The 288,358-nt window shown below is 39.6% G+C and overlaps 5 protein-coding genes, 1 long non-coding RNA gene and 1 pseudogene across 19 annotated transcripts; 2 read left to right on the top strand and 5 right to left on the bottom strand.

Moving 5' to 3' along the window:
- Positions 1-59,646: 59,646 nt before the first annotated feature.
- On the bottom strand, positions 59,647-85,958 carry DRAM2 (DNA damage regulated autophagy modulator 2). 6 transcript variants are annotated; one of them, XM_084757226.1, is made up of 11 exons: positions 85,822-85,938; positions 83,503-83,574; positions 80,983-81,110; positions 76,920-77,064; positions 70,283-70,350; positions 68,837-68,976; positions 65,988-66,165; positions 65,147-65,229; positions 64,795-64,953; positions 63,942-64,034; positions 59,647-62,084 (listed from the first exon to the last, which is right to left on the bottom strand). In XM_084757226.1, the coding sequence occupies exons 4-11, from the start codon at positions 77,048-77,050 to the stop codon at positions 61,974-61,976; spliced, it is 963 nt and encodes a 320-aa protein (XP_084613352.1). In that variant the 5' UTR covers positions 77,051-77,064; positions 80,983-81,110; positions 83,503-83,574; positions 85,822-85,938; the 3' UTR covers positions 59,647-61,973. The 6 variants fall into 6 exon arrangements, with proteins under 6 accessions (XP_084613352.1, XP_084613356.1, XP_084613354.1 ...); XM_084757230.1 differs by having other exon boundaries at positions 76,920-77,061; XM_084757228.1 differs by having other exon boundaries at positions 80,983-81,106.
- On the top strand, positions 85,920-126,419 carry CEPT1 (choline/ethanolamine phosphotransferase 1). Of its 5 annotated transcripts, none has more exons than XM_084757214.1 (9): positions 85,920-86,055; positions 93,922-94,328; positions 100,291-100,438; positions 101,969-102,110; positions 117,041-117,125; positions 123,598-123,729; positions 124,110-124,268; positions 124,743-124,868; positions 125,651-126,419. In XM_084757214.1, exons 2-9 carry the CDS (start codon positions 93,990-93,992, stop codon positions 125,768-125,770), a joined length of 1,251 nt encoding a protein of 416 aa, XP_084613340.1. In that variant the 5' UTR covers positions 85,920-86,055; positions 93,922-93,989; the 3' UTR covers positions 125,771-126,419. The 5 variants fall into 5 exon arrangements, with proteins under 5 accessions (XP_084613340.1, XP_084613341.1, XP_084613342.1 ...); XM_084757215.1 differs by lacking the exon at positions 117,041-117,125 and adding an exon at positions 110,857-110,941; XM_084757216.1 differs by having other exon boundaries at positions 85,928-86,043.
- A 1,919-nt stretch (positions 126,420-128,338) lies between these two features.
- DENND2D (DENN domain containing 2D) lies at positions 128,339-146,708 on the bottom strand. 2 transcript variants are annotated; one of them, XM_084757212.1, is made up of 12 exons: positions 146,577-146,708; positions 142,515-142,690; positions 141,607-141,719; positions 140,895-140,964; positions 139,312-139,389; positions 138,335-138,475; positions 137,115-137,263; positions 134,204-134,381; positions 130,247-130,288; positions 129,919-130,003; positions 129,293-129,532; positions 128,339-128,801 (listed from the first exon to the last, which is right to left on the bottom strand). In XM_084757212.1, the coding sequence occupies exons 1-12, from the start codon at positions 146,632-146,634 to the stop codon at positions 128,725-128,727; spliced, it is 1,407 nt and encodes a 468-aa protein (XP_084613338.1). In that variant the 5' UTR covers positions 146,635-146,708; the 3' UTR covers positions 128,339-128,724. The 2 variants fall into 2 exon arrangements, with proteins under 2 accessions (XP_084613338.1, XP_084613337.1); XM_084757211.1 differs by lacking the exon at positions 146,577-146,708 and adding an exon at positions 143,230-143,434.
- Positions 143,608-202,396, top strand: LOC311583527 (acidic mammalian chitinase-like). 3 transcript variants are annotated; one of them, XM_084757213.1, is made up of 14 exons: positions 143,608-143,730; positions 145,986-146,075; positions 147,146-147,262; positions 147,825-148,149; positions 188,861-188,890; positions 189,202-189,403; positions 192,903-192,959; positions 193,628-193,793; positions 199,064-199,188; positions 199,355-199,478; positions 199,742-199,927; positions 200,743-200,862; positions 200,951-201,092; positions 202,106-202,396. In XM_084757213.1, exons 4-14 carry the CDS (start codon positions 148,110-148,112, stop codon positions 202,198-202,200), a joined length of 1,287 nt encoding a protein of 428 aa, XP_084613339.1. In that variant the 5' UTR covers positions 143,608-143,730; positions 145,986-146,075; positions 147,146-147,262; positions 147,825-148,109; the 3' UTR covers positions 202,201-202,396. The 3 variants fall into 3 exon arrangements, 1 of the variants encoding a protein (XP_084613339.1); XR_014774560.1 differs by lacking the exons at positions 143,608-143,730; positions 145,986-146,075; positions 188,861-188,890; ... (7 more) ...; positions 200,951-201,092; positions 202,106-202,396 and adding exons at positions 146,818-146,953; positions 162,118-162,500; XR_014774561.1 differs by lacking the exons at positions 143,608-143,730; positions 145,986-146,075; positions 188,861-188,890; ... (7 more) ...; positions 200,951-201,092; positions 202,106-202,396 and adding exons at positions 146,818-146,953; positions 162,113-162,497.
- On the bottom strand, positions 147,985-152,577 carry LOC311583539. The gene is made up of 3 exons (XR_014774563.1): positions 151,305-152,577; positions 150,504-150,746; positions 147,985-149,419 (listed from the first exon to the last, which is right to left on the bottom strand). It is a non-coding gene; the product is annotated as an uncharacterized lncRNA (long non-coding RNA).
- LOC311583538 (guanine nucleotide-binding protein G(I)/G(S)/G(O) subunit gamma-10-like) lies at positions 174,021-174,352 on the bottom strand (annotated as a pseudogene). Its single transcript has one exon. The product of its transcript is annotated as a guanine nucleotide-binding protein G(I)/G(S)/G(O) subunit gamma-10-like (transcript).
- Positions 202,397-238,217: 35,821 nt separating the features above from the next.
- On the bottom strand, positions 238,218-249,488 carry LOC311583529 (chitinase-like protein 3; the record flags this gene model as incomplete). Its single annotated transcript, XM_084757219.1, has 11 exons — positions 238,218-238,292; positions 239,028-239,169; positions 239,252-239,371; positions 240,176-240,361; positions 240,594-240,717; positions 242,753-242,877; positions 244,664-244,829; positions 245,482-245,538; positions 247,404-247,605; positions 248,186-248,215; positions 249,464-249,488. 11 exons carry the CDS (start codon positions 249,486-249,488, stop codon positions 238,261-238,263), a joined length of 1,209 nt encoding a protein of 402 aa, XP_084613345.1. The 3' UTR covers positions 238,218-238,260.
- Between the last annotated feature and the right edge of the window lie 38,870 nt (positions 249,489-288,358).

The raw sequence follows: 288,358 nt of genomic DNA, 5'->3' as shown, positions 1-288,358 counted from the left end.
TATCCCATCCCTTGTATCCTCCCATTCTTCCCTCCCTCCCATTTTCCCCTTATTCCCCTCCCCTATGACCGTTCCTGAGGGGGATTACCTCCCCCTGTAAATGTTCATAGGGTATCAAGTCTCTTCTTGGTAACCTGCTGTCCTTCCTCTGAGTGCCACCAGGTCTCGCCCTCCAGGGGACATGGTCAGAGGTGAGGCACCAGAGTGTGTGAGAAAGTCATATCCCACTCTCCACTCTACTGTGGAGATTGTTCCATCCATTGGCTAGATCTGGGTAGGGGTTTAAGGTTTACCGCCTGTATTGTCCTTGGCTGGTGCCTTAGTTTGAGCAGGACCCCTGTGCCCCAATCTGCCTATCATAATGTTCTACTTGTAGGATTCTAGGACCCTCTGGATCCTTCTACTTTGCCTTTCTCTCATGAATCTCACATCTAGAGTCCCACTAGAATGTCCTCTCCTCTGTCTCAGTTTCCTGGTAAGTGAAGGCTTTCATGGGACATGCCCCTTAAGCTAATATGCAGATATAAGTGAGCATATACCATTTGAGTCTTTCTGCTTCTGAGTTAACTCACTCATTATGATCATTTCTAGCTCAATCCATTTATCCACAAATTTTGGGAATTCCTTGTTTTTAATAGCTGAATAGTATTCCATAGTGTATATGTACCACAGTTTCTTTATCCATTCTTCTACTGAGGGACACTTAGGCTGTTTCCATGTTCTGGCTATTATGAATAGGGCTGCTATGAACATGGTTGAGCAAATTTTCTTGCTGTGTGCTGGAGCATCTTCTGGGTATATTCCAAGGAGTGGAATAGCTGGGTCTTGAGGAAGCCCTATTCCCATTTCTTTAAGTGTTTCTCAGCCATTCGATATTCCTCTGTTAAGAATTCTCTGTTTAGTTCCAAGCCCCTTTTCTTAATTAGATTATTTGGTTTGGTGGTGTTTAATTTCTTGAGTTCTTTATATATTTTGGATATTAGACCTTTGTCAGATGTAGGGTTGGTGAAGATCTTTTCCCAGTCTCTAGGCTGTCACTTTGTTCTGTTAACAGTGTCTTCTGCCTTACAGAAGCTTCTCAGCCTCATGAGGTCCCATTTATTAATTGTTGACCTTAAAGCCTGGGCTGTTGGTGTTCTGTTCAGGAAGTTGTCTCCTGTGCTAATGTGTTGACTTCAAGGCCTTTCAGGTATAGGACAACATTCTATGCAAATAGTGATAGTTTCTCATTTATTTCATATTTTATCTACCTTTTTTCCTTCTTGATGGTTGTTCTGTCTACAGTTTTAACAACTATAACGAGTAAAAATCGAGGACGCACTCTTGTCCCCTTCCTGCCTCCAAGATATACTTTCAGTTTTTCTACAGTTAGTATCATAATGACTGTAGGTGTTAAATATAATCTTTATTGCTGAATAATGATTTGTATATTCCTGGTTTCTACAGTGTATTTTATCATGAAGGGATGGTAAATTTAGTTAAAGGATTTTTTCCTCCTTTATTAATTTATTCTTGTTACATCTCAATGGTTATCCCATCCCTTGTATCCTCCCATTCTTCCCTCCCTCCCAATTTCCCCTTATTCCCCTCCCCTATGACTATTCCTGAGGGGGATTACTTCCCCCTCTATATGATCATAGGGTATCAAGTCTCTTCTTGGTAACCTGCTGTCCTTCCTCTGATTGCCACCAGGTCTCCCTGTCCAGGGGACATGGTCAAAGGTGAGGCACCAGAGTATGTGAGAAAGTAATATCCCACTCTCCACTCTACTGTGGAGAGTGTTCTGTCCATTGGTTAGATCTGGGTAGGGGCTTAAGGTTTACTGCCTGTATTGTCCTTGGCTGGTGCCTTAGTTTGAGCGGGACCCCTGGGCCCAAATCTGCCTATCATAATGTTCTACTTGTAGGCTTCTAGGACCCTCTGGGTCCTTCTACTTTGCCTTTCTCCCATGCTTCTCTCATCTAGAGTCCCACTAGAATGTCCTCTCCTCTGTCGCAGTTTCCTGGTAAGTGAAGGCTTTCGTGGGACATGCCCATTGGGCTAATATGCAGATATAAGTGAGTATATACCATTTGAGTCTTTTCACTTCTGGGTTAACTCACTCATTATGATCATTTCTAGCTCAATCCATTTATCCACAAATTTCGGGAATTCCTTGTTTTTAATAGCTGAATAGTATTCCATAGTGTATATGTACCACAGTTTCTTTATCCATTCTTCTATTGAGGGACACTTAGGCTGTTTCCATGTTCTGGCTATTATGAATAAGGCTGCTATGAACATGGTCTCTCTCTGTCTCACTGTCTCTGTCTCTCTGTCTCTGTCTCTGTCTGTCTGCTCTCTCTCTCTCTCTCTCTCTCTCTCTCTCTCTCTCTCTCTCTCCCCCCCCTCCCCGGTGTGTGTGTGTGTGTGTGTGTGTGTGTGTGTGTGTGTGTGTGTGTGTGTGTGTGTTTTCTCTATTCTCTGTTCAATTTAGGGATCATAGGTGTCTAGACATTTATCCACATTTTTAGATTTTTCCACTAAAATGGTATAATGTGATGATTCCATGGATCTCCTTAGTGTTTGTAGTGTGCCATTTCATAAGTTCTTGTGTTATTAATTTGAGGTTTTTTTGGCTAGTTTGGTTAAGAGTTTGTCAGTGTTATCTTTTTCAAATAGCTAACTAGTTTTTTTATAATTATTTGTATATCTTCAAATATTTATTAATCTCCACTAGATATTTGTTACCAATTTCCACCAACTGATTTGAGGTGTAATTATTACACTTCTAAAATTGATATTTAGCATATATATTAATAGATACATCATCCCCTACACTGGCCTTTGTTCAAAGTTTCTGCTAAGTCATGTTTTGACTTTTATTTGATTCTAGGAATTTAAAAAATTCCCTATTTTTTTCATTGATGATATCAAGGTGTACTGCCTAATTTCAGTATGATGTTTTTGAGACAGGGTTTCTCTGTGTAGCCTTGGCTGCTCTGGACTCACTTTGCATTCCAAGGTGTCCTCAAACTCACATCAATCCACCTGCCTTTGCTTCTCAAGTGCTGGGATTAAAGTGTGAGTCACCATGCCCAACCTAATTACACTGTGATTTTAAGATTTTAGTTGCTCCTTGATTCTAAGAGCTTCATGATTTGGTAAGGTACAAAAATCTATTGCAAAATTTTATTTGGTATGACTTAGTTATGGCCTTTATTAAAATGTATTTCAATAATGGTCCCATGAACTACTAAGAAAACTTATGTATTTGTAGATATTAGGTGAGATATTACATAGATTTCTTTAAGTTCATTTAACCTAATGTGCAGTGTAACTCCTGTTGGGGACCATGCAGGAGGAACAGCAAAATAGCTTTAGAACTCATAGAATATGGTCTACTGGTTAACATACCCACTATGGTTGTGTCTTGGTGAGGCATAACCCTGAGCATTTTGTGTCCTATGGACTTCATGCTGTTATGGAGCATAGCTCTGCTTGTTACCTTTGCAATCCTTATAATCTCCTTAATATGTGAACTGTGTGAATACTATAAAGGGGGCTTACAGCCCCTCACTGGGCAATATCATTGGCGTATACAATAACAATGCTTGATCTCTTGCAGGCATTGCTGCTAGAGCAAATTAATGATTCAACCACCTGCAGATGTAGATTGCTAACAATGATCATTACCCTTAGAAAGAATTTGGAAAAATAGGTTTCCCAACAAGGCCAGGAAAAGATGTTTTTGCTAGTGGCTCTGATGTAGAAAGTCTTAGGGAAAAGCTAATTGTTTAGCAACGTGAGGTAAAAATATTTTTGGCTAGTGTCCCTGATGCAGAACAAGTTAGGGGACAATTGAAGTTAAGAGAAAGTAAACTCTTATTAGCAAAGCTAGGGAGTTTTTGAGGTTGGCAAAGCAAGAACAATGGCCCATAACAGCATTGGCTGATGTAACTCTGTCAGGCTGGGCTGGTGACTGAGATGACGATTGATTTCCTTATTCTATTTTTCCCCCTTGGCTTCCTGACATGATTTAATAAAATATCTTAATGAGTAGATGAGTACCTTTAGGATTTAAAGTAGAAGTGGCTGCTTATTTTATATAGAAGTTTAGGTTTGTGATTTTTTTTTTTGGCTGATTGTAAGACATTTTTATTAATCATTAATGTTTTTTTCAAGATATATATTATTTTATTAATTTGTTCTTGTTACATCTCAATGGTTATCCCATCCCTTGTCTCCACCCATTCTTCCCTCCCTCCCATTTTCCCCTTATTCCCCTCCCCTATGACAGTTCCTGGCGGGGATTTCCTCCCCCTGTATATGCTCATAGGGTATCAAGTCTCTTCTTGGTAACCTGTCCTCTGAGTGCCACCAGGTCTCCCCCTCCAGGGGACATGGTCAAATATGAGGCACCAGAGTATGTGAGAAAGTCATATCCAACTCTCCACTCTACTGTGGAGAATGTTCTGACCATTGGCTAGATCTGGGTAGGGGTTTAAAGTTTACAGCCTGTATTGTCCTTGGCTGGTGCCTTAGTTTGAGCAGGACCCCTGGGCCCAAATCTGCCTATCATAATGTTCTACTTGTAGGTTTCTAGGACCCTCTTGATCCTTCTACTTTGCTATTCTCCCATGCTTGTCTCATCTAGAGTCCCAATAGGATGTCCTCTCCTCTGTCTCAGTTTCCTGGTACTTGAAGGCTTTCATGGGACATGCCCCTTGGGCTAATATGCAGATATAAGTGAGTATATACCATTTGAGTCTTTCTGCTTCTGGGTTAACTCACTCATTATGAGCTTGGAACTAAACAGAGAATTCTCAACAGAGGAATACCAAATGGCTGAGAAACACTTAAAGAAATGTTCAACCTCCTTAATCATCAGGGAAATGCAAATCAAAACAACTCTGAGATTCCATCTTACATCCATCAGAATGGCTAAGATAAAAAATTCAAGCGACACCACAGGCTGGCGAGGATGTGGGGAAAGAGGAACACTCCTTCATTGCTGGTGGGAATGCAAACTAGTACAGCCACTTTGGAAATCTATCTGGTGCTATCTCAGAAAAATGGGAATAGGGCTTCCTCAAGACCCAGCTATTCCACTCCTTGGAATATACCCAGAAGATGCTCCAGCACACAACAAGAAAATTTGCTCAACCATGTTCGTAGCAGCCTTATTCATAATAGCCAGAACATGGAAACAGCCTAAGTGTCCCTCAATAGAAGAATGGATAAAGAAACTGTGGTACATATACACTATGGAATACTATTCAGCTATTAAAAACAAGGATTCCCAAAATTTGTGGATAAATGGATTGAAATGATTCTTTTTTTAAATAAGATTACTTCTTTGTAACTGCAAATTGCAGCCTGCCAGTAAAGAAAAGCTGGCTGAGAAACTACTTTGCTTGCTTATACTGTTAATATGTAACAAGTTGCTTAGGTACAAATATATATGGATTCTTGGAAATAACTTTTTATTCATGTTTGTTTCTCATCCATAATACGTAAAACATTCGATCATGTGAAAGTATTGGGGAACATGATTTCCTTACATATATCCATTGTAATCATTTATTTATAGAGAAATAGAATGTAAACACATTGTGATTTTTGTACCGCTTGAAAGATTTTGTTGGAGTATACAAACTCTGGGAGAAAAATAAAGGAAGAAGAAGAAGAAGAAGAAGAAGAAGAAGAAGAAGAAGAAGAAGAAGAAGAAGAAGAAGAGGAAACAGCAGCAGCTTGTTGAAACCAACATGTTGGTGTACATCTTACTTCATCAAGTGTGTTTGTGTGTGCATGTGTGGTTTGTTTTCTCCTTTTTTCCCCTTTCTTTTTTAGATGTTTGCCACCACCAGTGGAAGTCTCCCCTCCCCACTAGGAGCCGTCAGCTCTAGTCACTTGCTTGCCAACATCAGTGGAAGCTATTGCCTGTAACAATCAGTTCCATCCTGGAAGGTTGCCCTCAAAGAAAGTCTGCAGGGTCACCAGCCAGCCAGCCAAGGGATTCACACCCTGCCTCAGCTTTCCCCAGTTGATGTTGAAGCCAGACTTCCATAAACTCCGAAGTTTCTTGCTGTTGTTTTGTCTGTGTAGTCTATATATTGGTGAGTGTGGCATACTAACATTACACACTCTTACAGTACTAGTATGTTTTGGTACCTTTATGTCCTGTAGTGTCTGTTCTGGTACTGGATACATCAGTATTCATTGGGTATACAAGCATTGTATATTCTTGATGAATTATTATATTTATTCATCTTTAAATTTTATTTGAATTATCAGATGTTAAGTATAATTATGTTCACTTTCAAATGTATTTTGTATATAATTTTCTATTCCCTGTTAATGAATTTCGCACTGAGGTGTATTATTACAGACATCAGTTACAACCTATTTTTAACTTAATAATCCAAACTGTATTTTTTGTTTTTGTTTCTGTTTTGAGACAGGGTTTCTCTCTGTAGCCTTGGCTGTCCTGGACTCACTTTATAGACCAAGTGGGCCTCCAACTCACAGCAATCCACCTGCCTCTGCCTCCCAAGTGCTGGGATTATAAGCATGTGCCAAACTGTATTTTTAAGGAATTTAAAAATATATATCTTTATTTTGTGTGTCTGTGCCACAGCATACATGTGGAGGGCAGAGCACAATTTGGGAGCTTGGAAAATAACTTGCAGGAGTCAGTTCTCTCATTCCACCACTTGGCTTTGGAAAAATCTAGCTCAGATTATTAGACTTGGCTTCAAGAACCATTGCTCGTTTAGCCATCCTACTGGCTCCAGTCTATATATTTGTATTCTTTTTCTAACTTTTTGACATTATGATTCCATAATTTCTCCCTACTCTGTCCTCTCTTCAAATCCTCCTATATACACTTGCATGTTCTCTTTCAAACTCATGGCCTCTTTTTTCATTAACTGTTGTTACATGCATGTATGTCTAAGTATATATTCATATATACTCATAAATATAACCTGTTAAATGTTGCATATGTGTGTTTGCATGCGTGTGCATATGTGCATGTGTGTGTGCATGCTTGTGTATGCATTTTAAGGATTGAATATTTTATTTTGGATGACCAATTGCTGTACTCTTCCCCAGGAAGGCTATTTCTCCCACTCTCAGCATTTTATAATTGTCTGTAGTTCTTTTTGTGTGACTGGGGTCTCCTGGAATTTTCTCCATCCATTTTGGCATCTCCGTTGTCTCTATTCTTGCTTCTCATGTTTTTACAATCATGTTGGTGGAATTTTATGGGTTTATATTTTGACATTACTAGGAGTCACACTCTCCTAAATTCCCTGATTCTCTGGTTTTTACCATCGTATCACCCTCTCTTCCACAACATTCTTTGAGTCTTAGATGTAAAATTTGTTTTATAGCTCTATCTTTTGGGACTGTGGCTCCACAACTCTGTATTGATTTTTGTTTACAGTAGTAGTAGCCATCTATTGTAAACAGAAGTTTCCTTTGTTAGGGATGAGGACTACATTTATGTATGGGTGTAAAGAGAGATGTTTGAGTGTTTGAGATTATACTGGCTTAGTAATGTGGTTATAGGTACTTCTCCAGGATCCATGACTTCACGAGCCTTGGGTAGTTGGCTAGATCTCCAGTAGTAGGCATGAATTCCCATGTTGGTCTTTACTGTGGTCCATTGATGTTATAGCTGGGTAGGACTGGTCATTGCTTCCCTCCTTTGGAAGCTTGTATGGTCCCCTGTGGTACCAGAAAAGTGACTCCTTATGGAGGAAGCATTTGGGTCAGTTTTATCTCAGGCACCTTTGTGCCTTGTGTCTGAAGTTCTTGTTGTCTTTGGGAATACAAAATTAACTCCTACGTCTGGAAGGCAACCAAGGACAATAGCAATACCCTGTATGTTTTGGAATTCTTGGATACTATTGGCCAACAACTCAAAATATGGATGGTATTGGAGATTTTTGGTATGTGGTCTTTGGCTTTTGGAGGGAATATGCCAGCTCAGTTGAGAAAGCCTCATTTCTACCATGTGTGTAAGTTCATACAGAAACTTATGTATATTATAGGAAGGTGGTTTGGGGGCTAGTTAATAACTAATGGTGTAATTCCTTGTGGCTATGTCAGATATCCTTCCTGCTCTTTTACCCTCTGCACTCTTTTTGTATTTATGTCCTTCCCCTTCCCTAATCAGAGTTACTCCTTTTCTCATTACCCTGATCATATCACCTTTACCCCACTATTCCCCTCTCTATTGATTCCCAGTATCACTAATCTGGCAATGGTTTCTTTTTATTTTGCTGGTTTTGGCAATTACTTTGGATGTGTACTTACATCTGAAGATTACAGCCTCAGATGAAAGAGAATGTGGACATTTTTCTTTCTGTATCTGGGTTACCTCATTCAATAGTGAGTCACTACCTTGTTAATTTTTATTATTATGGTTCCATAATATATCATATAATCCAGAATAGCAATCCTTTGGCATTGTTCTTTAGTTCAAGATTGTTTTGGCTATCTAGGATCTTTTTTGGGTCCATATAAATTGTGAGATGTTTTAATATTTATTTGAATAATGAGATGGAGATTTCAATTGGTATTGCACTCCATAAATATCTGTAAAAAGCATTTGGTAACTCACAATGTTAATTCTACCTATTTATGAACATGGGATGTCTTCATGTTTAAGAGCTTTTGTTTTCTATCTGCTTCTTCAGAAGTTTAAATTTTTTATTGTAGAAGTCCCTTACTTCCTTGATTATGTTTATTTCTAGATATTTTCTTTGAGGCTACTGTAAATGGAAGTATGTTCATGATATCTTTCTCTGTATTTTTTATATATGTGCTATTTATTTGAGCAAGGTGATTTTGTATCCTGCCATATTGTTGAATTTGTTTATTGAGTCTGATGGTTTTCCAGTAGAAATGTTGGCATCCGTAATGTACAGTATTATGTCATCTCAAGTGAGGATGGGTTAACTTTTTTTTGCCATTTGTATCCTTTTCCTTTCTTTCTCTTTACTTACTGCTTCAGCTAGTATTTCTATCAGAATACTGAAAGGAAGTAGGAATAGTAAGCACCCCCACCTTGTTCATTACTTTAGTGGGATTGCTTTAAGTTTTTCTCCATTTGAGGTGATGTCAACTGTAGGCATAAGGTTATCATGTGATTTAAATGCTGATTTCTATACCTGCACCGCCCCTGCACCATATCTGGTTGCAATCCTTGTTCTGAGAATCTCTTATATAAATGCTGTTTAAACACTGCTTCCCATTTGCCCTGTGATATGTCAATAAAGCAGCTTACAGCCAATCACTGAGCAAGGGAGAGAATAGGGCTTGGCTTTCTGCCATCTGGGAAAGCAGGAATTAGAAGAAGAAGTGGGAATCAGCAGTTGATTCAGCCACAAGCACATGTGCAGGAAAAGTGAAGAAAATTCAGCTGGAGCAAAGAAAGAACCAAAAATCAAGTAACTTGGGGATTTTGGCAAAGATGGAGTCAGGATAACATAAAGGGTTAAGAACAAATTTAACTGCTCAAGATTGTGTTGTAAAGCATTATAAATGAATATAACCGAGTCTCAGTTATTTGTGTGATATCCAGATTAAGAGAGAAATTAAGAGAAACAAACACAGTTAAAAATAACTCCAACAGCTAACTGTGCTTTTCTTGCTCGTAGCTTTAATGTATTGAGTTATGTTCTCTTGAGCCCCAAATTCTCTAGGACTTCTATCATGAACACATGTTGGATTTTATCAAAGCTTTGTCCCTAATCTAGTGCAATGATCATGATAATGTTTTCACCCTTGTTTGTTTATGAGGCTTATCCCATTTATTGATTTGTATATGTTGAACCATCCCAGCATTTCAGGGATAAGATCAACTTGGTCAAGGCTGATAATCTTTTTGATGTATGTCTGTATTCTATTTGTGAGTATATTGTGTAATTTTCAGCCTATATTTGTCTTTCTGTGATGCAACATTATTAATGAAAGCAATTTGGGGGCCTGGAGAGATGGTTCAGCAGTTAAGAGCACTGACTGCTCTTCCAGCAACCCCAAGGTGGTTCACAACCATCTATAATGTGATCTGATGCCCTCTTCTGGCAGAGCATTGTATATAATAAATAAATAAATAAATATTTTTAAAAAGCAACTTGGGAAGGAAAGACTTTTTTTTAGTCACAGTTCCATAGAATAGTTCATTATCAAAAGTATTGAGGGTGCAAACTCAAGGAGGCAAGATTCTTGAGGCAGGAGCAGATGCAGAGGACATGGAGGAGTGTGGTTTACTAGCTTGCACCACATAACTTTTTCAGGCTGCTTTCTTATAGAAACTAAGACCACCAACCTATGGATGGCACAATGGACTGGGCTTTCCCCATCAATCATTGATTGAGAAAATGCCCTACAGGCTTGCCCACATCCCCAAGTTATGGAGCCATTTTCTTAACTGTGGTGCCTTCCTCTCAGATGATTTTAGTTTGTGCCAAGTTGACACAAACAGGGAGGATATAACAGGTCCTCTATAACAGGGCATAATTGAACTCTTTTCAACTTGAAACATAAACAGATCACTTTTCTTTTTTTTTATTCACTTTACAGACTGATCACAGACCTTCTTCCTCTTTTCCTCCTAACTCACCCAACACTCCCTTCCCAAGTCCCTCATCTCCTTGTTCTTAGAGAAGGGTAGGTACCCCATGGATACCAGCCCACCATGGTACATCAAATCACAGCAGAGCTAGGTGAATTCTCTCCACCTAAGGTGAGAGAAGGCAGTCCAGCTATGTGAAAGGTTTCCAAAGACAGACAACAGAATCAGAGACAGCCCCTACTCCAATCATTAGGGGACCTACATAATGACCAAGCTGTACATCTGCTACATAAATGTAGGTAGTCTAGGTCCAGCCCCTGCATGCACTTTGGTTGGTGGTTCAGTCTCTGTGAGCCACTATGGGCCCAGCTTAACTATGTGTCCTTGAACCTTCCAGCTCCCTCAATCTTTCCTCCCAACAAGACTCCCCAATTGTTTGGCTGTGGGTCTCTTTATGTTTTCATCAGCTGCTGTATGAAGATTTTTCAGAAGACAGTTGTGCTAGGCTCCTGTCTGCAAGTATAGCAGAGAATTATTTATCGTTATACAGGTGTTGGCTCTCTCAAGTTGGGGTGGTTCTCAAGTTGGGCCGGTCATTGGTTGCCTCCATCTCTGCTCCATCTTTATCCCTGCACTACTGGTAGGCAGCACAAATCTTGGGTTGAACGTTTTGTGGTTGGGTTGGTATCCTCTGCCCACTGGAAATTTTGCCTGGCTACAAGAACTGGCCACTTAAAACTCCATAGGCCACTGGTAGAAGTCTCAGCTAGGGTCGCCCTCATAGATATCCAAAAGACTTGCCCTGTTGCAGAGATGCACCCACAGATTTCCACTCTCTCTCAGAGCCTTCCCTCTTCCCCATTCCTGATGTTCACCACATTTTCTTTCCTATCACTCTCCAACCAAGTTCCCTCCCTCCATCTACATCAGATGCCTATTTTATTTCCCCTTCTGAGTGAGATTTAGGCATCTTCCCTTAGGCCCTCCTTGTGTCTTGGCATTTGGGGTCTATGGATTATGACTGGTTATCCTTTATTTTATGCCTAATATCCAATTATAAGTGAGTACATACCATGTATGCCTTTTGGGGTTTGGGTTACTTCACTCAAGATGACATTTTCTGGTTCCATTCATTTCACTGCCAATTTCACAATGTTCATGTTTTAATAGCTGATGAGTATTCCATCGTGTAAATTTACTGTATTTTATTTATCTATTTGTTGGGTCAGGGACATCTAGGTTATTTCAAGTTTCTGGCTATTACAAGCAAACCTGCTATGAACATAGTTGAGCAAATGTCCTTGTCATATGGTGGAGCATTGTTTGTGTATGTGCCCATGTGTGGTATAGCTGGATCTTAAGCTGGAGCTAGTACCAAATTCCTGAGAAAGCACCAGAGTGCTTTCCAATTTGTTTGTACAAGTTTGCACTCCCACCAGCAATGGAGGAATGTTTCCCTTGCTCCACATCCTCATCAGCATGTACTGTCACCTGAATTTTTATATCTCAACCATTCCTATGAGTGTAAGGTGGAATCTCAGAATTTCTTTGATTGGAATTTCCCTGTTAACTAAGGATGTTGAACATTTCTTTAAATGCTTCTTAGCCATTTAAGATTCCTCTGTTGAGGATTCTCTTTTAGATCTGTACCCCATCTTAAATTGGGTTGTTTGGTTTGTTGCTATTTAATTTCTTGAGTTCTTAATTTTTAGTTTTATTTATTATTAATTTTTAGATATTAACTCTCTGTCAGATATAGGGTTGGTAGAGATCTTTTCCCATTCAGTTTTGTCCTGTTGATGGTGTCCTTTGCCTTACAGAAGCTCTTCAGGTTCATGGAGTCTCATTTACTAATTGTTAATCTTAGTGCCTGAGATGTTGGTGTTCTGTTCAGAAAGTTTTCTCCTATACCAATTCCCTCAAGGTTATCCCCATATTTCTCTTTTATTATATCTAGTTTTATATTGAGGTCATTGATACACTTGGACTTGAGTTTTGTGCAGGGTGATAAATACAGATTTATTTGTATTTTTCTACCTACAGACATCCAGTTATACCAGCACCTTTGATTGAAGATGCATCCTCCCCTGCCCCCATGGTGTGGTTTTGGCTTTTCTTCAAAATATCAAATGTCTGTAGTTGTGTGGATTTGTTTCTGGGTCTTCAATTTTATTCCATTTATCAGTCTGTATGTTTTTATGCCAATACCATGCAATTTTAAAAAATTATTATTGCTCTGTAGTACAGCTTGAAATCAGTGGTAGTGATACCTCTGGAAGTTCTTTTATTGTAGAGAAATGTTTAACTATCCTGGGGGTTTTTTTCCATACGAAGTTGAGAATTGCTCTTTCAATGTCAGTAAAGTATTGTGTTGGAATTTTGATGAGAATTGCATTGGATCTGTAGATTGATTTTGGTAAGATGGCCATTTTTTACTATGTTAATGTTGCCTATCCATGAGCATGGGGCATCTTTCCATCTTCTGATATCTTCTTCAATTTCTTTCTTCAGAGACTTGAGGTTCTTGTCATACAGGTCTTTGACTTGTTTAGAGCTGCACCAAGATACTTTATATTATTTGTGGCTATTGTGAAAGCACTTGTTTCCTTAATTTTTCCTCCTGTCCATTTATTGATTGTATCAAAGAAGGCTATTGATTTTTTTTCAGTTAATTTTGTATTCAGCCATTTTGCTGAAGGTGTTTATCAGCTGTAGGATTTCCTGGGTGAAACTTTGAGGGTCACATATGTATACTGTCATATCATCTGCGAATAGCAATACTTTAACTTCTTCCTTTCCAATTTTTATTTCCTTGATCTGACTTACTAGTCTTGTTGCTGTAGCTAGAACTTCAAGTGCTATATTGAATAGAGATAGAGAGAGTGGGCAGCCTTGTTTTGTCCGTAATTTTAATGGAGTTGTTTTCTTTTTCTCTCCATTTAATTTGATATTGGCTATTGGCTTGATGTATGTCACATTTGTTGTGTTTAGATACATGCCTTGTATCTCTAATCTCTTCAAGACTTTTGTCATGAAGAGGTGTTGGATTTTGTCAAAGTCTTTTCACCATGTAATGAAGTGATTATATTTTTTGTCTGTTTGTTTCTATAGTGGATTACACTGGTGTATTTTTGTATTTTGTATTATGAGCCATCCCAGTATCCCTTGGATGAAGTCTGCTTGATCAAGGTGGGTGATATTTTTTATGTGTCCTTGTATTCTGTTTGTGAGTATTTTATTGAGTATTTTTGCATCAATGTTCACAAGGCAAATTTGTCTGAAATCCTCTTTCTTTGTTGAATCTTTGCATGGTTTATGTGTCGAGATGACTATGGCCCCATAGGATGAGTTTGACAATGTTTCTTCTGTTTCTATTTTATGGAATAGTTTGAGGAGTGTTCGTATTAGCTCTTTTTTGAATGTCTAGTAGAATTATATGATAAATTATGTGGCTCTGGACTTCTTTTTTTGGTTGGGAGACTTTTAATTACTGCTTCTATTTCCTTAAGAGTTATAGGACTATTTAAATTGTTTATCTGATTTTGATTTAGTGTTGGTATGTGATATCTGCCTAGAAAAGCATCCATTTCATTTAGACTTTCCATTTTTTTGAACATAGGCTTTTGAAATAAGACCTAATAGTTTTTTGGATTTCTTCAATGTCTGTTGTTTTGTTCCCCTTTTCATTTCTGATTTTATTAATTTGGATATTGTCTCTCAGCTTTTTAGTTATTTTATCTAAGGATTTTTCTGTCTTATTGATTTTCACAAAGAACAAGCTCTTGGTTTTGTTGAGTATTTGTATTCCTCTCTTTGTTTCTACATTATCGATTTCAGCCCTGAGTTTGATTATTTTCCGCCATCTACTCCTCTTGGGTGTGCTTGCTTCTTTTTGTTCTAAGGCTTCCAGGTGTGCCATCAAACTGTTAGTATGAGTTCTCTTCGATTTCTTTCTGAAGTCACTTAGTGCAATGAACTTTCTTGTTAGCACTGTATTCATTGTGTCCCATAAATTTCAGCATGTTGTGCCTTCATTTTCGTTGTACTCTAGAAAGCCGCTAATTCCTTTTCTGACTCAGTGGTCACTGAGTAGAGAGTTATTTAGTTTCCATGAGTTTGTAGGCTTTCTGTTGCTTCTACCAGCTTTAATCAATGGTGGTCTGATAAAACACATGGAGTTCTTTCAGTTTTCTTGTATTTGTTGCACATTGCTTTGTGACCAACAGTATGGTCAGTTTTGAAGAAGGTTCCTGGAGGTGCTAATAAGAAAGCATATCCTTTTCTGTTTGGGTGAAATGTTCTGTAGGTATCTGTTGGGTCCATTTGATTCAAGAAATCTGTTGGTTTCATAATTTCTTTCTTTAGTTTCTGACTTGATGACCTGTCCATTGTTGAGAGTGGGGTGTTGCTGTCATCCACTATTAACGTGTGGATATTGATGTGTTGTTTAAGCTTTAATAATATTTCTTTTACCAATGTGGGTGCCCTTGCATTTGGGGCACATATGTTCAAAATTGAGATGTCATCTTGATATGTTTTCCTTTGATGATTATGAACACGCCCCTCCTTCTTTTGGTTTTATTGACATGGGGTTATTTATTTCCTGTGTTTTTCTGGGTGTAGTTAACACCTTAAAGTTGATGTTTTCCTTCTAGTATGTTCTATTGTGCTGGATTTGTGGCTAAGCACTGTTCAAATTTGGTTTTGTCATGGAATATCTTCTTTTCTCCATCTATGATGATTGAAAGTTTTGCTGGGCATAGCAGTCTGGGTTCACATCTGTGATGTCTTAGTGTCTGCACGACATTTGTCCAGGCCTTTCTGCCTTTTGTAGTGTCTGTGGAAAGATCAGGTGTAATTCTGCTTTGTTTGCATTTATATGTGACTTGGCCTTTTCCCCTTGTAGCTCTCAATATTCTTTCTTTATTCTATAGATTTAGAGTTTTGCTTATTATGTGACAGGAGGATTTTCTTTTCTGTTCCAGTCTGGTTGATGTTCTGCAAGCTTCTTGTATGTTTATAGGTATCTCTTTTTTGAGGGTAGGGAATTTTTCAGCAAATCGTGTTTCAATTAGAATCTTTCTTTCTTATTTATTCCCAAGATGGCATGTTAATATCAACACAATATAAAATATTCATTACTTTAAAAGTCCCACAGCCTTTACAGATTCAAATACATTAAAAGTCCAGTCTCTTTAAAATATCCAACTTTTAAAAACTCAACATCTCTTTTGAAAGTTCAAAGCCTCTCAACTGTGGGCTCTCATAAAATAAAATTTTAGTTAAATACTTTTTTTTTACTTTCAGAGGGATAATTAGGGTAGTCATGATCTGAGCAAAGTGAAACCAAACCCCAACAGTATAAATAAACCTATGTCCAATATATGGAATTCACTCACAATCTCATGAGCTCCTCTGAAAGTCTTGTGTAACTTCTCTGGCTCCACCCTCTGCAGCACATTCAGCTTGTCCTCCAGACTGACATATTCCCCTCCATCCTTGCTGCTGGTGGTAGTGGCCATCCCATGGTACTGGCATCTCCAAAATGCTAAGTTCTTTGCTTCTATTGGGCTTCAATTCCACCAATAGCCTCTTCCGGGCTCTCTTCCTTTTGCCAGGCCTCACCGTTTATGCCTAGGCCCCTCAGTTCTGACATGTCAGTTGCTACTGAGGTTGAACCTTTTCCAATGGCCTCCACTGGCTTCTGACAATGACAACCCTTGGCTGCTTTTCATGATCCCTTCATGCTTCCAAAACCAGTACCACCTGGGTTGTGTGTACTCTTTCTGATTTTAAAATGTAGACATGTGGAGCTGTGATCCCCTTTGGACTGCTTTCAATGTATCAGAGAGATATTGTTGAGTTGTACTGTCATTTAGTTTCAGGAGTCTTAAAAAATTTCTTTCTTGATTTTTTTTTTATTTGACCCATTCGTCATTCAGTAATGAGTTGTTTATCCTCTATAAGTTTGTGTATTTACTAGAGCTTTGTTTGCAGTCAATTTTAAACTTTATTTCACTGTTTTTAGAAAGGTTATATACAGTGATTTCAACCTTTTTGAATTAATAAAGATTTGCTTTATGTCATAGGGCATGGTCTATTTTAACAAACTGTCTGTGTAGCGCTGAGTAGAAAGACTGTTCCTTGGTATTTGGGTGAAATATTTTGTAGATGTATATTAAATACATTTGATATATAATGTTAATTAATTCTGATGTTTCTCTATTTTTTGTCCAGGTCACCTGTGTATTGGTGAACGTGGGTATGGAAGTCAGAAGTCTTCATTGCTTCATGTTAAACTGTGTCTTTAAGACCACTATTACACATTTTTTTTTCATGAAATTCTGTGCACCAGAATTTGGTGCATAAATGTTTAAGATAGTAATTTCTTGTGTCCATTGGTTTCTCTAAAGGGCACCTATCTTTAAAACTAAGATGTGTTTCTTATAGATAACAGATAGGTGAATTTTGTTTCTTCATTCAATCAGTGTTTTACTTATAACTGCAGAAGTAAGGCCATTATATTTAAACTTATTGAAATGTGTGTGGTGCTTATGTTACTTGTATTGTTGATTTTCATTGTTATAATTATGCCATAATTTTGGTTAATAATTATGGCTTTATACTTCTTTCTGTGGTCTCTGTGCTGTGTTCATTCTTCTCTTCAGCCAGAAATATTTCTTCCTGGATAGTCTTTAGGTTTGCTTGGTTTAATATAATTTTTAGGCTGTTTATATCATAGAAAGTTTTTCTTTATCCTTTATTATACAATTATTCTAGGCCAACTATCATAGACTTTTAGGTCTTGGAATGCATTTTTTCAGGTGGTTCTGGCTTTCCCAGTTTTCACTGAGAAATCAACTGTTACTGTAACAGGTTTTCCTTTATGAATGACTTGTGTATTTTCTCTTGCTGTCTTCAATATATTTTCTTTGCTCTTTGTACTTAGTGGTTTATATATGATATGCTGTGGAGATTTTCTTTTCTAGTCTTATCTTTTTGGTCTTATGTGTCCTTCTTTTATCTACAAGGACATGTTTTCCCTTGGTTTCTTAATTTCTTAGTTTCCATAGTTTTATTCTAGATTTTATGAAGATCTAGTCAATGCCATTGACTTTGGATTTGATTTTCCTAATGTATGACTATAATTTGAAGGTTTTCCCATGGTGTCACATTTCCTTATGTCCTTTTCTTGTTTTTTAAAAAAATTCACAGCTCAGTATGGTGAACCATGCCTTTAATTCCAGCAATCAGAAGGCAAAGTCAGATGACTGTCCTTGAGTTTGGGGCCAGCCTGGTCTACAGAGTGAGTTCCAGGACAGCCAGGGCACAAAGACACCTTGTCTATAAAAAAAAACCAAAAAACAAAAACTAAAAACCACCAAAAATTTCACGTTTCTTCTGTATTTCATCTGGATCCTGTACTTTATCTTTGAGTCCTGATAGTCTCTTTTTTGTTTGATTTATTCTACATTTAAGGCTTTGAATTTTCAAGTTGATTGGGGTTTTTAATCCATCCTCATTTCAGGTCAAATTCTCTTCACTGTTTCTATCTCTCTGTTAAATTTTATTCTCAAGTACTGGTCTGTCTTTGTAATTTGCATCAGCCTTATGTTTATGATGTTTTCTTGGACATTACTCAGGCATTTATTCTCAAAGTTTTTTCTCTTTGATTTTATTGAGCTGTTTCTTTGTGTCTTCTTTAAACTCTTTGCATTATTTGTTGAAGTTTATGATTTTTTGAAAGTCCTGACATTCATGTAGGTGACCATGGCAAAAATTTCTGCAGGACTATTGGGTTTTAGAAGAAGATAATAGCTTGATCTGTCTTATTGTTGGTATTTTTGCAATAGCATATGAGCATGTGGAACTCTTTTGTATGGTTTTAAATTTTGTTATGCCGAGATTTCCCAGATCATGAGACCCCCAAAAAAGACCACCAGGATACCAATGCAACAAACAGAGGAACCTGTATTACAGGCTCAGAGTTTCGGATCATCATCCTTCCTGATGCAGCAGCATAGGAGAATGATACCAGAGCTTCAAGGGCAATGGGTTTATAAGGAAAAACTGTAATTAGGGGTGAGGATTACAGGGAAGTAAGGGAAAAAAACATAAACGGGGGTCATGGGTCATGAGTCTCAGGAATGTGGTCCTTAAGGCAGGTTGGGTCCAGGAGGCGGGATCTCCAGGGAAGATTGTGAGTCTCAGGAATGTCGACCTTCAGGCAGGTTGGATCCAGGAGACTGACTCTCCAGGCAAGTTGTTTTATCTCAGAAGATCACTGGGCCTTAATTGTATCTTCTGGAGAGTACCGGCAGGTTTAGTTTATGGCAGTGCATGTTCTTTCCCAGAATGCAGGAAGTAGTCGAATCACCTGAAGGACAACTTTTTCACAGACCATGGCATTAATTGTAGAATATAAATTACATATAGAATATGGCATTAATTTTGCCCTTACAGTTTTATATGGACAAAGAAGGCTGGAGAAGAATGATGTGTGGGCACTTTTGACCTATAGGTTGGAAATGACTCAGCTAGAATGAAATAAGTTGGGCGTAGTGGATTGTGCTGGTATACAGGATGTGTCTGCTGTTGAAAGCCTGGAATTTGAAAATAGATCTGCCTGGGCAGAGAGGTTATATGGTGTAGGAGGAGACTGCAGGTTGACGTACAGGCAGAGTGGGTCCTGTAGGGAGCTAAGTTGCTGGATATAGGGTCTAAGGTAGAAATGTGTGTTTGGAGAGAAGGCCTGGATAAAGAAAAGGCCAGGGAGAGCCATACAGCTACGCCCTGGAGAGGCATGTGAGCTATCTGGATTGACAGAGAGGTTGGGTGGGGTTTGGGTGCTGGCAAGTTGTGTGTAGCCTTGTAGAAGCGTAGAGACCGGTTACACACATGAAGTCAATGGCCAAAGCCCGGAGGCTGAAGTTTTAGCCAGGGTCTAGATCTGGTGGGTTGGGGATGTGGCATGGAAGAGAAAGATTAGGTATACTCACCGTGTTAGACCCCGGTAAAGAATGTAGAAGTGGGGTGCCTGGCTATTTGGGAAGGTTAGATGCCAGGCAGAAGGGACCGGTGGTTGGTGGCAGGTCAGTCTGTATCTTTTAATTAATATCGTTTACATTGTGTGTGATGCTTCAATTCTTGTTATTTAATTTTGAAGGGTTTTTTCCTCTGTTTAATTTGACTATTGTATATTTTTTTTCTTCCTCCTTATCAAACTTAAAACTTTGCTGCTTCCCAAGTTGAACTTCATTATATAACATTGCTAACCATAATATAATTCCAGTGTCTAGACTGGAAGTTATATACTAAACTCTGAGGAGTTGGATGCCTTATTTCATGCTTTCTCTGGGATTTAGATGGTCTTCTGTGTGGAATTAGGTGATTCTGATGAAACTGTGTTTGTAATTAAGGTGGCATTTTTCTCTTAAGGCTTTTATTATTTGTCTTACTTAATGTTTTACCACTATGCAAAGGCACCATGAACAAGGCCATACTTCCTAGTCCTTCTAATCCTTTCCAACAATTCCACTCCCTGATGAGCAACCATTCAAATATATGAGCATATGGGACTCATTCTCATTCAAATTGACTACATTCCACACTCTGGCCCCCATAGCTTGTGTAGAGATCATAAACCAAAATATATTTAGCCCAACTTCAAAAGTCTCCATAGTCTAATACAGTGTCAACACTACTTAGAAGCCAAAAATCTCTTTTGAGACTTATGGCAATCTTGTAACTGTAAGCTCCTATAAAATGAAATTTAAAAGTATATCAGGTACTTCCAACATACAGTGACACAGGGAAAGAATGATGAGGAAACACTGGACCAAGGCAAGAAATAAAACCATCAGAGCAAACTACAAATCCTGTATCACTATCTGAGGGCAAATATGATTAGATAACTCTTCCATTCCAGATTACTTGAATACAACACACTTCTCATTCTTGTACTATTTCCACACTCTGTATACAGCTCTCCTTGGCAGGCACCCCTAGATTCTGGCAACTCCAACATCTTGGGGTTTCCAACACAACCCAAGCTTCACTTTCAGTGTTTCGGACAATGATCTTTTAGGATCTCCATGTAGGGACTGCACTGTCCCACGTCTGGCCTCCAACAAGGCCACACTTCTTAATCTTTTCAATACTTCTCAAATAGTTACACCCGATGACTAAGCTTATGGGGATTATTCTAATTCAAACCACCACAGTATTCTTTTGGGATTCTAAAGGTCTTTTGTCCATTTCTCTAGGTTTGGGAACTTTTTGGGTAAGACTTATTTCATGTAATGACTTTCAATGCCTACACCAAATATCCTCCCTCCCACCCCCTCTGTCTCTCCTCGCTCTCCCTTCCTCACTCCATGCCTCCATCCCTCCCTATCATTACCCCTCATTGCTTATGCATGTTCCTGTTAGTGAAGGTGTGCCATAGTGTCCTTTTAGAGGTCAGAGACTTCCATCTAATTTGAAACAAGATCTCTTGTCTTGCTGCTGCATACATTACACTTGTTAGACTGTGAGCTTTGTGAATTCTTGAGTCTCCACCTCCCATCTTGCCACAGGTGCGCAGGGATTACAAGTTTGCACTACAAAGCCCTACTTTATATGAGTTCTGGGGATCTGAACTCAGTCGCTAAGGTATAGAAGGTAAACACCTTATCTATTGAGATATTTCTTCAGTTCAGATTTGATCTCTTTATGTTTTTTAATTTTATAGTAATGCTTGCTTAATCTTTAATTGCAATTTGAATGTAATATTCCCTTGGCCTTATTTTCAATAACTTATGTTCTTTTCCTTTCATGCCCTAATTTATGGGATATATATATATATATATATATATATATATATATATATATATATATATATATTGCTGTGTTTATTTGATTTACTTAAAAAATTATTTCTAGCCCCTCCACATCCAAATCCCAATTTACTAAAATTTCCTTCAAGTATTTCAATTTCTCATTCAGGTCTTCAACCATCTTCTTTATTTCACTCATCCATTTGTGCAAATACTTTATAAGGATTTAAGAATTCAAAATCTGAATTATTTGTATGCTGTTCCAGTCATTTCCCTATCTTTGGATTTAGTTATTGGGGAGTTCTGGGCTTCTAAAGGAGTCATAGTGCCTGTACTCTTCATCAAATGTATTGGGATGAGTATCTCAGTTTTTATGGTGTTATAATATTGGAGTTGTGGGAAAGAAAGACAATAGTAACAAAACCAATTCAAAAGTAAATGAAATATAGATCAACTGGAAATATGAGTTACACATAGTAATGTTAGAAACTTAGAATACTTGAGAACGAAGAGATTCAAATTTTAAAGCTAATGACAGTAATAATTAGATAACAAAAAGGAAATAAAAAAGGAAGAGAAATATATTGTGACATAAGAAGGAGAAGTAAAGGATATGTGTCTCTGCATCTGTTTCCATCAGCTGCTGGATTCTGCCAGGCTCCTAATGGAAACAGATGCAGAGACACACAGCCAAACAATAAGCTGAGTTTGGGGTGTCTTTAAAAGAGTGGGAAGAATGATTGGGGGAGCTGAAGGGGTGAAGGACACCACAAGAAGGCCTACAGAATAAACCAGCCTGGTCCTATGGGGGCTCAAAGAGACTTAAACACCAACCAAAGGCCATTCATGGGCTGGACCTAGGCCCCCTACACATATGTAGCAGATGTGCAGCTTGGTCATCATGTGAGTCCCCTAACAATGGAATAGGGGCTCTCTCTGACTCTATTGCCTGCTTCAGAATCCCATTACCCTCAATGGGCTGCCCTGTCAGGCCTCAGTAGGAGAGGATGCACTTAGTCCTGCTGCTTCTTGAGGTGCCAGTGGGTTGATACCCTTGGGGGAACCTCCCCTTCTCTGAGGATGAGAAAGGTTCATGGGGGAGGAGGGTGTGAGGGTGGAACATGGAGGAGAGGACAAAGGGTGCTGGGATCAGGCTATAAAGTGATTAAATTTTTACAAGGACAGAAAATAAATGAACAACAAAAATCCAATACCAGTAAGTATTTATCCTTTGCTGAGATACTTCATTCACCATCACTACCAGCAGACTTTTATTTTGAAGTTTACTTGGGGGAAGGGATAAAACACCTTTTGCCTCTGAAGTCCAAACGGTGAAGTTGGGGAGGAAGCTCCATGGTTAAAGCACATGCTGTTTATTCAGGGTACCTAAGCAGAGTTTTTGTGCCATGTCCCTCAGCTCACAAATGCCTTTAACTGTAAATCCATGAGATCTGATATCACCTTCTGGCCTCCTTGGGTACTGGCATACATGTGGCATACATTGCCCCACAGATACACAGAAATAAGTATAAACAATTTTTAAATGTCCAAACACTTTAGGTCTGAAAGTTCTTCTGTTCATAAGCTAAGGTCCACTTTGCCTTTTCTGCTGCTGAAATCCTGCTAATTTTTTTATTTTTATTCAGGATTGCCAATGTAGGGAGCATAGTAACTGGACCCCACCAGTTTGAGCCCAAAGATGACTGTTGGGATGCACTTTTGAATCAAAGTCCTTCAGTCTGGATAGGCTTGACTGGGAAATTTCTGGGCAACAAGTGATTTCCACTAGTATTTTTTTAATTTCTGAGGCTGAACTGCAGTCAACAACAGTCTGTGATTGCAGAGCAAAGCACAGGCTAGGAATGATCCCTGTGTGCTCTGCCCATCCATCTGTCTGTGCCAACATCCTTACTTGTATTCACATATAGGGATATGAATAAATTCCTTAATGAAGTCTAAAAACACAAACAGTGGAATGAAAACAGAAATAGAAGACATTCAAGACATGAAAAAAGAAATAGAATCACTAAAGAAAAACCAAACTTAGATAAAATGGGAAGTTAAAGATGTAGGAAGTCAAACAAAAAAATTCAAACATAAACCTCAACATATGAGTACAAGACATGGAAGAAGGAATCTCATGTGCTGGACAGAAGGTAAAAGAAATGAATATCTCAATCTAAAAAATTTAAGCTCAGAAAATCTGGAACACTACAAAGAGATCAAATTTATAAATGACAGCAGGAGAAAGACAAGAAATCCAGGTCAAAGGCACAGAAAATGTTTTCAACAGAGTCATAGAAAAAAAATTTTCTAACCTGAAGAAAGATGTGCCTATCAAGGAATAAGAAACACACATATCAAGAAATAGACATACCATAAAATAAATTCTCCCCCAATAGCTAATAATCAAAACACAGGGCATACAGAACAAAGACAGACTATTAAAAACTGCAAGGGAAAAAGACCAAGTAACATATAAAGGTAGACTCATTATAATAACACTCAATCACTCAATGGAGACTCTAAACTCCAGAAGGGCCAGCCCAGACTACTATAGTGGGCAAAACTATCAATAAAAGTAGATGGAGAAAGAAAAACATTTCATGATGAAAATCAAATTTAAATGATATCTACTTATCATTCCTGCTCTATGAAAGACAGTAGAAGAAATTTTTCATTCTAAACCCAGGTGTGGTGGCACACACCTTTAATCCCAGCACTCAGGAGGTGGAGGCATGTAGATCACTGTGAGTTTGAGGCCAGCCTGGTCTACAAAGTGAGTCCAGGACAGCCAAGGCTACATAGAGATACTCTGTCTCCAAAAACCAAAAAAATAAAACTCATTCTAAAGAGCCTAATCATACTCAGGAAAACACACACACACACACACACACACACACACACACACACACACACACACACACACACACACACATCCACACCAGAAAATGAAAAGGCACGGAAAAGCCCACATCATAACAACAAAATAATAGTAATAAAAAAGCACTACTTTTTGATAACTCTCAATATTAATGGCCTCAATCCTCCAAAAAAAAGACACAGACTGACAGATTACATTGGAAAATAGGACCAAACTTTCTGTTAACTCCATGAAATACATCTTACCAGCAAGGATAGACATCACCTCAGAGTGTAAAAATGAAAGAAAATATTTCACATAAATGGACCCAAGAGGTAATTTGGTATAGCTTTTTTAATATATAAGCTAGACCTCAAAACTAATACCAAGATATAGAGGACACTATATATTCATCAAAGGCGAAGATTCAAGAGGATATTGTAATTCTTAGGATTTATGCAGTAACATAAGAGTACCCAAGTTCGTAAAAGAAACACTACTACAGCTAAAATAACATGCTGACCCTCACACAGTGATAGTGGGTAGGTTCAATGCCCTCTTCTCACCAATAGAAAGGACATACACAAAAAACTAAATAGAAAAATGTTGTAATTAAACAATTTCACAAACTAAATGCACCTCACAGATATTTACAGAATATGTCACCGAAACACAGCATATCATGTAATTTTCTCCAAAATCAACCACATACTTGAATAAAGAGCAAGTCTCAACTGATACAAGGAAATCAAAGTAACATCATACATCCTATCTTACCATGATGGATTAAGGCTGAATATCAACAACAAAATACTTAAAAACTCATAGAAATAGAACAACTTGTGATTAAATGGAAAAAAAAATTGTGTCAATAGAGGAATTAAGAAGGATGTTACCCATGCGTGATGCTGAGTGGCCAAGAATCTTACACTAGATAGGCCATAAGCCTTGGCAAAAAGAAAATACTATTGTTCTGCATAACATGATTTCTAATGACACTCAGCTATACCTATAAACCAGTGTCTCACTCAGCCATGATCAGAGAAGCTTTCTCCTGCAGTAGATGGAATTAATACAGAGATCCACAGCAGGACAAGATGCAGAGAGTGAGACACTTTGAAACACTAACTCATAACTGGGATGACTTCATCAAATTACTCCCCTGTGGGTTAAGGGAACTAGGCAAAAGAGGAGGAGGAAAGAGTGTAAGATCCAGAAGGGATGGATGATACACAGGAAACTGTGTCTTCCAGAGTCAATAGGACCAACATGCATATGAACTCAGAGACAGTGGTAGTGTGTGTAAATCCTGCACAGATCTAAATCATATGGGGTTCCAGCATTGAGATGGGGAAATAGACATTAGATTCCATTCCCAATCAAGATGCTGTCTTCAATTAACAACTGCTTACAAAGGAAAAATTAGTTTCTCCTAGGGAGTCTCATTGGGTACGCAAGTCACACTTAAGGACAAGCCTTGTATCTAGCAGGTACGGCCAACCCAAAACAAATGGAAAGGCACTTTTGGAGAGTTTTGTCTCATATATTATGGTTCCTGTTTTGATATTTTATGGTGTGTGTGTGTGTGTGTGTGTGTGTGTGTGTGTGTGTGTGTGTGTGTACATATGCACACTCACTCTTTTGGGGCTGTTCTTTATTTTTTATCCTTGTGGTGTGTGTGTGTGTGTGTGTGTGTGTGTGTGTGTGTGTGTGTGTGTGTGTTTTATGAAGAGAAAGGGAAGGTGTGTTGTTGAAATCTTTCTGAAATAAGCACTCCTGCACCAATGAGAATAGAAGAGAGATGTATTCACTAGTGAACTAAAGCCAGAATAGCTCCTGAAAGACACTGGTCCAGCATCCTCATTGTTTTGGCTTTTTCTCCAGGTCATTCTGTTCCATGTAGTAAGTGAAGTCACGATTAGAAATGGGAAGTACAGCCGGGCGTGGTGGCGCGCGCCTTTAATCCCAGCACTCGTTAGGCAGAGGCAGGCGGATCGCTGTGAGTTCGAGGCCAGCCTGGTCTACAAAGGGAGTCCAGGACAGCCAAGGCTACACAGAGAAACCCTGTCTCAAAAAACAAAAAACAAAAAACAAGAAATGGGAAGTACAAGCAGTGCTTTAAGTTAGCCACTAAATAAACCAATAAATCAGCATCTAGTAATTGTTCTTTTTACTTTGTTTCTCTTCTGTCTTCATTCCCTCCACTTGGCCTTCACAATATCTTATGAATCTATTTTGAAGAAATGGGTCATTACTCCTGGAATATCAGCTGTAGTGTTATTGCTTCCACTCTAGCTCTGATGACCCTGAACAGGGTGTTCAAGACACATGGCCTTAATAGACATCCTAATATTATTTTTATGAGGCCCCATCTGTGGATCCAGCCAGGGTCCTTCTGTTGCCCATATTATATTCCATTGACTCTCATTTCTATCTCTTGTCTTAATCCTTTCTAATAACTTCTTGGCATTTTCTCATGCTATTACAGACTGATTAGCATAAAACAGAACTCTTCATCTAAAATTGCACACATGCCTCTCTTTTCATCAAGAATCAAGTTTTATCCTCTGTGTCTTTGGAGGACCATTGCTGTCCACATTTACGTCTTTGATGAGTAGGAAGCTTGATATGGTAAACTTGTTGGGTGAGTACTGCAGTAGCATTGGTATCCATGGACCCTGTCAGGGCCACTCCTAGCATGCCAGGTAAAAGTACAGGCGATTTTTCCTTGAACCTAGAGGGTCTAAGTTTTCTGAACCTCATTTCCTGGGCATGCTTCTAAGTTGGTGGTAAAGATTACCAGTCTGGTTAGTATGTATAAATACCCGTTGGGCAGGTGAAGGATGTACCATTAGTACCTACTGCCCTTTAACTAATCAGGTACAGTTTTTTTTTTTTGTTTTTTTTTTTTTAGTTTTCACACATTGGGCTTCTCCTATGACCTAAATGGGTGAATCAGCTAAATATGACACTTTTGTGTTGTTAGTCAGGCTTTGGTTAGTCACTCCTACTCCAATATAGGTAATCTGGCTTGCATGCAAGCATATCCAGCAGTCCTGATCTAGAAATGAGCCTGCTACATTAAGAAACTCATAGCTGGCATTCACTAAAGCCAGCACTTTGAGCAGGGGAGCATTGAGACCAAATTGGTCAGCATTGTCTTTGTTTGTGGACTGATTCAGGGACCAGTTTGGGAGCTCAGGATTTAGCATTTTAACTCTGATATCTGGTACCATCGTGTTGATTAGTATAACAACCAACTGTAGGATCATTAGTGAGTTTCTTATCTTTGTACCAGACTAGCACAGCCTGAGGTCATCCAGTGCTTTTCTACATGAAGAGTTTTTCTATGGTAAGTTCCCATAGTATTTCTCCCAAGTTTTCCCCCTTTAAGGCCCATTATGGCCTTAACCACTTGTTCCATGTTGGGAGTGCCTTTGAGGTCCTTTTTGTGACAAAGTCCATGCATGACCAGTATTTGAGATAAGACAAATAGGCTTCCCCACAATCGTTCTTTTATCCATGGCCACTTGTCCATAGGCTGTCACCAGCTGAGGGCCCTTCCAGAAAGAATCACAGTTGGATTTTATTACATAGACCATTCTGTCACAGCACAATGGGGTCCAAAGGATGATCTGCGGCTGGCTCAGAAGAGGTGTTACCCCACTATGAAAAGATCAGTTTCAGAGACAGGTCTGTGTTGGTTCTCAAAGATCACTCCTGGATCAAGTCTGCAGCAGCTTTGGCATGAGTGAGATGTATCCATGGCTTGATACCTGCAACTTTAAGGTGGGCGTATCCTTATTCTTGGAGGCCATTTGAGTCCTTTGGGAGCTGTGGAAGTGGATGGCCAAACAGAATTTCAACAGGAGTGTAATCACGTGTACAGGGCATGCAATGCACCCTAAACAGTACAAGTGGCAGGATTTCTAGCCAAAGGAGGTCTGTTTCTTGGCAGTGTTTGATCTATGCTAATTTTAACATCCTGTTCATTCTCTCAGTTTTGCCTGAAGATTCGTTGTAGTAGAATGTGTGCAAGTTCCAAATCAATCCTCCTGACTAGGACTCCTGTTAGACAGACTTTGTGATAAACACTGGTCCATGATCTAACTCAATACTCATTGAACCTTTCCAAAACATGGGATCCCATTGTTTTAATTATTTATCCCTTGTCATTGTGTTCCAATTAGAAAGTGAAGTCGTCCTAAGAAATAGAAAGTACAAGAAGTGCTATAAGTGAGCTACTAAACAAATCAGTGAATCAGTAACTAATAATTTAATATTTTCTCCTTTCTAACTTATTTCAAAGAAAGACAGGGAGTTGGAAGAGCAGGAACTTTTTTGGACCCACGGACAACACCTTTTGCTTTTTCCCGTTTTGGCAGGTATGCTATTGTGGACCAGAGAAGACTACTTGGTCATGGGGTTAGGCAATTAGAAAATCTTTATCAGGTAGCCAGTGATTACATTAGGTTTTTGGGACCTGAATACAGTTCCAAGTCTTTTTCAAGGTGGTCATTTAAGCACAATACAACATCCTGGGCTGACACATCTCAGTTATTAAGAATAGGTACCCAAAAGAAGAACTTCAGAAGCCACAAAGCAAGGTTAGTACATTTGGAGACTTGTCCAGAACTATGGACATTGATGGACTAGGTCTTTGTTTTTTTGCTTTTGTTCTTGTTTTTTGCTTTTTGGTTGTTGTTGTTGTTGTTTTTGGTAGGTGGTGCTGAGTTTTATGGCCTATATGGTACTTCCATTATGGCATTAGTTGTGCCAAATTCTGGGTGCCTGTAACATTCCCCACTGGTTCCAAGAGCATGAAGCAAATCATGGGCTCATCTGGGGGCAGGGGGTTATATCACCTCCTTAGCATTAGCAGTTTAATATATTTTTTTGGTTTTAAATAGTTAAGTAGGCAGTTGAGAAAGCAGGGTTCTATATTGAAAGGTATGAGGAAATGGATTAGTGGCCCAGTCTTGGCCATAAGTAGAACAATTAACCAGGGAAACCACGAGAACAAAGATTGGTACCAGTTGTTAGATTCTTTACATCTGCCACTTTTGATGTGTATTATATCTACACTTCTGAGTGAGATTTAAGCATCCTTCCTTGGGTACTCCTTGTTATTTATCTTCTTTGGGTATGTGAATTGTAGTGTGGTTTCCTGAATAGTATAGCTAAAATCCACTTGTGAGTACATACCATGTGTGTCTTTCTGGGTCTGGTTTCAAGCTGTACTACAGAGCAATAGTAATAAAACCTGCAAGGTACTGGCATAGAAACAAACTGATTGACCAATAGAATTGAAAATAAGACCCAGAAATACATTCACACACATACAGACACTTGATTTTTGACAAAGAAGCCAAAGCCACATAATGGAAAAAAGAAAACATCATCAACAAATGGTGCTGGTCTAACAATCTACATGTAGAAAAATGCAAACTCAAATCCAACTAGATTAAAGACCTCAACATAAAACCAGAAACACTGAATCTATTAGAAGAGAAAATAGGGAAGAGCCTTGAATTCAGTGGCACGGGAGACACAAACAGAACACAAATAGCACAGGTTCTAAGATTAACAATTAACAAGTGGGACCTCTTGAAACTGAAAAGCTTCTGCAAGGCCAAGGGCACTGTCAACAGAACAAAATGGCAGTGTACAGATTGGAAAAAGATCTTTACCAACCCTAAATCTGACAGGGGGCTAATATCCAAAATATATAAAGAACTCAAAAAATTAAACAGCAACAAGTCAAATAACCTAATTTAAAAATAGAATATGGAGCTAAACAGAATTCTCAACAGAGGAATGTCAAATGGTTGAGAAGCAATTAAAAATAACTCAATGCCCTTAATCATCAGGGAAATGCATGCAAATCAAAACAACTCTGAGATTTTGTCTTACACTCATCACTACAGCTAAGATTAAAAAAAAAAGTGACAGCACATGACAAAGAGGATGTGGAGAAAGGGGAACACTTCTCCATTGTTGGTACAACCACTCTGGAAATCAATCAGGGGCCTGGGGTGTTCTAGGAAAACTGAGAATAGTGATACCTCAAGAGCCAGCTATACCACTCCTGGGCCCAGTCTCAAAAGATGCTCCACCATACAACAAGGACATTTGCTCATCTATATTAACTGAAGCTTTATTTTAGATAGCCAGAAACTGGAAACAGCCCAGATGTCCCTCAACTTAAGAAAGGATAACGAAACTGTGGTCCATTTACACAATGGAATACTACTCAGCTATTAAAAACAAGGACATCTTGAAATTTGCAGGCAAATGGATGGAACTAGAAATTATCATCCTGAGTAAGGTGACCTAGACTCAAAAAAGATGCACATGATATGTTGTAATCTTCTATAGCCATAATTTTTTTTAAAAAATTAAATCATAATTTATTCAGATTATATCTCAATTGTTATCCCCTCATGCGTATCTTTCTGTTCCCACCCTCCCTCCCTCTTTCACCCTATTCCCCTCCCCTAGACCTCTGACTGAAGGGGACTTCCTCCCCCACCATATGACCACAGCCTATCAAGTTGCATCCGGATAGCCTGCTTCCCCTTTCTCTGTGTGCCACCAGGGCTCCCCACCAAGGGGAACTAATCAAATTGGGGGCATCAGAGTTCATGTCAGAGGCAGTCCCCACTCTGCCCACAACTGTGGAGAATGAGCTATCCATGGACTAGATGTGAATAGGGGGTCTAGGTTTATTGCATGCATTGTCCTTGGTTGGTGCAACAGTTTGTACAGGGCCCCCTGGGTCCAGATTCACTAGTTTTGATGGTCTCCTTGTAGGGTTTCTGAACCCTCTGGGTCCTTCCATCCCCCCATTCTCTCATACCACTCTCACCTGGAGTCCAGCAGCAAGTCCCAGCATCTGTCCCGATCCCCTGCTGATAGCATCTTCAACAAATGATGCTGATCTGACTGGATATCACCCTGCACAAAACTGAAGTCCAAGTTGATTAAAGATCTCAACATAAAACCCGACACACTAAATCAGATAGAAGAAAAAGTGGGGAAGAGCCTTGAACTCATTGGCACAGGAGACAACTTCCTGAGCAGAACACCAGTAGCTCAGGCTCTAAGATCAACAATTAATAAGTGGGACCTATTGAAACTGAAAAGCTTCTGTAAGGCAAAGGACACTGTCAACAGAACAAAACAACAGCCTACTGACTGGGAGATTTTCATCAAACCTATAACTGACAAAGGGCTAATATCCAAAATATATAAAGACCTCAAGAAATTAAACTCCTCCAAACCAAATAATCCAACTAAGAAATGAGGTTGAGAGCTAAACAGAGAATTCTCAATAGAGGAATATCAAATGGCCAAGAAACACTTAAAGAAATGTTCAATATCCTTAGTCATCATGCAAATACAAATCAAAATGGCTCTAGGATTCCATCTTACACTGGTCAAAATGGTTAAGATAAAAAACTGAAGTAACAGGACATATTGACAAGGATATGGAGAAAGGGGAAGACTTTTCCATTACTGGTGGGAGTGCAAACTTGTACAACCACTTTGGAAATCAATCTGGAACTTTCTCAGAAACATTGAGAATAGTGATACCTTACGACCCAGCTACACCACTTATGTACGTATACCTGAAAGATGTTCCACCATACAATAAGGACATTTACTCAAGTATGTTCATAGCAGCCTTATTCACAAAATCCAGAATCTGGAAACAACCTAGATGTGCCTCAACTGAAGAATGGATAAAGTAACTGTGGTACATTTACAAAATGGAATATTACTCCACTATTAAATACAAAGACATCTTGTTTTTTTTGTTTTTTTTTTTTAGGCAAATTTGGATGCAGGTAAATGGATGGAACTAGAAATGATCATCCTGAGTGAGGTAACCCAGACTCATAGAGTACACATGGCATGGTACACACTTACAAGTGGATATTAGCCCAACATAGAAGTGCCCTGAGAGACTTCTATAACTGTCTTTGCTCTGAGCGGTGGATCCACTGGTAGCATCAGAAATTCCCATTGCTATTCCAGGTTGGGATTTGTTTATCCATATAAGGCTGGAACTTGTGGACAAGCTCACACATAGGCAAAGGTGTGGTTTCTTGAACAGTCTAATGAATATTCTTCTGGGTCCGTTGTTGGACCTGTAAGGACCTGAGGAGGAAATTGTTAGTAATTTTTGTCTTATTAATGCAATATAGGGTGCATGTGTCCTTTAGGAAGGCAACATATAGGAAGCTGATGCAGTTTTCACCAGTCTCAAAGACATATTTTAGAGCTCTTTTTTTTATTATCCTTTTTACCTGTTCTGAGCTTGTGGACTATAAGCACAATGTAGTTTTAAGTTAACATTTAGGACCTTTGTCAGATTTAGGGAAACTTTGGCCATGAAGGCTAGGCCGTTGTCAGTCTCCAGGGAGGGCACAACCCAAATATAAGAATTAATATCCGTGTGTGAGTAACTCAGTAGCTTTAGTTGCCCCTAGATGTGTGGCCTGATGGAATTCGGTGGCCATATCTCTTCCTTAATTACAGGGAGCATGAGTCTCTTGTCTAGCAAGAATCATCACCCATTTGCCTCCCACTTAGCATCTTTTTTCCCCACTTACTTTTGTGTGTGTGTATAGGTTGGAATCTGGAGCAATTCAGGCTCAGCCAGTGCAGGCAAGATTTGAAGAGGCCCCACTGGGTGGCTATAGGGCCACCTTATGTATGGGCAAGTTTGCTGCCCTGGTCCCTTGGTCATCTGAAGATTCTCATTTTATTTTTATTTTTATTTTTTTTCTGGCTGAGGTAAGGAGCCTCCTCTCTCTCTCTCTCTCTCTCTCTCTCTCTCTCTCTCTCTCTCTCTCTCTCTCTCTCTCTCTCTCTGATCCCATGGACATGGGACATGGAAAGTGTATATTGGCTGTCAGTGGATACAGTGATGGCTTTGCCTTTCCTCCAGTGAAGTTCCTGTGTCAATGTCATAAGCTCAGCCCTATGTGCTAAAGTCCCTCAGCCAGTAACTCAGTCCACACAGTCCTGTCCAAGATGACAACTACAGCCCTGGCATATCTATTTTATCTTGAACAAAACTCCTCCCACCAGTGGAGAGTATTCTCTTAGTGGTACTTTTAGTGGTTAGTGGGACATCTGTTAGGACAGGTCTCATGAATTGGACTGCATCTGTCATTTTCCTGTAAAGTGGAGATCAGAAGTGTGGACAAAGGCTGGAAGGTTCCAGCTCACCAGCCCTGGAGCAGTTGCAACAGCAGCAGCAGCAGCAGCAGCAGCAGCAGCAGCAGCAGGGACCCGGGCCTTGCATGAGGCAGGAGCTGAGTTCATCTTTCATCATGGCCACAAGCACTTTCATATTGCCATCATCTGCCTGAATTAGCTGAGCTACAAACTCCTGCTGACTAGAGCCAGAGGGGCTAGGGCTCTTGGTGTGTCCTCCATCTGGTCAGTGTAATCTAATGACCTTAACTTCACTGATGTCTTTGGGTTATTGTCTGCCTGGGCTTATGTTTTTATATAACTGGATACTGCAGTGGTCCAGGAGAAGCTCCTGGCAACTAGTTATTTGTGTATCATACATCGACATTTCTGGGGTCCCCGTCAGGAGGGCCACTACAGAGTGCTGGGTGGTTAGTAACAGTTCCCAGCTCAAAGTCGGTTTGTAAGCTTTTTTGTTAACATGGCTTCTGTGGCTACTGTACACAAACAACCCAGCAACTGACAGAAACAGGGTCAAGTGTTTTGGACAGACCACTGGCCTCTTTTAGGGTTTCAGTGTCTGGGCAAAGAAGACAGGAAACCTTCCTCCTCCCACCTCAACTTGTCTCCTTGAGATTTCTTGAATATTGTAAGCCTTTTGAGCAATCTTTAATAATTGGAACTTATATTCTTAAACCTCTTTTAACTTCTGACATTTGCTTACTACCTGTGGCTGATTTTATAATAAAAGCAATATTTTTTTTAGCAGCTGACTTTAATCTTTTTCCTAAAGGATTAATATTTTTGCTAGGACAGAGAAAATTGTCCAAAAGTCTCCTTACCTTGGTCAGTGTTAGGCAGGAGGGAAAATCCATTTTATCCAGGCTGAATTATATGGCAAGGGTCTCCCTGCCCAATCCAAGCATGTTTTTTCCCCTTCTTTTTGGAGAATGGTGGAGTTTGAGTTTTTCAATTACATAGACCACTGGTTAAAGGGAAGACATAACCCATGGGAAGAGTAAGCATTGAAACTTCCTCTTGGCTGGATGTGTAGCAATTTCCTCTTCCCCAGGACACAACAGGATGCTCAGAGCAGCTGGGGAGGGAGAGAAGGGAGTGTCCAGCTAGGAGACTCAAGGCAAGACAACACTGATATCCTTCAGTGTCCATCGCAGGTTTCCTCTAGACCTATAACTGTAATCAAGTTTAAACAGGGTCCTCGAGGAGAGATAGACAGTGTAGTCAATAATGAGGTGCACTACACCACCAAAAGAGCTTAAAGAGTTTGCTAATTCACTGAAGCAGACATCTGGAAACTGAGTGGAAAGAGAGTTTAAAGGTGCGAGAAAATGATGGAAGAATATAAAACGGAATCAAGCTGAGGTTATCAATATGGGTCCTGTGGTGTTTTGAGCGAGAATGTTCCCCATAGGTTCATGTATTTGAATGTTCATTTCCCAGTTGGTGGACTATTTAGGAAAGTTGAAAAGGTGTAGGGGTCTGGTTTTGTTGGAGAAAGTATGGCAGGCCAAGTTTCCCTCTCTCTCTCTCTCTCTCTCTCTCTCTCTCTCTCTCTCTCTCTCTCTCTCTCTCTCTCTCTCTGCCTCCATCTTGAGATCAGATATAAGCTCTCCACTCTTGCTTCAGCACTGTGCCTACCTACCACTGTGCTTCTCAGGATGATGGACTAACCCGCTGAAACTGTAAGCAAGTCCCAAATTAAATCGTACGGTTCCTTCCTAAATTGCCTTGGTCACGGTGTCTCCTCACAGCAATAGAACAGTAACTAAGATAGGCACGCTGAGTGGAAATTCTCAATTTAATATGGAAGTTCAAACAGTTAAAATAGATTTGGTCATAAGTTTGTTGGGTTGGTTGGCAGAAGCATTTGTCATAAAATGTTCTATTGAAAACAGGAGCTGGAGACATTTGCTATCCCACAGCTTAGTGTTGATAAAGGAATTTTGAGACTCAGGGAAATTTCAATGCTAGAGTAAGTATGATGAGTTAAACCTTATCTCTACCATGGGTGAAACCTAATTTCCATAATGGTAATGCTCAAGATTTGCTCTTCATAACACTGTAATGCGCGGAATGTTGAGAAGGGTACCAGCACATTCGAAGAGCCTGTCACTGTTCTTTTCCTTGTGACAGACTTAGGTTTGGAAATGCTGCTTCTCAATTAGATGAATTAAATGTGGTTGGTTTAATTGGGCAACACTGAAGCACAAAAGGTGAGGTAAGTGCATTTTTTTTGTAATAGGTAGAACAGGCAAAGCAATGTGTATTGCATTATGGTCTCATCCATAATGTGCATCACAGGCAAAGTGATGTTTATGGTGCCATGACTTGGATGGCACCTTTTGCATTGGCTAATTAGTCAAGGTGCTTCCAGAAATGAAACTTATAATAGTCAACTATGTTTTTCATCAATCTGTATAAGCAGAAAATCTCTCAAACAAATGAAAGAAAGGCCACATTTGAACATAACAGCAGAGAATCTTGGCCCGGGAGCTAATTAGCGGACCTAAAGCTGCTACAGGATGGTTTGGTGCTTTGTATTTAATTGATTGCTTGCCCCCTCCCCTGAGATTCATACTGGCTTATGAGCAAACCCTCACATATACCAAAGTGATGCTGTATAACTTTGCCTCCCAAATTATCCCTGACTGGATAAACAAAGTTACCTAGATGCCTGGGTTGGGAAGAAGTAGGGTAGGCAAAACTAAGGTCCACAGGCGTGGAGGGCAGAGGATCACAGAAGGGAGAAGAGAGGAAGGAAGAAAGACAGGAGAGGAAAGGAAGAAGCAGAGCTGCAATGGGTTAAGCAGGAATTAGAACCACGTGGCTGGGAGAAGCTGCCCCTGAAGACTGGCGATACAAGGAAGCAGCTAAGATGAAATGAATGTGCAAGTGTTTATGGGCATTATGGAAGGGAAGAAGCCCAGATAGGAATACGCAAAGCAAGTGACATGGGATGTAGATCTGGGAAAAAAACAAGGTAGCTTAGGGGGCTCATATCTGCAGATCCCCAGAGTTTAACACACATCTTAAAAATCTAACAGGTAGCTGGTGTGGTTTCACACACATTTAATCCCAGTGCTCAGAGAGGCATAGGTAGGCAAATCTTCGAGTTCAAGGCCAGTCTGGTCTACAAAGTGATTCCAGGACAGCCAAGGCTACACAGAAAAACCCTGTCTTGAAAAAAGAAACAAACAAAAATTAACAGGCATCTGTGTTTGTTATTGCTATGTTAGTGGGTTAGTGGGTTAAATAATAACTGGCACAGTAATTATATCTATTAATAGTAAGTACTAATAACCAATTTTCTTCAACATAGAGCCCCTTGAATGAAATAGTATCCAGGTCCTCCCTGAGGAAGGAATTTACTAAAGTACCTAGATATTTAATATTAGCTTTTATCACATCTTTCCCTTGAGGGACCCATGGCCTTGTGCATGGTGAATAGGAAACAATCAAAATTTCTGGGGTCTATTTCATACTGATTCAAATTGACACTTAAGTATGGGGCTTAAAGGAGTCAGGTGATGAATGGAGATTTGACTGAAGTCAACTCACAATGGGTCCCTGGACTCATCCTGTGTGTTGTTTCCCATTGTTACAGAATGTACAATTGGGATATATACTTATAGAGATTGACAGAGTTCTCACATTGGTTTCTTGACCAGTGAAGTTAGGGCTATTATGGTTGGAAAGGCCAAATAGAAGCCATTGGAGTTGCCTCTACCATAGCAAATAGTGAACCAAAAACAACCATGGAGGAATTGCAGAAATCTGTGTAATCACCAAGGACTTAAAAGATGCAGAGGTAGTGGCTCCTGACATACCATCCTTTGTTTCCTATGTAGCCCCCAGAAGACAGATGGATGATGGAGAATGAAAAAATTCAGACTTAATGAAGTAGTAAGTCCAATTAGAGCTGCTTTTCTTGATGTGGTGTCCTTACTTGAGCAGATTATTACATCTCCTGTTACATAGCTTGCAGATATTGACCTAGAAATATCTTTCTTGCTTTTATCTTCATATGGGTCCATAAAGACTACCAGAAGCAACTTGTTTTCATCTGGCAAGGACAACTATCTATCTATCTATCTATCTATCTATCTATCTATCTATCTATCTATCGAGACAGGACTTCTCTGTATAGCCCTGGATGTCCTAAAACTTGATCTGTAAACCAGGCTGGCCTTGAGCTGACAAAGATCTGCCTGCCTCTTCCTCCTGAGTGCTGGGATTAAAGGTGTGTGCCACCACCACCCAGCTTACTTTTATAGTTTTACCTCAAAGGTATATTAACTCTGTCTCTAATCATCTGTTTCCTTCTGAAAAATATCACACTAGTTCACTATTTTGATAACATTATGTTGATTGTACCAACCGATCAGGAGGTAGTAAGCATGTTGGATTGTTGGTAATACATGTGCACATCAAAGAGTGAGAAATATGACAAATCCAACCAAACTTCATGGGCCTTTTACATTATTGGAAATTTTAGGAGTCCAGTGGTGTGGGGCACACAGAGATATTCCTTCTTTTTTTTTTCCTCCTTTATTAATTTATTCTTGTTACATTTCAATGGTTATCCCATCCCTTGTATCCTCCCATTCTTCCCTCCCTCCCAATTTCCCCTTATTCCCCTCCCCTATGACTATTCCTGAGGGGGATTACCTCCCCCTCTACATGATCATAGGGTATCAAGTCTCTTCTTGGTAACCTGCTGTCCTTCCTCTGAGTGCCACCAGGTCTCCCCGTCCAGGGGACATGGTCAAAGGTGAGGCACCAGAGTATGTGAGAAAGTAATATTCCACTCTCCACTCTACTGTGGAGAGTGTTCTGTCCATTGGCTAGATCTGGGTAGGGGTTTAAGGTTTACCGCCTGTATTGTCCTTGGCTGGTGCCTTAGTTTGAGCGGGACCCCTGTGCCCAAATCTGCCTATCATAATGTTCTACTTGTAGGCTTCTAGGACCCTCTGGGTCCTTCTACTTTGCCTTTCTCCCATGATTCTCTCATCTAGAGTCCCACTAGAATGTCCTCTCCTCTGTCGCAGTTTCCTGGTAAGTGAAGGCTTTCGTGGGACATGCCCATTGGGCTAATATGCAGATATAAGTGAGTATATACCATTTGAGCCTTTCTGCTTCTAGGTTAACTCACTCATTATGATCATTTCTAGCTCAATCCATTTATCCACAAATTTCGGGAATTCCTTGTTTTTAATAGCTGAATAGTATTCCATAGTGTATATGTACCACAGTTTCTTTATCCATTCTTCTATTGAGGGACACTTAGGCTGTTTCCATGTTCTGGCTATTATGAATAAGGCTGCTATGAACATGGTTGAGCAAATTTTCTTGCTGTGTGCTGGAGCATCTTCTGGGTATATTCCAAGGAGTGGAATAGCTGGGTCTTGAGGAAGCCCTATTCCCATTTTTCTGAGATAGCACCAGATAGATTTCCAACGTGGTTGTACTAGTTTGCATTCCCACCAGCAATGAAGGACTGTTCCTCTCTCCCCACATCCTCGCCAGCATGTGGTGTCGCTTGAATTTTTGATCTTAGCCATCCTGATGGGTGTAAGATGGAATCTCAGTGTTGTTTTGATTTGCATTTCCCTGGTGATTAAGGAGGTTGAGCATTTCTTTAAGTGTTTCTCAGCCATTTGATATTCCTCTGTTGAGAATTCTCTGTTTAGTTCCATGCCCCATTTCTCGATTGGGTTATTTGGTTTGGTGGTATTTAATGTCTTGAGTTCTTTATATATTTTGGATATTAGACTTTGTCAGATGTGGGGTTGGTGAAGATCTTTTCCCAGTCTGTAGACTGTCACTTTGTTCTCTTTACCGTGTCACCTGCCTTACAGAAGCTTCTCAGCCTCATGAGGTCCCATTTATTAATTGTTGACATTAATGCCTGGGCTGTTGGTGTTCTGTTCAGGAAGTTGTCTCCTGTGCCAATATGTTCCAGGCTCTTCCCCACTTTTTCTTCTAAGTGACTTAGTGTCTCTGGTTTTATGTTGAGGTCTTTAATCCACTTGGATTTGAGTTTTGTACAAGGTGACAAATATGGGTCCAGTTGCATTTTTTTACACATAGACATCCAGTTAGACCAGCACCATTTGTTGAAGATGCTATCCCTTTTCCATCGAATGGAATTGGCTTCTTTGTCAAAAATCAAGTGACCATATGTGTGTGGATTCATATCTGGGTCTTCGATTCAATTCCACTGATCAACCAGCCTGTTGCTGTGCCAGTACCATGCTGTTTTAATTACTATTGCTTTATAGTACAGTTTGAGATCAGGTATAGAGACTCCTCCGGAGCACCTTTTATTGTACAAGATTGTTTTAGCTATTCTGGGTTTTTTTGTTTTTCCATATGAAGTTCAGAATTGAACTTTCAATGTCTTTAAAAAATTGTGTAGGTATTTTGATAGGGATTGCATTGAATCTGTAGATTGCTTTTGGTAGGATGGCCATTTTTATTATGTTAATTCTCCCTATCCATGAGGAAGGTAGATCTTTCCATCTTCTCATGTCATCTTCAATCTCTTTCTTTAGGGTTTTGAAATTTTTTTCAAACAGGTCCTTCACTTGCTTAGTAAGAGTAACTCCTAAGTACTTAATATTGCTTGTGGCTAATGTGAAGGGTGTAGTTTTCCTAATTTCTTCCTCTGTAAGCTTATCATTTGTGTATAGGAAGGCTACAGACTTTTTTGAGTTAATTTTGTATCCAGCCAATTTGCTGAAGGTGTTTATCAGCTGTAGGAGTTCTCTGGTGGAATTTTGAGGGTCACTTATGTAGACTATCATATCATCTGCAAATAGGGATAATTTGACTTCCTCCTTTCCCATTTGAATACCCTTGATTTCCTTATGTTGTCTTATTGCTCTGGCTAGAACTTCAAGTACTATATTGAAGAGATATGGAGAGAGTGGGCAGCCTTGCCTTGTTCCTGATTTTAGAGGAATTTCCTTGAGTATCTCACCATTTACTTTGATTTTGGCTATTGGCTTCCTATATATAGCCTTTATTATGTTGAGGAAAGTGCCTTGTATTCCCGATCTCTCTAAAACTTTAAACATGAATGGGTGTTGGATTTTATCAAATGCTTTCTCTGCATCCAAAGAGATGATCATGTGGTTTTTTATTTTCATTTTGTTTATGTGGTGGATTACATTGATGGATTTCCGTATATTAAACCATCCCTGCATGCCTGGAATGAAGCCTACTTGGTCATGATGAATGATATCTCTGATGTGCTCTTGTATTCGTTTTGCAAGTATTTTATTTAGTATTTTTGCATCGATGTTCATCAGAGAAATTGGTCTGAAATTCTCTTTCTTTGTTGAGTCTTTGTGAGGTTTAGGTATCAATGAGACTATGGCCTCATAGAATGAGTTTGGTAATGTTCCATCCCTTTCTATCTTTTGGAGTAGCTTGAAGAGTATCGGTATTAGCTCGCCCTTGAAGGTCTGGTAGAATTCTGCTCTGAAACCATCTGGCCCTGGGCTTTTTTTGGTTGGGAGACTATCAATGATTACTTCAATTTCTGTAGGGGAAATGGGACTATTTAGCTTGTTTATCTGTTCTTCACTCAACTTTGGCAAGTGAAATTGATCAAGAAAATCGTCCATTTCCCTTAGATTTTCAAATTTTGTGGCATATATGCCTTCAAAGTAGGATCTTATGATTCTTTGTATTTCTTCAGTGTCTGTTGTTATGTCTCCCTTTTCATTTCTGATTTTGTTGATTTCAATACTGTCTCTCTGCCTTTTAGTTAGTTTGGCTAATGGTCTGTCTATCTTGTTGACTTTCTCAAAGAACCAGCTCTTGGTTTTGTTGATTCTTTGGACTGTTTTCTTAGTTTCTAATTTGTTAAATTCACCCCTGAGTTTGATTATTTCCAGACCTCTACTCCTTTTGGGTGTTTCTGCTTCTTTTTTTTCTAGGGCTTCCAGTTGTGTCGTTAAGGTGTTTATGTGCGATGCTTCCAATTTCTTTTTAAAGGCACTTAGTGCTATTAATTTTCCTCTTACCACTGCTTTCAATGTATCCCACAAATTTGGGTATGTTGTTCCTTCATTTTCATTGAATCTCAGAAACTCCTTGATTTTTTTCTTTATTTCTTCCCTGACCCAGGTGTCATTTAGCAGAGAGTTGTTTAGTTTCCACATACGTGTAGGCTTTTTGTTATTTCTGTTGTTGTTGAATTGCAGCCTAAGCCCATGATGATCAGATAGGATACAAGGTATTATTTCAATCCTCTTGTATCTGTTGAGGCTTTCTTTGTGAACTACGATGTGATCAATTTTGGAGAAGGTTCCATGGGGTGCAGAGAAGAAGGTATATTCTTTTTTGTTTGGGTGAAAGGTTCTATAGATATCTGTTAGATCCATTTGACCCATGGCATTGGTTAATGATGTTATTTCTCGGCTTAGTTTCTGTTTCGATGACTTGTCCTTCAGTGAGAGTGGGGTGTTGAAGTCTCCCACTATTATTGTGTGGGGATTGATGTGTGGTTTAAGCCTTTTTAGCAGATCTTTTACAAATGTGGCTGCCCTTGTATTGGGAGCATAGATGTTCAGAATTGTGATGTCATCTTGGTTGACTTTACCTTTGATGAGTAAGAAGTGTCCATCCTCATCCCTTTTGATTAATCTTGGTTGAAAATCTATTTTGTTCGATATTAAAATGGCTACGCCTGCTTGCTTCTTGTGTCCATTTGCTTGGAATATTTTTTCCAACCTTTTATACTGAGGTAATGCCTATCATTAAGGGTGAGATGTGTTTCTTGAATGCAGAAGAATGTTGGATCCTGTTTATGCACCCATTCAGTTAGTCTGTGTCTTTTTATTGGAGAATTGAGACCATTGATGTTGAGAGATATTAATGACCAGTTACTATTAAGAGTCTTAATTTTGATGTTGGTTCCAGTTGAGTGTTTGTGTAGTTGTGTTTTTGCCATGGTATAGTTATCTATTTCCTGAGTAGTTTTGATTGTAGCTTGACCCTTTGGGAAGGAGTTTTCCTTCTAGTACCTTCTGTAAAGCTGGATTTGTGGATAGGTACTGTTTGAATTTGGTTTTGTCATGGAATATTTTGTTTTCTCCATCAATGGTTATTGATAGTTTTGCTGGGTAAAGTAATCTGGCCTGGCATCTGTGGTCTCTTAGGGTTTGCAGGATCTCTGTCCAGGCCCTTCTGGCTTTGATGGTCTCTGCTGAGAAGTCGGGTGTAATTCTGATAGGTTTGCCATTAAATGTTATTTGGCCCTTTTCCCTTGCAGCTTTTAATATTTTTTCTTTGTTCTGTATGTTTTGTGTTTTGATTATTATGTGACGGGCAGTTTTTCTTTTCTGGTCAATTCTATTTGGTGTTCTGTATGCCTCTTGTATGTTTATAGGCATCTCTTTCTTTAGATTGGGGAAATTTTCTTCTATGATTTTGCTGAGAAGAGTTTCTGGGCCTTGGAGTCTGATATCTTCTCTTTCTTCAATGCCTATTATCCTCAGATTTCTTCTTTTCATGGTGTCCTTAATTTCTTGGATGTTTTGTGTCAGGAGTTTTCCAGATTTGGCATTTTCTTTATTGGTTGCTTCAAGATCTGTTATTGTATCTTCTAGACTTGAGATTCGTTCTTCCATCTCTTGGATTCTGTTAGAAAAGCTCAGCACTGTGTCATTCGCCTTCTTTTCTGAGGCCTCACATTCTCGTTTTTCTTCTGTCTGTGTGTTTATCATTGAATCCATTTTCATTTTCATATCTTGAACAGATTTTTTAATTTCTTTCATCTGGTTGTTTATATTTTCCTGAAATTTTTCCAGTTCCACTCTATGTGCTTCTTTTATGTCTCGCACCTGCTTCGCTGCTTCTTCCGGCATCTAATTTCGAATTTTATTTGTTTCCTCCATTAACATCCTCTTAACCAAGGATCTGAGGTCATTTTCTTGTGTTTCCATTGTATGTGAGTTCTCCGGGTTGTTTTCTTTGGGATAGCTGGGAACTGGAGACGTCATGTTGTTTTGGGGTTTTTTGCGAATGCTTTTACGCTGTCCCTTAGACATCTTGCCGTCTCTGTTTTTGTTGGGTAACTTCCAGAGTTGAGTGGAGGGAGTCTGATGATAGATTCACTTGTTTTCTCACGATTTCCGTATGCTGGAAGCCCTGATACTTCACTGGTGTGGATGGCAGGAGGTTATCCCTGTAGTTTTGGGCTCTCACCGCCAGTGATCCTCAGCTCCCCTTTGCTGTGGGTCCTGCAATTGTTCTGGGTCTCTGAATGATCGTTGGGTCACGCCAAGGTATCCACAACCTTTTGGGTCCCCTGCCAAGTCCAGCCAGGGATACTGGGCCCGAGCCACACGTCGAGCTCAGCTAGTTTCTCAGGGCCTGAACCATCTGCCACAGCAGGAGAACTGCGACTGCACTGAGCAAGCACCTGGTGGAAGTGAGCGCTCCACCCAGCTTGCGTCACAGCAGGAAAACCAAGGCTGCACTGAGCAAGCACCCAGGGTATAACTGAGCACTCTGCCCAGCCCGCGTCACAGCAGGAAAACTGCAGCAGCGCTGAGCAAGCACCTAGGGTAGAAGTGAGCACTTTGCCAGGCTTGTGTCACAGCAGGGAAACTGAGACCGCACTGAGCAAGCACCCAGGGTAGAAGCGAGAGCTCCGCCCAACTTGCGTCGCAGCAGGAAAACCAAGGCTGCACCGGGCAAGCACCCAGAGAATAACTGAGCGCTCCGCCCTGCTTGCATCACAGCAGGAAAACTGCATCTGCGCTGAGCCGGAGCCCAGGGTGGAAGCGGGCACTCTGCCTAGCCTGCGTCACAGCAGGGGAGCTGCGCCTCGGGCAGAATTGCCCACCGAACCGAGCCAGCCTCTCCACAGCACAGCTCACTGAACAAACCCAGGACTCCGGGCCGAACTGTCCGCTGAGTCCAGCCTGGGTCTCAAGGCACCACGTGACCCAAATCCTGTCCAGAGTACCCTCTCCCGCAGCAACTCCCACCGTCCACCACACTAATCGCCTCCACTAGAGGGCTCTGAGCTGCAAACCTCAGCCACCGCTGCTGGCGCCGCTGGAGCCGCTGGCGCTGCTGGAGCCGCTGGCGCTGCCGGAGCCGCTGATGGCACTGCTGTCCCCACCGCCGCCGCTCTGATCCGAGAAAGTCCTCGCTCCTCCTGTGTGCAGGGGCAGGCAGGTCCTCCGCACCCTGGTCCCTCCAAACCATGGAGCACTTCTGCTGCCATGGTGTGGGGCCCTTGGTGTTCCTGGCTCAGAAATCTGTGCAATTCCCTGAATTGTTCGCTGGAGCTTTCAAACAAGGCCCACACTGCTCGCTGCCATCTTGGATCCTCGAGATAGTCCTTCTAAAGTGAAAGAAAAGTTGCTGCACCTGGCCTCTCCTACCACCAAGAAGGAAGAACAATGCTTAATAAACTCATTTGATTTTGGGGACAGAACATTCCTTACTTAGGTGTTACCAAGTGACTTTGAAAGCTGCTAGCTTTGAATAGGGCCTGGAACAGGAGGCTCTTAAACAGGCATTGGCTATTCTAATACTTGGACCATATGATCCAGCAGACCTGATGGTAACAGTGATGGTATCAATGACATATAGAGATGCTGTCTGGAGCCTTTGGAAAGCCCCTGTAAGTGATAGATGAGACCCTTGGGCTTTTGGATCAAGGGTCTATCATCATATGCAGACATCTATATTCCCTGTGAGAGACAGATCTTGGTCTGTTATTTGATGTTAATGGAAACTGAATATCTGACAATATTTGATGATGGGCAATCAATTATCATGTGACCTTATGAGCTATGTATTATTTGACCAACTATGCCATAAAGTAGGATGTTCATAGCAGCAAGTGTATAAGAGGAAGTGGTGTATAAATGATTCACCCTTAGCAGGCCCATAAGGGTACAAGAAAGTTACATGAAGAAGTTGCCCAAATACCTTGGGTTGCTTTCTGCTCCCTAGCATGAACCTATACACTCATGGGATGTTCACTATGACCAAATGAATGATGTTGAGAGGACTAAGGTATGGTTTACTGATGGTTCTGCATACTCTGCAGGCACACATCTAACTGTATCTGGACATCTGCAGCATTACAGTTCCTTTCTGGGACAACCCTCCAAAAGACACATGAAGAGCAGAACTTTGGGCAATACACTTGTTTGGAAGGAGAAATAGCCAAATTATAGTCTTTGCTGATTCATTTACATGAATCCCAGTTAGATGCTCAGGGATTTGAAAATAGCACAATTGAAAAATTGGTAAGAAATCCAATTGGGAAAGAAGTATGTGAACAGATCTGTTTCAATGGGCAAAGGATGAGTAGATATGTGTGTACCACATAAATATTCATCAAAATGACTTCAGCAGAGAAATTAAACAACCAAATCGATAAGATGAATTGTTCTGGATAGTTGACTTCTATTCCCAGCCATTCTTGGCATTGTCCAGTGAACCCATGAATAAAAAAGCCATGATGGAAGAGACGGAAATTATGCATGTGCTTGACAATACGGACTCTTAGGAGACAACCACTGCTGAACTAGCTGAACCGCAATCTCTCTCCCTTCTCCCCACACCTCTGTCTCTGTGCATATCTTCTATCAGTACTGATTCTGCAGAGAACCTTAATACCTATCACCTTATAAAGCCACCATTTGGGGTCCTAATAAAAAAGATCTGACCCTATGAGAGACATTGGCACTCAAAACATCCTACTCCTTAGTAACCATGGTCATATATTAATGCGACATGTTAGCCCAACTTTAATAAAAGTTCTTATAGTATTTTGCCATATCAAATATATTTAAAGGTCCAAAGTCTCTTCTGACACTCAAAGCAAGCTCTTAATTGAAGATCTTTGAAAAACCAAACCATAAATTACACTTTGCAACAAAAATGATATAGAATATACTATTCCAAAAGGGAGTAGGAGCATGCCAACACAGTTCTAATCAGAGGAAGACCAGAGCCCAGTACATGTCCAGTGTTGGGGCATGAGATGCTCCACGCTTGGAGCCTGGCTGACTGTGGCACACATTTCTCTCTCAGACTGGTTGTACTCCCCACATGCCATCATTGTTGGCCAATATCCAAGAGGACTGGTGAACCTTCCATCTTAGAGTCTTCACTGCAACCCAGGCTTCACTTTCACACTCTTACAAAACTGCCTCTCAGGGGCCTCTACCCTGCCAGGCCTTTCACACAAAGACTCCCTTGCCACAGGCTGGCCAGTCACAGAAGCTCTCTGAAACCACGGAGAAAGAATTTACTACCCTTTCATGCTGGTATTCTTAAAATCTTTAAAGCCAGTGCCATGTAAATGACAGGGCCAAGTACAACGGCAGCTTGGGATGGACCCTCATGCCCTTGAATTACTTTATCAGCAGCTTTTCTTTGAACTTTTTTTTTCCTAGGAGGAGAAAAGTTCCTTTCACAATCTGGAAGGTTGCTTGTTGGGGTCTTGTTGTGAGGGCACGCTTACCTATGTTCCTGTCCTTAATGGGACTAAGATCCTTAATAGTTGCAGCCTTTCTTCCAGCATGGCTGTAACATTAAGTATAGTGCTCTACTTCTTTCCAAACTGTATATGTTCTAATTTTTTCTTTCTGCACATTGCGTTTTATTGGAAACCTGCATAAATGTTATTGGTTATAATCATGCCACTGATTCTCATTGTCTTGAAATTTCCTCTGCCAAAAGAATATTCTGTTGCCTCTTAATTTACCCTTGGGAAAGTTTTTAGGATGAGAGCAAAAGGTAGCCACATTTTTTGCCAAAATATCAAAGGGATGGTCTGAGTGTGAGTACTGTTTTTTTTTTCCTGTTTTTGTTTTATTTTTTAATTTTTAAATTTTAATTGTATTAATTTATTCAGATTACAACTCAATTATTATCTCATCACTTGTATCCTCCCATTCCTCCCTCCCTCCCACTTTCACCTGAATCTCCTCCCCTAGGTCTATGACTGAGGGGGACCTCCTCCCTCACTATATGGTCATAGACTATCAAGTCTCATTTTGGTAGCCTGCTTATTCTTTCTTTGAGTGCCACCAGGCCTCCCCACCAAGGGGAGGTGATCAAATATGGAGCACCAGAGTTCATGTCAAAGTCAATCCCTGCTCTCCACATAACTGTGGAGAATGTCTTGTCCATTGGGTAGATCAGAGTAGGGGTTCAATCTTTACTATTGTTTTGTCCTTGGTTAGTGCAATAGTTTGAGCAGACCCCCCTGGCCTCGATCCACCCATCATGATGCTCTTCTTGTAGGTTTCTAGGACCCTCTGGGTTCTTCTATTTCCCCATCTCTTATATTTCTCTTACCTAGAGTCTCAGTAGGATGGCCTCACATCTATCCCAATCTCTTGGTTAGTGAAGACTTTTGTGGGATGTGCCTTTTGGGCTAGTGCCCAATTATAAGTGAGTATATATCATGTGAATCTTTCTGCTTCTGGGTTAACTCACTCATTGCTCAATCATGTTCATAGCAGCCTTATTCATAATAGCCAGAACCTGGAAACAGCCTAAATGTCCCTCAGTTGAAGAATGGATAAAGAAACTGTGGTACATTTACACTACTCAGATATTAAAAACAAAGAAATCCAGAAATTTGTGGACAAATGGATGGGACTAGAAATGATCACACTGAGTACTGTTAAAAGACCTACATTCGCTCCGGGCGTGGTGGTGCACGCCTTTAATCCCAGCACTCGGGAGGCAGAGGCAGGCGGATCGCTGTGAGTTCGAGGCCAGCCTGGTCTACAAAGCGAGTCCAGGACAGTCAAGGCTACACAGAGAAACCCTGTCTCGAAAAAAAAGAAAAAAAACCAAAAAAAAAAAGAGACCTACATTCCTTCTGATACTTCTTGGGACAGGCCTCAGTAATCTACTTTGCGTTCAGCAAAACTGTCTTCCTGGACACTACTAGGTTAGCTAAGTAAGACAGTTCTGCTTACAGCATTCAACTATTTTTCAAGTCCAAAGTTGTAAAGTCTTCTACAGTCCTACCAAAAAAAACAAAAACAAAAACAACAACAACAAAAAAACATAGTTAGGGACTTCCCAGAGACAATTCATTTTCTGATACCAGCTTCTGCATTAGTTATTTTCTTTTGATGTGATAAAAATACCACAACCAAAAGCAAGTTATAGAAGAAAGATTCTATATAGTCTTACAGCTCCAGATGGGCAAGAGTCCATCATGGCAAGGCAGAGGTGAGGTACAAGTTGAAGATATGGTACCAGAGGAGCAAGCAGAGGAAAACACTGAAAATAAAGTTTTGCTCTGAACTCTGAAAGAACATCCCCAATGATGTACTTTTTCTAGCAAGTCTTCTCCACCTCTTCAGACAGTCACCAACTGGGAACGTGGTATTTAAATACCCAAATACTTGGGGGAATATTTTTATTCAAAAAACAATACTTGCTCATGGATAAGTAAAATTACTATGAAAATAACTACCCTACCAAAAGCAATTTAAAGATTCAAGGCAATCACAATCAAAATTCCCATGAGAGTCTTCACAAATTTAAAAAAAAGGGGGGGGTGCAGAGAAGGAAACTCAAAGAGATGCACAAAAGACCTTGGATATTCAAAGACATCCTGAGCAAAAAGAACAATTCTAGAGTGATTACCAAATCATATTTCAACCATATTATAGTAATAAAACAGTATGATGTGAAGACAAAAACATTAACACAAAACAGAAGACCCAAACATGACAGCACACTTTTACACATATTTCACATTTGACAAATACTTAAAAATTAAACTCAGTATTTTCAAAAAAATGTGAGGAAAATTGGATGTTCACATATAAAATAATGAAACTAGACCCATACCTTTCACTCCACACAAAATTAACTTCAAGTGTATTAGAAACCTCAATATTAAACTTAAAGATGAACTGCTAGGTAGTACCCAGAAAAAAAAGGTACTGTATAGGATTCCATTTGCTTAGGAATTCTGGCCAACAATTAACAAATGGGACCCCATAAAACTGAAATGCTCTGTAGAAGCAAACGATAAAATCAACAGAGTGAAGACAAAGCCCACAGGTTGAAGAAAATCTCTGCCAGCTATAGAGCCAAAAGAGGACTCATATCCAGAATACATAAATATCTAAAAATAATTAAAAGAATCAAGAAATGAATTAAGTTTAGAATAGGATACAGATCTGAACAGAGAGTTCATGATAGGAATTACCAAGAAATATCTAAGACTAAGGTTCAACATCCTTAGCAATCAGAGAAAAAGAATCTAAAACTACTTTGAAATTTCATCCTATCCTAATTATACCGGGCAAGATCAAGAAAACATAGCAAACACTGGAAAGCAGAAGCACTTATTCCTTATTTCTGGGACCTTAAACTGATTTGACCACCATGAAGATAAGTTTGGAGAACTCTCAGAAAGTTAAAAATAAAGTTACATATGATAAAGCTATAATACTGCCTAGACTATAGCTAAAGTACTGGATATAGTACTACCGAGTCACTTGCTCAGCCATGTTCATTCCCACTGTATTAACATTACCCAGGACATGGAACATTCTAGATGTCCATCAAATGAGAAATAGATAATATACATGTACATACACAGAATGGAATTCTGTTCAGCTATATAAAAAAACAAAATCATACAATTTGCAAATAAATGGATAGAAATGGAAACTATTGAACAGAGTAATCTGAATTCAGGAAGACAGAATACAGAATGCTTTCTATTGTTTGTGAATTCTACATCTGAAACTTTAAATGAATATATAATTTGACCTAACTAACAAAGCAAGGATGATTTAAAAAAAAAAGAGAGAGAACATGAAGTGAGAAGAGAGAAGTAGCTCTGGAAAGGCAGATAGGAAGACACAAATGTTATGATGGGGAAAAGTGGGAAATTGTGGGGGTATTGTTTACTTTTGTTGATTAAGCTTTGTCTTCACAATGGCTAAGATGATTTCCAGAATATCCATAATCCTAGCATTTTAAAAATTGCATCTATTACTACATGCCATTGTTTTTCTTCTTTTGAGAACAGACATCGTTTTCAATTTCTTTATTTTTGAGATTATAACGACATCATTTCTACTGCCCTTTTTTTTTCTCGCCCCCATACGCCCCTACATGCCCTTTCAAATTCATATCCTATTTTTCATTACTTGTTGTTACATACATATATGTATGTATATGTACTCCTTAGGCTGTGTAATGTTACTTATATGTATATTTCAAATGTTGGTCATTTGGTATTAGATAACCAATTGGTGTGTTGTTCCCTGAGGAAGACTTTTTCCCCACTTTCTGCATTCCTTGGTCGACTGTAGTTCTTTATTTAGGGTTGAGGCATCATGTGCCTCTGTCTGTGCACTTTGGCATAATTATTGTTTTCTTTTTCAGCTCATGCTTATTTAGCCATGTTGAGGAGACTTTATGTACTTCTGCCCTTTAAAAAAAAAACCCACAGTTTCACAGCAAGCTCCCTGATTCTCAGGCTTTTACAATCTTCCCGCCCTCTCTTCCACAACGTTCCATGAGCCTTATGTGTAAGAATTGTTTTGTAGGTATATGCATTGGAACTTGGCTCCAGAACCTCATTTTGATTGATTGTGGTTTTCTATAATAGTCTGGAGAAAGCATTATTATTCCAGGTAAGAAATTTTCAACTCTTCTTCCTCAGGAAAACACCAAATGGTGGATGACACCAGTGCAGCAGGAGGACCCAGAGCCCAGGATTAGGAGGCCTCAGTAGATTCTGCAGAGGATTCAGCTATGGACATGGTCAAGGCTGTGGAGTTCATGGAGGTAAAGCTGAAGACAAGGAGTGGATCCTTGTCACCAAGCTCAAGATCAAGTCCTTGGAGGAAATTGATCTATTCTCCCTGTCCATTAAGGAATCTGAGATTATGGGCTTTTTCCTGGATGCATCCCTAAAGGATGAGGTTCTCAAGATCATGCCAGCAGACCAGGTTCAAGGTTTTTGTCGTGACTGGGGACTACAATGTTCATGTTGGTCTTGGTGTTAAGTGCTCCAAGGAGGTAGCCACTGCTATCCGAGGGGCCATCATCTTGGCCAAGCTTTCCATTGTCAGCCCTGTGTGGAGAGGCTACTGGGGGAACAAGATTGGCAAGCCACACACTGTTCCACACAAAGTGACAGGCCAATGTGGCTCTGTGTTGGTGCGCCTCATCCCTGTCCCCAGAGACACTGGCATTGTCTCTGCTCCTGTGCCCAAGACTACTGATGATGGCCGGTATTGATGACTGCAATAATCAGCCAGGGGCTGCACTGCCACCCTGAGCAACTTTGCCAAGCCTACCTTTGATGCCATCTCCAAGACCGACAGCTACCTGACACCTGACCTCTGGGAAGAAACTGCATTCACCAAGTCTCCTTATCAGGAATTCACTGATTATATTGTGAAAACCCACACCAGAGTCTTTGGTCAGAGGACCCAGGCTCCAGCTGTGGCTACCACATTGAGGTTTTCACACAAGAAAAATAAAGTGAATTAATTCTGTTAAAAAAGAAACTAAAATATCAACTATATATGAATATTTATACTCAGACCTATGAGAATTATAGGTTTATTTTGGCAATTAATAATATATTCCTTATGCCTTTTTGAGTGTCTTTGCAGCTATTTTACCCCCAGATATAATTAGAGCACCCTCTTTGCTCATTTTCCAATTATATGAATTATACACTGTCATTCCCTTCTGTACTGTTCCCCTATTCTACACTTTTTCCTTTCCTTGTTTCTGTTACTTCAAGATATGTACTTCCATGTGAAGATTTGGTAGGAGCACTGGATGAGAGAGAACATGGACATTCGTTTTGGGTCTAGGCTTTCTCACTCAATACAATCTTTTCTAGTTCCATGTTCTTACCTGAAAAGTTCATAACTTCATTTTTCTTTACAGCCTAATATTCCATAGTATATATGTACCATATTTTCATTATCCATTGTTGGTTAAAGGACATTCATGTAGTTTGTACTTCCTAGCTTATTAACTAACTGTAAGAAACATGGTTGGGCAAGTGCCTGCAGGGTGAGAGGTCAAGTCCTTTGGTTAGAAGCCAAGCAGTGGTGTAGTTGGTTATAGCATATATTTGTTTTTACCTTTTTGAGAATTTTCCACACTGATTTCCATACTTGCTGCAGCACTCTGTAATCTCATTAGTGAATGAGGGATCACTTTTGCCTTTACCACCTGCAGCATTCATTGTGTATTGTTCTGTCAATCTTTGCCATTCTGACAGGGTAAGATGAAATCCCAGAGGTTTTATTTTCCTATTATTCTTTTATTTTTCATACAATACGTTCTAACTACAGGTTCCCCTCCTCCAACTCTGAGATCCTTCCCCTCTCCCCTCCCATCAGAATCCATATTCTTTCTGTGTCAAACAAACATCTAAACAGGCATATAAAATAATAAAATAAAATAAGATAAAACAAAAGCATACTCAGTAGGTCAAAACAAACAAAAGAAAAAAAGATACAAAAGGCATGAGAAATAAATATAGACACAGAGATACATGCACTCTTACACACAGAAATCCCATAAAATCACAAAACTTGGAGTCATAATATATAAGCAGAGAACCTGTAAGGTTTTAAAAAATGTGTGGGGGAGACAAAAAAATCTCCTAAGATGTCATTGAGTTCATTTTGGTCATCTAGTGATGGACATGGGGCTGGGCATTTTAGAGTGGTTTTTATCCCCAATAAGACTACATTGGAGGAAAAATTAACTTATCATTTGTTAGTCATCAGTTGGAGATAGCTTTAGGGTTAGGAATGGGGCCTTGTGTCCACTTTCCTTCTCAATTCTGGGACCGCATCTGACCCAAAACTGTGAAGATTCTATGCATATTGTCTCAGTCTCTGTGAAATCTTATGTGCATTGGCCCTGCTGTGTTTAGAGACCTTATTTCCTTGGTGTCCTTTAAGAGCCTTGTGGCTCTTAAAATCTTTCTGACCTCTCTTCCACAGAGTTCCCTGAGCCCTGAGGGGGAAGAATTTGAATGAGACATCTCACTTAGAACTGAGTATTCCAAGGTATCTTGATCTCTAGACCTTGTCCAGCTGTGGGTCTCTGTATTTGTTTCCATATACTGCCGGAAGTAACTTCTCCTATGGTGTGTGAACAAGGCCCTGATCCATGAGTACAGGAGAACAACAGTAGCAGTCATTTTATGGCTACATTCTTTAAGCAGAAGAGGGTTATTTGGTTTTCCTATAGGTCCCTATGTGGTCTCAGGTTCTATGCCACCTGAGCAGTGTTGGTGATCAGTTTCATCTCATGGAGTAGGCCTCAAGTCCAATCAGAGGTTACTCCTACAAGTACTGTGCCACTACTCCACAGTAGTGGATCTTGCAGGCAGGTCATTATTGCACATCAAAAAGTTTGTGGCTGTGATGTTTACCTTTCTCCTTTGATATCATGAAGAGTATCTTCTAGTACCAGGAACACCAGTCCATGGGTGAAGGAACTACATAGGCACCAGCTCAAATTCTCTTTTGATTTACTGGTTTGGTATTATTCCATCTATTTTCTTGGGTGTGGTTAATTCTGGTTGAAGTTTTACTTCTATTGCCTTTTATAGAGCTCAATTTGTAGGTAGATACTGTTTGAATTTGGTTTTATTATGGACGATTGTGACTAAAAGTTTTGCTGCCTATAGCAATCTGGACTGGCAACATATATCATCTGCGCAATTCTATCTGGATTTTAGAGTTTATGTGGGAAAATGAGATTGTATTCTAATATGTCTGTCTTTACATGTTGTTTGGTCTTCTTCCTTTGTGGCTTTTAATATTTTTTCCACTATACATTTATGTGCTGTGGGACTTTCTTTTCTGGCCCAGCCTACTTGCAGTTCTATATGCTTCTTGTGCTCTGATAGATACCACCTTCTTTAGGTCAGGAATTTTTTTCTTCTATGATTTTGTTGAAAACATTTTCTGTGCCTCTGACTTGGGTTTCTTCTCCTTCCCTTATTCCTGTATTTCATAGATTTGGTATCTTCAGTGTCCCAGATTTCTTGAATGTTTTGTGTCTGTATATTTTTAGAGTTAACACTTTCTTTAACAAGGCATCCATTCCATCGATCTATCTTGTCTTCAGTGACTGAGATTCTCTCTTCCATCTTTTGTCTTCTGTTGGTGAGGCTTGCCACTGAGGTCCTCATTCATTTGAGTTCTTGAATTTTTCATTTCCAGTTTTCCCTCACTTTGCATTTTTTAAATTGAATCAATATCCACTTTCACACCTTGAACTGTTTTCCTTATTCATTCAACTGTTTGTGTTTTTCATGTATTTCATTTGTGGATTTACTCATATCCTCTTTAAGGACCTCTGACATATTCCTAAAGGCTTCTTTGAAGTCCTTATATCATACAGAAGCTATAGTGCATTACTCGGCCTCCTGTAGTGTGGTTGCTGGATTCTAGTGCAGACACGTTGCACTGGCTGCTATTGTGGTTTTATGCTTTTGTCTAGGCATCTGGGTTGGGGATATTTGTAATTCTGGGTGTTGATAGCTGGTTTGTGTTTGGGGAGTGAGTGTTCTGTTCTTTGCTTTCTCTTACCCTCTCTGGTTCTTAGGAGAGTGTGCTGGCTATAGGCTGCCTGGTAGGTCATGCTTCTGGGATCCTACCAGGTGTGGCCACTGGGGGTACGGAAGAATGTGTTTCTGGATATTGGAAACTGATACTAAGGAAAGGGGATGGGCTGACAGGAGGGAGGACATCCAGATGTGCCAGCAGGATCTGTGCAGAGAGGGAGAAGAGGCCATAACCAGTGGTCTGTTACAAAGATGGGGCTAAGATTGGGGGAATAGAATTAAGGCGGAGGAAAGAGATGGAAGCTGTCTGATTCCTTGGCTGTAGTGGGCTGCATATTCCATGGAGTGCCTGTGAGAACTGACAGCCGAAACAAAGGGGTAGTGGAAGAAGGCTGATTCATGGCAGACCTGTCAAAGTGGTTTTGATTTGCATTTCCCTAATTGCTAGAGATGGTGAACTTTTTTTTTTTTTTGAGCTATTTCTTAGCTATTCTTTTTACTTTGAAAACTTGTACAGGTTGCAGGCTCTTTTTTCCCCCTTTTGGAAATGGGTAATTATTTTTATTTTTGTTGTTCTTTATATATGTTGGATATTAATTCTCTGTAGATATATATCTGACAAAGATATTCTTTCATTCTCTGTTCTGTGTTCTCTCTTTTCGCCAAGATGATTGTTTCTTTAGCTGTGCAGAAGCATTTTAGCTTTATGAAGTCCCACCTGTAGATCATTGGCACTACTTTTTGGGCAAATGGTGTCTGGTTCAGAAAGTCGTTTTCCTACACATCAGCATCATGTGGGGTGCTGGCCCCCTTTCTTCCTCCAGCAGTGTCAGAGTTTTGTTTTATGTTTAGGCTTTTTATCCTTTTGGAGTTTTTATGGAAGGTCATAGACAAGGATCTAATTTTGTCCCTCAGCAAATGGACAGCCTGTTTCTCCAGTGCCATTTGCTGAAGATACGTTCTTTTCTTGAGCTTATGTCTTCAGCATCTTTGCCAAGTATTAAGTGAAATTACCCATGTTTGGATCTTTGATTTTGCTTCATTGGTCTATGTCGTGTCTTCTCTTCCTTTCTTTTTCTTTCTTGCCAGTATGATATTATGTTTATTAATATGATTCTATAATACATTTTAAGATTTGGATAGTAATCCCTCTCACACTGTTCTTTAAGGATGAACTATTTTGCCTATCTGGAGTCTTTTGTGGGTCCACTTAAACTCGAGATTTTTTTTCCCTATTTCTGCGTGAATGAGATAGGGATTTTGATTGGGATTGCATTGCATTATAGATAGGTTTTGGTTGTTTTCACGATGTTAATTTCAGTTATTTTCACAAAGTTAGTTCTACCAACCCATATGTATGGGATGGCTGTTCACTTTTTTCAAGTCTTTCTCTCTCTTTTACAGGTGTTTGAAGTTTTTATTGCAGAGTCCTTTACATCCTTGGTTAGGTTCATCCCTCGGTATTTTATTTTCTTTGAAGTTATTGTGAGTAGGAGTGTGTCCATCATTTCCTCTTCTGTAGTCTGTTGTTGGTATATAGAAAAGCTACTGACTTGTTCAAGTTGGTTCGGTATACTGCCACATTTCTGAAATTATCATTTCTCTTTTTCCAGTGGAATTTTTTAAGCATTGTGTTATGTGCAAATGGAGATAGTTTGACTTTTTCTTTTCCTACTTGCATAACTTTAATTTCCTTCTCTAGCTGTATTGCTTCAGCCAGTATTTCAAGCACAATAATGAAAAGAATTAGGGATAGTGAATAGCCCTATCTTGTTCCTGGTTCCGGTGACATTGCTTTAAAAATTTTCTCCATTTAGGATTATTCTGCCGTCTGCTTTTGAATTATAGCTTTTATTATGTTGAAGTATCTTCCCTTCAGTCCTTCATTCTCAAGGACTTTTATCATGAAGTCACGGTAGAATCAAACCTTTTGAGATGAACATGTGATTTTTATTTTTGGGTTATTGCATCTATTGTCTTGTGAATACTGAGGGAGGGCCAGGGAGATACTAGGGGCTGCACCGTGGAAGAGGTGAGACACCTCGCTGAATGGAGAGGTTAGGTGCAGGAGAGATCTGTGCTTGCTGGCAACTAGTGCAGGTCTTGGCGGATACCTGAGATGGTTTGAGTGAACATGGCCACAGAGGCTCATAGGGAACGGCTTTATAGGAGCTGTCGTCTTGTTGGAGGAGGCGTGCTGCTGGGGGCAGGCTTTGAGGGCTCAGATGCTCAAGCCTGGCCAGTGTGGCAGGCTTAGCTCCTTCTCCAGTTCATCCTCCTGCACACTTCATGTCTTCTGCCATGACGGTAATGGACTAAACCTCTGGAACTGTAAGCCAGCCCTAATTAACTGTCTTCCTTCATAAGAGTTGCTGTGGTCATGGTGCATCTTCACAACAATAAAACCCTAAGATACCCACCTAGAGCTGTGCTGTGGTGCAGGCACATGGTGGCAAGATTAGGCCCAGGCTAGACCTGTTGGGTTGGGGAGAAGGCATGGATGGGGAGTGTCTCAGAGACTCAGGCATGGAGCTAGACTCCAAAATAGGAAGTGGGGGCTCTGGCTAGGGGAAGAGATTAGATGATGTGCCTCATTTTCAAAATTAGAAAATCCCTAACGTGCCTATCAAAGGGACAAATTTACAGTCATTAAGAAAATATAAGTTTATACCTTAGGGATTTGGGACATGGCTAATTTGGTCAAGTGCCTGATATACATACACAAAGATGCCAGGAAGCCATCCATGTAAAAGCTGAGCTTGGGCATATGTTACTCTAGCACTGAAAGACAGGTGGGCAACATAGGCTACATTGTGAGTTCTGGCAATTTATAAAAATAAGACCTTTTCTAAATATGAAAACTACTAAATATGAAAACAAAATAGGAACCAAAAAGTAGACATGGTTGGGGTACACCTATAATCCTAGTTGGTTTTGTTGTTTGCAGTTTTTTGTTCCTGTTGGTAGTTATAGTTTTTTTTTCTAGGCAGTCTTGCTATATAGACCAGGGGTGGCCTGGAACACACAGAGATCTGTCTGCCATCTCCAATATAAATATTATATTTATATGAAAGACTTAGAAAGACAATGTGATTGATAATTAAGCAAAGAAACAGACACTATAAATAGCCAGGACTACAGAATATTTAACATGTGCAAATCTCAGAAGAACTACTATAATCCAAATAAGCAAAAAATAAAAAATAAAACCCAAACAATAAAAAAAACCCAAACATGAACAGTACAATAAATGGGAAATAATTACATCTTTATCCATATAGAAAATGCCAGTTAAGTCGAAGACAATACTACAAAGTTATTCAAAACACCTAAAATTTAAAAGTTCCAATGTCATCAAAGGCATTTGAGACTACAGAGAAACTTGGTAGCTGTGGAAATGTAAATGGCATTTTCACAGCACTCAGGAAGACACTCTGGCAATTTAAAATAAAACTAAATGTGCACTTGTTATGTGATCTAATGCTTAGTCTTGAGTATTTTTTTTTAAAGATATTACTCTTGGCATTGACACAACGCCCTGTACTATTAAGAGCTGGAAATTAAGAATAACCCAAATATCCTCCAACGGATGACCATTAAATTGTCTGGCACAATCTATACAATGGAATATCATTTATGACTAAAATAAGGGAAAGAAATGCTAAATCAACTATCTGACCAGTCAAAAGGCACTATGTGTAATGAAGAGTCAATTTCAGAGGATTACACGACACATGATTCCTTATATTGCTAAAATGGCAAACTCACGGACATGAAGAGATTAGGATTTTCAAGTGGGCAGGTAGACATCAGGCGGCATGAATGAATATAAAGGGTTGCTGTGAAGAGTTTCCTTCATGGTAACACAAAAGTTCTGTATCTTAAATGTGGCCATACAATTATACACATGAAATAAAATGTCACAGGTCATAAATACATACGTAGTAAGCATGGGAATGTGTAGCCTAGATTATCTTGTCATTTTCCTAAGTCTAATATTTATCATATCTATATAAAATACTACAACTGGAGAAAACAGGTGAAAAGTAAATGGGATTCCATACTGTTCTGGCAACTTCCAACAGAGTACATAATTGTTTCAAAGCAGGACATTTAAAATAAAAGAAAATGCAACAAAACAAAACAAAACAAAACAAAACAAAACCCAAAAACCACTTTCATCTTTTATTTAGTAACGTCCTTCATCAGTTAGGGCTCCATTCCCTGTATCTGCACTGGAGAACTGGAAACAGTTCTAAACCTCACAGTTACCGTGTTCCATTATCTACAGATGTACACAAACTATAGCATCCTCCACTTAAAGCCATGCACTCTATCTTTATCTTTCAGCTTGAAGTAAAATGAAAACTTAGAAGAATTTTTCTTCTTCATAATATCATGAATAGCCTTGTTCCTCCCCACCTCAGCGTATCATTTTTCTTTCCTCATTAAGTCGCGAACTTTCCAATGATGTTTCCCATGAAGGATTTACTTTATGGATCTTCTTTCACAGACCTAAATTGTCAGCATTATTGCACTTGTGGTTTTGAGTCCCATCCAGTAAGATCCAATAAGAAAGACGTCCTCAATCACAAGCACTGTATTTGACACAAACAGGACAGCCACTAAAGGTAGAATACACAGCCTGATTTAGGGACAAAGGGATGACGCATATGCCAGGTGAAATGATACACAATTTCATCAGACGACTCAGAATAGCAAAAATTTTTAATTTACTAGTTGTGGAATTCTGGTATTTTTCATTTACTGTTTTTAGACCCTAGTTGACTGTGTGATTTCTTTTTTAAAGTGTCCATGTAGAGGTTACTATAACTTATAACCTAAATACTTGGAATAATTCTCCAGTTCAATACTGAGAGTTACAGATGATATCTTTCTTACCTGTTAATCATACTGTATTTGGCAGTCCTGGCAAGGGATGGTGTATCGAGGAGGAGTGCCACTGTCTGTCATCATTTCAGACTTAGTGTTAGGAAACAATATCCCACATTTCTCTTCGTTTATGGCCCCTCCTTTAAGTCTACTCATGTCTTCAGTCTCTGTTACTTCAAAGGACAAATGCTAACTAGTAGAATTTAAATACTATCAAAGTAATAACTTTTTACCTTAGATCAATTTCTTTACTATATAAACTATGTCTCTAAGGTTAATACTCTAAGAAGTGGTAATTTTAACAAATCTGTTTTTCTCTTAACTACTTTCCCCACATTTGCTTTCAGGAACTTTTATTCTATCAATTTATTTCTCATACCATGGATACTTCATAACTTGACTAATTAGCAGAGATAAACCACAGGAAAAGATATTTTCCATGGGTGGTTCTTCGTGACTTTTCAAAGGCATTAATAGCTTTTTATGATCTTATGCATTTTTTTCCAGTAGTAGCAAGTCAATTCACCAATCTTTACTGAAATGTCTCCCTTGTTAACTGCTTCTTGGCGCAGGTCAATACTCCATTTCTGTCTACAGTACTTTCTCAAAACTTGTTAATGCCTGTATTTAACTTGTCCTTGAAGCCCACAGCTCTACCACATAAACAGTATTTCTTAAATTCCTCCTTGATATATTTAAAACTTTTTCTCACCATCTTCTAAGCTCCATATCGCCTAAAAATATAAACTATGCCAGTATTCATCAAAGATTCTTTTACAAAGTAGTTTGACACTGGGAACTTTCTAGGTCACGATTTCCTTCGAGTCTTAGTGGGAATCTAGAAACCATCCTTTATCTACACAGAGACCTAAATTAAAACTTTACAATCATTTGCATGACAAGAGGAAATGATCCACTTATCACTATTACCTTATAGCTAGGTTTTTATTTTGGACTTCAGTCTTTTTCAGATCAAGGTTCTAAAAGATCACATTCCAATAAAAGGGTTAAATTTCTGATCAAAAGTATTTTTACTAGTAAGCATAATTTTCTCTAAATGAAAAGCAAAGAAGATCCTAGCTGTAGTGTAGAGTAACTTTTACTTGTTATTAATCACATCTACTTTTGCTTACAGACTTTGCAATCTTAGGAACATTAACCTTTATCTCATTACAACATTTATTTAGGTGTGTAGGTGAGTTTATATGGGGGTCAGGAGAGAAGTGGCATAAAGGAGTCTCCTTCTCTTTCCACTATGTGGGTCCTACATACTGAACTCAGGTGGTCAGGCTTGGTAGCAAGTGATCAGCAACATTATCAGCCATTGGCCTTTAGTTTTATAAAGAACAAAATGGTACCATATTTGCACAAATACCCCTCTCTTTCACTGTAACTAAAAATCTAAAATCAGAGACCAGACTTTATGAAATTATTGAAAGCACATATGATAGATCTGCTAGTATTCATGTGGCCAGAATCAAATAAATACCCACTGATTATGCATGTGTGTGTGTGTGACATAACAACATGTTTTTAATCACTATAAGAAATGTATTAATATAGTAAAACTTCAACTTTAAGCCCCAATTATAAATGGTCTGCTGACCGGTGGTGATTACTGTGGTCATGGAAAATGTCTCTCATAAAAGTGTTCCTCACAGATGGTTTTAAAATGACTTACAAAATGTTTAAGGCCAGATACACAGGTGACTGGTACACTGCAGGCTGTTTTTCTCCAATAAAGTAGCAAACACTACAACACTATTATCCTTTGGTTTTATTTTCTGCGATTACAAAAACATCTAGAGATAAATGTTTTTTAGAGAGTCTTCTTAATTTTATCCTTTAAGAAAACTTGTCAGATGGCTTATTACATTTCTCCTCATTATCATCCTTCATTAATGTCATTGTCAGCCTTGATGTATGGATTCAAAATTTCAGAGTATAATAAGCAACTTTTGTGCATCTTTCCTCAGTCCCTGAGAATCACAGTCATGGAAGAAATACTTTATCCCTTCATTGAAAATCTCTGGAAAGCAATGGTGTTCTTTCATTGGTAACAGGGCAAGGAGCAGAGTCATAGAGGGTTAATCCTTGTAAATTGGCTTCCACTCGTAAAGTTATTTTCTGGAACAAAAAAGAAAATTATACAGAGAAGTTTGGTCCACACAAGAGACTATCTCTTCACTGTGTTCCACAGGATTTGCTTACATAGTCAGAGATACCAACTGATCTAATGGGGAACAAAAAGTCACTGCTACAGCCTTTCATCAGGCTATAAAGTGACTAAATAAGCAAATCGTCCTCAGGATCAAGTGAAATAGAAAAATGTCCTTCTTTCCTCAGTAAGTTTCCTGAGTTTTTAGATGTCCTTAAATCAAAGAATGGATAAAGAAAATGTGATACATTTACACAATGGAATGAATACTACTCAGTTATTAAAAACAAAGACATCATACAATTTGCAGGCAAATGGATGGCACGAGAAAATATTACCCTGAACGAGGTAACCCAGACCCAGAAAGACACACAAGCACGGTATGTACTCATTTATAAGTGGATATTAGCCACAAAGTACAGGATAGGATAACCATGCTACAGTCCACAGACCCAAAGAAGCAAGTGACAAGGATGGCCCAAGGGAGGTTGCTTGACTCTTACTCAGAAGGGAAATAAGACAGACATCTAAAGTAGACGGAGGCGGGCACTGGGTGGGAGACGGACAGGGAGGGGAATAACAACAGCGATCACTGAGGGGGAGGAGAACAGAAATTGTTGGGGGCAATTTCTGGGATATGTGTGGGGGTCCTTGGAGTCTATGGGGGTGACCCTAGCTGGCACTTCTAGCAGCGAGAGGGATATGGAACCTGAAGTCTCTACCTCCTGTGGCCAGGTGGAACTTTCAGTTGAGGGAGGGGGATGCCAACCTACCCATAAAACCTTCAGCCCAAATTTCGCCCTGTCTACAAAAAGTGCAGGAATAAAGATGGAGCAGAGATTGAGGGAATGGCCAACCAATGAGCAGCCCAACTTGAGACTCTCCCCTTGGGAGAGAGCCAACACCTGACACTATTAAGGATACTCTGCTATGATTGCAGACATGAGCCTTCTATAACTGTCTTCTGAGAAGCTTCATCCAGCTGCTGCTGAAAACAGATGCAGAGACCCACAGCCAAATAATAGGCAGAATGCACGGAGTCTTGTGAAGAGTGGGATGAAGGATTGAGGGAGCAGAAGGGGTCAAGGACACCACAAGAAGACCTACAGAGTGAACTAATCTGGGCCCATGGGGGTTCACAGAGACTGAACCACCAACCAAGGAGCATACATGGGCTAGACCTAGGCCCCCCACACATATGAAGCAGTGTGCAGCTTTGTCACCATGTGGGTCCTCTACCAATGGGAGTAGGAGTTTTCTCTGACTCTGTTGCCTGCCTTTAGATCTCATTCCTCTAGCTGGGCTGCCTTGTCTAGTCAGCAGGAGAAGATATGTTTAGTCCTGCAGGATCTGATGCACCAGGGTGGGTTGGCACTCATGAGGGGCCTCCCCTTCTCTGAAGAGAAGAGCAAGGGGGTGGGGAAAGGGGGTGTGAGGGCGGTCCTGTGAGGAGAAAGGGGCTTGTGATCAGGGTGTAAAGTAAAAATAAATAAATTAATGAAAAACGTTTCCTATTTTATTGTTTGAGTTATTTGTTTTTAGCTAGGTGTTAGGGCTGGGCCTATGTGAGTGCACAGAGATTAACGGCATTAATTTCTTCCGATATGTTTTGCAACTCCATTATCAAGGCTGAACCTTACTTGCAGCACACTACTTCCTCAAACCTAGAAACAATTTCAAAGAAGTTACTCTCACTGTATTAGAGACTCTGGTACTAGATTTTGAAGCGCTAATTTTAAAAAAGGACAAGTGGATCAGCCAATGAAATAGTCTGCTATTCCATGTGAAGGAAGTATTACTGAATAAAATTAAAACCAATTTCTTACCTGAAAATCACGAATGTAACTCAGGAAAAATCCAAAGAAGGAAAATGACAAAGACCACTCTGCTGACGTACTGATCAAGTGCACCACGTAACACTCAAGTCAAAGGGGGAAAAAAGAGATTTCTGTGAAAATCTTTTTCTTTTTTTTTTTTTTATTAATTTATTCTTGTTACATCTCAATGGTTATCCCATCCCTTGTATCCTCCCATTCTTCCCTCCCTCCCATTTTCTCCTTATTCCCCTCCCCTATGACTGTTCCTGAGGGGGATTACCTCCCCCTTATATGCTCATAGGGTGAAATTTTATTTTAAAAATCTACAGTATTTTTCAAATTAAGAAACATCAAATTCTTATAGATCAATTTTCCTTCTGAAAAATCAACCTTTGGTTTCTGAACATGTTTTAAGAATTGCATGAATTGAGACTAGCTATGAGTACTTCCTGAACTATTAAATAAAATTTCCACTAAATAACCAAGATAAAATAAAACCTACACTCTATAACCAAGGAATTACAGCTTTCCCTCAGCCACAAAATTCATAAATCAAGACCTATAATCACGTAGGAGGCTGAGGGAAGATCACAATTTTAAGGTCAGTCAGACCACTGAGTGAAATTAAAAATACCCTCACCCATCTACACACACACACACACACACACACACACACACACACACACACAAACACACACACACACACACACACACACACACACACACACACACACCACATACACAAAGTATGCATATGTGTATGTATCTGAATAAAATTCATAAAATGACACTAGGAAAAGTTCAAAAATACTTATTATAGACTTTTATAAAGGCTATTTTTAGAGTTTGCACACTGACTTACAATATTATATAGGGGTGGGAGATATGGCTCAATGGTTAAGAGTGCTTGATGCTTTTCCAGAGAAACCAAGTTTATTTCCCAGCTCCCTTGTAGGGCAATTCCCATCTGCCTGTTAATATAGCTCCAATGCACTTTTCTGGCCTCTGCAGGCATCCGTGTCTATACACATGACATACAGACACACACAAGTGAAGATATATTTAAAATGAAATAAATCTTTAAAAAGTTATACACATTCTCTCTCTCTCTCTCTCTCTCTCTCTCTCTCTCTCTCTCTCTCTCTCTCTCACACACACACACACACACACACACACACACACACACACACACTTTATAGACTTTAAGCTCTTACTTTTTCCCCAGGTTTCCAGTGTAGTTTCTGTACTTCATCAAAACTAAGACCACTACTATAAAAAATTGATGAGGAAATCAGCACTATAAAAAAGTAAGTTAAGGAAGACTCTCAGAGATCTGAAGCTTTCAATTTATAAATCATTAAAAAAAAAAAAAGAAGTCAAGGAAGACTCTCAGAGACCTGAAGGTTTCAACTTATAAATCATTTTTTTAAAAATCACTTTAAGGGCTAGCTTTTACTATGGCCCAATCCTATTTCTTTAAAGAATTAATGTCACATGTCAGTACTAAAACTAAAGCTCTATCCAGAGTAACCAGGAAATGGTTTACATCATGCCCTTTCCTCTTTGCTCAAAAATTTGCAGCTCTATTATAAGTTTTCTATAGTGAGCAAATATTTCTTCCTTGTTATTTTATTTATTTATTTATTTTAGAGTATAACTATGCCAAACATTATTTCTGTTCCTGACTCAAGTACTAATTTCAGTCTGAACTTCATGTATAAACACACAATGCCCTTTAGTCTAGGGTGACTTTAAAGGGATGGGGGAGCACATGTTGCTCCTGCAGAGGACCAAGATTTGGATCCCAGCATACACATGGTAGTCCTAGGTCATGTATAAGTTCAATTACACGGTATCTGATACCCTCTTTCTATGCCACGGCTATCAGGTATGCACATGGTGCACTTACATACATGTAGGTAAAATACCTGTATACATCAAGTAATATAAAAAATTAAAATTTAAAAAATTGTACTTACATTGTACCCATTGTCCTCACTTGTTTTGTTATTCTATTTCTTTGAATAGTAAACCACACTTTAGGATAAAGGATACTGGTAAGTGCACTGACTCCACACCAGATAGTCAACAGTAGTCGGACCCAGAAGACCTGTTTGCTGTGAATTTTGGGCTGCATTAGGTAGGAAAGGACGGTCTGAACAAGCACGTATAGTGAGCCCATACTAAAGGCAAGGACACCTCCACATTCATGTATAACAAACAGTATTGATTTCTGAGAAGCAGAAAAAAGTCAGTCAGTGAGAGAAACTAACAACACGTTGACAATACATCATTTAAAAGCACAAGCCAGGTAACTCAACAGGGCATTTGCTGTGTGGAGCTCTGCAGATTCCACGAGTCACTTCTGCAAAACACTGGAAGATTATAGTGAAAGCAGATGACTTCATTTGCCAGCAATGAAAATGGTGACAACTATCCATGTATTCTATCTTATGTTTTACTTGCTTAGTATTTTTATTTGGCTCTATTAGGGGTCAGGTACCTTTTAAAGTCATTAATATGTAAATGAATGATATAGAAACTCAGCATTCAGTTTCTTTTCACAAAAATACACAAAATCAAATAATAAACCTCAGAAATGAGGACACTGACAGTAAGGTACACAACAGTAATAATGATTTAAAGAAGAGTAAGTAGGTTAAAGAGCAGAGAGCTAGGGGTGTCGGGGGAAGAGAGTTTAAATTTAACTGTACTTTAAGGCCCTCACGGCACCAAGGAGTTTGTCATTGATTATGCCACAGGGATCATTACTAGTTTGTATTGATGATTCCACAGAGCTTATTATGTCACAATGTCCCCCTTATTCACTTACGTTTACTTTCTAACATTTTATGTCCCATCTGTTTAAGAGTGACAATCATCAAGCTCAAATTCCTACAATCAATGTTTTAAATCAAATTTTGGTTGACTCACTGTTTTTTTTTTAATTGGTGGTGTCTATATTTCTTTTAGTAGAAAAGGCACATGTAATATTTGGCACAGAGGGAGCAAAATGACGAAGAGAACAAAGGAAGGGCAGCCTCAGTTTTCTTATTTTACATCAGCTGTAAATCTACAAACCAGTTGATTTGCTATCTCTCAGTTAATTGCTACACGTGATTCTCAACTTATAGAAGTCATAGATTTTGATTCTTCAAAGGCTCTGATTTCTCTTCTCAGGAGAGTGGGCTAGTTGATCAAAGGCTTGAGTACTGTGTCTGAGCAAACTAAATCACCAGAGGGAGACATAGCCCCATGAAGAGATATCTTAACATCAAATAAAACTTGCAGTGCCAGGAATGGGTTATATCTAAGTGAGTTGTTGGCCAAAAGGGCCCCATGAGACCCTCCAAACAACTTAGGGTATTGTCAAAGTTATTGGTTGCTTCTACACACTGATAGTATGGCCCACTGCTGAAAAACGACACCTACAAGTCTCAACAAACACGCAGAAGTCATGCTGTTGCCTAACTAGAGCTTTTCCCTACTGGACTAGTTCATGGTACTGGAGGGCCAACTCCGCACGATACCTAAGGAGAAAGGTAAACAGCAATCCAGTTGCAAACCCTTCACTCTACAATAGTGATCTGCCTACAAGATATGTTGGTTCAACGGAGGCACAAAATTTGTAGGAGTAACCAACCACTAGCTGATTACGAGCTGGAACCCATGTCTGACACTGCTGAGGTGGCCAAGAACCGAACGTTAGATAGGTCATGGACCTAGGGGAAAACCGAATACTACTCTCTACTGTAGTAAGCCACTCACAACCTGGACTTTCTTCCAGATGCTAGGATTATCTTAACTAATACCCAGTGAGACTATGCTAAAAGATATTATTACAGGTTAAACCAGCCTTAATCCAAAATCCTGAAATTCAAATGTTCCAAAATTAAGACTTTTCTAAGCACCCCCAAAATTCTAAAACCTGAAACACTCTCAATCATAAACACTCCAGACATGCTACCCAACCCACTAGTAACTATGAATAAACAGGAGAGGCTAGTCAGGAGCAGAATAGGCACTGCACAGATATGGAATGCACAAAACAGAGTAGGTCTCTAAATAAGAGGCATTTATTTTAATAACTATTAGATGGTAAAGAGTTTATATATGCCTAAATTGAAACTTTAAAGAGTATAAAGGGACTAATCAAAGAGCACCATGTGCCCAGCATGGAGCCAGTATCGCTAATGACTCCTCAGAGAACGCCGATGGCCAGGAAGGGAGAAAGTTTACAGTCATGGGCTTCTATAGGGACATTTGCCTCCATGAGGGACTCCACTGTCAGTGACGATGCCCTAAGAATACACTGGCGAAAGGCACCCTAGCCATTTCAGTTTGTTCCAATGGGTGTTTATCCAACAGAAAGCCTTAACAACAACGCTCCACCTTTACATTTCGCATGAGTGTATTTGGCGAAGGTGGACTACTATGTTAAGGTTAAAGTATCCTGAAAAAAAGCTGGAAAAAGAACGGATTCTCCCTTACTTCCACAGGTACAGGAGTCCTGGGCTACAAGCAAGGACACAAGGTAGATGACTATGACTTACCAGGCATACCACAAACAAAATAAAGTGTAGATCTGCAACGTGTCACTTCCTATAAGGAGTATCCGTTCTGTTTGATCCTGAGGTAACCTCCAACTAAGTATAGGAAGTCTGTAAGTAAGTGTCCTGACCACCAAAGATGCAGTTCTAATCATTCATGTCTCTTTAGATCACTGAATATGAATTTTTTTCCAATAGTGACAGTAGCTGTTTCTAGAAGGTTCAAATGACGCAGCTGAATTGTGTTAGTGAAGAGAACAGGAAAAGCATGCGGCTGAATAGCTCAGCTTTCCATTTTACTACAGATGCCCAAACATTCAGGAAAACACCCATACTGGGTTAAAAAAACCAAACCTGGAAATTCGCCACAAGACAAAGTCCTAAACAACTCAGAATCCCAAGCACAAGGCCGGCCTTGTTTACTTTGATGATAAGGGTCTCCTCAGGATTTAGTGCTTGAACTTGCTTGTAACGGACATATATGGTAGCCATGCCTGGGAAGAGAGAAATTGAAAAACAACAGAGCACTGAGTAACCATGGGAACGAAGTACCCACTTAGAGCTCACAAAGGTCAGCCGCTGTCCAGATAGACACACTGTCCTTTTAACTTTAATTTGAAAGGAGAATGAAAAAAAAAGAAGAAGCTGCAGACTGTAGATTCTAAAGAAATTTTACAGTCACAAAATAGAACTACTTGAACTTCTATGTGCCTGAGTAAGCCATTTACATTTAACCCATAATATTTTCAGGATCAGCATCAATGTCAACAGCAGAATCTAGATGGGCCGTACACAGACAAAAATTAGCAAAATGCTCCCCTCCTCATCCTCGTACTGTTTAATTTTACATTACCACAGACAGGCTCAAACAGATACAGAGCTAGACAACTCAGAAGCATAATAAACATGATGGCTGCATGCTTTGTAGACATGTTCCTGAAGTGTGGAAATACAAAACACATTTTCATAAATTATTTTCCTAATTTCTAGTTTTTCAATGTTTTTATTTATTTGTGTGTGTGTGCGCGCGCGTGTGTGCATGCGTGCGTGCGTGTGTGTAGGTCACTACACAGTCTTTGGGAGCTGGTTCTCTCCTCCTCCCATGTGGGTTCTGGGACTGAACTCAAGGTTGCCAGAGGCAGTTAGCAAGTATCATTACTTCTGGAGCCATCTTGCCAGCCCTATTTTCTCTTGTCATGCAAGCAAATAATCCATATTGAATTTGCTGATGAAATTATTTTAAATGATCATATTTGATGATAAAAATATTTTGTTAAATTAATAAAACCAGGCTCACAAAGAAGAGCTTGAATATAATACACTACAGTGAGTTCTGTAGCATTAGAATATTAACCAAAAATGAAAACACAATTCCATTTCTATCCTTAAACATTTAAACTGTTTATCATGAAAGAAGTTAGCTGTCGTCAGTTTTACCTTCAATTTATGATGTCGTACTGGTTGTTTAAGAAGTTTACCTAAGGTTCCAAGGAATGTTGGGGTGTGCTTGCAACCTCTGTTTAGATAAGAAGTCACTTATAACTGTATAAATTATTTCTTCAATGTGTATTTTTATACGTTAACATTTCTATCTGAGTTCCCCTCTCCCTGCTCCCTTGTAAGGCAGTGATATAACCAAGAGTTTTCTTTCTTAGGAACATAATTATAATCTATAATTTAGTAAAAACACATTCTCAAGTACAGCCAAATAATAAGCTGTGATATATTATTTAAAGAAGAAAAACAGCAATTTAACTATTCATTTTGCACGCTAAAACTACTCTCATGTCTATTACTTACCTAAAACTGCAGCAATATTTAGCATAACTCCGAAGAGGCAACTTTCTGGAGGTACTGTCCCAGTGTCACTGAAAGACAAAGTATGTAGGGTTCTTTAAGTTTATAAATATTTGACTACCTCTTTTCTGTCATTTCAGATCATTTTTCATTTCCACATAGCAGAAATCAACAAAAATCAATCTAAAATTAACTGAAGATTATCCTTGAAATGGTAAAAGTATGTAATGCATTTACCCAGGGTTAATCAATGCATCAGCCTCACCAGAATCTTCCGTAAGCAGCACTGGCCCTTTCATTACTCTTATTTCTGTGTACCTGTTGTTGACTGCCTGGACTTCAATTAATACGTGTTCACCAACGGACCATTAAAAATACTTGTCAAACAACAGCATATTGACTTAGCTAGGGTTTTATTGTTGTGAAGAGACACCATAGCCACGGCAACTCTTATAAAAGAAAACATTTAATTGGGGCCAGCTTACAGTTTCAGAGGATTAGTCTATTTTCACCAATAGTAGGAACCCAGAATTCAAATCTGGATCAGCAGGCAAGGGGAAGACAGAGTGACACTGGAAGCCTCAGAGCCCATCCCTGATGACACACTTCCTCCAACAAAGCCACACCCACTCCAACAAGGCCACACCCACTCCAACAAGGCCACACCTCTTAACAGCACCACTCCCTGTGGGCCCATTTTTATTCAAACCACCAGTTAGCATTTCTGGAATGGAAGTCAAAAGGAAAACAAATCTGATAAAACTTCCATGCTCATGGAACTCTCACTCAGGCCCCATTTTGAGCATCTCCTTACTTTTAACCTTGGATCATTTTTCTAGTAGACAGTGACTGACAACACTCTGTCCAGTTTCCTCAAAATTACTTACCACACAGCAATGCAATGGATCTATTTACATTCCTAGTCTCCAGGGCACTATGGGCAACTACACACACCCTGATGGAAAACAAATGACTTAAAAACTATAAATCTTTGGGTACATCCTCTTTTTCTCTTAGCTCTATTTTTTCTTCTTTTGCTAATTGGTGTCATTCATTCCCAGCTTTGCTGGATCAATACAAGGATGAAATAAAATGTGAGGTAATGATATAAACTGTCCAACACAGTGGAGACATCCACTGAGCTTTACTATCTTTTCTTGTCTTCAAACTACTATAAACATTAAAAAGACAAAGATGTTACTCCAGAATATACAACGTTGTTACTGACGTGATATAACGGCCACTACTGCACCTTTCAAGATATCCTTGCTATGATGCTCACTTTTCAGTCCGTAGGCATCACAACTGGATAGGACTATTGACTGCTCTTCTCTTTGGCAGCGTGCACAGCACATGCTAACACTATGGAAGCTAGTCCTCAGGGAGGGGGCTTCCAGGTCATTCTCAGCTTGATTACCTGAGTCCTGTGTTTAACATACATGTGTCTTCAGCAATAGGGACTTACTTTCAAATTCTGTGAGGCAAACAAGAGCAACAGCAACAGTTTATACTTTATAGTCTTTGGGGAATTGCTTGGATTCCTCTGACCAACAAGATAAAAGAAGTTTCTCATGCTTATGCTAGGTAGTCTATGGCTGTTACGGGGAGAATTCTATCACCCCATGTGGCAAATTTTCATTCAAATTACATGTTGGTATATATATATATATATATATATATATATATATATATATATATATATGTATATGTATATTGTATATATTACTTATATTTATATATATATACTACTTACATATACATACTATATATATACTACTTATATATACTTATACTATATATACTACTTATAAAATATAAATAATACTACTTATAAATTCACTTTTGAAGTGAATTTTATATCTTTTGAGACTTACTTTTTAGATACCATCTACAAACTGAAAGTAAATATATATATGTATATACATTTGCATATATTATATATAAGCTCAGCTAAACATAAACTATGATTCCATATGGCTTTTTCAAACATCCTTAGTGTTTGGAGGTAGGGACTGGAGATGAGAGAGAACATGCAGGATTCTGGGTCTCTGTTACCAAACTCAACATAGCCTGTTCTTGATTGAGCTCTTCACCTGAACATTTCATGTTTCCACTTTTCATTACATCCTAATTGTATTCTGTGGTGTATTTGTACTATAATTTTATTATCCATTTATCAATTGAAGGCCCTTTAGGTTGTTTCCATTTTCTAGCTATTGTGAATCAACTGTCAGTGATCATGGTTGAGTAAATATCTGTAGACCAGGATGCTGAATCCTTTCAGCAATAGGCCAAGGAGTGGAATGGCTGGGTCATGTAAAGATTTACTTTTTGCTTTGTAATAATTCTATACACTGGTTTCCAGAGTAGCTGCATCAGTTTGTCATCCCAACAACAGTGGATGAGGGTTCTCTTTACCCACCCTTGGTAGCTTTGCTGTCTGTTGATCTTAGCCATTTGACTGGTGTATGATGAAACCTCAAAGGAGTTTTAATTTGTATTTCTCTAATTGCTAAGGATGTTAAGTACTTTTTTGAGATATTTCTTAGCTATTTTAATTTCTTCTTTTGAATTCTGTTCAGATCCATATTTCTTGGCTTTTTTTTTTTTTAGTTCTTTACATATTTTGGATATTCATCCACTATCAGATACACAGCTGGCACAGGTTTCTTCCGTTGTGTGGTTCTTCCTCACTGGACTGACTGTTTTCTTTGGTGTACAGAAACTTCTTATAGTTCAATGGCTGGCACCCTATCTGAAGAACCACTACTTATGAATTCACTTTTGAAGTGAATTTTATATCTTTTGAGACTGTTACTTTTTAGATAGTATCTACAAATTTAAAGTAAATCCTTTTGCACAGAATATTTGGTTTAGCTTAATTGTGTATCTTGCAGATCAAAGAAATAAACCTAAGAGACATATAGATACTACAATATCTGAGTACCAAAGAAAGAGCTCAGGGTAATACCACGTTTATCACAAATAGAAGCAGAAGGAGAGGGGGGTGGAGGGAAATGTCCAGGGTACTTGGAAAGATCACAGACAAGGTTGGTGGAGAACTGAAACACTCAAGACACTCAGTAACTCCTAAGGTACAGAAAGCTCCAAAAATGTAAGAAGACAAGTTTTCAGAAGGGGAAAAAAAAAATGCTGACAGGCCCGCACCAATCTTAAATATGTATCTTCTTGCAGAGTTACAAGGAACTGTCTGGCTCCTTGGGCTACTTGTTTCTCTAATACAAGAGTGATCATTTACCAAATTATTACCAGAAATGGACATGTAAAATCAGAAAAAGTTGGGAAGCTTATAAACATCTCTAAGTTGCACCCACTTTGTGTATGACTATGTGGTATCACTACTCTAGAAACCACAGACACGTGGCACCCTCTGAAGCACTCTTATTCGTCAAAGCTTTACCTGACAGTGTGAGTGGTCCAACTAACCCTTCTGTTTATCACTGTTTTAAAGTTGGCCATTTTCTGTATCAGAAAGGTTATCTGTCAGAAGGTAAGTAAATACAGAAATGAGACAGCTGCAACAAACACACACACAAATACTATATGGACAACCAAAAAAGAAAAAAAAGCCAATTGATTCAGTGTCTCTAAGATAATGTTTCAAAGGTTTCAGCTACATTCCAGGTAGAATTCTTTAGAACCCAGAGCATGCTGAGTTGTACTTAGGGACAGTGTTTCCCCACCTCTAAACCTATTTAATTACTGTAACTATTCCTCTATTCCTATTTAATTCACCCTTTCCTTATAAGAATGTTTTTTAAACTTTAGTATCTTAGAAACCATTCATAATTATTTTTATTATATTAACTGTGTGAATGCATAAAAATATCTAGCCACTTAATTTCTCAAATTAAGCCTTTTTACCTTCCTGTATATTCAGCAATACCACATAGAGAAATATATGCACATTTCAACACAGAGTAATGTCAAGTTGTGAATAGAGTTTTTATTATCATATTATTTCTAAAAGCCAGAGGGGAGGGGGATATTCAGTTAACATCTTATTACTTTTATGAAGTAAAAAATATTAACAGTGAGAAAAAGAAAAAAGGAAAAGAAAATGGAGAAAGAATCCTTTAAAACTATAGATGACAAAACAAATTCTGGAAGGAAAGCTATCAAACGACCTCTCATCTTCAAAGGCAAGAAGCTCAGGAGTGAAAAACGGACTTTCAATTTAGGTTTTAAAAAAGTGCTCACTTTTAACTTATGTTTATGTGTGTGTGCCTATGTGGGCCAGGACAAAGCATCAAGTCCTCTGAAACTGGAGTTAAAGGTAGTTGGGAGCCGCTCTATGTGCGTACAGGGAATCAAATGTGAGTCCTCTGCAACAGCAAGCATTTTTATTTTTTTATTTTTGCTTTTTAAAAAAAATTTTTATTAATTTATTCTTGTTACATCTCAATGGTTATCCCATCCCTTGTATCCTCCCATTCTTCCCTCCCTCCCAATTTCCCCTTATTCCCCTCCCCTATGACTGTTCCTGAGGGGGATTACCTCCCCCTGTATATGCTCATAGGGTATCAAGTCTCTTCTTGGTAACCTGCTCTCCTTCCTCTGAGTGCCACCAGGTCTCCCCCTCCAGGGGACATGGTCAAATATGAGGCACCAGAGTTTGTGTGAAAGTCATATCCCACTCTCCACTCAACTGTGGAGAATGTTCTGTCCATTGGCTAGATCTGGGTAGGGGTTTAAAGTTTACCGCCTGTATTGTCCTTGGCTGGTGCCTTAGTCTGAGTGAGACCCCTGTGCCCAAATCTGCCTATCATAATGTTCTACTTGTAGGTTTCTAGGGCCCTCTGGATCCTTCTACTTTGCTAATCTTCCATGCTTGTCTCATCTAGAGTCCCCATAGGATGTCCTCCCCTCTGTCCCAGTTTCCTGGTAAGTGAAGGCTTTCATGGGACATGCCCCTTGGGCTAGTATGCAGATATAAGTGAGTATATACCATTTGAGTCTTTCTGCTTTTGGGTTAACTCACTCATTATGATCATTTCTAGCTCAATCCATTTGTCCACAAATTTCGGGAATTCCTTGTTTTTAATAGCTGAGTAGTGTATATGTACCACAGTTTCTTTATCCATTCTTCTACTGAGGGACACTTAGGCTGTTTCCATGTTCTGGTGATTATGAATAAGGCTGCTATGAACATGGTTGAGCAAATTTTCTTGTTGTGTGCTGGAGCATCTTCTGGGTATATTCCAAGGAGTGGAATAGCTGGGTCTTGAGCCTGACCCAACGCTCATTCAGCAAGCATTTTTAAATGGCTGAGTCTGCCCTAATGACTTCCTGTTTATAAGTAGTGAGATCTTGTTAAAAGCTTGTGACAATAATTTCTTCTGTTTCTGTATTCTGTGCGGGAAGTTGGAAAGATGGCTCTCTGTAGTCAACAGTCCTTGCTGCTCTTACAAAGGACCTGGTTTCAGTTCTCAGCACTCACATAGCTGAGTACAGCTCTCTGTAACTGCAGTCCCAGGGGCTTAGACACTCTTACCTGGCCTCCGTGGGCACCAAGCATGTATGTGGTCCACATATATTGCAGGCTAAATAACCATAAGAATACAATTTTAAAGTGATTATAAACCTAGTACATGTGGCCGATTACCCATTATTAAATTGTTAATAGTTTTAAGAATTCAAAAATATAATTATTGATACGAGTTTTGTCAGGAACATCTAACCAGCAGGTCATGAATAGAACACAGACCCTAGAGTAAAACTGCAGGCACAAATCCTGGTTCATCACTGACTGAGCAAATCACAGACCTTCCCAGGACCTTACTCCTTCTGTGATACAGATATTGAATGTTTTGGAGATTTCGTCTATAGCAAAGCATTATGGGTAGGTTTGAGGCCTAGAAAAGGCCTTTAGATTACTGTGTATGTACACATAAAGGGAACACAAAGCTCTGGCCTCCTCCTTGCTTGCTTTTGCTTTCAGGTCATGAGATGAGTACCTCTGTTCCTGATGTACGACTGCCATGAGGTTTGCAGGAACAATTACTGGTGGTCTGAGAACTCTGCGATAGTAAGTCAGATAACCCTTTTCTCTTTATAAGCTGATTATTCTACATATATATCACAGTAACGGAAATATGGCCACAGAGCCTCTTAAGTGATGGTGGATTTCTCTAGCTAATTTCTCAACTACCTAAGCACAGTGAAAACTTAGAACACTACCTTGTTACACAATAAGCCAATAAATATTTGCCAATGCTTCTATTTTACTAACATTACTATTTGTTTGAAACTTTTTATTTTTTTAATTTTAAGAGGAAAGTAATTCCAATTCCAGGTTCTGAGGCAAACTCAAGACACTAAGAGGTTAGAATCTATTAACTAAGTGACTCATCTCACAATTCCCATATTTCTCTATTTCATGGAAAGAATCAAAGGAAGGTTCTATTTGATGTTCCCTTTGCTATAAAGGCAGTATAAAAACTTGAATTTTCAAGTGAAAGTTGAAATGCCAGGTTCAAGGTAAACTATGAATTGGTCATACAGACCCTCCATGGTTTGGGAAAGGAGCTTGGCGGTGGAGCACTTCTCTGGACTGACTGTGGTCAAGCGCCAGGACTAGGTGGAAGCCACGTCTCTATGACCAACGCCTTTCACTGACCTGATGAACGGCAGCGCAGGATCAACATGGCGGAGTGTTACTGAGGTGATGTATGAGAAGGTGAAGGTAGCGACCGTCCAAATTACCAGGACTGACGGAAGGAAACAGAGGCCCTGCTGAAACCACCACATTTCAAACACGTCTTCTGAAAAAGAAGAAAAAAAAACAAAAAACAAAACACAAAAGAAAAACAGTGATTGGTAAGTTTCCTCCACTCTCACTCTGCAAGCACCCCCACACTTGTGCTCTCACCCTCCACGCTCCTCCACACACCACCCAGCACCTCCTCATCATGTTTTTGAGAACGAAGACTCGCCTACCGGTTATGCCAGAAACTGGCTTCCTATGTCGTCACTTCACATATAACTACAACCCTGCTTGTTTTCCTATTATTTCTTTCCAGTCTGCCTTCTGTCTCCAGCCTCACTGCTACTAACTATGCTATTGAAAATGCTACCGTCTTTGGCCAGATGGCCCTTGTGGACTGTTAAGCATGAAGCTGCCCCTCTGTATTATCAGTACCTCACTGAACACCAAAACACAAAAATGTCCAATTCCTCCATACAAAATGCATAGTATTTGCCTACAATCTACACACACCCTTTAAGTCATGTCTATATCATTATAATGTAAACCAATGAGGAAGCTGTTTACAATGCATTAGTCTGATAATAAAAGTATCCTAACATTTCTAATACAGCTGAATTATTTCCCCCTTAGTATTCTCAATACACAATTGGTCAAGTCAAAAAATGTGCTCTTCTCTTTCCTAGGGGAGAAAGCTACTAAAGTGTTTGTACTCTCTGGACTAGCTTATACACTGACGAGCTGGCTGGGCAGTGTAGACATTAGCCATCCTTACAAGGAAAGACTGAGGCACGGGGCACAATGGGAGGATGGGAATTTTCAGACCTTAATAAATCATGCCTCTGTAATGCAGTTTCTTTCAAAATTCAAGAAACAAATCAGATGAATAAAAGAAGTGGTGGAGGATATCGGTGGTCCACAGAATCAAAGGCAGCACAGGACACACCGAGATGGGCAGAGGGAAGTCTGTGAGCTACTGTAAGCAAGTAGGCATTGTCAGCTTGTGGTATATTTAGCAGCAGAGCCATAGTTTTGGTTCAGAACCTGAACCACACCCCTCTCACTCAGACCCTCACGGTAAACAAGAAATGTGGTGTTTGTGGCTAGAGATTTTTTTTTTATACTGTCAGCCAAGTTGACCCCAAAATCTTGAAATTCTGAGGTCAGTGACTCTCCCACCTCAGTCTCAGCCTGCCTGCTTGTATATGTATCTGTCTGTCTGTCTGTCTGTCTGTCTTGAGTCTCTCTCTGAAACAAGGTCTCAAGCGTTCCAGGCTGGCTGCCTGAACTGTAGGGTTCCAAGTGTGTACCATACCACACCTGGATAACGTGGTTCCGACAATGACATCTCGGCCTTTAGGTATACTACCTAAGCTGTTTACCAACTAAGCTGTACCAGCTTCCCAAAGAGATAGGATCCAGAGAGTTTGCCTTGTGACTACAGATGGTAGGGAGAAGGTATGAATACAGGACTTCAAAATTCAAAAAGACCACAGTGATACGACCACCATAGGGTTAATCCTGGTAACAGTTCAGGCTTCCTTTATCAAGACCAATGACTGAGAGCACTGCAGTCAGGGACAGGGTGACAAGTGAGGCATGCTGCTTGTTAACTCTGGCCAAGGCCAAGGCCCACTAGGAAGTTGACGGCTTGTAGGACTATGCTGATGGCAAAGGGGAAGAAGAGCAATATTGCACAACAGCAGGGTTCTCATGACTGGTACGTAGCTGCTCTGCTATTTCAAGAAGCCTTTCTCTTAACTTCCACACCCAGAGAGAAGAACTACTTGCTGGACCTGCCTGTGAGTAATATGTCCATGCATAGTACAAAAATGAGCCATTTGGGTCCCACGGTGCTCAGTGAACTGAAAGTGGCAGAAGAATACAGAAGCGTAGGACCAGCACCTGCAGGCCCAGCGCAGGGCAGTATGTGGCCTGCGCGTGGCTATCATCACCCTCACACGTCTTCTGCACATTTTTATTTTATTTTATGTGTATGAGTGTTTTGCTGCATATATAGCTGTGCATCACAGAGGCCAGAAGGGGGCGTGAGATGTCCTGGAGCTGGAGTTGCAACTAGACGGTTGTAGGCTGCCAATATGGGTTCCAGGAGGATTGAACCTAAGTCCTTTGTAAGAGCAGCCATGCTCTGAACAGCCAGGTCATCTCTCCAGGCTAACCTCTACCCATCTTTCAGGTCCAGCTCTAGCTCACGGGAGCCTGTACTTCACCAACAAGACCGCAATCACACTAGACAGGGACATCGGGTTTGGTTTTAGTCACTATTTTTTCTGGTCCCTATAGAAAGGGTTGTTTAAAAAAAAAAAAAAGGCACCTAAATACATGCCACATGCCACTTTCTCCTAAACTCTAGACTTAAGATGTTATGCAATAATGAGTCAGAACAAGTCAAGAATGTGAATTATAGCTGCAGTTACTTTTTTGAAATCTGATTTTTAAAAAATAGAAATACTTTAGAATTAAAAGTCATTGTTCCTAGTATTTCCCACTAACTTTGTGAATACCAAATCAGGCTCCTTGAGTTTGAATAACGCTTCACAGTCTTCTACTTCCTTGTCTCAGGGTGAGTTTCTCAATAATGAAGTTGCAGACACTTGTAACTTGTCATCTGCTTCAATCATGTGACAAGTTACAAGAAATTTTATATTGCTAAGTAAGCTTCTTTTCCTTTGTTCCAAAAAGTTACTAGTATAAGCTTGATTCAAGTCATTTCCTGTCTAATTGTCACAATCTCCTAGGGCTTTCCCAAACCTTTCCTGACAGTCCTTAACATTCTGTCAGCATTTTCATTTCTTTATCTCTTTATTCTTCTTGGCAATGCCCTATAGGTGCTTTTTCTAGAGTGGGTTGCTGAGAGAATCATGCTGGGGGTGGGGGGTATAAGCCCTGGCTGTCCTGGACTTGTTTTGTAGACCAGGCTCGCCTTGAACTCACAGAGATCCGCCTGCCTCTGCCTCCCTGAGTACTGGGATTGAAGGCGTGCGCCACTACACCTGGAGGTGTAAGTCTTTTGTCAGATCATAAATATTACTTTAATTCCTGTTTTCAAAAATTCTTCTTTCAAGTCTGTAGGAACCAAGTTCTATTACTTGTTGGGTCTGTCAAATCTCACAAGTGCTTTTCTTAGAGCTTGAACTCTTAGAAACCTGCAATGAGACTGCATATGTTCTGAAATATGGCTATTCTGAAAGTTCCTTTTTTCCTTTCTTTCTTTTCCTGTTAGACAGACTCAACTAATCTTTACTTAGCATAGGAATAAAGGCAATATATTAAAGCAAAGACTATCACATACACAAAAGGTACTGGACCAATTGGTCCTATGCATGAAAAAATAAACCATGCATCTTATGGTTATAAATCATTAACTCAAAATTGATCATAGAACTCCCAATAAAATGACAAAACTACATAAACTATAAAAATCCAAAATGAGAAAAACTTAAATATTTTTTCAAAAAATCTTAGACTGGCCAAGAGCTCCCTTTGGCCCTGAGACCCCACATGCTGAGAACCACTGTTCTAGAGTGTCAACTATTCAGTGATTTAATATTTAATATACAACTAAACAAGTTCATTCACCACATTAGCACTCAAATTTGCTATGACCTTTCATAAATGGTAAAATTATATATATATGCACCAAGGAAATGTTTTAAAATAAATTTCTTTATTATTTTATTATCAATGTTTTGTTTATGTATCTATATAACCAGCATCAGACAAAAATTTCTCTAGTGAAAAAGGTTATGAGTAGAAAAAGCTTTAAAACACCAGTTCTAAGAGACTTACCGTTCTTTGATACCCAGAATCCACATGGCAAAACACACACACACACACACACACACACACACACACACACACACACACATACGGAGGGGAAAAGGGAGTTAAATTAAGGATGAATTATTTCAAAAATCTGTATTTGTTCTGTTAAGCACTTTCAGTCACTACTAACCTAGGTCACCTTTGTGTTAATTCCTTGGCTTCTTATTTCTCAGACCAGACCGTGGGCTTGAAGCTTGAGTCAGCGACAGTAGTGTTTATACAGTTTCCAGCTCTCAGATGGTGTCTTTATTACTCTATCTAGACATGTGGGGGAAAAAAAAAAAAAACCAAACCAAGTTTCAGTGACCTGTCTTTACCCAGAGACCCAAAGTGAGAGATGGTTCTGGCTTCCCATTCACAAAGTTATGTGTAGACTCTGGAGATCCTGGCTAAATTTGAGGAAAAGGCAGTTCAGAGGATAGGCGTTTCATACTTAAGAGGAAATGTTTGTTTTTCATCTTATGAAAGTGTTACTCACTGAAATAGTGATAGCATTTGCATAAACTGGAAGAATGTTGTCCAGAGCACGTAACCAGGAGGAGATGAAGGGATGAGTCCTCCCTCCAACTCTGTAGGAAGCAGCACCGTTCCTAGCCGTTCACTCACCTTTGTCCTGCTACAAGCCAAACGCTTCCAAAGAAGACAACAGCTGGTGGATCCCTCTTGCTTTAATTCCTTGTTCTGAGTTTTCAGCCTCAAGGATTTCTCTTTCTTTATTTTGGGAGGTTATGGAAGGTTGATACACACTTTTACCATTTAGTTCTGGCTAGCCTGGAATACACTACTGTCTAAGGTACCTCAAACTTACGATCCTCCTGTCTTACCTCCAAGTTCTGGGATTATAGGCATGAGCCACCATGCCTGGCTGAGGAATTCCCCTTTCTCTCATAGGAAATGTGTTTTGCCTTTAAAAAGCTAATATGACTTATTCAATATTTAGGTGTGTGGCTAAAAGGTATGCTCAACATGTTTTGCTCATCACACTACCAGAAGGATAGCCTCCTCCCCATTTTACTGTTTTTGACTTCTAGATCCTTCTCAATATTCAAAATGCAGCAGATGGCTGGAAAGGCAATTCAGCTTAATCCAGAACCTATGTAAATAAAAGCCAGCTATGGCAGAGTGATTGCAACCCTATCCTGGGGCTCTCTAGTCAGCCTAGTCTACACTGCAAATTCCAGTGAGTCATTCTATCTTTTTAAAAGGCATATGACACCTGAAGCTGTCCTCTGTTCTCAGCCATGAGTATACATGTACACCTACAAAACACACACACACACACACACACACACACACACACACGGGCAGCACACACGACAGAACTGTAATCTCCTACAACCTTTGCTAAGCTCTTTGCATAAAGAAGTAAGAGGCTCTGAGAAAACTTGACCTGTGCATCTGCAGCTCTTTCTTTCCAGAGTATGAACATTGAGGAAGGTAAGCGAGGGGAATCAGAGAGATTCCACTTCACCAACTGCAAATGCAGGGACTCACCTGTCATTACTCAGTACTTGTGGAATAAACAACAACAACAACAAAAACGACCCCAAATCATCTTCACTCCGGTAACTGGTCTTGGATTTTCTACTTCAATAAGCAGCATTATCATTTTCTCAGATTCTTGGACTTTACAGTAGCTTTTGCAGAGCGGGCTCTCTCCAAAATGCACACATGCTACCACTAAGTGACAGCAAGTCTCCTTCTGTATGTCATTTATTCCTGCATTCCGTCCTTCTGTTTTGGTTTTTTTGAGACAGGGTTTCTCAGTGTAGCCCTGGATGTCCTAGACTCACTTTGCAGACCAGGCTGGCTTCGAACTCACAGCGATCCGCCTGCCTCTGCCTCCCGAGTGCTGGTATTAAAGGCGTGCGCCCCCACGCCCGGCTCCCTTCCATCCTTCCACCCACCACACAGTGTGAGCATCCTGGTGTAGAGTCTCCACTCTCTGTTGAACTGTTTTTTCCTCCCCTCCGTTCATTCAATCTGCATTTCCAAATTAACAAGTATTCCCCTATGCAAAACCTTTTAAAAGTAGAACTGTGTGACCCTGGGCAAGCTTTAAAACTTTGCTGAGCTAGCTTTTCCTTTCAAAAATAAAAATATTAACTACCACACAGTAGTTACTAGAAGTTAATATAAAATGACATTTCAAATTTCAGTTTCTACTTGCCACAATTCAAATGCTCTGAGCCAGCAGCGAGGCAATAAAAATACAGGACATCCCCTTATCATGGAAAAGTTCCACCAGTGTTAGAAAGTTGTTAGAGAACTTGCAGTGACAGAAAAGAAAGAACCTAACACCCTGGCGATGTATAATCAAGTCAAATACTTTTTACATTACATTTTTTATGTGTTTTACTTATATATGGGGGGGGGATGCACATGCCGTGTGGCCAGAGAACCAGCTTCAGGAGTCAGTTTTCTCTTTCCACTGTGTACAGCCCAGGAATGAACTAGGTTATCAGAGTTGCTGGCAACTACCTTCCATGCTGAGCCATCTCGAAGCCCAAGTTTTATTTGTTAAGCTGTCTAAAGGAATAGCTGTTTCAGTGAGGTTTATTCAAATACTAAGTGACATAACAGATGTTAGGTTCTATCGTAAGTGGTCAGTGACTCTTTGCTCCTTTTTACAATGTGAAAGATAAATTACCTGTTTTACAACTTCACAAAATTTTCAACCTTCAGAACTGCCCAAACTGGTTTCTTTTTCAAATCCTGAAATCTAGATACAGAGGTTATGTTATTATTTCAAAGCATATGGACAAAATGTCTCCTTTAAAGAGCTAATACTTGGCCTTTAGTCTCAGTACTCAGGAGGCAGAGATAGGCAGATTTCTTTGAGTTCAAAGCCAGCCTGGTCTACAAAGCCAGTCTAGGACAGTCAAGGCTACACAGAGAAACCCTGTCTCAAAACAAAAACAAACAAACAAACAAAAACTAAAAAACAAAAACAATAAAGAGTGGATACTTGAATTTTTTATAATAGTAATCTACCAGCTGTAATTAAAAATGTTTTAATTGTAGGAAGTAAATTTTCTTATTGTTCAGCACAACAGATACATTTCCCTAACTCCTAAACATTGTGGGCTGCTTATTTGTTTGATCTCACAATTACTACTTTCTAATTATTAGGTTTCTGGCAAATTACTTAATTTCTGAGACACAGTATTATAATATGAAATTTAAGTATAAAATACTATAACAATTTACATATTTTGCAGTCCTGACTACCCATACACCACTGGGTATGATATTTTTGGGGTGTGCTGTGCTTGTATTTGTTTAGGCTTCGAAGACTCTAACCATTTAAACTGACAGCTTAGAGGCAAGGCAGGGCACAAAACACCAAAGCAGACAGGAAACCTACTGTCAGAGCACCTTCACCTCCAAACACTACAGTCCAAGAGCAACTTCAGACCTAGATTAGAATTGCAACGGTTAACTATTTAAGGGTCAAAGCATTCAAGAGCCCATTTAAAAAGGTGGGTAGAGTGTTTGCCTATCAAACAAGAGGCCTTAAGTCAATTTCCAGTACCCCCGTCCAAAAAGAAAGCTTTAAAATAGCTTGAAAACTTTACACAACAGTAAGAATGTGTAGGAAATCATTTTGCATCTCTCTCATTTTTCTCTGCTTTCTTTGAAGCTCCATGAATCAGAAATCCAGTTAAATACCACCCCCCAAACATTAAAAAGCCACTGGTATAATAAGATGAATTCTTTATGTTGTCCTTTCTAAGTGGTGAGGGGGGGGGGGGAAGCAACCCTGGATGTTCCAAGTGAACAAACAGGTGGCCCCAGGCTTTTTTCAGAGGTGCGCAGAACCATCAGGCTCCAAACAAAGCATAAACATGATTATTTTCCTATATTCTAATATGGCCTATTAAATCTTAATGCATCTAGCTACACAGCTGAGAAGTGAAAATTTGATAAGGAAGCACAAATTCGTTGCATTTGGGTGCTTCTTTATAAATTAAGGTTGGGAAAGCCAGAGAATGTATTCCTGTCTCACTTCTTTTCAGCGGGAACTCGGGCTGTTAGGATTCAAAAGACTAGCAATTTCCTTTCAGTGAGGGACCACTCCCTGAAATACAATCATGGGCTGCAGACAGCGCTCTGTGTAAACACAAGGTTGTCCAGTTGACTGCATTTTTGAACTTCCCCAGGCTCCACCAAGTACAAGTAAGGGCACAGGGATGACAAAAGACACTCTGGCAAAGGTTTCCTTAGCTTCTTCAACAATAGCAACCCCCTACACACACACACACACACACACACACACACACACACACACATTAGCTTCTTCAACAATAGCAACCCCCTACACACACACACACACACACACACACACACACACACACATTAGCTTCTTCAACAATAGCAACCCCCTACACACACACACACACACACACACACACACACACACACACACACACACACACACACCTAAATCTCGTAGTACAAGAGCTGCACTGTGCCTGGCACCCAAAAAATATAAGCGACACCAAAGGTTTCCTTAGCTTCTTCAACAATAGCAACCCCCTACACACACACACACACACACACACACACACACACACACACACACACACAGAAAAATATAAGCGACACCAAACTTGGCACGAAGTACCGCTTGGGACATGCTGGGGGTAGAGGGACCAGAGAACAGAGAGAGGAAAAGTAGGACGGCCAGGACTTCAGGCCGGTTGTCATCCGCCGTGACCCGTGAGTTCCCGGGGCTGGCTCGAGACTCTGGTCCTGTGCGTCGTGATGCTCACGGAGCTTAGACGAGGCTGCCCGGGTCAGCGTGGCTCGCGCGCCCCGTGGGGGGCGAAGCAACTGGATTCGCGTAGCGCCCTTACCCTCGGCTTGCAAACACACCCACCGACAACACCCAGCTAGGTACTTTCTCTTTCTCAGCGCTAGGACAGCCGTCCTCCCCACCCCCTTCCTCCCCCGCCGCACACCCCACCTTCTCTTCAGTCCTCGACCAGCCAGCTCCAACTTCAAGGTGTAGAACAAGCTCGGGGCAGGAGCCAGGGTGGAGCCCCGGGGCGCGCTCCCGAGCCGACCGGAGACGCGCAGCAGCCTTTTCCGAGTCCCTTCTTTACGGCAATCGTGAAAGTGTCGCGAACGTGCTGCCGCCTATCAGTCACTCAGTCGCCGGGAGTTGCTATTTCTAGGCTTGTGCTTGGTGGGTTCGTGGGTAAGGCTACTACTGGGGGCCCGGCCTGGGGAAGGGGCGGGGATGGCGGGGATGCGGCGAGGCGCGTTTCTCCTCCCGGGAGGAGTGGAGGGATGGCAGGATAGATGTAGCTGGGTGGCTGCGGATGGGCTAGCTGTGAGGGAGAACGCCGTCCTTGCTGGCGCCGGGTGGCCTCGCGCGCGGGGTTGTGGGCAGAGCGAGGGGGCAACGCTGGCGGTGGAAGGCTCTGGAGTCCGGAGGTGGAGGGGCGCCTGCGCGGTGTGCAAGGCGTGGGTCGCGGGAGGGAGCACCCCCCCCCCACACACACACACACGGCGAGCCGAGGGTTGGGGCGCTGGCCGCTCAGAACCGACCTTGCCTGGCGAGTCCACACCCTCCTGGCCCGGTGTTACCAAGTCCACGGACCGTGCAGCATCCTGTGCAGTCTTTGCCTTCCCTTTGGGGGGCTGTTTCCTGGCTTGAGCCAGGCTTCTTGTCGACCAACTTTTCTAGAAATTTCAGCCCATCTTGACAAGCTCGGAGATTGCCAGCTAGAGTTAATTTCGGTCGCGTTCTTAGAAGGAGATTGCTAGGGGTTTGCCTGTGTTCCCAGGAATGCTTGGCTGAACCCCAAGCTTTACGTTTTACCAAGTTTGATTTTTTTTTCTCCCCAGTTAGGTGCTTGGAATTTTGTTCCCAGGGTTTTTTGTTTTTGTTTTTTGCCGTGTTTGCTATTGAATATATAGTTTTGCTAAAACTCACCGGGAAACCTCTATGACGGTAGTAGGCAAATCTGTAGTCGCTTTTAAACAAGTAAAAGGGACTTTATCTTTTAGTGGTCAAAATATTTCCTTCCTTCTTTAGAACTGTCAGGGATGTGTTCAAATAGGTTTGTGTCAAATTGACTGGCTCAGACACAAGGAAACTGTAGAAGACATTTGGAGAATTACCAATTTAAAACTGTTGGCATTCAAAGAATTCCTGAGATCTGAAGCTATAAAAGCAGTTTACTACATAGTCCATGCTGAGAAAAACTGAAGTCCCTGTACAGTTGGTCATTACAACTGTTCCTTGTAACAGCCTCTCAAATTACCACCAATTAACATTTTACTGCATAGCGTTTTCTTTTCTAGGCTCTTTTTGTTGTAGTTGGGTTTTTTGGTTGGTTGGTTGGTTGGTTGGTTGGTTTCGATTTTTTTCCCCCCGAGACAAATTTCCTCCACGTAGCCCTAGCTGCTCTGGCATTTGCTTTGTAGACCAGGCGGGCCTCCAACTCAGGAGGTCCACCTGCCTGTCTCCCAAATACCTGGATCAAAGGCGTGGGCTACTACCACCCGGCCATATTTTGCTCGTCAAACATGCTAGACAGGCTGGTGGTGTTCGCTTTGAGGGCCATACTGTAGTGTTTTTAACAGAACAGAAAAATGAGTACAGTTCCAGGCTTTTGCTTCCCCCCCCCCCCCATTTCCCTTTTTAAGGAAACACAAGTTTTCACTTCAGCAAAATACCAGATCTAGGTTGTGTTTCACAGTACTGTTTGCTTCCCAGTGTATAGAACCCGCGCCCCCAGCCCCAAACTTGTTTTATGTTATGGTTTGTTAATTAATGCAGAGCTTAATCCCATGATCCTGTTAATTGCCTTTCTTTTCTTGCTAATGTTTTTCTTTCTCTTTCCTACTATGGTCCCCTCCCTAATTTTGTCAGTACTTTTTACTTTACTTCAGTATTTTACGTTAGTAGTGGCAGAGGTCAGAAAGCTGTGTACTGTGGATGCTTCTGGAAAGCTTGTAAACACACTGCTGAATCAGTGCAGTTAAAAACCTTGCACCCTTAAACATGGGTGGGGGTGGGGTGGAAGGGAAGTTGTAGAAGTTCATGCAAGTTGGATATTGTATAAGTTTACTTTACGGTCTCCTAAGCAGTTGAGTTTTCTGTTTGTGTTGTTTTAAACTTAGTATTTATCAGGTGTGCCCCTCATCCATAGCAAGAATAAGGTGCCATTAACCTGTGTTCTGCGTGGGAGAGTTGAAAACCCACAGACTGAGTTTAGTAAATATATATATATATCCATGCCTACACAGAAAAATGCTTTGTCAGATAGCATCCCTTGTATGCTTCCAACAAGTTTTATTGGCTGGCAGATAATCTAACTCAGTTGAGGATAAGACCCACTCAACACCACTCACACAGCCTTTTGCTCTTGAGAGCGTAGAATGGTATTATCTTTCTAAGTCTCGAATATCCAAGTGCTGATTAAATACTGGAAGAATCACAGTAAGTGTTGGGTTGTTTGTTTGTTTGTTTGTTTCGTTTTAATGTCGACTATGGTATGAGATTGTGAGGGGAAGAATGTTACAACAGGAATGGTCCCGTGGTTGTGGAACTTAAAAGAGCGTTGTGGAAGATAAAGACAAAATAAAGCTCTACAAACAGAAAAATTTCAAAGTAAGATAAGGGCTACATGAAAGCAGAGCACTAGAGCCAGGTTCTGACAGGAGAGAGAGTGTTTACTGAGTGCGAGTGAAAAGGTTGCCATAGTGTCAATATTGTGACATTTCCACAGGCAGCCTTTTTTTTTTCCTTCAGTTTAAAATTACTTTCATAATTATGAAAACCTGTTCTCAGTTAACAGGCTGTACTCTGAAATTGTAGGTTTTGTTACAAGCTCATTGGTAGTTTTCCATTGAATCCAAGGAAAATCTCAGCGCTTAGCCACATCAGCTGTGAACCTCTGCATTAGATGGTGCCTCAGACTTCATTTTCCTGCCTACCTGATGTGCTTTTGTTGTGTCATTGTGATCTCTTAGGTACTGGAACAAGGGACACTTTACTGTCCCGTTCTTCATTTCTTGGCCTATTCTTTGTCCTGCTCTTAAATGATCTAGTTCCTTCTTTCTCTGAGCTGGGTATAAAACTTCCTTCTTTGGTGACTTCCACCACTGTTTAAAATGTGTACTTCCAACTCTTTTCTGTCTCAACACCTTATTTTCTATATAATGTCTGTCCTACTTTGTAGTGTTACTGCTTGCTTACCAGGTTTCAGTGCCGGCTGCTTATGGGAACTCAGACTATCCTTGTCTGTCTAGTACACTTGGAACTTAGAATTTTTCTCTCATCAACACTACTTTGACTGGTATGTTCCTAGGCTAGCCAGCAAGAACTTTTACTTTACTGTGTTTTTTTTAACTTTTATTTTGTTATGATTTTAGTTTTTAATGTGGTAAGAAAAGGTATTTTTCTGCATACCTTTTTGGACATAGACCTCATTCCACACGAAAAAAATTTCAAGCAGTTGAGATTACTTTTGTTATTATTTGTGATGTCTTCCCAATTTCCATTATCGTGCTCGCTGTCCTTCCTCTCCTAAGCTTCCTTTTGCGCCTGTCTCCTCCTTTTGCATGCATTAGCTTTTTTCATTTGGGGAAATTCAGATACCCAAGTGCGGTTGTTATCTTCCCATTGATAGTAGCCCCTCTTCCATGAGATTGCAGGAGGAAAGGTGGTGGTGGCCTGGAGCAGTGTCAGCAGTCTCTCTGGCTGTTGGTATGAGTTGAAAGTAAAGTAGCCATCGGTGTGTCAGGGGCACTTGGGCCTGAATTTACATTTACAGTGTTGTTACTAGTAGCTGTACAGAGACAGTGTTGCCAAATTGAATTGCTCAAAAACTCATTGCCTTTTTAAAATAAATGACTTCTATAATGGTGAGATCAGACACAATTTGTGAAAAATGTATTTTTTAAATGAACAATAAAAGGTTAAAAGAAATTAGGTCATGAGGGGAAAAACTCAGAAGGAAAGTATCAGTTCGTCTGCCAGTCCTGCCAAATGCTTAAACTTAAAACCATTAGGATCAGTTGCTTGAAGCTATTCAGTGCTAAAACAGGCTAGAATCCTCTGTGTACCGCCTTTGAAAAACAAAGACAGTATGAGAATGAAACACACTGAGCCAACAAAAGAAACAAGAGGAATTCCATAAGAGCTGGCTATCGATTGATATATATATAATAGTACCATCCAGTTTAACTATAGAAAAACTGACTACTATAACCAAACATGATGACAGATGCCTCTAATACTAACACTCAGGAGACTGAGACTGGAGGATTGAAAGTTCCCAGGTCAGCTTGGACGACCTAGCACATTCTAGGTCAGCCTGGGCATGCAGAATGAAATCCTGTCTCAAAATATGAGGGGAGGAAGGAGAGAATAAAGAAAATAAATGTAGTTACTATAAAGGTAGGTGTTTTGGTGACTGTTAGTTTGTCTTTCAATCTAAAGTGATAACATAGCTGTTTGGTTATGTGTTTATTTTTAAACATTATTTAAGCATCGCTGCAGCACAGTGCCTCAGTTGCTTAAATTACATCTGTGTTTATTCCTTGGAGTTTGGATTTTTTTTTAATCAAACATGGGAGATACATGATTGGCAGAGGTTTTAGACATATAAATGACATTAAATTTTGGAACTGGCTGTATATTAGGATATAGAGGAGAGGCCCTGCACTCTGTGTGATGCTAACGATCTGCCCAGTGCAAGGATATTCTTCCAGTCTGTGCCACTACCCACCTTCAACTTGCCCACCTCTCCCCCCTGTCCCTTGTAAGACATATTATTCTTTCTCGTTATAAAGCAGAACCTACTGCTCTCAGAACCAACCTGCCAAGGCAGAATAAACTGGATCCTGTCGAAGAAAGGGGTATGGGGAGGCCAGCTGGTTTCACTGTTAAGATACTTGAGACCCTAGATCACATTATAAATTCCCATGGTGCACTGGTTGTGGGAATGTCACATTGCTTCCCGGATAGTTCTAAACCAGAGATTGCAGTACACCTCTTGGTAGGTCTGCTCTGTTCTACCCAGAGTATCCTGACTTAGTTTTTGTTGTGAGGTTTTGTGTGTGTGTGTGTCATGCTCCTCCTATTCAGTAATTATGGGTTCCTGGTGACATTCTTTATTATATTCCTTTTCTCTTCATATTTAATCCCTTTGAGAACCTTCTGTTTTCTAGTTTGCAGACTTTGGCTTTAAGTGAAATTGCATCTCTCACCTGAACTGCAGTGTTTTGATTTCACTGAGGCATCTCAAACTAAAAGCTGTGTGTATCAACTAGGCAGATACACCAGTGGTCCCAGCTACTTTGGAGGCTGAGGCAAGAAAATATGTATGCAGGTATTCAAGGCCAGCCAACCTAGATAAACAGCAAGATGCTATTTTTTTTAATTGAAAAAAAAAAATCTTTTCATACAATATATTTTCATCACACTTTTTCCCTCCTCCAACTCCTCTTATACCCACCCCACTCACTCATCTCCAGGGCCTGCCTTCCTCTCTTAAAAACAAACAAAAAACTCAAACTCTCACACACATACACAAGAAAAAATAAAAATAAAATAAAACCATGAAATTGGAAACCAGAGTATCCAAGCAAAAGACCATTATGACAAAACATGCCCAAGCAGAGCAAGAGACAAAAAGTCTACCAAAACACTATTTATTTTGAGTTGGCCAATTACCCCTGTGCCTACCCTGAAGGGTAGTTAATACCCCCAGTGAGATCCATCAGAGAATACTACTTTTTCCTTTGCAAGTGGGTATCATGTCTGTGACCATGTCCTTTCAGTGCTGGGTCCCCATGGGGCTTGAATCTGAGCAGCCCCTGTATGTGCTGCCACCGTCACTATGAATTCCTGTGTGCATCAATCCTTTTGTATATTGAGGACATTGTTTTCTTGGAGCCATGAAGGAAATACTGTTCCGTATAGACCCTGAGCCTAGGGGAGAGGCTTGATGAAGACATCCCGTTTAGAACCGAGTGCTCCCGATCTCTCCCTCTGTGCACGCTGCCCAGTTACTCTGCGTTAGTTCCTGTCTAGTACGGGAAGATGCTTCGTGGATGCTGGCAGCGCGGGGCTATGCTGTGCTGCGGATGTACCGTAATGTCGTCAGGAGTTGTCTTATCGCTGGGTTCCTTTAGCACAGTGGTTCTCAGCCTTCCTGGTGTTGCAACCCTTTCGTACAGTTCTTCATGTTGTAGTGACCCCCCCCACCATAAAATCATTTTTATTACTACTTTCTACCTGTAATTTTGCTACTGTTGTGAATCATAATGTAAATTGATATTTGTATTTTCTGGAGGTCTTAGATGACCCCTGTGAAAGAGTCATTCAACCCTGAAAAGGTCATCACTCGCAGGTTAAGAACCACTGCTTTAGCAGAAAAATAGTTTTGTTTTCTCTTGGGGCCATGGCCTAAATAATCTCAGGTTCTTGGCCACCCTAACACTGTCAGCCATAGGTTCCACCTCATATAGTGGACCGTAAATCCAGTCAGAGAGTGCTTGGTACTACTACACTAGTGCCGCTATTTTACTAGCATACTGAGATTTCATTTAAAAAACCAAAACAAACCCCACTTTAGGCTGAGGGTGCACTCTCAGCAAAGAAAGGGTTGCTTATCAAGTAGGAGGCTCTGGATTTAGTACCTAGCACTTCAAAAAGGAAAGTAACGTGTATTGCTCCCCTTCCTGAATTGTCCCAAGTTCCCAGCTCACCCCTCACCCCAAAGGATGACAAGCTAGAAACTTCCCAGCTTCCCCTTTAGTGGTGTGACTCTGGTGGCTGAGGTTTTTCTTCCTTTCACCTCTTATACTGAGTCTCCAAGAACTTTATTCTGATTTTTCCTACAAAATAGATATTATTAGTAGACTTGACTGTCATTTGTACTAACATTTTATCTCCCCACTATAAGCCCTCATCACTTAAAACCATTGAGATCATGTGCTAAATTTTATTCTATTTTGTCCATATGATTAATAAAAGTATATCCTACTAATATTGAAAATACTCCTATAATCATTTTCTTATATGCTTAATTATAATAATTATCTCTAACCTTTTCTAATTCAAGTGCAGCACTTCAAGGACTAAGTACTCAAAGGTCCTTATGGCTGTCACTTAGCCCGGTTTGTATTCTTACTACTTCAGCCTGCTGGTACGTGTATGTATCGTGCTATTGTCATAGCTTTTTGTTTCTATTTACAGTTTACTATAATACCGTCCACATTCCTTTCCACCAATAAGTTTTATCTTTGATTTAGTTTTAATGGAAACCCTATGTTTGACAATCACTTAACCACTGTATGATTTGAACATGTTAATTAGTCTCTCTGTCTTAGGTTTCTTTTTTCCCATAAAAATTAGGATAGTTAGCATACACATTCCACACTTCTAGAGTTGGTATGAGGATGAAATTAAGTAACTTATAAAGTGTTCTTAGCTTTGGGGTATAAGTGCTTGATAACTATTATCTATGATCATTAAATAAAAATGCAGTTTAAGAGGACAGTGTTGTAAGTTGGTGGTAGAGCATGTGCGTAGCATGTACAAGAAGACCCTGGGTCTAATCCTCAGCAACACACACACACACACACACACACACACACACACACACACTCCATTTGAGCTAAGTTATTCATTTAATACTAATTGTCTAGGTTAGCACCTCCTTTTCCGTACATATGTGTTTATGTATGTATCTGTGTATAAAATGATTAGCTTGGGCGGGAGAGATGGCTTAGCCATTAAAGCCTAGGCTCACAACCAAAAGTTAAATCGTTAGATTGTTTCCAACATGTGATCCCATTGTTACCTAGGAAGCAATGTAAGAGGGACTGTGAGCTGCAGAATCAGATAAGCTATAAGTATGGAGGTATAGGACTATTACGGTCCTATAATTTCACTTAAAGGACATTTATATACTTCTTAGTAAGAGCTAGAACTAAAATTAAGTCCCTACATCAGTTTCCTGTTTGATGCTAATTCTGTTAGGCTGATTTTTTTGTGTGTGTTTGTTTAATTTACTGGTACTATATCCCTCTCCACCTCCAGGTAGATAGCCACAGAAGTCCACCAAACAAGATAAATCATTGTCTCCAAGTAGAAGAAAATCAAGATCCATGAGTGGGCATCGATCAACAAGGAAACGATGTGGCGATTCTCACCCGGAGTCCCCTGTGGGCTTCGGGCATATGAGTGCTACAGGGTGTGTGTTAAATAAATTGTTTCAGTTACCAACACCACCACTGTCAAGACACCAATTAAAACGGCTAGAAGAACACAGATACCAAAGTGCTGGACGGTCCCTTCTTGAGCCCTTAATGCAAGGATACTGGGAGTGGCTAGTCGGCAGAGTACCCTCATGGATTGCCCCAAATCTCATCACCATCATTGGACTGTCGATAAATATCTGTACAACTATTTTGTTAATCTTCTACTGCCCTACAGCTACAGAGCAGGTAAGAGTGTTGCCGTAGCAACAGTAACATTTCAGTAGAGACACTGTAATTGGGATTCTTAGGTCAGTTTTATATAAAGACAAAATATCCTCAGGAATATTTGGTAACTGTTTAAATATTTTTAATATCTACCACACTTTAGTGAATTGCATAAGCCCTTCCTACTTTGTATAGTAGTGTTGCTTAGCAGAAACAGGCAGAAAGGGGTATTTGGGATGGCGTGAGTATGAACAAGGCTTTTCAGAAGTGTTCTTTCAGCCAGGTGTGTCAGATCGCTGTGACCCAGCAGGAAGGGGGCTGAGACAGATCAGATCGTGAGCTGGAAGCAAGTGGTGCTTTGCAACAAGCTTAAGGCGAGCCTAACCTGGCCATTTGTCCCACGTTTCTCTTTTTCTCTTTTAACTCCTCTTTTATTGTGCAAACATGGTTCCTGTGGAGTGTGTGGATGTATTTCTTGTTTCTCCTTTTTTTGGAGACAGAACTTCGCTCTAAGGCTTAGACTGGCTTCACACTCCATAACTTCTATCTTGTGCTGAGATTACGAGCATCCCCACCATACCTGGCTTGTTTTCTCAAATAGCTTGCGGTATTTCCAGTCAGGATACTCACAGAGCAAAGACCAACCCCATTGTCTAATGATGTCACATGTGGGCTTCTAATTCCAAAGAATTGTGGTCTAGATTTATGTATCCTTGGGGAAAAAAAGCAAAGGGGTGGCTGATTTTAATGGCAGGATTCTAATAATCCTAAACCAGATCTAGAAAGAGGATGAGGGAGTGAGAGAAGGTTTAAGAGTGACTCAGACATTAATCATTTATTGAACACCAGAATGTACTAGGTAACCATGGCTCTCTGTGACACTTTCTTACAGTTTTCTTAAGTGATTTGGATTTTCTTGAGTACAGAATAGGAAGGCTCAAGCTGGAAATGACTTCAGCACTCTTTCAGTGCTCTGCATGGAGGGGTAATGGCTTTCAGAGCTGCATGGTGGAAATACTTGTTACACTCAGTTCAAGATGCCTTAGACTAAGTCGTATCTGTCTCCCGTGATTGTCAGCACCATACATCGTCTCTAGCCCCTTTGTCTGTTAAGTCTCATCTGTAGTGCTATGAGATTCAGAGTGTTCAGGACAGCTCGCAGACAGTGCTCAGTAAGTAGCAGCCAATGCTTGCTCCACTTGGTCAGAGATTAAGTGTGTAACTTTCTTCCTTATAGCCCCTCCCACTCCTGATTTCTGATATGATAAGACATCTGAGTTCCCATTGTGTTTTTTGTATTTTGTTTATTCATATTTTAAAATTAAAAGTTGCATAGATTTAGCACCCAGAAAAGTTTTAGTTCATTATATCTGATTCTCTTGTGTCTTTTACCAAAAGTGATGATGAAGTCTTGCGTACGTGTTATGAATGTTTTATGTATTTTTATGATAAAACATTTTAATCTTTATCTTTTAATAATTGCCTTATTTTTTTTAGATTATAATATAATTACATCATTTCTCCCATTCTTCCCTTTAAAGCCTCTGCATGTAGATCCCAATCTTTCTATTAGAAATGAAGTTCATTATTTGAATGGATTTAGGGGAATTTGTTTTTGTTAGGATATGGAAACGCCTGGTAGATGAGTAACAAAAGTAAGTTAATCAAATTCTCCAGATAGAAATGGCAACCTCTTTTATAAATGGAGACCAAAATATCCCCTTGATCTGTTTGTTCCTAAAATATTTAAATTTTATCAGCTTAGTAGCTTAGATTTTGTTTGTTTCTTTCGTTGTTGGGTTTGGGTTTTGTTACTTGTTTATTGAAACAGTTTTCTTCTTTTATAACTATGATTATAAGCGTGTGTTAGCATACCTAGTAGGCCTTTGTTTTATTGCTGTTTTTTTGTTTTATATTTCTGGCCTAGAGAGATAGCTCAGTGGTTAAGCCACATTACTCTTGCCGAGTTAGGCTCTTGGCACTCAAATCTGGTGGCTTGTAACTATCTGTAACTCCAGCTCCAAAGGATCGCACATTGTCTTCTGGCCTCCATGGGCACCTGCACTAACATAGACACACATACATATATGTAATTTAAAATGAGAAAGATATCTTTTAAAAAACAACTTAGCATTTTTGTTTTTTCGAGACAGCGCCTCACTTTGTTTCGGGCTAAACCCACTGTGTAGACCAGGTTGGCTTTGAGCACTGTCGGTCCCCAGGCCCATGCCTTCCAAGTGCTGGGATGGGGCTGCAGAGGCACACCACCACGCCTGTGTCAGCGTAGGGCTTAGTACCATAAGCTAATGTTCATTTACTCTTGCAGCTTTCTGTGTGTTCAGAGTTACCCTTGCCGCATAAGATAGATACAGGAAGTTAGTATTACTGTTTCATACATGTGAAATTTAAGTGGTCTGTCCTGTTACTACTAAGTTTTATTGAGTTTCCAGCGCTGCTATAGGAGCAGGAAGAGGAGGAGGAATAAACCAGACATCTGACTTGGAGAGTATGGTGATGGTTGTAACTCTAGCTTGTGAGAGGCTAAAGTGAGAAGGTGTCCATTTCCAGCCCAACCAAGACTGTGGAGCGAGAACATTTTAAAACTACAATAGCAAATGTATTAATTTAAATACAGGGATTTTTTTTTTTGAGTTGGGTTGGGTTGGGTTTTGTTGTTGTTGTTCATTTGTTTGTTTTTTATCATAAAATCATAAATGATTTTAGTTTACTCATTTGTTTTTGTTGATAAGTTTTGTGTTTTTGATTTAATTCAATAGAATACCTTGTTCAACTTTTAATATAGAAAAATGAAAAGGAAATTAAAATAGCACGTCCACAGCATCTCTGCGTAGTTAATTTCTACTGATATTCAAAAGATAAAAGTATTATACAAAGAAATTCAAAGAAAAAATATATAAAAAAGTAAAAATCTTCCTCTTTATCTAATATATTAGTTACTTTTCCTAATGCTTGACAGAGTATCTGACAAAAGCAACTGGAGGATTTACTTGGCTCAGGGTTTGAGGGAAATGTGGAAAGTGGCAGGAAGGGCAGAGGTGGCAGGAACATGAGGCAGCTGGTCACATTGTCTGCAGTCAGGAAACAGAGAAGGATGAACACTATTGCTCAGCCACCTGCCTCCATTTTCCGTCCTCAGTCTGGGACCCCAGTGCATGGGATGGTACCACCCACTTCCTGGGTGGATCTGGTCTTCCCTCCTTGGCTAACCTTTTTGGAAACAGCCTCACAGATAGATACACCCAGGGATGTGTTTCCAGGGTTATTCCATCACTACCTTTCCTTACATTTCTACAAGACTTTGCAACTTGACTAGCTTCCCTACCTGAGTTAATGATACTGTACTAGGATCCTTTCTTTTTAATTAAGCTAAGACCACATATGAACTAGGAGGCTTTCATATTAAATAAAAAACAGAAAACAAAACATGAGAGATGAAAAATAATGGAAAAAAGGAGAAAGTGATTATTAGGTATTTTTACAGAAAGAAAGGAAATGATAAACCAGGAAGACTTTAGTCTCTCTTTTTTGTGCGTATAATTATTATTTTGCTGCTTCTTGGCATTGTGTGCACACTAATAGTTGAGGTCATCTCTGTTCATAGTAACACTCTAGCTCATTTAAAATCCTAAGTAGGCCCCAAGAAGGACCTGCGTTTTTAGTGCTCCAAAGCAGAGCTATGCAGTAGCAGTTCAGTGGTGGTGGAATATTTTCTATGTTGCTATGATGATAGTAAGCCACTTGACTATTGAGCATTTGAAAGTATAACTAAAGAACTGAATATTTTATCTGATTATACTTTACTAAAACCAAAATATTTACACGTGGCAATGACTACCATATTGGGACAATAGGTCCTAGAGGATGCTGAGTCCTTCAGGAAGAAAGAATAACAGATCTGAGTTCGAAAGGGAGGAGGCTCTTTGGTACAAAGGCTATTTCAGTGTGCTTGCATGCACATCATGCCTGTATAGCCATGCATTGCCTTCAGGATATGTAGGTCTGGCTCCAGAGAGGTAGGTACTCTGTGGTGCTTTTCATAGCTTCTGTGTTACAAAAGTGTGGAACACTGAGAAAATGTTTAAGAGAAGATCATTATCCCTTTAAAAACTAAGGTATAAGTAAATCTCTAACCGAGAAAATCCCTTTCCAGTATAAAATATACTGAATATTCAATTCTTCAGTATTAGTACCGTGTAACTTGACAACTAAAATACTGTGATAATACTTTCATTATGGGCGATAAAGGAAAATACACATTTAAATCAATATTAATAATTCATTTTCTAAGAAAAGACAAAGTATTCTTTAATAATATAACTATAAATATCTGAAAAATAATGTTTAAGGCTTCTGCACACCAGCACTGCATTGCCCTAGGGTCTTTCTATGAATCTTTATTAAAAAGCATGTTAAAAACAAGTTGATTAGCTGGACGTGGTGGCACACACCTTTAATCCCAGCACTCAAGGAAGCAGAGGCAGGTAAATCGCTATAAGTTTAAAGCCAGCCTAGTCTACAAAGTGAGTCTAGGACAGCCAAGGCTACACAGAGAAACCCCGTCTCAAAATATAAACAAACAAACAGAAGCAAAAAGCAAAAAAAAAAAAATTTGCTTGAGAAAGTAAATGGGAAAAACATTTGTATTGTCAGCCATCCTAAAACATTCAGCATGTGCATTTGCCACACTGGGAGCCAGAAGCCCTGCTATGAAGCCGTGAGAAATGTGTTGAATGCTATTGGATCTAGTATTTCCCTAATGAAATAAAGGGAAACTCTACTAATTCTTTTGTGGGGTTGATTACGTGATTAGGCAGCTTTTCCAGGTATGGTGACACTCTCCTGTAATCCAGGTGTAAGGAGGGAGGCAGAGCCAGGAGAACCAGAAATGCTAGGCGCTCCTCAGCTACCCAGCAGCCTGGACTATGTCGGGAAAGTTTGAGTCAGGCGTGGTACTACAGGCCTGTAATCCCAGAACTTGGGAAGCAAAGTCAGAAGGAATTCAGGGCCATGCTTGGTTTCATAGAGAATTTGGGGATAGACCAGGCCACATGATTAAAAACCACAAAAATGGAAACATAGCCTCAAGAAGCCCAGGCTGGCCTTGAACTAGGTACATAGCCATGGTTGACCTTGAATGTCTGATCCCCCGTTTTCACCTCCCAAATGCTAGAATTATAATTAGGTTACCATGCAGGCCTACTATATTGATTGAATATTCGGAGAAATTTAGAGAAGGCACCATAATCCCTCATGAGAGTTCTGAAAAATTCCTCCAGAGCACAGTTGTTCTCTATGAATCGTAAAGGATTGATTCTACTACTTCCACACGGAAAGGAGATGCCTAACTACTGTCACCAAAATAGTTTGTGTGTATATAGCGCATGCACCCTTCCGTGTTATGTAAAAAAAAAAAAAAAAAAAAAAAATTCTGGATTACTCATAATACCCAATGCAGTATACATGCTTTTAAGTAGCTATGTGTGTTGTTATTTAAGAAAATAAGAAAAGTGTCTGTGCATATTTAGCACAGATGCAGATGTTTATACTTTAGAAATTTGGCTGATGAATCAATCCCTGATTACGGAACCTAGGGCCTTTAGTTTAACAGAGACCTTGCACACCTTAAAAACAGGGCCAGTTACTTGAGCCCTCAATAAGTTCTTTATTATTTGGCGTTTCTGTCATCTTCTATACAGCTTTCAACCAGGAGAACTTTTCTAGAGAATGAAGAGAAAATTGGGCTGGTGAGATGGGCTCAACAGGTAAAAGCAGTTGACCCGAGTTCAATTCCTGGGCTCCCAACTCCCATGGTCGAAGGAGAGAACCTCTGACCCTCACGGGTTGGGGGTGTGCACACACACCATTGAAACAAAGATTAAATTTCTGTTAGAGAAATCTATTAGCCAAACCTAATAATGGAAAACACTCTTAAGTGTTGTGGGGTTTCTGTTTTACTTCACAGGCACCTCTCTGGGCATACGTGGCTTGCGCGTGTGGCCTTTTCATTTACCAGTCTTTGGATGCCATAGATGGGAAACAGGCAAGAAGAACCAACAGTAGTTCTCCCTTGGGAGAGCTTTTTGATCATGGCTGTGACTCGCTATCAACAGGTACTGTTGGTTTTTAGTGCCGATAATTATTAACTGTTAGAAATAATGTGATAAGCAGTGTTGGGATAAATAAATTTAGTTCTCAACCAGATGGTTTTTATATTAAATTTTAGTGCTTTTTGAAAGTTGTTCTGTTTAATGCTTGTTCATTGTTGGCATTATTGGGAAATTTAGAGCCTAAACTTGCTTTTTGTTTCTGTTTTTACCCCTAAGTATTGATTTTGGCTGGTTTTTGTTTGGTTGGTTGGCTGGTTAGTTGGCTGGCTTTGGGTTTTGGTTTTCCAGTGCTTGGGGTTCAAACCTAAGGCCTTGTGATTGCTAGGCTAGGCAAGTCCTCTACTGCTGCTTCCACCTCTAGCCCAGGGCCTCTTCTTTTAAAACTATAATTGTCATTATCACAAATCTCGTAGTTTTAGATGGAAGTACAGTCGGGGGTGACTGGTAGCCATGACCTTGTATTTAAATGAATCCTAAATGCGGATGGTCAGGAATGCATTATACACTTGACTTACAAGTCAGCTGTAAGGGTTTGGATGACGACTGATGTGATCAAGTCTGGACATGTAACATACAGCGTAAGTATTACAGCTAGTCATACTGTCTTGTATGCTGATAATTTACTAAGAGTAGATTTGAGGTGTTCCACCACAAAGGTGATGCCTAGGTTCATTTTCTTACTTCTAGTGACTATTACACGTATCGAAGCACCCTGTCGTACAGTTTGTTTTTAAAGGATGGAAGAAAAAGTGCAGGCAGTGGTTTACGTTAGCATAGTTGAATTGTAAGGCTTTACAACACAATCTTGAGCAGTTAAAGTCTGTTCTTAATGTTATCCTGTGTTGTAAAGCCTTATAAGCAAATATAAAAGTCTCAGTTATTTGTGTGATAGCCAACTTAAGAAATAAACTAAGAGAAACAAACACAGATATATAAAAATTACCCTAACATCTCAGTCTCTGTGAGCGCCCATGGACCCAGCTTAATTTACTTTGTAAGTCTTCTTGTGGTGTCCTTGACCCCTCTGGCTCCCTCAGTCCTAACTCTTCCATACTATTCCCTGAGCTCTGCCTATTGTTTGGCTGTGGGTCTCTGCATCTGTTTTCCAGTGTAGCTAAGACTAGCTTTGAACTCTATCCCCCTGCCTCAGCTTCCTGAGTGCTTAGATGGGCATGTGCTTGGTAACAAGCACCTGAAACACTTACTACTATTTATTTACTACAATTATATCATTTAGTACAACTATTCCTCAGAAAAGAGAATTTTCAAAAATAAACTAAAATGTTTAGGTTGCTTTGAAAAACTTGCTTCAGCTGAGTGATATATGTATGTATGTATGTATGTATGTATGTATGTATGTATGTATGTATATGTGTGTATATATATGTATATATGACATTGAAATTATGATGTAAAAGATACATAAATATCACATAATTGGAATGGATTATTTTTATCTCATTGAAGATGGTTTTTTAGCTCAATTGATGTTATAGATGCCATTCAATTTCAGTTGTCATTTTTCTTCTACAGTTTTTGTGGTTCTTGGAACTTGTATAGCTGTGCAACTTGGGACAAATCCTGACTGGATGTTTTTTTGTTGTTTTGCTGGGACATTCATGTTCTATTGTGCACACTGGCAAACATATGTTTCTGGAACTTTGCGATTTGGAATGTAAGTAATACTTAATGATGATTTTCTTGTTGGTCTCTTTCAAATATGCAGTGTTGCTTAGATACTAAGTACCAAAAATTGATCACCACTAAATTGACTTAATTTTATAAGTAAACTATTTTCTCTTTTTCATATGTCACTGTGTAAGGGAAGGAAGTGCCAGAATCATGCAGTGAGCATTTTAAAAGGAGAAGGCGAAGCAGTAGGTCCTTGCTCACCCTCACTGGACTTTCCAAACTCACTCTTTTATCCTACTGTTTTTGTTTTTTTGTTTTTTGTTTTTTTACCTCAGTTCCATGTTTGATCTTCACATACGAATTTATTTTCAAGAGTTTCTGAGCTGGAGTGCTGGCTCAGTGGTTAAGAGCGTGTTCTGCTCTTGTAGAGGACCTGAGTTCAGCTCTTAGCACCAATGTCAGATAACCCATGATCATCTGTAACTCTGGTGCCATCCGATCTGACACCCTCTTCTGGCATTAAAAATAATGGGTTTGGTTTGGTTTGTTTGTTTGTTTGTTTTTTTGGTTTTTTTTTTTTGTTTTTTTAAGAAAAGGAGGGGTTTTTTTTTTTTAAAGCAAGGAACAGGCTACTTCTTTAAATACCATAATTTAATTAGGTTTTAGTATATTTTATACTGTTTTACTTACAAATCTACAAAACAGTAATCTTTTTTTTTTAAAGATTTATTTATTATGTATAGTGTTTCACCTGCATGTACACGTGCATGCCAGAAGAGGGCACCAGATCTCATTATGGATGGTTGTGAGCCACCATGTGTTTGCTGGGAAATCAACTCAGGACCTTTGAAGAAACAGGCAGTACTCTTAACCTCTGAGCCATCTCTCCAGCCCCAAACCAGTGATTAATAATTCGTTTGACAGCACACTATTTAGGTTGTTTGTTTGCTTGCTTAGTTGTTTTTTTTTCTGCCAACAAAATGTCTGAGTTTAAAAATGACATGCATACGAACATTTTTTATCTGAATGGAGAGTTCCTACCTGTTGAGCAGTACTTTTCCATAATGATTAAGGAGTGAACTAGTCTTGGAATGTGATTGGGATGGCATTCACCATGTAAGTTTTGTTGTTTGTTGTGTTTTATTTTTTGTTTGTTTTGTTAGATTTGTTTTTAATGTGTGGATATTTTGCCTGCATTCAATGCCTGTAGAAGGGATATCTTAGAAGGGGACATTTAGGTCCTTTGGAATTGTAGTTAGAGACAGTTGTGAGACACCCTGTGGGTGCTGGGCATCACTGCCAGGTACTCTGGAAGAGTAGTCAGTGCTTTTAACCAACTGAGTCATCTCTCCAGCCTCTACCACCTGGTTTTTAATTAATTATTATAGATCCTATGTCTTCTTTCTTTTTGGTTTTAGATAAATATAAATTTTTTGATAAAAGTCTGTATTCAACAAATGTTAAAATAAAACTGATGACTATAATACATTTTACCCTAATCCCTGAATCTCTAATGGTGTTGCTTGCTTGCTTGTTTACTTACTTAGATGCAAAGTAAGAGTTGTTTTAGTAGACCTCAAAAACACCAGGCTACTTAGAAATTCAGTTGCTCACCACAAACTCAGTTCATATGATTTTTGCTAAATTCTTAACTTAGGGACCGTTGAGATGACTAAACAAGTAAAGGCACAAACAAAATAAGCAAATTCTTTTAAATAGGACTTAATAAAATAAATGGTTACTAATATTTTTGGTGCTGATTCTTTTAGAAGACGTCTGAGTAATTTCAAAACAAATAGATTTCGAGCATAGGTTTAAGGTCCATCTGGAGGTGGCATGAATAGGCATGTGAAAGTTGTGTTCATATATTCATCAACTATTTATGACATGATCCATGCTCCAAAAATGTTAAAGAGTTCTAATTTAAAGAAAGCAGTAATTGGATGTGTATAGTTGTGTTGTTTTCAGTACTGTTTCCATAGTCGTTTTCTGCTTTAGGTAAAACCATAAAATGTTGTTAAAAATTCTAAGATCATTTGATTCTTCTAATTCACTTGTAAGTTTTAGTGATATTCCAGTTTTTCAGAAATGCCATGACCTTTATATTTAGATTTCACATTGCTCATGTTTCATTGCTTACTGTCTCAGGGTTTCCAGTGTTGTTTGGACCTTTAGACTTAGGGGGAGGGGTGTTTTGGATACTGAATCTCAGTTAGATTTAACTTTAACCTTATTTACAAACCAGTCTCTTTTGTTTTCTCTTTCCTTTTCACGTTATATAAAACCAGCTATGTGGTCTGGGAACTGAGGAGAGAGAATTAGGCTTGAAACTAGTTTTTTCTTTTTTAAAAAAGAAATAGTAGTCTGAGGAACAGTTTGATATCACAGCTTATATCTTGAAGTCTTAGAATTTCCTGTGATAAAGTCTGTATTTGGAAGCCTTTATGTAGCCCATGTGGTTAGATCATAGGATGACTGGAAGGGTGTAGCACAGATAAGACTGGCAGACTCAGAAAATCTTGTTTGCCTTTTCTGCGTTACCGAGAAATGTGGCTTTTATCCTGATGTGCAGGGACATTTTGTAAGACCTAAAGCTGGGAAACAACAAAAATGCCCTTAGAAAGACCTGCTGGCAGTATGACAGAGAGTGAACTAGGGTTGACTGTGACACAAGCAAAGAGACCCCTTAGTAAGAGTCAGCATAATTACCCCGGGGTGTTGTAAGCCCCACACTAACACAGTGCAGCGGTATTGTCGGGAAAAGGGTGGGTTGGAGAAAGACATTACGTCAGATGTAGACACTGTAGGATATGGTCTCAGCTGCAGGGAAGGAATAAAAGGGCAGATGCTACAGTAACTTCCCCACGTCTTCCCTTCCTTGAGAGGTTGTATGGAAAGTAGAGAAAGATGTGTCAGGAAAAGAAACTATGTAAGTGGCAACCTCTATCCAGAAAATGTCTGTAAGGGATGTTGTTCATATAAATAGAGTATAAGAGGCAGAGAATGTAGGGTAGGGGCTGGGAAAGAAGGCTGTGAAAATATTTGAACAACCAAAGTGGGAGGGTTCTTGTTGGGATGAAAAGCCAGGAGAATGATGAATTTCAAGAAAGAATGATGCTTAGAGTTGTCAGGACTCAAGATGAAGACAGGAAAGTATATGCTGAATTTGGCCACGTGAAGGATCTGTAGTGGCTTCTGTGCCATGGTGGAGCAGGTGTTAGATTGCAGCGAGGTAAGTAGGTAACTTCTACTTACACTCTCCATCAAGTCATTCATAACTTATATAGAAGAGAGGAAAATGACACAAAAAAGTTAAGCATGCACTAGAAAGTAGATTGAAGTTACTGAGACACAGAAAATGAGAGTGACTTTTGGAGCAGGATAGGCTGAGGTGTACGACTGCCAAGTACTCAGGGTAGGCATACAACTGAGTGGTAGAACGGTTGCCTCGAATATACCTGAAGCCCCAGGTTCAATCCCTAATACTGCCAGTAATTAATGTAGTAAAATACCTGGTAGTATTGAGGCCAACATACAACCTAAAATATAAATCAAATGGCATAAGGGAAAGTGTACAACTACAGTGAAGTATACTGAAGTGCCTTTTTATAGCAAAAATGAGCTACAACATTCATGGGAAAATGCCGTTAATACTTTTACGCATAGGAGCTACTCCTCAGCAAACCAGTACACTAGAGGACAGAGATTACATGAATAAAGCCCCCAGTTCATGTATTTTTCTCACGAACATTCACAGTAAGTATAGGTTAGATTAAATCCAGCCAATTTTGTATACATGAAAAAGAATAAAGTTTTCTTTTTGCTTATCAGAGAACAAGATGAATTTCCAACTGTGATTTTAGTAAAGAAAATTGTAGATTATGGCTTGTTTTTTTACTTTTTCATAAGGAAAATGAAAGCAGCCTCAACATGAGAATATTGTTTTTGAACACTTTTCTTTTATGTGTGTTGTATTATTGTCATTTATACATGAGTGAAAGGGATCGTGAACATTTCCCTTTTGCATGTAATAAATTCAGACGTGCTCTCAGTAACTTACAAAATAGAATGTTTGCCAAATGAGACGTTTGGGGAGGTGGATATGATGGTTCATAGCAGAAAACAGCAGTGACTGTGACATCTAGGCAGCCCTGCTCTCACAGTTCTGTTAGACTGGTGCTGTTTACGTGCCGTCTTTCCGTCTTGGGTTAGCCCTTTACGTTTTTACTGGCCTTGACAGGGAGGATTGGGGAGAGAGATAAAGTCAGAACGCAATAGGAGAAGAGCTGGGCGGCTGAAAGAACAAATGTGTTGTGAGTTGACATAGACGCACAGAAACAGTCCCTGCAAATGTCATGGGGTTAGGTGGTGCCAGACGCTACGGAAGTGTTGAAAGTGAATAGGATTCTTTCTGTGTCCTGAGACAAAGGAGCATTGTGTGCTGTGGAATATATTGTATTCCTCTCTCCTCTTTAGCACAGTGTTGCTTTTAAAACAAGTAGTGTGATTTGAAGCTCATTTGTAATCAATCATCTTTAAAAGGCTATGGTTTAGATTACATGCGAGTTCTTATTTTTGCTCTTAAGCCTTAAACCCTCCTTATCTAGGTATTTTTAGATAGATACCCAACAGATGTATGTGTAGAATTACATTTATTTATTTATTTACTTATTTATTTATTAAGATAATTCTTACTATGCAGCACTGCCTATACTGGCTGGCCTGGACCTCACTGTAAGACCAGGCTGGACTCAACATCACAGAGATCCATCCGCCTGTCCTCCCTGAGTGCTGGGATTAAAGGTGTGAGCTACTGTGCCCAGCAAAATCATTTTTTAATGAAATATGTTTATAAGTCATTTACGCTATCTTAACCTTTTAGTAGAAACTATATGCAAAACATTGGCCTTTAAAAGAATCTCCCATACTGTAAAGGTAGAAAGAACTCGCTGGGGTTTTTCCTTTGTTGTTTGAAGCTAGGGTCTCACTCTACGCTGGGCTGTCCTAGAGCTGGAACTATAGGAGAGCAACACCACAGTTGGCAGAACATTTGCTAAATAATTATTTGGGGACAAAGAAATAAACAAAAAATTCAAATTGGGCTGGAGAGGTGGCTCAGATGTTAAGAGCTCCGACTGCTATTCCAGAGGTCCTGAGTTCAATTCCCAGCAACCACATGGTGGCTCACAAACATTTGTAATGTATCTGCTCCCCTCTTCTGGATTTCAACTGTACATGCAGGCACAACACTGTATATATAATAATAAATAAATAAAAATCTTATTTTAAAAACATAGGTAATGTAAATCCCAACTATTGAAAAAATTCAAATTAAGAGGCGAGGTTCTAAGTTGAAATCAAGCTGTGTCTTCATTTTCTTCTGTTGGCATGATAAGGCGATACCAAAGCAAAGGGCTTATTTTATCTTGTAACTTAGTCCATCATGAAGGCAAGGCCAGGCAGGAGCCTGGAGGCAGGCTGTGACACACAGGAAGTGGGGGCCTGTGCTCACTGACGTGCTCTTCCTGGCTTGTTAAGCCTGTTTTCTTGCACAATTCAGGACTACCTCACCAGGGGTAGTATTGTTCCCTACGGACTGGGTCCTCCTCATACATCAGTCATAATCATCAATCAAGAAACGCTGCAAAGACTTGTCTAGACTGCTGTATCCGATGGAGACGTTTTCTCAATTGAGGTTCCCTCTTCTCACTAACATGTCAAGTTGACAAAAAGCTAACCAACACAGGCCAGCCCGTTTTGATTTGAGCACTCCAGAGGTTTTTGTTTGTGTGTGTTTGCTTGCTTGCTTGTGTGGGTGCTGGGGATTGAACTCAGAGCCTTCTTATGCTAGGTGAGTGCTCTTCTACTGAGCTACATCACATAAAACTGATGCGAGTTTTATATTAGGTGATCTCTGAGACTTGGACTAATATATAATTTTTATGACATTATTTCTAGTATACTCATAATTAGGTGGAATTTTGGGTTCTACAATACTTTTATTGCATTTTCAGTCTGTACTGCTAGGCTTTTACATTTATTTTAACTACAAATGCTAACCATAAAAGATTTATTTCTATTAAACAGATTTTTACCTTTTCCCCCATAGTTAAATGAAAAGGTTAAACTATGTATTCTACATGTAATCTGACAAATTTAGTTTATTTTCTTAGTTCAAGTAGCAATTTCAAAAATAATTTATTGAGGACATAATAAAAGACTGATGTTGACACTGGTGGCTAAATGGTAATATACTTACCACCTCTGTGCGAGACCCTAGGTTCGATATCTAGCACTACTAAAGAAATAAAATTAAAAAATATATCTTTTAAAAGATTTTTAAAAAAATAATATTATATGTATCTGTAAGTGCCTGCCTGTATGTGTGTGTGTGTACACCACTTTCATGCAGTGTAGTGTACAGAGACCAGAAGATTGTGTTAGATTCTCTGGAACTGGACTTATAAAGGATTGTGAGCTGCCTTGTGGATACTGGAAACCAGACTCGGTCTTCTGCAAGAACAGTCAGTGTGCTGAGCGTGGTGGTGCATGCCTTTAATCCCAGCGCTCCGGAGGCAGAAGCAGGCAGATCTCTGAGTTGGAGGCCACTCTGGTCTACAAAGTGGATCCGGGACAGCCTGTCTCAAAAACAAACAAACAAACAAAAAGGACAGCCAGTGCTTATAACCACTGAGCCATCTCCCATCTTTCCAATGCTATATCTACTCTCTTACTGTTAATATCCAGTGTATTTCCTGTTGAAGAATCAGAAGCTGTACATGGAATGTCTGTTACATTCTCTCTGTATATGCTTAAGATTATGTTAAAGTTACTAATGCTAGAGATGTTTTCATTCCTGTGCAGTTATGTGTGGATGATGATTTGTTTATGACAGCGTCTCACTGCAGTCTTAGGCTATTCTTAAAGTCACTGCTCTGCTTCAGCCTTCAAGTGGGGGGTTACAGGCACACACCACCACACAAAGCTCATTCACTGGGAGCCTGGTGTTACAAATGCTTTTCTAAGACAGAGATCTGTATTAGTGTAAAAATGAGGTTAAACTTGAGTTCCTTGATCCTCCTGTAAAATTAGGAACATATTTCTGTCATCAGCGTTCATAGTTCTCCCTTAGATTAATCTTACTTTCTGTTTAAAGCTATTCTATACAACTCTTTGATTATTTATATTTCAAAACTTTTTGTAACTGAACTGGATATTACTTTAAAGTAGCTAATTTACTGTAGTTGAGAATGCTGATGTTGATGTGGAATTGGGGAGAAAAGGGAAGAAAAGGAAGATTCTAGAGTTAGAGATTATCAGGCAATAGAACAAGATGGCAAATTTGACTTGGTGTTTGAGACAGTAGCCTCAAGCTGTGTAGCCGAAGCTGGCCTTGAACTGCTAGCTCTCCACCTGTACCTGCCCGGCACGGCCCATAGCCAGCTTGCCTATTTGATTTTTTTTTTTCTCCATCTAGGATAAAAGAGAAAAACCATCTTCGTTATATTATTCTTTCTCACTTCTTATTTCTACATGTACCTACCTAACTTTTTTCTTTTTTCTTTTTTTTTGTTTTGTTGTTGTTGTTGTTGTTGTTGTTGTTGTTGTTGTTTGAGATTGAAGAGGTAGGAAAATTAGTACAAGACTGTGATTTTTAAAAATGTTCATTGCAGTCAGTAGGAAAAAAAAAGATTATCTTCTGGTCTTAGAAGGAAAAGACATGTTTTAAAAATTGGATGCCTGTGGAGTGGGATGTAGTTCATTTGGGCATGCAAGGCCTGCCCTGGTTCCATCTTCAGGCTTATGAACAGTCCTGATAGGACATGGCTGTAATCTTAGCACTGTAAAGGTGGGGGCTCCATCTTCAGACTTAGAAACAGGCCTGATGCTAGGACGTGGCTGTAATCCTAGCACTGTAAAGGTGGGGGTTGGAAGAATAGACGTTTACAGTCTTCCTTGGGTAAATAGAGATTTTGAGACCACCTGGGCTAGGGACCCTGATTTTTTTTTCTCTCTCTTTTTCTTTTTTCTTTTTCTTTTTTAAAGTGTTTGTCATGGTGCCACGGGCATAGAATTATAACACTGGGTAAGCAGAGGTAGGTGGATCAAAGCCCGTCTGGGTTGCATAGAACTGTTCAAGCAGCTCTAAGTTGTATAGATCCTAACTCCAAAATAAAGAAATAAATTCTAGGCAAAGGGACTCTGTGGTAACTGCACAACATCCTTGTTCCGACCCCCAAAATTGGGGGTAATAAATGATTCTGGGGAAATATGAGTAACTTGCTTATCATAAACTGTTATTTAAATCTTTATATCTTATCAAATAATGTATGAGGTTCAAATCAAATGCCTTTTTTTAGGTATGTATATCAAGTTAGAAATAAAAATGAAACTTGCAGAATAGTTAGGAGTTGAAATGTAACTATCCACAAAAAGGTCTGCATGGTTTTCATTACAGGAGGGACCTGTGATATATAATGGAATTATGTGGCAAGTAACATTTGCCGCTCTTCAGTAACTGACTAGATTTTTAGTACTAATATTTCTAAGTGCCTACTTAAAAGTCATTTTTAGTGTGCTACATAAACTACTAATATAATTTGAATAAGAAATATTTGTATATGCACAGGAATAATATAATATTACACAAATCGCGTCGTTTGGTTTGAGTGTCTTTATATAAAGGGAATGCCTCCTTTGAAGCCTAGTTTTTGCTACCTGTTTTAATAGGCTCATTAGAAAAATATCTGAATAAAGTTATTTTGAAATGTTTGTTTCCTTATGCATAGATTCGATGTTACAGAGTCCCAGATCATAATTATATTATGCCAGCTTCTCTCAGGAACCGTGGGGCCTTGGTTCTGGAACTTCACGGTAACTGCTAGAATATTCATGCAGTCTAATGAACAATGGCGTGAATTCAATAAAGACAGCACCTTTGTCATGCACAGAATAATTGAAGAAATGAAAACTCAAGTGTTTCTGGTGGTATTTTACAAATAAATGTTATTAGAAAATAAGTGATTTTAAAATATAATAGGGCAATAAAAATCTACCATATTGTATATACATACATACATACATATGTATGTATATATAAAAGCAAAACTTTTTAAAAAGTCGTCTCTCTGGTTTGATGTGGATGACAATTTTGTCTCCCATTTACCTGTAGTACTTAACATTGTTTGAAACCTGTGTGATGTTTTTTAAAACAAATACCTTTCCACCATTTTATCTTTTATCATATTTATCTTTTTCTTCCATGTATATGGAAGAAACATATATGTATTGATCTATTGTTTATAAATACATATATTGCTGTTTGGAAACAAAGCAAGCAGAGTTTTGTTTTTCACATAATTGAGTGAACTCCGTATTCATCTAGGAAGCGTTCTGCTTACTTTCTTAACTTCTTTAGCATGTCCTTTAACTATTCTAGTTCTGCCTGGACTAATAATAATGTTAGTGTAAGCAAAACAAAACAAAAATAACTCCACAAACTGAAGCTAGAAGCTAGTCTCATGTAGTCTCTTTTCTCTTTCTTCTAACATTTTCCTCTCTTACTTGTGATTTGGAAACTACCCTCAGCTCTCGTGTTAACTATAGCCATCCTCTGAATGCCTTCCCTTCCCCGCCCCCCCCCCCAGTAGATATATATTTCCCTAATGAAGTGCTAACTGTTAATGTATGGGATTTTTCAAACCTCTCGTGTTAGAATTGTAATTTTGACCTTGTGACTTTTAAGATATGTTTCCCTAGTCAGGTAATCCAGAATCCTTTAAACTGTAACAGCAAAGTTTATTTACAAGCGGGAGTAGAGCTTACAGTCATCTTATTTTGTCATTCAAGAAATATTGGGGAATGTTTGTCCATATGACAACTTGAGAGATTATTCTGACTACGCAAGGCTACATTACTTTCCTGCCACTTTTGTTAGCAGAGTACTTTCTGAAAGGCACATCACGGCACTCTAAACCCAGGTACTCAGTGATGGTAAGGATAGTGTTGGAGACAAAACAACCTTAGGATGCGCAGAACACCGAGAAATACACTACTAGGTTCCATGAGCAAAACAAATGCCATTTTCAGTTGAATTTACAAAGTTTGCATAGTTATTTATAGACGTCACTCTGCCCCTCTTCAGCCTTCTCTCTCGAAAGGCCTGTGGCTTTGTGCTCATTGTAATTGTCTAGATATATTATTTTAATAGCTCATTGTTTGTTATTGCTGCTTAGGGCTAACCACATCTTTACCTGTATTATCAATGAAACAACAGATTATAGGCAATAGTATTTACTTCCATGTTGTTTGTTTATGAAAATAAAAATAACAGACATTTTTATTCATGATGTAACTAAGGGTTGAATGTTCACATAGCATACCCAAAGCCATAATTTTGATCCCCAGCACTCCTTCCAAAAAAATTGATCTAAAAAGAGTTCCCTAAGTTTATAGCGCCCTTTGTTTGCTAAAATGTTTTTAGAAAGTATTACATTCAAATATGATTTAAAATTTTTTAAATATGCTCTGCTTTCTCCAGATATGCGGTTTCACTTTAATTAAGTACTAACTTTTAGAGGTTTTCCCTTGTTCCTTGTGGCTATTACTTTGTTTTACTTGATCATTCAGTGATCAGTCATTTTAATAACTGAATTAAATCATTAGGTCTGTTCATTTCTTTTTCAAAGTTGGAGGGAAAAAACTTTAGAAAAAATTGTTATTAATTTGTTTCTAAATGAATTCATTAGCCTTTAAACTATCCTTTATATTTTATAGCAGTTTTGGGTAAATTCATATTACAATAGGGAAACATCACTCTCAAAATGATAATAAAAAAATATAAACTTAAAACAAATGTTTATCCCAACTGATTGATGGATTAAAAATTAAAGAGTTTCAGAATTGCCTAAGACAGCACTCCCCTTGCCTGTCAAGCTCTGACCCATTTTCTCTGTAACTTTGGAAAAGCCACTTAACGCTTCTCAGTTTCCTTACTTATAAAATGGTAAGGCTGCTCCCACCTCCTAGGGTAGCTGCAAAGATGGAAAGTATTAAAAACACATAATTCACTAGTGACGATCTACACATGCATATAGTGAATCTTCTTCGTCTTTACTTTTTAAAGCCTTAACAACTTCCAGTACTATACAGACTTCTTCAATAACTGACTGATAGAGAAGAAAAATAAGACAGTAATTCTTTAACTGCATACTGAAAATGCTAAATGAGCTGAAAAGACTCTTGGTTATTCTGCTTCAAAGGCTGCCATTTAGTCTGGGCCTACCGCCAGTTCCTCTGCTTTAGGGGACTTCGGCTATGTTTGTCTCCACTTAAAGTTTTCAATGGCCTTTCTCTTTTTAATTTTCTCAGAAAATGTGAGGAGCCATACTCATGTTGTAGGTGATCCTGTTTGTAATAATTCAGCTTACTTAAAAACTAAGCTGACTTATCTGTTTCTTCTGTATATAGTGCTTGAATTAAAAGTACGTGCAGTTATCGGTGAGCTCTGCGGTTAGCACCGTTCACTACTCGTCAGTGCGTGTCATGTACCGTTTGCCCTTGTGGAGGAGAGAAGGTGAAACACTTGCCTGATCTTCATTTCAGTCCCTAACACTGCACTTCACCCAGAGTACTTGACATTCACCCCCACTTACAAATAAAGCCGTAGTTAGTAATACCCTGACCATTGAACATGATTCCTAGTCCTTCAGATTGATGCTTTTTAAGAGAAAAGCTTGTTTGTAACATAAGCTCACATCAGATAGTACAAACTAAGGTAGTTTTTTTGTTTTGTTTTATTTTTCTATTGTGATTTTGTCCCTCGTATATATTCTGTGTCAACCATGTTAATAGTAAACCCAAGTTACATACCAGTTATATTTACTATTTATGATGTAACAGAAATAGTTATGCTTATAAATTAGCTGCATGTATTAACTTCAAAGTACTTACGATGCATGTAAAAGAGAGGTAGATTAGATTATTTTCCCATTTTGGAGAACGAAGCCATGATAAGTTCTTGGAAAAGACGATGAGTATCATTATGTGCTCTCAGTGGATCCCTTTGTATCTCCCTTTCAATTTGAATTAGAACTTAAACCAAATGCATTTGTGCATCTCTCTGGAAGATGAGAATAAAAATAAGACTCAGAAAATAGTCAGTAGCTGGGCTGTAACTTAGTGGCGGAGTGCTTGACCCCACTGTGTTAGGCCCTGGATTTATCCCGAGCACTGTGGTGAGAGAGGTCAGGCAATTCCCTCATAGTTAGCAAACTTACATAGTTTGGGTCATTATACTTTTTTACAACTTGTAAAGGCCATTTCTTCCTCTGATGTAATAACTGTCCCAATGGTGAGTTTTATAAGCTACCAACCTGTAGTCTTTGACGGCTTCCAAGATTTTCATGTCAGCAAAAGAATTCACTGTTCTCCTATTTAGAGATTAAAGTGACTCATATTCACTTAAGGACATTTTGTTCTCTTTATGTCAAGATCTTGCTGTATAGCCCAAGCTGGCTGGCCTTGAACTTGCATTCTCAAGCTTAAGCCTAACAGAGTACTAGAATAACAGACCAGTGCCACCATGCCTACTTTGTTGTCCCTGCTGTACCCTTAGAATAGTGCTGATAGAGACAGTTTGCTGGGACTGGAGAGCTGGCTTAGTTCAGAGTGCTGGCTGCTGTTCCCAGGTGCAATTGCCAGCACCCACATTAAGGCTCACAACTGTCTGTAACTGCAGTTTCAGGGGATCTGATACCACCTTCTATCCTCTGCAAACACTGAACACATACACACACACACACACACACACACACACACAATGCATAAACATATGCAAGCAAAACACCCATACACATAAAATAAATGCAAAAATGTTAAAGAAACGATTAATCCATGGGACTTAGTGTGTGTGTTGAGCCTGCTTTTGACCTTTGACCCTCACAGTCTCCCCACCTAGGAAAGTTTAAACTCCACAATGTATCATGTTTAATTCTTCCAGGAGCAATGATAGACAGCTCAGGCATTTGTTCTAAGCCCAGTAAGCAAATAGGAAAAAAATCCACCTAACCACCTACCAACTGGTAAGTTTTCCTTCGCCCTCTCTCCCACATACAGTGACAGTATCTGAATAGTTTAGGAAATCTTCCAAATTTTGTCTTAGAAACTTTACTTTGAGACTATAAAGATCTTTCATGCTTCCTTTTTGCTCTTAAACTCATCCACAGCACAAAGATGAATTGTGTGAGGTTGCTCCATTTGAAGTTTGTAACTCTATACTTCTGGCCCTTCCCCTTCCAAAAGGCGGCTACTTCATATGTCAGCAAAATGTTGTAAGATGCCTGCCCTCCACCCGAGACAGACCCGGTCACCTTTGACACACCTACGTGCTCATTCTCCTGAGTCGGCTGCTGACTGTAGTTCCCCCTTTTGGCATCGCCGCTCACCAGGTCAGCGCTACTGAGTCTTCTTAGCTTACTTCAGTCCAATTTTTTTCCAATAAATGTGTATATAAAAATAATTTATATTTGTAGCTAGATATGCATCTATTTAAAAAGCACTTATCCAGCAAATAAAGATCAGTAGTTTTTATTTGGAAAGGATTACTTGTGGGTGCGAGAGCTTCCATACTGTGAGTCGATGTGGATTTTATGCTTTAAGTATCAGTTGTAGAAAGGGAGCTCCACTTTGTACAAACCGAACCTCCTTGTGTTGAATTTATCTTAGTTTTTTTTTTTTTTTTTACAATTAATGAAGTTTCCACCATATTACAAAAGTAACACAATAAAAAAATATAGCATGGGAAACCCCCTTGCCCTTACTCCCTGGCTGCCTAGCAGTCGCTACACTGTCCTCCCAAATAGCTGAACATCCATTCTAGAAATGTAATGTGCAATTACTGATAAAAACAAAAGGTAACTATTATTTGCCTTATTTTTTTCCACAAAAATGTAGAATGTACGTATTCTGGAACTTGTTTTTCACTTAATATTTGATAATTTCCAATTTCAGTATTCAGGGCGTTGCCATGCCCCCACAGAAAAGCTGCAGGTTGCTCCATTATGTGGAACTTACGTAACCACGCCTTCATTAAGGGATTTAAGGTTTCTCTATCATAACTACTTCTGTAACAAATAACCGTTAAAAACAAACAAACAGACAAAAAATCAGTGTGCCTGTAGAATAAATTCTTTCCCTTAAAGTGTTTGGATCCTATGTTCTAAGAATGTCACGCTCAAGCTCATGTGAAGTGCCGGTCTGTGGAAGGAAAGGAACCCCCACGTGGGCACGTCTCCTCCATCTTTCTGCCCATGTTTTTTTTTTTTCTTCCTTCTTAGACATTCAGTCTTCTCATTTCTGTTGCCCCTACCCCCTTTTGCACTGCTTGTCTCTTCTTGACCATAAGGTCATTTTCAATAATCTCAATACTCAATAACTTCAGTACTCAGCTGCTTTCAATTTTCTTTCCAGAATGGTAGCTAACCTAGTGAGAAAAGAATCTAAGATTTGATTTTCCCCCCATGCCTATAGCACAGTGGCCATTAAATTAATATATCCAGGGGGCAATACATTTATTTTCTTCCAGTTAAAGCTCACCATTTCTGTTGCTACTGCAAAGAGCATATTTGAGGATCTCATACTGTGTAGCTATACAGTGTAATTCTCTGCTTGATACTCCAATTTTAATACATACATGAACTTTTTTCTTTTTGGTGGGAAAGGTTATTGAAAATTTGCTTTGGAGAGGGGAGTTTTTATTGCTCTGAATTTTACCAAATTAAATTTAAAAGGCTCTGGATTTTATGTGATTTTGTTCATAACAAATTTCTGATACGTCCTTTTCCCCCCTTTGCTCCATATTTGAAATTTATCTTCTGTTGTGCATGATAGAGGAATGCTGCTTTGCTTGCAATTAATTAACTTGGAATTGTGTTTTGATTAATTCGGCTTTTTTGGCTTTTTGTACCTAATCAGAATTGATGTGACTGAAGTGCAAATCTTCATAATAATCATGCATTTGCTGGCAGTGATTGGAGGACCACCATTTTGGCAATCTATGGTAATTTTGTTGACATCCTGTATCCTATATAATGCATGCTCTCTTCTGCTTGTGTTTCTAATATAGGACAATCCAGTTAAAGGGTAATATTTTAAAGTTATTTTACTTTTTTTTTGAGAACGAAAGTTACAGCAAACAGTAGGAAGTTTCTTTTTAGAGCATGAGAATTGTATTCTTTGAAATTCTGTGTGCATTGAATGTGTTTTGAAGGACATTGAGAATCTAAGTCTTTGTTGTCATCCTATTTTACATTCAAGGACACAACAGGTAATGTGACAAGTAAGTTAAGTGGCAACACAATTAAATGACTTTTTTTTCTTTTTTCTTTACTGTATTACTTTAGTAGGTCTTCTATCATGAGCTTAGTGCTGAATAACAAATTTAAGATTTAACATTGTAAATTAACTCTAGCACAGAAAAGGAAAAAAGAAAAACAATATATAGTGGCAAATTATCTGAGTGCTGTGGGATTATTTGAAACACCAGGTCTTTCTTTCTGCACTGAAATATATTACTCTACAATCGCCGCCCCCCCCCCCACCTTTTTTTTTTAACCTCCTGTGAGCCCTCTGAGAGAAAATATGTGGGCCAGAGTCACAAGGTCTGGAACCCAGTTGTCTGTGTGAAAGGCTCCGTTGCCCCTCATTCAAACTTCTGTCTATTAGGTAACTGTCCAGTTTAGTTTCCTCCTCTGCAAAATGGGGATACTGATAAGACCCATCACTCGATGAGTTAACATGTGCCATCACTTAGGGCAGTGCCAGTCAGTGAAAGCTGATGCTCTTTACGTGATTGCTTCCAGTTCCAGTTTGGGCTTTGTTTTGTTTTGCCCTTTTCTCTTGGGAAAATGGGTGAGGCTGGCCTTATAGAAATTATCCTTCTGCCTTAGTCTCCCACCTAGTCTCCACCTCACAGTTTGTTCAAGTGTTGTTGATGATTAGGCAGGGTAGTCAGTACTCTCGGCTTAGCAGTTAGCTGCTGGTCACCACTCTCCCCTTGGTAATTATTGAATGTGGTTGTACTAAAAAACATTTAGTAACCTGTAATGAATATAGCTCTTAAAAATCAGAATATTTCAAAATACAAGAAAAATGGAGTAAGACTTTCCCCTTACTTAATTCACTTCATAATGGTAAATTAGGTACGTCCCTGAGTGTTAATTGCCTTTTGTTCAGGGATGTGCTTATAAAGAAAGGAGATAAAAGAATAAAAACAAATTTCAGTCAACCAGGAAAATTCTTAAACCATTCTTCAGTACACAATTGCAGTTGTGTGCATAGATGTTATTGTAGACGCCTCTTGGTGTCTGTGACTGAAGTATAGAAAGAATTTTATTACCTTGGCCTTTTCATACATGAGCTGCTTTTGTTCAGGCTTTTTAAAAAAAAAAAGTTTAGCCTTAACAAGAAGAAAAAGTAGATTTATTTTCCTAAAACTACATCATAAAGCCTTCATTTGGGACTATAGTTAGTTTTATAGACTTTGTGTTTTAAATCAAAATTTCTCTCCAGAATACTGTTTTGAATATCTTAAACATATATAAAATGCCTTTTTTCTTAAGTATTTTAATATCCACAAAATGAGAATTCTGTTCGATGTTTTGAAAAGTTTAACACCTGGTTTATAGAACTAATCCTTAAATATGGTACTATATTATGTTTCCATATATTTCAAATATCTGTATTCATGTTATACCGATATGTTATTTCTTAGTGAGTATCTGGCACTAAATTGGTTCAGACATACTTCTTCCCTTTCTCAGTATAGTTTGTGCAAGTAAGCTATGTAACTAGCTTTTTAAAAGGTCAAATAATCTGAGCACTTGGGAGGTAGATACAGTGCCACAGGATCAGAAGTTAAAAGTCCTCGGCTACCCAGTAAACTCACTAGCCTGGGCTGCTAAGACCAGATTCAAAGGAACAGCAACAAAAGCCAAATGTTTATCCTACATATCTTTGCCTGTAATCTAAATAATTGTGTTTTTTCTCAAGCTGGAGGGTGCCTCTTTTCTTATTATCTGCTTGAATGTGTATTTAAAGTCTTATAATTTGTGTACCTCGGGCTCATGATGCCATTGCCTCGGTGTCCAAGACCCGAGGTCAGGTCAGTTTACCACCATGCCTGGCTTTGTAAAGACATTTTTTAAAGTTGTCAAACTGACTTGGTATATTTTAAAATTCGATTCCTAGACCAAGCAGTCCAAAGTCAGGCCTAATATGATTAGAATGTGTCAGAAAAAGAGATCCCTAGTCCCTGACTTGTTATTTTCTCTATATTGTGATGCTTACATCATTAAACTATAAGGGAGAACATAACTTCTAACTTCTAATAATTGGAGAACTACTAAAATTATTTGTGTTGTTTGACCTCAAACTGCTGTGCAGGTTACTATCCCATATCCTGAAAGCTTAGGATCACAAGTGTTTCAAATTGTGGGTCATTTTGGATTTCAGAACATATATCAGCACTTACTTACTCCTAATCTGAAATCAGAATACTCTAAAATCTGAATTTGAAAATCAGGTTTTGAATTTTTTAGCATTTCCATTTTAGGATCAGTAGTGTCCAGACTCATTTTTCTTTTTACATGGCTCAGAGGTTTATTGTTGAATATATATATATTTGGTTCAGAAACCATGACGGCAAGTAGTGTCTGTAGTCCCATCATTTGTGCCAAAATGGAGAAAATATGTTTATTTAGGGCTCACATACAGAATTTACATTAAAAAAACTAAACAAAACAAAACAAAAACCACAGGCCATAACAAAAACCACAGGCCATAAAAGAGGCTTTATTTTCCAAGTCCTTGTTAAATTATAAGACTTTTACCATAAATTTAGAAATTGTATTTATGGTAAAAGAAAACAAAAATATTGCAAATGTCTTAAGAAGTTTGATTGCAGAGTATCTTTATTTTTCAAAGGTCAGATTGGCAGCTACTCATATTTGGATTACCCATTCTTTGCCACACTTTTCTCCCAAAGAGTTGAGTTTTTATTAATGGTTATTGTTGATGTTATTGCTATTTTCTGGGGTTTTGTTTTGTTGGAAAAGGAATACTTTCATTCACAAAAGTTAATACATTTCAGGAAATAAGTTTAAGTTTTTGTTCATTGGTTCCTCCTAAAACATATTTCCTTTGGAACTAACTATTTTAGAAGGGAGTAGGGGCATGAATCTGAATATGCAAATAGTTAATCTTACAAAAATTAATTTACTCATGGTTATTTACATTTGATTCTGGTTTGTTGGTTAGTTGGTGGGCTTTTCAATACAGGGTCACTCTGTGTAGTCCTAGCTGTCTTGGACCCATTCTGTAGACCAGGTTGGCCTCGAACTCACAGAGGTCCTTCTGCTTCTGCCTGTCCGGTGCTGGGATTAAAGGCATGCCTACTTTTGATTCTTTTAAGTGCAGTTATTGATTAAATATTGCTCAGTTTTTTGTTTTGTTTTTGTTTTTCAAGACAGGGTTTCTCTGTGTAGCCTTGGCTGTCCTGGACTCCCTTTGTAGACCAGGCTGGCCTCAAACTCACAGCAATCCACCTGCCTCTGCCTCCCAAGTGCTGGGATTAAAGGCGTGCGCCACCAAGCCTGGCTTGATTAAATATTTTTAATCCTTTAGAATTCATCTGAAGCAACCAAGTAAATGCTACTATAGGCAAATTGTTTGGGATTGTTGCAGGAAGGAAGATGACATGTAATATAATGTATTTGTCTTTCTTGAACTAAAAGGCTTCTTTCTGGTGCTGGGGATTAAGCACTTCAGGTTGCTAGACAAACACCATGCCTCTGAGCTGCAGCACCAGCCCCTGAAATGAAAGACTTAAAAGAAGGTGCCTTTACACTTAAATAATTTCGACATAGTGATTTTCCTTAAAGCCTTATTTGATGTGGTAATTATATTAACATTGTTAGGATTTTCATAAAATTTACTTAAAATAATTTGCATAAGGCTGGAGAAATGGCTGGGTAGTGAAGAGCAAGAGCGTGTGCTGGTCTTGTAAAGCACCCACCCACAGCAGGAGGCTGATACCCCCCTATAATTTCAGCTTCAGGGGATCTGACACCCTCTTCTGGCCTCCACAGGCACTGGATTCACATGTACAAATACACATATGAACATATTAAAGTAAATAAAACAAGTCTTCACTGAGTTATGAACAAGTTTTTCCACACTCTTCTACTCTTAAAATTATAATTTTATTTCCACAAAACCTATTAAAATACTGTGTATCTTCAAAATCTAATCAAAACATATATATTATGTTTGGTAGAAGTGCTGAGAATGTAATTTTTTTCCACTCTCACCTTTTTCCGATCAGTTGTAATACATGTAATACATGAGTCTTCTGTGCACTTTGCCTCACATTTCCTGTGTGCGCTGCCTTTTCCATTATAAGGTGCAAGGGAGATCATTCTATATCCTCTCACAAAACAGGAAGTTAGCACACACAGGGAAAGGGACAGGTCTGAATCTTCATTCAGATATACATGGTGATCACCTTTGGTCACCAGGGCCCCAAAGAGATTAATCCAGGCTCAGACAGTGGGGACCCTTGCCACTGAAACCAGGTGACCTAGTTCAAATGCTGGGACCCACATGATAGAAAGAGAACAACCCCCACAAAGTTGTCCTCCAATTTCCATGTGACCCCCTGCCTCCACCAGTTAATATTCATAATTTTAAAAATCAATTCAAATTAAACTCTATACTTGTATTTTTATGGGTATAGCTAACATGGATTCTTTGCTCCACATCCTTAATTGCTGGCATACTTGATCCCAGCTTTGTATTAATTTGCCTGGATTTTTTAGTATTTCTATTCATTCTTTCTTCCAAAGGGCAAAAATTTCATAATTCTAATACAGTTTGGCCAGGTTGTAAGTACAAGTTACGATGCTTGATCAGGCTAGCTGTGGCATGAGTGACTGTGTCATACTTGTCTCATTCGGAGTGCTGACTCCCTGGGTCTAATGTGGATGCCCCTGGAGTGGAGTAGGCAAGTGGCATGTCTCTCCCTTTGCCAGAAACACCCGTTGTCTCAGGAGCGGGAATGGGGGATGGCAGAGGACTGGGACGTAGGAAAGGAGCAGGGCGTCAGTGAGACCAGGAGTGAGGGGGATCTCTGAATTAGATAGAGCAAAGAAGGATCTACAGCAGTTCAAAGCCACATTAGAATGATCTCCTCTCCTGAAAAGCTTGAACATGGCCTGTAAGGCAGGACATTAGGTGAGGAGGAGGACAGTTTGGGTGATGTACACATTTCTGGACTATAAGTGGAGCTATTTCATTTGGAAGATTAAACCTGCTTAGTGTGACCTGAGGCTCAAATAGTTGGTTCCACTTTCTTTTTAGAGCTGCAGTTTTGCAAGATGTGAGAGAGATGTGTAAACAAAGTAAGTTCTCGAGAATTTTGAAGATATGGAACATCTAGACATTTTAGATCTGGTCTGCCAATTTTACTGGAGTTTTATATTACAAAGAGAAACCTCATATCCTATTTGAGTTTAAAACATAGGCAAATAACAGTCTGAATAGTGTAAATAGCCCTTTTTAAGTGTTTCCATTTTAAGACCTCATTATCTATGACAGCCTTGTAGTCTTTTGCAGTCTGACTATAATCACTACCTTTGGACAAATTTTGAAACCAGAAAAGCAAATGAATGGATGTAAAACAGGCGACACCTTTGGTGACCTCCAACATTTAGTATGCCTTCCATTTTAAATAATAGGTATTGTGCTTGTAAGATTAAATACATATCACAAATTCACTCAGCTGAACCCCTCATCTTACTTTAGGTAAATCATATTTGCAATGTACAGTCATATAGCAATATATTTTTTTCCTGAAAAGTAAGCTTTATATATTACAGCTGGTGGTCCACTTGTAGAGCTGCCCGAGTTTGGATGTACTTAATTTTTTTTGTTTTGTAATAAATACCACTTCAGTTGCCCTCGGCTTTTACTAGCTGGCTGTATCCTAGCAGTTCAGAGTTGGAATTCTTCCGCATAGAACTTTTCTCTTTTGTCTTTCTGTACTACGCTAATTTATAAATGCTTCTGTTACTTACACTCTATACTGTCTAACAACTGGGAAGGTACTACATTTATAGAGGTGAAATTCAGAAAGCATGCAAAGAATGTAAAGGCACCCTTTTATTTAATACAAACAAACAAACAAATGCCACAAGACAACTTCATTCACTGTTGCCAGACCTTAGATGCATTCACAGAGGTATACTGAGCTTACGATGCAAATTAATAACATTGGATTTTCATGTCAATAGCGAGTCTCATCATTTGAGACTTGTTATATTGCTCATAATGAGAAGAGAAAGAAATTTCTGTTACATACGTATTAACTATAAGGGAAGGAGAATATTTGAAACTATAAATAAATACTTGATGGTACTATTTTCTTATTTGAATGTGTATATATTTTAATTGTCCTTTCTCTCTACCCATTAAAGATTCCAGTGCTGAATATTCAAATGAAAATTTTTCCTGCACTTTGTACTGTGGCAGGGACCATATTTTCCTGTGCAAATTACTTCCGTGTAATCTTCACAGGTGGTGTTGGCAAAAATGGATCAACCATAGCAGTGAGTACACCTTAAGATGTGCAGAGATTTGCAAGCTAACACGTGTTCTTGCCACTACTTTGCTTTTCATTTAAAAGTTATATAATCATTTGGCAACTTAGAATTTCTATTAAGCCTTTAAAATACATATTTATGTATACTTTTATGTGCTGATAAATGTACATGTTTTGTGTATATGGGCACAACGCAAAGAAAGTATGACATGCTATGTACGCCAAGTGCAGTCCTATGTGTGCCTTACCAGTTCATGGAACCTGTTTTTCATTGCAGTTGTTAGCTAGCGGCCATTGTGAGGTTCTAGGAAGTTTGGGTTAAAGTGTTTCGTGGTAGATCCATGTAGTATCTGACAGCATTAAATGTTCTAACTCTGCTCTGCACAGGGAACAAGTGTCCTTTCTCCTTTTCTCCACATTGGATCAGTGATCACGTTAGCTGTTATGATCTACAAGAAGTCAGCTGTTCAGCTTTTTGAAAAGCATCCATGTCTTTATATATTGACGTTTGGTTTTGTGTCGGCTAAAATCACTAATAAGCTTGTGGTAAGCACCTCAGATTTGTATTTTCATCCTATTTTGGTTTTGTAGACCTGGATTTCATTCTGTGGCTCCTCCTAAGTAGTCCAGGAGTTTGCAATTAAAAAATCTCTTCATATCAATACAAGAACTATTTTTACTCTCCAGATGCTCCATTTTGAGCTTACCTGAAGTCCTTTGAAGCTCTATGTTTTCACATTCTGTCCACGCTTTAATTTGGTTAGTCAGTGTGTGTACATTCTTTGATCTCCTCCTGGATACACATTGAAGTGTCTTGTACCAAAGTGTTTTCACCAATACAATTGGCATGATTCCCTTTTCTCATACAGTTCTAACTATGTAGGGTTTTAGTTTTATAAAATCAACAACTATTGCTGAGTCGTTCTTGGAGCTTTGTATTAGAACATAATACTGATTTACTCTGTTGCTGAGAGCTATGGAATGAAAGTGCCTATTTCATTGATTTTGTTCTACTCTTAGGTTGCACACATGACGAAAAGTGAAATGCATTTGCATGACACAGCATTCATAGGTCCGGCACTTTTGTTTCTAGACCAATATTTCAACAGCTTCATTGATGAATATATTGTGCTTTGGATTGCCCTGGTAGGTATTATGCTATCATATTTTGTAATTTGTAAGTTACTTGTTTTCTTGTCTGAGTTGAGCAGTCCTAAGAAATCATAGAATGGTAGTAATGACTAAAATGCCAGAAACCCACATTTGTAACGTGTTGGGAATTCTTTATGATGTCAGTGTTAGCCTGTATGTGTGTTATTCTAAGTAGTCCTACCTACATTAAAACTCAAAAACTTAAAAATTTGTGATTGTGCATCTAACAGAACGTCAGACTGTACTCAGCCATAGTCACTCGTTTATAAATTGCCTGTGCCTACTTTAATTTTATACTGGTGGAGTTGAGCAGTTGTGACAGAGAATGCAAATCAGAAAGCTTTAAATACTTTGCTGGGTGTTCAATTGCATGCATGAAGCCTTACTTTTGATCCCCAGCACCGGAAAGTCAGGCATGATGGCACTGGCTGTGAGCCTAGCACTGGGGAAGTGGAAGCCAGAGGAGAGGAAGGTGAAGGTCTTCATCAGCTCCATGCTGATGTTGAGGCCAGCCTGAGCTAGCTAGCCTAGGAAGCTCTGCCTCAAAATAAAATAAAATAAAAAATAAAAAATGTGACATATTTGCCATCTCTCTCTAAGGAAGAATTTGTTAATCCTTAGTTGTAAAGGAGACACCAGGAGGCAACTGAGTTACTCAACTGTATGAAGGTGAATTGGGGAGAAAAAAGTCAGAAAACACCTTCTATTCTTTCTGGAAGCTTAGGGTGGTCTGCGCACATGCTGAGAATCTAACCAAACATCTCTTCTCTTTTCAGGTCTTCTCTTTCTTTGATTTGATCCGTTACTGTGTCAGTGTTTGCAATCAGATTGCTTCTCACCTGCATATACATGTCTTCAGAATTAAAGCCTCTACCGCTCACTCGAATCATCACTAATGATGTGTCTGGGTTCTACTCAGCTCATGTTTCCTGCTGGAAGGAATCTGAACATACAAAGGAGAACGGGGGTGGATAAGAACAAATATAATTTATAATAATCAATGTCATATAACTTTCATTCTTTGTCACTGGTAACACTCCCTAACTGTCCTGTTGAGAATGGGAATTTCAGGCCCTGTCCTGCAAACTGAACATGATGTCAAACAGGGTTTGGCTGCAGCAAGCATGCAGGGAAAATGCCATGTGTTTGTGATTATCCTGAATTCAGAACAACACTGTCAGAGGAGCACATCCCAGTGGTGGTGATTCTGGTGTAAAAGCTTCGCAGGCCAAAAGATGGTTGCTTTCTGATTTAACAAATCATCATCTTTCAGTAACACCTTGTTTGTTGTCTTCGCAGACATTCTTTTGTACGAAGCTCAGCTGTGACACACACATCTACTAGCTTGTGAGTTGAGAACAGTGATAAAAACCTTAAACTTGGATGGAAAGGTTTCCTGTCTGTACATTGTTGAGGAAGTGATTTTATTATTGATCAAGAAATGGTGTTTCTCACGGGCTTGGGAAATCTCACTAGCATGCAGATAATGTGGTTACTTTGTCAATCCATTTTATTTTTTTAAATAAATATATGATCTCAGAGCCAGCCTTTTTTTCTCAGTTTTATTCAAAGAAAATGTAAACTAAAGTTTCAAATGTTTTTAAATTTTTAAACATTTTTTTTCTGTTCTTTAACAATTAAGGAAATACGGTCAGCTGTGTAGTCATGATGTGCCTTTGACCACTTTATACTGTAGAAACTGTTACTCTCTCTCCAAAAGGAAGAATGCTTTGTTCATATTTCCCTCCAGTGGGTCTTTATATTGCAGTCATTATCCCATTAAGTAAGTGTCCAGACAAGAGGTGGGGTGGGGTGTTGCTTTGCACTCTCTGTTTTGGAATTTGAGATAGGAGCCAGATTTCCTCTGTGGAACACTTTATTTTTATTGTGCACATATTTTCAGTTTCTTTAATATCTAGGATAGGTAGAAAAGGGAGCAGAATCTCAAAGTCACTTTGACTGTGGTGTTTTAGGTCAGTCTGGGCTATCCAAGACTCAGAAAATCAGAGGCGGGTGATGGGATACAACGATAATCCAAGACAAAGCAGGAAAAGAAAGACTGCTAATCCTCCCTGAGCACAGTTAACATCTATTGCTTCATCTGAATTTCAGCAGGCATTTAACAGGTGTTTATACCTAGTGGAAATTGAGGCTGGGAGAGGCTAAATAAAATACCAGTTGTCACACAGTATTGCTGTAATTCAGAGTGGCGTTTAGGCTGTCTTCTGAATTCTGCCTAGTGTTTTTGTATTATTCCAAAGCTATAAACTGAGGTCCTAAAGGTTATTTGAAATAAATACATACATTCTAGATTCTTTTTCAGTATGGAGGGAATCTGAACAGCACTCTTGTGTTTGCCTCCTTTGGCCATAGATACCATCAGCATCACCAGGCTAGAGGTTGCTTTTTAGAAAGCCTCAGCTGGCCCTGGTTGGTGTAGTCACTTACCTAGTGGAGTAACAGAATCATTCAGCAATGGGGGAAGGGGAGGGTCTGAACAGTGTCCCACAGTAGCCTATGTTAGTCTTGAACTCTGAGTTCACCCACCTTAGCTTTCTGAATGCTGGAATTACAAACTCTGCCACCACAACAGCTCCAAAGTTCAGTCTCTGCAAAGGATGTGGTAGCTTTATATTGGAGCCTCAGTCTTTTCACAGCCTTTACAGGATTCTGGTTCTTGGTCTGAAACTTTGCAAGATCTACATAGGTTCAGCAACCACTTCCATAAACCATCTAAAAAGATGTAATGATTCCTAGAAGCTGCAGAACTAGTTAAGCAAGGCATGTGGGTTTCTACCACCTATAGTATGAGCTTGTGTCTTACAAATCAGAGCATGTCCCTTAAACTTCCATTCTGTAGCTCTGCCTCTTACTCCAACCCCCACATCATTTGCAGTCTTTGGCATTTAGAAACTTCCAGAGGCCACAATAAAAATAGGCAGGGAAAACATTTAAACGATAGAGTTCTAGAAAACAAGATGCTTCTGCAAATGTTTGCCATCTCTTTCAGGGTTTAAACAGAAACTGAAGGGAAGTAATAGAAACACGAGGGCCTAGGTAACTGCTAAGTACTTTTGATTGCAATGAGGGAAATTTGGCAGTGCAGGGATCATCCTACCTTCATCTGAAAAATGGAACTAAAGTCCTAATAATAAACAGTTGGTAAGATACCCAAGACTGAATGCAAAGGACTGGCCCTCCCTGGGATACGGGAAGTCTGGCCTGTATATGGAAGTCATGGGTAACATTCAAGGGCTTCTGTTGACCAGTATTTCTCCTTTAAGCTGTCCTAGGCCCCAGCTGCTCTGCTGTGACCACTTTGATCACGATTTCTTATTCTTCCTACTAGAAGTAGAGCTGCTGACCCCCAATTTTGTGATTCCAGCAGCCTAGCTAGACCAGGTCCTCCTCCACGTCTAGTTGAGTTTGTTCTCCCACGCAGTGCCTCAAACTGGACACACAACAAGGTTTCCATCTTTATTCTCATCCTCATGTCAGACCACTGTTTTATACACGAGTCGTGGGGCCACAACAGTGTTCTGTATGGATGATGCTCTAACAGTGGTTCCCAGGAAACAGCAGTGGTGGCAACTTCTAATCAAGTGCCCACACGAGCTGTACTTCTGTACTGCTATCTCCCACTGTCCAGAAGTGCATCTTTGCTTCCAAAGTTCTGATTAGCCATGACACCAAGGATCCCAAACTCAGACACCAGGATGAAGCAAGACTGGGCTTCAGTTGGAAGGAGGCCATGGATTCCAGGGCAAGAGCTGCACTGATCCTGTGACACCAGAAAGGCCAAAGTCCAAGTTGGCCTGTAGCTCTAGACAACACTTGCTCACCACAGCCTTTACTTCACAGTCTTTTCTCTTGATTTCTTCTGTTTCTTCTGCTCCTCATATTCAAGTATTTTCTTTTGGAAATAGCCTGTGGGTTCAAACAGGTGTTAGAGGCATCTAATTTGTTAGGTGGACTGATGCTTATGAGCTTAGGGGTAAGTACTTTCAGCAAGCCTGAAGTCTAATCTGTGGAATTGCATGTTTGTAATCCTAGCTACTGGGAACTTGAAGGTAAATAATGAGACTTTATCACAAAAACTAAAACTAAAACAAAAAACAGACCCCCAGATCCCCCCCACACACACTCACAAGCTGCTAGGATCTCTAGGCCCTCAGGCTAGAGGGCCCAAAAAAGGACCTACAAATAGTAATTAGCTCCAGGATAAAACAGAGGAGGGCTCAGGCTGCTGAGTGATAAACAGACATCTCTACCAAATTCCAGCCCCTGAAGCATTTCCTCGGGTTACTTCCATTCAGCCCCATTGACGGAAGTTACAAGTCTTGGGTGAAGAGAAGAGTTCTTCCAGAACTCCTCTTAAGGGAGCCACTTGCAGATAGATGAGTTGGGGCTGTGTTTACCTGCAGGAGGGTTCCTGCTCTTCTCTGCTTCCTGGATGAAGAGGGAGAAAAGTTGCGTCTTCACAAACTTCTTCACGAATCGCCGCTTGGTCTTGGAGGTAATAGCCTTGCAGAAGGATCGTTCTTGGAAGTGGCCTTGCCCACTGGCCTCCCGTTTGATATAGGAGGCGTAGTGGCCCACAGTCTTGACAAAGAACTGCACAAAAGGGCCTGAGACATGTTCATTGATTTGTTCTGAAGCTGCAGGAGACAGAAAAAGCCCATCTCAGAGCAATAGATGGATGAAGTTACCCGTATTCACCTCCAGTTTTGGTTTCCATTGTCCAGAAGTTCCCACGGGAGGCAACAGAACACATAACTGAAACAGGAGCCTGAGCTCGCACCTACAATTTCAGGGCCTGGGATGGGAGGGTTGCTGTAAGTTTGAGGAGCATGTCACACAAAAAAAGAAAAGAAATAGTCTAAGAACCTGAGTGTGGAATCCCTACAATTCCCTGGGAAGTGAGGGGGGAGCGGAATCTCATATTCAGGATCCAGTCCCCTGACCCAAGCTACTGAACTGGCTGGGAATAAACCCCTCCAGCTCCCTGGAGAAGCCTAAAGCGAAAGAGGAGCCTAGCACTTACTCTTTAACTCACTCATCCCCTGACCAAGAGAGTCCAAGATATCATCCTGAAGTTTGGGTGGTAGGATATCTTTTTCATCACCAACCTAGGAGAGAGCAGAGTCAAGGTCCAGCAGTCTGGGCAGGGGCCAGAAGGACCAGAAGAGTGCGAGGCCTGTATGAGTTCATGCCCACTCCACCCCGAACTACTGCTCCACAGAGAGGAACACAAGTCATTTCTTTGCCTCCAGTTTGAATCCAGGTGAAGTTGTGTGTGTGTGTGTGTGTGTGTGTGTGTGTGTGTGTGTGTGTGTGTGTGTGTATGCAAATGCCCTGATGCAGACACTTACCGACAATAAGAAGTTTCCTTCACAGAGATTCACCAACAGGACCTGAAGTAAACACAGAATAGCTTTATCTCTTTATGGATCTCAACTGTCAATTCCTTTTGTGCTCGTGGCTATATCTGAAGCCCAGGCAGCAGCAACATCAGCATTTGTAATTCTCATTTCCTGCCTGGCATTCTCATCCTCTTTTCTCTAGAAATCCAATGAGTGTGAGTGTGTGTGTGTGTGTGTGTGTGTGTGTGTGTGTGTGTGTGTGTGTAAAGGGGGCTGAGAAAAGAGGCAAGGTAGAAGCTAAGTACATTTAGAGAAGTCATTCACTCAAAACTGAGCATGCCAGACATGGTGGTGCACACTTTTAACCCTAGCCCTCTGGGATCCTGAGGCAAACAGGAAGATAGCTTTATGCTTCAAGCCTAGAATGGCCCTCTTTCTCAGACCTTGTATCATCATCGTCATCATCATCATTGTCATCATTATAGATAAGTAAAAAAGGAATAAAACAGCACTGATCATAGGATTATAGAAACCAGTTCCGCCAGGCATGATAGAACATGCCTGTAAACCCTAGTACTCAGGAGGTAGAGGCAGGCAGATCATTGAGTTTGAGGCCAGCTTGGTCTATGAAAGCAAGTCCAGGACAGCCAGTTACATAGAGAAACTCTGCCTCAAAAAAACAAAAAACAGAAAAGAAATTTCAAATCCTGCTTTTTTTTCAAAGCATGCCCATGGCATACACACACAGTATTCACTTTGCACGTTTTACTTAATTGTAACAATAGGTACTTCCTCATTTGGCAGATGAGATAAACCTAGAAAAGTTCCTGTAAAATCCAAAGGAAACTCCAATTTCCCAAGCTCCCAAAGACAGTCTAAATATCCAGACATGAGCTCAGCCTAGACTTTAGGTGGATTTCTGGTGGTTAGATAAAAACCAGCGTTCCTCCAGAAATGGCGAGACCTATTCCCATATGCCAAAAAGGAGCCATTCCCATTATGTCCGGCAGAAGAGACATATGGCAACCAGTGGCACTTATCAGCACATCCAAGCCTGTGCTGGCTGCCAGGCTCCCTCAGTATCACAGTTTCCTGTTAGCACATTTCAAAGTCCATACTAACACACTAGCCCTTCCTAGCTCTCCCCTAAGCTCCCAGCTTCCCTGCCCACCACACTCATCCTTCCTGTAACCCAGCTGTTCTCTGCTCTTGCTATTCTCACTATTCTACCCCCCCCCATCTCTCATTCTTAGAACTCTTTCTCTCAGTATGCTCTATTCTGTATCTCTTGCCATCTCACTCTGCTAGTTTCTCCTGCTTCCCTAGCCCCGCCATGACCAATCTGCTGGCTGTGTTCAGCCTCCTTATTTCTGTCTCTGCTCTGGTATCTTCCAGATGCCTCTGGCAGTTCTCTCCTATCTATAATACAAACCTTAGCCGTATCATGGAACAGTCATGTCAGCAGCTTCTTTAATGTGCCCCTCACCCACCCACAGAGCGTTCCCAGAGGCCATCGTGCTGAGAAATAGCAGACTGGTTTCCAAGCTCATATTATGGTCATTGGGAATACATCTCTCTCTCTCCAGCTGTCCTTCAACAGGTCCTCAGCTTGTCCTCTGGTCAGTGCAAGGACAGAAGCAGTCATATTTTGGTCTTTTCACACTTGGAACAACTGAATGCACAATTGCCTAGGGTTCTATTAAAAGCTCCCTCAAGCTGGCTAGAAGTGGAGGTCAGTGTAGAGCACATGTTTAGCATGCTGCTGGTCTGGAGTTGATTAATTAAAAACTCTCTGACAGCCTTGATCCTTCCAGCGGGAAACCCAGCAAGGGAAGAACATGAGCCCAGGGTCAACAGGTAGAGGAAAGGAAAAGAAGCAAGGGGGGCTGAGCAAATGAGACAAGGCCAAGACCAAGTGCCTGGACCATCACTGCACAGCCTGAGAATCCTGCAATTTAGACCAAGACACACAACAGCCAGGTTGCTGATCCCTCAGGCAGGGTATTGCTAGGTAATTGGACCACTTCCGGTATTTAAATTAAAATCCATAAATAAGATTCGATTTTGACATTTGAAAACTCATGGACTCTGACAGTATTCCTTGGTTTTGCTTTGAGGATCCTATGTAGTATAGGGTAGTGTTGAACCCTGATCCTCCTGCCTTCACCTCCTGAATTCTCAATTATAGGCAAGAGACTATACTAATTTTAAAACTAACATTCAAAAGCAGCAACAATGACAATCGTGAATTACTGCCATTAGACAGGGATTTGGTCACCAATGAAGCACAGTTCTAATAAAGCACAGTTCTCTGTGCTGGGATTTAAGCTCTATTATGGGTCCCCATTTCCAGTTTCTAACCTGAGTCCTGACAATAGAATGAAGGATCCCTACATGTTCCCTACTTCCAAATATAAGGAAAGAGAAACTGGAAAGTTTGCCAAGGCATAGCCTGCACTATAATTATCCATCATCAGAGGAGAAACGCTGAACTAGTCCAGGCCTGAAACCACATGTGTACATGTGTTTAAACGCTTTCAGGCAAGGAAAGCTGTTTATTTGGAGGTGGAGAGAGGTGTGTGCATGAATAATTTTTGAGGTTGTTCCCAGAAGTCTATGGACTAATTCTTTTCAGAGAGCTTATGTGGAGCATCTTCAGAGAACCTTGCACTCCTCCCAACACACACACACACACACACACACACACACACACACACACACACACACACACACACACGTACGGACATCCACCTTTATCAGCCTTGTCCATTTTTTCAGAGCAGCTGCAAAGAAATAAAATAAGCAAAAGCTCTTGACTAGCAAGAAGCAGACCCTTACCGGCCCTGTCTGTCTTCTGCCTTTCGGGAGAGGCACCCCAGGAGGAGAGAGGTTACATAACTTCTGGGGTTGAGACATTTTCCGATTTATTGCTGAAGTGGAACTCTAATTAGTCATAAGGCTAAGGGCTGTTCACGGGCGTGTGCACTCAGAACAAGAGCAGAGGAAGCAAAAGGCAACAGCCTTCATCTTTTCCCGCCAGTAGCACCTTCTAAAGAAGGGCCTTGGCCCTTGTCTGCGTTCCACTGCATCTAAGCAGTAGGTTTGCTGGAACTTGCCAACCTCTTGTGTAAAAGGGGACATCCCCCCTCTAGGATTACATCCCCACCTCTTTAGTGGGGGCATCAAGATACCTCAGTGGTAACCCTGTCTCTGCACAGTGAGTCAATGCTTAGCCAGGGCTGACCTTTCCAATCAGTCCTGTTTTCAGCTATAGCGATGTACTGTCCTTAGATCAGAGTACACGTTTCAAGTTGTTTGTTCAGCTTTGGGGGAAGATGTATGTGATTAGTGCCCGTTTACACAACTGACCCCTCTTCTATGCCAGCGTTACTACCAAGAAACAGGAAACAACAAATTCAAAGGCATTTGAATCTATATCATTATTACTCAACTGAACTCCGAGCTACTCAGAAAGATGGTGCTTGATTCAAATAGCTTCATTTTCAAGACTTGACTGTTTACAAAATGGCTGGCTGCCAAGGAATTTGAGTTCCAGTGGGGTGTGCATTGCACAAGCCAGCTGTTGCTTCTTCGTTCAACTGAGAGATCCCCCAAGTGATGGCTCAATGGGGATTACGGGCTCTACGGTAGTCTCGTGAGCTCAGAATAAGCAGCATCTTGCTTTCTAAGCCCACGGAGCAGCCATTCAAGAGAAGAAGGCCAACTTTCACTGCACAGGGATTTGTCTCAGGTGCCAGGCTAGCAGCTTAGCCATGTCATTTGCCCCAGCCTCTAGCAGCTGAGGACACTTATCCTCATTTCACTGATAAATTCAGGTTTCAAGAGATTATGTAATGTGTCCCAAATCACACAGTTGCTGGCAGAAGAGCAAGGATAGAAATCCAAGCCCCCTTCCCCCCCCCAACCCCTAGCTCTAAGCCATATACTCTCTTTGATGCAACTTACCTCTTCCATGGGACTGTCCATAACCTCCTGCTGGAAGCGCATCTGTACGCCAACCATGAAGGGGGTCGGGCAGCAGACAGTGGCCAGCAGGCTCTCGGGAACCACGGGGATGTATGTGTGTGCCCAGCTAAATGGGTAGAGCAGGGCAGCTGCAGCGTGGATACACTGAGACAGGGTACTGCAACACAGAGCAGAGAACGGGTGGGTAAGGCTTCTGTTTCTATACGCTGGCTCAGAGCGCCACACCTACAGTAGCTACTGGCAATGTTTCTGTACTGGGGGGAAAAAAAATTCAAGTCTGGAAGCCATGCTTGTAGCTACTTGTTGCTAAGAGGAGAAGGGTAAAAATCAGGATAGGCAAGGCTCTACTAACCAGGGTGGGGCTCCCCTTTAATCTCTATTCCCAGCTAGTTCTCTCAAGTCATTACCGGCTAAAAATAAAAGTGTCTCAGAAGAGGGGAGGGAGGAAGATCTTCATTTAAGCCTCTACTCTGTAAAGGACTGGGATAGTGAAGAATAACCCTGGCCCCTTCTTCGAAGAACTCACAGTGTAGTGAAGAGACAGGCAAATTAACAGAAGGCTCTGGTGAAGACACAGAGCCTTCCTTCACATCCCTGTCCTCCCTGGCTCCCTGAAGCCATTTGAATGCCACCAGGTTTGCTCCTTGAATTAGCTTGGGAAATTCCTCAGTTCCAGGAACCACTCCTCTGAGATTCCGGAAAGTCCCACAGAGGTGACTCCACGAGACTTTGCTACAAGTGTTCCTCGTGCCATTACTGTCCCAGTCACAGCTCAGGCGCCTTCCTTACGGGAACCATGCACAGCACTGGCCCCTGGTTTCCCTAGTCTCCACTAGCACTCATTAGCCTGTCACTTCTCCAGCCAAATTACCCCACATCCAAGGCCAATAAAAACACAGATTCGGAAACCTTGGTATCAAGCTAGCACTTCCTGAGTTAGAAAGGCTGAGTCTTTCTAGCTAACAGGCTTCGGTAGGCTGGTGGGAAGTCTCCTCCCAGCTCCAGGATCAGAAAACTCCATGCGGGGAAAAAAATTAGGAAGTTGTAATATTTCCTGGAGAAAGTTTGTTCCTGAGAGGTAAACGTGCAGCCTTCACGTCACAAGCACTGATCAGAAGAGAAAGAACCTAGCTGGGAAGGCGGGTGTTGGTGGCGCACGCCTTTAATCCCACCGCTCGGGAGGCAGAGACAGATGGATCACTGTGAGTTCGAGGCCAGCCTGGTCTACAAAGCAAGTTCCAGAACAGCCAAGGCTACGCAGAGAGACCCTGTCTGGAAAAACAAAAAAACAAAAACAAAGAAGAAGAAAAAGAAGAAAAAGAAGAAGAAGAATCTAGCTGGAGCCTAAGCCCCAGCTACCACAGAAACTTTCTCCACACTGGGCTTGGAGTAGGAGAACCACCTCCAAAACAAAAGTGATGCCCCCGCACACAGGGGTTAGCTTATGATGCTTTCCTGGTTGCTTATTTACAGACATTACTATTTTTTTCAACACACAGACTCCTGACCCCCTGCCAAGTTTCCTTTCTTCTGGAACTCATGACATTCCCTTGATCCTCTGTAGTTTCCTTGACTTCCTTTTCCTCTTTTTCCCTAATGGACACTTCCAGGGCTCAGTGAGAACTCACTGCTTCTTGCTGTGGTGGTGCGCGCCTTTAATCCCAGCACTCAGTAGGTAAAGGCAGGCAGATCTCTGTGAGTTCTGGGCCAGCCAGGCCTTCATAGTCAATCCTCTACTGGTTTTTTTTTTTTTTTTTTATCAATTTCTCTTCTCTGTCACACGTCTCTCCACATCCTTTTCAGACTTGAATCTTCTCAAAAGCAGCAGCCATTACATGACAGCTTCCTGCTTCTGCTACGCATAGCAGATACTCAACTGTAAACTGATGGATAGTAGCAGCTAATCCTCACCAGTCTACACCTGCTGGGGTCCTGGGTGTCTACCACTGTGCAACCTCCTCACAACCCTGTGAAGCGAGTCCGAATCATTTTTCTTTCCACAGAAAACAAGATCTTGACTTCAAGAAGTTACGAAGCAGACCCAAGGGGAACCGTAGCTAAAGGTGGAAGAACAAGTTTTGAAACTCATTCTGCGGGTTTCAGCACCTAGGCTCAAAGCCAACACATCACCCTTCATCTCCTTAAGGGCAAAACACAGAGCCCTCTTGCTATCTCCTCAATGCTTGGCATCCGGCAAACAGCCGATGTGCAATTAAATATGTGTTGAGTGAGGTCATAAACGTATAGATGAGCTTATCCTCGGTGCCATTATACGACTTCCTGTCCTCTTCTCCACCCTCTTCCCTCCCATAGCCCGGCCTTGCTGGGGCAGAATCAATGTCTACATTTACCTTGGCTGGCCCCGCCTGTGTTATACCAGGAACATGCCATGTCCTTCTTAGATCACAGTCAGAGAGCAATCAAGTTTGGAGATGGCCAGACAAGTCGGACTAGCTCTTTCTCTAGGTCTACCATGCATATCTAGGAACTGGAAGGGGAAGGTGCACACATGGGCCCTAGAATCTGACTGCCTTTAAGAAGCCCCGGGACCATGTCCCCTGGAGGGGGAGACCTGGTGGCACTCAGAGGAAGGACAGCAGGTTACCAAGAAGAGACTTGATACCCTATGAGCATATACAGGGGGAGGTAATCCCCCTCAGGAACAGTCATAGGGGAGGGGAATAAGGGGAAAATGGGAGGGAGGGAAGAATGGGAAGATACAAGGGATGGGATAACCATTGAGATGTAACAAGAATAAATTAATAAAGGAGAAAAATAAATAAATAAATAAATAAATAAATAAATAAATAAATAAATAAAAGAAGCCCCGGGAATATTTCCTTGAGCCTGGTGGTGAAACTTAGTGTGTCCAGTCAGCAGCTGAGTTTACCTGAGACCTTCCGCCAGGAAGATGATTTTTCTTTCCAGCACCGCAGAGGCAAAGATCTGAATAATCTGCTCAAACTGGAGACACTGCAGCAGGGCACTAAAGTCCACATGTTCAAGGTGAGAGTCTAGGGGTCGTGTCAGTGAGATGAACTGTGGGGAAACCAGAGAGAAAGGGTTCAACAATAAAAGAAATCACAGAGCCAGACCAGGCCTATCCCACTCTTGCCACAGGACAAATCTGATCCTGGCTCCCTGACTGGTGGCTTCCTTCTGTTCTGAGGACAGCTGGGTGGAATCTTCCACAGGGCCCATGAGGTCCGGCCTGGCACACATGCTTCACCACGTGCCTGTTCTGGAGCGGAGCTCCTCTCCTGCCTAAAGCCTGGCATGGGTTGGACCACTCACACACTGCTTTCCTCTCCTCATCCTCATCCTTCATCTCCCGCCTTGGTCATCTTAAGACTCCTTCATCTTTTCTTTCATGCTGCACAATGCTTTTCTCGTTCGTCTAATCTTTAACTGTGTGTTCACAGTTCACGGGTGTGTTTACTCATTTACATACTTACTTCTTCATGAGACTTTCAGCTCCACGGGGTCAGAAGCCACATTCATTTTTATGTGGCACTCTTTATCCAGACACAGAATACTGCAGTACTCATTTTTTTTTCCTTCCATTTCTCCCCCCCCTCCCGTGACTGAAAATCCCTAGTGACTCCCTGATTCTTCTGTGGGGGACAACCTGGTCCAGAGGTGCATGTGGAACTTCCAAAGTCCCAGAGATCCTGACTGGAATTCCACTTGCTGCCTCTAGCTCTTTAGTGACTTAGACCAACAGTACCTCATGAGATGGGTGTGGACGTTGGGGTGGGGATGGATGATAAAAAGTAAAACAGATGGAGTCTGCAGGGTAGAGATACAGGACACATGCACAGAATAGGGCTCAGGTGTAGGAGCAACTGGGCGTTTAGAGATTAGGGACACACATACCACCATACCTGATCATACAAAAAATTCAGTAGACCGAACAGTAAGTAGGTGCTGGTGGACATCGGGTTAGAAGGTGCAGTACACTTGGGTGAGTTTTTAGCTCTGCCAATAATTCTAATGCCTGGCTCAATTTCCCAATACCTTAACGTGGTGAATGAAGGAGCAGCAGTAAGAGGTACCAAAGAAAGTCCCACCTCTCCGTCCAGGGAGAGAATCGCACCCTTGTGAACGCACCTCTGTGCCTGAATCAGGGATGAAGCTCTTAAGGGTGACAGTCTTTCCCGGGGCAGGGAAGGCTGCCTCTCGGAGACCTTGCATAAATGGGTAGATGACAGCCATGGAGATCTGATGCCTTTTCTCTACTTCATCCAGTATCTGCAGCGGAAGGACCACAGGAAGTAAGGTTTAGAGAGAGTCCACTGAATTCCCAAGGCTCTCAGCCGGCCCTGTTTATTCTCTGGTATTTTCTAGGCCCCTCCACCAACTGGCTTCCATCTCCTGGATAAAACCTACTTTTCCCAAGACTTCTTTTGAATTTCTCTCATATTCCCTCCTTCCTTCTCCTAACACTGATACGAAACTACTAAGCTTAGCAAGTTATCTTCCTCGTTGGCACAGGCTGGCGAAGGAGCCTAGAAACCTGACTTCCTGGGTATCACTGTCCCATTTCCTCTGGACTAACATCAGGGCAAGGTTGCCATCAGCCCTCAGTGTAATTCACAGAAATAAGAGCCACCCAAGGTGAAACCAATCGCCTACACCCAGAGTTTTTCTGGCCACCAAGACAGGTCAGCATTATGAGGGACAGACACCACCTTGATCATAGCCCCAGCAATTTCTCTTCTAGCCTCATTAGAATCAGGGTAAATCTGACATCCTCACTGCATATTGTTTGCCTTCAGACTTGTGTGGTGTCCTCCTTTCTATTAAGGGCTGTCTTAAGTTATACCTCATCCGAGCCTCATACCAACAGGAAGATTGGAAGGAGAATAGACAATAGCTCTCACTCCCAAACACCCTTCTGGATTTCCTTGAAATAGGGTTGAGCCCAGGTCGCTCCTGTCTCAGTTTCACCCAATATCCTTGATGCCGGCTGGGCTATTGGGATGGTCCTCCACGAAGGGCTCAAGTTGCAAGGCAAGCTGCCAGGCACAGGCAGAGAGCCGAACAGGCCTGCCCAACAGGCTCCAAGAATCTTGTCCTAGGCCTACCTTGGAGAACAAGCCGAAGCACCCGATGCAGCTGATGATGCAGTATACTTTGGGGAGGCGAGGGCCAGGACCGGCAGGCTAGGGAGGGACAAGAGTTTCCTTCAGGGCTGCAGCCTCCACAAGGGCTTCTCCCACAGAGACTGATGGGGCAAATGTTGGAGAGCTGCAGATGGCGAGGTGATGGGTTGGATGGAGAAGGGCCTGTTCTACTCAGAGGGATAGTCACCGCAGTCAGGAGACCGCGGTTGGTTTGCCGCAGCCACATTGTGCAAGCAGTCCAAGCGTCTCTCAGCAAATGAAAAAGATACGGACAAGGTGTTACGTAATCAAAGTGGAGTACTATTCAGCTATCAAGAAGAATGACATTTTGAGGAAAGTGGATGTAGCTGGCAATTATCATCGAAAGCAAAAGAAACCAGGCACAGAATGTGTTTTCTATCTCATACGCAGGATTTGGACTTCAGAAAATTAAGACATAAATAAAGAGAATATACTGCTCTTCCAGAGGACCCAAATTAAACTCCCAGGACCCACATTGGATGGCTCACAGACTTCTTTTACTCCAACTCAGGGGATATCTCTTCTTCTTTGGTCTCATAAGGTAGCTACATACATATACACATATTCCACCCTCTCACCCACACATATACACACAATTAAAAAAATAAAATAAATCTTGAAAAGAGACCCAGTAGTTAAGAGCATTTGCCACTTTTATAGAAGACCCAGATTTGGGACTCTGCACCTGCATGGTATCTCACAACCATATGTAACTCCAGTTCCAGAGGCTGAAGCTCCTTGCTCTGTCATCCATAGACAAGTGTGCACATAGTGCATTTATATACATACAGTCAAACACACACACACATTTAAATAAAAAGAAATAAAAACATGAAATTATAAAGGTGGCTATTGGGGGAAAAGAAAAGAAACTGGTGTGATAGGCATAGGAAATACAGTTCAAGTACACATAAGACATATATAATAAAACCTATTCATTTATACAGTGGGTATATGCTAATAAGAGGAGAGGAGGAGGAGGAGGAGGAGGAAGAAAGTGGTATTGGCAGCCTTCAGGGGCCAGAATACCCAAAGGTGATTCATAAGTTTAGTGAGAACAAAAACAAAAAAACAAAAAAACCAAGTTTGTCCTAGCCATGCGGAAATATGTAGAGAGGGAAGGGTTATAAAGGCGTGGAGAGAATCCTTGTCCTGAAAGCCAAGAAGGAAGCCTCATTGTTCAAATATCAGAGTGTCTTGGAGGCTCCAGGGAACAAAGCAAGCAGGCCTGGGTAGAGAATACCACGGGAGGTTCAGCCAGAACCTCTCAACAGTGCGCGGACAGCGCAGGCCAGAGCCCGGTGGCAGTGGAGGGGAGGGGCAGCATGCCTTCTCGTCCTTGTGGGATTCTGGAAGGGGCACTAACATGGTTGCATGTGCTGGGCTGTACTCTCCCTACAAGCAAGCACCCCTGCCACCCCACCAAGCCTAAGCCCTTGTATCTCAGGCTTCAGCGCAAGCCCAGCTGTGCTGAGGAGTCTGAGGAGAGGAAGGGGGGGAGGGAGGTTCTGAACAGTACCGACCAGGAGGCGCCTGCAGTATCCGATCTTCCTGCTCCCATCCACGTTGGTCAGGACGAAGGAGAAGGTCTCCCTAAGAGAGAGCAGACCAATGGCGTGCACTTGCTCACGACATTCTAAAGGAAGGCCGAACAAGGTCAGCATGAGCTGACCGGAGAGGAGGGCAAAGGGGTGCAGCTGATTACCATGGGGGCAATCACTGCAGTCACGGAGCCCCCAGTGGTGCCAAGCCCAAACGCACCACCTCATTGGAGACTTAAGAGAACTTTTTTTTTTAAGGAGATTCAGTTTGTAGTGCCACCTTAAAGATGAACTAAGTAAGGCCTGGAGAAGGTTATTTGTTATCTAAAAACTGGAGTCAAGGTCTACTTCTAATCCTCATGTTGCAAGAACCTTCTCGATACTGTCTTAGAGGCCAAAGTCTTTCTCTCTACTCCAGCTTCTGCCAATGGAGGAGCGAAAACTAACGGCTATTGCTTCTGGGACCGGCGAGAGACTCTTAATGATTGTCTTTGGATAAAAGTCAAGTCACAGCTTAGATCTTTTGTCGAAAGGACCCTACGGAGAATATTTCCCTGTCCCGCCCCTACCCCCCCCCCCCCGCCCCATCTCCAAAAAGCAAAATCAGGATTCATACCAGATGAGGGACGGCAAGAGCCACACATTTGCCCTTCCATCTGAATCTGGCACCCTTGCCCCCACGCCGAGTGTTTACCTGGGATACTCTGTGAGTGGAGCCCACTCGTTCCCGTCAGGGAAGCAGAACAGAGGGATAGCCTTGAGCAGCCTTTCCTCCTCCTCTTGCTGACCCCGAAGCAGGTTCTCTCTCTGGAAGGAAAATAGGGGTGATTTAGGCAGAGAAGCAGAGGTCAGAAGGCTGCGAGCCTTATTTCCCACCAGCACAGGAACTGTCTGCATTCTAGGTCTACCTGGAAGGACACCCCCCCCAAGACAAAACAATTTGTCCTGGGCCACATCAACATAACCTTGGGTTGGAATTCAGTTTCCAGAGGATGTACATATTAAAAAGAGAAGTTAGAAAGGCCAGCTGGACCAACCCTCTAAGAGGGTGACATCAGAGAGATACCACATCAGAGAAGAGGAGCAGCCTGTCCGGTTGCTGCATCTGCTAACAAGAGGGGTTGGTGAGACGGCCTCACTGCCCCTCGCCCACTGCGTGAACAGACATGAGGTGCTCTTGTGCTTTGGGAGTCTGATCTTAGGCTGTGTTTGAGTCTGGGGCCTGCTTGATTCTCCGCCACTCCAACAGGAAAGACATGCCTTCTTGGGAGTTCCAACAAAAGCCTGCCTTTTTTTTTTTTCTGTAGGAAAAGGCACCTGAAGTGGAATTTGCAAGAATTAGGAGCCCCCCCACCCCCAAAAGGGGCAAAACCACAAAGCTGGTTTCCCTGCTCCAGAGGTTCAGTCACAAAGCAGTCAGACCTAGATTCTCTAGGTGATAACAGAAAAGTAGGGCTGGGCTACAAAGGAAATGAGAGCAGTGAACTCGGAGCTCAGGCCCTGCCAGAGTGGTAGGGCAGCAGAGCTCCTCCATTACCTCGGTAAGCAAACCTCTGTCCCCCCACCTCCATCCTCTGGCCCCACCTCTCCCTCCATCCTTACCTTGGGAAACTGGTAGATGATCGTGGGTTCATAATCATCCTCTGAACGCTTTTTCTTTAACGAAACAACAAGAAGGTATTCAAAGAAGTGCTGGCCTCCCGCAAAGCTAGACAGAGAGTGTTCCTGGGTCCTCTCCAGGTCTGTGGCAGCTTCCCCAGGATTGTTCTGGGACTGTCCTAAAATGGAGATGCAAGGACCCCTTGAGTATTCCTCCATTCCGTGGCGTGTGGGAGAATCTGGCCAACGTCCATGCCTCGAGGCCACGTTGCCAGGCCTGACTAGGCACCTCCAGTCACCAGGCAGGACCAGAGCCAAATGGGCAGTTTCCACACCTGTCCTGGAAAACTTGTAACCGAACTGTGGAGTGACACACGAAGAAAAGACTGCTGTAGACAATGAAGGGCCATGCTGTTGGAGGATTTTGGAGGCCCGTGCCGGCCACTGGAGGTCTGCCTACTGTAGCAACTCTGCATGGTATTTTGTGAGCCCTGAGTAAACATACACTAAATAATCAGAGTAGGCCCCATAGGGCATTTTCTCGTGGCTGTATCAAGACCTCTGCAGCAGATGTGACTAGCTCTGCAAACTGATAAGGTCATCCTCCTAGCCTGATCACATGGGGGCCTTGTACAGAAGAGAGAGGGAGGAGCACTCCAAGAGGAATCAGCCCACAACAGGATCACCCCAAAAAGGAAGTAGGCAATCCAGTTCTGACCTGCTCGAAGTCGTGGCATGCGATTTCGGAGCAGCCTGAGGGTTCGGCCTACCCCTTGTCCTTCCATCGTTCTGAGCTTTGGGGGCCTGAAGGTTTTTTCTCCTTCAGGCCGGCCACAGAATGCTTTGATCTCCAAAGACAGCTTTATAGAGCTTAACCATGCGCTGTCTCCCAAAGGCAGAGAGCAGTTTCCATCCTGTGTACTCCGTAGTTGAGCAAGAAGGATGTGAAAGGACCCACGAGGCAGCTTAGCATGGGCACTGACAGAGGCAGCATCCTGGCACTACAGCTCAGCTCTTGGCTCCTCCCAAGAGCCCCAGGGTGTGGTAAGAGAAAAGGTCATGAGCAAACATCTCGAGGCACAGCTAGCTGCTTCTGCACTGAGGGCTTTGAATTCCAGTGTTGCAGGCCATGTGGTGAGTTCATTTACAACCTCAGGCAGTGAAGGATGCCTGGAAAAGTCAGACCATGGACTCCAGCACCTTGAGGGGCTCAGCATAGGTGGTTTATGCCCCGTATCTTTGCCCATCATTAACGTCTCAAGCTGACCGTCGGAAACTGTGAAGTCCCACCAGGCCAACTGGTGAATTCGAAAACATCCAGGACCTCAAGATACCAACCAAGAACACAGGACTGGATACTTACTGCAGCCAAGATGCCACTGCCTTGCCCTGATTCAGATAAGTAGACTTGCCCAATGATTCTCTAAAGGGACTAATACCTTTTAGCAGGAGAGGGAGGCCTAGGAATCAAGACAGACTCCATAGATGGTTGAAAAGGACAAAGTTCTACTCTGAGAGGTCCTGACATTTACAGAATTACTACAAAGCTTATCCCGGTAACGTGTCCTGTCTGGAGCAGAAAGCTTTCTCTCACAAGGATGATTCCAGGGCTCCAGGAGACCCCCTCTTTCTGGAAGGAAGCAATGACCCATGAAATTGTCCCCATCCTAGTATGAGACTTGTTGCACCAGCAGCAGTTTGGCGTACAGAGTACCTTCACCCCTTTCCCCACTTCTGCTCAGCCTTTTTCCTGGTTGGGCCAAGGTCACCAACCTAAGCTGCAGGCCCAGTGCTGGGTTGAGGAAGAGGGGGAAAGTAGTCACTGGTAACCTAGGTCTCTCACAGAAAGTCCTGAATAAGAAAACGCACAGCACAAGAGGAAAGATCCTTTGCCAGAAAGTTGCTTAACTGGGAGAGAGGAAGCAAAGGGACCTGATGCCTGCGTCTGCCGCTCCTGCAAAGTATTAGCAGCCCTCTGCCTAATATTACTCCTCTCCTAAGAGGTCTAGAAGCCAGGACTCAGACAGCCAAAGCTGGAGTGTGTGTGTGTGTGTGTGTGTGTGTGTGTGTGTGTGTGTGTGTGTGTGTGTGTGTGTGTTGGGGGAATTCAATCATAGTAAATGTCAATGAGGAGAGCTGGGCTATCAAGAAGGGTGAACCAAGACAGCCCAGGCAGTCCTTGTGTGTTATTTGTACCCTGGACGGACATGTTGTCCAATCCTCACTGGCTGTCTTAACAAAACACAAGTACCTGCCTGACACAGAAAGGAAACCTGAGACGTTAAGACACTCAGAGGTGATGAACAGGATCTGTAGAAGGTGAACATTAAAAAAAAAGGGGGGGGGGCTCAGACTTTCTGGTGTGTTACACAGTAGACACCCCATAGCACGAAGCGGGTGAGGGCATGGGGTGTGAGATGGGCAGCGAGCAAATGGCTTGGAGAGCCAGAATCATCTTCCTGATCGGCCCAGAAACTCAGGAAATATGTCTTTTCCTAAGTCCTTGGGGCAGCATTTTCACTCCGTTTCCTCCTGCTTTATCAGGAGAAACAAGGGAACAGCAAAGTCAGAAATCCTAGACCAAAGAAAAGCAACTAGACTTTCTGGGCTGCAGCTCAAGAAATCCAACAAAAGAGTGCCCCTCCCCCTTTCAAAAGAGGTTATCCCAGAAAAAAACATTAAAAAATAGCTAACATGCATCAAACTCCCTATAAGAAAAGGCACTCACTTAATCCCCAATGCCCTGGAATAGATTATTAACCAAGGAGGAGCCACCCCCCTAGGGAAGTCCGGGAGTCTGGTTACACTTGTTCCTCCACCAGGAAGCCCCTCCCACAACCACCTGAAGGAAAGAGGGGGGACTTTGGGGAACCTTGACCTGAAAAGCTTTTCCTTGTTCTTTGCTGAACTACTAGAGACCCAGAAATATCATAACACACACACACACACACACACACACACACACACACACACACACAAACACGCACACGCACACGCACACGCACGCGCACGCGCACGCACACGCACAGGCACACACACCTCTAAGACACAACTGCTTGAGCCAGAAGGGGAAATCCCCCAGGAAGCAGGAGGATAGCAAGAAATATGAAAAAGTCACACCCATATGACCTGACAGGTGCTAAGCTTGTGACCAGGCACATATAGACTGCCTCCCTTCCTGTTCCTTTACCACAAGGAGGAAGTACTGACCTCAACTCTGGGGTCTCTTCAAAGCTGGAGCCTCTTTGGAGAGAGGGGGTGGGGCACTTGCAAATGCGGGAAGGGTTGAGCTCTCAGGGGATGATGACCTTTACAACCCTTCCTGTCCTCCTTTTCAGAAGGACAGGCTCTGTCTGAGCAAACTCGGGGAGCGGCAGCTCAGTCATAGCACTGGCTGGTGGTAAACAGCAACAAATTTTTGTTGAATGAATGGGTGCGTTAACGCCTCCTAATTGCCCTTCTTCCAAATCCTAGTGCTCCAGATATGAAGAAATGAAACTGATGGGACTTCTAATTTCATCCCTACTATCCACCCTGGACAGGGGAAAGATTCCCACTTGGCAGGTCAGAACTCAAGGTCAGGATTGAGGAAACAGCTGAGCTGGTAGTCTACCTGGCCGCATTGCCCTGGCCAGTTTTTGTGGCGCGGTTATCTACAAGGCAGGGACAATCTGGCTCCCTGAAACTGAATAAATGCCAGCCCAGTCCTAGGCAGCTAAGTAGGAAAGCGAAATGCCTCCTGGAGGGCTTGACAGCCTAAGCTCTTTATCCATAAAGTGACTGCACCATAAGCTTCCTGTATATAAGGACACGTGGCCCTGGGGCCCCACAACCTTTGTAGGATTTTAGCCACCAGGCTTCCCCTTGACCAAGCCGGTCTATCTGCTCACTGACCTCTACCTGCTCTCCTGAGCTCACCTGTCTCCCGCCCAATAATCCCAGATCCCACCCAAACTACTCCTTGTTTCCGATCCCAGTGCTTCACTGAGCCCACTGTCTGGACCTCCAGAGCCCGGCGCCCTCTCACCTCCGCCCTGCCTCCCGCGCGCTTTGGCCCGCACTAACCCCTGCGGCCGGGCTTCAGTCTCAGGCTGGCTCGGAGGCGGCGGCCGAGCCCATCCATGGCCCCTCCAGTGCCCGGCGCTGGCTCTCGAGTCCGCGCCGGCCCCGCCCCCCCAATTCCTTGACCTTCTTGGGGCCCTGGAACTTTCGCTTTCACGCAGGAGGCGCGGGGACGGTGGTTGGGGCGGGACAGCGCACCTTCTGGGCTCCTGTCCAACCTCTGGCGCACCTGGGCTGGCCACTCTTCCAGGGTCCCCACCCTACGCCCCTGTGCCTCGAGGCTTGGGGTGACAGAGGGCGCTCTACTGGGCTTCCATCCGGGAGGGGCGGTACCATCTCACTGCGGCTCTATGTGAAACTTCACTTATGGAAGCACACTCGTAAGTACCAAAGAAGACCACTACCTCCAGGGCAAGGGCTGAGAGATGCACCTCCCGGGTGTTTCAAACTATCCAGAGGTGTAGAAATTTTCAGACCTCACGCCCTTCCAACCAACTCCTCCATGTCTGTCCTTGCATTCATTGGGGGTACTGGCTGCTTCCAGATCTCTTTCCTCTGACTTCTCTTCCTAGGAACTCCTGAAAAGGGGCTGGAGAGGTGGATTAAAGTACTGATCCTGCCTTCCATTGGACTTAGTCCACAGATCAACAAAATGACGACAGTACCTGCCTGGCTACCTGTTTAGATGTGTGAGTGTCCGGGGTAGAATTAAACAACTTTCTGTAAACTGGTGTATGATGCAAACGTGAAGGACTCCTACGGGCAGCACTGTCGCCACGTCCTCTCCCCTTCTAGCCCCAGAGAGCAGTGCAGCCATCCAGTCTTTCTTCTCTCCTCGCTTCTGCCCAGATTTTAAATTGCAGTTATTAACTGTGGCACTGTGATAAGCGCCTCCTGGGGGTTCTGTGGTTATCGGTGTCCTCTCTTCCTCCCAGGGCAGGGCAGGTGTCTGTAAGAGAGAAATGAGCAGCGTCCGCTTGAATTTTCTGTGTTCACCAAGGTTTTAACCTTAGCCTCAGGAGCGAGAGGCAAAAGGAAATGAAAACCCACAAAAATATGTCTGTGATCCCTAGTCCTCTTCAGTCTCTCAAAGCCTGGTCCCCAGGTGACTCCGTAGTTCTCAACTCTGTAGCTCAGGAGGAACTGGACAGCCAGTCCTTACACTGAGCAGAGGTTCTGTGAGTTGCCTTCGCTTTGGGTTCAAGCAACTTGCACTTAATTTTAATTACATGGTTTGTTTTTGCTCCCCAGTCTCTGGCTTCTTGCATGAGATAACGTGAGAGGACATGGTTGCTCTAAGTGCCCTGAAGTTTATACATCTCTCAACTTATTGACGCCATTAGCCCAAACAATGTTACACTGTTCCCAAACAGTGCTTTCTTTCTTTAAAAAAAAAAAAAGAGAGAGAAGAAGAAGAAGAAGAAGAAGAAGAAGAAGAAGAAGAAGAAGAAGAAGAAGAAAGATGATTAAGAATACAAGTGCACCAAGAAGACAAGGACAAGAAGATTATTGGAAACAGTATTTGAACCAGCCTCGATGTGGAAGCAACCTCACATGTTCAATAACAGAAAAACACGTGAGTTGAATTGTGTATTTATGCAGTAATAAAAGTAAATAAGCCCCCACTGCGTGCAATATCATGCCAATACTGTACAAATATGAGTAAGAGATACCAAACACAAAAGAGATATACTTCAATTTACATAAAGCTTGAAACAGACAGAACTAACGAATAGTATGGACAGTTGGGGTGGCACGTCTTTTAGGGAGGAATGAGGAAATAATACTGAGGGACTTCTGGTGGGGGTGGGGGCGTGGCCTGTCCATGCCTAACCTGATGGTAAAGACATTCACCAGGTACTTCTTTTTTTTTTTTTTTTCACTAAAGACTTAACTAACTTTTCTTAGGTATATGAGACTTTCATTTCGAGTAATATCAGGAGTGCTGTTAATGACAATAGTGAAGTGGAGGTGGAAACAGGCCAAGAATAAAAGGAGAAATTCCTGGAATGTGAGGAAGTAAAAGCTACATTTCTGAGAAGTATGAATAGCAGCAGAAAAAGGACAGTGTTTTAGAATTGAAGAGATATTTGTTGTTGTTTTTTTTAGCATGGTGGTTTCTTTGAATAAGACAAGAAAGTATTTGTGGGCAGAGCTAGGAGTGGAAGAAGACAGAGGCTTGTAACTCAAGAAAGAGTACTTGGAGGAAACAGGGCTGGAGAGATGAGGGTAGATGAAAACAGGCTTCAGTGCAATTTAGGCTTAATTGTATTTTATTAAGAATATATATTATTTTATAAAATGAATCTCATTTTGCTGTTCTGAAACATGTGCAAAATCTTCTTTGATTACATCCATCACCTTCCATGGGCTCCTATCTCCCTGTCTACTGTAACAGGCCCACTCCTCCACATATGTTTGTTCCTACTTTCATGGGATTTACTTAGGTTAGAATGTCACATATGAGAGAAAACATTAAGTATTGATCATTCTAAATCTGGTTATTTTATTTAATACGGTGTTCTCCAGTTCATTAATTTTGCTGAAAATGTCATAATTTCATTCTTCTTCTTGGCTGAATAACACTTCAGTGTCTACATATGTCCCGCTTTCATCCATTCATACTATGAACGGCTACCTAAGCTGAGTCTGTAACGCAGCGCTTTTATATAGTCAAGCAGTGGGCATAAGTGTACAGACATCCCCAATGCTTCATGTCGTGAGAAGTAGGAATGAAGTGGTAACCGGGAACTTGATGGAAGTTTTGCCAGTAGCGAAGCAAGAATTCCTGTACAATCACGAAGCGGCAAGGCTATCTCCCTTCCAGTCAGGATCCTGTGGATTTCCTAGGAGAGAAAAGGGGAGGGGGCCTTAGTAACCTTTTGAGATGTAGCTTAAGAGTCACCAAAGTTGTGTGTTGTGGTGTGTGTGTGGTGTGTGTGTGTGTGTGTGTGTGTGTGTGTGTGTGTGTGCATCTGACTTTTGGCTATTCCCTCTTGGGGATGCACCATTTCTTCTGAGCACTTCTCATTCTCAGCACCCTAATGCCTAAGCCTCTATTAACACTATCCTTGAACACATTCCTGACTCTGCTTCACTATACTGGCCAGTCTTGAAATTCTCCTCAGTGTCAAGGTCACGAATCCCCAATTTGGCCTGAGTTGAGGTTCTTAACAGTCTAAGAGAACTCCTGAAGCTGATGGAGGTGGCAATGTGAAGCCATCACTGCTGACAAACATCCCTTTTATATGTTGACTTCTGCTCCTTTAAGCATATGCCCAAGTGTGGCTTAAGAAGGTTATGTGGTAACTCTAGTTTCAGTTTTCTGAGAACCGTCTATGTGATTTTCACAGTGGCTTCACTAGTTTACACATCTATCAGAAGAGTACAGGATTCTCTTTCCTCTGTGTCTTTTTCACTATTATCTTCTTGATGATTCTGACTGAAGTTGACACACAATCTCAGTGTAGTTTTGATTATAATTTCTTTTATGACTAAGAATATTTGAACATTACAAACAAATTCTCTGACCATTTATATTTCTTGTTGAGAGAACTATCTGAGATAGGTGTGGTGAGCAACACTGGCAATAATCTCAACACTTGGGAGGCAAAGGCTGGAGGTTCATAATTTCACAGTCATAGCTACACAGGGAGTTAAAAGTCACCCTGGGCTACGTAGACCCTGTCTCAAGATAAAATATAGAAGCTCCAACAAAAGCTAGACCACCACCATATCTGAGCTACGCATCTTTAAAAGCCCACCCTCCATGACCCACTTCTATTAACCAGGCTCCCCCATAGAGGCTGGGGACCAGCTGTTCAAATACATGAGCCGCTGAAGAAAATCCAGACTCAAGCCATAGCACTTTGTCCTTGAACCTCAGAGGCTAATGGCAATCTCATAATGCAAAACTCATTCCATTCTTACTGGCCCTCCCCATGGACCAGCACTGTAGGCAGTGGTGTCTGCTACTTTCTCTGTGCAGGCTTCCTGCTTCTCCACGCTCGGCAGCGGCTCTGCCATCCCTGCCATGATGCCTATGCTGCTCTCTTTCTTCATGACATGGTCTGTGCTTTGCTGTCTTGACTAGTCACAGAGAGGAAGCTTCTTATTGTCCGTCCATCTTCATCACAAAGTCTAGAGTTTTGCTTTAATTTGAATGAACTTTAACTGAAGGGAAACAAAAGAAATGAATATAGATAAGTTCATAGATAAGGAAGTGAAAGCGTGAGGAACCTCAGTTTCTCATGACAAAGGTTTGGTCCTCCCTTTGTAGTTGTCACTCTGTTCTTCACCCATTTGCCTCCTGTCTGCCTGTTAAGTGGAAGAAAAGCCTTCCTTTTTTTCCTCAATGGGGTGAGTGGGAAGGTCTAAGCAAACACACACTCACATACACACACACGCAACACACACACTAACACACATACATACTCACACATACTCACACACTCACACACACACACTCACACACACACACAGTAACACACATACATATTCACACATACTCACACACTCACACACACACACTCACACACTCACACACACACACTCACACACTCACACACATACACACACACACTTCACTAGGGGATGCAGTGGAACATGACAGAATGAACTTAGACATCTGAGAGCACAGACATGGACTTTAGCCCCATTCCTTACACTCACACTGCATTCTTGGGTTAGGCATGCTCAGAGCCTCATTCTCCTGAGATAATAAAAGTTTACCTTGAGGTGCTGTTGTGAAGATTAGAAAGACCACATTTATCTGCAATCCAGGTCCTTTTCTTTGTCTTTTAACCCTCAACTCATTGTAGTCTCAGTGAACTTAAACGCAGAAGGTATGATAGGCTCCAATCTCTGGGCATCTCTCAGAAACACACCAAACTCTGGTTCTGGGAGTTGCCATTAGAGTGCATAGAGATCCAAACTATTTTCCTTCCTGCAAGGAGGCACATTTTTCCCCCAAGATAAACTACTGCTTGTCTCCTCTGTGACACTTTGATTAACTTAATCATTAACCTTGCCTTCAATTCTACACCATGACCGTTGAGAACAGCAATTAGGTTTATGTAGAATTTGCTGAGGACTTAATATTTTTTTTGTGATAAGAGAAGCTGGCAGAAGGTTGAACCTAAAGAGGAAGTACTGCAGCTGTTGGGGGTGAGCGGATATGCCCCTCCTGGAAGCTTCTCTACTTACCTCTTGACCTAGTTGCACATGGCAGCGATCAGCTGACCTACTCTAATGGAAATGCCCTTGAGTCCAACTTGCGTTAGTACCATATATTTCAGAATGAGTCACAGCGATGTTTACTCAGTTGAAGGTAAGATGCTACTCATCCTCCACACATGGCATCTCATCTGGTTTTTCCGCAAAGAAGCAAACAATCATCAAAGCAATGTGCCTTCTCCCAGGGGACCTGTGAGGGCTCAGTAATACCTCCAAATAGTCCTGTACTAGTTTCTTCCTCATGAGATAAACCGAAGTCAAGCCGAGCATCCTTCAAGCCATCTGCATTCTTAGCTTCTGATCTGTGACAAATAATCTGAACAATACTCTACCTATCTGCCTAAACACTGGAAACAAAGGCGACCTTTTACGCTGTGACACGGAACAGCTGAAAGCAGCTTTGCAAATTGTTGTCCCAGTCAAACACATCTGCCTCAAACTTTATTCTGAACAATCTGCTGGGGTGTGCCTTCCTTATTTTGGAGAAGTCTCTTCTTCAATGAAAAGCTCATGTGATTGGTTTACCTCTGTTTATTCGCTGGTCTGGTCTCACTCTGGAGCACTTTGCTACTCCTTGCACCATTCTTCTGCCTTCTATATTCCTCATACTTCTCTCTGCTTCAAGTCTCTCTGTCTCTGTCTCTCTGTCTCTCTGTCTCTCTTCTCTGTCTCTGTCTCTGTGTCTCTGTCTCTGTGTCTCTGTCTCTGTGTCTCTGTCTCTGTGTCTCTGTCTCTCTCTCTCTCTCTCTCTCTCTCTCTCTCTCTCTCTCTCTCTCTCTCTCTCTGTGTCTGTCTTTGTCTGTCTCTGTTTCTATCTTTGTCAGTGTGTGTGTATGTGTGTGTGTGTGTGTGTGTGTGTGTGTGTGTGTGTGTGCCCCTTCCTTCCTTCTTTCCTTCCTTTCTTTTTGCTTTGGTTTTAAGATTTTTTTTTTTGAATTAGGGTATCATTAACTCAAATCTGACTTCAAACACAGTATATAACCAAGGCAAGCCTTGGACTCTTGTTTCACTTACTTCTGGAATTGTAGCACATAGGACCATGTGTAGCTTTAGTTATTATATGTTGCTTAAATGACTTTTCCTGAGACTACTTCCTTGGACTTTCCTCCCAATTTAAAACAGAGCTTCTTGTTATAACCTCAAATCACACCATTTCTGTTGTTTTCTCAAGGGTAGTTTAATTATTACACATGTCTCTATGTTCCCGAGGTTGTTTATTCAACCACTCTCTGCTTTTCTACAGGTATTTCCAGGGGTGAAGGGCTGTGCCGCTTTTGCTCACCTCTAAGTTCCACTGTTGAGCGCACTGCTAAGCGCAGGCCAAATAATCAGCAAATACATGCTGAGCGAATGAATGAATGAATGAACGAATGAATGTTCTGCTTAACTTTCTGTCTCCAGGGAAATAGAAAGGCAATTGAACCATTTTGCTTGCTTTTCTTCTGTGCAGAGCAAACACTTTAGTACCTAAAATCCATTGTCTCTTATGCTGCTGGCAGTCTGCTTAGGGCCGTTTCTGGTCAGTGGAATGTGGTCACAGCAGGTCTGGTCCTCTTTTACAAACTGACTTTTACTAGGCATGTGATTCTGTTCTGGCCAGTGACAGGTAAGGAGAAGTCAACCTTAGTAAGGGAACAAGAAGATCTGATGGAAATTTCTGGGACAGGTTTCTCCATATGGATGGTGTTTTCCCATTTCTGGGTACCACTGAGTTTTGTACATACTGTGGAAACTGCTGAGACGAAGCCAGCATATTTAACAGAATAGGGCCAGCATGCTCTTAGGGAAAATATCAGGGATGGCTAGTAGTCTTTGAGCTGCCTCATTTATACACCTGAGATTGTAACCCACTTATGATTTGACAGTGAGCTTTCTAAATACTTGACTATGGGTATTGTCTCTTTGTTGTTGCTATTTATTTTTGAAAAATGTGTTTAATCACTTTACAGCCTAATCCCAGCCGTGACCCTCCTCTCCTCCCAGTCCACACCTCCCACCATTCTTACTCTCAGAGAAGGAGACCCCCTAAAGGGTACTAACACACTCTGTCACCCCAAGTCACAGCAGGACTAAGCACATCCCCTTACATTGAGGCCAGACAAGGCAGCCCAGGTAGGGGAAAGGGATCCAAAGGCAGGCAACAGAGTCAGAGACAACCCCTACTCCCTTCGCTAGGGCACCCACATGATGATCATGCTGCACGTCTGTTACATATGTGTAGGGAGCCTAGGTCTGACCCATGCAAGCTCTTTGGTTCGGGGTTCCGTCTCTATGAGCTCCTATGGGCCCACACTAGTTTACTCTGTAGGTCTTCTTGTGGTGTCCTTGACACTTCAGTCTACTTCAATCCTTCCCCCCAACTCTTCCACAAAACTCCTGGAGCTTGGCCTACTGTTTGGCTGTGGGTCTCTGCATCTGTTTCCATCAGCTGCTAGATGAATCCACTCAGAAGGCAGTTATGCTAGGTTTCTGTCTGCAAGTGTAACAGAGTATCATTAACAGTAACACTCCAATGGGGTGGGTCTTAAGTGCGGCCATTCCCTCAATCTCTGCTCCATCTTTATCCCTACACTTCTTGTTGGCAAGACAAATTTGGGGTCAGTGGTTTTATGGGTGGGTCCCCCTCTCTCCACTGGAAGTCCCACCTAGCTACAGGAGGTGGGGACTTCAGGCGCCATGTTTTCTGCTGTTAGGGAATCTCAGCTAGGTTCACCCCAATAGAATCCAGGGGCCACCCTCGTCCCTGAGATGCTCCCCCATTTATTTTCATTCTCTCTCCAGTTCCTCCCTCTCCCACCCCTACTCCCCCCTCTACCCACCTCCTTCTCCCTACGACTGCCCCCTGCCCCATTACTCTCTTCTTCCGCTCTCCCACACAGCTCCATCCCTCCAATGACTTCAGATGTCTATTTTATTTATTCTTCTGCGCGAGATTCAAGCATCCTCCCTAGGGCCTTCCTCGGTGCTATTTCTAAGGCAGGGTCTCTGTAGGCCAGGCTGACCTCAAACTCATCATGTTAATTTTGCTTTGCCTCCCAACTGCTGGTATTACTTGTGTGAGTGATGAAGTTTGGCTTCTAAATATATTTTTTAAAAACTGAAATATCCACACTGCTTGGTTGCTTCTTGCTTGCGTTTTTTTTTTTGAGACAAGGACTCACCACATAGCCAAGGCTGGCCTCAAACCTCATAGCAATGTTCTGGCTTCAGTCTCCACAGTGCACCACACACCCTGTTTCCTGAGGTGTCTGCACTGCCCCAGTTATGTGTTGTAACCTGCAGTTTAAAAATTATGCAAGGACAGAAAAATTGGTTCAGTGTTTAAGAACATTTACTGTTCTTCCAGAAGACAGGAGTTCAAGTTCAAGTATCCCATGGGGCAGCTTACAAAGACCTGTCAGTATAGTTTAAGGACATTCAATGTCACACAGCTATGGGAACAACTGTACTCATATGCATGCCCCCGCATGTACATAATTAAAATTAAGATAAATCTCAGACTTTTGAGACTACTAGCAACTTTTCTGCAGACTCTGGATCGACACTACTTTGACTTGATTCCAGCTCTGGCTGCTATTGCTTTGTTTTTCATTTTGCTTTTGGTTTTTGGTTTTTCGAGACAGGGTCTCTCTGTGTAGCCTTGACTGTCCTGGACTCGCTTTGTAGACCAGACTGGCCTCGAACTCACAGCAATCCACCTGCCTCTGCCTCCCGAGTGCTGGGATTAAAGGTTAGTGCCACCATGCCTGACTTATTGCTTTGTTACATTAGTCAGCTTTCTTAGTTTCTGTGTGATTTAATTTCCTCATATTTGTTGAGAATAATCTTGGTCTTCAATCTCAAAGTTCTTAAAGGATTAAATGACCTAATATATACATCATGTTCTTTTAATTTTATTTTTAATGAATTATTTACTTACAGGAGACATTTTGTTGTGAAAGTTTCATATTATTATTTGGGCTTTGCCCGTGTTCATATCTCACTACCCTTTCCCAAGCCTTCTACCCACAATCCCTTTCTGTCTCTTTTATCTGTCCAAATAGTTCTCATTCAGATTGTATATCTTATATAATATACACAGGTTAAATCTTGATTTTTTTTTATATGAGGGAAAGTATGCAATATTTTGAGGACTGGAGAGATGGCTTAATGATTAAGAGTGAGCACCGTTCTTGGAGAGGATCAGGATTCAATGCCCAGCACCCACAAGGGGCGGCTCATAGCCGCCTATAATTCCTGCTCCTGCCAGGCAACACACCCTCCACGAATACATACATATGTATGTACGTATATGTATATACATATGGATATATGAACATAGGCTCATAAGGAACACACACGCACATAAATGATCTTTCAAATACTGTACTAATTTTGTCTTGCTTTCCTTCTGCTTTCACTTGACTCTCCATCCTGAAACTTCTCATAGGCACACTTATACTTTCATGTCTTATGTATGTGCATGTATGTATGTATGTATACATGTGTGTATATAATTACATCCAGATTTTGTATATAGGAGAAAACATTTGTCTCTATGAATCTGGTTTTATTTCACTTAACATTATGACAGCAAGTCCTATCCACTTTCATGCAAGTGAATTTCATTTTTCTTTATGACTCCTCTGTGTGTATATGCCAGATTTTCTTTTTAAATAGGATCTGGCTGTATGGCTCTGGCTAGCCTAGAACTCACTGTCCAGACAAGCTTGACCTCAAATTTATAATGACCCTTCTGATTCTGCTTCCTAAGTACTAGGATTGAAGGCTTAGGCCACTTCACCTAGCTTCTGGTTTACCTGACTCTAAGTTTTATGTAGCACAAGCTGGAGTTGAACTTCACATGCACTGAACTTTTAATCCTATTGCTTGTACCTCCCAAGTGCCTGGATGACAGGTTCTATGCCTGGTAGCTGTGTGTCTCTCCCTTTCCATACCCTCTCAGGCTTACTGAAGTAAGACAACACATCAGGATATATTCATATGGCCATACAACATGTTTGGAAAATAATCCCACATGGTAGGGTACATGTCTGACAGGTTGGAGACACTGGTGAAGCCCAAAAGCCTCCATATTTCCTCAAAGGATCTACCTCTGTGATTAGAGCCTAGGCTATGACCCCAGAAACTTAATTAACCCTTCTTTTTCTTGTTGCATCTTGCTGGAGCCAGGACTATAAAGTAAGTCCTTACTACTTTAATACGGCATATGACTCACAGGGGGATCTCAAAATGTACTTTGGTGGATGTGTGACACACCTGCAATCTTGCTCTGTGTGTGTGTGTGTGTGTGTGTGTGTGTGTGTGTGTGTGTGTGTGTGTGACACACCTGCTCTTTTGATGTGGATGTGTGACATGTGCTATCTTGCTGGGGGGAGCTTCTTGTTGGAGACAACTGTGATCTCTTCACATATGCACTTGTGGGCATGTCCTGGCTGCATAGCATTTCTCAGTGATGACCTGGGCTACTTTCTTCACAGTTTTTGTACAAACACAGTGCATGTTGAGGGGATCCTGGCAAAAGTACTTACTACCATACTTTCCTTGTTTGCTCATCTATTGATCGACACATAGACTGTCTCCATATCTTGGTTATTGTGGCTAGTGTATCAATAAACATGGATGTATAAATACCTCTGTGATATCTGACTCTGATCCCTGTGGCTATATACCCAAGGCTGATATATCTGGATCATATAACAGATTTTTAAGAAACCTCTAGAGTAATTTCCATAGTGGATGAACTAATTTACATTATCACCTGTCATGTATAAGTATTTTTATTTCTCTACACCCCTGTCAGCACTTGCTGTTTGTTTTTGTGATGTTAGCCATTGGGATTGGGGTGAGAACATTTGTAATATTAAAGTCATTGGTAGCTAGAAACAAAGAACTGACCTAATCCTAGAAATGAACATGGCAGCAACTAGGCATAGTGGCACATACCTGTAACCTAATATTAGGTCTGACGAAGGGCGATTTATACAAGTTCAAGGCTAGTCTTGGTTATGGTGGTGACTTCTAGGCTACCCTGCACTTCAAAGTGAGATTCTGTCTCAAAGCAAAATGATGAGGAGGCAGAAGAAAAGAAGGAGGCGAAGGAAGAGGAGAAGGAGAAGGAGTTGTCTTCATCCTAGTAGAGTTGACATTCTGGTGGGAATGAGGTACTTGGATTACAATGAGCTTGCTTTAGTGTGCTACCTTTTTATTGATGTTCTTGCATGAGTGTTAGCGGTTTGTTAGTAGAGTCTACAACTTTTGACAAATGTATTAGGAATGTGTCCTCAGCTACAGGGTCATATAGAATATTGTCACTGCCCCGAAATCCTACCAACTCCTGATCTTCATGCCGCCAACCCAATGTATTTAGCTTTCTGAGCAATCTGTAGATATAAACAAGTTCCCTTATAAGTGAGTGTGCCGTAAATATCTGTTGAAGAGATAAATGAAGCCAGAACTATGAAAAGAAAACTAGCAAAACAAGTGGTGCACACTTGTTGGATTAAACTGGGGTCTTACCGTCTCCATTTCAGTTAGGGCGTTGGTAGCTCTCTTTGCCCATCCACTTAGGAAGATAGCTCTCAGGGCTTAATCACTTCAGTTGTTCTGAGGATTATGTTCAGCATTTTATTCTCTCAAATCACTGTTGCTAAGCATCTTTTGAGACTTATATTTACTGTTTTTTTCCAAGAGACTCAGCAAAGTTGAGAAATTTGCTCAAATTTTTGTAGCATGTGAGATGAACTTTAAAGTCACAGTCAGTCTGGGCATCCTGGCTCACATCTGTAATCCCAATACTCAGGAGAGTTAGGAAAGAAAATTGTTGAGGTCAAGACCAGTCTCAGATATATAGTGAATGATGGGCCAGCCTGGGCTTCAGAGTAAGGCCTTCTTTGAAAACACAGACAATACAGGCCGTAAACGTTAAACCCCTACCCAGATCTAGCCAATGGTCAGAACATTCTCCACTGTTGAGTAGAGAGTGGGATATGACTTTCACACGTACTCTGATGCCTCATATTTGACCATGTCCCCTGGAGGGGGAGACCTGGTGGCACTCAGAGGAAGGACAGCAGGTTACCAAGAAGAGACTTGATACCCTATGAGCATATAAAGGGGAAGGAAGTCCCCCTCAGTCACAGTCATAGGGGAGGGGAATAAGGGGAAAATGGGAGGGAGGGAGGATACAAGGGATGGGATAACCATTGAGATGTAACAAGAATAAATTAATTTTAAAAAATGAAAAAAAAAACAAGAAAAGACAGACAAAATAATTATCTGATAGAAGCCTTATCTCCAGTTTTTTGGAGTACTCTAATTCGTTCATCTGGGGTTGAGGAATGGAGGAGTCTTCCACACTGTCATGTTATCTTTATAGTGGCATCCTTTGCGGCAGCAGGCAAATCTCATTGGCTTGTCTATTTCTTCCTTCTTTCCATCTTCATCTCTCTCTCTCTCTCTCTCTCTCTCTCTCTCTCTTTGTTTTTTGTTTTTTGTGGGGTTTTTTTGTATCCACAGCTGTCCTGCAACTCACTATGTAGACCGGGGTGGGCTCAAAGTCAGAGATCTGCTCGCCTCTGCCTCCCAAGTGCTGGGATTAAAGGTGTTTACTGTTACTGCCTGTTTTTTATTCATTTCTATTTCCACATCGAAGAATCCTCCAGAATGATAGAGGTTGTTTTGTTCCCCAGACCCAAGCCACTCTCTCATCCCTAATGCTGCAACAGGACACAAGCTGTACCCTTCCCTCATTCCAGCCTGTGGACCACAGGGACCATCCCTTCTTAAACTCCCTCCCCCTAGTCATTGCTGTATCTCAGACACAAACACCAGCAGATACCCCTGGCAACATAATGACTGATAACAGAACCACAACCTTCCTATTCTTTTGAGATCGTATCTCCACTATCATCTCCAGCTCTGTAGCTGGAAACTTGCTGTGGTCTGTCTTTCCTCATGGACTTGATCCCAAAGAGATCACAAAGATCTTCTCTTCCAAACTTCCTTCCCACAACTAGTCTCAGTATCCCAGCCTTCAACACTAGCAGGCATTCCCTATAAAAAAACACCAGATAAGCAGGCCAGGAAAACAGGCAACACATCACCATTTCACCCTCATAAAATCCAGGGAGGAAACAAAATTCAAGGAACAAAACAACCACCCAACAAAGACAAATGCAGAACTCAGCACCTAGACCTATATTCGTCACAAATCACGATGACAAGATGTGAGCATTAAAACACAATCAATAACAACCAGGGTAGTATGTCTGCACTAGAGCCCAGCTATCCTATCACACCATGCCCTGAATATTCCAACATAGCTGAAGCACAAGATAAATACCTTAAAACAGCCTTCATGAATATAATAGAGGTCCCTAAAGAGGAAATTAATAATTCCCTAAAGAAATCCAGGAAAACACAAACAAAAGTGTAAGGAAATAAATAATACTGTTCAATATCTAAAATTGGAAATAGAACCAATAAAGAAATCCCAAACTGAGGGAATTCTGGAAATGAAAAATCTAGGTAAGTGAACAGGAACTACAGAGGCAAGCTTCACCACACAAGAGATGGAGGAGAGATTCTCAGGCTTGAAAATATAATGGAAGAAATGTACACATCTGTCAAAGAAAATGTTAAATATAAAAAGTTCCTGACACAGCACATCCAGAAAATCTGGTACACTATGGAAAGAACAAATCTAATAATAATGGATATAGAGGAAGGAAAAGAAACCTAATTCAAAGGTGCAGAAAATATTTTCAATGAAATCATAGAAGAAAAGTTTTCTAACCCAAAGAAGGAAATGCCTATAAAGGTTTAAGAAGCTTATAGAACACCAAAAAAAAAAATTGGACCAGAAAAGAAAGTCTCCTCATCATAAAATAGTAAAAACACTAAACACACAGAACAAAGGAAGACTATTAAAAACAACAAAAGAAAATGACCACATAGCATATAAAGGCGGGCCTATTAGAATTACACAGAATTTACCAGTGGAGACTCTGGAAGCCAGAAGGGCCTGGAGATATGTACTACAGATTCTCAGAGACCACAGATGCCAGCCCAGACTACTATACTCAGCACAAACACACACACACACACACATACACACACACACACACACACACACACACACACACACACTTCAATTCACTTCCTATTATCTTTCTACTTAGTTGTACAAATTTCCAGAACTGCAAATCTCTCTCAACTTGAGAAAGGGAAACTTTAGATTCATTATTACAGGAACTGAAATGTCAAGAGTCAGGATTTGCTCAGAAATGCAATAGAAAAGATGAAGCTTGAGAATTTTAAAATAATTCAAGTTAAGCAATAAGCGTTTTCCCCCCTTTTTGAGACAGGATTTTTGCAGGCCAGGCTATCTGCAGCCTTGCTGTGTAGCGAAGGACAGCCTGACCTTCTATTTTCCTTCCTCCAGGCCTTAAGTTCTGGAATCGAAGATGTGAAGCACCACATCTAGTTTATTTGCAACTGAGGATCAAAGCCAGGACTTTGTGCATGGGAGCCAACTGAGCTACATTTCAACCTTCAATAAGCTAATATAAACGAATTAAATGATCTCATATAGTATTAAGGGTCGTTAACCCTAAGCCCTTCCTTACCAAGTAGCATATCTTTTATATTTGTAACTTTTTAAGTTTTTAATGGTTAATAATTGTTTAAATATTTAAGACAATATTTTCTAACACCCTTAGAGAGGTTTCTTCTCTTCATTCTCCTCTTTGTTTTCCTCCTTTTCCTCTTCTTCCTCCTTTATTGTACTCTAATGTGGAACCCAGGCTAGCTTGGAACTCAGATCCTCATATCTAAGGCTCACATTTGCTGAAATATAAGCATACAGCAACATGTGATTATAAAGAGGATTTATTTTATTTTTTCACTGTGTATTGTAGTGTGTGTGTGTGTGTGTGTGTGTGTGTGTGTGTGTGTGTGTGTGTGTACATGAGTGCAAGTGTCTGCCCGGGTAGGAGGATATCATCAGGTCCTAGGAGGATGTAGGTATAAATATATTAGCTTTAGTGTACCAAAAATGTATCAGTGTTGCATTAGGGGAAAGCAGTTAAAAGTACTTTCCCTTGGAGTCATTTTACCAAAAGTGAGTCCAGATTTGAGTTCTCTGCTTCTCTCTCCTTGTGTCTCTATCATCTCTCCTGTGTGTAATGTGTCTGTTGGATGACTAGGAATCTGTGTGTGTCCGTGCCTTTGTTTGTGTCTATGTGTTAATCCCTGAGTGTCTGTCCCTAACAAAAGGCTTTCGTTCTGTATTTATTGAACAGTACAGAATGCATCACATGGGAGAAGAAATGAAGGACACTTTCCTGGCTAGTTTTATGTCCAGTGACACAAGCTAGAATTGATCTGAAAGGAGAAAACTTCAATTGAAAAAATGTTGCAATAAAATCCAGCTGAAGGCATTTTCTTAATTAGTTGTTGATGGGGTAGGGCCTAGGCCATTGTGGGTATGGCATCTCTGGGCTGGTGTTCCTGGATTCTATAAGAAAGCAGCTGGACAAGCCACATGGAGAAAGCCAGGAAGCAGCACCTCTCCATGGACTCTGCATATGCTCCTGCCTCTCCGATCCTGCCCTGTTTGAATCCTGTACGGACTTCCTTCGATGGTGAGTAATGTCATCAAAGTATAAGACAAATAAACCCTTTCTTCCTCAAGTTGCTTTGGTAATGGTGATTTGTCACACTGATAGTCACCCTACCTAGGACATCTTTAACACACATGATACTTATAATAATAATAATCATCATCATCATCATCATTATCATCATCATCATCATCTACATATAGCAAGAAGAACTTGGAATTGTAGAATCTGGAAGAAGAATAATCTGGACTTGTAGACCATTAGAAGGCGTAATATTAAAACCACACATGTGTCCTAGACTGATGCTACCACTGCCCAAGGAACCCAGATATACAGTTTTAGAAGTGAGAAGATCTCTGTAAAATTTTTCTGCCTGTTCTGGCCTCCTTGCTGGGCTGAAGTCTCCTCCATAGACAGCCAGTTAGAAGCTTCCAGAACCCAACCCTAGCAGATGTCTCTTTATATTCCTCTGTCTTGAATGAAAGAAAAGGAGTTGATTTATAACTCTCTCATTTTCCCTCCCTTTTTTCATACTGAAAAATTAGACAATATTGAATAGTGAACCCTCAGTGCAGTCCTGTCCTAGAGCATAGAAATTAATATGTTTATGCTATTTGGTTCATACGTGACTCCAACATCTCCAGGTTCATTGTATGGTAAAACTCAAGAAAGGATTAGACCTAAAGCCCTGTGGTTTTCTTTCTCTCATCTTCCGATCCCTGCCCAGCCCCAGACGTTTGTGAAAGAACAACTGCACCATACAAAAAAAAAAGCTGTTGCTAACTGAGTACAGCACGTAGAGGAAGCCAAGGAAGTGATGAAAGACCCTGAAATTTAACCACAGGAAGAAGGAGGGAAGGTCACTGAGGGCAGGTGGTTGGGGTGAAAGTCTAGGGCAGGACTAGATGGCAGCTATGCCACCCATTGGGGCCTCAGAAACTGTTCTCTCCTTTTCCTTTTGGTGATTACATAGAAGATTATTTGATTTTAACTCAAGATTTTAAATTAACGTCATGTAATTTAAAAAGATGGACATGAACAGGCATGTTGTGTGTGGGGGTGAGGGGGGTGGGCGCACACACACACGCATGCCCCTATGTCTACTAACTGCATGCCCTAAGCAAATAAGGTGAGATCAATGGGCACAGGAAAAACAAGAGGCAAACTACATGTTGGCTGGAGTCTGGCGCCATGGCAGAGCTGTGTTTGAGTAGGCCCTAATGTAACCACTACAACAGTAAACATACAGAGGTCTTATAACTGTCTGGGACCAACATGGCTAACTAAGAGGACTATTAATTACCCCCTAGTTAATTATAGAGGCATCTCCATGTCATTAACCCTGCAAAGTTGTCCACTGTCATTATGCGTCGGACACTATGACATGTCTGGGAAACACTGTGTTAGTTCAGAAAGGGGGAATAAACTGTGTTATGAGGAAGTCTCATCCCATGTCTGGAATTTCACACGTGGCCTTTCCTGCACCCCTGCATTAAAATTTGTTCATAAAACAAACCCTTCAAAGCCCTCTTAGCAGCTGCACTCAAGCCTACCTCTCAGCGTTTGCACTTCCCTTTGCATAATAAAGTACAACTTTGCTTCATACCAACTTGTCCTGAAATGTTTTTCTGGAGCATAAGTCAAGCCAGTTGGCTGTGATGGGTGTGGTGGCTCACACTTATAAATGGGGAGGAGGAGACAGGAGGCCTGCTATGAATTTGAGATTAGTCTGGGCTTGATAGTAAGATTCAGGATAGCCTGGGCTAAAAACTGAGACCTTACCTTGAAAAACAAGTAATAGGAGGCAGAGAGATTGCTCAGTGGTTAAGAATGTTTCTTGTTCTTAAAGGCGACGTGAGTTCAGCTCCAAGTATCCATACTGGGTACCTTTCAACTACTTATAACTCCAGATTCAGGGTGACCTGATACCCTCTTCCAGCCTCCATGGGCACTTGCATTCCTGGGTACATATCCCACAGACACACCTAAACACATATACTTAAAAACAAACAGGACATACCTGGATATGGAAGCACATGCCTGTAATCCAAACGCTTGGAAGGAGAGGAGAGAGTAGAAAGTAGAGAGAGGAGAGGCAAGAATTCGAAGGACACTCTTCTCTATCTAGTGAGTTGGAGACCAGCCTGAGCGCTCCTCAGGATGCACAGCTAGCGATATGGAGGTGTTTTACCCACTGGCAATATCTGTCCCCAAGTTGAACTCGGGGGCCAGAGACATGGCCCAGTAGGTTAAAAGTGCTACTTTTAAAAGTACAAATATGGCAATCTGAATTTCACACCTGGAACCCAGGTTAGATGCACCACTCACATGGCAAGATGAGAGAGACAAGGTCCAGTTAGCCTAGAATACAAAGTATTCAAAGTCGCTCAACATGGTCTAAAGTAAGTACTGACTCCTAAAAGATGTCCTCTGACTTACACACACACACACACACACACACACACACACACACACACACACACACACACACACAGAGAGAGAGAGAGAGAGAGAGAGAGAGAGAATACATAAACACTGTCGAATAGGGCCACTCAACTGAGTATCCTGCACTCTTGAAGTTCCCCATACTGACAAGGGTAAGTATAAAGGACAGCCTCAGTCATAAGAGTTGTTCTTATCAGTCTTTAAAAAATATGAATTTATTTTAGCCTTTTACAGTTTAATTTTATGTTTTAAATTAGCACACAAAGTATTAGGTGTCACTTTAGTATTCTTGAAGTGTGTTTTAGTAGATCCTTTACCGTCCTCCACCGTCTTCTCTACTCTTTGCTACCTGTAATCTCCTCCTGTAGCCTCCCTGACAAACTTTAATAAGTTTTAAATTACCATTATTATTTATGGGTGAATATGGATGCAGATGTACCAGGTACAAAAGTGGAGGTCAGAGGCCAATTTGCAGTTGTTTGTTTCCTCCCACCAAGCAGGTCTTGGGGATGGAGCTCAGAGTGTCAGGGCTGGCAACAGATACCTTTGCCTACTGAGCCATCTCCCTAGGCCCAGGCTTTCCTGAGAGTCAGCCTCCTGGCCCTTCTCTGCAGTCCTTTACACCTCACTCTGAATTGTCTTCATGTCACTGTTTGTTATTTCCTGAGTGTCGTGCTGTGCTGTTGAGTGCTGGGGACGGAGCCACCATGAACCTGAACGCAGCCCTCCAAGCAGTTTTCCTATTCAAATGTGAATCTCCCAGATATTCCAAAGACTGAGATCATGGCTGATGTAAGAGTATTGGAGCTAACATTACTGCCAAATCCTCCAAATGTAAGAATTTGTTTTCAGAATGAAGCTCATGAGTGTCTCTGCAGGCGAGATGAAGCAGGATATGGTAGCAGTCAGCAACTGATGGCCCACATGAGGGATGTGAGGTCTGAAGAGCAATCAAGCTGCAGGAAACGTGAGAAAACATGAGCACCAAGTTCCCAGGGTGAGTGTGAGCATGCACTCATTACAAAACAGCGCAAGGAGTGGGTGTGCGGTACTGGTTTGTGCTCAGAGGAAACCAAAATGCAAATTGCTACTTTTTGCATAGGACCTAGACACCGGTCTTCTTTTGTCAAGAAACTAGCGACCTGAGGCAAGAGACCAAACACCAAGTGGGGCCAAGGATGTTTAGCAACTTACTTTAGAAAAGGAGGTGGAATTAAAGGCCTGTGCCACCACATCTGGCAGAGAGGCAGGAGGGTTTCTGTGAGTTTGAGGCCAGCCTGGTCTACAACATGAGTCCAGGACAGCCAAGGCTACAAACCAAAAGAAGAAGAAGAAGAAGAAGAAGAAGAAGAAGAAGAAGAAGAAGAAGAAGAAGAAGAAGAAGAAGAAGAAGAAGAAGAAGAAGAAGAAGAAGAAAAAGAAGAAAGGAGGGGAAGAAGAAAGGAGGGGAAGAAGAAGAGGAAGAAAATGAGGTGGAAGGCTCCCCTCAGCACTAACCAGAGGAAGCTGTCTGCTCCTCAGGTCCTGTCAGACTTCCTGTCTTTACATCTGATGGAACAGTTTGTGACAGAGGTGGGTCCTCACTTGAGTTCTTCTGAAGACAAGAGATGTGTAGGTGGGAGGGAGTGTGAGTTATCAACCAGCTGCCTTCCATGTTGTCTTCAAGCTGTGTGCTCACTGGAGGTGGAGGGGAGGGCAAGCTGGGGCAGAAAGAAGAAAAACCACCAAGCCTTAGGTCAAGAATTCCTGACGCAAATCCTAAACCCTGTCCCACCCTTTGAAAGCTTCCTGGGAAACTCCTCCCCAGTGAGTTGGGAAGAGTGTAATGCCCATTGACTGTGACAGGGTCACAATGTTCTCATTTTCATTTCTGTCATTTTCCTGGTTTGGTTCCCACACTCCTTCTGTCTTTCCTCCTAAATTTCTATTTGCAAACAAAACAAAATTCTGATTGTGTTTGTTGTCTTTTTTTTTAATCCTCTCAAGATCAGATCCCAATACCTAATCTTTTCAGATTTAATAGATCCTTCAAGCCTTTTTCCAAATAAACTAGCGCACCACACACACACACACACACACACACACACACACACGCACACGCACACGCACACGCACACGCACATGCACATGTACGTGAATTTCTGCTTTTAGCTTTGAAATACATACCATTTCCCACTGATTACATATATTATTCACTGTGTAATTTGCTTGTTTCTCTGGATAACCAAACTGGCCTACATGTGTCTGTGAGCGGTAGGGGCAGTGGGTGGATTGCTCCTTCCATACATAGCCCATGGCTTGACAAACTGAAATGGTGCCCCTTTCCATGGCCTTCTAAAAGTCTTTCCATGAGCTTATTCATGAAGTCTTCCAGACACACAGTGTTATTGAAGATTTTAGAGTACAATACTGGCTACTGGCAGCCTTCACAAGCTAGGTTCAGGCCCCTGTCCTAAAAGGGCCAATTAAAGAGAACAGTAAGTAATAGTGAAAGTAAACAAACAAATAAAAAACAAAAAAGGAGATTTATTTAATGTAGACACATTGGAAGAACAAAGAAGTCTGGTGACTGTCTCCTTCCTCCATCTTCAGGATACTTACATGAAGGTCAGAGGCATGCATAGCTAAGCAAACCTGGTCCAAGTTTGGTCCCATCCACTACTGACCCCTGGTTTTTTTCTCAGCTCCATTCTCTCCTGTGAGGTAGTCTCGTAAACTACAGAACACGGGAAATGTTTTTCCAGAACACAAATTCTTCTTTTGGCTGGCACAAGGGCTTTAGTTTATCCATTCTTGAAATAAAAAATTTCCTGGGGAAATTCCAGTTCCTTGGGGTCTATTGTTTCAATAGTGTCATAGCTAAACGGAGGGCACAAGTGTCTCTTTACAGGAACGTTCAACTGATTTGCTTGTTTTGAGATGGGATCTCCCTATCCAGCCCTTGCTGCTGGGGTAACAGTGTGTGCCACCACACTGCTCTGGAGAAATCTGTAATTTTAAACAAACATGTCAGCATCTTTCTCCTAAGTTTGTCAGCGTGATATAATGGGGACTTTACTGCTTGTAACTTCTAGAAACCTGTTTGTGTTCTGGGTAAAAAAGAACCCATTTAACTGGCTTGAATCCCTTTGTCCCTATGCTGTTTCTGCTGTCTTGGGAACGGGCATTGAATCTGGAAGTATAGCATCAAACATGAGACCAGGAGGTACAAGAAACAAAAAAGGAAAGAAATAGTTTGGGAAAGTTGGTTTGGATGTTCATAGGCTCATGTGCTTACTTGGTCCCCAGTGATGATGCTGTTCTGGGACACTGGGGAACCTTTTGGACCTGAGGCCTTTAAGAAGTAGGACCAGGGTTAGAGAGTTACAGCTCACATCTGGTTCCTCTCGGCATCTCTGTTTCCTGATCTGCTGAGATATACATGCCGAGCCACAAGCTCCTGCCAGTACTCATGGCATTCCAGATGTTGTCCATCCCTATGAAACATGAGCAAAAAATCAATCCTTCATCCCTGAGCTGCTTTTTATGAGGTATTTGACTGGAGTGATGAGAAAAGTAAGTAGACAGTACAGTTTAGGAGGAAGAAATCAAGAGCCTAGCAAAGCAATGGTAGCCTTGAGTGACTGACCAGGCTTGGTCCAACCAGATATGTGAGACAGATAAACCCATGGTTGCTTATGTCATTCCAGTTGCATCTTATGCTGTATATAAAATTCTGTGCTAAATGACACCTAGGTTTTGGCCTCTGGAAGTGGCTAAAAGATCTGTGTAGGGACATAGGCAGCACTCTTAGTTTTAAATCCGAAACATAAACATACTCTGTCCATTTTATCATCTTGGAATTGATTCACCGTTCACTGCCTCACTGCTCCCAACCTGATCTAAGCCACCACATCTCTCAGTCACAGTAATAGAGGATTCTCTTTTTTTAATTTAATTTTTGTGGTGTCCCATAACTGTAATCACAGCAGTTGGGATGAAAAGAGGATAATGAGACCCTCAGGGTTATCCTTTTCTACTTATTCAGTTTCAGGATAGCCTGAGCTACATAGCACCCTGTTTCAATAAAGGTCTCAAAGGAAAACAATACCCAAGCCTTTGCACCTCTCTTTTGGTGTTGTTTCTTCCTCTATAGCATTCCACAGGACCATTTCCAGACTTAACAGCCTCTTCAACCTTGAATCCTCCTCGTCTCCTCTGTTCACTGGGATGTCCACACTCTTCACAGATACCTCAACCTTTTGTTGCACTATGGACACTGGTCTTAACAGCAAGCTGGGGTAGCAGGAGGACTTGTCTCATTCACTGTCCTCTTCTCGAGGACCACAGTCCTGTACTACATGGTACCCAAAGCTAGAAAATAATGGTGGTATGTGTCTATCTAGTGCCCTAGTTTTGTGGTATAAAGGTTCTTTAGTCACAACTGCAGGAAACCACAAACTCTTACCAGATATGCGTAGTATTCAGGCTCTGTGCCAGTTACCTGGGTCAGAGTACACTGGCATGAGGTTGTCAGTGAAAACAGTTTTTGCTTCAAAGGGGAAAAAAGTGTTTACTTTGAGCAAATATGAGCCAGAAACATAGACTCTCTCTTGTCCTGACCTGCGGGGTTTGACTAAAACTCGGGAGGAAGGTCACCTGTTGAAAAATGTAAGACACAAAGAAGGAGAGCAAGTCTGATTGGTCAAACTCTCAAACTTTATTAGTCAGGCAGCAGCTTTTATAATTCAGAAGGCAGGGAAGCATATCGCTATAGCAACCCAGCTGCAGGCTTTTCTCAAAACACAGGGAATTCCAGGCAGGGTCATAATGTCCTGCCACACAGGGTATCTGGCTCCCTCTTTGTCTAGTCTAACTGCTAAACCATAACAGGGCTGCTCCATCTCTATCTGTTTTTAGTCTAACTGCTGACCCACCACAGGGTCAGCTAGTTTCTGGTGAAAGGCAAGCTCTAGGAAAAACAGAGACTTAAAGGTGCAGGCTCTGACAAGATGGCTGAACATTGGCCATATGGCCTATTGTCCCCAACTCTCCCTCCCTCTCTCTCTCTCTCTCTCTCTCTCTCTCTCTCTCTCTCTCTCTCTCTCTCTCTCTGTCTGTCTCAATTTGTGTTTACCTGGACCTTTTGTTAATCAGAGGACAAATAAAAGTCAGATGTCAGAAACCAGTGAACTTACCAAATATTGGTGGAGACATTAGGTAAGCTTGTTACAGCAAAGTGGGGGAATCTCTGCCTTGATTTAGATCCTATCTGATGCCATTCTTAGCTTTTGGGTTGGTGGATACTAGTGCCTATTGAGAGGATATTTCAAAGGGTTTTCTTGGTAGTCCCAGGAAGTATTAGGTAAGACACGGAGGTGGGTAATGAAAGGCTAGTGAAAAGACTAGCTAGTGAAAAGATAGCTCAAGATGATTTTGGCTCTGCAACACTTCAGTTCTCCACAATGAATCCCAATCAATTAAACTGCCCAGAATCTTCAAGATAGGCAAAGCTTTTTTTTTTTTGGTAGAGGGAGTGAAACTCAGGCAGGAAACTAAATGTTGTTTTCAAAGCAAGGAGTAGACTGTAGGTGTTTTACATTGAAGGCTGCTCTTCACACTCGCTCCACACCATTTTTTTCCCCAGCTTGGTGGCTGTGAGCACTCATCCTCTCTGTTACCTTCTCTTCAGCCTCTGCTCACTAGCATGGCTTGGTGTTCTGGTCCATCAAGGCTCCAGCTACACCTCCCTAGACCCCATTCATCTAACTGGGAAGAGCCTTTCACAATCAAGTTCATAGACCACTCAGAAGAGCTGAAACACACTTGATCCATTGTATTTCAATGTTGTGAGCTTTTTGATTCTCTCTACTTAGATGTCTGCTTCTGATTGCCCCAAATCTTCACCAACAGTCAACGAGAAGAGCTTGCTTCTGAAAGCGTGCTGTGAACACATACTACGGTCAGTATCACTTAAGAAAATGATGTTCTTCCAAAAAGATCATAAGAAAGGGTAACGAACTGTCCCTGCACATCTATCCCTGACACTAGGCTAAACTTCACCAATGTAGACATCTCTTCTTAGAAGCATCTTCTAGGGACTTGTGAAGGGAAAGGCCCTTCCCTTAGCAGAATCTTCTATTGCCAGAGTTTTCAGAGCTGTCACAGGAATAGATGATAGTCTTGTCCAAGGCCATATCTTTACCATGGCAGCCCACTTCTAATGACTGAATGAGGTGAGGGGTATAAAGGCTTGGCATTTACTCTGAGGTAAGATGGCTCTAATGGCTATCAGTTGCCCTGTTCCCTCCACCAGCATTTTATTGCCCAGGTAACCTAGTTGCAATTCTGTCTTTTGCCATGATCTAATTTGTCTTTGAAGATAAGCTGTATATGTTTGGTTTGTTTGTCTTTTTTGAGACAAGGTCTCATGTAGCCCAGGGTGGTCCAAAATTAGTTATATGGCAGAAGCTTATTTTCAACTCCTGATTAACTTGTTTCTATCTCTTAAATGCTGAGGTGTGAGATACCATGCTTGGCTGTACATGCTGACCAGAAATCCCTCTTCAGGTTGGTGGACCTAGACTAGAGAATCTAATAGGCTTTTAGAGTAGCTACTGTAAATTTTAATTTCATTATGATACCACACGTCAGCTAAATGACATCTACCGCCACAGTCATGGCAGTAGACACTTGACATAACAATGCCTGGAAAGAACCATAGAAGGTTTGAAAAGAGATTATGTTCTAATTCCTGGAAAATATCTTCCTATTACTAGAAAAGACAGGAATAGAGCCACGCAGAAGGGATACATGTAATTCTAGCACTGTAGAAATAAGGACAGGATGATCAAGGCTAATCTCTGCTACACAACAGTTCAAGCTCAGCCTTTTTTTGGTGAGCTTCCCCCTACCAGAAAGGAATACTTCTTTCCTGTATCTTCCCTCCTTGTTTCTTTTATAACTTCTCACTCTGGAAAGAGCTGTGAAGTTGATTTGTGAGTTTCTCTCCTATTCCTGGCCAAGAATAAACGCATCCTTCACAGCGTAACTGGTCTTGTCATTGGTTCCACAGTTCTAAGAGGGGAAAGAAGATTAAGCTTAGGAACAAAATTAGTTACGGTTGCATCCAGCAGGCTGAACCTCCTCAAGGCTGCACCAGAATGCAGCCTCTTGTCCTGTTTCCGTGCCTCCTTCACAAGTGACAATTTCTGATAAACAGCTGGTGCCCACACTGACTCTTATCTGCTTCCGTAGAGCACAGCCTGTGTTTTAGGGCATGGTTGCTGCCTGGCAGCTCCAGACCAGTCCAGTATTCCTGAATCTAGAGAAAATGGACGGATAGGCAGGAGACTGTGACCTTTTAGGTGGGAAGCCTTGATAACAGCTCCTTACAAAACATGCTTCTCCACTTTATTTTTTTTAACGATGAATAGGCAAAAATTTTATTTGCAAGCTCTTCAAAGATTATTACAAATACAAACATTCTTTCTGAAAGTGTCCCCAGTTAAATCAAAGGCACGTCACCCCAATAAAATACTTGTGACATGAATACTTTTAGGTTATATTTTCACATTTTGTTTTTAACCAATTGCAATATTTTGAAAGTAGGTCACATTTTAAACATTTGTAAAAGGCATAAGCACTGAAGATTTTTTCTCAGTCTGTAGGCTGTCTGAGATTCCATCTTACACCCATCAGAATGGCTAAGATCAAAAATTCAAGCGACACCACATGCTGGCGAGGATGTGGGGAGAGAGGAACACTCCTTCATTGCTGGTGGGAATGCAAACTAGTACAGCCATTTTGGAAATCTATCTGGTGCTATCTCAGAAGAATTGGGAATAGGGCTTCCTCAAGACCCAGCTATTCCACTCCTTGGAATATACCCAGAAGACGCTCCAGCACACAACAAGAAAATTTGCTCAACCATGTTCATAGTAGCCTTATTCATAATAGCCAGAACCTAGAAACAGCCTAAGTGTCCCTCAGTAGAAAAATGGATAAAGAAACTGTGGTACATTTACACTATGGAATACTACTCAGCTATTAAAAACAAGGAATTCCCGAAATTTGTGGACAAATGGATTGAGCTAGAAATGATCATAATGAGTGAATTAAGCCAGAAGCAGAAAAACTCAAATGGTATATACTCACTTATATCTGCATACTAGCCCAAGGGGCATGTCCAATGAAAGCCTTCACTTATCAAGAAACTGGGACAGAGGGGAGGCCATCCTATTGGGACTCTAGATGAGAGAAGCATGGGAGAATGGGGAAATAGAAGCATCCAGAGGGTCCTAGAAACCTACAAGTAGAACATTATGATACGCAGATTTGGGCCCAGGGGACCCACTCAAACTATGGCACCAACCAAGGACAATACAGGTGGTAAACTTTAAACCCCTACCCAGATCTAGCCAATGGTCAGAACATTCTCCACAGTTGAGTGGAGAGTGGGGTATGACTTTCACATGAACTCTGGTGCCTCATATTTGACCATGTCCCCTGGAGGGGGAGACCTGGTGGCACTCAGAGGAAGGATAGCAGGCTACCAAGAAGAGACTTGATACCCTATGAACATATACAGGGGGAGGTAATCCCCCTCAGGAACAGTCATAGGGGAGGGGAATAAGGGGAAAATGGGAGGGAGGGAAGAATGGGAGGATACAAGGGATGGGATAACCATTGAGATGTAACAAGAATAAATTAATTAAAAACTTTTTTTAAAGGCGTAAGCACATTTTAAAAAAGCTTCAAACACAATTATAAATTGGAAGTACAGGCAGTACAGAAGGATCTATCCACTTCACACAGGATGGGCACCCTCACAAGATAGCAAGCTTTCAATTTGCTAAAGAGCAGCGCCCAAGTTACTGTCAAAGTGGGACCATTTGCTCATTGAGAAATGGAAAGCTGTCCTTTACCAAACCAGGTTGTCAATCATTATCCCAATTTTATATTTTGTGTCATTTAGTAATTATAAATTCTTATGAACAAACTTTATTAGAGTATAAAAATGTTAAGAAAATTACAAATACTCAGCTTTTGAAGAAAATGCAAACACACAGTAAATAGGACATGCCTGTATCCCAGGCAGAGTGACACGGGCTCCACGTGGAAGAGAGGTGTCTTAGTAAAGTTGGTGGTGAGATTTAAAAAAAAAAAAAGATTTCTGTAGCGTTTTGTCTTTGGGACCAGGCTCTTGAAAACTGTCTTCTCGGGAGTTGTCACAGTTATCTGTCACCATGTGTACAAAGGCTTCCTCAGCCAACGGCTTCCCTGTCTTTAAAGTAAAGCACAGGATCTGGGCTCCCGGAAGGGGTTGCTTCCAGCCGGAACGCCAAGCAGCAGGGCGTCCTTGCAGGCGTTCTGCATGCAGTACTGCTGCAGCTCTGCAGCTGCCTGAGAGACCTTGATCCTCTCCACCCCCGCCTCCAGCTTGAGCTACTCCACCAGGCGCTGCAGGGCGCTCACGCTGGCCCCGGAAGACATGGCGGCTGAGGCTCTATTTTTTTTTTTTTTAATTTGAGACAAGTTCCCATATATCTCAGACTGCCCTTGAACTTACTATGTAGCCCCAGGGGTGACTGACTTTGAACTCCTGATCCTCCCGCCTCCACATCCAGAGAGCCCTGAAATTATAGGTGTGACCCCACTGTACTTGGCTTTCCTACCTTTTCAGTGCAATAGAAAATAGAAAAGAACACTCAGAAAATAATAATTGGAAAACAATATATACTTATTCAGAGCATGGTTTGAGTTGAGTAATATGCCAGGTAGCTTTCACTCATTGTTACGTTTCATCCTCCCAAGTAGTGCCACGGGGGAGATACTCTTTATTTTTTTAATAATAATAATAATAATAATAATAATAATAATAATAATAATAATAATAAGTAATTTACATCCTGACTGAAATTTCCCCCCTTCCTCTCTTCTTCCAGCCTCATCACCCTTTCTTCATCTACTCCTTCTTCTTTTCTCTTTAGAAAAGGGCGGGTCTCCCATGGATATCAACCAAACATGGTATATCAAGTTGTAGTAAGACTAGACACTTCTCTTCCTACTAAGGCTAGATGGATGAGGCAACCCAATATGAAGAAATGGGTCCCAAAAGCCGGCAAAAGAGTTTGAGGCAACCCTTGCTCCTAATGTTAGGAATCCCACAAGAAGACCAAGCTACACAACTGTAACATGTATGTAGAGGGCCTAGGTCAGTCCCATGTAGGCTCCACGGTCGGCAGTGTGGTGTCTGTGAGCTTCTATGAGCCCAGGTTAGTTGATTCTGTGGGTTTTCTTGTGGTGTCTGTGACCCCTCTGGCTCCTACAATTCTTCCTTCCCCTCTTCTGTAGGATTTTTAGAGCTCTGCCAAATGTTGGTCTGTGGATCTCTGCATCTGTTTCCACCAGCTGCTGAATGAATCCTTTCTGAGGACAACTGGACTAGGCACCGATCTATGAGTATGGCAGAGTATAATTTTAATGTTGTTTTTATTTTTTTGCCAGTCATGTTTCCTTTTATCCTAGGTGTCTGGACTATCCAACATCTGGGTCCTGGCCCGCCATGCAATGTCAGGGGTGGGCTCCCTCTAGTGACATGGGTCTCAAGTCAGACTAGTCATTGTTTGGCCACTGTCACAATTTTTGTGTCACCTTTAGTCCAGCAAATCTTGCAGGCAAGACAAATTGTAGGTCAAAGGTTTTCTGGCTGGGCTGGTGTCCTAATATCTCGACTGGAAGTCTTGCCTGGTTACAGGAGATGGTCAGTTCAAGCTTGGTATTTTCCATTGCTAGGAGTCTTAGCTTAGCTAGTGTCAAACTCAGATTCCTGGGAGTTTCCATTGCAGTAGGTTTCTAGTTTGTTCCCGAAAGACTCCCAGTTCCGGTTGTCTCTCCCAGTACTCTCTTCCTCCATCTTCCCCCAACTTTAACCCTCGATTTCCTTCCCTACCACCTACAATGTCTATTCTATTTATTCTATTTCTCCTTCCCAGGGAGATCCATGCATCTCCCCTTGAGCCCTCTTTGTTACTTAGCTTCTCTGTGTCTGTGGGGTTGTAGCATGGTTATCCTGTACAGATAATATCCACTTGTAAGTGAGTGCATGCCATGTTTGTCTTTCTGGGTCAGGGTGATTTTTTTTTTCTAGTTCTACCCATTTGCCTGCCAATTTTATGATGCCATTGTTTTTAACAGCTGAGTAAAACTACATTTTGTAAATGCAGCATGTTTTCTTTGTCTATTCTTTGGTTGAGGGACATCAAGATTGTTGGACATCCAGTTTCTGGCTATTACAAATAAAGCTACTATGAACAAGCTCTACTACAGAGCTATATTAATAAATGCTACATAGTATTGGCATAACAACAGCTTGATCAATGTAATCGAACTGAATACCCGGATGTAAGCCCACATATCTGTGGACACCTGATTTTCAGCAAAGAAGCTAGAATTATACAGTGGAAAAATGAAGGAATCTTCAACAAATGGTGCTGGTATAACTGAATATTGGCGTGTAGAAAATTTCAAACAGACCTATATCTTTCACCCTGCACATAACTTAAGTAAGTGGATAATAAACCTTAACATAAAACCAGATACATTGAACCTGACTGAAAAGAAAATTGGAGAGCAGTCTCAAATACATTGGCACAGGAGACAACTTCCTGAACAGAATGGAAATAGTGCAGGACTAGCATTGACAATTAATAAATGAGACCTCATGAAACTGAAAGTTTCTGTAAGGCAAAGGACACTATCAATAGGATAAATGGCAGCCTACAGACTGGAAAAATATCTTCACCAACCCCACATCTGACAGAGGGCTAATTCCCAAAATAGATAAAGAACTCAAGAAACTAGAAACCAACAAACTAAATAATCCAATTAAAAATGGGGTAGGAGCTAAACAGAGAGGAATCCTAATGACTGAGAAGCACTTAAAGAAATGTTCAAAGTCTTTAGCCAACAGAAAATGCTAATCAAAATGACTCTGAGATTCCATCTTACACCTGTAAGAATGGCTAAGATAAAAAAAAAAAAACAGCTCATGTTGGTGAGGATGCAGTGCAAGGGGAATAGTCCTCCATTACTAGTGGGAGTGCAAACTTGTACAGTCACGTTGGAAATCAATATGGAAGTACTCTTTTTTATTTTTATTTTTATTTTTTTTATTAATTTATTCTTGTTACATCTCAATGGTTATCCCATCCCTTGTATCCTCCCATTCTTCCCTCCCTCTCATTTTCCCCTTATTCCCCTCCCCTATGACTGTTCCTGAGGGGGATTACCTCCCCCTGTATATGCTCATACGGTATCAAGTCTCTTCTTGGTAACCTGCTGTCCTTCCTCTGAGTGCCACCAGGTCTCCCCCTCCAGGGGACATGGTCAAATGTGAGGCACCAGAGTACGTGAGAAAGTCATATCCCACTCTCCACTCTACTGTGTAGAATGTTCTGACCATTGGCTAGATCTGGGTAGGGGTTTAAGGTTTGCCGCCTGTATTGTCCTTGGCTGGTGCCTTAGTTTGAGCAGGACCCCTGGGCCCAAATCTTTATTATGCACAGTTCATCAAGACCTTGATATACTCTGTCTTCCAAGGAAGTTTGGAAGACTCCATTGTGAATGAAGAATAATAATTTCAGAGCCCCCTCAGTGTCCTTCCTATCTTCTGTGGCATGAGTCACCATGAGACGTTTTGTCTCATGACTGTCTGGTGCTTACATCCTCCTCTCTCACTTTCTCCTCAAATGCTCAACTTTGAAGATCTCACAGCCCCTCCCTGATCGAGCTTCAGGAACAGATCAAAGACACACTCAGTGCTAATCATCCACCCCAAGAAGTAGAAGGGAAGAAGATCTCAGCCCACATCCTGTGTTTAAACAAAGTTCCCATGGCGTGTGAGTCAACACGGGCAAACGTTTATGAACATCCTTCAGCTCACAACCAACTGCTATACTTAGGCTTCCAATAAGTCATCCATTTTGCCCATCAGCACTACACTGAGAGCAGCTAAGCTAGTGTGGACAGAGGCCAGGGAAAAGTACATATATGGTGGTCATTTGTTCTGATACTTATTTCTTTAATAGCTTAGGGAAGTCTTCCTTCTTTCTTTTCTTTTTACTTCTTTCATAGGTTGGTTATTGCTTAGGTAGCCTGGGCTAACCTACAGCTGTCCATCTTCATGCCTTTGCTGCTAGACCAAGGACTACAGGTATACCCCACTCTGTGTGTCAGACTCTGGTGTTTTGTTTGAGGCACATGTCCCAAAGACACTGGAATAAGGATGAAGAAGCAAGAAATGATTTCGGCATCATATTCCACTTAGTGGAAGGGAAGAGATTAAAATCTATTATTATATGACTTTGTAACAGTTCAGGCATTCACATACTGTAAAGAGATTTTCGTTGAGATTTGACAGTAACTTCTCGTGCAGAATGAGCTCACACACAGGGTGAGGAAGGTGGGAGGAGGCCCTGAATTTCATTTTTTCCCCCTTCTTGGTTCTTCACTAGGTCTGGGTTTACTCAGGTTCTCTGGATATGGTTCAGGATTTCGGGTATCACCTGTCTTCAATACTTGTCTTTAAACTCTGCTGTCCATGCACTGGCCCAAAGGATCATTGGCTTCTTTAAACCTAACTTTGGTGAGTGTCTGCTTTGTAGGTGCTCCTCTTAACAGGGCTCCCAAGTTAAAAGGCTGTGTCTTCCTTACCTTAGTTAGAGTCCCTGCCTTTAGCACTGGGATTAGGCCTCACTGATCTAGGCTCAAAAACAAAAACAAGACAACAACAACAAAAAGACCAATTTAGGAGATATCTAGCTTTAGGAAGGCAAGCATGTTAGGAAAAACTAGAAGAGATCACTTTGCAAGATTAAAAAACAGACCACCTCTACTCTTAACCTGAATCAGTCTTTTCTTCCTGGTTGCTTGTTTTGGTGCATCTGCATCTCAAGGTTGTGACACTTCTTTTCTCTTTATGTACCCTTCAATTTTCTGAGTTAACCTCCGCTGACAAAGAAGCTGGAAAATTATCCCCACAGTAGACGGCCTTGAACTGCCTATCACTGACCAGCAGATGGTGCTGTTCCTCTAGTCTTCATCTACCAACACAACAAGACATCACGTCAGAAAAGGGGGAGGGAGATTTAATGTTTCTGGTTTTATGTTGAGATCTTTGATCTACTTGACCTTGGGTTTTGTGCAGGGTGATAGATATGGATCTATTTGCATTTTTATACATGTGGACATCCAGTCAGACCAGCACCATTTGTTGAAAATGCTTTCATATTTTCTTTGTATGGTTTTGGCTTCTTTATTTAAAAAAAAAAAAATTAGGTTTCTGTAGGTGTGTGGGTTTATGTCTGGGTGTCCAATTCGATTCTATTGATCTACCCATGAGGAAGAGCCCTGAAGTCTTTGGCACGGGAGACAACTTCCTGAACAGATCACCAACAGCTCAGGCTGCTCTAAGATCAACAATTAATAAACGACACCTCATGAAACTGAAAAGGCAAAGGACATTGTCAACAGAACAAAACAGCAGCCCACAGATTGGGAAAAGGTCTTCACTAACCTGACATCTGATAAAGGGCTAATATCCAATATATTTAAGGAACTCAAGAAATTAAACACCAACAAACCAAATAATTCAATTAAAAGTAGCCTATGGAGCTAAACACAGAATTCTCAGTGGAGGAATCTCTAATAGCCAAGAAGCAATTAGAGAAATGCTCAGTATTCTTAGCCATGAAAAAAACGCAAATTATAATGACTCTGAGATTCCATCTTACACCTATTAGAATAACTAAGATTAAAAAATCAAGTGACAGCAGGTGCTGGCAAGGATGTGGAGAAAGGGGAACACTCCTCCACTGCTTGTGGGAGTGCAAACTTCTTTAACCAGTCAGTTTTTTTCAGAAAACAGGGTATAACTCTACCTCAAGACCCAACTTTGCCACTCCTGAACATATACCCAAGAGATGTCCCACCACACAATAAGTATGTTTGCTCAACTATGTTCATAGCAGCTTTATTTGTAATAGCCAGAAACTAGAAACAAGCAAAGAATGGATAAGGAAACTGGTACATTTACACAATGGAATACTACTCAGCTATTAAAAACAAGGAAAGCATGATCTTTACAGGCAAATGGATGGAACTAGAGAATATCATCCTAAGTGAGGTAACCCAGGTCCAGGAAGACACACAGGATATGTACTCACTTATAAGCGGATATTAGCCATATAGTACAGGATAACTATACTAAAATTCACAGACCAAAAGAAGCTAAGAAACATGAAAGGCCCAAAGGAGGATGCTCACATCTCACTCAGAAGGGGAAATAGAATAGCCAACAGTAGTTGAAGACAGGAAACAAGGTGGGTGAGGGAACACTGAGGGGAATGAGGATGGGATTAGATATATGGTGAGTGGAGGGCGAGAGGACAGAGGGCTTGAAGAGAGAGGAGCAACCATGGGCAAGGCAACTCTTAGACAAGCCAGAGACCTTCAACAGAGTGAGCTCCTGTTGCAGGATATGGGGGTGACTCCAAGTGAAACCCTAGGTGGTGGGGGTAACAGGGAGGGCATCCTCTAACCAGACAGGACTCCTGGTGGACAGAGGGGGAAACCAACTCATCTATAAAAACTTCCTTCCAGAATTTACCCTGCCTTCGGGATATGCAGGGATTAAAAATAGAGCAGATATCAAAGGCATGTGTGTGTAACTGATGCCTGGCCCAACTCGAGACCCACTCCAAGGGAAAGAGACCACCTCTGACACTATTGATGATGCACTTCTGCGTTTGCAGATGGGAGCCTAGCATCACAGTCCTCTGAGAGGCTTTGCCAAGCAACTGATGGGAGCAGAAACTGAGCCTCACAGCCAAACATTGAGCTGAGCATTGGGAGCCTTGTAGAAGAGTTGGGAGCAGGGGGAGATATGACGACCTGCAGGAGACAGGAGCTCCACAGGAAAACAAACAGTCCCTACTAACCTGGACCCAGAGGGCTTTGCGGAGACCGAAACACCAACCAAGGACCAGGCATGGACTAGACCTTGACCCCCTACACATATATACCCAATGGATAGCTTAGCCTCCATGTGGGTCACCCAGAAAAGAGAAAGGGGCTGCCTCTGACATGGTCTCAGGTACATTGCATGCCTTTTGGCCACTCCCCTGCCCCCACTGTGTGCCTGCCGTTCTAGGACACTCAAAAAGAGGAAGTCCACAGTCCTGATGAGACTCGAAGTGCTGGAATGGAATTGTGGAATGGGGTCTCCCATTTTCTGAGGGGTAGAGGGATGACAGAGGGATGGAGGGGAGGGGCTGAGAGGAAAGGAGGGGGCTACTAATTGAGATGTGAAGTGAATAAACAAATAAATTTTTTAAATGAACAAAAGTTTTTTTTTTAAAAAGGAACGAGAAATTATTGATGATTTTCTTTAGTTTCCTGTGGTTGGGTGTGGTCAACTGGTTAAAATACGAAGACAGGTGCCCTCAGTAACATACTAGCCAGTGTGTGTTTTCAAGTGTACATTCTCAGTGATCCCTGTGATACACCAGAGTTAACTTCTTCAGCAAGGTAGGAAATATCCACCAAAAGACTGAAAGACTTCAATTTAAGCTAACAAAGAATATCAAATTGAAGTCAAGCTATAGGAGGTTTTAACTTTAGATTTTGATTCAAAATGTAGGTGGGGTCTTGGATCTGTAATTAAACATTTCTGGTCAGGTTTTTGTTTTTTGTTTTTTGTTTTTTTTGTTTTTTTTTTGTTTTTTTTGTCTCTCAAAAGTGATTTCTAACCTTTTTGTTGTTACAAACATTTTAACATTCTTCAAATGAGATTTTGTAGACATTCAGTGTGTACAGACTGCTTGAAGCTGCCTGGAAACATCTCTTGCCACAAGACTGTCCTTGATGTTGATGAATCTGCAAGACCTCCAGGCTCCAGGAATTTCATTATAAAAGCTTTTGGAAAGGATAGTTCCTAGAGTTTCTGTCAACTATGCTAACTAAATTAGTGGCTAACAATTGTTACACATTATGATACCATACTACATTGTCCTCAGGGTAAATCATAGAATCATGAAGGTATCAAAATCCAGTTATAAAATGCTGTATTTCATACTTTTGTCTGAGACTAAAATCTTTCACAAGTACTAACGTCTCTCAACGTAGGATGAGTGTGATGGCCAAACTGTGCTGTAAGCCTCACAGATATGGATGCAATGTTGGTCTCCTTTGAGAAATATGAGTCAGTATCTAAAAGAGGGCAGCCCTGGCCTAGATTTATTATCTGCAGACTACAGAAAATGGCGGCGTCATCTCATGATCCTCATGCATCCTCATCTTCTGTATGTGATGTGGTTGTATGAAATTAAAAATAAGTAAGTCTATTGCTGGAAGGAACAGGAGTAGGCCACATGGGAAGGTTGTGAAGCAACAGTGAGGTTCTACTTCTGCACCATGTCTCAGTTATTTTATTGATCTTTTTATTTTGAATTATGTATGCTTACTTATATATGATATAACAGTAAAATAATTTTTTTCAAAGAACTCTGAGCCAGGTATGCTGGTTAAAATCTGTTACGCCAGTACTTGGGAGAGACAAGAGGATCAAAAATATTTTTTTAAAGATTTATTTATTTATTTGTTATGTACACAATGCTCTACCTGCATGTATACCTCGAGGCCAGAAGAGGGCATCACATCACATTATTGATGGTTATGAGCCACCATGTGGTTGCTGGGAATTGAACTCAGGACCTCTGGAAGAGTAGTCAATGCTCTTAACTGCTGATCCGTCTCTCCAGCCCCAAGGATCAAAAATTTGAGGCCAACCTAGTCTACATAAAGTTTGTGGCCAGAGCTACAAAAGATGTTATACAGAATAGTATCCAACAGATCTAGCACATTAACACTAATTACTCAGTATTCATTGCTTACACATTCATAAACCCTGTTCTGTATAGTTTTATGTCAACTTGATACAAGCTAAAGTCATATGAGAAGAGGGAACCAGAGTTAAGAAAATTCCTCCATCTGATCAGCTCATAGACAAGCCTGTAAGCCATTTTCTTAATTAGTGATTGATTGAGGAGAGCCCAGGCCACTGTGGGTGGTGCCATCACTGGGCTGTTGGTCCTGGGTTCAATAAGAAAGCAGACTGAGCAACCCATGAGGCGCAAACTAGTAAGTAGTACAGCTCCATGGTCTCCGCATCAGTTCCTGTTCTGTTGGGGTTTCAGTGCTGATTTCCTTTGATGATGAACAGAAATATGGAAGTAAAAGTCAAGTAAATCCCTTTCTCAATTTGCTGTTTGGTCATGGTGTTTCAATGCACAATAGAAACCCTAGTGAAGACAAGTTGGTACTAGATTGTGGGGTATTGTAGTGACAGACCTGACCATGCTGCTTTGGGGGAGGATTGTGGAAGGATTTTGGAATTCGTGCAAGAAAGCCATTGGTGAGTTGTCTGTACGAGCTTGGAAGGGAAAAATGTTGCACACAATGCCAACAATGGAGGCCTGACTTGTGAAGTTTCAGGGGGACCTTTTAAAGACTCTGTTGAGGCCATTTGTTATTTTGAATTAAGATTTTGTGGTTCTAGTAGCTGGGGCCAAAGAAAAAGCTGTGGTTAACAAGATACCGGAACTACTAAAGTGAAACTTGTGCTATTCTAGGGTATTCCATGCTGGTCAGCTGGAGCTGAGAAATTGGTGAAGAAGAGACCAACATCTTTGAGGCAAAATCTTCTGGCAAGTGTTTCCTCAGAGCCAGCACGCAGAAGCCATGTTCCAAAGGTAGCCAAGGTTACCTCATGCTGGCAACCAAATTTGGGAGCATAAGAATTAGCTGTGGTTTTGAAGGCATGGAGGAGTCATAAAGAGTACCTGAGGCTTGGCACTGTGAGAGGCCACTGATGAAGGTACAGGCTCATTGGCAGTTACAGGATGGAAAAAGTCATGCAGAGAAATTGAGGCTTGGGATCACGAAGAGAGTTCATGCAAGACTGTTGGTGAAACTGCATCCCAGTTGTAGCAGAAGCCTCCAGCAATTTGGAGATGACAGTGTCATAGGATGACCACCAAGAATAGCAGCAGCTGTGGCGTGGAGGCAGCCAGAGCCTAGAAGAGAAGCTGTGTGTGCTGCAGATGACAGAGCTGGAGAAGTGACCCAAGCCCCTTGGAGGAGCCGAAAAGATTGTGAGTGACTTCCAGATAATGGTCGATGAGCTATTTACGTATTTGGAGTTTGGTTTTGCTTTGAATTGTTCATGACTGTGCCTGCTTCTTCCCTCTTGAAATAAGAAAGTATTTATTTTTGATTTTTACAAAAGCCCACAGTTAAAAAAAATACTTTAAAATTTAAAGTTTTTGAATTAAAAAAAAAATAAGACTGGCTATTTTAAAGAGACTGAATTTTAATGTGTTTGAATTTATAAGGGTTGTGGAAGTTTTAAAGTTATTCATATTTTTTAATGTGATAATTTGGAGAGTATGAGAAAAGTTATGACTTAGCAATGTTGTGCTTGTGTGTCAATTTGACAAGGCAGCAATTGTGCTGGATACCTTTTATGTCAACTTGGCAGTTAAAATTATCTGAGAGGTGGAAACTTCCATTAAGAAAATCCTTCTAAGCTGGGTGCAGTGGCACACATCTGTAATCTTAGCACTTGGGGAGGCACAGACAGGTTGATCTCTGTGAGTTTGAGGCCAGCCTGGTCTACAAGGTGAGTCCAGATAGTCAAGGCTACACAGAGAAACTGTGTCTCGAAACAAACAAATAAGCAAACAAACAAAAAAGAAGGAAAGAAGAAAATTCCTTCATCAGATAAGGTCACGGACAAGCCTGTAAGTCATTTTCTTAACTAGCGATAGATGGGAAATGGTCCAGCCCTTTTTGGTGATGCCATCCTTGAGCTAGTAGTCCTGAGTTCCATAAGAAAGCAGGCTGAGCAAGCCATGATGAGCAAGCCAGTAAGCAACATCCTTCCTGCCCCCAGGTGGACCAGCTTTCCTAAAGACCATATAGTTTCTGCCATTAAAATTGAGAGGTTAGGGAAGATCAATGACTGCCCATCACTTGGACAATGACAGTGCAATGAAGAGGAAATAATCACTCTGGGCAATATAGGTCAGCTTATCAAAGCTGTCTTTGAGTTTATAAATAGACATTTATGTCCCAGGAGTTGTTCCTAACTTGCACTGTATACTTGAAGATGTTTTTTTGGGGGTGCAGATCAGAGGGAAATTGTCCTGATCACAGAAAGTATGGCCAAAGTCATCCATATCAACAGGCCAGACCATGCCACCTCCTGAGCCATTCTCTTTAAGCCACTGGGTCTGTTTAAGGATAGAGAAAAACAAGAGTCATCTCCCCTCCACCTCTCAGATGCAGAACCAGAGCCTCAGCACACTGAAGGAAGTCTTCTTACCTTGACACAGAAGCTCATGACATTGTCATAGTTGTTAAGTTGTCATGAGTGTGTAGGCTTTTGTTATCTCTGTTGTTGTTGAAGTCCAGATTTAATCCATGGTGCTGTGAGAAAGCACAACAGGCTAATTCAATTTCCTTTTATCAGTTGAGGTTTGCTTTGTGACAGAGTATATGGTTGATTTTGTAGAAGTTTCATTACAGTTCCGAGACAAATGTATATTCTTTTTGTTTTGGTGAAAAGTACTGTAGATATCTATTACATCCTTTTGATTCATGACATCTGTTAGTTTAATTTTATTTATTTAGTTCTGTCTCAATGATCTGTGCGTTGTTGAGAGTAGGGTGTTGAAGTTTCTCACTATTGATGTGCAAGGAACAATTTGTGAGTTACACTTTAAATAAAAAAATTTTTTTATAAATATGGGGGCCTTTGAATAGAGGTTCAGGATTTAAATGTCTGCTTGCTGTATTTTTCCTTTGATGAGTATGAAGTATCCTTCCCTCTATCTTTTGATTAATCTTGGTTGAAAGTCTATTTTATTTGAAGTAGAATATTAAAAATAAAACAGCTTGGCATGGTGGTAAGGGCCCTTAATTCCAGCATTAATGAGGCAGAGGTTAGGAGATCTCTGTGAATTCAAGGCCAGCCTCATTTACATAGAGAACCATAGGCCAGCCAGGACTACATAGTGAGACCTGTCTCCAAATAAATAAACAAACAACAATAAAAAGAAAACCAGAAAAGCCCTCATGTAATAAGAGGCCACCTAGAGTTTTTTTATTATCTATTGATCTGTGTGAATGTAATTCTTGGTTGTGAATTTATGATGTTTTAATAAAATCTTCTGAAAAACAAACAAACAAACAAACAAAAAGAAAGTCTATTTTATTAGGTATTATGATGGCTACTCCAGCTAATTTCTTTGGTCTTTTTGCTTAGAAAACTTTTTCCCAGCCCTTTACTCTGAGGCAATTTTTTTTTTGCTACTGTGGTATGTTTTTTGTATGCAACTAAATATTGGGCCCTGTTTAGCCATGCATTCTGTTAGCCTGTGTCTGTTTATTGGAGAGTGGAGTCCATTGATGTTGAGAGATAATAATGACCAATGATTGTTAATTCCTTTTATTATGATGTTGGTGATGCTAATGTGTTTGTGTTTGTCTTCTTTTGGTTTTGCTGTTATTTATAGCCTGTGTTTCTTGGTTGTAGTTAACCTCCTTGCATTGGAGCTTTCCTTCTAGTATCTTTGTAAGGCTGGATTTGTGCACAGATATTGTTTAAATTTGTTTTTTTTTTTCATGAAATATCTTGTTTTCTCCATCTATGGTGATTGAAATTTTTTCTGGGTATCTACTTCTTCAATAGGTGTAACTACTATTATTTGAAATTCTAAATTCCACACATCTTGGGCATTTCATAGAACAAATGTGAACAGAATGTTGAGAAAGTGATCCCTGAGTAGGAAAAGGGAAAGATTTTAGACACTGACCATATAAATTACATGTGAATAGTTCTAGGAACAAACATTATTCAAACAGAGCTGATAACTTCCAAAGGATTTTGTTGTTTACCTGCCAATAGAAACATGCTTTTATGCCAGGTATGCAAATTCTGTGAAATAGAACCTGATTTCTGTATCTCAAGAGATGTTTACCAGCTTTGTAATGTGGGAGAAAGGGTATTAATCAAATGCTTACTTTGTGTAAAGGTAGATTTAGCCTCGTGCTAGGAGGTATGACATTAAAAACATAGTCAGTAGTTGGGAGCTGACCATTTACAAATCAGCCATATATACTCTGTAGTACCTTCTGTTTGAAAAACCCTGTGTTTACTAGGGACTAAACATTAGTAGGGACAAAATACCTGATCAAGGCTGCTGGATCATGAAGACAACCATGTCCAAGGTCATTTTCATCATGGGTGAGTGTATAATAGATGGCTCAGATAAATAGCCTTCTTCTTACATGTTTTCTTTATTATTTTTATAATGATACTTGTATGTATATGATGTCTGCGCAGCCTACTTGCTAGTGTATAACTAATTTGGGGGAATTTCCCTGGGGAAAGTAGTTTTCACCACTCTCAGTATTCTGTAGTTGACTGCAGTTCATTGTGTAGGGTTGAGACCAGATGAAATCCTCCATTTTCTTATCACTTATATTGGTGTCCTTGTTCATATTTTATTGACATACAGCCATGTTGATAAGAGTTCATTGGTGTGCTTTTCTGACGTTTCTAGGAGAGAAAACTGTCACAGAAATCTTCCTGTTCCTCTGGCTCTTCTAATCTTTCTACTCTGTCTTCAACTATTATCCTTGGGCTTTGGGTGCGGGAGTTATATCATAGATGTATCCGTTGAGGCTGGGTAGCACGTGGTCTCTTGTTCTCTGCATTTTGATCAGTGGCCAACTGTGGTTTTCTTTAATGGTCTCAATCTGTTGCAAGCTCAAAATGCTGCAAGGAAGTTTCCTTAATGGATAAGAACCAAACTTAAGTCTGAGAAGGTAGAAGGACAAATATTTAGTATGTATTTAGGATTTAGTAAAGTGGAAGCTGTAAGTTCTCCTCCAAGACACAGGACTTCAGTAGTTCTGGGTAGTTGCCTATGTTCCCAGTGATGATTTTCTTCTGTTCCAGGTTTCTTTCTTTCTTGGTGTTTATTTACTTGATTATGTCTGTAGAATACCTTTGTCTGAGGTGAAGATCAGCAATGCCTGAGGCCGAGCTATGTAAGCAGTTACTAAAAATTATTCCCTAATCATCATATATAGTCTTCCTAAGTTGGTGATGACACACAATGTTAGTCTTTAGAGATGTAATCATTCAGGTACTATGATTTTTATAGGTATTTTTATGTAATTCCAAAATGTATTAGCTGAACTAAATCTGTGCTTTTAAAAAATATAATGACCATCACAACCTTTCTTGAAACAAAACACTAAGTTTAATTTGTAAAACAGTCTGAACAAAAGTGGTCTGCTCAGCTTGATGGTGGTCCAAGCCTATAATTCTAGGACTCACAGTGGCAAAGCAGAAGGAACTCCATGCCGCAGCCAGCTTACACTTCATAGTAGATCCTATCAAAAGAAGATGTACTGTATAAAAGCCAAGTAGAGGCATCTTGAGTCTTACTTCATTGTTCCTCTGGTATTGCCCCAGAAGGCTTTGCAACAGGCCTCTTAATAAGGCTCCAGGAGAATCTAAATTCTCTGCTTTACATGATGTTTTGCATGTTTTAACACTAAACTCATCTAATCTGTAGGAGGAAAGGCACATTTGAACGTGTGGCCCCTGAGTGAAGTGAATATGTGTTTTCAGTCAGTCCATCTTCTGTAGCCTTTACACTCAATAATAATTATTACATAGAAGGTAGATAGCAAGATTATGACTGTTCTGACTATTTAAAGAACATGTTGGAGGGCGTATTTGCTAAAAGGATCACTACTTGGCACAGCTGAAAAGTATTACTAGGGATGTAACAATCTATAATAAATAGCCAAGGCTTTTGAGTTAGATTCTAGAGAACAGCAGGTAAATGTGTGTTCTCTTCCTAGGTCTCAACCTCTTATTGAATGCTCAGCTAGGTAAGTCATTTTGTGCATGTTTTAATATTAGCAAATCCTCAAATCTCCATAAGTTATAATAAACTTATTAAACTATTCTGCTTAAATATAGGTGATTATTATACTATATTATAATACTTCTTTTTGGGAAAAAACACATTACCAAGAGATAACTTATAGTGGGAAATGGTATGGGTTTACTTCATGGAGCATTGACTGTTACAGTTACGTTGTCACTGCTATCCAGTATGTGGTGACCACTGCAGAGATATCAACTAAGAACTGCCAAGCTCCACATGACAGTTGGACCTCTTATCGCTCACCCTTCACAGGCTCTGCCTACCAGCTGATGTGTTACTTCAACACCTGGCCTCGGTATGTGCCAGGCGTGGGAAGTATGAAGACGGCTGACATTGACCCTTGCTTGTGTACTCACCTAATATACTCATTTGCTGGCATTTGGAAAAACAATATCACCATGAGCAAAAAGAAAGACTTGGATGACTACAAAGATTTTAATGACTTAAAGAAGAGGTAAGAGAAAGAGGAGATAGGCAATTTGGTATCTGTGATAGTTGCCACATGTCAACGTTTCCTAAAAGTACAGAATTGGATAGATTGATTTATTGATACAGAACTGGTAGATTAATAGAGAACAAGTTGCTAAGTTGATGCCTTATATTTCCACAAAATGGTATATATTTTTCATAAAACCATAATTTTTGAAATATTTATGTGTTATGAAATTGTAGCAGAGTTTAATGAAACATGCATTGTTTTGGACACATCTATAAAATTTATTACATTCATTTATGGTGTCTGTAGATGTGTATGTTGAGATCAGAGGACTACTTTGAGGAGTCAGCTCTCTCCTTTCACCATGTGGGTACTAGAAATTGAAATGATAATCCTCAGGCTTGATGACAATTACACATACCCACTGAGATATCTTGCCTGCCCTAGAACAAGTCTATTTTTAGTAGTACAATGTACTGTTTACAGTTTCCAAAATGTTGTTTTTTATTATAAACTATAAGCACAGTGTTACGTAAGTGTAGTATCTTTAAGTTACGCTTCCTGTATTAGTGAAATTTTGTACTTCTTGCATATATTCCTAATATTCTTCCCCCTGACCGGGCCGTGATAACCACAAGTCTGTGGTCTACATCTGAGTTCAAAAATTTTAAGAGTCTGTTCATGTGCTGTGTACTTTTCTGTGTTTTTAACCTATTTTTCTTATTATCATGTCCTGTATGTTAACACATAAAGTTATAAATGACATATTTCATTCTTTCTGTGGTTGGATTTTGATCTTATATGTAGCATATCTTTTGCCTACTATTTACCTGAGAATATGATAGATTTCATATCTTGCATATTATGATTATATGCTGTCAGTATTGTCTCTTCAACACACTCAATTTATATCCTTCGGAAAGGAATGAACTTTTGGATACTTTGGATTAAAGGAAAAGTCCATTTGTAACTTTTGAAGGACAATTTGTATCATTTTACATATTAGTTGCATTAAATTACATCTATACAAATAGCTTCTAAGTGTTTTCTTTATACATTTCCTTAACAACATAGTTATGTTTTATATTTTTTATTATAGCTATTACAGTAGATAAAGATAGTTGCAGGGTATTTGATCAAACTCTCAACCCCAAGATGGTGTACTGGAAAACATGTTTCTAGCTGTGGTGTGCTTCGACACTTAGCACACACATTTTATCCAAGATCTTTCTTTAGGCAGGATTAAATAAAGTCACCCACAGGTCAAGAGGCAGAGCAAGCAACCAGTTGAAAGGAAGTGAACATAAAGAAAAAACCATAGAGAGTGAGAGGAAATCCAGAGGATTGATAGAGATGTGCAGAAAATAGAAAGGAGGGACTTTCAGCTTGAAGGGTCTTTAAGGAAAAGGAGAAGGAGAAAGAGAAGGAAAAGGAGAAGAGGCTTTTTTTCCCTTCTGGGGAGTTGGCTGAGTAGTAAGGTCAGCTGGGTGCTTTTTCTGCTTCTCTGAGCTAGTAGGCTTTTAACCCAGCATCTGGCTCCTGTGTCTCTTTTGGTGAAACTGAACATTTGGAATTTTGTTTAAAAACAAATAATGGCCAGGCAGTGGTGGCACACACCTTTAGTCCAAGCACTCGGGAGGCAGAGGCAGGCAGATCGCTGTGAGTTTGAGGCCAGCCTGGTCTACAAAGAAAGTCCAGGACAGCCAGGACTACACAGAGAAACTCTGTCTCAAAACAAACAAACAACAGTTTGTTTCAGTGTTTCAATGTGGTTTAAGTAAAATTATCTCTGATTTTCATGGTCTCACAGTACTTTTTCATACCATTATCAGTGTTTTGTCTTGTTTTGAAGAGTATCTAGTCAGAATTTTAGGTCATTTTTTTTTCACTCAGGATGCTTGTTGATAGATGTTTTGATTAGTGATCTATATTGCTTACTAGCCCTTTACAAGATACAAGATATATGGTCTTCCAATATTTTCTCCCATACTCTAGTTTGTCTTTTTATTCTGTTGATTGTGCCTCCTTTGCTGTGAGAATCTGTAGGATGACACAATCCCACTGAACTCCTTTCCTTCTGTTGCTTATGCTCTGTGGCATCATTTTTTAAAAATCAGTGTCCATGCCACATCTATCGAGCTTTAGTCATGTTTCTTTCAGACAGTCTTATAGTTTCACAACTGATGTTTGTGTCTTTAAATTACTTGAGTTTCTTTTTTACATTTGATGTGAAGCAGTGGTCCAAAATCATAATTCTATCTGCAGTAAGTACATACATTAACATCATATCATCTATGGTATCTTATTAGTATTTTAAAAACTAGATATTTCCTTTTTTTGTTTTGTTTTGTATTTTCAATCACTCAAGAACTCCAGTGAATTGCATGAGGAAGAAGGGGTTGAACATATTATATGATAGACAGCAAGTAGTCCAATAATCAGAAGAGTTCTTTGCTTAATAGAAACAACTTTTGTGAAAAATAAAATAATTCCTGGTATGTAGGAATTTACAGGTCTGTCTGTTTATTCATGTATAAGACAAAAAGACAGGCTACTTCTACCATGATCAATGGCACTGTCATGAATACAGCTAGAATAAGTCATGATTTAAACTGGGCATAACCACTTTTGATATCTTGCATTACAGATTACCTCATATTATGTCAGTCCTTATGCCAGCACAGCAGAATCAGAATCTGGAAGAAGAAGAGATGATGTACCCACAACCTTAGTGTTGTCTTCTCATGAAACTTGCACTCTGGAAATTGATATTTTACAACCACTATTCCCAAGAATACGTGCCCTTCCAATGCATTGAATTCATCTTAATGGAGACTGAGAACATGACATTTCAAATAAGATCTACCATTTTATTTTATTGAACAGAATTTGAGCTAGTTGACCTTCTAAGTTGTATGGCAGTAGAAATATTGCCCATCACATTCTTTACATCCATTTTGGAGGAGGATCATGGAAGGAGTTGGAGTCGGGAGAGGAAGGGACGAAAGATATGTGGATATAGTGCCAGTGTGTGAAATACTTAAAAATATTATATATGTTATATATTCCCAAATATTATATCATAAAATATAATTATATCATGTATATTACATAAATTATAAAACATAAAATAATAAATGTTATATATACAATAACAATTAATGAAGAGAGGCCATGAATTTGAAGTAGAGTTGAGTGGTGTACACAGGAGAGTTTAGAGGGAGGAAAGAGAAGGGAGAAATGTTGTAACTACATTATAACTTCAAAAACAAAAATATAGTTTACAAAAATCTGGACCTTACATTAGATTTGACCAAATGGCTTTGGTGTTATTTAGGATAATGGAAATACAAAACAAATTATAATGAGTTTCAGTAGTGGGAAAATTGTTTATATGTTTATTGTATCATATCAAGATGAGATTAAATCATAGGAACTGGTCCAATACTACAAATAGTTCCATTTTAAATAGAAGGACATATGGAATTTGAATTTTCTCTTTTCTTTTGCTTTGAAGAAACAACAAGCTGAAAACACTCCTGTCTATTGGTTGCTGGAACTTTGGAGCTGGCCTGTAAGTCCTCTGCAGCGAGACTCTCAGTCATAAACTGTTGACAACAATCTCACCCAGCATGACTTCTGTCTCCTTACCCTTCACATTTTAGACAAGACTATTAAGGGCATCCACTAAGTGATTATGCCACTAAAATAAATTTTTACGCTGGAACTTCAATACTGTCTAAAAGACACTGGAACAGCTACTGTGTGTATTTCATCTGTTTAAGTGGATGAATATTTTGGTGATCCATCCTCTAAGCTTTAGTTATTTATTTCATAACAGATGTCTGTTTAAAGTATCTCAGAAGACAAAGTCAGAGCGACAACTTTTGGTCTTTATTTCCAAAAGAAGAGAAAGAAAATGAAAATGCACAAACAATAAAACTTCTTGAAGAGCACACGAACTTGGGAACCATTTGAAGACTAAACATGCTGAAATATGTTAGCTGTATTCAAAACAATAATATCAATTGCAAAGAAAGTTAGAATCAGTTATAATGAAATAAAAGCAAAGTCTTCAAAGAGCAGAGATTATACTAAGATGCCCTCAGACCCAGAGATTTAATTTAATTTGGGGAAAGGTATTTATCAAGGGCTCAGAGGCAGATATTAATCAGTAGAACATTTTTATTCTAGTGTGTTCATACCCCTGAAGTGTTATTATGACTTTGGGGTCTCTCTTAGTGTCACCACCATGGTCTCCACTCAGGAGAGCCGCCAGTCTTTCATTACTTCAGTTATCAACCTCCTGCGAGAGAACGGATTTGATGGTCTGAACTTGGCTTGGCAGTACCCGGGCTGTTATGGAAGCCCTCCTAGGGACAAACATCTCTTTATTGTCCTCATGCAGGTAAGGAAACAAGGAGTAATTTTTATTGCTAGTAGACTTGAATTTTTGTGTTTCCGAAGGGGATTATTTTACAATAAAACTAAACGCGAATTTAGATTTAGAATGTCTTAGCATTCCAAAGATTCTTACTTCATTCGACAAGTGTATCTAATAATTTTTACCAGAGTTTTTTAAAAAAAAAACAAGATTTATTTATTTTTGTATTATATATGAGTATCTTTTCTGAATGTATGTGTGCACACCAGGAGAGAGCATCAGATCCCATTGACTACAGACAGTTGTGAGCCAACATTTGGGTGCTAGGAACTAAACTCAAAACCTCCGGAAGATCTACCAGTGTCTTAACTGCTGATCTGTCCCTTTAGTTCCTGACCACGTAAGTTTTAAGACCTATAATTCATTTCATCTTCACATTTTTCATTCTTTGATGCAGATACCACAAGTATTATACACATAGTGGGCAATATAATATTCTACCTTAAGACCATATGCTACCAAATGCATCCCTCCTATGCCAGAAATGAAAAATATCATTTTGAGTTGTTAACCAATAGGATCTTATAGACCAGCTAAATATTGCAGGCTATTGCCAATACTGTAGATTGCTCTTTACAACTTGATGGTAAAACCCTATTGGTGACATGCCACATACCTGAGCCATACAACATAAAGCAATATAGACGGTACTCATATGGAACATTCATTTCTGCTGGCTAGTATCCACAGTACTTGAAGGTGGAGAAAATTAATCTCACCTAGCTATGAACCATGCAAAATACAATAATGACCTGTCCTCAAGTTACTTCCATTGATGCAATAGTGGCATGCATGTCACAGGAGTAACTCGCATCACTTTTTGATGAATTTAAGACCTGCTTCATGAGAAAGAACCCACAATGCCAGTGAGGCTAAGAACCTGAATAAAGAGGCCATGTTCCCTATGAGGAAACAAACTACAATTATTCCACTTCATGAACATAGTAACAAAGTGACTCCTAATGGCACGTTGCTATACCCACGTGTTGGTGAATCACTTAAACTTCATCAGGGAAGCTTCTGTTTATAATAGAGAGTAATTAACACAGAAACCCACAAATGGAGGGGAAAGATTTATTTTAAAAGCCAGAAGTGGTGGATAATTTTGAAATAGCAGAGTTTTCTAGACCCAAGGTGATACACATATGGACAGATATATCACAGAGACCGTGACAGCATGCACAAGAGCAAAAGAAGCTCATGTCAGAAAATTTTCAGCAGAAAAAAGGCTAAGTGGCCATAAAATACCATTCCTGGTCAAAGAACTATATGCATTTTATTGCTAATGGAAGAGAGAAAATAAATTTTCTTTAATGATGAGACACTGGGTATAGCAACTACATTCTAGGGAAGGATCCATGTTAAAGAGCCATTAGTCCTTATAATCAGGCCTGTTTTTCCTGCTTAGGGTAAAAGAGTGTATGAATTTGGATTAGTAGGAAGGTGCAGGAGGATTTGGGAGACATTGGGAGAGGGGAATGAATATGTTTAAACTATATTTTGTGAAATTCTTAAAGAATAAATAAAATGTTAAAAAAAGTAATTTCAAAATATTTTTGATAAATGATATAATAAGTGAATGCAAGGTACCAAAATAATGTAGTATAGTTACCTAAATGTTCACGAAAAGATGAAAAAGTGCTTCCCCACGTATTATATTTTTTTGTTGCTGTGGTAACACACCATGACCAATACAACTCACCGAAGAGTTTGTTTTGCCTTGCAGATCTAGTGAGTTAGACAGCATGGTGGCTGGAACAGTATTCCGGGAGCTCACATCTTGAACCACAGCATGAAATAGGGAAGTGGAGAGAGACCTGGCTTTTAGTCTCAAAGTCCTCCCTCCTTCCCGTGACTTTCTTCCTTCCTCTAGCCAGGCTGCACCACCTTAACTTCTTCAAACAGATCACTGTTTAGGGACCTGTTCAAATGTCCAGTACTATGGGGAATATTTCTTACTCAATCCATTACACTACACAGAATGCTTTCTGTCAATGATAAAAATAGCCTGGTACTGTTCAGTTAAGGAGAGATGGAGATTTCACATATGTGGATGAATGAATCTGTGAGAACAGGTGAGACTCAAGCTCATGAGACTGCAGAGGTGACAAGAATCAAGTCATGTGGGAACTTGAATATAGGGTTAAGAAACTCGAAAGTTTTGATATATTCTATTAATTTATTCAGATTACATCTCAGTTGTTATCCCATCCCTTGTATTCTCTCATTCCTCCCTCCCTCCCATTTTCCCCTTATTCCCCTCCCCTATGACTGTGACTGAGGGGGACCTCCTCCCCCTGTATATGCTCATAGGGTAGCAAGTCTCTTCTTGGTAGCCTGCTATCCTTCCTCTGAGTGCCACCAGGCCTCCCTATCCAGGGGACGTGGTCAAATATGGGGCACCAGAGTTTGTGTGAAAGTCATACCCCACTCTCCACTCAACTGTGGAGAATGTCCTGTCCATTGGGTAGATCTTGGTAGGTGTTCGAAGTTTACTGCATGTATTGTCGTTGGCTGGTGCCATAGTTTGAGCAGGACCCCGGGGCCCAGATCTGCCCATCATAATGTTCTACTTGTAGGTTTTTAGGACCCTCTGGATCCTTCTATTTCCCCATTCTCCCTTGCTTCTCTCACCTAGAGTCTCAATAGGAAGTCTTCCCATCTCTTCCACTTTCTTGGTAAGTGAAGACATTCATGTGACATGCCCCTTGGGCTAGTGTGCAGATGTAAGTGAGTATATACCATTTGAGTCTTTCTTCTTCTGGGTTAAGTCACTCAGTATGATCATTTCTAGCTCAATCCATGTGTCCACAAATTTCAGGAATTCCTTGTTTTTAATAGCTGAGTAGTATTCCGTAGTGTAAATATACCACAGTTTCTCTGTCCATTCTTCTACTGAGGGACTCTTAGGCTGTTTCCAGGTTCTGGCTATTCATAATAAGGCTGCTATGAACATGGTTGAGCAAATTTTCTTGTTGTGTGCTGGAGCATCTTCTGGGTATATTCCAAGGAGTGGAATAGCTGGGTCTTGAGGAAGCCTTATTCCCAGTTTTCTGATATAGTGTCAGATATATTTCCAAAGTGGTTGTACTAATTTGCATTTTCACCAGCAATGAAGGAGTGTTCCTTTCTCTCCACATCCTCTCAAGACAGATTCTTTTTCTTAATCAGTCCAAACAACAGATTATCACCTAGGTTCTGAATAGGTTCACTATTAATCAGTCACTACAGGGAAAACACAGCTTACTTTTATTCCTCTGCTGTCCCTTCTTTTTTATTACTTCTTTGAGAAGTTCATAAAATGTGTTTTGATCACATTTGCTCCTTCTACAACTCCTCCAAGGTTCCATTTCTACCAAACTAAATTTGTGTCCTATTTTTAAAAAAAATTCATCTAGTCCAATTTGTGATGTCCACATGATCTTGGATATGTGGACTTCTACTGAATCATGATCAATCTATTAGTGTCTACACTGTTAAGAAAAACTGACTGTCCCTACCACAGCAGCTACCAATTGCCAATAGCTTTTTAAATAAGGGTGTGGCCTTGTGTCTGGCTCCTCTCTCTTAGCTGGAAATTTATCTGGCTTGTACTTGTATAGGTCTAATGCATATTGGCACAAACCCTGTAAATTCATATATGAATCTGCACTTTTGTCTCCAGAAAACAGTGTCCTTGTGGTCTAGTTTATATATTTTTTCTGACTCTTTTGCTGAAAAAAAAATCAATGTCCTTGGAAGAGGGGGCTGTGATGACCAATTTAGTGTTAAACATTCCATAGCAATCCTTCTTTGCACCCTGGCCTATTGTGGGGTTTTGTGTTAATCTATTTACTATAAATAGGAGCTTCTCTGATGAAAGCTGAGAGATGTATTAGTGTATGGCTACAATGACTCATCATGTGTAGTTGGTTTTATCTACATCCACTTGGCAGAATAATAGTAGATTCTTCCCTAGGGCCTATGACTTGTCTAGCCATAAGTTCTTTGCCTTGATAATAATGCCAAATGTGGGTTTTATTTTGTGTAGTGGGCCCTAAATATAATTAGAAAGTGTACCAGGGGGCATGTGTTGCTAATCCTGTTATTACTGTAAGTCTTAGCGTTCACAGCTGGGTGGGTAAGAGTGATCATTGCTTTTCCACTCAGTAGTATTTACAGCACCTTCTAGCAGCACAAAAACTAGTGAGTAGGAACTTACCGGTGAGTGCTAGCTGGATTCTTCATGTTTAATGACTTAATTGTTTAGTGTCTTCCCCAATAAGATCTTATCAATAATGTTGGGAAGACAGCCAATCTATGGGAATTCACTAGCCAACAACTCCCAAAGAGATAATTCATTTTTGATATTTTGCTTTTCATTTGTTATTTTGTTGCATCTAGTAAAGGAATTGTTGCCCTCCCTATAGGGTAACTACATTTTAACTATTTTTTATATGTGTGCATATATATATTATGCCACTTCTAGAGTGGCAACTTATTTTTTTTTTGTTGAACAGTTTTAATTATCAAAAACAATATCTGGACTTTAAGCCAAAACATGCCTCTTGTATATTTATAATTTCCAGACACTTATTCTATATTCCTGTCTTTGACACAATGGAAAATAAAACCATGCATTATGCAATATATTCGTTCAATATTTAAAGACACTAAAATACCTTACTTATAATGCTTCTTATAGTTAAACGTACTAATCACTTTTATTACTATCTACATGGCAATTTTCTGAGGCATTCTATTGAAATAACTTCTGGTACTACTAAGTAATGTTATAGTAAGAGTAAAACCTAATATTCTAAGTAATATTGAAATCACAGAAAATACCAAGGAATTATCATCTGGTATTGAAAGTGATCTGTCTTCCAGCTGTTTTCTCATCTCTATTCCATTGGAAGGAATATCAGTCTCATAAAAAGTCATCTATTGAACAATTGGAAGGAAATTCCTACACAACTGAAATATCTAGGATATTAAGCAAGTGTAGTTCCATACCATGATGATACAGGGATGTACTGATTGACATCTGAATGACTACTTTCTGTGTAACTTTGGGAAAAATCCTTGTTAATTAGGCATATATTAAGTTTATCACCATTATCTACCCCAAGGACTTTTTTGAGATGTTGACATACTAAAGTAAGATAAAATATGTAGAAGTACTTTGGCAATTATTTTGTTTAAGGAGCTGAATTAATTCCAAACGTATAGTCTTATACCTTATTATTCTGTAGGAAATACGTAAAGCATTTGAGAAGGAAGTGAGCAAAAACAAAAAGCCCAGGCTGCTGGTGACTGCTGCAGTGGCTGGTGTTATCTCCACAATCCAGTCTGGCTATGAGATACTGCAACTGTCACAGTGAGTGATGTACCTTGTCTGTTCTGCACTATTATAGTATGAGTAGAGTTTTCTCATCCTTGGGAGATATGGCTGCTCTAAGTCTTTGTTTCCAGGTCATCTTTGGCTGGCATAGGTGTGGGAAATAGTCATAAGAAATGATTTTAAGTACATTCTCCTTACCCAGGTCCTTGGATTACATTCAAGTCATGACCTATGACCTCCATGGATCTTGGGATGGCTACACTGGAGAAAACAGTCCCCTCTATAAATCTCCAACTGACACTGGCATTAAGGCCTTCCACAACATAGTAAGATACTGTACAGACAAGTAAATGCAGATCATGTAGATTTAGGCACAAAATCAAGACAATTAGTGCAAATGTCATTAGCTTAATTCACCAATCATGTCACATTAACTATAAATTCATATTTTCCATAATGTCTATTAAGAAACTACCTAATCATTTAAAACAATTTAACATCTAAATTTGACCATTAGAATAAAGATCCAGCATAATTAATCATAGGTGGTCAGTGACTAGTGCCCTATAGCTAATTTTTACAACTGCAGAAATCCATTATGGACAACTGGAAGAGCAAAGGGGCAGCACCCAAGAAGCTCATTGTTGGATTCCCAGCATATGGACACACTTTCATCTTGAGTGATGCCACTAAAACTGGAATTGGTTCCCCTAGCAACCGTGGTGGCCATCCAGGACTCTACACAAAGAAAACTGGACTCTGGGCCTATTATGAGGTTAGTAGTTGGTTGTACATTGCTCCATGAATTGTATGAGCCTAAATGGAAAACATGCTGATTCTGAATGTCCATTCAGTCTCCTTCTTACGCTAATCAGAATGTTATTTCAATGAATTAATTTTTTATACAATAGTTTCTAAGTAACCAAAAATGATAAGCATTTAATAACACACTGTTTTTTCAATTAACAGACAACAACTCTCTTACATACATTTGTGCATTTCTATAAAAATACATACAAAAACTAAACACCCTCAGATTTGCATGGATTCCCAAACCAAACACTGAAATTGTGGACCATCCGTGAACATCTGAAAAATAGTTTAAGGTGGAGATAAATCTCATTCTTCATCTCTTGCCTAGGACATATAGGGCCCTGGATTCAGTCTCCAGCATTACAGAAATAAAAATGGGCTCATACTATATCGTGACATGTTATGAATATATTTGGTAGACATGATGACTTAGACCCATTAACTCTCTATTCAAGAGACATAAGCAATAGCATCACAATTTCTAAGTGAGTCTAAGATACACAGATTGAGAACTTTCAAACAAAAATGGACTGGGATGTATCTCAATGGTAAAGCCCTTATTTACCATTGGCAAGGCCTTGGGGGTGATCTACAGCACAAAAAAAAAACACACCTTAACATTACTAATTTGTAAGATTACATTTCTACAAATCTAATCAATTGGAAAAGTGGGAAAACCTTTGTGGAGATAATAAAAGGAAGGAAAGCAAATACATATATACATTTTTTATTACATGAAATTATATTTAAAGGATCTGACATTTTTAACTTTTTAAGATTTGCACATTTTTGGAAAATGGAGCCACTCAGGTCTGGAATTCTGCTCAACAAGTCCCCTATGCCTACCATGGCAATGAGTGGGTCGGCTATGACAATATCAAGAGCTTTCATATCAAGGTAAGGTCAGTCCCTTGGATGTGCGAGGCCCTGGCTCTGAGTCCCAGGAAAACAAATAACCCTTGATGTTCCTTTTTTTCTAATTCAGGCTCAGTGGATTAAGAGAAATAACTTTGGAGGTGCTATGATCTGGGCTATTGATATGGATGACTATACTGGCACTTTCTGTGATCAGGGCAGGTTCCCCTTGACCTCCTCCTTGAAGAAAGCCCTCAAAGTGCACAGTGAAAGTAAGTCATAGTAAGAGCATGCCCCAGGTATGTAAGTGTTCTTTCACCAACTCAAAGGAATCCTTGACATACCACGCTCTTTTCCAGTGAGATCTTCCTATTTCTCTGTTAGCCACCATGCAAGGAATTTTTTTATTTTATGGGAAATCAGGGCTTTTTTATTTTTTCTTTCTTATTTGTTTCTAGATAAGTTAAGGCACCCTGGGAAGATTGACTAGTAAGCCCTGACCAATAATCTCATAAATCTAATTTATTATCCATAGGAATTACTAATACCTATATTTGTTTCAGATTTTTTCTTAAAGTGCATTTGTTTGTTACTTATATCCACATCATCCAAATGGTTTTATATATAGTGGGTGTCAAAGAATATTTCTTCACTGACTTATATAAAGAATGTCTTAGTTAGGGTTACTATAGCTGTGATGAGACACCATGACTAAAAGCAAATTAGAAAGGAAAGGGTTTGGTTTAGCCTTCCACGTCGTCATTGTTCATTAGTGGAAGTTAGGGCGGGAACTCATGAAGGACAAGAATCTGGAGGCAAGAACTGGTTCAGAGGCCATAGGGAGGTGCTGATTACTGGCTTGCTACCCATTGCTTTCTCAGTCTGTTTTTACAGAACCTAGGACCACCATCCCAGGGACTACACAGCAACGGCTTTGGCCTTTCCCCAATCAATCAGTAATTAAAAAAACACCCTACAGGCTTGCCTCTATCCCAGTGTTATGTAAGATTTTTCTTAATTGAGGTTCCTTCCTCTCAGATGACTTTAGCTTTTGTGAAGTTGACGTAAAACTATCCAACAAGAAAGGTTCCCTTTTAAAATTGTAAGCTAGGCAGGCTTGAGACAAAATCTGATTGTAATTACAGTTCTTACCTTAGTGACCCTTGAGTTAACTGAACCACACTCAGGCCACTTCCTCCACTCCTGCCCAGCTCTTCTCATGTCGAAGAGCAGTCACCCTCCTCACATAAACTCCTTGATCTGCTTTTCATGCTGTGCATTTTAGGTTGCGAAGTAACTGCTATTCCAGCCAGTGGGACTGGTAGCAGGAACAGAAGCTCTGGGGCATTGGAATCTGCATTTCTACTCAATAGCAAATAACAGAAGTATCATCTGGCGTTGCTTGAATGGAACCACATTCCAGAACTGCCAGGGAGAATCTGTCTTCAAGAGCAACCAGCACTGCTGAGCTAGACATGAACACTATCTACTACCTTTCTCCAGGGCTCTGAGCAATCTCTCTTCCCATTTTCTAGGACCATTTTCCTTGTACCTAATGTAGTAAAATAAAATCAGCAGTCAGAACATGAATGAATGTCTTTAGTTATTTTGTAATTCAACACATACTTATATTTGTTTATTCTTTTTAATAATATTTTTTTCTTTGTTAATTACATAGATCTGTACAGTTCATTTGATCTTATCCATTCCACATGACTCTCCCTCTTTCTCTTTGGGACTTACTGATCTATCTCACAGCTGAAGGGACAGCTAGTTCTGTGCCTTTACCCAGCGGCAGACTTGGAAACTCCAGCCTGGAGCTGGGGCCATGTCCTTGAAATAGTCCTCCTAAGTGGTCCTTTTATTGTGGTGTTGGGCCCTAAATCAGTTGAGGTATCCTGTGCTCTTTTTGTCAACATTGTCTGACTTAGCTCTCTATTGATCTTGACCCATCCTCCTCTACAAAAAAGTGTAAATAATGCTGAGCTTCTGTTCAACCTTGCTTGGCATAAGCCATAAGTTTATGCAAGACCTCTTAGTCCTAGATTTTGCTTTTGTGTTCTTTATTTTTCATCCTTGGTCTTTCTCCTCCCTTAAGAACCCAACATGTTTTCCCCTAGTGAAATCTAGTTAAGTGGTGCCCAAAGTGGGGCTCAAGTGGAGGAGAGAATATAGAAAGTAATTATGACCATGATAAATATAGAAAGAGTGAGACTTAAGGACCACCTGTCAGAAAGAAAGTGGTGGAACAACTGGAAGTAATGCATGGGACAGCTGGATTATAAAGAGCATATTTCCCCCTTCAAGTACCTTGTTTGCTCCTGCATCCTAGGTCTTGTAATGTACTGTTCAAGCTCTTGATATTACTTTCATTCAGAAAATATGTGCTTAGTTTCCTAAAGAAGGGTCTATAATTTAAGGACATGGGAACCTGTATTTGAAAATGTAAAGACAGAAAATCACCTACGAGGACCAAATGGTTTTCCTACTGATGGATCTGTGCTATAAAATTTTATCAGAGATTGCTTTAACTGCTGAATTTTACTTCTCCATGCCAATAAATCCAGACATTATACTCCAAAGGAGACAATGGGCTAACAATAAAAAAAAATAGAGACAAAACCTCTGAAGATGAGGAAGCATTTGTTTTCATTTCATGATACTTCAGAAGAAGAAGGGGAAGTTTCAGTTTTTGATGATGCAGTTAGAAAATCACCTAAAATGGTTTCTATTTTCTGACTGATCCAAGTACTCCTTCTCTGTCATATTATATGGATTATTAGGTCTCTTGTCAAAACCCCCCACTCTTTCCCCTTTTTTGTTAAATATTTTTATTTTTTTACATATATATTTATATTATTATACATACATACAATAAACTACCTACAGAAAGAAGAACCATGAAACAGTCAAGAATTATATAAATGTTACCTTCATAGTGTTTTGGCTATTTGTATTTGGCAGCCTTGAAGAAACCATCTGTCCTATCTTGGTGCATCTAAAATTCTGAATGTAAATCAATATCTATCATATTTCATCATTATCAACTTAAAACATCTATCTAGACCCAAAAGACTCTTAACCCCTAAACATCCAAGCTTAATTGTAAACGAAACTGTCTGATCTTCTACCTAAAAATGGGCAAGCTTTGATGCAGGCCAAACTCTGCCAAGACAGGGTAAACAAGTCCTCAATAGTCCCTGCCTCACAAATATGTCTGTCAGATATATTGGGCCAGAAGGCTGAAGATGATGCTCCAATGTTATAGAGTTTTGGGTGACTGTTCATTCAGGAAACTCTCTCTGTCATCTTTTCATTTTGAGAAACTGCTAATCTGCACTCCCTGTATACTTAGGTAATTAATTTTATTCCTTCTCAAACCTCCCACTCTTAATGTCTGGAAGTTGAATGAGTCTGAGCCCCTTGTTAAAATATTTTGGGCAAAACAGCCTGCTTCTTTTCTGGATTGTTTCTACTACAGCACGGGATTTTTGTAGGCAAATGGAGTAATAGGAAAAACATTCAACAAACTCCAGCACAGATCACCTGACCAGCCAATGCCTTGTGGCACAGCAGACCCAGAAAGCACTCACAGTGAGCCAGTCTCTGTTGCTGGCCTCTTGAAGGTGCTGTACTGAGAGACCAAACAGTGGTGGCCACAGTAGATTACTCCAATAAAAAGTGCCTGCCAGCAGTAGAGGATGAGTTGCAGGTAGGACACTGATCTGGACAATTTCATAAAACAAAATGACTAAAGGCTGAATGTATTTCCTACCTTTGGGCTTCATTTATATTTTAACTCTTTCCATTACTGAAGTTTTGCATACTAGGTCAAACTTCTAAACACTATTTCTAAACTCTCTCAGAAGCTAACTGGGCTGATAATCTCACTATATATCAAAGAAGATCAGTTACTGCTGCCAAATTATCCTGTGCTGTTTAAACCAAGAAGCTTACTCCAGAACGTGGGTTTCGGACTTTGCATTGAGACTCAACATGTCGTTCAAGCTCATGTCATACAACAGACTGGATCTCTGACTCTGTGACAAAAAAAAAAAAAGAACAAAACAGCCTAAAATATAAATGGTGAAATAAAAGTTAGTACCCTAGCTCTTTGGCAGGAAGCTGCTAGCATTTAACCCCCGTTCTTAGATTGATCTGGTAACATTCCCTCTGGAGTTTTGGTTAGGGTTAATTATGTTATTTATCTCTTTCTCTTCTCCTCTTCCTCATCTCCAAGAAGGATACTTCGAGTGGATGAACAACTACACCATGGTCATTCTTTTTGTTTGGACACAGCTTGTGTTAGCCCTCCATATATATTATTGACTAGGAGTCCTTCTATTCAAGACAGTGAAGGGGATTTCAAAATTACCTGTATCAATTTTTCCTTTATAATTATGTAAATTCCCTGTTCATTAGAGCCCTATTTTGCTTTGGCAGACTTTCTTTGTAATGGTTCCTTCGTAACTTAAGGGTACATAGTATGGTGACTTTTGGCAATGGGTATTCTTTGAACTGTATCAAGCACTTACTAAAGAGCAGAGATTTTTTTAGGTCAGATTTTAACTAGCATTTTTGCAGTAGCTTGTGTTTTTGATCTTAGCAATTTTGATGGGTGTAAGATGGACTCTCAGAGTTGTTTTGATTTGTATTTCCTGATGACTAGGGGTGCTGAGCATTTCTTTTTTAAATGTATTTTATTAATTTATTCATATTACATCTCAATGGTTATCCCATCCCTTGTATCCTCCCATTCCTCCCTCCCTCCCATTTCCCCTTACTCCCCTCTCCTATGACTGTGACTGAGGGGGATTATCTTCCCCTGTATATGCTCAGAGGGTATCAAGTCTCTTCTTCGTAACCTGCTGTCCTTCCTCTGAGTACTGCTGAGTATTTCTTTAAGTGTTTCTCAGCCATTAGATATTCCTCTGTTGAGAATTCTCTGTTTAGTTCTTTACCCCAACTTTAAATTGGATTATTTGCTTTGGTGGTATTTAATTTCTTGAGTTCTTTAAATATTTTGGATATTATCCTTCATTCAGATGTAAGGTTGGTGAAGATCTTTTCCCAGTCTGCAGGCTGTCATTTTGTTCTGTTGAGAGTGTCTTTGCCTTATAAGAGCTTTTCAGTTTCGTGGGGTCCCATGTATTAATTGTTGATCTTAGAGCCTGAGCTGTCCGTGTCCTGTTCAGGAAGATGTCTCCAATGCCAATGAGTTCAAGGTTCTTCCTCACTTACTCATCTAATAGATTTAGTGTGTCTGGTTTTATGTTGAGGTCTTTGATCCATGTGGACGTTAGTTTTGTGCAAGGTGATAAATAAGGGTCTATTTGCATTTTTCTACAATACATATCCAGTTAGACCAGCACAATTTGTTGAAGATGCAATATTTCTTCCATTGTAAAGTCTTGGATTCTTTGTCAAACATCAAGTGTCCATGGGTATGCAGGTTAATTTCTGGGTCTTCAATTCAATTCCATTGATCCTCCTTTCTTTTTCAATGCCAGCACCATGCAGTATTTATTACTGTTGCTCTATAGTACAGCTTGAGATCAGGGATGGAGATTCCTCCACAAGATCTTTTATTGTACAGGATTGGCTTAGCTATTCTTGTTTTTTGTTTTTCCATATGAAGTTGAGAATTACTCTTTCAATGTCTGTAAAGAACTGTGGTGGCATTTTGATGGGAATTGTATTGAATCTGTAGATTTCTTTTGATAAGATATCCATTTCTATTATTTTAATCCTACTGATCCATCAACATGGGAGATATTTCCATCTTCTGATATATTTTTCAATTTCTTTCTTCAGACACTTGAAGTTTTTTTCCATACAAGTCTTTCACTTGTTTGATTAGAGTTACACCAAGATTTTAATGTTTTTTGTGGCTATTGTGAAGGGTGTTGTTTCCTTGATTTCTTTATAAATCTGTTTGTCTTTTGTATATAGGAGGTCTACTGAGTTTTTAGTTCATTTTGTATCCAGACACTTTGTTGAAGGTGTTTATCAGGTGTAGGAGTTCCTTGGTAGAACTTTTGTGGTCACTAATGTATACTATCATACCGTCTGTGCATAGCAATACTTTGATTTCTTCCTTTCCATTATATCTCTTTGATGTCATTTAGTTATCTTATTTATCTAGCTAGGACTTCAAGTAATATCTTGAAGAGATATGGAAGCCTTGGCGTGTCCCTTATTTCAGTGTAATTGATTTTTAATTTTTAATTAACTTATTCAGATTATGACTCAATTGTTATCCTATCACTTGTATCCTCCCATTCCTCCCTCCCTCCCACTTTCACCCTATTCCCCTCCCCTAGGTCTATGACTGAGGGGGAACTCCTCCCCCACCACATGGTCATAGGCTTTCAAGTCTCATCTTGGTAGCCTGCTTATTATTTCTTTGAGTGCCACCAGGGCTCCCCACTAAAGGGAGGTCATTAAATACAGGGCACCAGAGTTCATGTCAGAGTCAGTCCCTGATCTCCACCCCAACTGTGGAGAATGTCCTGTCCATTGACTAGATCCAAGTAGGGGTTCAATGTTTACTACTTGTAATGTCCTTGGTTAGTGCAATAGTTTGAACAGACCACCCTGGGCCCTGATCTACCCATTACTATGTTCTTCTTGTAGGCTTCTAAGATCCTCTGGATCCATCTATTTCCACATCTCCTATATTTCTCTTACCAAGAGCCCCAGTGTGATGTTCTCACATCTATCCCAATCTCCTCGTAAGTGGAGACTTTCATGGGACATGCCTTTTGGGCTAGTGCCCAATTAAAATTGAGAATATACCATGTGAGTCTTTCTGCTTCTGGGTTAACTCACTCATTATGATCATTTCTAGTGTCATCCATTTGTCCACAAATTTTTGAATTTCCTTGTTTTTAATAGCTGAGTAGTATTCCATAGTGCAAATGTACCATAGTTTCGTTATCCATTCTTCAACTGAGGGACATTCAGGCTGTTTCCAGGTCCTGGCTATTATGAATAAGGCTGCTATGAACATGGTTGAACATATGTCCCTGTTGTGTGGTGGGGCATTTTCTGGGTATATTCCAAGGAGTGGAATAGCTGGGTCTTTAGTAAGCCTTATTCCCAGTTTTCTGAGAAAGTGCCAGATATATTTCCAAAGTGGTTGTACTAGTTTGCATTTCAACCAGCAATAAAGGAGTGTTCCTCTTTCTCCACACCCTCACCAGCGTGTGGAGTCACTTGTGTTTTTGATCTTAGCCATTCTGATGGGTGTAAGATGGAATCTCAGAGTCATTTTGATTTGCATTTCTCTGATGACTAAAGACGTTGAGCCTTTCTTTAAGTGTTTCTCAGCCATCTGACATTACTCTGTTGAAAATTCTGTTTAGTTCTGAGTCCCATTTTTTAATTGGATTATTTGGTTTGGTGGTGTTTAATTTCTTGAGTTCTATATATTTTGGATATTAGACCTTTGTCAGACATAGTGATGGTGGAGATCTTTTCCCAGTGTGCAGTCTGTTGTCTTGTTCTGTTGATAGTATCTCCTGCCTTACAGAAGCTTCTCAGCCTCATGAGGTCCCATTTGTTAATTGTTGACTTTAAGGCCTGGGCTGTTGGTGTTCTGTTCAGGAAGTTGTCTTCTGTGCCAATGTGTTCCAGGTTCTTCCCCCACTTTTTCTTCTATCTGATTTAATGTCTCTGGTTTTATGTTGAGGTCTTTGATCCACTTGGACTTTAGTTTTGTGCATGGTGACAAATATGGGTCTAATTGCATTTTTCTACATGTAGACATCCAGTTAGACCAGAACCACTTGTGGAAGATGCTATCATTTTTCCATTTAATAGATTTGGCTCCTTTGTCAAAAATTAAGTGTGTGGATTCATTTCTGGGTCTTCGATTCAATTCCATTGATCAACCAAATTATTGCTGTGCCAGTATCATGCTGTTTTAATTACTGTTACTCTAAAATACAGCTTGAGATCAGGAATGGAGATTCCTCCAGACGATCTTTTATTGTATAAGATTGTTTTAGCTATTCTGGGTTTTTTTCCATATGAAGTTGAGAATTGACCTTTCAATGTCTTTAAAAAAATTGTGTAGGTATTTTGATAGGGATTGCATTGAATCTGTAAATTGCTTTTTGGAAAGATGCCATTTTTACTATGTTAATTATTCCAATCCATGAACTAGGGAGGTCCTTCCATCTTCTGATGCCATCTTCAATCTCTTTCTTCAGAGATTTGAAGTTTTTTTCAAATAAGTCCTTCACTTGCTTCATTAGAGTAACTCCTAAATATTTTATATTGCTGTGGCTTTCATGAAGGGTGTAGTTTTCCTAATTTCTTCCTCTGCATAATTGTCATTTGTATATAAGAAGGCTACTGACCCTTTTGAGTTAATTTTGTATCCAGCTAATTTGCTGAAGGTGTTTATCAGCTGTAGGAGTTCTCTGGTGGAATTTTAGGTGTCACTTATGTACACAATCATATCATTTGCAAATAAGGATAATTTGCCTTCCTCCTTTCTCATTTGGATCCCCTTGATCTCCTTTTGTTATCTTATTGCTCTGGCTAGAACTTCCAGATATGGAGAAAGTAGGCAGCCTTGTTTGATCCCCAATTTTAGAGGAATTTCCTTGAGTATCTCTTCATTTAATTTGATGTTGGCTATTGGCTTGCTGTATATAGCCTTTATTATGTTTAGGTATGTGCCTTGTATCCCCAATCTTTCCAAAACTTTAAATATGAATGGGAGTTGGATTTTGTCAAATGCTTTCTCTGCATCCAAGGAAATGATCATGTAGTTTTTTTCTTTCAGTTTGTTTATATGGTGGATTACATTGATGGATTTTCATATATTAAACCATCCCTGCTTTTAAATTCCTCTCCATTTAGTTTGATGTAAACTATTTTTACTATGCTTATCTTACCAATCTATAAGCCAGGGACATCTTTCCACCTTCTGATATTTTCTTCAATATTTTTTCTCAAAGAATTGAAATTCTTGTGATATAGTTCTTTCACTTGTTTGGTTAGAGTTATACCAAGATACTTTGTATTATTTTTGGCTATTATAAAGGGTGTTGTTTCCCCAATTTCTTTCTCAGCTCATTTGTCATTTGTGTGGTAGAGCCTCTTTTGGCCATATTCCAAGGAGTGGAATAGATGGGTCTTAAGGTAGCCCTACTGCCAGTTTTTTGAGAAAGCCCCAGATTGATTTTCAAAATGGTTTTATGAATTTGCACTCCCACTAGCAATGAAGAAGTGTTCTCCTTTCTCTACATCCTTGCCAGCATGTGCTGTCACTTGAGTTTTTGATCTTAGCCATTCTGATGGGTGTAAGATGGAATCTCAGAGTCACTTTCATTTGCATTTCTCTGATGACTAAGGACATTGAGTATTTCTTTAAGTGTTTCTCAACCATTTGATATTCCTCTGTTGAGAATTCTGTTTACTTCTCAGCTCCATTTCTTAATTGGTTTATTTGGTTTGGTGGTGTTTAATTTCTTGAGATCATTATATATTTTGGATATTAGTCTTTTGTCAGATGTAGGGTTGGTGAAGATCTTTTCCCAGTCTGGAGGCTGTCTTATTGTTCTGATGACAGTTTCTTCTGCCTTACAGAGACTTCAGCCTTATGAGACCCCTTTGTGTCCAACCATCTGGTCAATTTTAGATAAAACTCCAGTCAGCAGGGTTAATGTTGATGATTAACTCCAACATAATCTGTTTATTCTCTGTCTGGATAAACTGTCTACTGTTGTGAGGAGAATCTTGAAGTCTCACCCTATCAGTGTGTGATAATCAATATGTGATTAAAGATGAAGTCGAGTTTCTTTTATGAACTTTGGTGTCATTGTGTTTGGTGCATAGACATTAAGAACATAATATTCTCTTTGATTTTTTTGTGGAGCATATAGTAACCTTCTTACTCTGTATATTTTGGATATTAGTCCTTTGTCAGATGTAGAGTTGGTGAAAATCTTTTCCCGGTCTGCAGGCTGTCACTTTATTCTGTTGATACTGTCTTCTGCCTTGCAGAAGCTTCTCAGGCATATTAGGTCCCATTTGTGTTGGAATTGTCCTAAATGGCTTCAACCTCTAGACTTAAGCCCAATGTGGAGAGAGAGCTCAGGGTGGAAGTCTCTCCATTACATGCTCTTTTAGAGCTTAAGTATCCCCTTGGAATGAGGAGACAGGAATTGTAGGAGCCGGGAGTCCAAGATACTGGGAGAACACAACTTGTAGAATCACAAAAACAGGACAGATGGGGGCTCACAGAGAATGAAATTGCAGTCACAAAGCCTACATGTTTCTGTGCTAGGTCCTCTATAAATGTTATGGTTGTTGGCTTGATGTTTATGAGGGATTCTGACAGTGGAATAGGGGTGTCTCTGACCAATTTGTATGCTCTTAGGACTGTTTTCCTCCTAGTGGGTGCCCTGCACTGCCTTGATGTGAAGAGTTGGGCCTGGTTTTATTGCATCTTGTTGTATAGGGTGATGTCCCTTCTCTTTTCTGGGGGAGAGAGGAAGTTGGGAGAGGACTGGGGGAAGTGCAGGGAGGGAAAGCTGTGGTGGGTATGTATTGTATGAGAAGGAAAAAATTACAAAAACATCTGACTGATGGTCTAAAAAGTAAATGTTGTCCAGGCCTAATAAAATGCTGGCATTGTAGCTTTCAGAGCATCAGTTCAACATCAAGCTTGCCACCTACTTAGAGTGAGGTTACTATGACCTATGTGAGACCCTGGCTCAATAATAACAACAGAAACATGGAGTGACATCAACGTGGTTCTTTCTGCTTTGTGATGTTTTGTTTGTTTGTGTGCTTGGTTTTTTTTTTAAAGATTTATTTATTAGTATGTATACAGCACTTTGCTTGCACATACACCTGAAAGCCAGAAGAGGGCACCATACCACATTACAGATCGTTATGAGCCACCATGTGGTTGCTGGGAATTGAACTCAGGACCTTTGGAAAAGCAGGCAGCGCTCTTAACCTCTGAGCCATCTCTCCAGCCCCCCCCCTTTTTTAATGTTTATTTATTTATTTTTGAGACAGGGTTTCTCTGTGTAGCCCTGGCTGTCCTGGGCTTGCTTTGTAGATCAAGCTGGTCTTGAACTCACAGCGATCTGCCTGCCTCTGCCTCCTGAGTGCTGGGATTAAAGGCATGCGCCACCACAGCCATTATATTACTGATTCTGGGAAACAACTCTCTCTGAAATTTGACAGAAGAGATATATCCACTCCAATAACCAGCTGACCAATGGAGACATGAGCTATATGACCCATGCCAGTTAATGTGGAGAATTTTAGCTCCCACCAAAAAGTTCATGTTTCCATATTTGGATGATTGGGCATTCTAACAAGAGTCAAGGGGCCTCATATAACTTTCCCTTCTGTGTTTATTTCTAAGTAAATAAAATGTGGGAAACAACAGTACGTAGTCACCTAATAGCATTTGTATAAAGATAAGTAAATACAAATGTTGAGAATAATGATTTGTAGTTATGTGCTAAGTAGGCACTAGAGTGCTTGAACATACCAAAGTCATAATTTACCAGCTTTTGCATTTTATTTCAGCTACAGGCAATGACTTCAAAAGCTAAATACTTCTCTCCTGGGGTCAGGTATGTTTAGGAAGATTACAATCATGGAAATACCCAGTGATTCTCACTAAAATTCAATACCCAACATCCTCATGTTATCTTATTCCTCTCTCTGACACCCAACCAGGAAAATTCTTTAGAAGCCTATGTTTTCTTACGAAATCTATAATCCACACACAACTTTCTTTGTTATATTCTTCTCAGTAACAAGGTCTGCCCACAGCTGCTATTCTATTCCCAGGGCTGGCCTGGGGCCTTCAACCCTGATGATATCAACACCTGCCTGTGTGCTCACCTAATCAGAACCTTTTTGGAGATTCAGAACAAGATCCTTACCAACTCCTGAAACTGACATTACCTAGCCTTCTACAAGGCATTCATTTGCCCAAAGACAAGTAAATAATAGAATAATTTAGGCTCAGAGTCTTTTTATATTTGAGAACATTTAGGGCAAAACCTTCTCTATAATCCTCCTAGAAGACACGGAGGTAATAAGGGGCTTCATAGTTTTCCTGCTTTGGGTATAGGGACAACATTAGCATTAAAGAGAATGAGTGAATTACAGGAGGCAGCTGTCAGCTGGTTTACAGCCTAGAGTTGGTACAGAACTGTTCCATGCCCTCATTAAGGGACATCACTTCAGCGCATGGAATTTTAGAAACATTAAAGGACACGATCCTTGCCCACTCTCACAATGTGGGAGTAGGAATGAAAATGAAGACAAGCAAGATGAGAGGCTGCATGAGATTTCTCACAGTTCCTCCCTAATGGAAACCTCTAACTTTCCATTGTTCTCATATAACCCCCGTAGCTCTTGGTTACTTGTTCCTGAGGGGCTGGTTCAATTCCAGAACCTACATAGCAGCTCAGAACTGTCTATAACTTTACTTCCATGGGATCCGATGCTCTTTTCTGATGTGCAGACATACATGCAGACAAAACACCTGTATACATAAGATGAATGAGTAAATAAAATTCAAAAAATAGCAAAACATTCTCTTGCATATGATGGTTTAAATTTTTGACATTGACTCCAAGTTTTCATTTTTAAAATGACCACTGAAGCTAACTTTCTATGAGGTATCAGAATGATCATTACTTTTCCATCTGTTCTCTGTGTTTCCATCAGCTTTATTGCTACCTCCACTGCAGAAGCTTCCAGAACTCCTTTGCTTCAGTGCTACCAAAGTGCTACAAAAGATCTTTGTCATAGCATAACCGTTTTTGTGTGAAAATCAAAGCAGGTGTAATTACCCACACAAGAAAATTAAAAGATTGGGTTTAACACATCTTTGTTGCAGAATGGGTATGTTTTGGAAGCTTCAAAGGAAACAGTCATGAGGCAATGTACAAAAAGGGCCCAGAGGGCTCATGTGAGAAGTCTTATTCTTCTCCTAGAACAATGTTTTCTGAGGATAGGAATAGATTTTTCTTCAGTGGTGTAATTTCTTTGCAAGTTAACTATGCTTCCTCATTAATCCCAGTTAAGTATTGGTTTACCCAAATCTTAGACTAGGAGGCATCATTTCTTCAAACTACTGCTGAAATCTTATCTGTGCTGAATATATATTTGTCCATATTGTGCCAGAAGAGTTATCCTTATTGATGCCTGCATCAGTAGGAATGTCCTTTTCTGGACATGGACTGGAAATATCCCTAATCCTCATAGAGGCCTATACAAGACATTTGATTCATCTGACAAGATAAATTCTATGTCATTTAAACTTTTAATCACTCATAACTTCCCTACAGAAATTGCCTGTCCCCACACAGAGCACCTACCTTACTATAGCCTCAACTAGACAAAATGTATAGAAGACCTATTCCAACAAGGATGCTGAAGAAGTAAAGATGGAAAATAATTTAATGAAATTCTATGAATTGATAAAATTTGTATTCTTAGATTTTTATCCCAAGAAGATTTTTTTGTGTGTGGGAAACTATGTAGAGCCACAATCCTGGACTGATGCTTACCAATATGGTAGCTGCTGGTATCTTAGGCATCAGTTCTTCACTGAGGTCCCCCAGCTGTGCCACTTAATGGTATGTTCTACTTTTATATTGCCATGTTAAAAGCCACAACCAGAAACAAATTGGAGAGAAAAGGGTTCATTTCAGTTCACAGGTGACAATCAATAGTCAAGTAAAATCAAGGCTGGAACTGATGACAGGAACCAGAAAGCAGGAACAAAAATATATACCATGGAGGAAAACTGCTCATCTAATTGCTGTTCCTGGACTATACAGCCTGCTTTCTGATGCTGCCTCCAAGATCACCTACCCAAGGGATATGCTGCCTCTGATGTGCTCAGCCCCTCCCACATCAGTCATTCATCAATGACTCAGAGAGTTGCCTGCAGGTAATATGATGAAGTTTTCTCTTTCCAGACTACTCTAGCTAGTGTCAAGTTAACAAAGAATACCTGGCACAGTGGTGTCTTGTCCTGAATCTGCTTTGTGAACACCATATGTAGAATTTTAATTTCAGTCTAATTACATGTTTTGGACCTTTTTTTGGAGGCTTTAAAGCATATATTTGGCATGTGTAGGTGTGAGAAATGTCCATAAAATGATGTTGATTCCTATATCCTAGTTTAGTTTATCTGGACTTCATCCATACCATGAATTAATGCCTCTATAGGGCAGCCTAGGTCTACATGAGAAATAATAGCTCCATATTTATTGGCCACTGGCAGCAATATCTGTCAGTATGTGAGACTGAACAGAAGCAAACCACAAAAATTCCAAGTCACATGTGCATTTGGAGAAATAAAAGGCATCATCAGTTGAATATTTTGTTAGGAGTTATTAAAATATTTTTCAATACATCAGTGCTGGTCTGGATATTTAACCAGCAAACCAAGATTGTTAGCCATAATTTATTTTTAATGAAATTGAAGCACTATTGCTCCCTTTTTTGGATAAACTATAAACTGTTTCTCTTATTTTGCTACTTGTTTGTGCTTTGTATATTTATATCTTTCCAAAATGTTGCCTGAATATGCAATCTTAAGTTCAAATAGCAACCAATGAAATTCTCTAAAAGAACCATGAAAAAGGTTTAGTTTTTAATTTTATACTTGCTACCTGAAGTACATATATAAAACCTATGCAATTAAATGAATTTGGTTGTTATTAAGACATGTTATTAAGATATAATTAAGACATATTAAGGATTGGCCCATTATGCCCTTGGATATGTTTCAGGTAATTTATTTAGCAGACACAACTAAGTCTAAAGAAGCCTAACTAATAATTAATTGCAAAGATGTCATCTATCTGTGAAATATTTATGTCACTAATCTTTGTATATTGCAGAATTGTATAATTAACTTCAATAAGCAAAATGGCCCATGGTTAGAAATCTCATCATTAGATATTCAACATATGGACATACAGTGTATTTGGAAAAAACACTAGAACTCACAGCATTGCTGTCTCCATATGTGATCCCAAACTTGTGTTTTCTATACTAATCAGTCTTGTTACTGAGACTTCTGAGGTATGTAACTGGAGAGGTTACACAGGTAGAGTTCTCCTGCTTCATGGGCTTAACAGTATAAACAATATTCAGTTTCTTTGGCTCACTTAGACAGTCCCTGTGGTTGAAAGCTGATTATAATGGCTACCTGGAAATTGGTCAAGATACACTATCTGATTGCAATACTTTAATAGAGACCAGGAGGGTATTGTCAGTGACATCACAAAAACTACAGATACTTCTTCCTGTCAGAATTTTTTTTTTAATTTAAGGGTTCCTTCCCATACTGAAAATGAGTGGACTAAATGGCATAAATAAATTAAATTTTAAATAAACAAAAGCTTTCTAATAGAGCCAATGTTCTTTCTTTTCAAGTACTTATGTATTCTGGAAAAGCGGGAGTTTCAAATCAAGACAAACTGTTCTTTGGGCTGTTGTCAATGGTGATTCTGTTCCCACAGGTCTCATTTGAGCTACAGGTTAGACTTAGTGTCTGATGATCAATTTATCTTTGACTAGTACAGTGTAATTATTGCAGAACAATTTTGGAGGCCTACAAGATTCATGTTTTAGGCTTTTTATTATTCTGATAAAGCACAGTGAATAAAAGCAACATGGAGAAGAAAGGGTTTGTTTAACTTTACTCTCACATCACAATTCATCATCAATGGAAATTAAGACAGAAGTCAAGGATCAGGAACTAAGGTGGAGGCAATGCAGCACTGCTAATTACTGCCTTGCTATTCATGGGTTGCTCACACTGCTTAATTATAGCACCAAGAACCATCACCTCAGACAAGGATTGCAGCAACCACAATAATCTGGTCCCTCTCATATAATCAGTCATGAAAAATGCAACATATGCTTGCTCAAAGGCCAATATAGTAGAGGATATTTCCCATTGAAGTTTCTACTTTCAAAATGATTCTACTTATGCCCATTTGACCAAAGCCTAGTCACCACAACCTGATGATTTAGATAATTCCACAAATAATTTCTTCAGCTAGGAAAGGTTCCCTCTGTCCATACAATGAAAAATTAAGGGATTTACTCATGTAGAGTACAGGTAAGTTAGGGAGAAAGAACACAGTGTCTTGGACTTGGGGAATTTTTCCAAGCTTCCTTAAAGTTAAGGGACCATTGCATACTGACTTTATAACTTTTATTCTATTTGAACTTGGCAAAGAACGATTAATGTTTAGAAAAAAGGGAACATTTTCTTCTTTTTTACATATTGGTACATTTTACAGACAGTTTGTTAAATGTCTATTATATATGTGGTACTATGTTTGTGTCATGATTGATCCCAATTTTATAAAATAAGGATATAGGATTGGTGCAGTAGTAAAGATATATAACAGTACAAAATACATTGATTGATTTGGTAATTTCCAAACATAAGGTAGCTAACTTCCTTATTCACTGATGTCAGAGAAGTATCCGTGCATCATCCTGACCCAAGGAATAGGAGAGAGTTAATTGGCATTAAAGGTGACAGATTAGTTTATCAAAAGAGAGGGTCATGGTATATTAAGATTGAAATTTACAGACTTTGATGTTGTAACCAAATGCAAAATGTAATGCATTTGTTTTCATATTGTAGGTCAGACACTAAGGTCTAACAGAAGAGGCTGTTCAATATTTGTGGGGTTTTTTCTTTATAAGTTGAAAACTAAAGACCACCTAAATGCTTTAATAACAGGAGATGGCAGTTACAGTAGCAACTTGACAGTGGACATTTCTGATAACTCTGGGCAGAAGCACTTCCAGGAGATTGACAGGGTCAATGGGCAGTACTCTAATGGAAATAAAACAAATGCCACCTACACGTGTGTGAGCAGAGAAACTTTAATGCAACACTTCCAGGCTTGCCTTGATTTGATTCCTCTAGCTGCATGTGATAATAACACATATGTAAACCCACAGAAATATTGATTCATTTCTACTCCTATGATATACATGTTAAAAACTATCCTTTCAGGATGTAAAAAAATGAGCTGATTGCTGAGTTTTCATTTGTTTGAGATTATACTTTAAGACCAATAACCAAATAACCAATATTTTAAGAGTTATACAAATAAACTATTTGAACAAACATTTCAACAAAGATCATCCAAATGGACAACATGAAAATGTACTTAATGTACTTAACCTATTTAATAACCAAGAAAATGCAAATCAAGAAACAATATGAAGGCATTATAAAGTCCCAAGAAGTCCTGAATCAGAAAACAGGATGTCCCAAATACTGGCAAGAATAAGTGGCATCTGTTCTCCAATACATTTTTGGTTGAAGTATAAATTAGAATACTCATTTTGGGAGAGTGCTTCACTAAAACCACTAATGAAGAACACGCCAAACTTCTGATCCTGTGATTCCAGTTAAGATACATTATCCATTCTGACAGGTGTAGGATGGAATCTCAGGGCCATTTTGATTTGTATTTCCCGGGTGACTAAGGATGTTGAACATTTCTTTAAGTGCTTCTCAGCCATTAGAGATTCCTCTGTTGGAAATTCTGTTGAGCTTTTTACCCTATTTTATTTTTTTAACTTTTTTCTCCTTTATTAATTTATTCTTGTTACATCTCAATGGTTATCCCATCCCTTGTATCCTCCCATTCTTCCCTCCCTCCCAATTTCCCCTTATTCCCCTCCCCTATGACTGTTCCTGAGGGGGATTACCTCCCCCTCTATATGATCATAGGGTATCAAGTCTCTTCTTGGTAACCTGCTGTCCTTCCTCTGAGTGCCACCAGGTCTCCCCCTCCAGGGGACATGGTCAAAGGTGAGGCACCAGAGTATGTGAGAAAGTAATATCCCACTCTCCACTCTACTGTGGAGAGTGTTCTGTCCATTGTCTAGATCTGGGTAGGAGTTTAAGGTTTACCGCCTGTATTGTCCTTGGCTGGTGCCTTAGTTTGAGCGGGACCCCTGGGCCCAAATCTGCCTATCATAATGTTCTACTTGTATGCTTCTAGGACCCTCTGGATCCTTCTATTTTGCCATTCTCCCATGCTTCTCTCATCTAGAGTCCCACTAGAATGTCCTCCCCTCTGTCTTAGTTTCCTGGTAAGTGAAGGCTTTGGTGGGACATACTCCTTGGGCTAATATGCAGATATAAGTGAGTATATACCATTTGAGTCTTTCTGCTTCTGGGTTAACTCACTCATTATGATCATTTCTAGCTCAATCCATTTATCCACAAATTTCAGGAATTTTTTGTTTTTAATAGCTGAATAGTATTCCATAGTGTATCTCTTTTTATGTTGAGGTCTTTGATCCACTTGGACTTAATTTTTGTGCAGGGTGATAAATATGACTCTATATGTATTTTCTGCATGCAGACATCCAGTTAAACCAGCATCATTTGTTGAAGATGCTTTCTTTTTCCACTGTGTGATTTTGGCTTCTTTGTCAAAAACCATGTGTCAGTTGGTATGTGGGCTTATTTCTGGGACTTTGATTTGATTCCATTAATCTACTTGTCTATTTTTATGCCAACACCATACAGTTTTTATCACTGTTGCTTTGTAGTACAGCTTGCAGTTAAGGATGGAGATACCTCCAGAAGTTCTTTTATTGTACAGGATTGTTTTATCTGTACTGGGATTTTTATTTTCCCATATGAAATTGAAAATTGCTTTTGCCATATCTGTAGAGAATTGTGTTGGAATTTTGATGAGAATTACATTGAATATGTAGATTGCTTTTGGTACAATGGCCATTTTTACTATGTTAATCTTACCAATCCATGAGCATGGGAGGTATTTCTATCTTCTGATATCTTCTTCAATTTTCTTCCTCAGAAACTTGAAGTTTTTGTCATACAAGTCTTTCACTTGCTTTGCCTGAGACACACCAAGATACTTTATATTATTTGTGGCAATCATGAAGGCTATTGTTTCCCTAATTTCTTTCTCATCCCATTTGTCTTTTGTATACAGGAGAGATACTAATTTTTTATGTGGTTTTGTATTCTGCCATTTGATGAAGGTGTTTATCAGCTATAGGAGTTCTTTGGTAGAATTTTGATGGTCACTTCTGTATTCTATAATATCATCTGCAAATAGTGATACTTCGGCTTCTTCTTTTCCAATTTGTATCCCCTTGATATTCTTTAGTTGTCTTATTGCTCTAGCTTGAATTTTAAGTACTGTTGGCTAGATATGAAAAGAATGGGCAGCCTTGTCTTGTCCCTGATTTTAGTAGAATTGTTTTGAGTTTCTCTCTGTTTAACTTGATGTTGGCTATTGGCTTGCTGTATGATACCTTTATTGTGTTTAGGTATGTACGTTGTATCTCAGATCTCTCTAACATTTTTACCATGAAGGGTCTTGAATTTTTTCAAAGGCTTTTCCAGCATCTAAAGAGATTATCATGTGGTTTTTCTCTTTTAGTTTGTTTTTCAGGCAAGCAGTCTAAATTTTTATACATACATTTCAAAAACGGGGCGGTGGTGGTTACATTTTCCAACTGAGTAGATTTATGGAAGTCAGTGAGTAATCAAGCATACACATTACAGGTACAGAATGCAAAGTCACTGTGTTGTCATATTTTGAATTACAACTTTAAATGAAATAATACAGGGTACAGAAGTGTCACCACATCTAAATTACTGTCTTAGTATCAATATGCATGTGCTCCTTTTGTCCAGGGTTAATGTTCTTCCATAAATGGAACTTATGCCTAACACCTGTGTGCAAAGACAGTTTTTTTTCTTCAGTTCTCTTTTCTAACATCTGAGCGCCACTATCTGGAGCTTTCTGCAATTCTTTACTTCTTTTTAAGACACAATACAAATTATTAACTAATGACTAATTTTCAGTCATGTTCCTTTTAATAAGTGGAAATGAAGTAGAACTGCTCTGACCCTTAATAGTCCCTGGCTGCAGTCCCAATTAGGGTCATCTCATAGCAATGTGGTCATGCCAGAAAAGTCCTGATTTGGGGACTGAAGTTAAAAGAATAGGAACAGAATCACAATGATAGAAAAGAACTGCAGTCAATTTCTCCTGAAAGAAACATCAGCCTCAGTCCAGGAGGATCTCCCTCATCAGGGGTTGTAGCCTCAAGCCATGTAGTATTTGTCACACAGACTCACTGGAGGGGTCATGACAGTGTCTTTTGGGTATATACCCAGGAATGGTATAACTAGGTGCTGAGATAGTGCTATTCCCAATTTTTGAGAAAGCATCAGATTGTTTCCAAAGTGTTTGTACAAGTTTGAACTCCCACCAGCAATGGAGGAGTTTTCTCCTTTCTCCACATCCTTGCCAGCATATGCTGTCGCTTGAGATTTTTTATCTTAGCCATTATGATGGATGTAATGTGGACTTTCAGTGTGATTTTGATTTTCATTTCCCTGATGACTAAAAACATTGAGCATTTATTTTAGTGTTTCTCTGCCAATTGAGATTCCTCTGTTGAGAATTCTGTTTATCTCTGTACCTCATTTTTAAATGGGTTATTTTGTTTGTTTGTGTTTAATGTTTCTAGTACTTTATGTAATTTTGATATTAGCCTTTTGTCAGATGTACGATACATGAAGATTTTTTTCCAGTTTATAAGCTGTCATTTTATTCTATTGACATCATCTTTGGCCATATGGAAACTTCTAATTTCAAGATGTCTTATTTATTAATTGTTGATCTTAGAGCCTGAGCTGTTGGTGTTCTGTTCAGAAAGTTGTCTCTTGTACCAATGAATTTAAGGCTTTTTCCATGTTATGTTATCTTTGATCGAGTTGGACTTCAGTTTTGTGCAGCGTGATGAATATGTATCTACATCCATTTTTCCTACACATAAACATCCATCTAGACCAGCACTGTTTTTGAAGATGCTGCCTTTTTCCCATTTTATGGTTGTAGCATCTTTGTCAAAAATCAAGTGTCCATTAGTGTGTGGGTTCATTTCTTGGACTTCACGTCAGTTTTATTGATCCACTAGTCTATTTCAAAGTTAGTATCATGCAGTTTTAATTACTATTGCTCTGTAATATAACTTGAAGTCAAGGATAAAATAGCTCTAGGACTTTTTTATTGCGTAGGATTGTTTTAGCACTCTTGGTTTTTTGTTTTTCCATATGAAATTTTGAATTTTTCCTTCAAAAGTCTGTAGAGAATTGTGTTGGTATTTTGATGGGGATTGCATGCATCTGTAGATTGCTTTTGGTAAGATGGCCATTTTTACTATATTAATCCTACTGATCCATAAGCATGAGACATCATTCAATCTTCTGATATCTTCTTCAATTTCTTTTCTTAGAGGCATGAAATTTTTGTCATACAGGCCTTTCACTTGTTAGGTTAGAGTATGCCAAGATAATTTTATTATTTGTGGTGTGGTTTCTCTAATTTCTTTGTCATCTCATTTGTGATTTGTACACAAGAAGGCTACTGATTTTTAAAATTAATATTATACCTTGCCTCTTTGATGAAGGAGTTCTCAGCTGTAGGAGTTCTCTAGTGGAATTTTGTGATCACTTAGGTATACTATCATATCATCTGGGAATAGGGATACTTTGATTTCTTGCTTTCTGATATGTATCCCCTTGATCTCCATTACTTGTCTGAATGCTCTATCTAGAACTTCAAGTACTATATTGAAGAGCTATAGTGAGAGTGGGCAGCCTTGTTTTGTCCCTGATTTTAGTGGAATTGCTTTGAGTTTCTCTCCATTTTATTTGATGTTAGCTATAGACTTGCTGTATATAGCCTTTATTATGTTTAGGTATGGGCCTTATATTACTGATCTCTCAAAGACTTCACCATAAGGGGTGTTAAGTTTTTTTCAAAGGCTTTTTCTACATTGAATGAGATGATCAGGTGGTATTCTTCCTTTAGTCTGATTTTGTGGTAGATTACATTGATGGATTTTTGTATGTTGAACCATCCCTTCCTCCCTGGGATGAAGCCTACTTAGTCATGGTGGATGATATAGTTGATGTTTTCTTGGACTCAGTTTGTGAGTATTTTATTGATAATTTTTGCATCAATTTTCATGAGTAAAATTGGTCTGAAGTTTTCTTTGTGGAGTCTTTGTGTGGTTTTTGGTACTAGATAATATGATGGTATTTTTTACAAAATCATAGAAGATTTTCCCAATCTTAAGAATGAGATGCCTATAAGCATATAAGAGGCAGACAGAAGACCAAATAGATTATTCCAGAAAAGAAACTCCTCCTACCACAAAATAATGAAAAACTAAGTATACAGAACAAAGAAAAAATATTAAAAGCTACTAGGGAAAAGGGGCCAAGTAATGTATAATGGCAAACCTGTAAGAATCACACCTGACTTTTCAGAAGAGCACATAAAAGCCAGATGGGCCTGGGCAGACAGCTTGTCAATGCTAAGAGACCACAAATGCAAGTCCAGACTACTATATGCAGTAAAACTTTCAATCACCATAGATAGAGTAAACAAGATATTCCACAATAGAACCAAATTTAACCAATATCTAAGAATACATTAAAAAATCATCCACCATAACCAAGTAACCTTCTTTCCAGGCATGTAGAGGTGGTTCCATATATGGAAATCCATCAATGTAATCCACCATATAAACAAACTAAAGGAAAAAAACCACACACTATCATCTCCATATATGTCAAAAAACCATTTAACAAAACCCATTCATGTTAAAAAAAATCTTGGAGAAATCTGGGATATAAGTCATGTACCTAAAAATAGTAACGGCAAATTACAGCAAGCTTATAGCCAACATCAAACTAAACAGAGAGAAACTTAAATCAATTCCACTGTAATCAGTGACAAGAGAAGGTGGTGAAGTCTTTCCTTATCTCTTCAATATAGTACTTGAAATCTTAGGTAGAGCAATAAGACAACTAAAGAAGATAAAAGGGATATGAATTGGAAAGGAAGAAGTCAAAGTCTCAGTAACTGCTGACATGATAGTATACATACGTGACCAAAAAATTTCTACCAAGGAACTCCTACAGCTGATACACACCTTCAGCAAAGTAGATGAATAGAAAATCACATTTAAAAATCAGTAGACTTCCTGTATACAAAAGAAAAATGGGGCGAGAAAGAAATTAAGGTAACAATACCCTTTACAATAACCACAAAAACATAAAATATACAGTGTAAAACTTAAGTACCTGAATGAACCCAGAGTGCAGGTTATCAGCTTCCAAAATGAAAAAATGCCCATGACAGTTTACTGACTGAACAGTCACCCAACACTCTTTATAACATTGGAGCATCATCTTCAGCCTTCTAGCCCAAATATCTGACAGACATATTTGTGAGGCTATTGAGGACTTGCTTACCCTGTCTTGGAAGAGTTTGGCTGTCGACTCTGCCTGCATCTAAACTTGCCCAATTTTAGGCAGAATTCTGTCTGTGGCAGAAATGAGGACATTTTGCATAGTGCCTTTTTTTTTTTGCCACATTTGAAGCTAATTCCGTAAGGAGGTTCCTTGATGCTCATCTTCTTCTTTGAGGCAGGCTGGGTGTTGCCAGGAGTTAATTTGTCTTGTTGTCAGACTATCTTTAGAATAAGAAAAACATCTTTACATGCCATATTCTGTAGTTTCTGGGGGTTTTGAAGACCTTATTTAACTATTTTACCACACATATCGATAGAATCATATCTATCTATTAGATGTAAAGTATATATTCTTGTGATAAAATTAGACTAGTTTTTGACATGAGCATGATTTGCATCAATATACAAAATTCAATACCATTGAAATAAAAAATAACCTTAGTTGTGAGTAACAATTGGAGCCTTGAGATGAGGAGTAGATTCAATAATCTACTTTTGTTCTATCCTCCTTCTGTATTTCTATATCACCCTTTCCTTCTTTTCAGCTCCTATCTCCTTACCTACAAAAGGAAGATAAAGGAAAAAAGATATGTCCCCGAATCAAACCCAGTCTCCTCTCTGTAAAAGACCAATAATACTTATAACCAACTCCCAATGAAAATAAGCATCTGTAGACCAAAATAGTAAACAGAAACCTATCTAACCCCTCTTAGAGAAAATGGGACAATGTTTTATCCCTTCTCATGTCTCTGATGGGTTTGAAGACCAGATAGTTTGGTCTTTTAATTAAGCTTAGTATGTTAGGGGTTAAGATGTTTTTAGATCAAGATAGATGTCTTAAGTTAATAAAGATGAGATATGATACATATTAATTTCAATTCAGAAATTTCAACCCAGCAAGATAGGAAAGATGTTTACTTCAAGTTTGACAAATACAAATGGCCAAATCACTATGAATGTAGCATTTATATGATTCCTGATTGTCTCATGGTTCTTCCTGCTGTATGTACTTTATTTTACTCATGTATAATAGTATAAATCTATATGTTAAAAAAGAAACATAATAAAAATTAAAAGGAAAAAAATACAAAGGGAAAAATATCCAGTGTAACTCTAACTAAGCAAGTGAAAGATGTGTATGAAAAAAAAAATAAATTCTCTGGAGAAATAAATTGAAGAAGATATCAGAAGATGGAAACATCTCCCATTCTCATGGGTCAGAAGGATTAACATAGTAAAAATGGACCTCTTACCAAAAGCAATCTACAGATTCGATGCAATTCTCATCAAAATGCCAATACAATTCCTTAGAGAATTTGAAAGAACAATTCTTATCTTCATATGGAAAACAAAAAATCCTGAATACTAAGACACTCCCATACAATAAAAGATCTTCTGGAAGTATCTCCATCTATAATATAAAAATGCACTATAGAGCAACAGTAATAAAAACTACTTGGTACTGGCATAGAAGAAGAAGGGTAGATCACTGAAATTGAATGCAAGACCAAGAGATATATCCCCATACCTACAGACACTTGCTCTTCCACAAAGAAGCCAAAATAATACAATGGAAAATAGAAAAACATCTTCAGCAAATGGTGCTGATGGAACAGGATACCTACATGTAGAAAATGCAAATAGATGTATATTTCCACCCTACACAAAACTGAGCTCCAAGAGGATTAAATACCTCAAAAGAAAACTAGACACTGTAAATCTGTTCGAAGAAAAAATGGGGAAGAACCTTGAGTTTATTGGCACAGGAAACAACTTCTTGAACAGAACACCAACAGCCCAGGCTTTAGAGCAACAATTAAGAAATGGGACCTCATGAAACTGAAAAGAGTGTACAAGGCAAAGGACACTGCCAACAAAACAAAATGTCAGCCCACCGACTTGAAAAAGATCTTCACCAATCCTACATCCAACAAAGGGCTAAAATGCAAAATATATTTTAAGAATTAAGAAATTAAACACCAAAAAAACCAAATAATCCAATTAAAAATGGCGTACAGAGCGAAACAGAGAAATTTCAGCAGTGGAATATTGAATAGCCAAGAAAAACCTAAAGAAATGCTCAGTATCCTTAGTCATCAGGGAAAAGAAAAAAAATCCCTCAGAGATTCCATCTTATACCAGTCAGAATGGCTAAGACAAAAAACTCAAATGACAACTCATGTTGATGAGGATGTGGAGAAAGTGGAATCCTCCTCCATTGCTAGTAGGAGTGCAAACTTGTACAACCACTTTGGAAATCAAGCTGGAACTTTCTCATAAATTTGAGAATAAGGATACTTCAAGACCCAGCTATACCATTGCTGGAAATATACTTGAAAGATGCTCTACCCTACAACAAGGACATTTGCTCAACTGTGTTCATAGCAGATTTATTCGTAATAGCCAGGATCTGGAAACAACCTAGATGTCCCTCAACTGAGGACCAGGTATAGAACTGTGGTACATTTACACTATGGAATACTACTCAGCTCTTACAAACAAAGAAATCTTGAAATTTGCACACAAATGGATGAAACTAAGAAGATTATTCTGAATGAGGTCACCCAGACCCAGAAAGACACACATGGTATATCCTCACTTTATAAGTGGATATTAACAACATAATACAGGATAATCTCACTACAATCCACAGACCTAAAGAAGCTAAATAACAAGGAGGACCCTAGGGAGGATGATGCTCATTTGGAAGAGCAACTAGAACAGACCCAGGAAGTGCTTAAAGAGAGGGAACAGGACTGGAGCCTACCATAGAGGTCCTCTGTAAGACTCCACCCAGAAAGGGATAAAAGCACATGCTGAAACTCACCACTAAACTTTGGGGAGGAGCACAGAACGACTTAGGGAAGAGTTGTGGGATAGAAGGACCTGAAAGGGAGTGGAACTCAACAAGGACAACAACAGAGCCAACAAATCTGGGCCCAAGGGGTTTTACAGAGATGGATGCAATATCCAAGGACCGTGCATGAAGAGGACCTAGACCCACCTGCTCAGATGTAGTTGATAGGCAGCACAGTTTCCATGTGAGCCCATAATATGGGGAGTAGAGGCAGCCTCTGACATGGACCCTGTTGCCCACTCGCTGATCACTTCCCCCTGGCTGCGTGGCATGACGTCCTGATGAGACTTGATAGGCTGGGGTAAGATGGTACTGGAGGAGGGTTCCCTCTTTCTGAGGACCAGAGAAAGGGAGAGGGGAGAAGGAATGATGGTAGGACCCGGAGGAAATGATGGAGGGTGCTACAATTGGGATGTACAGGGAATAAATTGAAAATAAAGGAACTTAGATAAAAAAGAAACAAAACAAGAACGTTTTTAAACTGATAAAGTAATAAAGAACATCTATGTAATGCAAAATATTGTGGTTTTTTTTCCCATTCAAATCCAGTTGAAGCAGTTGTGATAAATGTTGGCAAAAGCATATCTTCTTCTTGTACCTAGATTACAAAGTTGCAACACATCTGGCTGATTGGAAACCTCAGGTCTTTACTTATATGGAACAGATTATATTCTTATGATATGCAACCTCAGATTTAACTGGTGTTCCCATCCCTGCAACTTGGAATTTAAAATGCAGACATTTAAAACATGCTGGAAGAAAACTGCTTTGAATTTGAAAATGAAGAAAATTAAGAAAACTCATATTATTTTATTCCTTCTCAAAGAGAAATCATCACTGAGTGTCTTTCTAATGTGGTGAATATCTGTACTATGGATCAGAATCCTTATCAACAAGAAAGACTGTGACTCCTTTTAAGACTGTAAATCAGACTCCAGTCCTGCAACATCTTAAGTAGTATTCAATTTCTTACTCTAAGACTAATCATTTAAATTTATTAAAAGAGTAAAATCATAGTATATAATAATTTCTTTTTTTCTCCTTTCTTAATTTATTCTTGTTACATCTCAATGGTTATCCCATCCCTTGTATCCTCCCATTCTTCCCTCCCTCCCATTTTCCCCTTATTCCCCTCCCCTATGACTGTTGCTGAGGGGCATTACCTCCCCCTGTATATGTTCATAGGGTATCAAGTCTCTTCTTGGTAACCTGCTGTCCTTCCTCTGAGTGCCACCAGGTCTCCCCCTCCAGGGGACATGGTCAAAGGTGAGGCACCAGAGTATGTGAGAAAGTCATATCCCACTCTCCACTCTACTGTGGAGAGTGTTCTGCCCATTGTCTAAATCTGGGTAGGGTTTTAAGGTTTACCACCTGTATTGTCCTTGGCTGGTGCCTTAGTTTGAGTGGGACCCCTGTGCCCAAATCTGCCTATCATAATGTTCTACTTGTATGCTTCTAGGACCCTCTGGATCCTTCTACTTTGCCATTCTCCCATGCTTCTCTCATCTAGAGTCCCACTAGAATGTCCTCCCCTCTGTCTCAGTTTCCTGGTAAGTGAAGGCTTTCATGGGACATGCCCCTTGGGTATATAATAATTTCAAAAAGCAATTTGGGAATAATTCAATCCTAGCATTTTTATTTTCACCACAGAACCCAGAGATATTTAAAGAGAATTTTCAGTTGAACTCTAGGAATATCACATTTCTGGAGAAACAAGTAAAGGGTCTCTAATTAGCTGTGATGGATACGGATTATAGAGAAGATATAACAATGTTTGAAAAAATGAAGCAAGAAGTAATGTGTTATTTTTTCATATCAAGTGGAGCTATATAATTAGGGAAATTAAATCCTAGTAGACAAATGGATGCATTTGTATTTGTTACATTCTGTGGCTTTGCAGTTAGAGATATATACTTGGAAAATACAAAAAGATCAGAAGCATACCTATCCCATGTGCTTTATCTATAATCCATTTAATTTATGATTTTTCTCTTCATCATTTTTGCCTCCTTTTTACTTTCCATAGAAAATCTATTCTTCTTATCCAAATCATCGTTTACAATCCATGGAACCTTAAAAAAATCAACAATGCAAGAAAACAATCTAACAAAGAATACAAACAGTTCTGTATAACCTACAATAAAGCATACAACAAAAATCAATCAATTTCCAAGCAATGGTCAGCATGATCTGATTATTATTTAAGAAATACTTGGGAAAGTTTAATAATAAATTTCCCCAGGCTAAAGCCATTGTGTTTACATGATTGCCATGGCAACATAACTTGAAACAAAATGTTCTTTAAAGGAAAACTTTGGAGAGTTCCAAGATGGCACTGAACACACAGGATGTCTGATCTGCAGGAAGGACAGTAGAGAACTGGCTGGGAGCTACATACCACAAGACCTGAAAAACCCTAGGTGAGAGATATCCTCAAAATGCAAAGCACAGGTGAGTCCTGACTCCAGCCACCCAACTGGCTCACAGAGGAAAGGTTCCCAGCTCCCAGGGTCTGGACCTATTCCTTCCAGTGAGCAGCTGCCATAAGCTATAACCAGGAGCTCAGTATCTGAGACTAAACTGTGGGCAGTGTAACTCCAGCCTGGAGCTCCTGGCTTGGGAAAATGCAGGAAAATGGGTGGTTCTGATCTCAGACCAGCCCTCAAGTCCTGAGAAAGCCCCAGGGGTGAGTGACCACATGGACACAAACCAAATCCCAGAAACAAACATGCTTGTGTCCCCTACACTCTCTGTATCCCTCTCTGACAGATCTGTGGGCCCTCTGGTCCAGGGGCATCAGAGAGTACAGATCAGGGCCTGCTAGTCCATGGAGGGACCTAAGGCTCACATGGGGACACAGGCAGCTATAGACACACTCTCCAGGCACAGCTCCAAGGCCACACACTCCAGTTGACTGATAAAAGGCCAGAAGGTCTGAAGAGACTGGGACAAAACCTCCATCCAAGCAGACTGATCAAACACACAGAATTGATCTGTGGGCAGAACTGATCTGGCCTGAGAGGACCAGGCAGATGCCTAGCTAACCACCAGAGCTCAGCAGGGGCCCACACACTCTCAGGAGGGTCTGACTGGCCTGTGGGGGATCGGATCAGACAGAAAACTAGTTACCTGCTCAAACACAGAGAGCCAGTTCCACAAGCTCTGGCAGAGCTTGACCAGCTTCCAAAACCTATCAGGAGTACTTGTGCATGCCCAGACAGGACTGAACCTGCCTGAAGGGATCAGGGCAGAAGCCCAACCAACTCCCATAAGACAAAGGGCAGTGTCTGCTCTCTCAAGTGGGACTGAACCTAGGTCCCACAGCCTGGATAGGTCAGACAGAATCCTAGCCAACCCTTACCAGCCAGCAGAGGTTCCAGCACTCTAGGGCTGACAGAGCCTAGGCCCCCAAGCCCCAGTGCCCTAGGGCAAAGTTTTCAAGCCAAGCCAAAGGCATGTAACAGGCTTTATCTACACTACCTCAAACTGATTCTTGGGCTACAAAACACCAGCACCAGCATCTGCTGACTCAGTGGGGAGCACAGGGTGAGGAGTAACATCCCCTGGAGGTGAAACCAGGTCATCTGCCTGAGCCAGGGAAGGACACGAGAAACTACCTCTTAATGCTAGAGATAGCAAGATGACTAGAGGTCAGCATAAAAAAATATAAACAACAAAACCCAAAACAATATGGCATCTCCAAATCCCAACTATCCCAAAGAATTCAACCTTGAGAACTCAAACGGAATTGAAACACAAGAAAATAACCTCAAATCCATAGTAATGAAGATGATAGTGGAGGAAATGAATAAAATCCATAAACAAATGCAAGAAGATGCAGCCAAACATATTGAAGACATTAAAGTGGTGTATAGAGAGGCACTGGGAAAAATTTAGGAAAATAAAAAACAATCAGATGAAGGAAATCAAATGGATCAAGATCTGAAGATAAAAATAGAAACAATGATAAAAGCACAGACAGAAGAAAACCAGGAACAAAAGAACTTTTAGAAGCAAGCAAGTAATACAGACCTAAGCTTCTCTAACAGAATTCAAGAGATGGAAGAATAAATCTTGGGAATAGAAGACACTATGCTAGAACTTGAAAGAACCATCAAAGAAAATGCTAAACTGGAAAAATTCCTGACACAAAACGTCCAAGAAATCAAGGACACCATAAAAAGATGAAATCTGAGGATAACAGGAATTGTGGAAAGAAAAGACACCCGGCTCCAAGGTCCAGAAAATATTTTCAACAAAATCAAAGAAGAAAATTTCCCTAATTTAAGGAAGGAGATGCATAAAAATATACAAGAGGCCTACAGAACACAGAATAGACCAGAATAGAAAATGCTCCTATCACATAATAATCAAAACACAAAATATACAGAATAAAGAAAAAAATTAAAATGACAAGGGAAAAGGGCCAAGTAACATATAATGGCAAATCTATCAGAATTACACCTGTCTTCTCAGTGGAGACTATAAAAGCCAGAAGGGCCTGGACAGAGGTCCAGCAAATTCTAAGAGAACACAGATGCCAGGCAAGACTACTATATCCAGTAAAACTTTCAATAACCATTGATGGAGAAAACAAGATATTCCATGATAAAAACAAATTCAAACAGTACCTAATGACAAATCTGGCCTTGCTAGAAGGAAAACTACAACCCAAAGTGACAAATTACGACCAAAATTACATGGGAAATAGATAGCTACACTGTCAGAAAAACATAACCACACAAACACTCTACTGCAATCAAGGGACTTAACAGTCACTGGTCATTAATATCTCTCAACATCAATAGTCTCAATTTTCCAATAAAAAGATACAGACTAACTGAATGCATGCATAAACAAGACCCAATATTCTTCTGCATTCAAGAAACACATCTCATCCACAAGGATATCCATTACCTCAGGATAAGAAGCAGGAACAAGATATTCCAAGCAAATGGACATAGTAATCAAGCTGCAGTAGCTATTTTAATATCTAATAAAATAGACTTTCAAGCAAAATTAATCAAAAGAGATGAGGAAGGACACATCATACTCATCAAAGGTGAAGTCAACCAAGATGGCGTCACAATTCTGAACATCAGTGCTCCCAATACAAGGGCACCCACATTTGTAAAATAAATATTAACCAAGCTTACACCACACATTAACCCCCACGTATTGATAGTGGGAGACTTCAATACCCCACTTTCACCAAGGGATAGGTAAGTGAAACAGAAAATAAATCAAGAAATAATGACATTAACCAATGGCTTGAATCAAATGGATCTAACAGATATCTACAGAACTTCTCACTCAAACACAAAAGATTATACTTTCTTTTCAGCACGTCATGGAAACTTCTCCAAAATTTATCATATAGTAGGTCACAAAACAAGCCTCAGCAGATACAAGAAGATTGAAATAATACCTTGTATCCTAAAAGATCACCATGGACTAAAGCTGGACTTCAACAACAACAGAAATAATAAAAAGCCTACAAACATGGAAACTAAACAACTATCTAATTAATGACAACTGGGTCAGGGAAGAAATAAAGAAGGAAGTTAATGATTTCTTAAAATTTGATGAAAATGATGGAACAACATTCCCAAATTTATGGGACACATTGAAAGCAGTGCTAAGAGGAAAGTTCATAGTACTAAGTGCATTCATAAAGAAACTGGGAACATCTCATCTATGAAACTTAATGACACGTCTGGAAGCCCAAGAAAAAAGAAGAAGCAGAAACACCCAAGAGGACTAGACAGCTGGAAATAACCAAGTTCAAGCCTGAAATCAATAATTTAGAAACAAATAGAACAATTACAAAGAGCAACACAAGTAGGAGCTGGTTCTTTCAGAAAATCAACAAGATAGATTAAACCATTAGCCAAAATAACTGAAAGGCAGAGACACTGTGCAAATCAACAAAATCAGAAATGAAAAGGGAGAGATAACAACAGATTCTGAAGAAATACAAAGAATCATAAGGTCTTACTTCAAAGGCATATATGCCACAAAATTTGAAAATCTAAGGGAAATGCACAATTTTCTTGATCATTTCCACTTGCCAAAGTTGAATCAAGATCAGATAAACAATTAAATAGTCCTACTTCTCCTACAGAAATAGAAGCTGTTATTCATACTCAATAAAATACTCACAAACTGAATACAAGAACACATCAAGGATATCATTCACCATGACTAATGTATGCTTCACTCCAGGCATGCAGGGATGGTTCAATATATGGAAATACATCAATGCAATTTACCATATAAACAAAGTGAAGAAAAAAAGCCCCACATGATTGCCTCCTTAGATGTCAAAAAATCATTTGACAAAATTCAATACACATTCATGATGAAAGTTTTGGGGAGATCAAGGATACAAGACACATACCTAAACATAATAAAGGCTATATACAGCAAGCCATTAGCCAACATTACATTCAATGGAAAGAAACTCAAGGAAATTCCTCTAAAATCAGGGACCAGACAAGACTGCTCACTTTCTCCATATCTCTTCAATATAGTTTTGGAAGTTCTAGCCGGAGCAATAAGACAACAGAAGGAGATCAAGGAAATCCAAGTGGGAAAGGAGGAAGTCAAATTATGTCTTTTCGCAGAGGATATGATAGTGTACATAAATGACCCCTAAAATTCCACCAAAGAATTCCTTCAGCTGATAAAAACCTTTAGCAAAGTGCCTGGATACAAAATTAACTCAAAAAAATCAGTAGCTTTCCTTTATAAAGATGACAAATATGTTGAGAAATAAATTAGGGAAACTACACTCTTTACGATAGCCACAATCACTATAAAGTATCTAGGAATAACTCTAAGCAAACAAGTGAAAGACTTGTTTTGAAAAACGTCAAATCTCTGAAGGAGATTAAGATGACATCAGAAGAGGAAAAGATCTCCCTTCCTCATGGATCAGGAGAATTAACATAGTAAAAATGGCTTTCTTACCAAAGGCAGTTTACAGATTCAATGCAATCCTTACAAAAATACTTATACAAAATTTAAAGACATTGAAAGGTCAAGTCTCAATTTCATATGGAAAAAAAAAACCCAGAATAGCTAAAGCAATCCTGTACAATAAAAGATCCTCCAGAGGAATCCCCATCCCTGATCTCAAGCTGTACTATAGATCAAAAGTAATTAAAACAGCATGGTACTGGCATAGCAACAGGTTGGTTGACCAATGGAAATAATTCAAAGACCCATTAATAAATCTACACATACACGGACACTTGATTTTTGACAAAGCAGCCAAATCTATTCAATGGAAAAGCGATAGCATCTTCAACAAATGGTGCTGGTCTAACTGGATGTCTACGTGTAGAAAGATGCAAGTAGATCCATATTTATCACCATGCACAAAACTCAAGGCCAAGTGGATTAAAGACCTTGACATAAAACCAGAGACACTAAATCTGTTAGAAGAAAAAATGAGGAAGAGCTTGAAACTCATTGGCACAGGAGACAACTTCCTGAACAGAACACCAACAGCCCAGGCTTTATGGTCAACAATTAATAAATGGGACCTCATGAGGCTGAGAAGCTTCTGTAAGGCAGAAGACACTGCCAACAGAACAAAGTGACTGCCTACAGACTGGGAAAAGATTCTCACCAACCTATATCTGACAAAGGACTAATATCCAAAATATATAAAGAGCTCAATAAATTAAATACCACCAAACCAAATAACCCAATTAAGAAATGGGGCTCAAAATCAAGCAGAGAATTCCCAACAGAAGAGTATCAAATGGCTGAGAAACACTTAAAGAAATGTTCAACATCCTTGGTCATCAGAGAAATGCAAATCAAATGACTCTGAGATTCCATCTCATACCCATCATTGGCTAAGAGCAAAAATTCAAGTGACAGCATATGCTGGAGCAAATGCGGAGAAAGGGGAGCACTCCTTCATTGCTGGTGGGAGTGCAAACTTATACAACCATTTTGGAAATCAGTCTGTTGCTTTGTCAGAAAACTGAGAATAGGGCTATCTCAAGACCTAGCTATCCTTTTCCTTGGGGTATACCCAAAAGATGCCCCAACACACAACATCCTTATTCATAATAGGTAGAACCTGGAAACAACCTAGATGCCCCTCAGTTGAAGAATGGATAAAGAAACTATGGTACATTTACACTATGGAACACTACTCAGCTATTAAAAACAAGGAAATCCTAAAATGTGCAGGCAGTTGGATGGAATTGGAAATGATCATCCTGAGTGAGTTAACCCAGACCCAGAAAGAGGGACATGGCATATACTCACTTATAATTGGACACCAGGCCAACAGAGATATCCCATGAAAGTGTTCACTTAACCTGAGAATGGATGGATACTGGGACTTCCTATTGGGACTGTACATGAGAGAGGTAAGGAAGAATGGGGAAATATAAGGATCCAGAGGGTCCTAGAAGCCTACAAGAAAACCATTAAGGCTGGTGGATCTGGACCCAGGTGGGTCAGCTCAAACTACTGTACCAACCAAAGGCAATACATGCAGTAAACCTAGAACCCCTATCCAGATCTAGCCAATGGATAGCACATTTTCCACAAATTTGTGGAGAGCAGGGATTGATTTGGACATGAACTCTGCTTCCCCCTATTAGACCACTTCCCCTTGGTGTGGTGACCTGGTGGCATTCACAGGAAGAGTAAGCAGGCTACCAGGAAGAGACTGGATAGGCTGTGATCTTATAGTGGGGTACAAGATCCTCTTCTGTCACAGATGTAGGGGAGGAGAATAGGATGAAAGAGGAAGGGAGGGGCAATGGGGACATACAAGTGAGGGAGTAACAAATAAGATGTAATCGGAGTAAATTACTTAAGTAAGTTTAAAAAATCTGTTCACCCTCCACCCCAAAAAATATGTAGATTTTTGAGGAGTAAATGAGCACCAGAAAATGTACTAGAGCTAAGTCCAGTGCTTAGGGAGATAAAACTTCCTTTTTAACACCTAATGCTATGTGGAATAACGGGAGTGGTGACCTCAGGATAATATCCTGTTCAGTCAAGCTTCCAACTTGTAAAAATGAATTAAAGAAAAATGTAAGAAGAAAACCATCAACAACAGAAAGCTGGTGCAGATGTAATTGTATGAAGGTGCTGAGTTCCAGTCATATCAAGCAGCAGAGTTGGTAACTTTGGCCACATGATTCAAGCTTTAGAATCAAGGATATAAGAAAGGAGTTGTGGAATCTCTGTCTGTCGATAAGGAAAGCCATTGAGGATAGGCATGGTTCAGGGGTGTCCAAGAACGGAGGCCCAGAGGGGTCATTACATGAAGCTATGAAGTTGAAGTCTGCATTGTATTGGAGACACCAAGATGTTGGAGATGTTACAATAATTCAATACCTGCCAAGGATACCTGCAGACTGGTTGTGGAACCAGCCTAATAGAGATGGAAGAGGGTTTCATCCAGCAAATCTGGAAGAAGTTGAAGATCTGAAGACCACTTTGGCATCAGGCATGGAGCTGCAGAATTTAGAGTTTTCCTTGTTGGTTTTCAGACTTCCTTTGGTCAAGTATTTCCTCACCATGCTTCCTTTACTACTTTTTGGAATAATAATGTGTGTTCTGTGTCCCCAAAATGTTAAAACTGTATAGCCTACTTTTTTACTTCTTAGGAATTACAGTTAAGAGAGTGTCTTGAGTTTCCAAAGAGATTTTGGAATTTTAAGCAGACCAGAGACAGTGAAATACTATGGGGGCTTATGAGGTTGTAGTGCATACATCTTATATCATACTTATGATATAAGTATATCAGGGGCAGGGACTAGAATGTGGTGGTTTTAGTAAGAATGGCTCCTATAGGTTCATATATATATTTGCATAGTCACCAGGAAGTGGTACTAGTTGAAAGGATTTAAAGGATTAGGAAGTGTGGCCATGTTGGAAGAAGTGTTAGTAGGGGTGAGCTTTGAGGTTTCAAATTCCAATTCCAACCCAGAATTTTTCTTTCTGCCTATGGATCACTACATAGCTCTCACCTCCTGTTCTGGCACCATTTATGCCCCCATGCTCCCTGAAACTGTAAGCAAGTTCCCAATTAATTGCTGATGTTTATAAGAGTTGCCTTGGTCATAGTGTCTTTTCATAGCCACAGAATAGTTACTAAAATGCTAACAAGTGATAAAACATGAAAGAACCTAAGATATTATCCTAAATGACAATACCACTTCACAAAATGACAAATCCTGTCTGCAGACACCATTATGGCATTCCCAAAACAAATAAAATTCACACAACCAAAATTAGATTGAGATTATTATGGCCCATGTAGGGAGATTTACTAGGTTTTAGTGAGAGCTTGAGTTTGTGATTAAAAAATTAATTGTAGAATTTGATATGTGATGCTTGAACAACAATGACAAAGATTATGACTATGCCTGGTAGAAATGTATCCCAAGAGGGTCAACATGGTAAAGTCTATATCCACCACAACAGAATATGCAAAACTACCCAAAGTCATTTGACAGGTGGATGCCAAATGACCTGTCAAGCCAGTGGATGAAAGGACAGGTGGTGGCAACCAACACTTGTTTTAAGGAATGAGGTGGGTTAGGAAGGACTTCCTTCAACCGCAGTCCTGGAAGGCAAGTCATACGGAATCCTTTCAAATCTTTGAAAGCTGCAAACTTATCAGAGCCTCAAACAGTTTTGGTTCTCAGAAGACATGGAAGAATGCATTGAAATTAATTTCTTTTTAGGTAAAACAACAGTGTTCTCTCACAGCCTCAGTCATCATGAAGAAGCCTTTAGACACACAGAAGACTGAAAACCAGTGGGATCAACCACTTCCTCTCATAAGCATTTGATTACTATAATGTATAAGGATGTTGAAATTTCACAACAAGAAGATATTACCTCAAAACCACACACAAAACACCAAGCATGATCATGTTTTTGAATGAGGAATTTATTATTAGAAGCCAGTCAGAAACAAGGTACCTCTACACAAAGCGAAGGAGAATATTCAGAGCATGGACACCGCTGACAGATAAAGACCATTCCAAGTTGCATTATGAACTGGCGCTGAAGACAAGACAGCCATGGCAGTTGGCCTGGTGTGTGATTCACTTAAGTAGAACCGGAAGTTATGTCTATTATTTTCCACAGAAGGAGGACATGGAGCCCACTGTGTCAGAGCTGTGGATCTTGTTCTTATTCTTATGGTTCTCAGGACCAATTGCAGGCTAAAGCTCCCTATGATAAGGAGACTTACATCCTGAAAGACACAGCACAAAGACACATCAGTGATCTTGAAAAGAAGGCAGAATTTCCCCATATTTAAAGAGAAGTACAGCCATGGTGGCATGGGTTGGAGACTCAATTGCTTTTAGTTTTTCACTTTATATCAGATGATAAATCCAGACTTCACAGTTAGGGAAACTTTAATACAAACCCAGAGTTTATTTAATATTTTTGTCTTTATAGTCTACTACAGATAAGGCTAGCCTGGTGTTAAAAGGATTACTTTACCTATCAATATCATTAACAATATTTTGTGGGTAACCAGTGGGTAAATGAGTTTGTTAGAATTTTCAGTATACATTGTATATCAATGAAAATGTGTATAGATACATGCATGGCCACACCGTTGAAGTCTTTCTGTTAAAACCCCTCAAAGGAAAAGAGTCAAAATCCAACAAAGAACATCAAAGAGTAGAATGTACTTATAATTAAGGTCACTACATTTTCTCTGACTCATGTACACTTAAGACATAGTAGATTGAAACAATACACCTTAACTACCAAAGTAGACCTCATTTCCAGTAAGTATGTAATATCCTTTAATGGAATTGAAGGTTTTGGAAAGGTGAGTAACTTTATCTCACCTGCAAAAATGCACACAGATAAAATGAGAAAATTCTCCTTCGGGAGCGAGGATGGGATTGTCAAGGCTACCTTTGAGTTGATAAGGGACGTTGTAAATCATCAGTATAACTCTGCTGTCACTTACCTGCACGATGCACACTGAGAGCTTTCTTTAAGGTAGAGATGAGAGGGAACATGCCCTGGTTACAGAAAGAACCCGTGAAGTCATCCATGTCAAGAGTCCAGACCATGGCACCTCCAAAGTTGTGCTCCTTGAGCCACTGAGCCTGTTTAGGCAGAGGACATGAGTCATTTGATATCCTGTGGGTACAGGCTACAATCTCAGCATGTCTAATAGAGTGACCTTACCTTTATCTGGAAGCTCTTGATATTATCATAGCCAATCCATTCATTGCCTTGATAAGCATAGGGAACTTCCTGAGAGGCATCCCACCTCTCAGTGGCTCCATCATTCAAAAATGTGCAAATCTGTAAACATTCAACGTATTCAAAGATTTAAAATATCAATATTAAGAAATAATAAGAAAATACATTTTAACTTTCTTCTTTTTCATTCTCTTGTGGGGGTTTCCTCCAATATCTATTGAGTTTTATTTTCCTTATAGTAAACTGAGACATTTATTTTTTTTACTGGTACCAGTGGAGCTATTTAGAGCTTTCCCCAGGCTAGGTGAGTAATATAAACTGAATCGCATTTATAGCTCTCATTACTACATCTTTACCTTTAAAAAAAGAGGTAAACAAATGAGATAATCTTCAAACTGGTTATTTTCTTGTCTCTGTACTGGAAAGTTGAGATTCTTTGTGTAAGGATTGAAGGGGCAGAATAATTTTTCTAACATACATTGGCATACTAGGATCTCATCATTTTACACATACTACTGAAAACTGAACACAATGTCAAGCTTACTAAAATAAGAAATGAAGACTGAGTTATTTTTCAAACATTTATATGTTGTCTTCATTCTTGCACTGTATTTTCAGAATCCACCCTATTATGAGATAAGTACTTATTTGTATTATGTATATAGTCTAATGAGTGGATTTTAGATTGTGTTCTGTTGTATGAAAGAATCTTTTCTATTCTTAATTATTTCTCACTATTTATTGATATGAAAATATACGATAAAATTATAAGCACTTGAAATGATGAGTCTGTTTATTGAAAGATGCTGCTTAACACAATAAACATTTGATTTCAGAAGATTCTAGTTCCCAAACTCTGAAACTGAGCATAAAATTAACTGAGCACACTATAGCTAACCTACTGACCTCATAGTAAGCCAAGAGTCCTGCTTCATTTGTGTACGTCCCTGGAGGGCCAGCGCTAGTAGTAGGGGCACCAATTCCAGTATTGGAGGGGTCACTCAGGGTGAAGGTATGTCCATATGTTGGAAATCCCACAATAAGTTTCTCTGGCGCAGCCCCATGTTCCTTCCAGTAGGTCATGATGTAATCCTGTAGTGGCAGAAGGTAGGTTTTAAGGCTTAAGCAGCTGGCTACCTTTGCTGGCTAATCCTGCTCTCATGGCTCAAATTATGTGCTGTTGATGGTCAAATAATAAGATATGTTTTCCAAATATTGTTGAGTTACAGTTTTTCAGTCATGCCAAATGGTATGAGTTAATTGTACAAAACTCACAAGATATAGGAGATTTATTATCTTCTTTTGAATCTGTGCAAGTTCTTACCACATTGAGGTAGTCATAAATGCCAGAGGCAATTAGGGATTTGTAGAGAGGACTATTTTCTCCAGTGTAACCATCCTGGGAGCTATGGAGATTATATGTCATGACCTGGATGTAGTCAAGAGACCTGAAAAGAGGAAAGGTCTTACAATCAATCTTCATTTGGGCTAAGTTTGTTCAAGCTTTTCATTGCATCCTTAACTACCCCAATTCCTCACTATATGCACCATTCTTCCTCCTCCACTAATACCTGTCTGCTAATTTTATGTTATCTGTAAACAAGAGTGGTGACAAAAGATATGTTAAAATTTATGCTCTTTGACCTTTGAGAAAACCAATTAAAGAATGCCAGAGAAACAAAAGAGTAAACATATTGCCAATGAAATTAACTCCAGATAGACATTTTAGGAAAGAAGCAAGTAGAGAGTGGCTTAGCAAAACATTAATGTTTTGGGATTATGCTTTATGTCAGTCCAATAACAAATACTTCTGTACAAGGTATTTGTCCTGAAGGCACCCCCAAACAATCCAATATGTGGCCATTGCTCTAGGATGCTCATTATAACTGATGCAAAACCCATACTGTTTCATACACAACAAATGTTAGACATAGACAAAGCAAAACAACCCAAAATTTACAGGGCAAACTTTACTTTTTTGGCAATCCTACATAAAGCCAAATAGTGTTATGTGGGCTTCTGGAGGATGAAGATATCAGTGGTCTGCCCCCGTGCTAGAATCTGCATGTTATAATATCAACATGCATGCCAAGTTACGCACTAAAGGCAAACAGCCTGAAGGTAGTAAACTGCTTTTGGATAGGATATGAGTCCTTTCATGGAATGTATTTCATACCTAGTATTGTAAAGCTGGGAAAAGCTTTTGCATTAGGAAGTCACAGACACAACAGGCAACCAACTCTTGTGGTTTCGCTAGATTGTCTTACTGTTAAATTGATTTTTAAATCTGTAGTTGCATACCTATAGAAGAATGACTATCTCAAATACTTGCAGAGAATTTGCTCTTTTTAAAGAAGAGTAGTTGACTAAGACACCTCCTTATTGGTTAAAGTACCTAATCTAAGTAAGTCAGAGCCCTCAGCTAGAGAAGTAGCATGTCTATTTTCATTTTTTATATTCAAGGCTCAAAGAGTGTTATAGAAAATCAGTGAAAAGAACTTATTAATGCAGAAGGAAGAAACATTGTGGAATGCTGATATCTAGATTAGATGTTGTTATTATTGGAAACACAGCCTCCAATCAGTTTTGGTGACATGCACACTACTTACAAGAGAGGCAATTGCCAGCTCCAGCTCCACATTTGAAAGAGAAGCTTTTGTTACTTGGTGGCTGCTGAGGGAACCAGTTTCAATCTGCTTTGGGAATGTGGACTTTCTTTGGTGCCTGAGATATGGTGGATGATCCCATAGCCATATATATACCAGTATTTCAGTTCAAGGTTTATTAACATCATTAAGGAATTAAAAACTGGATGTCTATGTGTAAGAAAATGCAACTGGACCCATATTTGTCACCTTGTACAAAACTCAAATCCAAGTGGATTAAAGACCTCAACATAAAACCAGAGACACTAAGTCACTTAGAAGAAAAAGTGGGGAAGAGCCTGGAACATATTGGCACAGGAGACAACTTCCTGAACAGAACACCAACAGCCCAGACATTAATGTCAACAATTAATAAATGGGATCTCATGAGGCTGAGAAGCTTCTGTAAGGCAGGAGACACTGTCAAGAGAACAAAGCAACAGCCTACAGACTGGGAAAAGGTCTTCACCAACCCTACATCTGACAAAGGTCTAATATCCTAAATATATAAAGAACTCAAGGAATTAAAAACAGAAAACATGGAATTCAGAAGAATATATGTTATGAGGTATTGGGATGATTTGGAGGACCGTATTAATGAATGAATATGATAAAAATACATTCCATACATGTATGAAATTTTAAGGGATAGATAAACACATTATTCATAAGATAAATAAAAATTAGTTAATATCCGAGAGACATTTTTATGCCTGTGTAGGCAAAACACATCTATAACCATGCCCATAAGCAATATCCTGGAGGGGCAAGAAAGCCCATGAATAGGGTCCCTCTGTCTATACTCCCACAAGAGTCCTGGAGATCAATTCTCACTTACTGAGACAGTTCAGGGATCCTGTACCCAGACTGGACAGTAGCAATGACACCAGCTACAGTGGCAGTGACTAATAACCGTGGCCTGTCATTCTCTTCAGATTCTTGCTCAAAAGCTTCACGCATTTCCTACAAAAATTATGGGATATAAGTATATCTCAAATTTATTCCAGATCTTTTCATAATAAATGTAATACACTGATCAAAATTATACAATGTACCTTTACACATTTTGTTTCACTTTACTGTTTCAACACCTCAATAAATCAATATAATAGATGAAATTAATTTCTGGCTACCTAACATGCATAGACATTCAAAGATATTAAAACATCTAGCAGTAATGAGGCAGTTAAATTACTGAATACAGGCCCCAGTGTCTGATCAGAGCTGCTCCTGAATCCAGTCCTCTGGAAATGAAGTGACTCCAATCTGTGACCACATCCTCTTGCAATGTTGCAAAGAGGTGCTACTGTTGCTCAGTGGAAGAGCTATCTTAGTGCCTGATGATAGCACACCTGTTTTCTCTATTATTCTAATCTTATCTTTAATCTTAGGATATCTCTTATAACTGTGTTAGTTGGGCATGCCAGATAGTGTTTCAAAGAGTGAGTGTCATCTAGAGTTTCTTTTTCTTGTTTGCTGTTTTGATTTGTCCTATAGGTTTTGTTTATATGTATGTTTGGTTTTTGCTATCATAACACAGAGAGAGAGAGAGAGAGAGAGAGAGAGAGAGAGAGAGACAGACAGACAGAGAGAGAGACAGAGACAGAGACAGAGACAAAGACAGAGAAAGAGACAAAGAGAGAAAGAGAGAGACAAAGTCGGAGACAGAGGGATAGAGACACACAGAGGCAGAGAGACAGAGATATGGAGACAGAGAGACAAAGACAGAGAGCGATTCCCATTAATTTTTATCTTAATGTTTCTATATACCTGTCCTTCTTCCCCCACCGAAAAACCAGTGTTTGTCTTATCACAGATCCCTTATTTCCTCCAAGTTCTTACCACTGTATCCTTGCCTACTCTCTCTATTCCAGTTAATATCAAAGTAATCATCAAAAAGCTCAGCCTTTGACATATTTGTCCTCTAAATACAACCCCTCAAATGTCCCATAGTCTTGTTGGAAAATTACATATCTTTTTCTAAATATTAAGCCACATGATCAGAATCCACCACCTTTATAAACTCACATGGCTCACTATATCCCTTGCTCATTAATCTCTATGGCTTCATTGTTACAGACCCAGCCTTATCTAATTTGATGACAACAGTGTTCTTCCCATACAGAGATCAAGTATCATGTACTTAGAAACCCTTTTACAACCTTCTTTATACAGTCAGGTATTCACACCTTTAGGTTTCTTTTTTACTATGCTGACATTCATTATGGCAGTTATCAGGAATTGCTTCAGTTGTTGCCCAGGTTATACTGTTCTGACTCAGATGTGTACACTTGGAAGCAAAAGGTTGTGCTTTCTTCACATCATTAGCCTTTGCCCATTCAATGCCATGGAATATACAATGATCAATAATAGTAGACAGCCTCAACTACTTTTTATGAGATTTGAATTCGGTTGGGAAACACAACCAGTGTTTACGATACTAGCTAAGTAATCCTGAGATAGTACTTCAAAACCTTAATGTACCTAAATTTTTCTTGCCCGTAACACAAAGACAATGGTGTCTCTGGCACTTACACCATAGACAACATATGAATATAAAGTATGGTTCTACACCTGCATGTTGAGTAAAACTCCACATGCATGATAAATGAATGCACCATATCTTAGGATCTTTGAAATGCTAAGAATGTATAATTCTAAATTCAAGTTTGGTTTACTCTACAAGAACTCAACTGTCCTTGGAAAGTATTGAGTTTAAATGCTCTAAGACACTTCCTGGGTTCCTCACCTTCACTAGGACAGTGAAGAGATGCTTGTCCTTAGCAGGGCTGCCATGAGACCCAGGATACTGCCAGTCCAGATTCAGCCCATCAAACTCATACTGGCGCAGGAACTTGATGACTGACTTAATGAATGTCTGACGGTTATGAGAAGTAGAGACCATAGCACTGAACCTTAGGAAGATGAAAAGAAAAAAGAAGATTTGTGTGATATAAAAACATTGGAAATAAAGGTCATAGCTAAATTATGATTCCGTGTTCTTCACCAAGGTAGCCTGGTTTTCTACCAGCCTCTCCTTGCACTAAGACCACCTGTCTCTAATGCTACCTCAGCATCCATTATTTTGTTAGTCTGCCCTAACTATTAACCTGTTGAACTTTCATGTATCATAGTTCTCCACAATAGCTCATCGTATGTTTTCTTCAAACACACTCCAATTTTATATTTACTGAGAGAAAGATTTTTCTGTACAAGGATATCTCAATTTAGCTCTTGCAAAGATGGGAAAAGCAATAGATGACCCTCCTCTCACATGGAGGATTTTTAAAAACTTTAAGAAGCAACTCTTTGTAGTAAGTAACTAACTCCCAGAGGATGCCTCCCAGACTACTCAAACCAATTTGATCTTGTGAAAGCCACAAGTAGACCTAGAAAGAATGTGTTTCGTTTAATGTAAGGATTTAGTGTAATATATTAGAATTTAACATGTTTTCCCAATAGGTATTCTTAACACCTTTCAAAAATGCAAACTATGGAAACAAGTTTGTGTAATCCTAACCAAGTTACAATAGCAAATACACAATGGGCTATGTTTATAGAACTTACGGTGCTGACCCAATGTCCAAGCTGCCAACAGCCAGGAGAGTTTTTAGCTCGATATTCCTTAAGACCAAAGAGAAGGAGAGAGAGAGAGAGAGAGAGAGAGAGAGAGAGAGAGAGAGAGAGAGAGAGAGAGAGAGATCAAAATCTTTGGTGTCTTCATATGAAAAAGCAGTATCATGTCTTTATTACTCATATTATTCAGTGTTGTGTTGCCATGGCACAACCCATTCCAGTAAAAATTCCTATCCCCATTGAAAATTTGAACAACAAATCTTTGTTATCATATTTTTTATACAAGATCTTTAAAGTAAAGTAAATTCAACACAAATTTACCAAGTCATACTGACTATAATTCTTTGCCAATAGCTTAGAACCACAGTTATTTCTCATTCTCCCTAATCACATAATATGATAGAGATTTTTGAGCTTTATTAATTTCTCAACTGCCATAAGTAAATATAAATCGTGTCTGCTGAAAGAGTACATTTACATGGGAATTCTTTTGAGATATCAGTTTCCAATAATTATGATTAGCCATTGTGAGAAGACAAAGTGCTAGGCATCTTGTCTCTTCCTCAGAGATTCAGATTCTGTTGTCTGGAGTAGGAGTAGGCATTGCTTTCAGTGCAAGTTCTAATGCAGGACAAGTAAGGGGTAATATTCAAGGAACTTTGTTTATATTCATTTCTTTATAGTTGGGAATCATAGTTTAGTTCCTTCTTAATATAGTGTCATTACTGAAGATAGAAGTCACCTTTTTCCTTGTTATGGGTATGGCTATCCCAACTAAAACCTGCAATTACTGAATATGAGGTCTTGGCTTGTTATTAAATAAAGAACTGTAAGAGAGTAAACTAAACCATTCTAATTCTGAAGGCAGTGATGTATGAATTAGAATATCATCCATTTCTTGTTTTCTAAAGTAGAAAGCTAAGATTTCCTCTTCACAAAAGCAGAAACAAACCAGAGACAGAAAGGGAGATACACATCCCACGTGCTTTTATAATGGTGATAATAGGCTGTATAAAAGAATGTCTACTTTCTGCAAATTTATGCATCTTTACTAAACCATAAGTGACAACATCTTGAGGAAGAAGGTTTCAGTAGAATAGTCTTGTCTACATGTCACACAAGAAACTGGGTTCCAGTCTCATGAAATATGAGGCTACCAAATTACTGTAATAACATGTGGATTTCTATGTGTGTGACTTGGTCAGTGGTTTAAAATATGTTCTCAAAACTTGTAAAATATCATTGAAAAAATGAAAAAGAGTTTCTTCTAAAAATTAAGAGAGAGAGAGATGACCCACATAAAGAGTAGAACTTTAAATTGTACAAATATATTTGCAAATGATGTAATTATAAGATGTTACTTTCACATATATAGTAGGAATTGTATAAACTGTATATGAAGAATAAAAATCACCCTTGACAAAAAGTGGGTTAAGCCATAGAAATTTCTCAAAAAATCCTAAAAGATGTAAGAAAAACAACATATTTTAAGAGAGCCATTTAAATTACAACCACATTAATGTAACATCTCATGTCTATCATGATGGGTGGCTATAAAAAAAAAAGATAAAATGACCCATTTTGTCAGGGATATGAAGAAAAACCTCTTGTGCACCAGTAGTAGGTATATAACTTCTGTCATATATAAATACAGCACAAATAAATACTGTCACATGAGAATGAACCATGGAGATCCTCCAAAAAGATAAACTGCCATATTACCAAGCAAAGACAGTACATAGTTTATATCTAAAATATATGTGATTGATGTAATAAAAAAATCAGTTTCTCTCAAGTTAAAATTGAAGAAATATACCCTAGTTCACTTCTCAACTCAAAATCATTGATTTTTCGCACCATTTAAGAATCATTGAGATATCCAACTAATGATAGAAAATCTGTCCTTCCCTTACCACTTTTTCAGAGCATTTAATGCTTTGTATTCCTTCAAGTCCTCCTTACTCATCATGGTGATCTCATTGTTCTTCATTCCAGCAAAGGCATAGATCAGATGAGTACACAAGCAAGGATCAATGTCACCAGGGTTGAAACTCCCCAATTCAGGCCGATCCTTGGCCCCTCTGGTGTAGTAACACATCAGCTGGTAGGCAGAACCTGGGAATGTTATCAGAAAAACAATGCCCCGATGCAGATACCAGTGAATTTGTTAAGATCTTGCCTTGCCTCTTTCCCTTAATATGTCTCATGCACCTGTTCCAAATGATCAGAAGAATGTTCTGAATATTCTGGCAGATAGGTTCAGATATTTTGATTGGCGCACTTGGCAATGACCAAGTTTAGTTGTAATTGGTACTGATGCATAGTCAAAGCTGGTTAATCTTTGGATCCTCATAAGCAAAACAATCAAACAAATTTTTCCTTGAGACCCAGAGGTTACCATAGTCAAAACACTCAACTTGTTTCACTAGAAATGATAGTAGTAAGAGCTGATATGACTCTACCACCCACAAAGCCAACTCATCATTTTTTTTCTCAAGTAGATTACTTTTTGAGACACTTTTGCCAAATAAATCATTATAGGCAAACAACTTCATTAGGAACAATTAACCTGTATTAGAGATATATTTAAGGGAAGTTTTTCTTTTCCTTCTTTTTCTCTCCTTGTTTTTTTTTTTTTGGTTTGTTGTTGTTGTTGTTGTTGTTGTTGTTGTTGTTGTTGTTGTCAACAACTCACCTAAATGAGCATTCAGCAGAATGGCCAGACCTAGGGAGAGAGAGAGAGAGAAGACACATTTTTCTAAGGATCAGTTACTAGGACCATAAGTGTCAAATTCCCAGTTCCTGTAAGCCCTCCTACTGACTATAGATAATTCCATCCCAAAAGAAATTCTACAGCTATGCACAGTGTGGGCACTGGAGTCATCCCTGCCTTTCAAATTTCTCCCACTTTTGATAGAACCTGGCAATGTCCTGCTCTGTGTTCTGGTTTTTAATTGTTATTCCATTTCTCTGCTCATGGTAAGGATTGAAATTATTCACTATTCAATCTACTTAGTGAGCATGTATTCATCAGCTCTGGTACCCATACCTGCAAATGAGTCAAGCCTTCTGCTAGTCAAAACAACATCTAAAATACATCATTCAATATCTTTCAGAGCCATGACAATTATTTCAGTTCATCTTTTCAAAAGCCCTACCAAATTTTTGGCTTAAGACAAAAATTTTAATCTACAAAGGAATAATTGAAGATTTTGGATGTCTCTAGTTTGAGTCAGGGTGTTATAATAGGTAGCCCAAGCTAGCCCCCTACTGTAGAATCATCTGTCTGTGCCTCCTGAGTCTTGAAATTTGAATCATATCACTATCATGAAAATAGAGCTCCTCTACTCTGAACCCTTTGTGCATTGGTGCTTCAGTCTTTACCTGCTTAAGTTTCTGAAGTTGAACAAACTGTATAAGGTACATCTGCAGAGAAAACTCTAAGTTTGAACTACTTGCTTTAGACACCTAAATCTAACTCTTTGGATCACTAAATGTCCCTCCCTGTGACAATATTAGGACATTACTGAAACAGGTCTATGGAGGATAAATGTTAAATAATTCTGAAAAGAGGAGAGCAAAGAAAACTTGAATAGTTCTATATCAGAATTTACAGATGTCCATCTTTCAAATTTTGTTTCAGAAGACAAAAAAAAAATCAACCAAATGGCAACTTCAAACAGGTGTTAGAGCAAGAGTGATAGAATAGTGAATTACTGGAAAGAGACAAAGACAAAAAGAATCCTTGAATAAAGGTAAAATATAAGTGCCGTTCCTATATCATCAGTGACAGTAAAAGTGTTCTACCAGCCTGTGGGCTACTGAAAGCTATAAGAAAGTTAAATAAGGAAAAATTGAAATTACAAAAAGTATGGTAAATCACAGAGTTGCAGTTTCAAAGTTGCTTCCTTGTCAGGTTCTGTGAGGAAAGAATAAAACAAGAGCGAGGCTCTGTGTCTGATTGTCAACTCACCTGTGGCAAGAATGAGCTTGGCCATGGTGTCTCTGGATTGCTCCAGGAGAGCTTCTGCTGGCTTTTTATACTCTTAGGGACCATGGTTTTCATAGATTTTGAAGATGGAAAGTTTTTACTAGGAAACCTTTCGGGTAATCTTTTAATCCATAGCTCCCTACTCTGACTCATCTTCTTTAGTTTATCATCAGCAGCTTTCATCACGCTGTATGGACAAAATAGCTATGTTTCCAAGAAGTGGGTGGGTACCACCGGCATAGGCATTAGTCATCTGGGTAAGATCATTTTAGAAGTCCCCTGATACATAACATTTCTTTAGATACTGCAATTAACACTTATTGTAAAGATCATACCTGAGAAAATTGAACTCCCATTGAAAAGTAAACAATACAGTTCATTGGAAGTTATTTGAAATTTGTCATTATAATCCTTTAGTCATTCACCAGAGAGTCTTGAAATTTTCTCAGGCTGTGGGCCACTCTTTAACATTGTGGAGACTTTTCATTTTAGGAGGAACTTAAGGCAATATCATAACATAACCTTACCTAACAATATATGGGCCCAATCATATTCCTTCTCACACTTTCAAGTACTCTTTAGTCTTTTATACAATCTCTTAACACAGAGAGAGTAATTGAAACCATTTCCAGCTGCTAGAACATAAGGATAATGATATAAAATTTTATACAATTATTGGCCACAAATATTTTTTAGAATTCTGTGTTTAGAATTAATTTCAATCTCTTCTTCTAGGCACAGTCTGTTACTAGCATCTTACATTAAATTTTGACTTCTATAAAATTATGTACTTATACCTTAAAAAACATTACATGCCATTCATTTTTTATCAAGGATTTTATTTTATTTTTGGAATATACATTTATATTATTACACATAAATAAAAAAATTACATGCAGTAAAAAGAAATAATCTGGATTATATTAATGTTGCATTCATGGTGTTCTGCCTAATTATATTTGGCAACCTTGTAGAAAACATCTTTCCTATCTTGGTGAGTCTAAAATTCTGAATGAGAATCAATATCTTTCATATCTCATATTTGTTGACTTAAAAGCTCTATCTAGGCATAAAAAACATCATAACCCCTAAACAGCTAAGGTTAATTGTAAGACTAAACTATCTGGTCTTCATTTCCATCAGAGAATTGAGAAAGAATGAAACTTATTTACTTATTTACTTGAGTGAGTCAGAAGTGCATATTAGCAGCTTCCAAAATGAGGAGGGGGAAATGACAGAGACAATTTGCTGCCTGAAAAGTCACCCAAAACTCTCTATAATGTTGGAGCGTCATCTTCAGCCTTCTAGACCAATATAGCTGACAAACATATTGGTGAGGCAGGAACTATTGGGGACTTTCTTACCCTGTCTTTGCAGAGTTTGGCCAACTCTGTCTGTATCCAAGCTTGCCTATTTTAGACAGAATTCTGTCTGTGGCAAGAAGGGGAATATTTTGCCCAGTGACTTGTTTGCCACATTTGAAACCATCTCCATAAGGATGTTCTTTGATGCTCATCATCTTCTTGAAGTAGGTTGGGTGCTGCCAGGAGTTATCCTATCTTGTTGTCAAAGAATCTTTAAGATATTGAAAGTCTCTTTAAATGCCATATTCTGTAAGTCTCTAAGGCTTTGAAGACCTTAATTAGCTATTTCACCCTATCTATCTAAAGGAACATATCTGTCCGTTAAAACTATGATGTATGTTCTTGTGCTGAAAATAGACTGGTAGCTGACCTGACCATCATTTGATCAACTAACAACTCGCTTGTATTACTTAATTATCCTAAGCAGCCTGCAATGGCACTTTCCAGGTATTGGAAGTAAGTTTTGTATTATAATTGAGTTTATGGGTTCAATACCTCATATTAGAGTAGAAATATATATAATGTGTGTGGAGAATGATCTTAAATTTGAATTCTATACTAATATGTCAAACTTAATCTTATTTTGTATCAATATACAAATTTCTATACCAATGAATTCAAAATAACCTTAATAGATAGTAACAAATAAGGCCTTAGGTTAAGGAGTAGATTGAATAATCTACTTTTTATCCTATCATTCCTACATATTTCTATATCCCTCTTCTTTCTTTTCAACCCCTATCTCCATATCTATGAAAGAAAGATGAAGGAAAAGAGAAATGTCCCTGAGTCCAACCTCATTTTCTCTCTGAATAAGTGCAATAATAACTTATAAGCAATGAAAATAAGCAGCTGTAGCTTAAGAGAGCAAACATAAACCTACCCAACCTCCCCTTAGGGAAAAGGAGGCATCATTCTTTTAAGGTTTCTTCTGCCTGATTTGGGGCAAATAGTACCTTTGTAGGAACCCGAATAAAATTGGGGAACATGGCTAATTAAGCCAGGAATAGCATTTATGGCCCAGTTTTCAAATGCTGAGAAATTTCAGGCTTAATTAGAGTCCTGTGTGGGATAGTCTGAAATGCTGGACCAATTGGAATTGGAAGCTTTCTTTGAAACTGTCCTTGGAGCTGTCTTGTGATAAAGAACAGCAATTGAAGGACTTGGTGTCAGGAACATGGATGATACAGGGTGTCAGTGTTCAGCATGCTGAGAGGAACGCATCCTGTCAGGTCTGATCCAATGTCCAGTTCTTTTGTGGCATTTGTTAATATGGATTTGGCTTCTTCGTCAAAAATCAAGTGTTCATAGGTATGTGGGTTTATTTCTGGGTCTTCAATTAAATTCCATTAATCAACCAACCTATTTCTATGGCAGTACCATGTTGGTTTTATTACTGTTGCTCTATGGTACAGCTTGAGATCCGGGGTGAGGATTCCTCCAGAAGATCTTTTATTGTACGGGATTATTTTAGCTATTCTGGGTTTTTTGGGGTTTTTTTCCATATGAAGGTGAGAATTGGTCTTTAAGGTTGGTAAAGAGTTGTGTGGGTATTTTGATGGGAATTACATTGAATCTGTAGATTGCTTTTGGTAAGATGGCAATTTTTACTATGTTGATTCTCCCAATCCAGGAGAATAGGATTCTTTCCTTCTTCTGATATCTTCTTCAAATTCTTTCTTCAGAGATTTAAAGTTTTTTCATACAAGTCTGTCACTGTCTTGGTTAAAGTTACATCAAGATACTTTATATTATTTGTTGCTATTGTGAAGGGTGTAGTTTCCCTAACTTCTTTCTCAGCCTGTTTGTCACATGTATACATAAAGGCTACTGATTTTTTTAGTTGATTTTTGTAGCCAGCCACTTTGCTGAAGGTATTTATAAGCTGTAGGAGTTCCTTGATAGAGTTTTTGGGGTCACTTATGTATACTATCATATCATCTGTGAATAGTGATAGTTTGACTACTTCTTTTTGGATTTATATCCCCCTGATCTCCTTTAGATGTCTTACTGCTCTAGCTAGCACTTTGAGTACTATATTGAGATATGGAGAAAGTAGACAGCCTTGTCCTGTCCCTGATTTCAGTGGAATTTATTTAAGTTTCTCTCCATTTAGTTTGATGTTGGCTGTAGTCTTGCTGAATTTGCCTTTATAATGTTTAGGCATGTGTCTTATATCCTTGCTCTCTCCAGGACTTTTAAAATGAATGGATGTTGGATTTTGTCAAATGCTTTTTTGGCATCTAAGGAGATGATCATGTGGTTTTTTTTCCTTCAGTTTGTTTATATGATGAATTACATTAATGGATTTCTGTATATTGAACCACCCCTGCATGCCTGGGCAGAAGCCTACTTGGTCATGGTGAATGATAGTTTTGATGTGTTCTTGAATTCGGTTTGCAAGTATTTTATTGAGTATTTTCACATCAATGTTCATAAGAGCAATTGGTCTGAAATTCTCTTTCTTTGCTGAGTCTTTGTTGTTTAGGTAACAACATGACTGTGGCTTCATAGAATGAGTTTGGTAATGTTCCTTCTGTTTCTATTTTGTGGAATAGTTTGAAGAGAATTGGTATTATCTCTTTTCTGAAGGTCTGGTAGAATTCTATGCTGAATCCATCTGGTCCTGTGTTGCTGCTGCTGCTGCTGCTGCTGCTGCTGCTGCCACTGCTGTGAGACTTTTGATGACTGCCTCTATTTCCTTAAGTGTGATAGGACTATTCAATTTGTTTACCTGATCTTGATTCAATTTTGGTAGTTGTTAGTTATCAAGAAAATTGTCCATTTCATTTAGGATTTCAAAATTTGTGGCATATAGCTTTTGAAGTAAGATCTGATGATTCTTTGGATTTCTGTAGTGTCTGTAGTTATGTCTCCCTTTTCATTTTTTGTTTTGCTGATATGAATACTCTCCCCCTGCCTTTTAGTTAGTTTGGTCAAAGGTTTGTTGTTGATTTTCTGAAAGAACCAACTCTTGATTTTGTTGATTCTTTAAATTGTTTTCTTTGTATCCAATTTATTGATTTCAGCCCTGAGTTTAATGATTTCCAGACATCTACTCCTCTTGGGTGTGTCTGCTTCTTTTTTTTCTTCTCCTTTATTAATTTATTCTTATTACATCTCAATGGTTATCCCATCCCTTGTATCCTCCCATTCTTCCCTCTCTCCCATTTTCCCCTTATTCCCCTCCCCTATGACTGTTCCTGAGGGGAATTTCCTCCCCCTGTATATGTTCATAGGGTATCAAGTCTCTTCTTGGTAACCTGCTGTCCTTCCTCTGAGTGCCACCAGGTCTCCCCCTCCAGGGGACATGGTCAAAGGTGAGGCACCAGAGTATGTGAGAAAGTCATATCCCACTCTCTACTCTACTGTGGAGAGTGTTCTGTCCATTGTCTAGATCTGGGTAGGGGTTTAAGGTTTACCGCCTGTATTGTCCTTGGCTGGTGCCTTAGTTTGAGCGGGACCCCTGTGCCCAAATCTGCCTATCATAATGTTCTACTTGTAGGCTTCTAGGACCCTCTGGATCCTTCTACTTTGCCATTCTCCCATGCTTCTCTCATCTAGAGTCCCACTAGAATGTCCTCCCCTCTGTCTCGGTTTCCTGGTAAGTGAAGGCTTTCATGGGACATGCCCCTTGGGCTAATATGCAGATATAAGTGAGTATATACCATTTGAGTCTTTCTGCTTCTGGGTTAACTCACTCATTATGATCATTTCTAGCTCAATCCATTTATCCACAAATTTCGGGAATTCCTTGTTTTTAATAGCTGAATAGTATTCCATATGTACCACAGTTTCTTTATCCATTCTTCTATTGAGGGACACTTAGGCTGTTTCCATGCTTCTTTTTGATCTAGAACTTTCATGTACGTTGTTAAATTGCTAGTATGGGATCTCTCCAGTTTTTTTTATAAGGTTACTTAGTGCTATGAACTTTCCTCTTAGAACTGCTTTCATTGTGTCTCATAAGTTTGCTTTGTTGTACCTTCAGTTTTATTGAATTCTAGGAAAATTTTAATTTCTCTTTTTATTTTGTTCCTTACCCAGATGTCATTGAGGAAAGAGTTGTTCAATTTCCATGAATTTGTAGGCTTTTGGTTGTTTCTTTTGTTGTTGAATTCCAGCTTTAATCCATGATGGATTAAATGCAAGATAAGATGCAAGAGGTTGTTTCAATTTTCTTGTATCTGTTGAGGTTTTCTTTGTGACCAAGTATGTGGTCAATTTTGAAGAAGGTTCCATGAGCTGCTGGAAAAAAAGGTGTATTTTTCATGTTTGGGTGAAATGTTCTGTAGATATCAGATAGGTCCATTTGTTTCATGATATCTACTAGTTTCCTTGTTTCTCCATTTAGTTTCTGTATTAATGATCTGTCTGTTGGGGATAGAGGGGTGTTGAATTCTCCCACTATTAATGTCTGGGTTTGATGTGTGATTTAAGCTTTATTAACATCCCCTTTTATGAATGTGGGTACTCCTGCATTTGGGACTTAGATGTTCAGAATTGAGGCATCATATTTTTCCTTTGATGAGGATGTAGTGTCAAATGATTTTCTATATTTAACACATTCTGAAATTTACCATGCCTATTTACTTTAGAACTATTAGAGCTTCACAGTTTGGTTTCTATGTACTGGACTTATGGTAGAAATACAGTCCAGAAGGATTATCTTGTAAAAGTAACATGAAAAGCTTCTGAAACCACTTTCTCAAGACTAGAATTTTTATGATGAGTTTATGTCACTCCTCTAGTACTTGAAGTCCTAGCCAGCACAACAAGACAATAAAAGAAATGAAGGGGATACAGACCAGGGAGGAAGAAGTCAAAGTTATTGCTATTTAAGACAATATGATAATGTACCTTAGTGACCTCAAAAATTCTACCAGAGAACTCTTACAGCTGAAAAACACCTTCATCATGGTGGCTGGAGAGGAAATTAACTAAAAATTATCAGTAGCCCTATTGTATACAAAAAACAAACAGGCTGAAAAAGAAATTAGAGAAACAGTATCCTTCTCAAATGTTACAAAAATATAAAGTATCTTGGTGTAACTCTAACCAAACAAATCAAAGACCTATATTATAAGAACTTCAAATCTCTAAAGAAAGAAATAGAAGAAGATATCAGAAGATGATAAGATCTTCCATGCTCATTCTTCAGTTGGATTAACAGTAAAAATGGCCATCTTATGAAAAGAAATCTATAAATTCAATCCAATTCCCATAAAAATGTCAACACAATTCCTTACAGACCTTGAAAGAATTATTCTCAAGTCCCTATGGCAAAACAAAGAATCAAGAATAGCTAAAAAACAATCCTATATAAGAAAAGCACTTCTGGAAGTATCTCCATCTCTGACTTCAAGCAATACTACAGACCTATAGTAATACAGTATCAATGGTACTGGCATAGAAACAGACAGGTAGATGAATGGAATCTAATTGAGTACCCAGAAATAAACACACACACCTATGGACACTTGACTTTTGACAAAGAAACCAAAACAACGGAAAATGCTGAACATATACTGCTTGTCAAACTGGAGGTCTACATGTAGAAAAATGCAAATAGATCCATATTTGTCACCCTGCACAAAATTCAAATTCAAGTGGATCAAAGACCTAAATATAAAATGAGAAACACTAAATCTATTAGAAGAGAAAAATGGGGAAGAGCTTTGAACTTATAGGCACAAGGCATAATTTCCTGAACAGAATACCACCAACTCAGACTCTAAGGTAAACAATTAATCAATGGTACCTCATGAAACTAAAAACTTTCTGTAAGGCAAAGGACACCTTCAGTAGAACAAAATCAGTCTACACATTAGTAAAAGATCTCCAACAAAGGACTAATATCCAAAATATATAAGGAACTCAAGAAAACAAACAAAATAATCCAATTCTCAACAAAGGAACATCAAATGGCTGAGAAGTACTTAAAGAAATGTCCAATGTTCTTAGACATTGCACAAATGCAAATCAAAACAACTCTGAGATTCCACCTTACAATTTTTAGAATAGCTAAGATCAAAAATTCAACTGACAACACATGCTGGTGAGGACATGGAGAGAGGAGAACACTCTTCTATTCCTGGTAAGAGTAAAAACACATAATGAAAATCAATCTGGCCCTTTCAGGAAAATGGGGATATCTCTACTTCAAGACCCAACTATACCATTCCTGGACAAACACTCAAAAGATCCTCAACCAAACAACAAAGAAACTTGCTCAAATATGTTCATAGCCATTTTATTTGTAATGGCCAGAAACTGAAAACAACCCAGAAGTCCTTCAACTGAAGAATGGATAGAGAATCTGTGGTACATTTAAAAAATGAAATACTACTCAGATAAGCTATTAAAAACAAGAAAATCATGAAAATTTCAGGGGAAATGGAGTAGAAAAGATCATCTTGAGTGAAGTAACCTCGACCCAGAAAGAAACATATGGTATGTACTTATTTATAAGTGGATTTTAGCCACATAGTAGGGATACACATATTACAATTCACAACCAAAAGAAGATAAATAACAAGGAAGACCCAAAGGAGGATGCTTAAATCTCACTCAGAAGAGGAAATATAACAGACATCAGGAGTGGTTATAGAGAGGCAACAGGGTAAGAGAAGGAACACAGAAAGAAATGAAGGTTGCTATCAGACCTGAGGAGAATGGGAGTGGGAAGACAGAGGGCTTGCAGAGAGAAGAGATACCTTGAATCGGGGCTTTTATGTGACAACCTGGAGATGTATGACAGGATTGTCTCTGGTGAAGATATGATGATGACTCTATCTGACACTCCTAGTAGCAGGGGTCATGGAGACTAAGGAGGACACCTTCTAAGTAGACAGGGCTCCTGTGGAAGGAGAGGAACACCAATGTACCCACAAAATCTTTGGCCCCAACCTTACTCTGCCTACAAGATCTGCAGAGACAAAAATGAAGCAGAGATTGAAGAATTGTCCAATCAATGCCTGGTCCAAACTGAGACCCAGCCCATGGGGACATCCAATCCCTGTCATTATTAACAATACTCTTTTATGCCTCTAGATGGGAGCCTAACAAAGCTGTCCTCTAAGTGGATCCACTCAGCAGCTGATAGAAATAGTTGAAGAGACAGACCCAAGGTCAAACTTTGGGGGAGTGCATTATTTAATATAGAAAGAATAATTCATCTTTCTATAAGAGTGCCTAGGTTCAGTCTGTGCATGGTCCTCCTGGGCCCAGGTTAGTTGGCTCTGTTGGTCTTCTGGTGGAGCTCCTGTGCCCTGGCAATCCTTCTAATTTTCTGTCCACTCTTTCACAAGACTCCATGCACTCCCCAGACTACTATATCCAGAAACATTCAATCAAAATAGAGGAAGAAAACAAAACTCAGTCACAGAGAGGAGGGAAGTAAGGGGAAATGGGAGGGAGAGAGGAATGGGAGGATACAAGGGATTGGATAACAATTGAGATGTAGTATGAATACATTAATAAAATATATTTTAAAAAGAAAACCAGATATTCCATGAGGAAACCAAATTTAAACAGTATCTATTCACAATTTTAGCCCAATAGGAGATACTAGAAGGAAAACTCCAACCTAAGGTGGCTTAACTACATGCAAGAAAACATAGTAAATAAATAATTTCACACAAGGAAAGCCAAAAGAATCATTGGTCATCAATATATCTCAAAATTGATGGGCTCAAATTCCCAATAAAAAAGACACTGAGTAAAGGAATGGATAAAAAACAGGTTCCATCATTCTGCTACAAATAAAAACACACCTCAATATCAAAGATAGACATTACTACAGAATAAATGGCTGGCAAAAGTTTTTCCAAACAAAACGACACAAGAAACCAGATCTAGTAGCCATTCTAATATCCAGCAAAATACACTTTCAGCCTAAATTAATCAAAATAGATGGGGAAGGATGCTTCATACTTATCAAAGGAAAGATTCACCAAGAAACTAGAAATGACCTAGGTATCTCTCAAGTGAGGGATGGATAACGAAAACGTGGTTCGTTGCACAGCTATTAAAAAACAACGGCATCATAAAATTTGCAGGCAAGTGGAAGGAAGTGGAAAAGATCACCGTGAGTGATCCACAGACCTCAAGAAGGTAAGTAGCAAGGAAGGGACCAAGGGAGGTGTGTTTGACTCTCACTGAAAAGGTCAAGTAGTATAGACCTAGGGGTATAAATTAAAGGCACTGGGTGGGAAATGGTGTGGGAAGAGGAGCAGGAGGTATCAAGTTGGAGGAGGATAAAGGGAGGGAGTACTGTGATGGAGATCTGGATTGGTGGTGTGGCATCTTTGAGATGAGCTAGAAAGTTAAAATGATGCAAACCCTAAGGAATCTACAATGGTGACCCTAAGACTCCCAGAAATTGGGGATATTGAGCCTGAACTAGCCATCTCCTGTAACAAGGCCAGACTTCCAATAGAGGGAGTTGGGCACCAAGCCAGCCACAAAACTTTAGACTCACTATTTTTCCAGCAGGGGTAAAGGCGGAACAGAAATTTATGGAATGTCCAAGCAATGACTGGCCAGGTTTGAGGCCCATGACATGAGAGAGCACATCCCTGACACTATTAATGATATTCTGTTATACTCACAGACAGGAGTCTAGCAGAACTGTAACCAGAGAGACTTCACAAAGAAACTGATAGAAACTGACGCACAGACCCACAGCCAAACATTAGGTAGAGCTTGGAGAATCCTGTAGAAGGTGAGAAAGAAGGAGAGAAGAGACCAGTGATGTCAAGGACATCAAAAGAAAACCAACAAAATCACCTAACCTGGGTTCATAGAAGTTGTGTAAACTGTCACCAATACACAGAACTGTATCCTAACAGTTGTATATCTTGAAAGAGAAAATCACAGGCCCTAGCACATACAGATATTCTACTGGGAACCAAGAAATTTGGCAAGAAGAGGGTATTATAGGGTTAAGTTTGATAACTACAGCTGAGCCCACAAAATTCTAACCATTAGTTACAAAATCAAGATCACACAAACAAAATAAATCAAATCTATGAGACACTAAACATAAGAAAATAAGAGGAAAATATTTATAGGGAGAAAGGGGGGCTTATGCAGTTCTTGAGAAAGAAAGCAAATTACAGAGAGAGAGAGAATTCATAGTGTACATGTATGAAACTGAGTAAAGTTTACAAAGAAAACAAACCAATTTCATTCTATTATTTTTATTCATATTAATCATAGTTTCACTCATCAATGATATATTATGGTGCTACTCAATTTTACAGTTTTTAACTGTCATGGACATGAAGATAAGTCATGGATGCTTTGATTAACAAAGTTCCAGAGACCTCCAGCTGTCCAGCATGATCATTAGACATCTAAAACAGCTGTTGAGGCTTTGCCTGACAAAGTTCAAAAGATCTCCAGCTGATCTCCACTGCCCCCAAATATTATGTATGGTCCAAGTGTAATGTTTAGAAATCTGCTATTTCTCCTAAAACTGTTTTTTTCCTTTACTTCTCAGCCCTAAGGAAATTCATACAGGGGAAACTTTTTCCCACAGAGAATATTGAAAGACGTGTTCTGGCCAAAGGCGTGAGACAATGATAGAGTTTTTTACTCTGACTGTGAGCTCCCAAGCAGAAACTGGATGTAAGAAAGTTAAGACCTAGACATAACAGAACCTGGCTTGATACTATTACCTCTAGAAATGTTTCCTTAGAATCTGCTTTGAGAACAATAGAAGGTGAGCTTGGAACATCATGCTTTATAGATATTTTACAATAGAGGACCCCTTGGCAGTCAGTTAGCCTAGGCTTGGATAGCACACCTGTTGATTTGGGACTGGAAGTAAGTCAATTTTTTTGTTTATTAGAGAACATTTAGCTCAAGCTATGCTGCTATGACAATCTTGTAAACGCAATGTCTTTAGCACAGGGAAATGTATGATTAAACTTTACTGAGTATTGTTTAAGAAGTAATAATCAGGTTATGCTAACCATTGTTTGGAAATTAATTGATTTATATTATATGTTTTGTTGTAGGTTACAGAATGTTTTGTATTTCCTTGTTACTCTGTTGATTTTTGATTGCCTTAGTGATTGTAATGTAGGAAATAATCATGATATAATCTGTTATGCAGGAGGAAATAACAATGAACAAAGGATCTGATCAGGGAAACGGGAAAAGGGATACTTCTAATTAAAGAGGTAGATAACTATAGGGTTAGGATGGCTTTAAAAGTCATAAGGAATCATATTATTATCTATCAGGCTGAAAACACTAATATAAATCATAGAAAGATGATAGATAGATAGATAGATAGATAGATAGATAGATAGATAGATATAATGTTCTCATCAGAGAGGCAAAAATACACCCATAAATTCTCACCAACATGGCTGACAAAACATAAGTCTTAAAAGCAAAATAACAATAGAACAGGACAAAGCTCAAATGGCCTGAGCCCTAAACAACCAAGGACGGCTATGAGTTGAAGAAATAGTCTTCCCCATGGAAGAGCACAGCAATTGGTTATCAATTACCTAATTAGCAGCACTAAAAACATATGTAAAAGCAGCATTATACATACTGAGCCACTTAAATTTAGGAATATATGCATATGCATACACATAAATACATATAACAACAATTAATAATAAATACCCAATGAACTTGAAAGAAAATCCAAAATTGATATATTGGGAGGTTTTGAAAAATGGAAGGAGATAAAAAGATGAGATTGTATTGTAATCTCAAAAAAATTAAAGAAGTAATTAAAAAGTAAAAAAAAAAAAACCTGACACTTTAATACAATTGCTGCAGCATTAAAAAATACAAATGGGAAATAATTTTGCCAAGAAAGAGGAAAAGAAAATGTGGATAATTCTATCTTATGTATTTCTGGCTTACATCTCTTAAAAATAAAAATGAAAAACAGTTCCAGGACACTAAAAGGTCCGTAAGCATAATGCCTATTTCAAACAAGAGAGAATGAGTAGGTCATCAAAGAATGAGAGAGCAAAACAAGCATTGGACGTGAGTGAGACTTCCTTTTAGAGTCATACTCTTGCCATCAATGAAGTAGATATATCCTGATAGGCTATGATGTTAGGAGAGCCTGAGGAATCTTGATTTTTATAAGGAAATGACACGTCTAATAGGAACAGCAAAAGTCATAAAGCCAACATAGCTCCATGAAAGCTGAGCCTAGTAATACAATTGCTGTAGTACAGTTCCCGACTTTTTGGCTTTGATCTCTAAATATTATATGCTTGGAGGCGTTTACTACTTGTACAGTTTGGAGATATTCAATTGATTAAATTTTTCTGATGAATCATTTATGCCTCTACTGGGAGTACTTCTAAGCCTTCCCAGGAATGTCTTGACCATCCTACTCCTCCTGCTTTTAGGGAGGTATCCTTATCTGGCCCTACTCAAAGGACCTCCTTATGCCCTGGAGATTGTAACTCAAACAATTATGTGAGATCTCCTTATGAGGCTCTGACTCAAAGATACTGTTTGGTACATCTTCCCCTGGATGTTTCTTACTCAGGAATAAGATAATCAAAACAAAGTAAACTTATAAAGGTGAAAAATATTCAGTAGGCTAGAGAAATTGGCAGCAGATCAAATTAAAAGCCCCTTTCTTATACTGATGGGCAAAGAATGGTATGAATAAATGATGAAAAAATAAAAAATATAAAGACCTCACTTTCTCAGCAAAAAGTTAACTCATACAGGGAGGGCCATTATGACAAAGGAACAAAAAATACTGAGATTAGATATATAAATAAATTATGTAAATATTTAAGATATAAATATTGTATTATGCCAGAAATTCAATAATAACATCACCAGCTTTTGCCTGAAGTATTTCTTGGGCCTAATGACAATTAGCACCCTGACTATTAAAAGATGATAATAGACAGCTTGAAACACGACATTCTTCACAGCTGGTTTGGAAATTCTCTTTCTTTCTAGTGACCTTGAAACTGCAGGAGCTACCAGCCTCAGAGCAGGCTGTCATGCTTTGGCAAAATATGCCCTTGAAAATTCAATATTGTTAAAAGTTGGGTTATGGGGTTGGTGAGGGAAAGTGATTGTAAGCGATAATTCTGTTCTGTCATGGTTCATCAATGATGACTTTAACTTGTGGCCGAGCAGAAGTTAAAACACAGGTCTGGGTACAAAAATGATATGATCTATGTTTTGAATCATAAATTTCTAGAAAAAGTTTCAGTTTGCCAATACATAAAGATGACTGTGAATATGACATTTCTCTGCTCCTTGAAAATTTTTAAATTTTTTGTTTAAAATTAGTTTATTTTACTCTCTGTGAACCTCTTATGCCCTTTATTCTGCATTTAATTTCTACATATTAAAAATGTTGTACACTCATCCTTCGTGTATTTTTTCATGTTTCTACCCAAACTATCATGTCCACCCCCTCATTGCACTTTTTAGCCCAATGATAGTAATTCTTCACAGTCAGGATCAGACCTCTACCTCTCTGTCATGTACTCTCTCTTCTTTTCTGTATGTATGGTTCCACACCTTGTCTGGACAATACATAGGATATTAATTTGTGACAATCTCTAGAAATTATCATGATATGCTAGCTCAACACCAGAGTTATTGTTAGCTTAGACTGATTTCTCCATTTAATTCATTTGGAAGTTGAAATAATTAGATTTTTAAGCATTTGGTTGCCATATAAAGGACAAAGCAAACTTTCAAAGAAATGTTTCCAGGAAATATTTACCTGTGCAAATAACATCAACAAATTCTACAAGCACTTCCTATGTGCCATGGATTACAAATGGTTGTTTCTTATATGGCTTAGTTTTTCAGATGAACAAAAACAACACTAGCAAGAATATGGCAGCATATATGGAAAATACTGCAGTCTCTTGATTCACAGCAATAAGCACAGAACCTTTGGATTAAAATAAATCAAATCTTCCTAAGAGGAAGGAAATGGAATGGAAGTTAGGATAAGTAAACTGCAAAGGTTTTCACCGACAATGAATCCAGATCCAATGAAGAATCGAGATTTTGTAGAAAATAGTCTGGTTGTAGAGCACCAGACCCTTTATTAGGAAAGGACAGCACAGAACTACTTGTGAGTCTATTGGGGGGTGTGGGGGAGTAGGTAAAATTAAATGGTAGTATGTAAACATAATATAGTTGAAGCTTCCTAAAACATATACATGTGTAAATAAAATAAAAATAAAATCATTAAACAATGGCAGGAAAACAAAGAAGGAGTGATAGAACACAGTAGTTTAAAGTATTTGAGGATCATCTTTAGCCTTCTGGCCTAGGTATAGAGAGTTTTGGGTGACTGTTCAGGAAGCAAACTGTCTCTCTAATTTTTTTCACTTTGGAAGCAGCTAACCTGCACTTTCTGTTTACTCGGGTAATTAATTTTATTCCTTATCAAGTCTCTGATGAGGTGGAAGACCAGATAGTTTAGTTTTACAATTAAGCCAAATTGTTTAAGGGTTAAATTTTTTTAGGTGTATATAGATGTTTTAAGTTGATAGAGATAAGACATGATAGATATTGATTCACATTCTGAATTTTCAACTCAACAAGATAGGAAAGATGTTTTCAAGGTTGCCAAATACCAACAGCCAAAACACTATGAATGCAACATTTATATAATTCCTGATTGTTTCATGATTCTTCTTGATCTGTGTAGTTGATTATACATGTGTGTGATAACATAAATGTATACGTAAAAGAGAGAAAAAAGAAAATTAAAGAAAAATAATGAAGTGAGGAGAATAATGAAACATAAAAGTGTAAACTGAAATGGGTTGAGACAGAATTTTTTTCCCTGGGGTTTTGTTTAAAAACAGTAGTTTCAGATGCTTTGATTTGCCTTGAAGAGGAAAAAACCCAGGAAACAAAAACAAACAAACAAACAAAAAACAAATTTAAAGGAACAAAGACACCAAAATGACTTAAAGGTACAGGAGGAACTTGCTTATTTCTACTAAGAAAGGCGAGCTTGTCCCCTTGTCTCAGAGGGAGCTGCATTCCTGGTCTCCATTTATACAGTCTACTTCTTTTCTTGGGACTTGTCATGTTCTCTTATACTCTGATTGCCCTGAAGTGCTGCTTTTGGCTGTCCTGAGGAGGTCAGACTCTGGGAAGTCAATAGTGACAGGGAAATTAAATTGTCATGGTTATATTTTATTAGAAGAAAACATTGAGCGGAGTACAAGAAGCCACACTGATAAGGTTCATTACAAAATAGCTTATAGTGTCAAAGTTAAAGCTTATAGAGGTAATATGAACAATTAATAGTGTCCAGGAAGATGAGTAAACAGCAAATTGACTACTTCTATCATGCAGCATTCATTCTTTAACGTGGCTTAAATACTCATTTTAAGAACCAATTCTTTCAGGACACTATTCATTCTGTTAAAAAAACTATTTTCCTTTTCCTTCAGCTATTTTACCTATTTTTGTTTCTCACCCTAGTCTCATGTAACACTGAAAATAGGAAAGGGGGTGGTTCTAACCAGGGACAAGAGATAGATAAATATAGAAGAAGAGAGAAGGGTAGGAATGTAAAATAATCATCAGGAATCAGTATCTATCAGCCTGAAAAAAATAATATGAGAGTCTGTGAATACCTTTAAATAATATGGTCTTATCCAAAATGACGATTCACCCAACAACAACCAAAAGCCATCTTATAAAACCCTAAAACCAGGCATGAGAAGCCATCATTTGAATTGTTGCTAAGATTGTTGAAGAGATTCCTAAAACATTATAGACTGTCACTATTGCGTTTAGATGCCTCCTCACACACCACGATGTGGAAGTTAAGTTCCAATTCCAGATTTACATCCCAGAACCCTCTGAACTGGAATTGACCTAATTTCCTCCTCCCTGGGACTCTCTTTCATGGTACCAGAAACTGCCATTCAAGCTTCCACAAGAGGCATGGAATCAATTGTCCTAAACATCTATGATACCTGTAAACCATAACAATTACCAACATAGCAGGATAAACTTAGGTGTACAATAGTGACAGGCAAACTTTGGGATAATCAATTGTTCTCTAACTGGATGTAAAATCTCCTCAACAAGAGGGAAGCATCAGTGGTACTGAAAACCTAGAACTACCCACACTAGCAAAGTCATGGAACTTGGAGAACCAACAACTACCATGTTACTTAACCAAAATGATCCCTACCAGCATTCTAATGTTTGTGTTTATACCTAGCATTAAGCATAGTCTTGACTCTTCATCAAGGTAATGACTCTTTGCAACTAGTAGAGACCATGCCAGAAAACCAGAATCAATCAAAATGCAGAGTCATGGATCACAATTGTAAAGGATACATCTACAAAATAACTCCCACACCTAGGGCTCAGGGAACATTGAGAACAGGGGGAGAAAGAATGTTAGAGCCTCTGAATCAGAAAATTTGTGGTCAGAGTGTGTATCCTAGTAATTCCAGAAACTACATCTATAAATTCTTACCAACATGACTGACAAATAAGCTGTAAAAGCCAAATAACAATATAATAAGGCAAACTCTACAGGGCTGCAACTCTACACAACTAAAGACCCTAGAGTTGGAGAAATAGCCTTTCTCAGGAAGGAGCACACCAACTGGTTATCAATTTCCTAATTATCAGCCCTAAAAACATACATAATAAGATTATGCAGACTGAGCATTTTATATATAGGAATCTACATGCATATACATACTCACATATGCATGTAGCAACAATTAATAGAAGAGAGTAGTTGAATTTGACAGAAGATGAGGACTCATATATTGGAAGGTTTGTAAAAAGGGAAGGGAGTAAAGAAATAATGATAATACATTGTAATCTCAAAAAAAGTCAATCAAGTAATTAAAAAGTGAAAAACAAAAATCTTGACACTTTTACATGCACCAAGGCTGCAGCATTACAAAGAACAAATGAGAAACAATTCTACAAATTAAGAGGATAAGAAAATTTGGATAGTTCTAACTCATTGCCTACTGGGTTTCATCTCTTAAAGAACTAGTTCCAGGACACTAACAAGTCCATAAGCATGATCCCTATTTCAGGAAGGAAGTACAGACAAAGAGTTGAGTGAATGAGAGAAAAAGATAGCAAAATAAGGAGTAGTCTCCCAACAGGCCATGGTGTTAGGAGATCATGAGAAATCTTGAATCAGTTAGGAGAAATCAATTAAATCACATAGGCATAACAAGAGCTATAGTATGCAATCTGCTTTTGTCATACCCTGTGATGAATTAAAACAGGCAAGACTGACTCTCTTTTTGTGGGGGCCTCTGCAGTCACCACATCCAGCATAGTAACAATCCTTGGGCGTCAACTACATAGTCTAGTTCAACATGACTAAGTAGCTGGTGTTGGCTCAAACTTCAAGAGTTTGGTTTTTTATTTTTAGTAATTTATTTTTAGGCTTAATAATGCACAGCACAATTTAGTGAAAGCTTTCTTGGTGGTGGTTAATTCAACACGGCATGCACAATAAATAGTGCATATATCACCTGAAGGAACAAAGTTAGTAAATAAAGATCAGACATGACAATTTTGAAACTGTTTCTAAGTACATTGGCACCTTCCATAAAGGTGAGTTTTATTGAATGACTACATGTGACAACTTATATGAAGATATATTCTATAGATTGACATCTCACATGGGGCTGCATGGAGGAGTGCAGGGGGTGGGTTGACATCCAGTATTAACTAAGCCACACAGATCGCACAAGTGTTTCTAGCATATTAACCATGCTTGTTTTAAGCCATCTGGGTCAGGAACAGTTTATGCATCCCTTCCTCAGAAAGAACAACCCTGTGTATGTAGTATTTCTGGTTCCCTTAGTGCTTAATTTTGAACACAAGGATCTCTGTGTCTTCTATATCTATGTCTGACTATGAACTCACTTGACATAATGAACTTAGTAGTGCTGCCTCAACAGAACCTCTTAGTCTTTACAACAGTTGAGGCACTAATTGTTTCAAGATTTTACAATGGGAAATGTTTATCAGCATTTGTGTGCATGGCTAATCAGTGCATCAATAGGCTGACTCACCAACTGACTGATCTCCTAGAATATCTCAATCCTAACACCACACTTTCATCCCTTTTTGGTAGAAGAAATACCATATCTCCAAGAATTGTGGTGAATAAACTTAACCATAGTCAGCACTCATTCACTTACTGTGTTTTTCTCAGGTTTTAGGACACATTGCACCTGTTCAAATAAAGCAATTAAATTTTGCTATGCACATATTTCATGACTAATATATCGTTGTCATATATGGGAATAAAGAGCACAGTTCCTTGAAAGTTGTTAACTATTTCTCAATCTTTTCTTTCTACAATTATTCACATCAATATCTTCAGGTCAGTGCTTAAAGGATATTCTCACAATTTGTATCACTATCTGCACACTCAGCCAGTAGCTGTTATCACAAGAGACTCTAAATTATAGGTGTAAGATAATTTTATATTAGAATATATGGGCCAATCACATTCTTTCTCAGGTCCCAAAGCACTCTCTCAATCTCTAGAGTATCATCTGGTGTAAATGAGGTTCTAGAAATTATTTCCATTTGCCAATACATAAAGATGATTGTGAGCATAAAATGTCTCTGTTTATAAACTATTTACAGCTTAAAATTTTTTTGAATTTTTTAATTAGTTTCTTTATTTACTCCCAATTCCTTATGTCCCTTTTCCTACATTTAATTTCTACATATTAAAATTTTTGTGCTCCATACCTTAACATAATTAAGACAATATACATCAAGCCTATAGCCAACATCGAACTAAATGGAAACTTAAATCACTTCCACTGACATCAGGGACCACAAAGCTGTCCACTCCCTCTGTATCTATTCAATATAGTCCTCAAAGTCTTAGCTAAAGCAGTAAGACAACTAAAGGAGATCAAGGGGATACAAATCAGAAAAGAAGAAGTCAAACTATCGCTATTCGCAGATGATATGACAGGATACATAAATAACCCCAAAAATTCTATCAACACTCAATCTCAGCAATGGACAGACCATCAAGACAGAAACTATGCTGAGAAATATTGGAACTAACAGACATTTTGAATTAAATAGACCTAGCAGATATCTATAGAACACTTCATCCAAACACAAAATAATATTACTCCTTCTCAGTACCTCACAGAATGTTTTCCAAAATTGACCATATACTCAGTCACCAACAAGCCTGAACAGATACAAATTAATTGGAATGACTCATTGCATCTTATGAAAACACCATGGGACTTCAACAACAACAGAAAGCTTAAATACCATGGAAACTGAACTACTCAATGTCTGATGAGTCCATTGATCAACCACTCTATTTTTTGCCAGTACCATGCAGTTTTTATACTATTTATCTAATATTGCTTGAAGTCAGGGATGGAAATACTGCCAGAAGTCCTTTTATTGTATAGGGTGGTTTTAGCTATTTTGTTTTGTTGTTTATTTGTTTGGTTTTTTTCCATATGGAGTTTAGAATTGTTCTTTCAAGGTCTGTAAAGAACTGTGTTGGTATTTTGATGGGGATTGCATTGAATCTGTAGATTTCTATGGGTACGATAGCCATTTTTTTACTATGTTAATCCTACTGATCATTAGCATGGAACATCCTTCTATCTTCTGATGTTCTTCACTTTCTTTCTTCAGAGACTGGTAGTTCTTTGCATATTCATCTCTGACCTGCTTGGCTAGTGTTACACCAAGACATTTTATATTACTTGTGGCTATTACAAAGTGTGTTGTTTCCTTAATTTCTTTCTCAGCCCATTTATTGTCTGTATACAAGAAAGCTACTGATTTTTTAAAATTGATCTTGTATCCAGACACTTTGCTTAGAAGTTTTTCATCTGTAGGAGTGCTCTTGTGGAATTTTTGGACTCACATATGTATCCCATCATATCATATGCAAATAGTGATATTTTTACTTTTTCCCTTCCAATTTGTATCCTTTTTATCTCCTTTGTCTTTTTGCTCTAGCCCTGGGTCCTGATGCTGGTTCCTGCACCTCTGGAATCTGGTAATGGTGCTGCTGTAGGCAGAAGCCAGGTACCAGGTGACAGGAGCCCAGGATGACATTTGATTCCAGGACCTGGGAGTCATCTGTGTGGGGTTCTGATACTGTGAGTCTTCAGCTCCCAGCATGCCTCTCCCACCAAGAAACACAAACATTGGTGTTTTGTAGTCAGAACCCAGCTCACTGATTTAGTTAGCAATCTCCAATCCTCTACCACTGAGACACAGTACACACTGGGCTCCACTATCTTGAAAAGTCTGCATTGATCCAAGAAAGAGGTGTGTACCTGGGAATGTTTAAGAAGAGAAAAAGTAGTTTTCCTGTAGGCTCAATTTTCTTAACCAACATATTTTATTAACAACTTAGTGACTGAGCATATACCACTTATAACCCAACTAAACCTAACTAAAACAATAGGAAATGAGGATTAATGGACACAATAACAAAACCATAAGGATATAGGTTCCGAGGAATGATTCTCCTGGCATGAGCAGCAGGATTCCTTCTGCTGGAACGTGGAGTAACCAGAACCTCAGCAGGAGCTGGAGCCCCAAAGCCTTCCCTTAGCGGTTTTCTCAAAGAGCATCTCAAAGTGCAGCGATGAATGGCCAAAACTATCCCAAGTCTCCAAAAAGCCCCACCTCCAGTCATATATATATATATATGAGACACTGTGTCTAAGCACTGACACTTATGTGTAGGCAGCAGTGGGACAAGATATCACCTTTTACCTCAATGCTTTAGTTGAACTCAGGCCTTATATATACTATTACAACTATTATGAGTTCGTATATGCACTTTCATTGCTGTGTTCAGAAAATGAAGTTGTCTTGTAGTCACCTCTGGTGATGATTGTCACTATTGTACAATGGTACCTGAGCCTTAAGATGAGGGGTTGTTGTCTAAATGTCACACATAGGGGTATGGCCACTTCCCGGGCACATTTTGTGTACATTGTTCAGCTGTAGGTCTCTGTGTTAATCACTATTTACAGAAAGTAGATGCTTCTCTGATGAGAGTTGGGGTATGCATTAATATATGGTACAATGATAAATTCTTAGGATTCAGTTTAATACTTGTCCACTTGGTATAATAATAGTAGTAGTAGGTGCTCTTCTAGACTATATCTAGTCATAGGTTTTGGCCCTGAAAATGTTTCCAGGTGTGGGTGTTACCTTTCAGAACAGGACCTAAATCCAATCAGAGAGTGGTTGGTTACTCATGTTGTTGGTCCTATAGTCTAGTCATCACTGTAACTCTCAGAGATCACAGCCTTGTGTGGCTGATTATTACTTTTCTCCTCTGGGAGTAGGAATACCAATTTTGAGCACTACAAAAGAGGCCATAGGGATTCAGCTTCCAGGAAGGACCATGCTGATTTCTGCATATTCTAGGACTCTGTTGGTGTCTTCAGCAACACAGTCATACTGTCAAGTTATGGAAGATAACCAGTACTGTTTGCAATAATTGGGCCCATATGTACCTCACTGGCCAGGAACTCTAAAGCAGTAACCCCTTCCTGTCACTAGGCTTTTAATTTGTTATCATATGGTGTTAAGTATGGATGCTGTTATTCTGTCATAAGATAGCCCCATGTTAACTCTTTTATGTGTATCTATATATGTGTTTTACAAATCTTCTAAAGTAATGTATTTGCATATGAATTTTTCAAAAGGTTCTTAGTATTAGTCTTTTCCTCCCTTCTGTCTCAACCTTTATCAGTTTAACACTTTCTGTTTCATTAATCTCCTCAAACCCTTTAAACCACTATGTTCTTTACCCCTTCTTTGTCTTCCTGCCAAGTTTTTGATGATCTTACTTAGGTTGCATTTATATATGTATATCTTTGAGGAATCTTCAAGTGTATTAGATTTTCATACTACTCCTTAATTTTAGCAGTCTTTGCCCACATTCACTGATAGGCTCACAAGTACTTCTGTCCTGTCCATTTGTAATGAAGGATTTGGTGCTCTACAACCAAACTATTTTCTACAAAATCTTGATTCTCAACTGGAGAATCTTTGAAAAACAAAACTTTGGAATTTGTTTATCCTAACTTCCATTCCTACTTCCTCCCTCATAGGAAAACTTGATTTCTTTCTATCCAAAGGCAGGTTCTATGCCTACTGGTGTGATTCTGTGGAACTGCAACTTTTTCCCAATACTCTGATCATGCTAGTGAGGGTCATTTCTGATCATCTGAAAAATTATACATGGGAGAAAGAAACACGAATTTGTCATCCATGGCATAGAGTAAGTGCTTGTAAGATTTGCTGATGGTATTTGTACAGATAAATGTTTCCTAGAAACAATTCTTTGAAACTTTGCCTTGCCCTGTATATGACAACAAAACAATTACAATCTAGTCATTATAGAAAGAATGAATGCATTGCACTTCCAAATGAATTAAATGGAGAAGCCAGTATAAACTAGCAATAATTCTGGTTTCAAGCTAACATTTTAGGATGGACACACATTTTCCCACCAGTTAAGTTCCAAAGAGTATCACAAATCAACATCCTATACACTGTCCATATAATGTCTGGAACCACACATACAAGAATAAAGAGGAGTATATATAAATTAGAAGTAAAGAGGTCTGATCTTGAATTTGAAGAATGGTTTTCACTGGGCTAGAGAGTGAAATGAGGGATAGCATGATAGTTTGAGCAGAAACATGCAAAATATGTAAAGAATGAGAGTACATTTTTAGTATGTAGAAATTAAATATAGGATAAGAGGAGCATAAGAGGTTTGGAGAGAATAAAAGAAATTAATTTAAACAAAAATTCCAAAGCTTTTTAAGAAGTAAATACTTTAAGAACAGAAACATTTCTTTTTCACAATCACCTTTATGTATTGGCAATGGAAACCTTTCGTAGACCCTCAGGTATGCCAGTCAGAGGACACTATCAAAAAAGAGAGACTGCCTTGGGACTTGAGAAAAATATTCATGTCGCATGTATTCTTTTTTTATTTTTCATTTTTATTAATTTAATCAGATTACATCTCAATTGTTATCCCTTCACTTGTATCCTCCCATTGTTCCCTCCCTCCTATTTCACCCTATTTTCCTCCCCTAGGTCTGTCCCATGTATTCTTATATAAAATTATCTTACAGCTGTAAGTTAAAGTCTCTTCTAAGAACAGTTATGGGCTGAGTGCCCAGATAGTGATACTAAAGGTGGGAATATCCTTTAAGCCCTGACTTTAAGACACTGAGTAATTGCAGAAAGAAGAGATTGAGAAATAATTAATAACTTCCAAGGAACTGTAGTGTTTGTTCCCCAGTAAGATGATGATTTGATGTTAGCTGTGAAATATGTGCAGAGAAAAACTTAACTGCTTTATTTGGAAAGGTGCTGCACGTCCTAAGACCTGGACAAAACACAGAACAGGTGTTGTCTATGGTAAGTAAATCCACTATAATTCTTGGAGATACGGCATTGTGTATACATAAAGGACTGGAAACATGATATTAGTGTTGAGATACTGTTGGAGATCAGTCAGTTGGTGAGCCAGCCTGTTGATGTACTGATGAGCTAGCTACACACACAAATTTTGATAAACACTTCCCATTGTAAAACTTTGAAACAATTAGTGTCTCAACTAGTGTAAAAAAACAAGAAGTTCTGTTGAGGCAGTATTGGAGGCACCACTGCTAAATTGATTACTTTCACAAGTGAGTTTACAGTCAAAAATAGATGTAGAGGACACAGAGATCCTTGTTCAAAATTGAGCACCAGGGGAACCTGAAATGTTACACACAGTGGGCTATTCTTTCAGAGGAAGGGATGCATAAACAGTCACCCATCCAGATGCTTGGAAGGGACATGGCTAATAGCCTAGCCACCTTTGTGCTATCTGTTTGGGTTGGACAATCCTGGATCTCATCCTACCTCTCCCCTGACACCCTTCCATGCAGTCCCTTATTGTGAGATTGTTTTTCTCAGTCAATCGATGTAAGATGCCACGTGTTATCAATCAATAAAACCCACCATTATGGAAGTTGTCAGTGTACTTACAAAGAGTTTCATGTCTAATCTTTTATTTCCTTGCTTTGTATGTTAAGGTGATTTATGCATTATTTATTGTACATGCAAGGTTCAATTGATTATCACCAGGAAAGCTTCCACTAAAATGATTTGTGCTTATATTTCTCCAGACATTAATTTTTGCCACACTTAGATTACAAGCACGGAATCCGTCTCGCGACCATGGTTCAGATCCAATCAGTAAACAGTTGATTGCCTCCATAATCATCCTGCCTTTAAGGTACAAATTACAAGCTGGGACACATGGTAATAAGTAGAGTCTAGAACTGGGTAACTCTATTGATATATATTTTCCCCAAGAGGCCTGCATAGCACTTATTCACATGATGTAGGCTTTCTAACAGAAGGAGTTCACAAGGTGAGTTTCAGGTTGATTCTTTATGCCTAGAGATAATGTGTGCTGTGTTCAGATACAAGGCCTTATCCTCATGTTACACTGAGCTGTGTTCTGTTGGGAGGTGTTAATACCTGTATAATCAACAACTTATAAGGGACATAGCTCATGCTTGGCACAAACACTGTAATTTAAAAGCTCATGTCTTCTTGACACAGCTTGACACAGGATTTTGTATCTATGCAGGTTCCTATGTTCAAACACCTTTGAAAACATTGTATTTTAATTAGCTTAACAGCTATTGAATTGACATATCATTTATATTTCATTAAGCGACTCTCTTCTCTCTCCTTTAAGTCTCTATGCTAAGTTAAACCCATTAGCCATATACCTGACTTGTTCGTTTCATTGGAGATATGTTTTCTGCATAAATTAAAGTGTTTTTCTTGGGTGGAGGAGCATAACTGTCCACAAGGCTTTCTACAACAGCTTTTCATTACAGATAAAATGAAATTAGAGGACTGTAGTCTGTGAGAAAGAAAGCATGGTGTACCGATTGGGAGTTGGGGAAGATAATGGTACACTGAGGGACTTGAAGTATTTTTATCAAAATGAAGAATACTTATATAATCTTCCCTCTTTGCAGGACCCTTTTCTACATTCATGTCATCACATCTAATCTTCATAGTCCCCAGGAAATAGTCCCCTTTACCAATTCTGAATGGACACTCACATTAATACTTACCTTAATATGACCTTCCACTTATTCAAATGACAAAGATAAATTGCTCTATTTTTGAATATTCATGCAAAAAATAACACTATAAATGAGTTTATTCAATTTAGCATATCTAAAAAACTGGAATTCAGCAATGTATTTTGGAAAATACATGTTATTTGGCCATCAATATCGCATGTTATGAGATATGTGAGCAGGAAACTGACCTATGAATACATAAGTCACCACTTGATTTACCAAAGTTTTTTAGAAACCAATACTTCCTAAAAAAATAAATAAATAACTGTGGCAGAACTTTATTTGTTAGATTTTTCTTATGCTTTTCTAAGTAATAGGGTCTACCTAATACTTACGCTATTATCATATTTTTAAAACTGTGTCTTCAGTGCTATTGATACTCCTTTTCCAGTGTTATATACAGATATGATTTAATTCTGAGTTACTGAACAAAATCTGAAGGTACTAATTATAGAATACTATCTTCCATGGAACATGGAATGGCCTTTAAAATCCAAAGTGATGGAAGACCTGCATTTCGGTTTCATTAAATGTCCATATAGGCTATAGTAATTTTTGTCAGTATCAGGACAATCATAAAATGCACCAGGACAAGTAGTTTGTTTTTACTATAGAACATGGATGACATTAGAATATCCCAGAAAAGGACATGTACCTGATAGGTTTCTAAATTGCTGATAGAAGCATGTATTTTCTTTTTTTTCTTCCTGTGACAGATTTTGGACTCAGTGTTGCACTATTTTCATTTTTAAAAGTGTGCGAACAGTCTTGCTATTTAAAACAATGATATGTGTATAATTAATCTTGGTTCTTCTTGCAGCTTCAGTGGAATTTAGCAATGGTTATGAGAATGTTTGCTTTTTCTAGCTGTGAGAGTTTTGTTTGGGGGGTGTTTGTTGTTGTTGTTGTTGTTGTTGTTTTTACTGCTTCTTCCTTGTTTACAGAGCAGTTCTGTGTTTTTCCAGACCAAACAATGAACACTGTCTCTTCCTTGTAATGTTACAAATTTATTGTTACTTTTTATTTAACTGTCATTTCCTACATGTATTTGCATGTGTGCCTTTCAGTGTATGTTCTAAATATGCAACTCTCATATATATGCATATAATTACAGTAAATATCTAGATGAACGGAAGTTAGTTTTGCCTTCCTTGCTGATACAACCTGTAATCACCTGTGAAGACTGTCTTAGTAAGGAGTGATCCAGAACTCTTTGGCATGTGAAAGCATTCATGGGGGTGTCTTTTATGTTAGTTGAAGAAGGAATGCCTTGAATATTGTATAGGGCAGAGTTTCTTGAATATTAAATGACAGGAGATACCTAGAGAAGAACAAGTGAGGACCCATGTGGGAGGGGTTCTCTCAGGACCTTCCTGACTCCTTTACAGTAGTGTCCTGTAGCCAGCAATTGCAGGCCTCCTGCCTTCTGTGGCTTTTTGTCAGAGGATCAGAAATGATACCCGAACAGTGACAGAAATCTCCCATGTTAACTCTAATACAGAATAAGTTCTTTGGGAATTTACTTATGATACTTTTACAAGAAAGTGATCAGGATTGGATTCCTACAAGATTTGTGTATTCCCACAAATGGGAAACAATGGTAAAGTTCTAATCATTCTAGGCTGAATACATAAATTTTAAAATATTTTAAATAGAGAAAGTCATGAGGTTTTCTATAAACCCAGGCAAGGTGTCAATATCCTATAATAAGCATACATTTGAGCATAACACTAGTGATATGATAGATGCCAATAGGAATTATGAGGAAGGGGATGTCATTCAGTTGTAAAGAGAGAGACTGATCTGCACTTTGAAGAACAGGTACTATTGGGGTCAAGGCAGAGTCACAAATGGCTGCCATGAGAGCTTGAGGAGTGACAAGCAAAGGGTTTTTGAAGGTAGTAAATAGATAATTTTTCAGAAATCGATATTTAATAAAACATGCTAGTATCACACAGTGTTTGGAAAAAGAAGATTGGAATGAATTTTAATAACAGAATTCTAAACATGTTTATGAGGATGATACTGCCATAAATTAATGTTTTAAAATCATCGTCTTTTGTAGTAGCAAGAGACTATGTCAAGAGACAGAATGGAAGAACTTGCAAGTACTAGAATGACAGGGACGATATGTGGGCCCACAACTTTCATGGTTAGGTTGTAATCTTACTTGAAGGTCCTCCTGAAGCAAACAGTTGCATCAATGTCCATAACACGGCCCATAATGTGAAAAGGTCTCTTGGGTAATGATCTCAAGACTCAGGTAAATTAATGAAGGAAGTATGGTGTATTCAATGGAATAATGTTGGTTAATTTCCAATAAAAATGATATTTGCCTAGGTATAAAATAAGCACAATACATGATAATTCCAATATCCAAGGAGATGCTGAGGTCCTGGGAACTGCTAAAATGACGCTAGCTGGATGATTGATGCCTACATTCATGGTACCCACCCGCTTCTTGGAGACATAGCTATTTTGTCCATGGAGGGTGATAAAAGGTTCTGATGATATAATAAATGAGCTGAGTCAGAGTAGGGAGCTATGGATTAAAAGATTACCCCCAAAGACTTCCTGGGAAAGCCTTTCAGTCTTCAAGTTAATAAAAACCATGGTCTTAGAGAGTATGAAAATCCAGCAGAAGCTCTCCTGGAGCAACCCCAAAGACACTACAGCCAAGCTCGTATTTGCCACAAGTGAATTGGTAATCAAACATACAGTTTCAGTCTTGCCTTGTTATTTCCTCACAGGATCTGACAAGGAATCAATTTTGACACTGCAACTCTACTCTTTTCCTTTGTCACCGCAAACTATCTTTTTTTTTTTTTTTTTAAGATTCTGTCTTTCCCTAGCTCTCATAAATCCACTGGCTTAGAGAATATTTCTGTCTTCATTGAAACCACAAATATAGTACTAATGTCTCACTTTCATTCAAGGCTTCTTTTCCTCTTCATTGTTTCACCTTGCTCCTGTTGCTATACCGCCTGCCTGAAATTCTCACTCTGTTTATTTTCATGTTACTTCTCTTGAACAACTGTTGGAGATGGACATATGTAGAATATGAGATAGAGCTATCCAGGCTTTCTTTGCCCTTCTCATTTCAGAGTTATTTCACATTTATTCTCCATTGTTCTGTTTCATTTATGACTTAAAAGTGTCACAGGTAGAAACATTCAGTTATTCAAAGACAGACTTAGACATTTTTACCAAGTTGTTCAAAACTTACTAGTTGCCCTAAATCTGTGCCTTACATGTTTTTCTCAGTTTCAGATATTTACTCAAGTGAATACCTTAGGTCAATGTTTAAAAGTTCACAGTAGAAGGACTCTAGTTACATAATGATTCAAACCCAAAATCTGAGCACTAAAAAGGCACAATCAGAAATTAGACCAATAGAAAGCCAGCTGGGGCCACATAATGATGCTCCCTTATTGAAAGTGTAAAGCAACACAAATGAAGAAATATCCTCAAACTGGAATTTTTTTCTTTGTAGCTAAAAATGACATCTGGAACAAACCATTTTATTTCTCTCAACTGAAGAAGGGATAAAAAAAAAAAAAGAACTGCAGTACATTTACACAATGGAATGCTACTCAGCTGTTAAAAATAAGGAATCTTGAACCACGAGGCCATTGTTCTTCTGATAACTTTCCTAGGTTCTACCAAACAGCTGATGGGCTATCATACCAGGTGGGCCAAGAACTGGCCTGACCTTGGGAGTTTCAACCCTGATAACATTGACACTTTCTTGTGTACTCACCTGATCTACACGTTTGCTGGGATGCTGAACAATGAGGTCACCATGATAAGTATTAACAAGAACTGGAAGCACGGTGAAGCATTAAATGCTCTGAAAACAAGGTAAAGAAGGTCCAGGTAAGAGATACATGATAAGAGAGACCTGGTTTGGTATCTGTCAATGGTTGCCATAGCTCAATGCTTCTCTAAGTGGAGCTCAGAATCAACATGTTGGAGTTGACAATCCACCAAAGCCTTTTTCCTGAATCTTAAGGTGAGTCACCTTGAGTCGTTTTATTGTATATTGCCGTTGAATTCTGCCTACACTGCCCATGACCCCAATCGTGTCTATGTTATGTCACCTACTTCTTTTGAACATGGTAAAAGTTCTTTTTATCTGATGTTTCTTCATATTTCATTAACTTTTGACCAAGTTTTCTTTCACCCTTTATCTTCCACTTGCTCAAAATCTCCAATATACATTCACATTCTATGTGTTTGAACATATTTTTTGGTAGCATTTTAAACTCAGACCACATTCTATTTGTCTGTAAATCATTGTTTACACTTAGCATAATGCTGACCAGATTAAAAAATAGAGTTGCAAAAACAGTCTTCATTATTTTTACTGTCAAATATTACTGCAGGTGTTGTCATTGCTCAGAAGAGTCACATGGACATTTCACCATTTTCTTATAATAATTTGTTAACTTCAGATCTTATTTTTATGTCCTTATGCAACTTTCAGTTGCTTTCTGTGTTTGTGTTGTGAGTCTGAGATGCAACTTCTAGTATGGTATGTGAAGAACACAGATTTTTGTTCTAGCAACCCCCTTGCCAGTGGATGCAGCCACTTATGGCTTAGAAGACATATACCAAATTAAAATAAAGTGCACAAACTTTACAGCTCCTGATTTGGTCCTCATGACAGAGTATGAGATGATATATATTTATCTGACTTTGAGATAGTTTGTGGATTGAAGAGATTTAAAAATATCTTATCTTCTAATTTGTGAAGTAAGAACCAGAGGATATTAGAATTTAGAAGGCACTGCTCCTTAGAATCAGAAAATTTTATTTAATCAGTTACAGTTTCCCTTTTTAATAATAAGTCAAACTCTCATATTCTATAATTGAACATTTATTAGTTTAAAACAAGCAAAACTCAATGATTCCTACCTTCCATAACAACACTTTCATTAGTAAGAATCTAAGCTATGATTCTCAACTCCAAATAAATTTATCTAAGAGGATTCCCTTGACGTTAGTCTTTTAGTTGTCTCACATCAAAACTAAACCAATAACTGAAATCAATGTCTGCACCTACTCCAGACCCAAGAATCTCACTCTCTGAGCAAGGGGCAAGAAACCAATAACTCTAATGTCTTCTCACCACTCTTGGTATTAATTAATTGAAAACTAATATCCCAGAATAATTGTTCCTATGATGATGTGTACTTCTGGAAGAATTAATTTGTATTCACTTATAGAAGCTGAGAAATTAATAAAGCTAAAAAGAATCTGTCATTTTAAGTGGTCAGGAAGAATGTGAGCTAAGTATGGTTCTAAATTGTGACATAGGAATGTAGTCAGTACACTACATGGTGCCCTGACCTGCAGGGTTCAAATAAAACTCGGGAGGGAGGTCACATGTTGAAAAATGCAAGACACAAAGAAGGAGAGCAAGTCTGATTGATCAAACTCTCAAACTTTATTAGTCAGGCAACAGCTTTTATAAGTCAGAAGGCAGGGAAGCATATTGCTATAGCAACCCAGCTGCAGGCTTTTCTCAAAACACAGGGAATTCCAGGCAGGGTCATAATGTCCTGCCACACAGGGTGTCTAGCTCCCTCTTTGTCTAGTCTAACTGCTAAACCATAACAGGGTTGCTCCATCTCTATTTGTCTTTAGTCTAACTGCTGACCCACCACAGGGTCAGCTAGTTTCTGGTGAAAGGCAAGCTCTGGGAAAGACAAGAGACTTAAAGGTGCAGACTCTGACAAGTTGGCTGAACATTGGCCATATGCCCTATTGTCCCCCAACAACATGGTAAGCTTGTGTTGAGAATTTTACCTTAAAGACCTCACAGTAAAAGTATAACAAATAATTTTAGTACACAATTTTCAAAGGTAATGGAATGTTTATTTTCATGACAACGTAGCACTAAATAATATGAGGAATATGAAAATCACACTGCTTTTTTATATAAATCAAGACAAAATTTATATATTTATCCTTCTCTCTTGTTCTTAAGAAACACAGAGCTGAAAATTCTCCTGGCCATTGGAGGATGGCACTTTGTATCTGCCCTGTAAGTTCTGAACGCATTGCCTATTGCTACTTTCAGTGTAAGCAAGCTATGACAATACAATCTTAATCCACTGCTTCACAATTTTAAGAGAAGAATTAAGAATACCCATTGGGTGAACTGGTTACATCCAAATTTATATCACTAGAACCTCAAATTAAACAGAACAAATTCTTTCAAAGTGCACATGGGGCTTATTTGAGTTCAAATTTGTTTAGGCACTCTGGGATGCCATCTTCTGAGTGTTTGTTACCTATCAGAAAGTGCTATTTCTTAAAGTATTTAATTCCTCCAGGTCAGAGGAGAATCATATTCTTCTAAGCATTAGAAAAACTGAATTGAGGGCTCCTCATACAGAAGAAACGTTCTTTGAGTTATTATGAACAGGAGTGCCTTCTGTCCTATAAACTTCAAACTCACTACTTTCCAAGGAGAATTAGGTGATTCTAAAGCAAACCAAGCTTGAATTTAGTATTACAGGATTTCGGCATTGATTAGGTCATGAAATATTTCTTTAGTCAACAAGTATGTGTAACACTGTTCCACTGGGCAATGTATGGCCATAATATATCTTCATATGTTGTGCAGGTAATAATTTCCAGTGTTGAAGGCATTATGATATTGAAGTTCTAGACAAACAACCAATATATACAATGAGCTTTAATAAATGGACAAGGTTCACACAGACAATCTACCTGCATTGTTTCCTTACATAGTGAAAACATAGTTAAAATCTCATAACAATTGCACCAGAATGTCAACTATTACTGAATATTATATACTCAACGGTAGTTAATGGGTGCAGACTGAAGATTAAAATAAAGCAGAATCTCTGCTCTAAATGTTATACAACTGAGGCAGAACAGTAGCACATCACGAAAGCACCCATGAGATGGGTCAGGAGAGTACAAAAGAAACTCAAATGTGTAATTGATGGTGGATGAAGAGGGATCAGAAAGAGCTTCTAAGTGAGGGACGCTTGAATTCAGTCTGAGTAGAAAACTATTGTCATCCACTTATATAAGCATGGGTCTGTCCTAATGAAGCAAGAGTGATTAATGAGGAAGTCACATTGTGAGACAAGTGAATTTACGTATGTGGCAAGTTCGAGACACTGGATGCTTTATAGTTAGAAAAGAAATGTAATTCTCCTGAAGACACATGGGATACTTTGAAGGGTTGTATAAGGTGGACAAATATGACAAACTTGGCCTTTGAATAACTAATATTATATTAGCTAAACATAGAGTGAGCAGACAAGGACTCAGTATGAAACTCTTGAAGTAAAATTAAGAGATATGTGAATGGAGAGAAGCAATGGTTTTATTTTTATTTTATTTTATTAATTTATTTATATTACATCTCAATGGTTATCCCCTCCCTTGAATCCTCCCATTTCTCCCTCCCTCCCATTTTCCCCTTATTCCCCTCCCCTATGACTGTGACTGAGGGGGACTTCCTCCCCCTGTATATGTTCATAGGGTATCGAGTCTCTTCTTGGTAGCCTGCTATCCTTCCTCTGAGTGCCACCAGGTCTCCCCATCCTGGGGACATGGTCAAATATGAGGCACCAGAGTTCGTGTGAAAGTCAGACCCCACTTTCCACTCAACTGTAGCGAATGTTCTGTCTATTGGCTAGATCTGTGTAGGAGTTTGAAGTTTACAGCCTGTATTGTCCTCGGCTGGTGACATAGTTTGAGCGGGACCTCTGGGCCCAAATCTGCCTATCATAATTTTCTTCTTGTAGGTTTCTAGGATCCTCTGGATCCTTCAACTTTGTCATTCTCCCATGCTTCTCTCATGTAGAGTCCCCATAGGATGTCCTCCCCTCTGTCCCAGTTTCCTGTTTAGTGAAGACTTTCATGGGACATGCCCCTTGGGCTAGTATGCAGATATAAGTGAGTATATACCATTTGAGTCTTTCTGCTTCTGGGTTAACTCACTCATTATGATCATTTCTAGCTCAATCCATTTATCCACAAATTTCAGGAATTCCTTGTTTTTAATAGCTAAGTAGTATTCCATAGTGTAAATGTACCACAGTTTCTTTATCCATTCTTCTACTGAGGGACACTTAGGCTGTTTCCATGTTCTGGCTATTATGAGTAAGGCTGCTATGAACATGGTTGAGCAAATTTTCTTGTTGTGTGCTGGAGCATCTTCTGGGTATATTCCAAGGAGTGGAATAGCTGGGTCCTGAAGAAGCCCTATTGCCAGTTTTCTGAGATAGCACCAGATAGATTTCCAAAGTAGCTGTACTAGTTTGCATTCCCACCAGCAATGAAGGAGTGTTCCTCTCTCTCCACATCCTCGCCAGCATGTGGTGTCGCTTGAATTTTTGATCTTAGCCATTCTGATGGGTGTAAGATGGAATCTCAGAGTTGATTTGATTTGCATTTCCCTGATGACTAAGAAGGTTGAGCATTTCTTTAAGTGTTTCTTGGCCATTTGATATCCCTCTGTTGAGAATTCTATGTTTAGTTCCAAACCCCATTTCTCAACTGGGTTATTTGGTTTGGTTGTGTTTAATTTCTTGAGTTCTTTATATATTTTGGATATTAGATCTTTCTCAGATGTAGGGTTGGTGAAGGTCTTTTCCCAGTCTGTAGGCTGTCGCTTTGTTCTCTTAACATTGTCTCCTGCCTTACAGAAGCTTCTCAGCCTCATGAGGTCCCATTTATTAATTGTTGACCTTAATGCCTGGGCTGTTGGTGTTCTGTTCAGGAAGTTGTCTCCTGTGCCAATGTGTTCCAGTGTTTGGGGAAATCTTTCATGTGGGTGAAAAAAGCAGTTCTGTGTGTTTTTGTTGGTTGTAAAGAGTTGTAGCCTTAGAAGAAAATGTGCTAAGAAATTGTGGATCCATAGACCTCATGGTCTTTGGTCTGTCAATGACCACATATATAATGGGTGTGACTGTAGGAAGGAAATATTTGATGCTGTTGCATAGATGAATGGTGACTTGAAGAGTTGATATCTGTCAGTTTGAGACCAATACACCAGAAGGAGTCACAGTGATAATTACTAACACTTTATTTTTTTTCCTTTTTTCTTTTTTTTCCTCCTTTATTAATTTATTCTTGTTACATCTCAATGGTTATCCCATCCCTTGTATCCTCCCATTCTTCCCTCCCTCCCAATTTCCCCTTATTCCCCTCCCCTATGACTGTTCCTGAGGTGGATTACCTCCCCCTCTAGGAAACTGCGACAGAGGAGAGGACATTCTAGTGGGACTCTAGATGAGAGAATCATGGGAGAAAGGCAAAATAGAAGGACCCAGAGGATCCTAGAAGCCTACAAGTAGAACATTATGATAGGCAGATTTGGGCACAGGGGTCCCACTCAAACTAAGGCACCAGCCAAGGACAATACAGGCGGTAAACCTTAAGCCCCTACCCAGATCTAGCCAATGGACAGAACACTCTCCACAGTAGAGTGGAGAGTGGGATATGACTTTCTCACATACTCTGGTGCCTCACCTTTGACCATGCCCCCTGGACGGGGAGACCTGGTGGCAATCAGAGGAAGGACAGCAGGTTACCAAGAAGAGACAGAAGGAGTCACAGTGAAAAGACAGTAAGACACGCAAAGCTGCATGTCTTGCTGAGCAGTGAAATCCGGGTCATTTTTCACCTCTCCTAAAGTCTTAGAGCCTTTTCACCATCTCCCCTGGTTTTGATATTATTACTCCTTTACTAAGCTCTTATTCTTCTCCCATTTTCTCCTGGTCCCCTATCCCCAGCCTGTTTCTGGTTTTATCATTTTACTTTATGGGCTTTCACAAAACTTTAGTATGATTCCAATGTCAGGTTATTTGATTTTACAATATCTTCTCAAATTCTCTGTGTTGCATTCCTACTAAGAATTAATAAGTATTGAAACTCCTATAATGTGAAGTGTTGGCTCTCAGCCCAATAGATGTCAATGGCTGTCTGTATGCTCAGTACTGTGTGAATTTTACACCAAGAAGTATACACAAGCTCCATGTAAAGGTTCTACTGATGTTTTTGTGGGTGGGTTGGCTTTCCCATCCCTCTACTAGAGTAGTGTCTAGTTAGACGGTGTCCTCTTGAGTCTATATGGCCCCTGCTGCTAGGAATATCTGTTAGAGTCCCCTTCATATCTTCCCAGAAGCATACCCTGACTTAGGTCTTGGGCTTGTCGCAGGACTTCTGTCCTCCTGCCCCTGCTCTCCCAATCTCTACCCTCATTTCTCTCTGTGTTCCTTCTCCTACATTGTCCTCTCCCTTCAACCACTATGACAGTCTATTCTATTTCCCCTTCTGAGTGAGATTTAACCATCCTCCCTTTTGTCCTCCTTGTTACTTATCTTCTTTGTGTCTGTGCATTGTAGTATTTTTATCATGCACTGTATGGCTAAATCTGCTTACAGACTCCAGCCCAGCTTTTAAACTGCTTATGAAATGTGCAGGGAAAAAGATAAAGTATGTATAGCAGGGATTGAGGAACTGTCCAACCAATGCTTGGCCCAACCCATTACCCACCCAATGGAAGAGAGCCAACTCTTGACACTGTTAACTATACTCTGCTATGCTTGCAGACAAGAGCCTAGCAGAGTTATCCTTCAAGAGGCTCCACCCAGAAGCAGTTCAAAACAGTTGCTGAGACTCATAGCTAAACACTGGATGACACTTAGGGAGTCTGATGAAAAAGTTAGGGGCAATCGGAAAAGTTCCTAAAGGCGACAGGAGGGCCACACAAAGACCAACAGAGCTAACTAATCAGAACCCAGAGAGGCCTGCTAAGATGGAACACCAACCAAGGACCATGCATGAATTGAACCTCGGCCCCCTACAAAGATGTAGCAGATGGGCAGGTCAGGCTTCATGTGGGTGCTCTACTAAGGAAAGTGGGGGTTGTTTCTGACATGGATTCTTTCGCCTGCTTTTAGATCACTTCCTCCAGATGGGACTGGCTTGCCAGGCCACAGAAGAGGACTTGATCAGTCCTGATGCAACTTGATGAACTGGGCTGGGTGGGAAGCAGGGATCCCCTTTTCTAATGGATAGGGTAGTGAGGAGGAAGAAAAAGAAGGAAGGGTGTGACTGGGAGGAGAGGAGGGAGCTACCACCAGGATGTAAAGTGAATAAGCAAATTAATAAAGAAAGAAGGAAAGAAAAGAGATTCTACTGAGTTATTATGTTATTATGACTTCTGCCTGCATACTCAAAAGAGAGGGTTGCCTTCAGAGCTTAAGTCATTCATTTAACTGACTCCTTTGTACACTCATACTGTCTCTTCTCAACAATACAATGTTTTGTTAGTATCTACTGCTCTAGGAGTGGACTTCCTGAGGAGGAACTTTCACTTGGGACACTCCTAAAGAAGTGACAGTAGCTTCTTGGAATTTCCTAACAGGAATCACATGCCAGAAGAATTGTGATGAAGAAATTGCATGCAATACATGGTGTGATTGTGCAGCTAAGCCTGAAATTGACCTAACCCATTTCCAAGGTCTCTTGGGGTTCTCTAATGTTCAGCTCCAAGGACGACTTAATCTTATCCAACACTGTAGAAGACAATGAATGAGCTGTCAAAATATGTGTGTCCCTGACTTTTTAACTTGGTATATTCTATCATAGGCATGAAACTGTTACTTATGCATTGAGTAAAGTTCTGGAAGAGAGTGAGTGGGGATGAACTGAACCCAAAATCCTACATACTTCTATTCCCCTGAGTCAATATCCATGGTGGATGAGACCCTGAAAAGGAATTCTTTGAATATTTGTCACAGGGGGCAGAATAAATAGGTTTATAGAAAGGGTTTTATAGTCTAGTGTCCATCATATGGAAGAAGTTACTTACACTTTAGTACTATCAGATGGGTGGTTCTTTTGGCTTTCTCATGAGTAAACGTTCTTCTCCATGAAGTCATCTTAGTCCTACCTATCCTGGCTTTTCTGATCGACCTGGGTTCATTCATCAGACTCCCTTTACTTTTTCTCCATGGTTTTTTTTAAACACAATTGCTGCCAGTTGGTGTTTTCAAGTATGGTATTTCTTAAATATGTAGTTCATTTTAAAATTGTACTCATATTGTTTTCAAACACACTTGTGTTTAATTCTGAGCTGGAAATCCCTAAGAAAAGGAGGAGTCAACTGAGAAAGAGCCACCATACAACTGGTCTGTGTTGCTCTTTGGTAATTGCTGATTGATATAGGTAGATCCATACCACTGTGGGAGATGCTATTCATAGGGAACTGACCCTGGGCTGTATAAAAATAGATAACTGGGCAAACCTTTAAGACCAAATCAGCAAATACTGTTCAGTTAGAACCTCTGATTCACGTCCAACCACAGGCTCCTGACTTGTCTTCATTTATGACAGACTGTAATGTTAGCTGAAATAAACCCTCTCTTTCCCAAGTTGCTTTTTTGTCAGTGATCTTATACAGTAACAGAAAAATAAATTAGAAGTGTCACTATTTTATTTATATTTTTCCTTCAAATGTATTTTGGAAGTACAATGATAGTCATTAAATAATGAATATCTGGTCCTTCATAACTCATCCTGATGAGCATGAGAACACTCTAATCTATGCATCCATGTCTGCAGAACCAAAAATGATTTGTTATTTTACGGGTGGCTGTGGTCGCTTTGCAGAATTTCTTAAAATTTACCGTGTTGTGAAATGATTAAGAACTGATGTTACTTACACTATGGAATATACTCAGCTATTAAAAACAAGGAATTTCCAAAATTTGTGGACAAATGGATTGAACTAGAAATGATCATGCTGAGTGAGTTAACCCAGAAGCAGAAAGACTCAAATGGTATATACTCACTTATATCTGGACACTAGGCCAAGGGGCATGTCCCATGAAAGTCTTCACTTACCAGGAGAGTGGGATAGAGATGAGGACATCCTATTAGGACTCTAGGTGAGAGAAATATGGGATATTGGGAAAATAGCAGGATCCAGAGGGTCCTACAAACCTATAAGAAGACTATAAAGGGCAGATATTGGCCCAGGGGTTTTGCTCAAGCTATGGCACCAACCAAGGCTAATATGTGCAGTAAGCATCAAATCCCTACCCAGATCCAGCCAATGGACAGGACATTCTCCACAGTTAAGTGGGAAGTGGGATCTGACTTTCACATGAACTCTGGTGCCTCATATTTGACCATGTGCCCTAGATGGGGAGGCCTGGTGACACTCAGAGGGAGGATAGCAGGCTACCAAGAAGAGACTTGATACCTTATGAGTATATACAGGGGGAGGAGGTCCCCCTCAGTCACAGTCATAGGGGAAGGGA

This window comes from Acomys minous (genome assembly GCF_964271855.1).
Source record: "Acomys minous genome assembly, chromosome: 14".
Lineage (NCBI taxonomy): Eukaryota > Metazoa > Chordata > Mammalia > Rodentia > Muridae > Acomys > Acomys minous.
The sequence above is the reverse complement of the archived record's forward strand: the minus strand, read 5'-3'. Positions and strand labels throughout refer to the sequence as shown.

Coding starts and splice junctions, on each gene's coding strand:
- DRAM2 (XM_084757227.1), bottom strand. CDS start 77,050: ATGTGGTGGTTTCAGCAGGGCCTCTGTTTCCTTCCGTCAGTCCTGGTA. Junction 70,351..76,919: donor CCTGCGCTGCCGTTCATCAG/GTCAGTGAAAGG, acceptor TTTGTCTTTCAG/TGACACTGGGACAGTACCTC. Junction 68,977..70,282: donor AAATATTGCTGCAGTTTTAG/GTAAGTAATAGA, acceptor CTCTCTTCCCAG/GCATGGCTACCATATATGTC.
- CEPT1 (XM_084757214.1), top strand. CDS start 93,990: ATGAGTGGGCATCGATCAACAAGGAAACGATGTGGCGATTCTCACCCG. Junction 123,730..124,109: donor AAAATGGATCAACCATAGCA/GTGAGTACACCT, acceptor TGCTCTGCACAG/GGAACAAGTGTCCTTTCTCC. Junction 124,269..124,742: donor AAATCACTAATAAGCTTGTG/GTAAGCACCTCA, acceptor TTCTACTCTTAG/GTTGCACACATGACGAAAAG.
- DENND2D (XM_084757211.1), bottom strand. CDS start 143,296: ATGGAAGGACAAGGGGTAGGCCGAACCCTCAGGCTGCTCCGAAATCGC. Junction 142,691..143,229: donor CATGCCACGACTTCGAGCAG/GTCAGAACTGGA, acceptor TCTCCATTTTAG/GACAGTCCCAGAACAATCCT. Junction 128,802..129,292: donor GAGCAGGAACCCTCCTGCAG/GTAAACACAGCC, acceptor TTGAACCCACAG/GCTATTTCCAAAAGAAAATA.
- LOC311583527 (XM_084757213.1), top strand. CDS start 148,110: ATGTGGAAGCAACCTCACATGTTCAATAACAGAAAAACAC. Junction 189,404..192,902: donor TTTAATGACTTAAAGAAGAG/GTAAGAGAAAGA, acceptor TTTGCTTTGAAG/AAACAACAAGCTGAAAACAC. Junction 201,093..202,105: donor CCTCAAAGTGCACAGTGAAA/GTAAGTCATAGT, acceptor TGTGCATTTTAG/GTTGCGAAGTAACTGCTATT.